Here is a 212,088-nt window from a genome sequence, read left to right on the forward strand (position 1 = left end):
GAATCAGACCAAAAGCCCATCTGCACAACCCCCCTGTTCTCATAGTGGCCAACAGATATCTCTGGGTAGCCTGCAAAAAAGGATATGGGGACTTCCGGGTTGGCGCCATCACCGAATGGCGGACTCCCTCCGAGCTCCGGAGGGAGTCTGCTCGGCAGGGGCTGGGTCCTACCGCACCGGCGATGCGGGGACCCTTAAAAACCACGGCCACGAGGGTCGTGGACATGGAGACTCGGCTGGCACCGCTAGCGCCCTCCCGACTCGTGAAGGAGCCTTTTTAAAGGCTAAGGATCGGGTGCCGGGGAGAAGCGTGGTGCTTTGAGTCCTCTGCTATCCCTGCCGAGCGCAGCCGCATGCCATCCGGCGGAGAGCGCTGACTTCTTCTATTGAAAATTCGGACTTTTAGACAACAACCCGTGAGTAATTTGGAAACTGGGTTTAAAAGGAGGAAAAAAAGAATTTCTTTTTGAATTGGATACGAGCGGGGGGGGATCCAAAAAGGAAGTCAGTCCCCCCCCCTATTGTAAACCTTTCAAGACAAGGACGGGGCAACCAAGGTCCAAAAAGATTTGTATTGCTGATAAAAACTAAGAATTTCACGATGGGGAATTATAAGAACTGTGCTGGAGGATGAACTGAGGGAGAAGAAACGTAACCCCCCCCCCCTGGGAACCGGGGTGATTGAAGAGAGAGCCTGGTGAAAAGAGTCGGAGATTTTGACAGCTGTCAAAGTAGCTGTCAAAGTCGGAAAGCAGAGAGGATTTTATTATGAGAACTTTGCTGGCTAAACTTGTTACAATTTGCTACAATTTGTTAAAACTTGGATACAAAATGGCGAAAATATGGATAACAATCGGACTTTTGGACTAGAGAAGACAAAGTTATAACAATCCCCCTAGAGGAGTTTCGGGACATTACAAAGATGGTCGTAAGTGAAAAAAACACCATTGGAATTTTACAGGACTGGTTATCTTCTGGGAAAGCTGCGAAACGGAAACAATATTTTGTCTACAGGGTGTTCAGCTAAAGGAGACAATAGAATTTTCTATTGAAGAAAGGAAGGGACTGAACGCAAGTTTTTGTTCCTGAATAATAATAATCCCTGCAGACTTACTAAGCTTCTGAATTAGAACGTTTCAGCAGCGGAACAAGAGGAAATTGGACTACAATTTGGAAAGAACAATGGGGGGAGTTTTATTACAGATCTGAAGTTAAGTGTTCTAAAAATGTTTATGAAAGGGAAAAAAAAAAAAAAAAAAGAAAAGAAAAAACCAGCAAGGAGTTGGGGGAAATAGGTGATTTATGGATTGTAAGAATCCCAGGCGGATAACATGGTTTGGTGGTCAGGGGGAAATTAAACCGGGGACAGGGGGGGAGAACCATAATCCAAAGGCTTGTTAACTTCTTTTTTTGAACTAGCTTTGTCTTATCTATTATACTCTTTATTTCTTATTTCTGATACTTTTATTATGTGGGGAGTTTTTATTATTAAAAAAAGGGAAATTGTGGAATGAAAATGGGGTGGGCCTTGGGAAAGAAATTTTTTGTGTTTTATTAAGGGTATTGATGTGGAGTGCAGAAATTTTAAATTCGAATAACGGTTTAACAAATTAAGTTTTTAATTAGAACTGAGAGCTTGTGGAGCCAACAATATGAAAAAGGAATATGGTAGGGGTGGGGGAAGGGGGGAGTCCCAGAAAGCGGATATATGAAAATAAGGATATATGAAAATATGTAAATTCTTGCTTTCTGTATTTTCTTTTTTTTTTTTGAAAATTTTAATAAATATTATTTAAAAAAAAAAACAAAAAAGGATATGAAAACAACAGCACAAATACTAGCAAGGCATTCCTGTACCTAGTTGTTATTTTAAAGTTTACTTTATGATTTGCCTATTATGCCCAAACTGGAACCTGGCAAACAAACAAAATTGCCTCTTTCAGCAAGCATTTGGAGGAGAAGAGACCTAATCAGACAAACTGATTGATTGCTGAAACTGCTGTTGCTACTAGTAATGGACATTTGGTGGTTTATTTTTATTTTGTGGGTTTTTATGGATTTTATGCATTCTTTTAATGTTATTTCATTTTGTTGTAAACCACCTGTGTCATGTATAAAAGGCAGTGTATTTAATTCATTCATAACAATATTTGTATACGGCAATTCTGTTAAAAACATCAAAACAGTTATACACAATAAACAATTATACATAGGGACACATGGAGGGTCTGTCATAAATACATTTTAAGCATGCTTACATTGTTTTGAGATTTGAATTGCTCCTAAATTTTTCTTAAAATATGGACTAATTAGTATTAAGGTTTGAATGTGGAATTTGCATTGCAATTTTTTGTCTTTTTGTTGGGATATGTACACCACTTAGACATTCTAGCTTATAGAATGTGTGGAGAGTGAAGTGTATCTCCCACTTTTATTCAGAAAGAAAAGTCTTTGGGAAACCTTTGCAACAGACACTGAGGGTACAGGAGCAGTGAGCTGCCTAGAGATGTATATACTCCTGAAGAAAATACAGAGGGGTGCAGTAGTGAGGTACTTCCATCTCCATCTTGAGGAAAAGGTAATCACAGTCCATCGTAATCACTGCATTCTTTCATTAGTAACCTTCTGAAAGAGCTGCTTGTCTGTTGTTGGTGCAACTAGAGCTAAACCTGTGTGGAGGTATGGACATGACTTTTTGTACATTCTAGCCATGCAAAAGTCATAGGTCACTGCACACGTCCATCTGTTTGGTCAAGAGGCATGGGACGTTGGTGGTGCTGTGGTCTAAACCACTGAGCCTCTTGAGCTTGCCGATCAGAAGGTCGGCAGTTTGAATGCCCACAACGGGGTGAGCTCCTGTTGCTCTGTCCCAGCTCCTGCCAACCTAGCAGTTCGAAAGCACGCCAGTGCAAGTAGATAAATAGGTACTGCTGCGGCAGGAAGGTAAACGGCATTTCTGTGTGCTCTGGTTTCCGTCACGGTGTTCCATTGCACCAGAAGCGGTTTAGTCATGCTGGCCACATGACCTGGAAAGCTGTATGCAGACAAACACCGGCTCCCTTGCCCTGAAAGGAAGATGCGCACCACAACCCCTAGTTGCCTTTGACTGGACTTAACCTTCCAGGGGTCTTTACCTCTTTACCTTACCTAACCTTACACAGGTCTAGCTATACAAAAGTGCTTAACAACAGCACAGCACAGAGGAAGAATGGTGAGAAGACTGGGAGGTGGGGAGCAGAAAGTGCAGGAAATACTGAGAGCTGGAGGACCACACTTGGCCCAGGACCTGAAGTCTCTCTCTCCCCACATCCATTTCCCAGGAAAGGAAAGCTGATAAATGTTACTTCAGCAATGACATAGCTCAGTAAAAAGGACCCCTGACCATTAGGTCCAGTCATGGCCGACTCTGGGGTTGAGGTGCTCATCTCACTTTATTGGCCAAAGGAGCCGGCGTACAGCTTCCGGGTCATGTGGCCAGCATGACTAAGCCGCTTCTGGCGAACCAGAGCAGCGCATGGAAACACCGTTTACCTTCCCGACGGAGCGGTACCTATTTATCTACTTGCACTTCGTGCTTTCGAACTGCTAGGTGGGCAGGAGCAGGGACTGAGCAACGGGCAGGAGCTGGGACCGAGCTCACCCTGTCGCGGGGATTCGAACCGCCGACCTTCTGATCGGCAAGTCCTAGGCTCTGCAGTTTAACCCAAAGAGCCACCCGTGTCCCGACACAGCTCAGACTAGTGGTCTATATAGGACCCAGAGGCCCCACCCATTCTTTGCTTTTTACCTGAGCTGAGCAGGTGTTTCTGTGTGCTTCCTTTTCCTGAGTAACCACACATACAGGCTGCAGCTAGCCAAGTACTTCTGAAAACCAAACTTCAGTGTGTCTGGGAAAGTGTCTGCGTCTGCAGGTGGTTCTCCCTGTTGCACCCACTCCCTTCTCCAAAGCTTGCTTGTACTTCTGTGAATTCCGTCCTCCGTTATTGATCTTCTCATTAAAGAAATTCTGAAATGCTTCCAGAGCCATTGTTCTGCCTTCCTTTCCCCTCCAATTATCACGGAGAGGCAGCAAGGCCGAGGTTGTAACATCTATCATGCCCAGCTGTGAGCAGCCTGGTGAAAATCTATGCAATAATAACTAGTCATTTGTATGCCCCAGGGCAGATAATTCAATGCAAGCTGAATAAAAGTCTGCCAGCCATGGATGGAAAAAAAAAAATCAGCCCCACAATTGATCGTGTGGATCCAATTGGTTAAATGAGTTTCTGTGAAGCTAATCTAATTAGTCCCGCTGCCTTGAATGTCAACAGCCACTTGATCATGGGGTCAACCTGGAAATCTGCTATCTACATCTCCTTTGTATTAGGAAGCAAGAACAGAGATGGCTTCTACCAACCACCACTTAGTCATCCTCTGGTCATGTCTCCCTCCCTGTCATAGTGCATTGGAAGCCAGGTATTTAGATCTTGGAAGATGAAATGAGAGTGAAAGAATGAGGGACAAAATAGAATGGGATGAGAGAAGCAATGGCTGAGTCTCTCCCAGCGCACTGGGAAACTTTGAAGGAAAAGGGTGACTCTTTTGTGTTGTAACGTGGCAATCTTAGTTAAGATGGGAAAGTGATGCTGTGTAGTAGCTAAGGGACAGGGCTATGAACCAGAAAGCCCATAGTTCTGGGTAGTCTTATGCAAGTCATGTTCTCCTAGTTTTGGATGATAACACTGCAACAAAAGAATTGCTGTAAGGCAGAGCTGGAGAACCTTTCCTTCTGTTATGGACAGCACTACCCCAGTGGTAATATGCATGGGATTAGATACCTGAGCCAGAGCAGGGGGCGGGGGCTAGTCAATTTTTTTGCCCCAGGTGACCCCTCCAGAGGGGTGCCATTGAGGCTTCCAGCCTGTGTGTATGTCTACACAAAGGCACATGGTTGGTGCCGAAAAGGGTCTGTGAAATAAAGCCTAGTTTCACCCCTACCTGAGCAGGTGGTGGGTGGCACCACAGTCAAAAGTGCACAGGGAATCCCTTTTCTCTCTCTTTCTGTCACCTCTTTTCTTTCTGTAACTTTCCCTAATCCTTTCCCGCTGCCTCCCCACTACCTGCACGAAATTATTTATTTCATAAAATTTATATACCCCTTAATTGCAAAAAATGCCTCCAAGCAGTTTACAAAAAGAAATTAAACCAAGGTTTTTTCATACCTGCTATAATAAGGTTACAAGTAGATTATGCCCATGAAGCACTGTGAGCACTTGAAAAAAGCATACTATTTCTACTAATAATAATATTAACCCCCCCCTGCGAATAAGGGCCCTTTCATACGTTACAGTATTGCTGCACAAAAAATTATCCCCCTGTAGGTAAACTGTAAGTGTAAACTGACCCTAAGTCCCACCAGACACAAACAAGACAAACTTCTAACAAAATGCGATAAATATCAGGAAGTATATTCGCTTTAAATCTAAGTACACCAGTGCTGATGGGCTAAGGCTTTTGATACCATCGACCATAACATCCTTCTGGACCGTCTAGAGGAGCTGGGAGCTGGGGACACTGTTATACAGTGGTTCCGCTCCTTCCTCCTGGACCGTGTCCAGAAAGTGGGGGGGGGGGATGAGTCTTCAGACCCCTGGGCTCTCAATTGTGGGGTGCCTCAGGGTCCCGTCCTCTCCCCCATGCTTTTTAACATCTACATGAAGCCAATGGGAGAGATCATCAGGGGGTTTGAGCTGGGTGTTCATCAGTATGCAGACGATACCCAGCTCTACCTTTCTTTCAAATCAGAAACAGTGAAGGCACTGAAGGTCCTGTGTGAGTGTCTGGAGGGCAGTTGGAGGTTAGATGGCGGCTAACGGGTTGAGGTTGAATCCTGACAACACAGAAGTACTGTCCGTATATATGTGTGTGTTGTGTAGTGTACAAACAATGGCATTTATATAGCAGCTGGTGTCATTTAAATATGTTTTTATGAGCTGATTGAAGCACTTGCATTTCCCACTCTGGTTTTATGTTTCTTCAGAGCTCAAGTGATTCACATAAGGCCTCTGAGTCTTTAGCCGTTTAAGAGGCAGGTACAGATGGCTTAGGAAACAATACCAAGTGTAGATTAAGGCTGGGCTGGCAGTGCACTCTGCTGTCTTCAGGTACTTGGCACCGTGTCAGCATTTGTCTCCTACTATTTAATAATGCCCATAAAACCTGAAAGCTACAACAAACATAATAAAGTCATATTCAAGGCCACATGACATTAGACGCCATTTGTAATTGTTTCCATTACAGTCAGGGCTTAAGGCATAAAATTTGTGTCTTGATTCTAGCCAAAGAACCTTAATGCTAATGAAGACCTGGACATTTGGGATTGTGTTTCAGAAAGCCTGATGTTAGGAAAATAATGTCCATGGAGAACATTGTGGTAAGGAGGAGACCAATCTGGCTAATGAAGGAGCAGTTTCTCCAATGCTTGCTTTCTTCTTCCCTCCTCAATCCCTTTTTCTTTTGTATCATGTTTATTAGGTCCTACCTGCAGGCTCACAATTTATATTCTCTTTTAACTTCTGTACAAGGTTTAGTAAAATTTTGGGTGGTTTGTACATGTTGAATAACAAAAGCAGTGCAAGCTCAGCCTATAAAGAAGAGAGGAATTAGCTCACATGAAATACAATTCTTTCTGTTAATGTTGAAATTCACCTGCAAGCTACAGCTTTGAGGCTGCAAAGTGAGTCTGCCTCCAGAGAGCCACTCACACGCACACACCCCTTTGGGTACATTTAAGACTGTATTTCTTATAATTAATTTCTGTACTGAAATACAGGTTGAGCAGACATTAGGTACAAGAGTGTTATAGCGAGCACAAGGCAGGGCTGGCCTCATTGCAACAGCAGCTCAGCTCCCCTAAAGCAGGTGTGAGGAATCTATGCCCTTCCAGATGTTGCTTTATTTACTTCTAATTCTCATCAGCTCCAGCCAGTGTGGGAGAAAGACGATATGAGCTGAAGTACAACAACATCTAGAGGGCCACAGGTTCCCCATACCCAGCCTGAACGTTCCAGTTTGCAGTTTGTGAATGCTCCTAGAGCCCTTAGGCTAGAAGTGCCTTTCATCAAGTTAGACCAGGGGTTGGCAACCTAAGGCCCATAGACCACAAGCGTCCCATGGGGTTGTTTAACCGGCCCCTGAGCTGCCTCCGAACCGAGCTGCCCACTTAGCACTGCGCTAAACTGGCACAGCACGGCGCGGAGACTAGCTTCCACGGCACTTGAAATTGTGTCTGCGCATGTGCAGACGCCGAAAATCGCCTCTGCGCAGACGCCGGAAATCACAGGCGTGTGCGCGATCTGACCCACGGAGGGATCTCTGCTGGAGTGAACTGGCTCAGGCGAGGTAAACCTTGCTGACCCCTTGGTTAGACTGATGTACCAACCACAGACCTATCCAGACCGAGATACAGTAGCTCTGCAACAGTTACTCATACTCTGATAATGTCCCATAATGTCCCTGTTGGATTGCTGCAATGTGTTGCATGTTTGGAAATAGTCTGGAAATTTCACCTGGTGGTCCAAGCAGGGCAGCAAGACTGCTATCAGGGACTGGACGGTGTGATCATAGGACACTAGTGCTTTGTCACCTGCACTGTCTCCCAGTCCATATTTGGGGCCAATTCAAAGGGCAGGCTTTGCTTTTTAAACTCTAAGCAGCTCAGATTGCCTAAACAGGGTTTCCCAAACTTGGGTCTCCAGCTGTTGTTGGACTACAACTCAGATCACCCCTAGGACCAGTGGTCAGGGATGATAGGAACTGTAGTCCAAAAACAGCTGAGTTTGGGAAACCTTGACTTAAAGGTTGCCTCCTCCTGCATGTACAGTACTTACCTAGGTCTTAATATATATTTTTGGAGCTCCTCCTCTGAGTACCCCCACCAAATGGAGTACAGTAGGTGGCTAGTAGAGGGCCTTCTCAGTGGTGGCACCCTAGTTATGAAATATTCCTCACAGAGTGGCTTGCCTGACACCTATTATTTGGCCTTTCAGGTGCCTGATGAGCAGGGCCCGATTTAGGTTTGATGAGGCCCTAAGCTACTGTAGGTAATGGGGCCCTTTTTATGTCCAGCTGTCCTTTGTCAACAACAAATTGTCGCTGTTTTTTATGTTGAATATATATATTGAATATATGCTATATGGTAGTTTATGGACCTAATAGGTATCTACTGTAAAGCCATTTGCACATAACAAAATATGTATTTTCTCAAAGTAATTGTTGAACTGAAATACAATTAAGAAGAAGTACAGTCATACCTCGGGTTGAATGTGCTTCAGGTTGAGCGCTTCCGGGTTGTGCTCCGTGGCCACCCGGAAGTAACGGAGCGCGTTACTTCTGGGTTTCGTTGCTCATGCATGCGCAGACGCTCAAAATGACGTCACGCGCATGCACAGAAGCAGCAAAACGTGACCCGCGGACGTGCCGTCGCGTCTTACATTCTATTCAGGATGTGAACGGGGCTCCAGAACGGATCCCGTTTGCATCCCGAGGTACCACTGTATATTAATAGTGAAATACAATATATAGAAATGAGCAAACCAGTGATATTTTAGGGAGCAGGCTAGCAGGTGAGGCCCACTACTTACATTGTAGGAGCCTACACAACACGAAACACTCTTGCTGTATGTAGGTTTTATTTTATTTGTTTTTTATCTTATATTTTGGAAATGTACATCCAGGTGTTTTTCCCTTTAATTTTTTGGGGGCCCCCCAAGAGAGTGGGTCCCTAAGCTATAGCTTGTTCAGCTTATACGTAAATCCGGCACTGCTGATGATGATCCCTAATTTCCAAGTCTTCTACTGGTCTATATTTATGGATTTTTAACACCTGTCGGGAGGAATGCTGCTATTAGATTCCTTATGTTTTTGTTTCATCTCCTGCTGCTGTTTTAAGCTTATTTAAATGTTATCATTTCCCTTTTTTATGTAACTGTGTTACTTTTGTTATTGGGTGGTATATAGTAAGTAAATGAATCCATGGCTAAATCCCAACTGTTTCTAAAAGCTCTCCTAGCAACTTCCATTAGGCTCAACAAATTGGTTCCATGATCCCCTGCCCTGGAATGACTTCCAGCTATATTCTAGATGGGTTGGACGAAAGGTCTTCTTTTTGCAGTCAATAATCTTATTAATTGATGCCCACAGTCCTCACTGAATAGCAGACTCCATTGCGCCAAAGAACAAATGTGATTACTGTCACATTCTGCATAACAGAACAGCATGGTTTGCAACATCCAGCCCCCACAAGAACAAACTCACTTGATATCTCCATCTGTTTCCATTAATCTGCCTTGACACCAGCCTGAAATTAAAATAATAATGCTAAAAATTTTATTGTACATACACACCCATATTTGTCGAAGAAGATAGATATGTAAACAAAGAAGAAAACAACAACTGTGGATTAACACTTGAATGCAATTATTTTTAATGTATTTTAAAAATGTATTTTAACATATTTTTAATCTCCTGTTGGAAGCCACCCAGAGTGGCTGGGGAAACCCAGCCAGATGGGCGGGGTATAAGTAATAAAATTTATTTATTTATTTATTTATTTATTTATTTATTTATTTCCAACTGTAAATAATGGATTCTGCTATATCAGTACAATTAATTTTGTTTATTAGTTGTTATTTTCAGTTATGCTCAAGATTTCCCTCTTCTCTTACTTTATAAAACTGTTTAAGCACTATTGTTATGATTCCACATTACGAACCTTCGGATTTGTTGCAGAAATAATGCGGTCTGGTGGCACCACAAAGACTAACATGTTTATTGTAACATAAGCTTTTATGGACACTAGAATAACCTTTCTTGAACAGTGGAGACCAAACCAGCTGCATCTTAATTAATATCAGCTTTTCATTTACGCCTTGCTTTGCTCCTGAATCTACTTCTGTAATAACTTCAGATTTGACTAAACAATGTAGGCTTTTCACACAGTCAGTTGTTCCCAGTGTTAGACTCGTAGGGGTAGCAGCTGACAAATACCTCGTAGATAGATGTCTGTAGGTGGAGCACCCTTTTTCCTGCTCTGTTTTTCTGATCCATTTCTGACCCATTTCTGATTGGGTCATGGGATGTGTTTGCTGTTTGGGGTTGAGACCCTGGCCCACAGTTGGAGACAGTTATGCTTCTGACTGCCAGTTGTTGCAAACCAAAGGAGAGGGGAATTCTATTGTGCTTGGGTTTTGTTTGTGGGCTTCCCACAGGCATCTTGTTGGTCACTGTAAGAACAGGATGCTGGACTAGATGGACCAAAGGCCTGATCCAGCAGGGCTCTTCTTTTGTTCCTAAGTCTGTACTCATGGATGCTCTTTACTGATGGTTGCAATCTGACTACATGTTTTAGTTGTTGCTGTTTTAGTTAATGTATTCGTGTTGGCCATTGTAAATACCCTTCTCTACAGATGCATTGTATAGTAGGGTAGGCCTTTTAAAAAAAAGACTAAGTACAGTGGTACCTCGGGTTAAAGGCACTTCAGGTTACAGACTCCGCTAACCCAGAAATACAGTCATACCTTGGGTTAAATATGCTTCAGATAGAGCGTTTTCAGGTTATGCTCCGCAGCAACCCAGAAGTAACGAAACACGTTACTTCCAGGTTTCGCCGCATGCGCAGGCGCTCAAAATGATGTCACGCGCATGCGCACAAGTGGCGAAACGCGACCCCTGCACGCACGTGTTACATTCTACTAAGGATACGAACGGGGCTCCGGAACGTATCCCGTTCGCATCCAGAGGTACAACTGTAGTACCTCGGGTTACATACTCCGCTAACCGAGAAATATTACCTCGGGTTAAGAACTTTGCTTCAGCATGAGGACTGAAATCGTACTCTGGCGGCGAGGCGGCAGCAGGAGGCCCCATTAGCTAAAGTGGTACCTCGGGTTAAGAACGGACCTCCAGAACGAATTAAGTTCTTAACCCGAGGTACCACTGTATTTCATTCAGTCAAGATTGCCACTTGCTAGTAAAGTTTACTGTGCAGCTACAGGAGCTGTTGCATTGTGCCTTTCAGGAAGCCAGCCAGAGATTCCAGTTTCTAATAAAAAGGGCACCAATGAGAGAGGCAATATGCAGACAGAGATATACTGGTATGTATCTCAATATAATTTTAAGACTCCAAAACTGATCTTTATTGCAACTAACCATCCTCCAAAGCTTAATGGTGCCAGGAAAAACATTGTAAATATCATCAACAGATGCCTGGTTTTGATGAGAAGGCTTATAGGCTAAAAAACAGATTTGTCCCATACACACCAGTGAACTACAAATTCAACAAGTTTGATGCAAGCAACAAACTAGCTTAAAATTGAACTCTTTGCTCTTTAGAATGTGTTCTAAACCAATAAGGGACATGCTTCCATCAGTCCATTCCTCCCTTCTCTCATACTTGTTTTCCAGAAGCTGTTTCATACATCATTTTCTGACTGGCTTCTGTCTCAGAGTAGGAAAGAAGCATAAGACAGAAAGCAGTCCCAGCACAAGTTGTGGAAAGACCAGGGTTACTTAGCTGAGGACCAAACTGCACGTTACACCTCAGCAAAGCATTTCCAGCAGAGAAGAGGAAACGAAATGCTTAACTCTTTCCTTGCAAACATACCGCAGTGCTGTCATATAGATTCCTTCCTCATGATGTGTGTTGCCTCTGAAAAACTAGACTGAAGTGCACTCAGTCTTTTAAAGCTGTTTTTTTAATAAAATAAAATAAAATAATAAAAATAAAATGTGAAACTAGTATTTCAGGCTTCTCTGTTTAGCTTTCATAATGTCTTTGTGGGCTGGTGTTTTTAATAACTGGAGTGATACTTCAAATACTTTATGCTTAGTAATTGATGTTACTAAGTTTATAGATTCAAAAGGTCTACTCTGAATACAGCTTAGGTTGGCTATAACTCTTGGGATCAATAATTTATTTATTCATTCATACATACATACATACATACCCTGCCTATCTGGCTGGGCTTCCCCAGCCACTCTGGGCGGCTCCCAACAGAACATTAAAAACACGATAAAAGATCAAACATTGAAAACTTCCCTAAACAGGGCTGTTTTCACATGTCTTCTAAAAGTCAGATAGTTGTTTAATGGACTATATGGAACTGGCAGAAATGACTGGCAGAATCCGAGACCAGGGAGAAGAGTCGGTGGAAGAAGATTGGAAGAAGTTCAAAGATTATCTACAGAAATATTGTAAAATTAATGAATGTTAGAACGATGTTGGATAGAAATTAAGTGGTTTCTAGCTGTAATGCTTTAAGGGAATATGAAAAAGGGGTTGTTAAGAGGTAAAAATCTAATGTTACTATTTTAAGACCAAAGATTAGGATAAACAAAGAGGGTAAGGATTTGCTGAACCAACAAACTGAACTGGAATACAAAAAAGGGAGGTATGAGGAGGTCCGGGAAACAAGCTAAAGAAAAATAAGCAATGGAAAATCTGAGTGTTTTTAATCATTTTTATTTTGTTTTTTTTCCCTTCTCATTTTTTATTGTAATATCTTTTAAAAAATCCTAATAAATATCTTATAAAAAAAAAAGTCAGATAGTTGTTTATTTCCTTGACATCTGATGGGAGGGCGTTCCACAGGGTGGGTACCACCACCGAGAAGGCCCTTGGAGCTAGACACTATGACAGGTGTGGGGAAGCTCCAGCTCACGAATCAAGTGTAACCCACCAAAGTCACACTGGCTGCTCCCTTGCCCTCTGCCTCTACCCTCCACCCACCACTAATATGCATCCCATGATGGAGGGTGGGCATTCCCTGCAGGGGAATGCAGTCCTTGTGCAGAAAAGGTCCCCTTGCAACAGGTTTATGGTGTGCTCTTCCCTGGTATCAGTACAGGTGTAGGTTGGTTTATAAATACTTTAAATAATATACAAGCACACAAATAAATCACTGCTGAGGTGCACCCATAGTTTTGATGCCTGAGAGTATGATGGTGCATCCTTAGCTGTTGCTGTTGGTTATAGATTACCTCTGATGTAGCAAAAGTAGATGGCATCTGAGTGGCTATAGTGGTCCTTTTCCCCTACAGAACACAGTGGCCAATAGCTGGGACAGTCAGCATTGGCCAGTCTTCTACTTGGAGGAGGCAAAATGGCAGGTGGACAGAGATCATCTGGCTGTGGGATAATAAGGCAGATTCATTTGCTGAGCAGGATCATGGCTTGAAGGTGGCTGATCTCCACGGTCTAGTCTAGTGAATGTTGGTGGGTAGAAGCTGGTGGTTCACATTTGCAAGTTAGAAGATGCCTCAAGACTGAAGCAAGCTGGTGTTTGTGGATGCAAGCTGGTTGAAATTCCCCTCCTGAAGCCAGTGGACAGAAACCAGTGGACATTTGTGGGTTGACGCCAAGGCACAAAAGTGAACGAATGCAGAGTAATTTGTAATCTGAAAACAAATCCCTGACAGCATATCCAACACATTCTCAGGAATAAAGACTCGCAGATTGTTTGCAAGCAGGAAAGTAGGCCAGGTTAATTATGTATGAGGAATGCTCCAACCTATTTTACTGTGCAGTAAATTTGCCTGTATCTGTGGTGGAGGGCTAAGTTCCCTGGTCCTTCTACCAGGCTTCTTAGCACAAAGTCCCCCCTGAACTCATTGTCAAAGATGGTGAGATTTGCTTTCCTGACATCCAGCTTTTCGCTCATTAAAGGCCACAAGCTCTGTAGGTGTCGTCTCCCCCACCCACCCTGTTTTCCACCCCCTGATCACATCTCTGCTGTTTCTTTCAGATCTGGGACATCAAAGTCTTACTCTAATGAATACAGGCACTGAAAAGCTGCACTTCAAATACAGCAAATGAATATTTTTGTTTGGGTGACAGTTTCTTAACAAGGTAGTAACAGTACAGTTATACGGATATGTCAGCCTTGCTTTGAATGATGACATAAAAGCACAGAAGGCCGTAAACTTTTAAGCACTTCTCATCATGGGAATTCTGAGACGTGCATGCTGAAAGCCCATAGATGAGATAAATTTTTAATCCCTGGAGGGAGATTGTTTCCCGTACCTCTCAAAATAATACCCACCAGAATTGCAGTGACTGACTATCTCTAGTGGGGCAGTCCTACCACTAGGCAGAGTGTGGAATAATTCTGTTAATTCTCACCAGAATTGTATTAACGGTCTGTCTCTAGAGGGACAAACCTACCACTAGGCACAGGGCAAGGAATAATTCTTTGTAATGAAGAACTTATTATGATAGATCTTTGTCGCAAAGATCTTTCAACAACTAGCTGGAGCGGAAACAGTACAAGAAGAGGAGGAGGCAAAAGTGGTTGCTCTCTCAGCAGAGCTGATGGAGCCATCCTGCTTCCATTCTCATTCTCTCTCTCTGCTACATCCTGATGGAATGATTGAGTTTATTTTATTTATTTATTTAAAAAAACCCCTTATATACCCCTATTTCATAGAAAAATATCAAAGCAGTGTACAATACTACATAAGACCATACAGAAAAAAACCATTAAAAATTAAAACTAGACACTAATTATTATAATTATTATATATTTATTTATACCATGCCTTTTCCCCTGATGGGACATCAGTTAGCTATTGCGGAAAGATGTATTTTTAATGACCTGCATTGGCATGTCAGCATATCTTTCAGTAGGCATTTAAAAGGATACCCTCCAACATCTCAGGAGGGCAAATTGGGACACCCCCCCAAAAAAGTACTCGCTCCGACAGCACACATACTAAAATTGGAACGATACAGAGAAGATTACCCCTCACCGTGTTGCCATCATTGTCCCCTCCCTGCTGCCTTACCTTTGTTGGCTTGTGCCATGGCAACCTGAGGCCACCTTAGAGCGGACAGCTAGGCAAAGACATCCTGGTCGGGTATGCAAGCCCAGCAGTGGGCCTCTCTCAATCTCTCTCTCCTCCAGGGGCTGATGGGAGTTGTAGTAGAGAAAGACACCATGCTGGTGGGGAAGGAAAGAAGTGGGCATCAATTGGACTGTCTGATTCAGGCACCCAAAGGTCATAGGACCATTTCTGGTCCCAACTACACATGACACTAAATGACCCATTAGAAACTACACCAGTGTTTTGAAAGAGTGTGTGTGTGTGTGTTTTCACAGGGACTGCTGTACATTGGGAAAAGGAGGTTTTATACTTCCCTACTCAGCTGTGATCCCAACTAAAATCGCTCCTACTACTATTAGCTGCTATTAGCTTTGGTGGTATGGGGGGGGGAGTAGGTCACCCTGATGCCATTGGAAGCCCTTGTCCCACCGCAAACAGAAGCAAAGGGCATTATTCTGATTTGGAGTGTTGTGGGGCACACATTGCCAATCTGCACCCCCTTCAAGGTTTTGGTTAAAGAAAAAAAACTGCAAACAAGGTAGGAAGTGGTTTGGGTAGTTGCTAGGGAAATGGGCAAAAGTCCCCTCCCCCCTCTCATTTATTAATGGATGCATCCACTGGATCAAAAGCCTGTTGAGGCACCAACTGGATTATACACGTAACCACAATAAAACCAGCCATTTATTAAAAAATTACAGGAAATTAATTTTTCAGCCACGTTGGCCATCTCCCCACGCCACCCCACTGAGAGTTTTGTTCCAAGAACTTAGTTAGGATGCAAAGCTTATAATTTTTTGGGAGGGGACCATTTAAAATTAATTGCACTTGACGGTTGATCTGTTCCATTCAACCCTAACTTTAAATGAATAGGAATCCTCTAGGTTTTCCCATAAATTCTGATGCTTGTCGTATCTCCTAGAAAGGGAAAGAGTGATAGCCCTAACAGCTGCTGATGTAAATTACTTCGTGTTCCTAAAATGAAACATTTATCTTCCAAAAATGTTGCATTTTACTTTACTTTTTTTTAAGGTGAAGTTTTCAGAGCACTTTAAAAACTGGCTAAATTTCAATTAGCTTTAGTGAATTTCCCATTTTAGAAATGTTGGGCTCTTGGTTGCTTAGCAACAGCAGGTCTCTGTACAGCCAGGCAAGCATGTAAATCTGGCCTTGAAAGGTGAGGTGGGGGGGAAAGATGGATCAACTCCCTTTAGGCCTTAAAATTGCATAAGCCCCTTGTGAAAGTCATGAATGTTTTAAAAAGACAGGGCAGCCTTTCTGAAACACATCTTGGACCATTTTATTGTTTATCACATTATCGTTCAGTTAAAAAAATAAAGCTTTGAACAAGTAATCCTGGCGTTTGCCTCAGTTTTGGATAAAACTAACACACATTGATAACACACATTTGAGTCAAATGTAAATGCAAAACTTAGCCTGGCATTATGGGCACAAACCTCTGGCTATGCACTCCTTTCTCCCCCCTCCAACAGGGTCGTGAGGAAGAGATTGGAAGCTTTTGCCTCTATTTTAAATTAACCATGCTTTATTGTTACACCCAAACACCACATCATGGTTAGTCTTAACTATGGTTGGGAACTTTCTTTCTAAGTGCTTAGTTAAATTTGCATTTTGTACACACCAGGTCCATCATGCCTGCCCAAAGTCATTCATACTTGCTCATCTGGTAGACCTAAGATGTTTTTTCTAGATTGGTTCTCTGGAGTATATCTTAAAACAGATATCAAGACCTGTTGGAAATGTCAATTATCAGGATGTTAGGTAACGTGCTGAAGTTCAGCTCTGCAGAGAAAGAGTAATTCATTTACTGAATTATTTATTTCCTTGTTTAATGCATTACTTAATATCTCAGTGCTTTGGTAAGTTCTGCATGCATAACAGAATCCAAATGGGACATTACAGAATTTAACAGTGCTCATTACAATCTTTTCTCTATGAGATGAAGGCACAGACAAGTGTCACTAAAAAGGGCAGCTATTGGCAGCCCTCCAGAGCCCTGTTGCATATGCATAAATCTTAGATAAGTGAAACAGACCAAGATAATGGAACAAAGGAAATTGAATGATGCTCCATTGATTTGTATGGCATGAGGGGAAAGGAGATGCAATCAGGAAAACGGAAGGGGCTTCTGTTGACAGTCTGAAGTTGAAGTTCAATACCCACTTATCTAGGAGAAAGCCACACTCAACTCTATGAATCTTACATTTGAATGGCTATTATAGCACTGCACTCACTGTCAGAGTGCAATCCTTTGAACACTTTATTGGGTATGAGCCAGCTGAACACAATGGGACTTACCTCCTACTAATATTATTTATTTTATTTATTACATAAAATTTATAGAGCGCTTAAGTGTAAAAAACCTTGAAGTGGTTTAGAAAAAAACATTTGAACAATAAAATCAAGAAAAATCCACATTAAAACATATACAAGTTAAAATACTAAATCAGATTAAAATTACCTCAACTTACTATGCATCTGGGCTTGTTTCAACAATGATGTTTTCAGCAAGGGCTGAAATATGCATAGGAATGTGCAGATTGTGCGGGGGGGGGGGTTTCCCTTTTACTGCAGCCTTGCTGAAGATCTTCTTCAGCAAGGCTTGTTCTTCTATATGTTTAATCATTTGAGGTTGATGCTTTCCACAAACATGCCCAAAGCAGATTTTAAGTTCACTGATCTGTATTTTTCTGGTTTTGTCTTTATAAGCTGATGTTACATTGGCTACTTTCAAACGCTCTGGCAAAGAAGCAAATTTTAGTGAAAAATTGCATATTTGTGTTAGAAAACAAAACAATTCAGGACGTGTTTTTATTTTTTAAAAAACTATTTTAGGTGTACCAGCTAGACCTGGGGAGCTGTTGCATTTTTAATTTGTCAATCTTACTGCACACAAGCCCACCCCAAACCAGGTACAGTAGTGGTGCTGATCCTTTACAGAGAATTCCCATATGAACAGTGTTGAGTCGTGGGTTGACATAGCAGCCGGCACAGCGATTTCTTCAAGTAGCTCTTTATTATGGTAAGCTGGAATAGAACTGACTGCGAACAGCTCAGCCGGCCTGTATTTATAGGCAGCCGGCTGTCAACATTGTAACCACAACAGCCCAGAGTTCCCGCCTAAAATAACTGGCGCGGACCTGAGTGAAAACTATCTACAGACCTGAGTGAAAACTATATACAGTATCCCCCTGTTGGCCCAGGGTGAAACTACACTACATAACACCCCTCCCCACCGAGATAAGGCGTTAGTTACAATCGTAATGGTTTCCTTATATACAGCACTACGCGTAATGGTTCAATTAGGCACAAAAGCATATCGGTTACATTTCCCATACTTAGACCAACAGTGATACCTGTCCAACAACATAGTCCTTTAAATGAGTTGGGCGCTTGGAAACTCTGCCAGACCGCCGGGGGCTGGTAGCCAAGTCCGGAGGGCCACACAGTTCTCGCTGAGGCTGTGGTGCGACCCTAGGTGGCGTTGAAACCAACTCCCCTGGATCCGCTGCTGTGAGTGGAGCCTCCGCAAGTGGAGTGGTCTGAGTCTGTTCTGAAACGGCTTGGTTCGGCTCCACGCTGGCAGTTTGCGAGGGAGGTGTAGGTGGGGCCTCGCCATCTGTACGTGTCTCTTCTGGAGCCGCCAGCGCAGTTGGGGGCACCTCGGTAGTGTCCAAGTCCCCAACCCTGCGCCTAAGCTGGTCTATGTGCCGTCGCCACAAGCGTCCGTCTTCGAGTGCCACCTGGTACGAGCGAGGTCCAGTGACTCCCACTACTGTGGCTGGCACCCAAGGGATGTCCCCCACATAGTTCCGGGCAAAGACCTGGTTTCCTGGGACAAATGACCGTGGTGCGTTGGCACAGCCTGGGGGTTCAGCCACGGCAAAGTCTGGGTGTAGCCGGTCGAGCGGTGACCTGAGGCGGCGGCCCATAAGCAGTTCAGCAGGACTCCTCCCTGTGGCCGCGTGAGGGGTGATGTGTTGCACGAACAAGTATTCGGCGACCCGCTCATGCCAGTCTCCCCGGTCCAGGCGCGCCAGTGCCTCTTTTGTCGAGCGCACCATTCTTTCCGCTTGCCCGTTGCTGGATGGATGAAAGGGTGCCGTTAGGGCATGGCGGATGCCCAGTCCCAAAAGATATCGCTCAAACGTGCCTGACGTGAACTGCGGTCCGTTGTCAGAGACAAGGACATCAGGACACCCATGCGTTGCAAACAGGCCTCGCAGCACCCGGATGACAGCTTCGGTAGTGGTGGAGGGCATCAGGGCGACCTCCAGCCATTTGGAATAGGCGTCCACCACTACCATAAAGGTCCGGCCGTGAAAGGGGCCAGCCAGATCGATGTGCACCCTCGACCAGGGTGTCTTTGGCGTCTCCCAGGTGTGTCCCTTAGCTGCCGGTGGTGCAGGCCTCGACTCCTGGCACGCTTGACAGGCGGACACCCAGGCAGTGATGGCATCGTCCATATTAGGCCACCAGACGTAACACCGAGCCAACGCCTTCATTTTGACAATTCCCGGGTGGCCAACGTGCAGAGCCTCCAGGACGCGCTGACGGAGTCCCTGGGGAATCACGACGCGGTCTCCCCACAGCAGACAGCCGCGATGAGCTGAGAGTTCATGTTGTCTGGTTGCGAAGGGCTGGAACTCCGATGCAAAGGGCCCTTGTGGCCACCCCCTCCACACCCAGTTGAGCACCCGGCTGACGGTGCGATCCTGGGCAGATGCGGAGGCCACAGTGGCAGCCGATACAGGCGCTGCCGGAAGATCCTCAATCAGAAGGAGCGATGAAGCTGGAGCCGGGTCTTCCACAAATGCTGGAAGAGGGCAACGGCTGAGGGCGTCGGCATGGCCCATCGATTTCCCCGGGCGATGGATGAGCCGGTAGTGGTAGGCAGCCAGGAAAACAGTCCATCGCAGCATGCGTGGTGAGAGGACCGGTGGAGTTGGACGATCACCGGCGAGGAGGCCCAGGAGTGGCTTGTGGTCAGTGATGAGGTCAAAAGTCCTGCCATAGAGGTATTCATGGAACCTCTTCACTCCAGCCACAAGTGCCAATGCCTCCTTGTCGAGCTGGCTGTAATTCCGTTCCGTCGGAGATAGTGTCCTGGAAAAGTAGGCGAGCGGTGCTTCTCTTCCATCTGGAAAACGGTGACTAAGGACAGCCCCGATGCCAAAAGGTGAGGCGTCGCAGGCAAGGACCAGCGGCCTGGATTCACTGTACTGTACCAGCACACTGTCTGAAGAAAGGAGAGCCTTGACCGCGTTGAAGGCCGCCGTCTCCCGATGACCCCAGGCCCAAGGCGTCTTAGTGCTAAGGAGTCGGTGAAGAGGCTCAGCCACTGTGGCTTTGTGGGGCAGGAACATGTTATAAAAGTTCAGCAGCCCCAGGAATGCCTGCAACTCCGTTTTGTTCTTTGGAGTGGGGGCCTGCTGGATAGCGTGGATCTTGGATGTGGTTGGATGAAGACCGGAGGCATTGATAAGATAGCCCAGGAACTCCACCTGTGGAACGGCGATCTGGCACTTCTCCCTCTTTACCTTGAGCCCGGCCTCCTGGAACCTGGTCAGCACGGCACGGAGGCGCTCGAACAGCTGCTGGTGTGAGTCTGCAGACACCAAGACGTCATCAAAATATGGTACCACGCCTGGAAGCCCTTGCAGGAGACGCTCCATAAGGCTTTGGAAGATGCCAGGAGCCACACTCACCCCGAACTGCAACCGGCGGCAATGGAATGCCCCCCGGTGGGTGACGATCGTCTGGGCTTCAGCAGTGGCATCATCGACTGGCAGTTGTTGATAGGCTTGGGCAAGGTCCAGCTTAGCGAAGACCTTACCCTCACCCAGGGAATGCAGCAGGTGTTGGACAACAGGAACCGGATAAGCGTGCTGCTGAAGTGCCTTGTTGATCGTGCACTTGTAGTCAGCGCAGATTCTCACCGACCCATCTGGCTTGACAGGCGTGACGATGGGGGTTTCCCACTTTGCGTGGTCAACCGGCTCCAAAACTCCTTGGGCGATCAGTTTGTCCAGTTGTTCGTCCACCTTAGCCTTGAGAGCAAAGGGAACCCGGCGTGGCTTTAGCTTGATGGGGGCGACTTGTGGATCAAGGCTAAAGGAGATGGGCGTACCTGTATATTGGCCCAAGGTGCCGTCAAAAACCTCGGCAAAGTCTTTGACCAGACCCTCAGTCTCTGCATTAGAGATGCAGTTGATGCCGGTGACTTCCAGGCCGAGGGCATCAAACCAGTCTAGCCCTAGGAGGCTTGGCCGCTGACCTTCGACCACCACCAACCGGAGCAGGCCCGAAAAATCCTTGAAGGCGATCCGGAACCGGCCAACGCCTACCACGGGAATGTCGTTTCCCTGGTAGTCTCTCAGGTGTACGCGGTGAGAGTCGAGTTGCCTTTTGGACACTCTGGGTACCAGTCTTTTGATGGTGCTCCATGACACGATGGACAGGGCAGACCCGGTGTCGATCTCCATGTCACATGGAGCTCCTTCAATGAGCACCGTGACGTTCAGCTTGCGTCGCGTAGGCGAGTCGGTTTGGCCAATCGTGGTTCCAGACGGGCAGCGGCAGTTGGTGAGAGCGAAACAACTTTCCTTGGCAGACTGGAGTGAAGACTTGGACTTGCGAGTCGATGAAGGGGGGGTGTCAGACGGAGCCGATCGGCAGACCTTAGCGATGTGGCCCCTTCTGGAACACTTCCTACAGATGGCGTCTCTGAATCGACACTTGGCACGGGAATGGTTGCCTCCGCAGCCAGCACATTCCGGTTGGCCCTTGGACTTCTGTTGGAACTTCCTGCGCTCCCGCTTTGTCTGGTGCACGTCATCGTCTTCACTGGAGGATGCCTCCTCACTGCTGGCCTCTTCATGATGCACCGGAACTGGTTCCCTAGCAAGACGCGGGCTGCTGGACTTGCGGATCTCCTGGGCGGAGCGTTCAGCAGCTTCTGAGGCCACAGCCTCCTCAATGGCTTTCTGTAGCGTGAGGTCTGGCTTGGCTAGGAGGCGCCGTTGCAGATGGATGTCCCGGACCCTGCAGACGATTTGATCCATCAGGGCATCGTCTAAGTCTCGGAACTCACAGTGCATTGCAGCCTGTCGCAGGGCGGTGGTGTAGTTGTTGATTGACTCCCCCTCTGCCTGGTTCCGGTGGTAGAACGCATGGCGGGCAGCAATCTTGGACGGCTTTGGTGCGTAGTGGTTGCGGAGCTTCTCTTGGATCGTGTCCCATGGTGTTGCCTGGACTGCTTCAGGCGCAACCAACGCTCGGGCCGTCTCAAACACCTCAGGCCCACAGAGGCTGAGGAATAGGCCCCGCTTCCGATCCTTTGATACTGCTGTCAGCTCGTTGGCTTGGAGGTAGCAGTCGAACCGAGCGAGGTAGGAGTCCCATGATTCAGAGGCTGGCGCAAACGGCAGTAGAGGCACAAGTGAAGCCATGATTCCGATGCCGGCGTGAAGGGCGATGGATGGAACACAGTGCTCTAGCCAGAACAGTCAGCTCTGAATTGGTTCTGCCCAGTGATTTCGCTCAGTGATTTCGCTCAGTGATTTCGCTCAGTGATTCAGCTCAGTGATTCAGCTCAGTTCAGAGGCTGGCCGCATCTGGCTGTGCTCTGATGTCCATCCATCCCACCTTCGTCGCCAGTGTTGAGTCGTGGGTTGACATAGCAGCCGGCACAGCGATTTCTTCAAGTAGCTCTTTATTATGGTAAGCTGGAATAGAACTGACTGCGAACAGCTCAGCCGGCCTGTATTTATAGGCAGCCGGCTGTCAACATTGTAACCACAACAGCCCAGAGTTCCCGCCTAAAATAACTGGCGCGGACCTGAGTGAAAACTATCTACAGACCTGAGTGAAAACTATATACAGTATCCCCCTGTTGGCCCAGGGTGAAACTACACTACATAACAAACAGTATAACCAAGGGCAGTGCTGTGGAACAGGAGGGTGGGGTGGGGCTGCTGGGACAATCGCTACCAGCGCTTTTTCTGGGGGGCTACGAGGCTCCTGACGCCCTCCCCTAGCCAGCCCTGCACCGCTTTGCAAGGCCGCTTGGGGAGGGTGGCACGGTGGTCATGCGCCCTTCAACCCCAGCCTCACCAGCAAATGGGAGGCTGGGATCCAGGGGTGCATAACTGATGTGTGCTTGTGCCAGCCTCCCCAGGTCCCAGCTTTGTGAGGCAGCAACAATGTTTGGGTCACCACCGTTATCTTCAATGGGGTTGTTCTGCCACATTGATCACCATATTTTTTTTTTTTAAATAAAGGTCCGTATAGTTAAAGCTATGGTTTTCCCAGTAGTGATGTATGGAAGTGAGAGCTGGCTGATCGCCAAAGAATTGATGCTTTTGAATTATGGTGCTGGAGGAGACTTTTGAGAGTCCCATGGACTGCAAGAAGATCAAACCTCTCCATTGTTAAGGAAATCAGCCCTGAGTGCTCACTGGAAGGACAGATCCTGAAGCTGAGGCTCCAATACTTTGGCCACCTTATGAGAAGAGAAGACTCCCTGGAAAAGACCCTGATGCTGGGAAAGATGGAGGGCACAAGGAGAAGGGGACGACAGAGGACGAGATGGTTGGACAGTGTTCTCGAAGCTATCAACATGAGTTTGACCAAACTGTGGGAGGCAGTGGAAGACAGGAGTGCCTGGCGTGCTCTGGTCCAGGGAGTCACGAAGAGTCGGACACGACTAAACGACTAAACAACAACAAACCATCACATCTCAGGTTTTGCTGTACTGGATTATCTCCCATGTCAAAGCGGGATACAAAAATTCACCACGTGTAAATACAAATTTCCTATGCCTTCTAGTTTTTAAACTGTAAGCCTCATTAGTTCCATAGTAAATCCGCGCCTGGTCTCACTAAATCTTTTTTTGAGGCTGAGTGGTCCTGAGTTCCAGAGCCTCTCTCCCGCCTAACCCGCTCTATTAAAGTACTCCGCCTGCCCTCCACCGGCTTCTTTCTCCCACGTGACTAGCGAAATGTCGCCTGACGTGAGGCCGGGATTCTCCGCCCCGTCGCCGCCGCCGCCTCCTCTGAGAGCCACGTGACCCCAGAGCCGTCATTCAAGGTTCAGCTCTCCTCCCTTTCCTTGCCTTCCCTCGTGCGCGTGCGCGGAACTGCAGGCTGAGGCGCCCGACGGCTTCCGGGTTGTGTTGGCTGCCGAGCTCGCGAGCCAGCTCAGGCCGGGCGCAGGGGGGCGGGGGCGGCTGTCGCTTTTAGAGAAAAGGGTGGTCGCGGGCCGAGGGGAGAGAGCCCGCTCGGCGCCAACATGGCCTGCGCGCTCGTGCCTTTCTGCAGCTTCCAGGACCTGGAGTCGGCGCGGGATTTCCTGTGTTCGCACCTTCGCCAGGGGGGCGTCGGCGGTGGCGGTGGTGTAGCGGGGGGCGCCAAGGAAAGCGGCGGAGGTGAGTGAGGGGACCGAGAGGGTGCTGGAAAGAATGCACTTCAGCAGCTCTACCGGTGCTGCAGCTGCCTGTTGTCCTCCTGTCAGTCATCGCTCAACTTTTCCATTATTGGACGATGGGACACCAAAAGGCAGAGGATGGCGGGGCGAGGGGTCGTCGCCCCATGCCCAAGGCACCTTTCACCACTCTGGTTTTTTGGTTTTTTTTTCTTCCCGTGGGCAAGGCCCAGGGACCCAGATCCTTCTGTGACGTTTACTTAGAAGTAGATCCCTTTAAGTAGAGCTCCTTCCGATGCTAATTGAAAGCCTTCTGCTTGCAGATCCTGGCACAGCTTCATGTTTCTCTGCTCTGTGTGTGTCCGTGAGAAGGGAATGACAGATGGGCTGTTTATGGCAGCCTTGCCTTTACACACTAGCCTAGGCGAGTGGAGGAGTTCAGGGAAGGAGTGATGGCATGCTCTTGTCTCTCCACTGTTCCTAGCATAGAAATACAGCAGGCTGCTGTAGGAGAGGAGTTATTTCTCTTCTTGTGCCAGCCGCTGGTACACAAGTAATATTACTTTGCAGGCAAGTAACTTTTTTTAAAAACCAACTTATTTACAAGGCTGACTTGTGGCACCTGTGAGCGCTGTAAGTAACGTGTGTGTGTTACCTGTACTCTATTTCTACAGAGGGGACTAGGTGGGATCCTTTGCTCTGTGGTCTTACTGACTTGAAGTCCATGGGCTGTGGACTGACGATTCACTAGTTGGATTGACTTTTTGGGTGTGGTGGTGGTGGGTCATCACTCTGAACCAAAGTAAAAGTTATGGCAGAGTGGTTTCTCCATGTAACTTCTGGATGATTTGGGGATTCCTGCTGGATTCTGCTAACAATGTCATAAGTCAAGTTTTGTGAATAAACTAGCCCAGGAGTAACTTGCCTTCATTTGTGATTGTCAAAGATGATGATGTCTGCTTATCCTGTGAAGGCCAAATGCTAAACGGATATGTTATGTGTTCTTGCATTATATTCCACATACCTAACTTGGACCTTATGTTTTAATATCCCTTTCATGAGGTTTTTTTTGTTTTTGTTTTTTTTAAAGTGCAGAATATTAGTGCAGCAAAGCAGTTATATTGGTACAAACAGCAGAAGATCTAGCAAAATGTGTCCGTTTCCGATTCAGAGGGCTCACAAGACACAATCTTACTTTTGCAATAACAAAACAAAATGGTACAATCCATGCACGCTTACTTGGAGGAAAGTTCTGCTGAATTCAGTGAGGCTGTTTCTTGCATATGTGTGTTTTAGGATTGTAGCTTTACTGTACATAGAAAACTAGATGTTGGGGGAAGGGTGCTCCTCCTAGCTTCTTTTTGACATACCAGTATTATTTCTCTGAATGCTGGGGATTTTTGTGGGATGAGCATTTAATCATGTGCACCCATTTACAATCTGAAGTTAACTGTAAATGTCTGTTGCCTTTATAAAAACATACCATAATAAGGTAATTGTTCTTTTCTTAAAAGGAGGGGTGAAGTTTTAGCAAAGATCTGATGTAATTCTGTTTGTTTAACAAAATTAATACATTGTACTGCTTGTTTGTAAATAGAACCTTTAAGTGATTTACTAAGCATTTTGTTAACTCTTGTTGTGGCAATTGACTTTTCTTGAAAGACACTTTGCCTTTCATCATGGCTTGTAAAAAAGATAAATTGTTTTACAACAAAAACTCAAAATTACTGAGTCTGTCACTGAAGTTTGGGCTCAGTGGCGTTTACTATTCAAAATAGTCCCTTTCTCCTCTTGTCACTTGTATGCGCTATCAGTGTAATAGCCTTCTGATTGAATTGATTCAGCTATGTACTTTATGGAATAAAAATATCTGTCCTATAGGCATGAGGATTTTCATGGACGTACAGAGTAGGCAAAATATATTCTCATTGCTGCTGTCCACCCCCACCCCCCCGATACTGAGAACTCAGCAGACCCACTCTGTCCTTATTTCTTGTGGCTTTCAGAGGAGACCTGGAAGTGCCATTCTTTAAGGTAGCTCCTGAGCAAAAATGACCTTACATAGCATCTCCTGAGTCTACACAGCATGGAAAAGTTTTCACTAAACAGTATGCCATCTGTGTTAGAAATGTAGCCAGAAAATTATATTCTCACCTGTCACACCTTTTTGGAATAAGACAACAGGCGTCACAGTATTTTCTTGTGTTCCATTAACTGCGTTGCATAAACTATTTGTCTTATTAAAGTGAGCCATAGATGTAATTTACAGGGTATGTTTTGAATTTGGTACCTTGTGCAATAGAAATACAGTAATGCTTCTCTATAATGAGGAACAGCTTTGGCCCAGAGAAATGATTGTGAACAACAGAACCACAATTAATTTTTCATATTATTTGTATGTCACAGAATCATAGAACCATTGAATTGTAGAGTTGGAAGGGAGCACGAGGGTCATCTAGTCCAACCCCCTGCTATGCAGGAAATCAAAGCCCCGGAAGAGTTTTCATTAGCTTTTTAAGTGTGGCTTCCTTGTGCCAGAAGAGTTCTGCAAGAATGTCCCTAAATTTTGGGGTGTTGGCAAGACAGGATAATTAAGATTTCCTGACAATGTTGTGCTTAATCTACATTATCCTTCATAATTCGTTAACTTTGTACATTTAAAAAATATGATGCCTGTGAAATGTTATAAAGAGCTTATAAATAAGAAGAGCTTTGGAACCTGATCTGTGGTTACTTCAGATTATTAACTCTGCATTTATCTTGTGAACCTCCCTGAGATCTTTTGATGAAGGGTAGTGTTTAAATCTAATCAATAATAATAATTTTAAAAAATATTATTTAGGGTTATTACTGATCTTTTGTGGGCTTTGACAGAGGGAAGCGTATACATGCCCTTTAAAAATGTGTTGTGGGGGTTATTGGGTTGGTTTTGTTTCTATTTTGATTATGTATTTAGTGTTTTTATATTGTGATTTTATCCTGTGAACTGCCGTGAAACCTGTGGGTTTAGGGCGGTATATAAATTGAATAACTACCCTGCCCCCACCGATGCATTCTGAACTATTAAAAATGAAATTTATGTACCTTGAGCTGTAGATAATTGCTAATATGACTGCCAATGCAATCCCAAACAAATCTCACCTGGGAGTGTGACTTTCATGCTTAGGATAGCACAGATAATCTTCAATGCTAAACACAACCATAGTTCCATGCATAGGATTCTCCTGCTTTTTGATGTGACTATGCTGTCTGAGTAGTGTCTTGTACCCAGGGATTAATTTTTTGCATTTTCTTGCATTTGCAACAAGCATGAGCCTTGATTTGAAAAGCTCCAATAAACCTGCATATTTGTGTAAATCACCTATAGCCTAGAAGGAAAATAGAACAAGAAGTGTTTTGAAGACTTTCTTGCCTGGTCAAGTAAAGGTAATTGTTTCTTGCCATGGACAAGTAGGTAACTATTTCCAAGTGAGGAGTTATGGTGGACTTAACTGGCAGAGGAAGTTCAGATGTGCAGAGATTGGAATGGTTTGGGGAAGGTTTTTACTGGGGAAGAGAGTTGTCAGGAATAGCTTACGATGTCAGCATGTGCTTAAAATTTTCAGTTTGACCTGTCATAAGATTTAGAGCTGTAATAAAGAGACACCAACATAATAAAAGCAACCAAGCTATTAAATTAACTGTTTAATATTTCTCATTGTGCAGCAGACTCCATGCTAATTTTAATAAAAACTTGGCTGTATCGCTAAGAGGCTATTAGTGTCATGATGCCACAGAAAATCACCCCAGTTAAGATTATACCCGGGATAATTTGTGTAATTGGATTTTTCCAAATACGTACTGCATTTTTAAAAAGCAGTGCTTAAGAATAAGGGCTTGTTTAAATTTAACTTCCGTTGTTATTCTCATCGTTTTGGTGGAGTTTAGGTGACCCAATTGGCTACCACAATGAGTTAATTAATGGTGGATTTATTGAATGTGTATTGATTTAAAATAAAATCATAGGGTGGAATCCAGTTGGTGCCTTGCATTTATGGAAAGTATTTCTGATTCTGAAGACACTTCTGTTAAGAAGACACTTCTCCCAGTACGTTTCCGAGCACAATTCAAAGTATTGGTGTTGACCTTTAAAGCCCTAAACGGCCTCGGTCCTGTATACCTGAAGGAGCGTTTCCACCCTCATCGTTCAGGCCGGACACTGAGATCCAGCGCCGAGGGCCTTCTGGCGGTTCCCTCATTGTGAGAAGTGAGGTTACAGTGAACCAGACAGAGGGCCTTCTCGGTAGTGGTGCCCGCATCCTTCAGATGTGAAGGAAATAAGCAGCTAACCTATCTTTAAAAGACATCTGAAGACATCCCTGTTTAGGGAAGTTTTTAATATTTAATGCTGTATTGTTTTTAACACTTGATTGGGAGCTGCCCAGAGTGGCTGGGGAGACTCAGCCAGATGGGCGGGGTATAAATAATAAATTATTATTATTATTATTATTATTATTAAGATAAGAGGAGGAAAGAGTTTGTTCTTGTTCATCCTTCTCCCGGCGGCCCTGGCCCCTTGACATCTGCTCTGTTTCAGAGGGTTCCTCAACTCTCTGGAGCCACTCTTTGGTGCTGGAGCAGGAAGGAAAGGGGAATTGGCAGACATGTCCTCCCCTCTTCCATCTGTGGAAGCATCCACTGGATTAAAAGACCTTCCCTGAGCTGAGCACAAGGGCACCAAAGGGATTTACCCATAAAGATCATCTCGTACATTGGTCTTGAACTGGTAGGTTGTTACCCTCTACTGCAGGGGTCAGTAAACTTTTCTGCCGGCTGCGTCCCGGAAGTTAGTCTCTGCGTGGAGCTTAACCAGCGCGGGAATTGACCGTGTGGGCGGCAAGGGCCGGGGGCCAGTTTAATGACCCCCTCGAGCCGTATCTGGCCCGCGGGCTATAGTTTGCTGACCCCTGCTCTACTGGGTTATACCGCAATGACAGAACTTCCACTATACAGATATAGGGTCAAAACTAAGAAAGGAGTTCCCAAGTGCATGTTTGGGTTAAATGTGGGTTTGGCAGGCTTGAACACTGATCTATTTTATTTATTCATCTGAAGGTCTCTGGGCGGTTCACAGCATAAAAATGTAAGTTAAAAACACACAATTCATAATAAAAACAAGAACAAAACAAACTAATACCCCCCCCCCCCGGATCACTTGTGGCTTTTTGGCAATTGTTTCTTTTTAATAGCAATACTATGATTATTTATTTATTACTTCATTCAAGTATTTATGTACTTCCCTCTCGCAAAACATTAGGGCAGGGTGCAGCAATATATAAAACCCTTTAGGAACATTACAAAATTAACAGCATTTTCATTTTCCAGATGTAATGGTGAACATGCCTGAGAAAGCTTCAGAATGTATAGAACAGAGTATTTCACAGTTGCTTTCTAACAGTTACTGGCTTAACTTTGCATAGGATGAGCTCCTTATGATGCCCTTCTGTGCTTTTCATTCAGTTTCTCCCTATGACAAAGTGAAATATGTCTGCCATAGGGATTTCTAGCTTTGCTTTATTAACTGCACGAACTCGAATATTTCTAAATTTGAGTCGGAGGTGGAAATGATTTATTCTGGTTGTTATGCACAAAGGTCGAGTGACTCACTTCTTCAGACTATGTGGAGACCTTTTCAGTTCAATAAATTGCTTTTCCGTGGGAGTTTTTATAAATAGCTATGTGTGGGTAATGGCTTTAGCAGCAGTGGTTACTTCCAAAATGGTGTACATCAGTGCTGGCAGTAATAAACTTCTAATTAAAAGCAGTCCTGCTTAGACATTTTGGCTTGGGTATTCTAATGCCATCTTTCCCTGAGTGGAATCTATGTACCTGATCATAATACTTGGAAATGGGGCAGAGTAGTTTTGCTGTAGTCTAGCTGGCTTGATTTTGATGCTCTTTGTAGCCCTAGCAGCTATCCTGAACAAAATTGGCAGAAAGAAAAATATGCAATGAACTCGGCAAATATTGAAAACTGAGTGTTTTGTTCTAGTATTTCCTAGTCAATTGGTGGCCAAAAGCAGTAGATTCTATGGCTTTATAGTCCCTTTTGGCATACTGTGTTAATTGCCTAAAGAGGAGAAAAGGGAAACTGAGAAAGCCAGTTGCTTTTCAGTTTAAGTTGTGAAACACCCAGCTTCTTCAGTATGTGACAGAAACTACAAAGGAACGTCTATTTTGTCTGTGTCGTTTCATTTTCATGGTGATGTCAGGGACCACAGCAAAGTGCTCCTGTTCCTAGACAGGTGTATCAAAATACAGGACCTGTTTTAGTGAGCTATGCTAGACCAAAGATCTTACACTGCTTCTGTAAGATGATCATGCTTATAGAAAGAGGAAATAGGTTGTGACATATAGTGCTTATAGCAGAGCTTATATGGAAGGCAGCATGGATTCTGGAGCGGACTTGCCAAACCTGGGAACGAGCAAGTTGAAGGCATCTCACCAGACATGTTCGATATAGAAGTGGTTTGATTGATATCCTGTTTTTGTTGCCTGCCTGTTTCTACAAAACAGTTGATTGACAAATACTAGTCAAGCTACATTTGATTTGATGTGAGGCAAGTTGTGCAGGTCTGTGTGCCCAGTGATTGCTGGCTCAGACTTCTCTCCCTGGTCAGGTATTTAGACTCTGCACCTTCTGCCTCTGAGTTGTCTGCAGAGGTGGCTTTGCATGCAGTCTTTTTCCTTCAAAGGCTGTTATGGGTATTGCTTTATAAACCCCCTTATGATTATTTCTATATTTAAAATTAATAGTTAATCAAATGCTTTTCTAGGCATCTAAAAGCGATATATGGACCATGGTTATGATTTTGAAACTAAGCTAGAATTTTTCAATATTAGGTAAACCAGCAAACTGGGAAGAAGATGGTTGGGGAGCATGGGATGAACAAGAAACACAAGGACCTGTAAGCCTCTCTGTTTGATTTCATTACTAATTATGCCTTCTGTAGCTGTGTACTCTTTGTTTCTTGGAATAATATGAATAATCCATTGAGTAATTCTGTTAACTGTTTTCAGTAATTAAACTTTTAAGGTTCAGTTCACCCATCCACCTTACAGGTTGATGATCATACAGTGTTTCTTCCTGTTATGAGTACATCCTACCTTATTTTATTCAAATATTTGTAACATGTCTTTGCACAAACGACACCTTAAAGTTGCTAAGAAATTTAACTACAATCATCAAAATGAAAATAGCTTTTGCTTTGAGAGCCATTGCACAGCAGAAAAATCAAGTTCTCTCGCCGTCCTACGAAATTTGCAATTACATGGAAATAGGCTTATTTACATTTTCCCTAAATGCTGCTCTCTTTTGTGTGAGTGTGGACATATATGTTTCTTTAAAACAGTATATATGTTGCCCAGAAAATTAATAGCTTTAAAAATCACTGTACACAGGAGGAGGAGGAAGAATCAACTTCTAAGACTCAGGCAAATTCCTGGCTTCAGGACTGTGTCTTATCCTTGTCGCCAACAAATGATCTCATGGCAATAGCTCGTGAGCAGAAAGCTGTGTTTTTTGTGCGTAAGTATATCACAGACTTTTAATTTGTTCCCATTTCCGCTGGAGTTCTGTTTGTTTATTTAAAGTGTATTTACCCCACTCTTCAGCTAAAAAAGGCTCCTGCAGCAGCTTGCAAAGATCAGTAATATGGCAACCCCTGTCCCCAGGCTTCCAATCTAAAAGACATGGCACTAAAGGAAAATGGGTTTGGGAGGGAGGAGGTAGAAAGGAAACTTGTTTTTCATTACAAAGTGCAGCAGATAATAAAGCAGAACCATGGGCTTGACTAAGCACAATGGATGGTAGTCACCAGATTTTCCTTATTCAACAAGAAAGCTATAGGAGCAAGATACTGTTCTACAATTGCTGTGGTCCTGTCACTAAGGGGGTGGCTACAGGACAATTGCAGCAAATAACATTGCTTCTGCAAAAGCACATATTAGGAATACTTATTCTTCACATTCTTCCCCACCTTTTATTGATACAGTTTGATAAACCTGAATTTTAAGTGGAACTTCACTCAAGGGATACTTTGATTGCATGAAGGAGAAGAGGCAATTTTATCTTATTCTTGCGTCTCCTTGTAGGTTCCTGTGCCACCAAAAAAGGAGGATTGAGGGAACTATCTGGATTGGTGGGGGAGGTGGCATGTAGGGCACAGGGAGAATTAGCCTCCCACCCCTTCTTCCAATGAAAGTCACCCCTGGTTTTGAGTTCCTTGTATGAATGGAACAACCTCTTTCGTTTGCTATACAGTGGTACCTTGGTTTATGAACTTAATCTGTTCCGGAAGTCCGTTCTTAAGCTGAAACCATTCTTAAACCAAAACGTGCTTTCCCTAATGAGGCCTCCTGCTGCTGGTGCCCTTCCACCGTTCGGATTCCGTTCTTAGACCAAGGTAAAGTTCACAAACCGAGACACTACTTCCGGTTTTGTGGAGTTCGTAAACCGAATAGTTCATAAACAGGGCTGTTCTTAAACCGAGGTACCAGTGTAGTTTCCAACAAAGCTATGATCTGACTTTAGATGCAATAAGAATCAGGTGGTTGCTAAAGAATGTATCTTCCCATTTTGGCTTATGTATTAAAATAAGTATTAGAGTGTTATTGCTGTTCCCAAGTAAGTGCATATAGAATTATTATGGAAGGAAGTCCAGGGAAATAGATTTTACAAGGCAAAATCTTTGTAGTGCAGAATAAAAGAAAAATAGTTAAATGCCTGGAAGCTGAAAACTTTATTTTTATGGGTGATACACAAGAAAAACATCACCTTTTAATTTAACTGTGTTACCTTAAAGTATAACACTTTATCCACTTTTCTCTCCTCTGCTTCCCAGCAAAATGGAAGCACAGTGAAAAAGGGAAAGAAGAAATGCAGTTTGCTGTTGGCTGGAGTGGCTCTTTGAATGTTGAAGAAGGGTAGGCATGGGATCTAGACTATGTTGTGAATGAGAACGCCACTGATTATTTTTTTTACTGCTCTGTCAAAACTTATATGTAAGACGTGATCCAAAGGAATGCACATACAAGTCTCCCTTGTGTTGAGTCAGATCATTGGTCCATGTAGTTCATTATGTCTAAGCCAGTCCCCCCAGCCTGGTGCCCTTCAGGTGATTTGAACTAGAACTCTCATCATGCCTGCTCATTGCTGAAGCTGGCCAGTTGGGAGTTACTCAAAACACCTGGAGGGCACCAGGTTGGGGAAGGCTGGCCTGCGCTACCTGGCAGCAACTCTCCAGGGTTTCAGACAGGATTCTTCCCCAGCCCTACCCAGGGTTGAACCCAGGACTGTGCATGCAAGGCAGGAAGGGGACTCTACCACTGAGATCCAGCCCTCTCCAAGAAGCATCCACACACGTCTTGTTCTCATTCTCTCCAGTGGAGAAAATTCCTTCTATTCATGTATGAGAATGGGAAAGTATGTGGAGGAAGAGAGCTACTGGTTGAGCACAATGATTCCGTATAGCAAATAAGATACCTAGAAGAAGAAAACGGCTATTAAAATTGCTATGCATCATAAACTGCCAAAAGCTTTAAAGGGCAGCACCTTTGTTTTTTAGACAGGCACAAGGATGCTATTAAATTACCATTAATTAGAACAGCAGACCTTAATCAGTTAATTGATAAGTGATTAAAACATTCTTTTGAATTTAAAATTTTCCTGTTTGATTTAATTGCTTGCAATATTTTGGGGGGTTCTTAGACTGTAGGCTTCGTCTCCTCTTCACGGTTTTAGGTGTAGCTTCTCTAGATGAATCTGTGAAGCTCTCTATTCCAGTTAGACACTGAGTGGTGTTGTGAAGTAGAGGTAGGAAAAGGAGGGGGGTAGTGGTGGTGCTACAGAGATGCTGGATTTAGACATGTGGCATTCCCGTGATGATGTGCAGTGGTTCACGTTCTCTTATTCTGGGCTAATTAACATGAAATGTCCATGGCCTTGTTAGGCACGGGCAGGAAAAAGCCTAAACGAATCTAGACTGCATAGCTGGAGGAAAACATGAGCACAGAATATGCAAACAAATGGCTTGTGTCATAAATCCATCTTTCCTAGGTGTGCAGTTATGTGGTGTATACTGGTTTGTGTGGAAGAGGGCCTGTATTGAACATTCCCTCTGCTCTGTTGACCAACTGCAGCGGACGTATGGGGAGGAAGCTCTGTTGCTCAGGGCTTCTGTTGACAGGGTTTGTTAGATGAATCCCACTCTGTTTTGTAATGTTATTAATGCTGACAGTTCTCTTCGTGGCAGAGTGCTTAATACTGCTGTGTTTTTCCTCTAGTGAATGTGTGAGCAGTGTATTGTGCATCCCACTGGCAAGTCAAAAGAGGTAAGAAAATGCCTTTAAAAACACACACAGAGCTAGACCTCCTTTACAAAGCCTGGTGCTGCCTTTAGAGACACCCATGGTCATTTCATCAATTCAGAGTAAGACTTGACAGAATGCCTTTCATTTTCTTTGAGACAGGAGCTCAACAGGACGACCTGACTGGACCTGTATTGTTGTGGGCTTCACCTCTGGCTACGTTCGCTTCTACACAGAGGTTTGTCACTTGTCACCATGATTTGCCTGCCTGCTGAGGGCTGTTTCATGTACCATGGTTTTCTTGTGTAGAATTAACGATGCTGAAGTACGGCGCGTATGATATTTTTTATATGAATGCCCCAAGAAGACAGCCGTTACTTAGCCGCTTGCTTATTCAAGTGTATTTATGACAAACCTCCAACATAACTGGCACCATGCTTCAAAACTAGATTAAAATTCCTATACAGTGGTACCTCCGGTTGTGGACGGGATCTGTTCTGGAGCTCTGGTCAGATCCTGAGGTTTCTGCAACCAGAGGGACTGCTTCTGCGCATGCGCGCGTGGCAAAAACCTGGAAATATGTTTCTGGGTTTGCCGCTTACGTATCCCGAAGTTTACACAAGTGGAGGGATACGTAAACAGAGGTACGACTGTAGTGCTGGAAAAACATGTAATGTGTGATGTGACCTTTGAGGTTTTGTGACTTGTAGCCCCATCTCACCAGTAATAGAGTGAATACTCTTTCAGCTTCGTTGTTCTCACTTTTTAGAATGGAGTACTTCTGCTGGCACAGCTTTTGAACGAAGATCCTGTCATGCAGCTTAAATGCCGAACTTACGAGATTCCACGACACCCTGGAGTTACAGAGCAGGTATGATGGCAGATATATAAGAAAGTGAAATCATTACAGAGCATGATACGGTTTTCAACTCTTAATCTTTCAGAGCTGAAGCTTTTTTTTTTAATGAGTTGCGGGAATTAAATTTATTGGGGCTATGTAGGTAACAATCCCTAACCGGTTAAAGGATTTGAATTGGGCTTGCTGGCTTGAGTGGGTCCTTGCTGCTGCCCCTTTCTTATTGTGTAGATTTGCCCTCCCTACTTTGCCTCGTCATGGCTCATCACTGCATTTTGCACTATTAATCATAGTTTAGGACAGGGTTGACGAAACTGCAGCCCTTGAACCACGTATGTCCTCAAAAATTTATCATTATAAACAAAAACTGTTCCTTTGGTTTTCCGTAACACCAGGATGTCAAAAGGATCTTGTGCCCACCACATGCCATTTTTTAAAAATAAAACATTTACACCCACTTTTTTGTGCAGCCACTGGAGCTCTCAAAAAAGTTAACCACCCCTAGTTTAGGCTAACCATGATGTGCTTTCAACCCAGGGTTTGAGATCATGTTTTGAATCTAGTTACAAATGCTAGGTTATTAGTTTTTCCTGCAGATGTTGATCTTACACTGTTACACTTGTTGTAGAGGTTTCAAGGCTGGTGACGTGGAGCTGTGCCAAACTGCACTAAGTGACAACCTAGGTAAAGGTAAAGGGACCCCTGACCATTAGGTCCAGTCATGGCCGACTCTGGGGTTGCGGCACTCATCTCACTTTATTGGCTGAAGGAGCCGGCGTACAGCTTCCGAGTCATGTGGCCAGCATGACTAAACCGCTTCTGGCAAACCAGAGCAGCACACGGAAACGCCGTTTACCTTCCCGCCGGAGCGATACCTATTTATCTACTTGCACGTTGACGTGCTTTCAAACTGCTAGGTTGGCAGGAGCTGGGACCGAACAACGGGAGCTCACCCCATCGCGGGGATTCGAACCGCCAACCTTCTGATCGGCAAGTCCTAGGCTCTGTTGTTTAACCCACAGCGCCACCCGCATCCCTAAGTGACAACCTAGACTTCCCCATTTGTCTTTATAAAGTGCTGAGCAATGAGCCTGCAGCAGTTAAGTCTTCTTTTCCGCACTTCTTTTCTGCTCCACCGCTGGGTTCAGATCCTGGTGCTGTAGTTTGAATGAACACTGGTGCTTGTTTAAAAGTGAAATAAGCCAAACAGGATAGCACACTAATTCATTTTGCTACAACAAGGCAATGATCTTCTTTTTCTTCAGAACGAGGAACTGAGCATCCTGTATCCTGCAGCAGTTGTGACAATTGATGGTTTCAGCCTATTTCAGTCCCTCCGTGCTTGTCGAAACCAAGTAGCAAGAGGTAGGTCCAGGCATGTGGGAGAATTTGACCCATTCTGGCGTGCCTTCCAGTGGCAAAAGTGTATTAAACTTTTTATTATTTGGCAATACATACAGGGATGTTACAAAGCATTGGGCGATATCCAGCATTAGCCATCCTCAGAGTAGACAACTGAAATCAATGAACTCAATTTATTTCCGTGGCTCTGTTCTGCATATGACTAATACTGGATATCACCCATTGCATTTTGGAAATATATTTATTTCCAAAATAATTTGGAAAGTTTTCCTTTCTGGAAATCTGACAGCACCCAGGCTCCAGAGGAGTCCCACTTTAGTAAAAGGTTAGATACCTTCATAATTTTATTGTCCTGCTGGCTACTTGTAACTTTGAGTACTCTCTGAATTTTGGATCTGTAATGACTGGTATAGTTTGTATCAGATGGGAGCCTGTTATTGCTGGCAACACATATTCTTGTTTCATTGAGAACTTGGTATAGGTTTGGTACATTTACTTTTACCTCATGTGCCAAAGTGAACTGCTTGCCTTTTGAATGTTGTATTGTGTAAAAAGGAAGAAGCTTTAATCACTCTAATTTTATTTAGCCCCCTTCCCCCAATCCAAGGACTTGGTATATGTTCTTGCAAAAAAACTGTGGCTAAATGCTACCTAGTTTACTGGTTGATTAGCGAATTGAATATAGATCCCTAACTTCCAAATGTCCTGTACTGTACTGGCTGTAAGTAATAACTTATGACACAATCCCATGCATATCTAACCTGAAATAAGCATGACTTACACTCATGTAAGTGCATATAAAATTGCAGTTTTGATATCAGTCTTTCAATTAAACCTAGACTTGGCAATATGATGCACAATACAATTTCTACATTAAGTTTTGCTTTACATTAAATAAAGGAATAATTAAATGTGACTGAGCCTTTTAAACTGTCAGTTCAGTTCAGCAGCGCATACATTTATCATTACTTTGTGCTGGTCAATGTACCATAACTTTATTCTAGCCAATAGTTTTCTGCTCTCTCTCTCTTTCTCTCTGTCTGATAAAAAATGGACAGCTGCAGCGTCAGGCAATGAGAACGTTCAGCCACCACCTTTGGCCTATAAGAAATGGGGTCTGCAGGATGTGGATACTATAGTTGATCATGTTAGTGTTGGTAAGTATTACATTGGCTCACTCTATTAAATGAATAGACCTGTCACTGAATGGATGCTGCAGCTTATACAATTAATAATAAAAAGCATGTATATAGGAACACTGTAGAGGATTTAAAAACACCTCATGTAAGCTGCTTTGGTAACCCTTACCATTTTTTCTAGTTCTCTTTGGTTTCATAGTTAATATACTACATGAAAACCAGTGCCACGTAATACACAGTCTGCATTTGTAAGAACTTAAATCTTCTGGTGTGGCAGCAACTACACTGTGGAACTCCCTGCCTATTGACGCCAGGCAGCTGCCTTCACTGTACCCTTTTCCATCACCTACTGAAAAAATTCTTGTTCAGACAAGCCTACCTGGATGCTTAGAAAACTGAGTTTGAATTTATTTATTTTTTGGTAAACTGCTTAGAGGGTCCTTTTTTTACACTATCAAGCAGTGCATAAATTATGTGAAATAAATGGGTCTATATTATTTGCGCTTCTCTTTGGTTTCTTAGTTCATACATTACACAAATAGGACAGTATCATTTCTGGTTGTCTTCAGTTTTTTAGTTTAGTTAACTATATCAGTAGCTCAAGTTTTTGGATCTCAGCGTCAGCAGAAGGACGCAGCTGCTACTTTCTTCCTGGCCCCAACCCCATCTCGGGAGGCAGCCACTGTCATTGTATTCTCCCTGTCTACACTTGGGTATTAAAGGGTAAGGTAACTGACAAGTCTTCACACTCAACCATGAAGGGTTATTCCTGCAGTCCCAGAGCTCATGAAATATTCATGAATAATGAAAATATTCAAGATCGTTAGATTTCTTTTTGTGCGCCGTATTAAGTTTATTGCCAATAAAACCTTTGCCTCAGTATGGAGCACTCAAAATGCCTCAGGCCCGCATATTTTTAATAGAGCGTCTGTTGTTAAATCTTCTTGGAGCTTTCAGGAAACGACAGACTTGTTTTTCTAAACGTATGATAATATTTGGGCCCAAGTTCATGTAGGGCTTTTAGAAATTTGGAGACATGTATTTCTAAAATTGGTTTTCTTTTTTAAAAAAAAAAACACAACAAAATAGGTATCATGACTCTTTCGCCTTTTGACCAAATGAAGACTGCCTCCAATATTGGTGGATTTAATGCAGCCATAAAGAATAACCCTCCTGCTATGTCTCAGTACATCACTGTAGGGTCAAATCCTTTCACGGGTTTCTTTTATGCGCTTGAGGTAAGTGTATTATGAATCAGTCATTGTGAAGTGCAGTGTGCTGCCTGGGAGATGGGACATTCCTGTTCCCTGCTGTGCATATTTTCATTGTCTGCCTTTGCTGATATTCTTGGGGGGGGGGGTCGGTTGGGGGGAAAGACGCATGTGGGGAGCAAAACTGGAAATCAGAATGCTTTAAAACTTGAGCTGAAATGCCTTGTCTCTGCACCTGATGAGAGGTTGAAGGGGAAGAGCCCTGAAATCCCTACCAGAACCTTCTCAGTCTTCAGCCTGTGTGCTTCAAATGGAGATAGGGCCACCATCTGCGTGAGGGAGATGTTGTGACCAGCCGGACCAGTGCTCCAGTTGCATTCCTTGCTTCCTCCAACCACCAAACTGTGGTTTATAACAAACAATGGTCAATTTCGAAGCAAGCCAACTTCAAGCCATACTGGCTTGTTAATAAGCAGAGCTGGATGCTGCAAAGATCCTGCCAGCTATGGGGGAGCAAAAATGGGAAGGGTATGAGCCAGATGTTCCTTCCTCACTGTGTGTATAATCAAACCATGGTTTAGTGTTACAGTTTGTAGCTACCAACTGCAGTGATGCTCTGAGTGAGTGGTTCTGCTTTCCAAGAAAATGGCCAGAAAATGGCCTCAGTGCCTAGAAGCACCTTTTGCCAGCTGTGACAGGTACAACTACTTTTGGCTGTTCTGAACTGGGAGAGCTTGGTCACAATAAACACAGGTCCCACTTTCTGAAGATCCAAGGAAATAATTCATTAGGCGAGCATTTTCATAGCGAGCCTGTGATTTCCATTATTTTCTATGGGAGCACTTCTAATGCCTGCTCTCTTTCCTGCATCTCTCTATATTTTTCCTCCCTGAAATGGCTGCAGCCAATCAGCAAAAGAGAGACAAAGTAAAAAACTGATTTGTTCAACCTCTCCTTCTCCCTGATTTGTCTGTTCTGGCTCCCCTGTTCCCCTCTCCATGAGCTCTGCCTGGAAATTGTTGCCACTGACCAGCACAAAAAAAATCCCACGAGGAAGTAAGGAAGCCAGATGCTTGGATAAGTGACTTTGCGGAGTATAGTGAGGTTGGGCATAATTCTTTGAGTGCGGATAAGTGAATTTTTGGATAGTGAGCGTGCAGATACAGGGACCTGTATGTAGTTCAGACATTGGGGACGTCAAGGTTTGATTCCTGCAGTGCACTCTTATATGGAGATTCCCTTCTATTTTATCTGGAAGCTGCAGTTAGTGCAGAATGCTGCAGCATGGCTGCTGGCAAGGAGTGACACAACTCTGTCAGCATACTGCACCTCTGCTCAGAGATGTGCAATGGTTCCTAATTTCCTGCAGGGCCAAGTTCAAGGTGCTGCTGTTGGCATACTGTATGCTAATGTACTTAACAGCTTGGGACCAGTTTACTTGCAGGATCACCGTGCCCCATGTATGTCCACTTGACTGCTTTGATCTGTGCAACCGGCACTGTTAACAGGTGCCACTAAATACTTGATCCGCAGTTGTAAGAAATCAGTCTTTTCATCTGGCAGCTCTTTCACTTTGGAACTCCCTGCCTGTTGACACCATGCAGGCGCCTTTGCTAGGCTGCTTAAAACGTTTTTTTTAGACAGGCCCATGGAGAAGTTACATCTGTTTTGGGTGCATTTTTCATATTTAATCCCCCTCCCACCAATAATAACTTATAGTAGACATTTCAAGGTGATATGTCTTCATTAAGATCAGTTTTCTGTCTGTAAATATGATGTCCTGAAAAGGAAAGTTTCTAAGGAGTAATGGACTCTTATATAAAATATGTCTTACCTTTCCTCTAGGGTAGTTCACAGCCGCTGTTGTCTCATGTTGCTTTAGCAGTTGCGAGTAAGCTGACATCTGCATTATTTAATGCTGCCAGGTAATGAAAGTCAAAACAACACTACAGTGAACAATAGATTGAAAATTGTGTCTTTGGCATGTGTTTTCTCTAAATTGAGATAATTTTTATATTTATTTTCCCCCTGATTTCAAGTGGTTGGCTTGGGTGGAAACATAAGCAGGAAGAAGAGCCTGCGCAGAAGCAGAAACCCAAGGTTGAGCCTGCAACTCCTTTAGCTGTAAGGCAAGTGTTTATAGAACTGAGGTTTTTTTTAAAAAAAAGAGAAAATGCATAACTGTTGTCCATGTATGTGCAAAATTCATGCAAGGCCCAAACTTCCAATCCCAGTACACTTTAATGCACTCTTCTCCAAACTAGGGCTTTCCAGGTGCTTTGAAATTCAATTCCTATCAGCCGCAGCTGGCATGGCCAATTTCCAGGGTTGCAGTTCAAAACGTCTTGAGTGTACCAGGTTGGGAAGGCTGCCTCTCCTTTTCTCCTGCCACAACTGCCTAACATGTCCATCCCTCCCACCTTGCCATAGGCTGACTGTTGCCTAGTTCATACTTGGTACTGGCCTCTATGAGAGTGTGCAGGACTTCTGGCAGGCTCGTGCCCTGGTTGAAGTCACACAAGCATGCAGGGGTGGTTCAGAAATCATGCCAAAGCATAGTGGAGCATTATGTGCATGAGTGGGGAGGACTTCCTCACTCTGCTCCTTTCAGGTGGTTCACTTCCCTCATTGTGATTCTGGTAAGAGCAAACATTTTGTCTGAACCTGCAAACTTGGTGCTTGCCGCTCAGTTTTGATCCTGGTTTGCCCAGCAAGTGTTCACTGCAGTTTGCTGGACTGGGCAATCCTATACTTAAACAAATTTTAAAATAAGCTATTAAGACTGTGACAATTTTGCTACAATAAGCTAACATGGCTTGCCCCTCTGGATGCCTGTAAGACTGTATTCCTGAAGTTGCTGTACCTTGAGAGGATCTTCCAAAAATCAAAGTATTCATTGTATTTTGTTGAATTGATTTGGTTTACTGTTATCTAATATTAAGAAATTAAGGCAAGGCATGGGGATAACTGCATTCACATGTCATGATAAGCCATAAACCATGGCTTTCTCTGAATGAGCAGTGTAATAGTACAACGCTGCTGAATCACTCCTGTTTGCTCCACCCTTTCTTGAGCTGGGAGCAGCAAACAATGACTTAATCTAACCATGGCATACACTATTAGTTTGTTTCTCTTCCTGGCTTACTAGTGATTTGTTTGGGAGAAACGGACCACAAGTTCTAATTTTCTTGTCACAGTAAACCAAGGTTTGTTCTCAACTCAGGGAAAGTGGTGTGAAATGGGAGCGATTCAGCGCGTTCATCAGCATACCACGACGTGTCACCTGGACCATTATTTACTGGCTTTGAATATGCTGTTGTATCAAGGGTGCCATATTTTGTGATTGTTTTACATGCTTTGTTTTATTTGGTTTTAGGTTTGGAATTCCAGATTCTCGTCGCCATGGAGAAAGGATATGTCTGTCTCCTTGTAACTCTTTGGCAGCTGTAACTGATGATTTTGGAAGGGTTCTTCTTTTGGATGTTGCAAGAGGGCTTGCTGTTCGTATGTGGAAAGGTACAACATACTGACATATCTTTTGGGACGATAAAGTAGCTTTTGCATTGCTTCTCTGTGTACCTCTTAAAAGTCTCGAGTGTGAACTCCTTGACATACATCTTCCAATCAGAGCTTCCCTGAAGATACTCACATGCATTATTACATAGATGTGTGAATGCCTGTCTTAACATGCATGCACAATAGCAACTACTATTGGCTGGAAATAGGGAAAGCAGCAGCACTAGGGATAGGAGCAGAAAGAGGGACAGGTGGCAGCTGTCATAAAAGGGTGCCAATGAGATAGGGATAACAGGAGGAAGAATTTTTAGAGTGAATCAAGCATCACATGCACCAAAGTTGTTGGCAAGGCTGGTGTTTTATCATACGAAGTTTAGCTTAGCAGATCCAACTGAGTGCAGTGTTGCAGTTTCAAGTGTCAACAGGGAGAAACTGTGTGTGCAACCTATTTAATAATGACTTCCTTCACTTTTGCTTGCAGGCTACCGTGATGCACAGATTGGATGGATTCAGATTGTGGAAGACCTACACGAAAGAGAAGCTGAAAAGATGGATTTTTCTCCTTTTGGCACGCCTCAGGGGCCAAGCAGAGTTGCTCAGTTCCTTGTGATTTATGCTCCCAGGAGAGGCATTTTGGAAGTGTGGAGCACACAACAAGGTCCACGGGTTGGAGCCTTCAATGTAGGAAAACACTGCAGGTAAGAAATGAAAGCACTTATGATAATGGGTGTCATTCAATTGTGTCTGTCATGAAATGAAATTTACTTCTGTTCATGCAACAGGACTTCCCCTCTCCCCCACCCCAAGCCCTTCCAAAACTGTTCCAAAGGATTGAGAAACTTCCCAGAGCAGATTTGAGGAGGGGGGACACTGCTGGGGAGGGAAGAGGAAGGAGAAGTCCCATTGTACAAGTGGAAGTCTACACACCTGTAACCCATATCCCAAATGTTTTTCATCACCAGCTTTTTCCCAAAGCCTTCCACAAGCAGGAAGCAGGATTGAGCATGCTCAGATGGCTCAAGAAAGTGCCTTAGTTCTTTCTCTTAATTGATTTGTATTTGCCTTGAATACATGTGTGTGAATGCTGCTGAAGAATGATCATTATGTTGTTTTCTTGAACTCCATAGAAATTGCTGTTAATAGGAAGCAGAATATTGGTATATCCACCTCTATCTGCCACAAAATTTGAGTGTTCACAATGTGGTGTGTGCTTGTGTACGTGTGTGTTTTCCAACTTATTGTACTTAAACCTTCCAGATATTACTTCTCCCCTATGCAAAAAGTGTATGTTGATGGTTCTGCTTTTTTCTGTATTTGTCAAACGCCTGTTTAGGTTGCTGTATCCTGGTTATAAAATAATGGGCCTGAACAATGTAACAAGTCAGGGTTGGCAGCCTCAGACTTACCAGATCTGTCTTGTTGATCCAATGTCAGGAACAGTAAAAACTGTTCATGTCCCTTTTCATTTAGCTCTGAGGTAAGTCTTGATGAGCTTCACGCTGATTGTGTTCACATGTTGCAGCAAGCCATAGTCCACGGCTTACCATGAATGCACAGATTGTTCCTACTTTTCTCCTTCCTTCTAGCAAGTGGGAGCAGTAAAGCATGTTCCTAGGTGTAGTGCTATGAATGAACCAGGGATTATGGTTTGCTTTGCTCAAGCAAACCATAATTAGTCAGCCAAAAACAAACCTTGGCTTGCTTGGGGCGGGGGGAATGATCCCCAGTTCAGATGCAACCCTCAGCAAAAGAATTGTGGTTTGTTGCTCCCACTTGTGTGAGATGTGAAATAGGAGTGAACTGTGCATTCATGGTAAATCACTAACACTGTTGTGCTATTGGATAACCCAGCATGCTCTGCTTCTGTTTCAGAGAAATAGTAGGCATCTTTCTAGGCGACTGTGGCTCAGTTTGCATGTCACCTTGGCTTAGCATGAATGCAAAAAGTGTGCAGGCTCCTGAAGAGGAGAATGCAGCCACTTTGCTCCTTCTCTGGTCCTGCTGCTGCACTGCCATGAGCTAGGCTATGCTATGCTTTAGCTAAGCATATTGTCCAAACTCAAGGGTTGTCTCCTTCAGACAAATGGTAAGCTTTGAACCCAGAACCCATGGGTCTGCACTAAACTAATATTTGGCTTAGCCTTGTGTATGAACCAGACCTCTGTGTTTGTGTATGCTACCAACACACAGTTATTTTTCACTTGTTTTGGGGAACCCAGACAACTTTTCTTGAAACAGTGCTGCTCTTGCAGAGATATTGCATTTTTGCATTGCTCTAACGGTGATAGTTCATTGTGGAAAAATTCAGTTCTACCACCCCCAGCTAGTGCAGCCACTGCTGCTCTCAATAGTTTTTGGAATGCAGCTGTCAGTTAGTGTATTTGACATCACCTGTGGAAAGCGACACAATTTCCGCCCCCGGTGGTGGTGTGTGTGCTTGGTAAATATTTAATACATGACTTTGTAACGATGGAGGCTGAACACTCCCCTGTTGGAAGTGTTCACGTAGTTCTTTGAATGTTTACCATCAGTGACCAGTGTGTTGATCCTGAGAGGCGTCAGACCTCCAAGTCATGCTGAGGACAGACATGAGAGGAAACTGTACGACTTCCACCCCTTGTGAACTCGCAGAGGCGTCTGCCTTGCTACGGTTGAAAAACAGAACCTTTTATCCCCTCCCGTCCCAATTGCTTTAATATTATGGACCTTTACTTCTTCATTAGTTGTTTGGAGGCTGTGTGCTACCATCTCTTACATTAATTGGTATGTACTGTTGATATTCAAACAAGTTCATGTGTTTACCCTTACAAATACCTTCTAGCGATAAGAAGAGTGAGCGAGCAAAGGATATGCATCTAGTGAAGAAGTTGACTGCCTTGCTGAAAGCTAAAACATTAAATCTGGGTAGGTTCTTTTTTTATGGGGTCATAGTATGATGTAACATGATAAGAGGCAGTACTGTATGCTTCTGAATACCAGTCGCCAGAAGCTGCAGGAGGGGAGAAGGTTGTTTTGCTTGGGTCGTGCATGAGGGTTTCACAAGGTATCTAGTTGGCCACTGTGAGAACAGGATTCTGGGCTAGATGGGCCACTGGCCTGATCCAGCAGGCTCTCCTTAACTTACTTAGGTACCTTTTGAGGTTCACCTACATCACAGAGGGATAGGCTTTCTGTTACATTTAAGCAATTAGTTGTTGTGTACAAAATTCGTTAGTATCACTAATATTCTGCACTACAACACCTGTATAATATCTGATTGAAATATTGTGCCACCCGTGTAGAAGCTGCCAAAGTGCAAACTCTCCATGCAGTTGGTCCAAACAAGATGAAATTCAAACATTTTTTAGTAGTCTCCCAATCCCTTTGGATTTCCCCCCTCCCATGAACAGTGTTTTGAAATTGATGGGAATTGGCAATATTGCATAACTGCTGTTGAGTTCATAAACGTGGTTTATGAAGATGTAGTTTGGAAAGGTGTGACACCCATTCTTAATTTGATTCTGACTTATTGCTACTTCTGATCATCTAACCTCTGTGCAGAGCTTCCATGGTCTAAGGAAATGAGCACTTAAATTGTCATGGAGAAATACTTGGCTAATTTGCTTGGATAATAAATTTGGGAAGCCTATGATCACTTGTAGAATAGTTGAATTGTCTTAAGAGATGCCTCTCTCTTCTCTCACGATTTGGGGGCAGTTCATAAAGAACTCTAATTTAGTTGTTAAATTACCTTCCCTAAAAATGTATACAGTGAATTTAGATTCCTAAAGAGAGACCATGAATTATGTAAGAAAAAAGAGTATCAACTCTTCATGCTGCCAGTAGCCAGTAGCCATGCATTTTTTGTACTCATGGGGGTAATATTACGTTAAACTACACTTAGTTTAATGTCGTGTTACATTAAATATATAATGATTAAATGTGATTCAGTCATGGGGCAGATTAAAATATATTATAACTTCCTAGCACAACAGCATTGCACTTCACATTCTGCGGAAGTCGCTTAACTTAAGCTGCATCTTGCGTAAAGCAATGCATTATTTTGGAGTGGGACTATGTTGTATTTAATTTACCCCTTGCATATATGGTCTTTCCACATATAAAGCGGCATAAAGGCTTAACTAGAGACTTGGCATTTCTAGTGGAAGTGCCTTTCACCTTGTACACTATCAACTTTGTTTCAGTGCTTTTCCATGTTATTTTTAACCAAGTGAATTTGAGCTGTCAGGTTAAACCCCAAGTAGAGGTCGCACCATGAGCATAATACACGCTGACATCCCCTAAAAAACAAAACAAAACAGAGCAAATAGTTCAGGCTGCCAGCCTGTGCAGAATGTATAGATCTGGCAAGGAGCAGAGAGAGATACATCTCTTCCACTCCACCCTTGAAAGCCCCAGGGACTGTTCACATCCCAGGATGCAGGCTTGACACCCATTTCCTTTGCTTCACATCTCTAGCTTTCCTTTCAACTTAGTCCTCTCTGCTATTCATTTATGACCTGAGAGATGCTGCTTTTTGTTGTAAGTAAACAAGTTGTGCAACAGCAGAGACAAATTGAATTCCCAGTGACAGGTTTAAAAATCTAGGGCCTAGCTGCTTGATGCCTGGTGCAAATGATGCCACAGTTGGCTCTGCAGATGCACTGCTGCTGGAAAAGTGAACAGTCTGTTGACTTAATTTTGCCATTAGCTTCAGCAGTTGAAAAATGGTGGGGGTTTGTTGTGCGTGTGTGTTTTTAAAAGCCATATGATTCTCCTTAACTTGCAAATCTTAGTACAGACCGCCACTGTAGTGGGGCAGAAAGGGGTCAAGGGATGTGTTTGGGGGAGGATGTAACAGAGATAAGCAGGAAGGGTGGAAAACATGTCATAAGTTTAATTAGAATTTTTTTTGGGGGGGTAAGGAATTTGGGTTGGATTGCATGGAGGCAAATGCATTTCCCACATGTCTCAGCATTCTGCTAAAGGCACTATTGCATAGCTGTGATTTGTGTAGTTCCTTCTGCTGTTTGAAACATCCTAGTATCATACCCAGCAGCTATTAATGAAGCTCTGCCTAAAGAGTCTCCCATTTGCTCCACTTTGCAGTGCTAGACTTTGAGGTACTTGTGACAATAGTTGAGAAGCCCCCAGGGCTGCAAGGCAGGAAAACAAACATCCCACAACTGAAACAAGAGGGTGACATGATAGGCAGTTTTACTTTTAGACTGTACTCTACTTTTAGGCTTTAATTTGATAATTAGAGTGAAGTTTGTCTTGCATTGGCTCCTGTCCAAAGATGCTGAATTCTCCCTGATGTGCTGTGTCACTGCAACAGAGCCAGATCATTCTGGTTGGAAATGGCTGGCTGTAGTGCACTGCCCCTAAGTGGTATGATGCAGGCATTCTGCGCCTTCTCACTTGTTGCTCTCTTGACTGCAGGAGCCCCCAATAGCTAAAGTGGGCACCCTTTAGTTTTCTTAAACCTCTTTTGTAATGTGCATTTATTTTTTATTCTTTTTATTTTCTTTCTTTCCAGACGTGGTTGAGGCTGAAGTGAAGGGATTAATTCTTGATATTAAATATCCCGCTACTAAAAAACAGGTAATGAGCTAGGAAGGGCTTCATTTTGCATTCATTATTGCCTTTTGATCCAAATTAGGCAAGCGGTTTGTTATTGTTTTATGCATGCCTAACAACTCTTGTTTCTATGTGCAGACATTTTAGTTCTTTAAATGGGGAGGCGAACTGTAAGAGTGAAGGGTTGCTGCATTTTCCACCAACATGCAGAGATTATAGCCCCCTGCTTGGTGGTGGCTGCCTCCCTCTCTCTCTTTCCTGGGCCAATCAGTGCATTCATATTGTGGGGTAGTGTTGGTTGTGCTTGCTGGTTTCTGGCAACTGCCTTTGTTTCTCTAAGTAGTCCACCCTGACACTTTGAACAATGTTGCTTTAGGTAACTTACAAATTAGATTTACAGAACTGGTTTGGGAGATCAGACTATAAATGCAGGATTAATTTCGTAGGCATTTCCACCCCACCTTGACAGCCCTTGTCCCTCAGCACATGCACCATAGGCCCAGCAAAGCATTCCAGCCCAAGAGAGATTATTTGGAATTGTGCTGATGGCTGCTTATAGGAAGCACCTGCATGGCTTTTGTTTTAACAGCATGAAATGATGGAGCAAATTTGACTCGTGTGTGGTTTATTTTACTGACAGGCACTGGAAAGCATTCTTGCAAACGAGCGATTGCCACTGTCTTCTTTGACAAGCATAGCGCAAACGTTAATGGATACCTTAAAAAGTCAGGGTGAGTGAAAATGTCTTCTGTAACCATGTAAAAACATAAGTAGAGTCCTACTGGATCGAACCAAATGCCCATAGAGACAGTAAAAATGGAGACAGAATACTTCGACTCTTGAAACTTTCACAGTCATCATTTGTTCTATTTATATATTTCATGAAATTTATATACTGCTGGACTGTAAGAAAAAAACCTCAAAGCAGTTTGGCGAAATATCTTTTTGGCTGTGATCAAAATGGTGACTGAATTTCATGTGAAAGAAGCAAGTGGGACCCTGAGGGAGGTCTGATTTTTAGATTTTGTCTTCTCCCCACGGCTGATCAGTTACAGGGAGAATTGCATGCTTGGAGAGAACTCGCCCCTAATTTGCAGAATCTAACCCCTGCCATTCCTACAGTCACTTTTGGTTGAACTTCATTCCTGATGCAGTTGTTGGAGAAAGAGAATTGGGCTGTTCCCTGAGCTCAGTTCCCCCGCTACTGCTTTGGTGACGAAGGGATCCTGTCCCTTTTTTGGTCCCCCTAAGTTGAACCCTGTGATCGCTTTCTTTCCCAAAGGGGTGAGGGCGCATGCTTCTGCTTTAAGAGATTCCAGGAAGTTTAAGGGAAGCACACATGTACACCCCTTGTCTACAGTGCTGTGGGGTAGGGTTTGTCTCACCCCCCTGCTCTCTTTCTGCAAGGATAGGGAATCTCAACCTCAACAGAGATCCTTCCTTACATTTGGCATTCTCAGAGCCTGCATGCGGACAGTTAACTTATAAACTGATTATTTGGTGGGTGATCCCTTAGTTGCAAGGTGAGTCTCTGAACAGGGAAATCTTTAGGGTAGCTTTTTAATATGAGGCCAATTAATTATTACACAGTGTAACTCTGAACTTACGAGAAGCAGATTTGCTATTGCAGCATTTTTCTGATCCTTTGTATGTGACATAAGCATATTTTCCCCCACACCCCAACTACCTGCACTCTGATCAGTGTAAAATCAAATGTTATGGCCCGTCTCGTTTGCTTCAGTTGCATATTGAGACAACCCCATTCTTCTTGTTAATGAAGTCTTGAGCTGCTTCAGTAAGCAGAGGTCACAGTGTAGATATTGAAACCTTCCAGAAGTAAAAAAAACCAACCTGGGTGACTTCAAAACTAAATTGTTTGCGCCCTATATGTAAGCGACGTGTGACAAATGTCAAAATGTGTGTGATGAACTGTTAGCCAGTGTAGGGAATTCATTTTCTGCCTGCCTGCTGTGAAGAGACGTTCTTTGTGTGTTGAGACTTTTGATTTTCATGTTGTTGATAAGCGTCCTGCTCAAGATTCTGCTTTCAAAGAGAAGCTGACACTTCCTTTGCCTGTAGGCAAAACTCACCCAGACTTTAACCTGATAAAACAGAATTCTCATGCAAGCAGCTGCGCTCTGGAAATATTGCTTAACGGGGAGTTTAATGAAGCTGCAGAGCGATCTTACAGCTCCATTGCACATTCATTAAGACTAATACGTGTGTGTGTTCCCCCCCCCCCGGCAGAGATGGAGTGTATCGATGAAGGGCTGTTACAGTTCTGTGCAAACAAACTGAAACTAATGCACCTTCATGAGTCAGTCAGCAAGCTAAATTCTCTGACTGTGCCGTGTGAGATTGTGCCGTCTAATAACGTGAGTAGTGTGAACATTTTCTTTTGCTGGGGCGTTGGTTTTGAGAAAGACAGAAATTTAAGAATCCTTGGAGTGCGTTATGATCGAAAGAAAAATATACGGACGAAAACATTGCTTTCTAATAAAGTACTAATCCTTCTTAAAATAAAATGTTTTAAAGGCCGTTGCTCTCAGCAGCTCACCATAACTTTGTAGGCAGGCTGAGCCCCTGGTATCTCCTTTTAGGGCTTGGAAGGACCTCCTTCCTGAAACCCTGGAATGCTGCTGCCAGTCAGTGTAGGGGATACTGAGTTAGATGGACCCAGTGATCTGACTTGGTACACAGAGATTAAAATGGTGCGTGAAGGATTTTTTTTTTTTTTTTTTTTACCATCCTATAAGATCCTGTAACTTAAACACAGTTTAATTAGTGCCTTTCTTGGTACTTAGCTGTTTGATCAAGGTACTTGTGCCTAGACCTTTAAAAGAGCTTGCTTCGTGCAGTATATGCAGGAAATGAGCATTACAAGAGAGAGAAAATGTATTTTAAAGGTGGCTTCTCAATAATCTTTACTTTTTAAGTAATTGTCACTTGCATGTTAAAAATCAGGGCTACTCCCAACTGCTTGTGCAATATAGGTCATCATTTTTTAGAAGCATTAATAAAACAGTATCTGCTCTGAGAGAATGGCAATGTGAGAGCTGTTCCTACAACTGCTATTAATATTTCCAGAATGGATGTCATCTTCACGGTTGCATTTTTTGGGGTAAATTTATTATTGTTATTTCATTTTATACTGTATATAACATAGACAGAAGTTGTAACAACAGACAAAAATTCAAAGTGCTGGTTTTGACCTATAAAGCCTTAAATGGCACAGGACTGCAATACCTCAAGGACTGCCTCTTTGCATATGAACCTACCTGGACCCTGAGATCATCTTCTGAGGCCCTCCTTCATGTGCCTCCTCCTTGAGAGGTCCAGAGGGTGCCAACACAAGAACAGGCCTTCTCTGCAGTGGCTCCCCATCTGCGGAATGCTCTCCCCAGGGAAATTCGCCTGGCCCCTTCATTATACATCTTTAGGCGCCAGGCAAAAACATTCCTTTTTAACCAGGCCTTTGGTTGATCTGATTTACATCCTATGCCCTTTTAAAATGTGGGGGTGTTTTTTTTTGGGGGGGGGACTATTGGATTGTTGTTTTTATTTTTATTATGTATTTTGTGGTTTTATCTCTTGATTTTATTCTATAAACTGTCCTGAGACCCCCAGCTATAGGGTGATATATAAATTCAATAAATAATAATAATAGAATTAAAATACGAAAATTAAAACCATAAAATAGGCATGAAGGATGTGTAGTTGCACATGAGTTAAAATAACAAAGTCTAAGTCAAGACTATCATCTTTATCTGATCATCAACTATAGTTCTAAATTTGCCAGACATGGATATGATGGTTCTGCTGTATATGTCATAAAAGAATGCCAAATCATATAAAATGTGTCTGGCAGTTCTAGTCCTTGTCAAAATATCCAATTTTGTGGGTTTCTCTCCATTATAGCTATATTCCAGTGATTGATACTAAGCATCCAGTGTAAGATTTTGGGCTGTTTTCCATTGAGTTGCAATCGTTAGTCATGCTGCCAAGATTACATATAAAACTCACTGTTGCATATTTGACTTACTGTTTTTAAGGACTTGGCTAAATTACTCCGATTAGATGAACAGGAGTTTACTAGGCTGCAGATGTTACTGGAGAACTACAAGGAGCAGAACACTCAACCTTCGGTTCATTTTGCGGACGACAAAGATGGCGTGTTGCCCGTGAAAACCTTCTTGGAGTATATGGATTATGAAAAGGATGTGATTAATGTGAAGAAGCTGGACGAGAGAGAATATGTGGCTTTAGGTATGAACATTTTGCAGTAAACGCCCCCTGTGGTGTTTCCAATATACACGTTAAGCTCCTCTGTTTCTGAGTGTTTCCCCCATTTGTGTCTGGCTAGAGCTGTCTCTTACGGGACGCGGGTGGTGCTGTGGGTTAAACCACAGAGCCTAGGACTTGCCGATCAGAAGGTCGGCAGTTCGATTCCCCATGACGGGGTGAGCTCCTGTTGCTCGGTCCCTGCTCCTGCCAACCTAGCAGTTTGAAAGCACAAAGTACAAGTAGATAAATAGGTACCGCTCCGGTGGGAAGGTAAACGGCGTTTCCGTATGCTGCTCTGGTTTGCCAGAAGTGGCTTAGTCATGCTGGCCACATGACTCGGAAGCTGTACACCGGCTCCCTCGGCCAATAAAGCGAGATGAGTGCCGCAACCCCAGAGTCAGCCAAGACTGGACCTAATGGTCAGGGGTCCCTTTACCTTTAGAGCTGTCTCATCTACTGAAGTAATGAATTGGGGAAAGAGCTCCAGGGATTGACATTGGGATTGAATGGAGGGCTCTGGGTCAAGGTAGCCCTGCGATAGCAGGCTGAAAGACCTGCAGTAGTACCTAGTGGGCCTCATGCAGAAAGGAGAAGAGGAAAGCTGTGTGCAAGTTCCCACTAGTCTTTACTGCTGATGTGAATTGGCCAAATCTGCATGCATTACTGTCTGAAAGGTTGCTTTGTTCGCAAGCAGAAAGTATCCATTCAGTGGGCGAAGCTTTCATTTTTAATTGATTGGGGAAACCATGTGTGGTGTGTTTTGTGTGTGTGTGCAGGAAGCTTTTTTTTCTGGAAGTGTTTACATGGAGAAAGTTCCACAGAAGAAATGTGCCAGACACTAGAGACTGCAGGATTTAGCCCCCAACTATTATTGGTGAGTCCTATTATTAGCTTTCCCGTTTTGTTCTTTATAGTCAAAAAGTTGGTTATGATATCTGAAGAAGTCTCCGGATGCATAGCGTAGAAACAACTTTCCAAACCGCCTACTGCAATCTCAAGGCAGCATGCAGATTAAAACAATAAACAGTAAAATAGTGAAATCACAATGCAGTAAATAAACTGCGGCCGATTAACCCAATAAACACCAATAATTAAGTCTGAAATGCCTTAATGGTAATTTTAAATCTTCTTTAGAACTAAGAGTTTTAGCCCATCAGTGGCTTTTGTAATCACCTGACTCTATTCTTATTTAAGAGAAATATCCTAAATCTCTTTCTCCTCTCTCACCTTCCCCAGTCCCTGCTTCTCAGTGTGTGGCTTTCTAAGGAAAAGGATATTCTTCATAGAACGCAATCAATTTGCTGCCTTCATGCTGCACTCTCCCTCCTGAGCAAAATGACAGGTGAGATGAGTTCGCAGAATGGAAATGGGCAAATGCTTACTTCTTGAAAAACGGGCCCTTTACCTGACTCTGCAAGCAATAAGTAGAACCGTGAATAAAGCCAAACCTAATGTTGCATGTGAATGTATTTCAGAATAAATGAACCGATGAATAATTGAGAAGTTTGTTTAAGGGCCATCTGTGGCTGCACCAATGTTCTCATTATGGTGCCTAGGAGACCTGAACTTTTGCACGCTCAGGTGCAACAGACCTTTCAAAATATCTCCTCGTCCGGTTGCGCTGGCTGGAAATTTCCTGTTCTCAGCCTGGTGTTTGTACTCAAATGTGGGCACAGAAATCTGAGGTTCTATCTCTCTTGCACATTAAGGGTCACTTCTATATTGTCAACACTTTATGTACTTCACATAGTGTTTTTGGTTTGCTCAGGGTCTTCCCAGCTTCTTTGCTTTGCTTTTCATCCCAGTGAAGCAGAGCCCCATTTTACAGAAAACTGACGGTCTTACAAGCCCAGAGCTGGACAATTGAATCATTAGATGAGATGTGACTTGGTCCCACCCCCAGGCCTAACCTTGTTTCACTGGACCACAGTGAGGGCTTTTGTTGACTTCCTTGCTGGCTTTTTCTGGGGTCTTCTTGGGCAGATAACCCCTCTGGAAATATTTTCTGCTCCCTTGTTAAGAAACAGGGACATAGCGAGGACTCCTGCAGTACAGTAGGCCTGAAATGTATGTGTGGGTTATGTTCCGGAAGTCTGCGCGCAAATGTAAAATCACATAAAGTCAGGAAGACCTTCAATCACTGCCACCCTGAGTGGCCATCCCTTCCTATCCAAAGTCTGTGGGCTGACTTTCTCAGGAGCCTTGCAGGGCCTTCCAGAGCCCTTGTTCAACTTTTCTAATGGTCAGGTTTAAACTTGCATGTGCCAAATGGAGCAGAGTTTATGGTAGAAGTCTCCTTTGCATGGGACCCGTGAAACCCTTGTGACAGCACCAGTGCCAGACTCTGCATCATCAGCAAATGACAGGTGCTTTATAAAAAGACACAGCCCTCCTTTCCCTTTCTAAAAAATGGCTCCAGCAGGTGTTGGATATGACCGATAGTGTGTGCATATCTTGTAGCACGCGCCGTTTTTGAAAAGCTTCCCACCGGCAGGAGCCGCTACTGGATTGGGATCTCTTCCACGAACAGAAGTACAGTAGCTGTTGCATTCATGGGAGAAGGTGTCTGGATCCGACCCTTACAGATCAATGCTGTATTTATAGAGCTGACTTTGTTAAAAGTGTGGTTTCCTCTCCTTCTGCTTTATTTCTTGTTCTGCTGATTTTAGCTGACCTAATTGCACACCGGAGTTTCCCATTTTCTGTTTCAGTCGCTATAGATGAGACTTGGGATTCCCAGTCCGTTTCCCCCTGGTGGCAGCAGATGCGCACGGCGTGTATTCAATCTGAGAACAACGGAGCCGCTTTGCTATCTGCTCATGTCGGGCATTGTGTAACAGCACAGATAACAGATAGCATAGCGGAGAAAAAAGTAAGTAACTTAGCTGTATTCCTCTCCACCAAATAGCAGCTGCTGCTTTCCCGAAAGAAAGCTATAAAGCCCCTCTGTGATCTGCTGATTTTAATCTTGCCACCATTTGGAAAAGGTATGGTCAAAGTTGTTGTTCTAGGCACATGAGATATCCAGGCGTCAGGACCGTGGTTTGTCAAGATGGATCATGCTAACAGCTTAGTAAACTTAGCAGGATAAATTGGAGTGCCATCTTTTACTTAATGCATTATGTGCTTCCTGGGCTGTTTGTAGTTGTGTTCCTTCTCACCAGCTGAGCGTTAACAGTTCAATGTGCTTTGTTTTTGCTCTTGCTGAGCTCTTACAGTCCTAGGAAGATCAGCTTTGGTACAACAAATTTCCAACTTTTAGTGTGCAGATGATGGCTATGTATTCATTCACATTTTTTATTGTGCCCTTCCGTCAATGGTTGGAGAGTTGCCTGCATGAAGTGTGTTTTATCTTCATAACCCTATGAAATAGGTCAGTAGAAGTAGTGATGGTTACATCTTTTGTTTTCCACTGTGTTTACTGAGATTTGCTTTCTCTCTTCCTATTTTTTCTTCTCCAAGGGCTACATTTCACATGCACACTTTCATCACATAGTTACACTCATCAGGCAGCTGTGGTTTTGCTATAGCTTTCCTAGCTGGGTTTTGCATTGTGTAAGGTGCAAAATATTGCTAACTTCACTCTTACTTTGCCTTCTTGGACAAAACCATCTTTTCTGTTAGTTTTCCCATATCACAGTAGGTGCCGATACGGACCCTTGGGAAGCGCTCTCCCTCGATACCGAATACTGGAAACTTCTGCTAAAGCAGTTAGAGGATTGCCTGATTCTCCAGACACTCCTTCACAGTAAAGTGAACAAGAAGACAAGCCAAGTCTCAGCTCTGCAGACCGAGCCTCTTGGCAGACTCTCCGTGAAGAAGCTGCTGGAAGGAGGAAAAGGTGAATGTGCTGAAAAACATTGGCTTAGATCCAAAGACCCATGAGTGGGGGGGGGGTTTCATTTGCAGAAGTGGGGAGGTGGGCAGTTTCTGCCCATTCCCCTGCAGCCCCCATGCCCCTTGAAAATCTGTTCCAGAGAGTTTACGATCCCTGGCAGGTGACACAGGAGGTTGCAGGGGAAATCAAAGGTCTTCCCCATCTTCTGTGAGCAAGTGCCTCTGCTGGATTTCTGCCTCTGCCTCGTATTCGCCTCCCTGCCTCGTGTCCTAGCAGTCACCATGGCTATCAGAAGCCTCTAGCTTGCTGTCCCTTTCTTGCTTTCTAAGGAACAATGGGGAGTGCACTTCAAGACTCCCAGTGGTTTCTTGGGAGCCATGTACCTCTTTCTCTGCCCCACACCTGATATCACGTATGGCATCAGGTGTGGGGCAGGTGGCTCCTTACCAGGCCTAATTGGGCCTGTGGTCCAGAATTCCCCCACTGCTGATCTGTGGTTTCATGCTGAAGAACTTGCCCCAGCAGGGTTGGGTTAGAGTCAGTAAGGAGCCGCAGTTGTTGTACTATCTGAACTGTGTGTGTGTGTGTGTAAGAGAGAGATAAAACAAATCCCAGAGGTGTGGAAGAAGCCTGAAGGAAGATGTGCAGTTATGAATGTAAGAAACAGCGTTTTCGAGCAAAGGATCAGGCATTCTGTTAGTCTTTACAGGACAATTTCAGGTTCAGTGTGGTAGAATCTGATAATGGGATTAGTGTCAGTAGTAGTTTATGTGGCCTGCACCAGTGCTCATGTCCCAGCAGAGAAAAGGGCTGGTGAAACAAAGGATTGACTGGGTGCATGTTGACATTGACCTCAAGCGAGACATTAAGATGGTAAGCTATCTTAATAAAAAATGGTTTTTAAAACCGCATGGAGGAAGCTTAAGCAATTGCTTTGATTTAAGCAATGATAGTGCCATCTGAATTTATAGCTTTGAATGTTGTCTTCTCCCATGACAAAGGTTCTTCTGTGGGTTTGGTTCCCCCTAGTGATTGAAGGCAGAAAAAGCTAAACTTAAGAGGAAGTATCAGGATATGTCTCTTATAGGGGCTTCAGTTTGTTTCCTGCCTTTGCTCAGATCAGCCCTTTTTTTTTTTTTAAGCTCTCCACAATTATCTTTTTCTCGATGCTTAGACTAATTTAGATCATAGGCCAGGATTGCATATAGACGACATATGCGCCCAATATGGTAAAGTTCGCCTTCCTCTTTGCATTATGACAACTGCAAGCAAAGTTACCCCTGGGTGAGAGAGCTCAGCCTGAAGTAGGAAGATTATATGTTATATATTAAGAGTGTGTGTGTGTGTGTAAACATTTCTATCATGCTCCTCTACTGCCCATTACCACTTGGGGCATCTTAAAACAGTTTAAAATCTCAATCCAATAAAATACCTTAAAATGCAACATACAGCAGTAAAAATACATAAGATACACAGCATTAAATAATCGGTATAAAGGTTCCAGCAGGTTTGAGTTTTCTGAGCATTCTGGAGAATCCAATAGAAAAAAATTAGGAGCAATTACAGGGTTGCAATGCATGGGAGCCATGCGGTCTCTCTCTCTCTAGATACTTGATGAATTTGGCCCTTCTAAATTTATTGAAGAAATTTCATATTGGATATGAAACATTGGGCCTGCCCATACATTCAACAGAATCAACCTTTATCTTGTGGGTGGGGAACTGCCTGTTTGCTTTTCCTTTCTCCCTATCCCCCAACACCTGTTTCTGCAAAAGCATAAAATGCAGTGGGGGAGGGGGGAGCAAACCTGGAAGTTTCTTAGAAAGGCAATGCTGGTGCAATCTGGGATGGTTGTTAATTTTGGTGGGATGTGTAAGAGAGAGACTAGATGGTGTGTGAGCGAGAGAGGAGGGGAGGGAGGGAGGATGGGTGAAAATGGCAGGGTGGGGTGGCTTTGTGCTGGTGTACAGTCCCCAAAAGAAGACCCCCAAGGGAATGTGGCCTTCCAAGCCATTCATTACACAGATGCTGCTTGCTTTGCTAGGTTGCACATGCATTGTTTCACATTTGAATGTTGAAAACCAGCATTCTGAGGTAAAAGGCTCTGTCTAACCCAGGCATGGCCAAACTTGGCCCTCCAGATGTTTTGGGACTACAATTCCCATCATCCCTGACCACTGGTCTTGTTAGCTAGGGATGATGGGAGTTGTAGTCCGAAAACATCTGGAGGGCCAAGTTTGGCCATGCCTGGTCTAACGTTTTTCACTGATATGCTCTTTTTCTATATATGGGGAAGAGTTTTTCCATGTAAGAGCATCCCAGCATGATTTTGTATTATTGTACTCATGTCCTGCTTGTGGACATTTCCACAGACATTTTTGTTAGTCACTGTGAGAACATGATGCTACAATAGATGGGCCTTTGGACGGACCCAGCAGGACTCTTGCATTCTAAGCTATCTGCAACCTGAAACGTTATCATCCAGGAAGGGGATGGACCTCCAAACTCCCATCAGCCCCAGCCAGCATGCGCAATGGTTAGGGGTGATAGGAATTGAAATCCAACTATCTGGAAGGTACCACATTGGTTTCCCCTGAGGAAGATGGTACTATTTGATAGGGGACGGGGTGTTATGTGTGAACTGGGCCTAGGCTTGTTTTCAAAGCGAAACAAAAAACTGAGTCTTTTACTTTGTCTTAGGAGGCATTGCTGACAGCGTAGCAAAATGGGTTTTCAAGCAGGACCTCAGTCTGCCATTACTTAGGCTGGGGAGGCAGAGAGAAGAATCAGAAAGCAAAGAGGAAATGCCACACGCAGACAGCAGTTTTCTAGAGGAGGCCGCAGAAGACCAGAAAGGCTTGGAAACCATATTAGGTAAAAATGCAAAGCAAATCTTTGAATGAAAAGTTACTTCAGGAGCAAACAGAAATGACTGGATTGTTTCTAACTGGCAAACAGCAAATTACTTAAGAACAATTTCCTGTAACTTTTATTTCTAGAATTACTGCATCTCGCATATCAGGAGTTTCCTTGTAGCCTGGAGGCGGATGTGCTGCATGCACATTGCTGTTGGGAGTATGTTGTGCAGTGGAACAAGGACCCAGAGGTAATGGGGCATTTCACTGCCTCTTTCCTACCTTACAGGTGCTGTTGCTGTGTGATGTAAATAACGTAAACTAGCATATATATATATATATATATATATATATATATATATATATATATATGTGTGTGTGTGTGTGTGTGTGTGTGTGTGTGTAAGACTGACTCATTGAAGAAAGAAAAAGCTGCTTGGGCCAGTTTCAAGTTAGAAAGCGACTTTACCACTTATTTTGCAAGGAGGACAAAATTTGCACTGTGTTTGTAATGCTCAGCTCAGCTGTCATAATTTGTTAGCTGTTTTCACATTATCAGCTTCTACAATGCTAGACTGAACTATTTGTCTGTGTGTTTTGCAGACTAAAGCAAATTAGGGCACATAGCAATACAGAGTATAAAGCTGGCTTCTTGGAAGATAAGGCTGTTGCATTAAGATCAGGGGCTGGTAAACTTCAGACTTTTTTCATCTGTTTTGGTAGATCTTGGGAGTGCTAGTAAAAGAAACAATCAGAGCCAGATGCAGAATGAAAGAACAGGGTGTCTCTCAACACATCCTGAGTTTAGGATTTGTTTTGAGTACCAGAACTGAAATGAGCGCTCTGCCCTTTCAGACAAAACTCCTCTCCTTAACTTCACCAGCCTAATGTAGCTGCCTGCTATTGTTACTATTGTTAAATGATTGGGAATCAAAGTTTTGCCTTGTCTACTGTAAATCACTCAGAGATCATCTGGTGGATCCTTATTGACCCTCTCTCCCACGCTAGACTGAATTCAGCCAGTCAGAGGAGTTTTCCCAGTGTAGGATGATTGAAAAAAGAAGCAGCACCCCAGATACTCTTGTGCATCAGGGCAGACTGAGACTTCCTTTTGCGCCATGTTTCTGGGCACAGGTTTGGGCTTTAATGCTGTGTGTTAGAGTGTTGTTGTTTCCCTGGGAAAACCCACATTTTATCGCTGAATTGGAGCAAACAGCAATCAAGTTTTCCGCAGACTGCTGTTTGCTCTGATTCAGGAGTAAAATGTTGATTTTCCCAGGGAAAGCACCAGGAAAACACACATGCGTGCACACACACACACACACACACACACACACACAAATACAAACACCCAGACCTTGGCCTAGAAAGCACAGTGCAAAAGGAAGTCTGAATGAGCCTGAAGAGACAAGTTCACTGTTACTGTGGTTCACAATATTTTTTAAAAAGTTATTTTCAGTCTTCTTATCTCTCTCCCACATTCTTATGCACAGCATCAGCTGCTTTAAAGTTGTTATAACTGCTCTCTTAAACCCTGCAGTGACTGCCAGTTAGCTATTATTATTTCTATCTGAATAATCTTTCCAGAACAAAGCTTTTTTGGGGGGGAAACCTACTCTCAGCTTTCTTGTTTGAAAGAAAAAGTGAAATGCTCCTCTGTGTGTGTACTTGAGTTTCAGCCTGCAAAGCTAATGTCATTGAAAAAACAAGTTTGAAATGTTAGGTCAAGGCTACAAATTTTGCAACAATACTGTATTGTTTAATTAGTGTTTTTATGGAGCAGTCAAGTAATTTCGTTGTCCCCGAAGGGGGCAATGACAATAAAGATATTATTATTATTATTATTATTATTATTATTATTATTATTATTTATATTATTATTATTATTATGTAGCTTAAGAGGCACCAACTTTCAGCTTATTTACTTTATTGCATTGACCAATTTTAACGCTCTGTTTCTCTCTCTTTAATACAAGGAAGCACGTTTTCTGATCAGGTCTATAGAACATCTCAGATGCATCAATAATGCTCATGTTCAGTATGGTAAGCATGAAAGAACTATTTAATACTTGAATAGCACAAGATTCTGCATGCTGTCAATCTGTGGAGGTGGTAGAGATGATGGATTCAAAATTGTATGCGTGGAATGTGTGGTTAGGATTTCACAGCTATAATGTTCTTTGTGGCAGCTACTATGGAAGGATCAGCTTATGTAATTCTCGGGAGACATTGGCGGAAGTGGTACTTACTGTTCAATCAAACTGATCTATGGAGGTTTCTCCCTGCAAACTTTGACTGAGAGAAGCTGTTGTTAAAAACTAGTATATTCTATCTAGACCAACAAATCTTGAGAGAAGTGTGTTGGTCTGGTTTAAGAGGTCAGAACTTCGGCAAAAGAAAGAAAACGTTCAGGCAGTGTCACAGTCCCCCCAAATCCTTCTTAGAGTTTGCTTACTGAATCAGTACAGCATTTAATGACTTTCCCACTTAAACACCACTGGAAAAATCTTTCCACCTTCAAAGCAGTATAAATAGAGGAAGCTCTTTTCCACCAAAGCAATCTTCTTTATTTCACTGAAGCATTCACATCAACACTTTTCAAAGACGTTGCATCCTGTGCAATGATATCCAGTTGTGGCGATCTGTGATTAGAACGGACTTTGCTTGTACAACAGGACTTTCTCGTCCTCTCCTCCTTTTAGCTTAGTGCTTCGTGAGAACCCCTCAAATCTGTTTCAGAGGATTGGGGGCATGGGTGTGTTTGTGTGGGGCACTAGGGAACAACAGCAAGAAGTCGTCTGCTCATGCAATGTTGGATTTCACCCTATGAATCTTGCCTGACAAAAAATATTTTTGACATAGCCTTCTACTGTAACTGTTTTAGGAATTGCTCTGATGATGTGGAACACATTCATCGTGAAAAGACTTTCTGCTGCTACCTATTTAATGGACAAGGTAAATACTGAATTATACTTTCCCCTTTTCTTTTTCTATGAAGTGGGGGCAACATTACGGAAATCAGTTTTAAACTAGGGCACTCAGTTAAATACATCATAGTCCGCTAATGATATGGGTTTGGTGGGCTAATTTAATGATCACATAAAAACATATGTAGATTTAAACAGTTCTGAAGAACGTCCCCCCTTCTGAGTAGTGCTTGTTGTTGTCTTAGAAGGGACGTTCTCACTTTTCACTCTCCCATAAGCTGAGAGAAGATTACTTTTTCAGAAGGCGTATGCTATCTGTAATTTTGCAAGTACTTACCTTAAAACCCCCCTGTTTTTCCAATAAGTAGGTGCACCTTTTAAATCAAAAAGTTTTATGAGACTAACTGGATAAATGTTGCAGCTGCATTTTAAATACATTTCTTGCTTAAAAAAAAAAGTTAACCAATTTTGTTTTGCTTGGTTTTATGATAAAATTTGCCAGGGATTTAGTATTTCAGGTGTCAGTTGCTTTTGTTGTGTACCGACTGATTTTCCTGCTGGCCCAACTCTGGGATTTTGGGTGAGGCCAGGTGCCTTGTGATTGCACAGCAGTTCACAAAACAGAATTTGTCCCAGAAGGAAGGGAACCATTTTTGTGTGTGTGTTGATCAGACAGAAAGGAAGCTTACTTTTTTAAAACTCCTGGGCTACCTCCTCTCCTTTGCCTGCAGGGAATAATGAGAGGGAGAGGATCTCTACATTGACTGATGGGAGCAAACCCAATGTATTGAGTTCTTTGCTTTTACTAAATGGATTCTGACACTTAACAAGAAACCATTTCTTTAATAGGTTGGAAAAGCACCAAAAGACAGATTATGCAGACGGGCAAGTAATTTTGTTGTTGTTGTTACCATTTCTGATTGAAGGCATGTGTAAAAATGGCATATCTGACAGCACTTGTGTTAACCTGAATGTGGGTTTCCTGCTGGTTCAGACTTTTAGTTGTGGCCTCCATCAGGTGATCTTAGTGGTTTTACCTTGCCTAAGCATGTGGTTTAATCCTAACCACATGCTTGGGAAAAGCTTGTAAAATGTGGACTGGACAAGGTGGATTTGTAGTTGGTTGACACAAAGAGTACTCACTAATGGTTCCTCATCATCCTGGAAAAAGTGGGGAGCTGTAGGGTTCTGTCCTGGGCCCGTTGTTGCTCCTGAGGCTGGGACCCAAACCAATAAGATTCAAGTTACAAGAAAGGAGCTTCTGACTAAACATCAGAAAGTACTGTAAGAGCTGTTTGGCAGTGGGAGGGTCTCCCTTTGGAGGTTGTAGACTCTCCTTCTGTGGAGGCTTTTAAGCAGAGGTTGGGTGACCATCTTTCATGTATTATCTAGTTGAGAATTCTGGATTGCAGGAGGTTGAACTAGATGACCCTCAGGGTCTCTTCCAACTCTGATTCCATGAAATGTAAGGTTTTTTTGAAACCGAGGTAACTTTGAACAGTTTTGCACTTCCATATTCATGATGTTTCTGCAGAATAAGGGCTCTGCTTTTACCAGCGTTAGGCAAGAGTGATACTATGTTCTGAATATTTTTCTCCATAACAATGTCTTTATCTCCTTATAATTTTAGTGCAGTCTGCTTTCAACATAGTCAGTATCTATTTGAGCGGTCTTTTAATTAAAATTTTAGCCTAGCCAGGGACAAATCCACTGAAAGTGATTGGGATCAGATTAATATTGAGTACTTTTATTTGAATTTAACCTTGATTTAAGCAGCAATGTAAACAAAAGTATTGATGAAAAATAAGGGGAATTATATTCTAAGGCACTTGTTGGTCTTTATCATTGTTTTACATAAAAATCTTCAATGGGAAGAGCTCTTTTAAATATTAGTTATTACTTGAGTGGGAAATGTCATGAACATTTTGAATTTTTTTTTAAAGTGTTTTATTATTGCTGGTTTCTCTTTTCCTTCAGCGTCTTGTTTAGCACAAGAGTTAAGATTTTATTTTTGCTATAACAGTCTCCTCTGTTCCAGAAAACCAGAACTGTTTTTAAATGTGTGCAGGAAAGAGCACATTGCACAGGCTAATGTTGTTTTCTCAAATAGGATGTGGGGATGAGTGACATGGCAATGACATCTTTTCTTGGGTCTTGCTCAGATCTTCTGCAGACACTAATGGAGGTAACACCCACCCCCAAACCTTGTTTGTAATAGATTAATAAAGTGGCATGTTGCAACTCTGTTTCTGTGCAGTAGAGAGGAATGAAAGCTTCTCTACAACAAAGAGTCCTTGGGTGGGATTCACCTAGTCCTTTAGGAGAACGTGACCCCATCCAGGTCAGGCAACCTGTTCCCAAACCTGGGAACCATTCACCCACAAACCCTCTGGGTAGGACTGAACTAATGAGTCTCGTCAGCGGAAGCTCTGTGCAAGGGCTCCCCACCCCCTGAAATTGGCTTGGGAAAGTTGAGAGAACCCCTCTGGTTTTACTGGTTTTATATTTTTATATCTATCTATCATCTATCTATCTATCTAGGGATGCGGGTGGCGCTGTGGGTTAAACCACAGAGCCTAGGACTTGCCGATCAGAAGGTCGGCGGTTTGAATCCCTGCGACGGGGTGAGCTCCCATTGCTTGGTCCCTGCTCCTGCAAACCTAGCAGTTCAAAAGCACGTCAAAGTGCAAGTAGATAAATAGGTACCGCTCCGGTGGGAAAGTAAACGGCATTTCCGTGTGCTGCTCTGGTTTGCCAGAAGCGGCTTAGTCATGCTGGCCACATGACCCAGAAGCTGTACGCCGGCTCTCTCGGCCAATAAAGCGAGATGAGCGCCGCAACCCCAGAGTCGGCTGCGACTGGACCTAATGGTCAGGGGTCCCTTTACCTTTATCTATCAAACATCTGTCTGTCTGTCTATCTATCTATCTATTGGTGTGTGTGTGTTTAGTTTTAACTCTATCAATGTTTCTTCTTCATCATCATCATCATCATAGCAGCCCAGGGAGGGAGGAGAGGTGGGGGGGGGGTCATTCCATCCAGGAAGCTGCAATGCTTGTGCAGATGGAATGACCAGATGACCGAGATGTTGAATTCCACCCCATGTTATCTTTTTGTAGGAAATGTTAATGAGCAAGTCCTTAAAGACTTTGGTGTCCATGTAACACAACAGATTTCAAGCCAGAAAGTACAGTAGCTTTGAGTGAATGTGTACTCATTTTGATATTATCCCTTTGCAACAGTGGTTTTGCTGCGCAGATTTCTTCTTTTTGCACCTTCAGTCGCGACCCCCTCCCCACCTACTAGTGTTGAAAACATCTCATTGAGGATGAAATTACAGTGACATTTCAGGTGCCAATGCTTTCCCCTGCTTTTCTGCAGGCTGATATAGGGAGTGATGAAATGCAGCTTCCTGTGCTGGACACAGAAGACGCCTGGGTGTCAGTGGAAGGGCAGACCTCCCTTGTGGAACTAGCCCTTGAGCAGAAGCACATCCATTACCCCCTCGTGGAGCACCAGTCTGTGCTCTGTAGTATCTTGTATGCAATCATGAAGTTTTCGCTGAAGAGTGTGAAGCCTCTCTCGCTGTTTGACAGCAAGGTATGTACATTACAAAAGAGTTGCTGATGAGTCGAAATCAGACAAGTTGCTGAAAAAATGTATATTTTACATACTTAGGGCAGGAGTGAGCAGTTTGGAAGACTAGAGTTCAAATCCAGACGGCAGCCGCTCATTCCCCCCTGAAAAGTTGCTCCAGATCCAGTATCTCCAGTGGCATTTAATTTGGCTCAAATTTGGATTTTTGGAACCACATGGGGTTGTATCCAGTGAAGTCATTGAGCTCATGCAAGGATGTCTGCTTTCACAATGGAACTTCTTCTCCCTCCCCCCCCCGAACATATTTTTTTTTGTGGGGGGGAGTCTGTTCCACAAGTGGAAGTGCTTGCGCAAATGGGATGATTTCGTTTTATGCAACCCATTGGCTTCTTTCAGTCCTGTCTCCTGTATTTTGTACCATCAGCCAACACTGCATTCAGGGCCACATCACATTGGAAAATTCCAAATAGCAATTACTGCATTTTTCGCTCTGTAAGACGCACCTTTCCCCTCCTAAAAAGTAAGGATCGCTGCGCTGCGATCCCGCTGGCTGTCCTGGCTTCTGGCTTTGCCGTGGGCGGCCTCTCCCAGTCAGGGGATGAAGGCTCCCCTTGCTCGGGAGAGGCTGCGTGTGGCTATCCCATAAGTCAGGACAGCCAACGGGATCACTGTGCAACGATCCTGCTGGCTGTCCTGGCTTCTGGGATTCAGAATATTTTTTTTCTTGTTTTCCTCTTCCAAAAACTAGGTGCGTCTTATGGTCTGGTGCGTCTTATAGAGCAAAAATACGGTAATACTCAACCTGTCTGTGAATTATGTATGTGAACTGGCCAAATGAGTGCCCCCCCTTAACGTACATGTGTTAGGAAGCTGCAGATGGCTATATCATTGTGCAACTTTACTATAACTCACAAATGTTTTCCCTCTTGATGTCAGTTCCTTGGACTTTGAATACCATCTTTCTCTGAGAAAATAACTATAATTTGTTATTAACTGATGCTTTTCTTTCCAAATTCCTCCATGATTTTAAAAGAATATTGTTTTTTTCCTCTGTGCAGGGTAAAAATGCCTTTTTCAAAGACCTTACTTCAATCCAGTTGTTGCCCAGCGGTGATGTGGATCCAGCTCTGCTGTCTATACGTCATCAAGTTAGTTAAAACCTTGGGGGAAATGAGTGACAGTTGTATGTTTTGTCAAACTGAACTGCTACTGATGTGGCCGTCTTGTTTCCTTTGCAGTTCTTAACCAAACTGGTGAGTGCCGTGGCACAAGCCCAGTCTTCATCTCAGAAAACAAAAGACAGCCCCGAAGAGTTAGTCGCCGTGTCTGTGAAAGACAGAGATTGGCCAGCCTTGGCTTTGGATTTGGCTCAGCACCTTCAGGTCGCGGAGGATATAATTAGGCGGCACTATGTGTGTGAGCTGTACAACTATGGCCTTGATCACCTGGGAGAAGAGGTAAAAAAGGAAGTTAATGTGTAGCCTGTGTCAGAGGGCAACCATTCCTCACAAGTACCGTATTTTTCCGTGTATAAGACTCTGTTTCCCCCCCGAAAAAAATAATGTCCAAAATTTGGGGGCGTCATACACAGATAGATCTTTCCTCATTTTCTTAAATCGGAGTCCCCCAAAATAGGGGGCATCTTATACATGGGGGACTATTATAGACGGAAAAATACGATACTTAGCTAGGTCTCCTGACTGATCCTCATGCTGTGGCTATGGGTTAAGCTTGTGACATAATGTTATTTCCTTCTGTTGAATTGGGATTTGGGAAGCGAGTCTTAAAAAGTGTTCTTCCTCCCTCTTAGGCAGCCTTTATCCACCCTACATCCCACCTTGGTCAAATATGCCATCAGGGGAGAAGGGTCCTTTGGACTTACCTGAAGGGTGTTTCTACACGATGACAGACTGGGCCAGGACCACATCCTATGTGGATGCTTTTGGCTGTCCGTCTTAAGATCTCAAATTTAATGGGTAGTCTGTTTTTGAAATTCCTAGGATCTGTTGTTGTCTGCATTGCAGGTGTGTTTCATTTTTTGTTTGTGCATCCTGCATTTGCTTACACCTCAGCTTGGCAAAACTTGGCTGGTTGAAAGTTTCCTGAAAGGCAACTAGGTTACTGCTCAAAAGCAATAGGTGGAGCTAAACCCACCTGGGCCCAGTATGGCATCACACAGAAACACACTTCAGGCAAGTCCAACAGAGGCTGGATAGCATGAGACTCTTAATTCCAGGGTTGTGGGTTCAAGCCCCATGTTGGGTGAAAGATTCCTGCACTGCTTTGTTCAAATGACTAGATACTTGTGGCCTCTTCCAACTCTACAATTCTGTGATCAGACCCTTCTAAATTGGTTTAATCCAGTGGTGTCCAAACTTTTTTCAAAGAGGGCCAGATTTGATGAAGTGAAGGGCCGTGAGGGCCGAGCAAAGTTGTTAACTTTTTTTTAAGGTTGAAGTTGTTGAGGGTTTTTTTAGGATTTCACCCCAGGACCAGGAAACAAACTGCCACAGGGGCCAGTTTATACTGACCAGCGGCCAGATTAGGCCCCAAAATGAACTTTGGACATGCCTGGACTTTAATCATTGCCAATCTTGTTTTGAGGACAGTCATTTCCTGAAGTTCCTGAACACTGAAGTTCTGCTCTTAATATATCAGTGCTGCTCTTCTTTTTATATGATTGTGTTAACATGTCCTGTAATATTCAGGCTATTCTTCAAGTACACGACAAAGAAGTCCTTGCATCTCAGCTGTTGGTGCTGACCGGACAGAGGCTTGCCTACGCCTTACTGCATACCCAGACCAAGGAAGGCATGGAGCTTCTGGCCAGGCTGCCTCCAACACTCTGCACATGGCTTAAAGCTATGGTAATGTCCTTGGACTAAAAGCATATTTTTACCTCAAATAGCACAAGAAGGAAGAGTGTTTAAGATTTGACCAAGCCCATAAGTTTATTAAGTGCTTCATACTATGTTGTTGGCATCTGTCTGTCTCGAGGGACAATGAGTGCACCTAAGGGGGTGAAGTCAAACCGTGTTAGCAGCACTGAAGTGATCTGTCTGGAGCACAAGCCTGGGCAGTGTGTATGGAGGTCTTTGGCTGCTCAGATGACAAGATGCCCCTTGGCCTCATTGATGTGGTCCAAAGGAAAGCAGAGCAATACATTTTCCACCAGCCTGGCAGCAAGAGTTGCTGGAAGGAGGCGTACAAGGCACCATCCAACTACCTTGGGGACTCCATTCTGGATTTGTGTAGGGTTTACTCCTTAGCCTTTTCTTCTCTTGAAGATACCCTGCAAGGCAGTGGTTTACGATCAGAGTTTTCCTTCTTTTAGGGCTACCTTCCCAGGTTGACAAGCCTCATTTGCCCCTTAGTGCTTCATACACTTGGTATAAAAAAATATAAATGTCTAGAGAAGCATTTCACATCTGAAAGTTTCCAAAGTGAGGCAGTCTCTGCTCTAAGCAGTGGGTTAATATGCATGAATAATTTCTGACTAAGATTCGTACTTGAGGTGACTCCTGTGTCTTATATGACTGTTAATCTTTAGCCAGAGTGTGCCATGTGGCATGGAATCTGGACTCTACTGCAGATCTGGCTACAAAGACATGCCTGGCATTGTACCTCATGTAGTGGGGATCAGATGACTCCAGGAAGCTTTGCTGTTACTGCCCTCCTCCCCTTCTTAAAAACAAAACACAGTAAATTTTAACTTGGAAGTTAATGCCTGCCTGGTTCAGCAGGGCTCCTTATAATTGCAGTCTAAATAACGGAATTTTCTCACAAAGCATAGTAAGTAGGACCAAGCCTGGGCATAAGGTGGTTGTATCTCTCTAGGATTAGCAGCCATTTGAACAAACAAGAATGGCCTTAGAGCAGGAGCACACTACCTTATTTGATGTTAGTATTTCAGTATACAGATGTACTACAACAGGGCTTTTGTATGCCACTCTCCTGACTCAGCTGTGCAGGTAGGAACGAAACCACTGTAATACAGTGCCTCTGCTGCTCAGCCAGAGCAGTCAGGCCAGGTATCAAAAGCTGTTGAAAGATCAAGGAAGAATAACAGGGCTGCACTCCCTCTGTCCCTTCTTGGATATCGGTGGACCTAACTTACTTGTGTTCATTAATTTCTATGGATCTACTCCAAGTACCTCTTACTTGAACGCTACCCAATAACCACCACTTGCCTTGGGTATGCAAAGAGTGCACTTAATCCTATTTGTGACTAAACCAAGTACATACATTATTATTACTTTCATTAATTATAAAATTTATATAGAGTCCTTCATCCGAGGATCACAATATAAAAACACAAAAATGCATGCCATAATAACAAAAGAAAACAATCCTGCCCCCTGGTCAAAATCTCAGAAAGAAGGGGGAAAGGGGGTGCCCTTGTCCAGCTTCTAAGTGATGACCTCTTTGTGGCCCACCAGAACAACCAGGCAGCTCTGCTCTTCTGGTTGTAGCGGTTGAAGATCAGCCAGCTGGTTGTGCAATGCCAGATGTAACAAATCAGCCATGAATCAAAGTTGCTGCTGAAGCCATGGCCTCCAGTAGTCTCATTGATGTTCTTAGTTAATGGTGGATTAAAGCAACAGGTTTGCCAGTGGGTAAGAGGGGCACTGGAGGCAGAGGTTCAGAGCTCTGTTCCCTATATGTATTCTCTTTCTCACTGGCAGCCACAGACATCATCAGCACTGTCCACCACCTGACCACAAGAGGGTCATGGTTTCCCTTCTGCCACGGAGTAGTCTGTGTTACAGTGATCTTCACAAACACTGAGGTTTCCTTACGGCAGCTAAGTAGGGACTTGTAGCTGCACCCCTTGCATCCAGACACCAGTGTTGCTTTTGTGGAGTATGCAAATAGGCAAGGACCAGGCTCATTGCTTTAGAATACAATTATGTGTTTCTGGAGAAAATAACCCACAAAATTGGAAGGTGCCTAATAAGCATTTAAGTGAAAATCCTGCATTTCCGTTGCCTGGTGCTGTAGCTTGAAAATTGCTTTTATAGGCGAATGCCTGACGACTTGTGTTTCCCCTCCCCTTTCTCTACAGGACCCACAGGATCTTCAAAATGTAGATGTGCCAATCACCACAACCGCAAAGCTAGTAGACAAAGTGATAGAACACTTACCGGAAAACCACGGGCAGTATAGTGTTGCCTTGAATCTAATTGAGGCAGTGGAAGCAATGTCATGATGGCAAGGTCACAATTTCTGCTGCTAGTTTTGAACCGTTCTTATGTACAAGTCCAGTGCATGGCTCTTGTACGTAGAGATGAAGAACCACCTAGTGGGAAATGGTTTCAAGTGACTTTTGTAAACTAACCCTTTTAAGGCTTTTAGGAGATGCTACCCATGTGAAGTTCTACCTTACTGTGGTGGGTAACACCAGTAACCTATCATCTTTGTATATTTGTCTATATAACCTTAAATATTTATTTCTAACTTGAAGCACTTGCGTAGTAGTTCAGGTTTAAGAACAGCTTTGTCGTCCAGATTAACATATTAGTTTTTCATGTGCTAGAAAATCAACTGCTGCATTTTAAATGTTAAATTGAGAGGAATTTAATTAGAAGCTGAGAAAGCAGGAGCTCCTACGTGTATGTTGCTTCTGGTTTTCAGAGTAGTCTCTTGGCTGCTTTTAGCAAGGAGCTAGCTGGGTGGAGGCTTACAGCATTAAATAATTACTTCATACAATCATCATGCTTGGACAACTGGGCAAGGGGCAGCTCATTCTTAAAAAGATTGTTCCATTGGGAGGGCAGAGTGCACAAGTTAATTTCAAAATCTTGAAACAGAAGCTGCCTCTTGGATGTTCTGATAAAGTCTCAGAAATAAAATTAGGAATCTAATTTAAGCCAATCAGGTTCTGTAGAAGCATTAGTCTTTTTGTAACATTGATTGTTGTACAGTTTATTGTAAAAATATTGTAAATTGTCTAGCCCCTAGGTTCCCTGTGTTGAAATTTCAGCTTTCTGTACACAGCTGTCCAATATATGAAGTATTAAAAATAAACTAGTCATTCTTCTCTGGTGTGCATTGGTCTTATGAGGTACGAACACATATCTGGGTCTTTGAATCACAGATTTCCAGTGGATGCAATAGGAATAGTTTGGATCTCGTAGGGCAGAAGGCAGAAATCAACCTGTAAAGGAGGGAATGTAGTTGCTGTTCAATTTGCAGCAGGGTTTGTGGGCAGCAGTCTATAGATCTAAGGATATAACATGATCACTTCTTAACTATAATTGAAAAATGAGTGCAGGTTGAGATTACCCAGTTATCTTGTTGGCATGTATGTTTGTCTGCTGTTAATGGTGGGTTGTGCCAAAGAATTGATGCTTTTGAGTTATGGTGCTGGAGGAGACTCTTGAGAGTCCCATGGACTGCAAGAAGATCAAACCTATCCATTCTTAAGGAAATCAGCCCTGAGTGCTCACTGGAAGGACAGATCCTGAAGCTGAGGCTCCAATACTTTGGCCACCTCATGAGAAGAGAAGACTCCCTGGAAACGACCCTGATGTTGGGAAAGATGGAGGGCACAAGGAGAAGGGGACGACAGAGGACGAGATGGTTGGACAGTGTTCTCAAAGCTACCAGCATGAGCTTGACCAAACTGCGGGAGGCAGTGGAAGACAGTAGTGCCTGGCGTGCTCTGGTCCATGGGGTCACGAAGAGTCGGACACGACTAAACGACTAAATAACAACAACAATGGTGGATTGACACCAGGTTAGCATGAAATCCTTGACCAGCAAGAAAGGGGGACCCACTTGTTACTAAGAAATCTTATACCCTTAAGAACACCAAAGACCATCTGGCATCTCTCACAAGCAGTTTATTAATGTACAAGCTTACGTATATACACCAAACCAGTTTTCAAATAAACATTCCAACATCTCTCCCCTCAGTAGAAGTGTGTGTTTTCTCATTACACACATTTCTTAGAAATAAGTCAGCAAAATATCAGGTTGCTTTTGAGAGAACATGGAGACGTGGTTGCTATTTCCCACCAAGTGTTTCCCTGCATCGTGCGCAGAGCGTGTCTGCTGAATCCGCAGTGTATTTTCGACAGCGCAGGCATTTTGATTTGGCAGCCGGTAGAACTATGACTTTATAGGCAGATTCTTCCCGGATATCACCACCTATTGAAAGAAACAGACTCAACGTTTAGGTAGACCTCTCTGTCTCTTGCTCACCCACCCCAAGAAAAAAGGGAAGGTACAACTAGTCCAAACAGATGCCAAGCTGGAAGTTATTTCCTTCTGCACTTACCTTCTAAGTTGATCAGAAATGTCCCTTTAATCATATCATCTGTGCTTATGTCTCTCGGGACTTCACTAAGCAGCGTCGTTTGTGATGCCATCATTATTTCGTTTAGCTGGGATGTACTGGAACACTCCTCATGTTGCAGCACCTGGATGTGAATGATTGCATTTAGAGAAGGCTGCGGCTGAAGTTAAGCAGGTCCAGCCATAAAGCCTACCAGCCCTACTGATCCCTTTGCAACAGTGGTTCTCAAAAGTGTGGCAGGAGAGGATGTCAAGTGTGGCAAAAAGATTCAAGGATAATCAAAGAAACATCTAAATATTTCAGTGCAGTACAGTATCAAAATATCTTTTTTAATTTGCAGAATATGGATAGATATCTTTACAAAAAGACAGCAAAAGTATCAAGCAATACGGTGGACAATCCTAGTTGTGATCCAGAATCGAACAGAGTGCTGGAGAATAGCACTATTTTCCCCTGCCCCAGCTGTTTATTTTAATCTTTTTACATACCAACTTCAGCTACTCTGAATTTCAGAAGTGTGTACAAATTTATATAATGAGTATATTAGAACCATTATTCAGAGTAAAGCTAATTTAAGATGCCTGGGTAAAAAAAACAAAAATGGATGTTTCAGCCAGGAGTGGAAAAGACTGCAACAGGCAAGCCTCTTTAGGAAAATCATTCAAAAGGCTTCTTCCTTTGTGGCTGAAGGATTTATGTCTGATAGACAAGGCCACAAGAGAACAGTTAGCAGAAAAGCTTCAAGACATGGTTAGGCTGGCATAGGAAGAAGTGCTCCTCTGGTATTTTGGTCCCAAGTTGCATAGGGCTTTAAAGGTATACACTAGGGCTGTGTGATATATCATCCAAAACCAGTTTGAAGTCCATATCATGATACCGGTTTCATAATTTTTGACCTAGCAATATATTGTGTGCGCTATGCAAAAATCACAATGTGGGGAAAACCATGAAGCCAGCCAATGCCTCTACACGGCTCCTTCTTTATTTCAGACATTGCGATATATCTGTATATTGGGATGATTAGCTGGTGATATATCACAAAGTTGAAAACACAGTGCTAGTAAACACCAGCACCTTGCTTAAGGCCCTGAAGTCAATGAAATTCTTTTAAAACTGCTGCAAAAATGAGTGAACTTTGTTGCACTTGTCAGAACTCTGGAAGCCAAGCTCTGTACTAATTGAAGTTTGAACAAATGGTATTGATTTTCCTGCTTACCTCCATTAATTCAAAGAGCAGTCCAGGCTCAATCACAAGTACCACCTGATATTCCAAAGCATTTTTGCCAGGGATCGAACCCAGGAAAGCATCTCTCATTGCACATGCTCCCTCCACTGCTTCTTCAAGGCCGGGTTTCTTCCATACGGGACTTGTGTTCATCCAGCCAGAACGAAACACGCTATCTGACTCTTTGAAAGAAAGAAAAAGGTTAACACCCAAAGCAGCTGTTCATACAGTCAACCCTGGAACACCCCTGCGAAGCTAAGGCTGTCAGTTAAAATTTCACCTATTGGTGCACTCTTAATATTTTAGCTCCAGGTCATCAATATTACAAGATTTTAAAGACTCCCATCTTTTTCTAAAATGATTAGTTTAACACTCTTGGGGGCCCTGCAGGCCGCTCCACCGTGCCAGCCAATGCACAGACAGTTCTTCAAATGTTTAGATAAAGGAATTCCCAGGGATTCTCAAACACACTGCTAAGGCTGTAACATACAAGAGCCCTGTGTGAAGAAGCGCCTGATAGCTCCAGCTGCCTTACCTTTCTGATACGGAAGGTACTGGAATACCTCTTCAGCCAAATGAGGAAGGATTGGTGCAAAAGAACGAACCACCGTGTCGAAAATTGCAGCTAAGGCTGTTTGGCATGAGCGGCGCTTGGGATCTTTTTCTTCTTCACAATAAAGTCTGAAATGGGGGGGGGGGGTTTGAACTTTTAGATATTGGTAGAAATTAAAAGCCGGAATGATGCCATTTTAAACTGGGAATGTGCCCTTCTATATGTCAAACAACTAATATACTTTCGCATTTGGCAAATTAATACGTGTGTGTGTGTGTGTATCAACACACAAATAGCACTGAACCCAGTGGTTTTGGTACTGATGGCTAGAATTTTTTCACACTGTTTTATTTAGGTGTGTGGGGGGGTGAAGCACACACAAAATCAAAAATTAAATAAATTTCAGGTTTAAGATTCTACTCGCACATAGGATGGAAACTTTTGCAAGCTAGTAACAACAAATTCATGTATTGCTTGTGCATCTCTGCGTGTGCATTGAGGTTTCCTAAAAACAAGCTTTCTTAAGCGGGAACCAAGGTGTAGTGAAAAGGGAGACTCGCATTAGTAAGGGTACACTGTTATACATACCTGTCCTTGATTATGCTAAAGTAAAAACTAGACAGCTCTCTAGTATGGAAGGCTTGCAGTAATCGTATGACTTTGCCATAGTCATATTCCTTATATGCTGTTGTAACCTGAAAAAATTAAATACAAAAACAGACAGCTAAATTAAGAAGCAAGTACTGAAGATTCAGAAAGCACAGTAAGACAAAGAGCCTTTCTCCATTCACACCTCCATGCTCAGTATTTATATAAGAGAGCCTGTTGGATCAGGCCAATAGCCCATCTGCTCCAGCATTTTGTTCTCAAAGTGGCCAATCAGATGCCTCCAGGATTTAAAGACAGGAGTACTACTGGAGGGGGGGAAATGCCCAAAAAGTCCTGATTTGCTTATATGTACATAGGTTTTTAGCACTGCAGCTCCAGCCCTCTGGTATCAGTTACCTGCTGAAATTAGGCAGGCACTTAGAATCATGACGTGTAGGTGCCCACTGAATAGGTTTTTGTTAAAGGTTTTCTGGGAGTCATTTATGAAAGGTAGAGGTAGCTTTATTGTTTAATCAGAGTTTGTAGGAATGGTTTTAATGGTTTTTCGAATTTGCATTTTGAATTTGCATTTTATCTTAAATTTGTCCCATTGTACACAACATGGGACGCGGGTGGTGCTGTGGGTTAAACCACAGAGCCTAGGACTTGTCGATCAGAAGGTCGGCGGTTCGAATCCCCGCGACAGGGTGAGCTCCCGTTGCTCGGTCCCTGCTCCTGCCAACCTAGCAGTTCGAAAGCATGTCAAAGTGCAAGTAGATAAATAGGTACTGCTCCGGTGGGAAAGTAAATGGCGTTTCCGTGCACTGCTCTGGTTCGCCAGAAGCGGCTTAGTCATGCTGACCACATGACCTGGAAGCTGTACGCCGGCTCTCTCGGCCAATAAAGCGAGATGAGCGCCGCAACCCCAGAGTCGGCCACAACTGGACCTAATGGTCAGGGGTCCCTTTACCTTTACACTGCTTGGATTTGTGAAGCGGTTAACAAATGTGCTAAATAAAAAATAAATAATGCCTTGGCTGAATTATGACCACTAGGGGTCCCCCCAGTTCATATTTAAAATTCTCTATGCTTTGAGTATAAAATGCTATTTAATAATAATAATAATAATAATAATAATAATAATTTTATTATTTACATTCCGCCCATCTGGCTAGGTTTCCCCAGCCACTCTGGGCGAATTCCAGCAAAATATAAAAACATAATAAAATGTCAATCATTAAAAACATCTGCAAGCCTGTTGTAATCATAAGAAGGGTCTCTCTTATGCTCCAGATTGGCATTCATGACAAAACACTGTCTAACTACTAGGACCTTAGCTTAAATATGATTCAATCCAACCTCTCTTCTAAGTAATTCACACAGCTGACTGCTCAAAGGCTCACATCCTTCTGCTGTAAGCACTTATAACTCCTAGTCCCCCTCCTTCCCTGCTTACCTTGTTTGCATAGCCCTGCAGCAGGTGGAGCATATACTGGTCTATTACATACATCTCTGATGTGGGGACTGTGTCCGTCTCCGGGTTGAAGCCGGCCAGGTTGCCGAGCAAGAAACGGAGCGTGTTCCGAAGCTATCAACAAACCAGTCAGCAACATGCATTAATCAGGATAACTCCACAAAATCCAGAATGATACAGCAGTAATAATTTAAAACAGTTTTTGCTACCAATAGTGCCATTAACATTTCAGAGGCTTTTCTAATTCCTTGAGAATGCTGGAGACTCCTATCTGGTCACTTTTCCAATACAAGCTTTGTTTCACAATTTGGGGTGGAAAGAAAGGAGACTGTTTATAGTTGCCTGGAAATCACCTCAAGGTGATCCTCCCTGATCCTAAAGGAGTTTGAAATCATGTCAGGAAGTCACATGATCTCCAAATGCTTCCAGCTCTTCCCTTCCTCTCCTTTCCAAAGCTCTATGTGGCTTGCAATATACAATGGAGGAATACCAGATCAGAGGACTGCCCAATTGTTATCAGTGCCAAGGCCCTAGGGCTGGAAAGGAAAGTTATGGCAAACACAAGGTAGCTGGACTTTACTGCCTAGGCACACGCGTCACATGATGCAACATCAGTTTTCCAAAATTCCAGCTGAATGGCCTGTCAAGTGGGAAGAGTAGGAGACACTGGGCTTTGACAACAGCCTTGAGTTGGCTGCAACACTGTCAGTTTGCATCCCTTAGTGCAGAAAGTATTGATCTGATGTGTAGAGATCCTTCATATTCTAATTAATTCAAGAGGAAGCTTCTCTGTGTGAAAGAAACAAGCAGAAGGTTCATGATGTTTGGGTTATTGCTTCAGAGAAGCTGAGTGCAGCTGGCTTAAACTGGTTCTGTTATCTCTTCAGTCAAGGTCATGCTGACTAAAATAAGGCCAGAAGGAGTCTGGGTTTCACTTTCTCTTTCTTTCTCTCTTCCTTCTGGTGTGGTGTTCTGCACATAGTATACTTAGCACTAAAGTTTAGTCTTATTGTAAGTTATTGTAAGTTTGTCTGCTGCAACTGGATTTCTTATGGACAGTGCCAATCCTGAATGTATTAGATTTGTGACCATTATGCTCATTTGTCTTCAGTAGCTCTGCTGGATGAAATACAATTGCCTCTGGTCTATTTTTTGGGAATCCTGCAATGTGTTTTAAGTTTTTACTCTGCTAACTATACATTGGAGTTCTGCTCTGGATCAGTATTGAGGAGAATTCCATGACAAACACATCTAGTTCTACCATAAGAATAGGAAGCAAACAAACAGCTGAATGCAATCACACTGCAAGTGATTTTGTTGCCCTTTCCTGTCAAGTTATCTGAGGCTGGGCTGCAGCAAGTGGTAGCTGAAACAGAAACTAAAGAGAAGATCTCAAACATTATTTCCTGGTTACAGATGGGTAGCCGTGTTGGTCTGCCATAGTCGAAATAAAAAAATTCCTTCCTGTAGCACCTTAAAGACCAACTAAGTTAGTTCTTGGTATAAGCTTTCGTGTGCATGCACACTTCTTCAGATACACCCGTGTATCTGAAGAAGTGTGCATGCACACGAAAGCTTATACAAGAACTAACTTAGTTGGTCTTTAAGGTGCTACAGGAAGGAATTTTTTTATTTCGATTATTTCCTGGTTATGCATTCTACAAAACAAACTGACAGTTTTAAATCTGAAATGGCTCCTACTGAAGAGGAGACACTCTGTTTTTCTTCTTACTGTTGTTATTATTCTCTTGGCTTCCTACCTTGTTGATGTCATCTCGTGCAGAGTTAAGCACAGCTGGCCCAATAAGAACTTCCGCAAAGACATTCGACTCTGCCACCCACCAGCGTAGAATATCGGCGCCATATGGAGGGTCTGTACTGTGGTCCTGTGAGTGTAAAGATTGGGCGGGTAGGGGGAGAGATTAAAAGAGAGAGACTAGCTCTGCAAACCTGCTGAATTTACACAGTGGGTCAGAGCCAACAGCTCCATTCTGCTACTGGAAGCCAGCACAACAACTCCTGCTAGTGCAACAGATCCGCTCAGGTCAGGTGAACCCCCAGAACCGGGGTGGGGTGGGGAGGAGGACTGTTCTATCAGGCAAGCAGAAATGGAACAAACTCTTTAGCGTTACGCTGGAAGTCTACCTAGCATGTTTCGTTGACAACACACATTTTCCTGGAGAACATAAAGCACCAACTGCTTACAGATTTCTGGCAACACAGCAATGAAATCTTGACATGCAGCCACCCCACAATTCAACTGGACCAGAGATTCTCAAATGAGAATTAGCAGCATAGCTGCTGTTCCTTATCGCTCTGCAGAGCACAACACACACACACACACACACACACACACACACACACACCCCTGTGTCATGCTACCTAGTGCAAAGCTTTGGGCGGGGGAGGGAAGGGAGAGAAAAGTCAAACTACACTTGCTGTCAACTTGGAGCCATCAAGGAGAGTGGCAGGACAAGCTACATCAAAGGATCAGCATTACTTTTTACTTGAAAATCTTTCAAGTCACAGACATGGGGCAGGGAGTGCAGGGAAGTTCCTTGCTGCTGTAAAAACTACTACACAGCAACTACTGCTGATGTTCTTGCCTAGAGAGAAAGGGGAAGTACCATAGGTTAGGGGCAGTAGGCTCCAGGTTCAATCATTGAGAAGGACTCCTGGTCTGAAAACCTGGAGAGTTGCCATTGAGCTGGGTGGACCACTGGTCTGACTCAGTGTAAGGCAGGAGATGGTCTGTTCCCCATTTCTTCCCCTGGCACAGAAATGCAGTAGAATGCTGTGGACGGATATGCCCCTCCTCTGCCAGCCTCAAGCATGCTAACAATTCCCCTCGCCCCAGCCATTAAATTTTTTAAGCCTGGTTTAGCAAAAGCTGCAGCCAATTTCTCTCCTCCTGTTTAGAATTGTGCTTGTTTACTTTGGGAGGTCTGCTCCAAAAGATGAATCCCCCTTACTGAACAAGGAATGGGGCAGCCCTAGCAGAATAAGCAACTCAGTTACAAGTATGTAGTGAAACAATTTATACAACTCTCGTCTCTCTTTCTCTCTCTCCCCTCCCCAACTGCTCACCTCCCCTCCTTTTTCTATTTTCCTCTAACTCATTACTGTCATCTGCCATCTGAACTGCACTATAATAAGTAGCAAAAAAGAAAAACTAAGCATGGTCAAGAGGAAGAGTATTGGAGTAACAACTGTAGCATGCACTGAACTTCAGGAAAATACATCCACAAACCAACCTGCACGCTAAATATTTCCTTCATACACATTAAAATCAGAACAAATATCAGGATTATCTTCAAATCCTGATATCAGAACTTCTAAATTTCAAATGATATGGTGGCACAGAACAACTCAGCCAACATGTGAAGCATACATTAGAACAGACCTGTTTGATAAAGGTCAAAGAACCAGACCCAAAATGTTCCCATATAAGACAAGAGGGTTGCTTGGGTAGAGGGTCTAGCGACTGATTCCCATTTAAAGATGTTTATGTCCTGGTCTCCATTGACACATGGTATGGCATCAAGTAGCTGAACCCTTATTAATTCACTGGGGATTGCTCCACATTCCCAGATCCAAGAGCTCTGGCAAAGTAGAAATTCGGGGTCTATCAAATCTAGCCAGAGCAGCCAAAGGACCAGCTAGGAGCTGGGCAGTGAACATCAATACACAAGCTAAACAGTTGATCAAAATGTTAATAAGTCAAGCACAAGTTGAGCCTCAAGCCACCAGGCATGAAAACCATTCCCACCCCCGCAGAACAGGCACTGATAAGCAAGGTAAAGCAGCAATAAAACTGGTCTGTTTTTATGATGATTGATATATGCAAGCGAGGCTGCCAAGGGCTGTATTTCAACGACTGTTTAAGGATACACAAGGAAGCTCAGCTTCAGAAAGACACTTTAGGAAGTTTTTCCATCAGCAGCAATAAAAATCTGCTCTTTTCAACAACTGGAGCGAAGTGTTACCTTCGTGCCATATTTCCCCTTCCCTCTAAAGCCATCAGAAGCAGACTGAGGTTTTAATGGAGTTTCAGTATAACCGGACTAGGCACAGAACAACTTCCGAGTACTCTTCTACAGAACCTGCTGAACAGGAAATTCTAGAATAAAAGCAACATGCATGATCTTGAAAATACCTAAGCCGAAGAGACTGCTGGATGCACCCAGTGAACCAAATTTCTATACAAAAGACAAGAGCGTTGCTTGGGTACTCAAAAGTATCTTGCTGACACAGTTGAAACGTAACAAAACCATGTCCTTGAGACCGATTTACGTTAATGTGGCACAAGTAATTCACATGGAAGGTGAGCTTAGAATACAACATTTGAGGGACATATAGACCTGGTGTGAATATGGCAATTGAACCATGGTTTATTGTGACATGAGCAAACCTAGGACTCGTGCTCCTCCACACCTCCCCTCCTCTAGTGAAATATGAGGTTGGAGGCTTTCGCTTCAGATTTCAATTAAATCAGTTTAATGCTGCATCTAAATCCTATACTAGTTCATTCTAACTATAGTTAGTTGGGGGAGAAAACCAGCTTTGTAATTCACGTTTCAAGCAACCACAGTTAACCTAAGTGCAATTTTATCACTTTGAACATAACTCTTAAACTGTGGTTAATCTGAAGTGGAAGTGACAGCTTCCAACTTCCTCTTCGCAGTCACAAGAGAGGAGGGGAGGTGGGAGCACCTAAGACTTGTTCTCATAATGATAAGTCAGTGTTTATTATGCCTATGAGCTCTTTCACCAATGCATCTGCCTTTACCTCCCTTCCAGCCTGATCTTGGTTAACCTACCCACTCAGCCTGCATGCTATGTTCTCAGCTAAACCTTTCAACTCCAGAACATAGAAAGCTGCCTATTGATTCCTGTAGCCCAGTGGCCCTCCAAAGTCTCAAGCAGTGGACTTGCCCATCATTTGCTACTTTATCCTTCCGCACAATGGGTACTCTGCTGCTGTGATACCCTAAGAACATGTCTTACTCGCCACCCTCTTAGTAATTCTTCTCTCACTGCTGAGCTGGGGATGGATTTAATGCAAAGCAAATTATTTCAGGCAGTAAATAATTGGACCTAGCTGAACTATTGGGTGCTTACCATTGCTTCTCTGAGAAACTAATAGACTGATTTTTGTGATTTGGGAACGTAACGATGCAATTACTCACGTTGCCGCCATTGATGACTACATCTGGATCGACAACGTTGCCAATCGATTTAGACATCTTTTCTCCTTTTTCACCAAGAGTGAATCCATGAACCATAACCGCCCTAGAAGAAAGACCCTGATGCTGTCATTTCCATCCAGAGGTTCAACAGATAGTTACGATGTACTACTTTCCAAGCATCAACTTACTTAAACGGTGCCTTTTTTCGTGTTGCCACGCTGGTCAAGAGAGAAGACTGAAACCAGCCTCCCAGCTGGTCTTTCCCTTCCAAGTATAGATCAGCCCTTTCACCTGCATCTGAATAAAGTCAAGAAAAAAGTGGCATTTTAAAGCAGGAATTTAGCTGCTGTGGAGCTTTTGCTTTAATACCGCGTTATACTAATGTAACCCGTAAGACAGCTTTACAGCAAAGTTTACACAAAGCCCTTTAAAAACACACACACAACACCATCACACAATCTGAACATGCCTCATAAATAAAATACTAAATCTAACCATTTTTAAAGACACTTAAAAGACTTCAGAGTGCAGGTACTGTTAAGCTTCTTACTCCCAAATAAAAGGGTGAATCCAGTTGTTTGATTCAATAAAAGACACACCTCCTGTGACCTGAATAGGAGTGGGAAAGGTAGAATTTTGGCCAGTGCATCTTTCCACATCCCTGAAGTCTTATGCAAGAAGACACCTCATTCACTTGCATTTCCTCCCCTAGAATAAGGCCTCTGTCCCATATTAAACCTATGAAAATGAGGGAGCAGATTTTTGAAAAAAAATCTAATTTGCCTTGCAATGGGAACTTTGAACATTTCATTTTTTCCCTCCACAGCAGTATTCAGTTACTCCTTTCAGAGATTCCTTTGTCACACCATTTTTACAGCCTTCTGCTGTTTGTTTAAGGAATTTTGATATTTAAATTCTGCTGTAACAAGCACAACGTGACAAAGGTCACAGAAAAGTGATTTACTATGTAACACACCTATACACTAAAGTCATGCCTTAAGTGTGGCAGCAACTGTACTTTGGAACTCCCTGCCTATTGACATTAGGTAGGCACCTGCCAAAAGCTTTTCTTCTTTCAGCGGGCCTTGTGACACACTCCTTCAGTGAAGATGGGAGCAAAGTCTGGAGTGATTTGACCTTGGTCACTCCCCTCCTCAAACAACAAAGAATTCAATACATCATATAAACCTAAAACAGGAACTCTTGATATCAGGGGTTCCTGTGACAACTCATTCCCTGAAGTAGGTATCAATTAAAGCTGAGGCATGATGGAAACGAAAACTGTATTTTTCTTGACTAAACCTGAAAGGAGGATAAAGCTTGGCAGTTCACTATTAAAAACACAATACAGTGGTACCTCGGGTTAAGAACTTAATTTGTTCTGGAGGTCTGTTCTTAACCTGAAACTGTTCTTAACCTGAAGCACCACTTTAGCTCATGGGCCTCCTGCTACTGCCGCGCTGCCGGAGCACGATTTCTGTTCTCATCCTGAAGCAAAGTTCTTAACCCAAGGTACTATTTCTGGGTTAGCAGAGTCTGTAACCTGAAGCATATGTAACCTCAAGCGTATGTAACCCGAGGTACCACTGTACTTATTTTCTGTCAGAAACACTGTTTCACATTTGAACAAGAACTTTACTTATAATTCTCCGCAACAGAAGAGTTTCTATTAAAACTATCTCCTTCTAGAATGGCTATCCACTTTTCCTTTTCACATAAAAGCACCTCTAGCCCCTTCCTAAATCCTTTTCAGCCACCTAAGGAAATTAAACAGGTTTATCCTGCCTAACTAGCTGTTTCTTTAACATCCTCACTCTCTCCTAATTGGCCAGTTCTCCTCCCTGGTATGATTGGCTAAGGGTCCCCAAGATGATGACCCAATGGTCTGTCTGGGGCCCATCCAGAGACATGATTTGGTTACATATGTTCTTATATTTGTTTTAGACGTTTTATTGTTTTTAGATGCTATGTTTTGATTTTATTTTTTATTTCATTTTTTAAAGTCAAAATAGGGTAAGCTGCCCTGGGCTCCTTTGGGAGGAAGGGAAGGATACAAATTTAATAAACACACACACACACGCACACATACATACATACATACATACACACACAAAGGCACACACACTATAATCCAGTGAAATGCAATGCACACAAGGCTCCCAACATGCGTAAGGTTTAATGGCAGGATGTTGTTGCTCTGATTACACACCCACTGCAAACATGGCACTACTCTGGCAGTCCAGAGGGCACAGGAAACGTCCTGCAGAGATTTTATTTGGAGATGGTTAAGATGAAAACCTCAAGCTTTCAATTTAAAAAATGGAGGGGAAAGACTTCAGCTCGACAAAGCTGCATTCCTGTAAAAAGTCACTTGGATTAATCCCCCATTGAAAGAAGTGGGATGCCCGCAAAACAAATGCCAGTGTGGTGTGGTGGTTAAGAGCGGTGGACTCGTAATCTGGGGAACCAGGTTCGCTTCCCCGCTCCTCCACATGCAGCTGCTGGGTGACCTTGGGCCAGTCACACTTCTCTGAAGTCTCTCAGTCTCACTCACCTTGTTGTTGGGGAGGAAGGGAAAGGAGATTGTTAGCGGCTTTGAGACTCCTTAAGGGGAGTGAAAGGCGGGAAATCAAGTCCAAATGCATAGCACTGCACTGTAAAAGTGTATCATGCAAGTATGTGCATTATGGGGGAATTTTTGTTGCCAAAGAACTATATTCCGTGGGCCTCTACAAAGCACTGTAAAGTCCCTTACAGGGAAAAACGGGAAAGTAAAGAAAGGGGAAAACATATTCACAAAATGTGAAAAGCAGACAACACCTTGGGGTGGGGGCAAATGTAATCTTGATAGGTGTGCTCCTAAGAGAAACCTTCCATTCAAACAGATTCAGCGTCAACTGTCTATCAATATGTGTGTGTTCTTGTTATTAATACATGCACTGACATACTGTTTTATAACTGCTCTGCCCAAAATTAAACCGTGTTTTGTATTATGGATTTTATGTTGGACTTTTTAAATGTGAGCTGCCTTGAATGAGTTGTATTCAGAAAAAGTGGCCTGTAAATAGTTCAAAGAAAAATAAAGAAGAAAAATATATGTTTTCAAACACACTTCTGACTTGAGACTGAAATTGGCCCAAGTTTGTGCAAACAAAAAATAATTCATTCTTAACTGCTCACATATCTCTATGTAGATATCTGCCTTCCCCCCCCTTACAGTTTACAACATGAAAAAAATGGGATAGAAGGCTTTTAATTAGGGTTATTCTTTACAGTTAGGGAACATAGGTTCTTAATAATCCTTTTTTTGCTGGAATATAGTATTCTGTATCTTTGATTATAGGAGACTTTAACCCATAGATTAAGTACAATTACCCAGACCTTTCCCTTAAACTACCACTGTCAGCACAAAAGCTCTAACCAGATAGTCTTGTTATAAAACAATCCCATTCATTTAGTTAAACATTAGTGTGGTGAGAGCTAGCACAAAGACGACAGACGGATTTCAGTGCTGTTTTTATCTGATGCTCCATTTCTCTGGCATCTTTAAACTTGGCTTAAGCAAGCAGATCCTTCTGCACGAGGAACACAACCTAATTCAGTGTTTCTAGATACAGAATACTCAAACCAGAACTAAAAGGCAGTATTGCATGTGTGTGTTTCGATGAATGATGGCTCTGCAAGTAGTTAAGAGTTGTGCTGCAGGGTTCTCCCAAATACTAGAGTACATTTCAACCATGACATTAGAATCATAGAATCATAGAATCATAGAGTTGGAAGAGACCACAAGGGCCATCGAGTCCAACCCCCTGCCAAGCAGGGTGTGTCCACGACTAAACAATGTATTGCAGTGAGAGGAATACAGCAAGATTCTCCTCTCCAGTTCCTGATATGTCCATTTTTAGTTGAACCAGGACAACTTCCTCCTTGCAGTTTTGTAGGCATGCACTGGGTGAAAAGGAATGGTTTTAACTCAAGGTGTTGTATTGTTTGTTATGGCTTTCTCTGCAGCTTTTGAAAAGGTACAAGTAGTTTAGTTCCAAAGATTCCTTATTTTAAGAATAGATAAACTGCTTGACGTAAAATACTAGTATTTTACAGATTTATAAACTGTTTCAGAACCAGAAGCTACTGGGGCAGTGTACAGTAAGATAAAATATAAAAGATACCGACTATAAAAACAATAAAACTGTGTCTTAAATTTGTACAATTAATACAGTATTCCATAAGTGTCTGGTCATACTTCAGGGAAAGCCTTCTTAAATAAAAATGTATTCAGTAGCTGTAATTATATTAAGTCGTCAAGCCATAAACAAGATCCTGAATGCTTAATGACAATTTGAGCTGCTGTCCCAGTCAGCTGGTTCATTGTCTTCAATTCCAACACAGCCCAGCAGACCACTGCACAGTTGACATTGAATGTTGGAGATAGACACCTTATCTCAAGAGTTTGTAGGTATCATTGGGCAGAGCTTCCAAGCAGCTATAAACTTGGCTTCTGGCCATCAGAATTCACCTGACCAAAATATGCACAAGAAAGGAAGAATGCACTGCTAATGCACAATGTAATGTGTTGATCCTGGTTATAAAACCATCTTTGTCCATCTCTTTCAGTTTCTTGAAGAATACTGTCAGGATTTTGCAACTGTAAGGGAGCTGTACAAAATTCACTATTATCTAACTGAATGGTTTCAAGACAAGGGGCAAAGAGCCCTTCAATAAACGCACTGTTTGCTGATGGTTCTATTGCTTCCCTGGGTTGCTGGGAAATTAAAAACACCACCACCACAACCCTGGGCCAACATGTTTTACAGTTCAACAAGATAGTTATCAGACATTTGTGTACTCCGGGTGTAAAGTTCAAAAGCATTGATGCCCTGTACCAGATTCCGACTCAAAGCAGCATCCCATGCTGCACCTTTCTGCCATTATACTGGGGAGCATATAAAGGTGAAGACATAGGTCTTCCCTGCCCCCCCCCCCGTTGTATATATGTCACCTCTGCAAATATTCAGAGGACTGGCTACTGACACATCCACAAGCACCCTGAAAAGCCACTATTTGCCTGAAGCAAGATTAACATACCGCAGCGCACAAAACCTAGCTCTTACACTTAGGAAATGAAATGCAATGACATCCATACACACTTAAACCTTCAACAGGTTTTCAACATTGTGTTACATAGGGGGAAAAAGCAGACTTACACTTTGCAACTGCTTAAACTAGGGTTGGGGAACCTGAAGACTTTCAGACATTGTCCTCCAAGTTCATCATAATCAACACCGTCATTTATTACCTGCCCCTCACCCTAAGCTCCCAGGGCAGGTTACAACAATGAAACCACATCATTGAAAACAGTTTAAAACAACAATTTACAACCACAAAAATAAGGCAAGTCCTAAAAATTTGCATCTCAGGTGTCAAAAGCCAGCGAAAACGTGTGTGTATTTTGGTAAATTGTCAGAGATGGTGGGAGCTATCACCCAACAATATCTGGGGGGGGGGGCACAGTTTCCCATCTCCCTGTGGACATTAAGGGTGAATGTCTATTGCCCAACTGCACAATTCTTGATAGTAACCGAATTTAAAACCACCCCTTACCTTCCAAAACATGAGCCCAAGATGTTCCACTATCAAACCAGATGTCTAGGACATCCTGACCTTGTACGTAATCCTGGACATCGCCAGCCTGTTCCAGAAATAAAGAAATAAAGAAATTAAGGATTCCACAACTCTCAGACAGATCAGTTTTTCTTCCATTTCTACACCCTTGAATTCTATATTGCAAAAATTCACAAAGGACCAGCCACAGTATAACCTTTTATTATATCCTCATTGAAAGAGGCGACACATGTCAGTGTCAACTGAAGAGAAAACTCTTCATGCATGTGGGGCAGCAGAAGCAAGTGGGGCAGCAAGTCCAATAAAACATTATGCTATAATAATTTTTTTTGGCATTTTAAGGTTTAAGCTATAGTTTTCTTTTTGAGTATATATATTGTGGGCATATTCATACAACCTATTAACAGTTCTAGTTACTGTCTTGACCCAGCTCCAGGATATTCTTTGGAACATGGGACATTACTGGGAAGTGCTTGGCCTTTGCTGCTTGCTCCCTTTATCCCAGTCTACCACGGTATATGGGATCAGAATTAACCCCTGGCCTGCCAGACCACCAGCCTCCTGGTTCCTGCTCCTTGGCAGGAGTAGCCATTACCTACACGGACCAGACCTTCAGAGAGAACTTCCACTGACAATGACTTACCTGTGCCAAAGCTTCACTGGGAAGAAGCTGCTCAATAGGAAGGGTCCACCAGGCATCACTGCCATGCTGCTCCACTATCTTAATAACATTCTCAATGCTTTTTCTGTACGGGGGGGGGGGGAGCAAAGCAGAGACAATGGATCAGGAGACTACTGCTAATATATTCTTCAAAATAGCACAAGACATTGAAGCAAACTGAGAACCAGCAGAACAGAGGTTGCTAATCTGGCGCCTGTGAAGGCCTTCGTTAGCACCCCCAGGAAGGAGCTCCCAACTCTGAGCATTCCCTTAAAAAAAAGAGTAAGTCTCCAGCCTTCCTAGACAAAAAGTTATGTAGCAAACTGTGCAGGTACTTCATATTGCTTTATCCTGCAGAGCAGCTCTCAAAGCTGGAAGTTCCCAGCTGCTTTCACTCAAACTGGTTGGGCAGCCATTTCCTCCCTCCTCTACCTTCCTGCTCACCTCATGGTTTGCATTCCCACTTTTTCTAGTATCATAAAGCATTTTTATTTTGGAAAGGGAGAGGTGATAAGAAGGTCTCTCCCCTGTTTTCTTGTTCCAGAGGGCATTTCACCCCAGAGGGGAGGGGTTAAGAGATGATGAGCAGCCCTTCTTGTTGTTTCTTGCATTTTAATTCTGAGTGGCGGACAGAGTGAAAAGGGGGTTTCTTCCCCACTTGCCTTGAAGCTTGTCTCATTACTTTTTTCTTGCCCTGAAGGATGAGGTTTTTAAATTTTTATTACAATAATATCCTCTAGGCAACTCAAGCTGGCAAGCATAGTTTTCCCCCTTACCATTATATCCTCGCAACCATAGTGTGAGGTACCTTAGGCTGAGAGACAGTGACTGGCCCAAAATCGCCCAGTGAACTTCATGACCAAGTAGGGAATTTGAAACCTGGTTTCCCAGGTCAACCAATCAGTTGCTGCTTTATTGTTATGTAGAAATACCAGTAGTCCCAATTTTGTGTCGAGCCATACCCACTTGACAGCCATTTTGTGTCAAGCAATGCCCCCTTGTGACGGCCATTTTGTGACTGGTGCCTACAACATTCCCTCAGAATTCCAAATCTGTCCCTGGGCCCCAAAAGGTTGGTGACCATTGCACTGGAACTTCCAGTTCTGAGACATGAGCTGTATAAAAAAGTAAAACTTTTAAAGAGGCAAGCTTTATTTCAGAACACTGTGACATAAGAGTCTGCCGGATCAGGCCAGTGGTTCATCTAGCCCATCATCCTGTTCTCACAGTAGCCTGAGGGAAGCACAAGAGCACTCTGCCCACCTGTAACATGGACATTATGGCACGTGGCTAGCAGCTGTGAATGGCCTTTTCCTCTCAATGAATCTGTCTAATCCTCTTTTAAAGCCATCCAAGTTGGCGGCTATGACTGCCTCCAGTGGGAGAGAGTTCCATAATTTAACTACAATGAATTTAAAATGATCCATCTGTTTGAAGCCTCAGGCTTCTTACCATGGAGAGTAGCCACTTCTGTTGTCATATTTTGCCTTCAATGATCGTGAACCTATCTAACTTTTTATAAGATAATATCTTGATTGAACACATACTGGACTTTAGCAAAGCATATAAAAGGTGATAACAAGCCATGTTACATTCCCTGAGAAAACAAAAGGGCAATAGCAATTGAACATACTTTGATGAGATTAGATTACTGCAAGTGAGACCTACAACAAAATGGTGCAGTGTGCAGCATTTCTATCAGGGTTCCAGCCATACCTACTTTCAAGATAGTCCACTGCATTCCCCTAAGCTTGCAGACTGACCACCCTCTTAACTGTGGCTGGTGCCATTTTGGCTACAAAACGACAGGCACTCACAAAATTAGGTGGCTATAGGATGTACTTCACTCTGCAACCTGACAAGCAGTTGATAGTGAAGATGGTTAGATATAATTAATAATCTGAATGTAACAGGCTTGAAAACAGCCACGTGTCTGGGGAAAATAAGAATTGCCTCCAGGCAACAAGGCACGAAACCTTCACAAGGGATAAATGAATGATATCAATGATATAAACATGACAAATGATAAACATGTGTAGGTGGGCAGGTGTCATTTGTGAAAATAGAACCATTCTTCAGAATCTCAGGCTCTCTCTCTATTTCCTTCAAGCCCTTAAGCAGTTTTGCAAACAAATTTTCAGAGTTTGCTGTTGTACAGACTAGAACCTAGCTTTAAAAGCAGTAACATTCCTGGAAGAATTTATACTCTATATATTCAATGAGTGTTACCTGCTAATCTAAAACAGAACGTAAAATTACGCACAAAAACATCAGGAAACTCCTTTTCTTAAGAAGGTAAAAACAAAATATGATCCTACAGATTTCTAATTAACCAGAATGATCAGCAACTTACTGTTCTCACATATTTTTTTTTAAAAAAGAACTACTAGCTATAGTTTTTCACAATCTCATTGGCCTCCAAAAACACTGTACAGTGGTACTTCAGGTTACATACGCTTCAGCTTACATACGCTTCAGGTTACAGACTCCGCTAACCCAGAGATAGTACCTTGGGTTAAGAACTTTGCTTCAGGATGAGAACAGAAATCGTGCTCCGGCGGCGTGGCAGCAGTGGGAGGCCCCATTAGCTAAAGTGGTGCTTCAGGTTAAGAACAGTTTCAGGTTAAGAACAGACCTCCGGAACGAATTAAGTACTTAACCCGAGGTACCACTGTATTTGATAGCCATAAAACCTTTCCAAATCCTGGAATACATCTCCACTCTCGTGGGTTGTTCCCCCCCCCCCCCAAAACAAGCGTATGTTTCCTGTTCTCATCTGTACAGTACATACCTTGGAAAAAAACTCAAGGCAAAAGTTCTCTCTGCAGTGTACATTAAACACCTTCCTCAAATATCTACTTATCACTCTACGAAGGGCAAGTTTCAGTTTGAGAACCATAATTCACAATGTAAGCAAAAGAAGCTTGGCTGTAAAACTTTGCCCTGGATTTATACGCCGTATTGGGCAGAAGTTGCATTACGTGTCACTCTCTAGGTTTCTAGCATGAAAATCCACAGGGCAATTCACGCTACCATGACGCCAACCAATCATTTTGAAGTCTGATATTGATTACACCAAATGCTTATTTAGTGGGAAATTAAGCAGCACTGAGACGTTTTTGGGGCGAGGAAAGAAACAGGCGCTGGTGGTTGCTGCTCCAACCTTTTTGTACAACAGCGAGGAGTGCCAGGTAAGCTCTCTTGCACTTACCTTTTAAGCTACTTAGGTAGGACCTTATAAATTTACAGAAATTAATGCAGATTTTGGATCAGAAATTAAGATTTAAGAGCTACGATGTGGAAGGATTAGCTCAACCAGGTGATTTAGTAATTTTCTTAATTAAATGAGGATAACCACATCCAGCTACTAGTGAAATCTAGGTGATGGGACATTTAGCTCTCACATGGACAGATATTCAAGTAGTTAAACTTGAGTACTTGGAAAGCAGCTGATTTAGATTTATTTTAAATCTAAGTCATTCCAACTAATCTGGATTGTCAATGAGGAAGCTTTCCCCTTATTTGAATAAAGTATCTAGTGTACAACAAGCTGCAAATGCTTTCACAAATTTGTAATTAACTCTTTCCATTTCTGCTCAGTGTTCTCACACTGCATAGTTCAGGATTTTGTAAGTTTTAAATTAAATTAAGTTCCAGAGGCCACTGTTTCTTCTGTAAGTGGGAAAACGTTTAGGTTCAGTCCTTCCACTTCATAGAGAGAAGACTGTTAATCTGCTTCATAGTTTAAGAAACAGTTTTCTTAAGGACACACAAGTCCTTACCTAGTAATTCAATTTCAAAGCTATATTGATGAATAATTTTCATTTATCTGTTGTGGGAAATTGAAAGCTGGTTGTATTTCTTTTAACATAAATTCATGTGCCTCTAATCTCAACATTTCTCAAAGCAGAGAAATGCTTCTCCAGAAAGGATTTTATCTGCATTCAAATACCATTTTTAAACATTTCTTCTTCTTCTTCTTTAAAGATTCTTTGATGGATCGTGGTACCTGCTGCAGCATAATCCAGTTCTGTACTATACTTGTGGGGCACCAGGGATGTACCAGATTCCCCACATGGCATTGGATATAAATGGGGGACTGGGTGGGGCAAGAGACAGCAAACTCTTGATTTTTCACATGTAACAGGTATGTCAGAAATGGACATTTAAAAAAAATCACTCTAGTAAATGTTCTATGGGCTACGCAAAACATTTGTTCTGCTTATCTTGAGGTTCAGGGGAACATTTCCCAGACACCTATTTTAGACGAGATGCAATAAGAACATTTACAGACCCAACGATGGACAGAAAAGAAATGCTCCAAGCAGGGCTGTCAAGTGTAACAGCAACTCCATGTGGACTAGCCATATTTCCAGTGGAGGTGCTGTTACTTTTGAAGGCCACTGACCTTCACTGGATATTGCCTGAAGAACAACTGCACAACAGAACAACTAGCTACCTGTTATTTACAGTGCATCAGCTCTACTGAAAACACCGTGTTCCCAAATTTTATTTCTGTATGATAATGTTGGCATGATGTCTAGCTACACACGTAAAAGTACCGTGTGTTCAGCAGAAAATGTTCTGACAAAGTTTCTGTTCAAAATTGAGGTTCAGGGTAATGACCTATGATTTGACAGACAGTGCTTTCTAAATCTGCCTGTCATTTCTGTAGGCCAATATTCTGAATACTTTCACTACTCCGCAAGGAATGCACAAGATCTGTATGTCAAGTAAACAAACACATAAAAGTATAAAATAAACATACTTTTATCTAACTATGCAGTCCTCATCTGCACAGAAGCTTAGTTTGCAGTCATGTATTACTAACTACTGTATTTAACCAAAGAGAAGATTTGCTTCACATGATTGCTCCGTAAACTGCCCTTAGTTTACACCTGCAAGTGATAATGTACAATCTGAGCTTTAAAAAAAACTGTTGGAGTTGACCAATTTGTCCCAATTGTTCAGTATAACTAGTCAGCAATATTAGTGGCATATATATCAATTGCATGTTTCAAAAGAGTACGCTTTTGCTGCTGCTTGTTAGATAACTGCCTAGATGTTCACTTCAAAACTACAGTAAGGAGTATCTTTGCTTCCAATAAAATGCTTTATTCAGCTATTTTCAAAATGTCATCCCATGTATGGCCAAGAGAGCTAAGAGTGTTTAATTTATTTTCATCCCTGATCATACAAAAGAAGAGATTTTATGATCAAGGGTGTTTTTTTATTAAATGAACCGAATTCATAAACAGTAACTTCCTGCAGTACAGGAGGGCAAAGTACATGATTGCAAGTAGTGTGCCATAAAGAGGAAGCAAATAATGTGTAGGATTATTTAGAACATGCGGTTTTCTGCGTTCATGTCTAGAGCTTGGAGCATGTTCTCTCGTACTTATCCGTGCTACTGCCATTTATTAACCAAAGATGTTACCTATTGAAATCTGAAATGTTGTACATATGAAGGGTATGTAGTTGGGCACCGACCTCTCATCTCCCTCTATCTGGCGCTACAAGTGAACAGTGCTAAGTTAGCAGGTTCAGTCGCTTCAGGAACACTGCTGGATTCGCCTTAACCAGAGTAAACACACACAGTGTCAAATCCAAGTAGACGCAGCACACGAGTATACGCAATCCCATAGCCCACTCCAGAAATCCTATTCCTAGTTCCAGAGTTGAAGCCAAACATGGCCCATCCACAAATCCTTTGTGACAAGAGACTATCAGGATCTCATGAACATCAATTTCAGAACTTCTAAAGCAGAGACTTCAGTCTTGCATGGTCAATTTCTTGTTTTGTTACTAGAATCACCAATGTGCTTTAAAAGCTTACAGAGTAAGAGAGCATGCACATCATTTTGATTTACATGATCACAAGCACAAACTCTTGCGTAAGAATGAAGGCACCTTGTTGCTTAGGCCAAGGTCTGCATAATCCAGCATTCTTGGCAAGAACCCCAGCAACCAGCAGATACTAAGCCGTTCACCGGAAATTAGCCTACCAGAATACTTTGGTCAACCTTCTTACCGACCCCTGCTCTGAGAAACACACTTATCCATCTCTATCTGCTGCAGAATGTTTGCAGAGGGAGTAGCGCAGAGGACAAAGAGTAAGGTGTGGTTAAAACAGGAACACAGACAGTTTACAACAGCAAATTGGCAAGACATTTCAAGAATGAGCAATGCCTTGACCTGCTTTGATACCTAAGCACCAAAGAGCAGGGGTACTAGTTCTGTAGTTGAGCCACAATATTTTGCAAACACTGTGAAATCTGAGGTCAGGCAGATTTAGGCCCAGCATTATTACTTCCAGGAATTAACCATTAGTTGTGTCCTTTTTCCTTTCCACCCAATCAGTTCTCTTAATCATGACGAGGTGGGAAAAACCTCTTCCCCCTGGTGCAAACTAGCCTCCCTGCCCAGCTTGCTTCTGGGGAAACTAAGCAGGACAGGACAGGATTGGGTTGCACAAGAAGAGTTCTCCTTTATTAATGAAAAATAGCAACCAGGCCTTGCAAATCAGGAATCAGAGAGGAGAAATAATAAAGGCAGACATATAGGACAAGAGGGTGACATGGTACTTCACCTGGCCACAAACAAACATCTAGGGGAAAGAAGATGGGCTTTTGCAAATCACAACTGACATAAAAGACAGTTTCTCTGTGACACAGAGGGATTATTGTTTGATGATGCAGTCTTTTCTCCTGTGAAAGCCAGAATGGAGTGCAGTACGGCAGATAGGCAACAATACCTGTGCTCAGTGATGTATTTCCTCTAGCTCCTGAGAGGTCTCCTGATACCCAAGATACTGGGATATTGGGACAGACTTTACTCTTTAGCCACTGCAACCCCAGGCTGCATCTGCCCCCGCTGTAAGAACTACAGCTGGGCGGCCTCACCAGGCCTCTGCACGGGGCAAGCGCTGCCATGAACATGTCTGTTTTTCTGCAGACAGACTCAACACTGTTTTACTCTCACCCGACAGCAGCAGTCTGGTGAACTTATGGACCTCATGCCTTTTCCTCACCTTCAGCAACCACAAAGAAACACCAGCTGCTGCTGCTGCATGGCCAGCCAAAGCAAACCACAACGACAGGGACTAGTTCACAGATAGATGCCGCTTCCCAAGGGCCAGCACAAATGCAAAAATAACCACCAAATGGAGTGATTCAAGACTCAGGCAGCGAGCTTGTTTCTTAGGGTCTGGGGCTGCCAGGTTGAGACCCATCCAGAGGCACACCCTCTTACTGTTTCCCAAATAAGTGAATGCAGGCTCATTCGTCATTCATGGAGGGGGAAACCCAGGGCTGCACTTGGCTCTCAGATGAGCAGGGTTCCCAGCACCACCCCTTCATTCCTTGACGCTAGACAGCAGAGCCTATGCTCCTTGATCTTGCAGTGCAATGTGCACTGCAAATAAGACAGGCTTCATCCTCTGTACAAGCGTTTTGCTCCCAGCAGGTAAATGCCTGTGGTCTGCCTATTTAGCACACTGTGATGGTTTGACTTAGAATCATAGAATTGTAGGTTTGGAAGGGACACCAAGGGTCATCTAGTCCAACCCTGAAATGCTGGAATCTCAGCTTGCATAGATGCGTCCCATTCTGTGGCCGCTTTCATAGGGATGTGCTGCAATCTGCATGCAAACCCTTGCGGAAGACATTGCCCCATTTAGTCTAGAGGGCTGCTCTGTACTCTTATCCCATCCCATGCAGATCCCGACATCAAAGCCAATAGCTGCACTGCTTGTTTACGCCCAGCATCCATCAAACTTCCTGAGAGATTTTAATTTGGGAACAAACATGCTAATATATCGCAGGACTGGATTTCCATGCAAAATGCCCTGTTTCGACAAATCATCCGCCACAGGAACCGAAACAGCAAACGCCAGAATACGGCATGTATTGTAACGCCAATGACTGTTCTACGCAAAAAAGATTGTATTTCTGACAGCAAACCGAATTCCTTTTTGAAATAAAACAGAAGACTGTAAAGTACTCACCTGTTTATTAATGATTCTCCCGTTTCCTTATGGTAAAAAACTGGAATGGGAACACCCCAACGCCGCTGCCTCGATATACACCAGTATGTTCTTTTGTCCAGCATCTCTAGCATTCTGTTCACCCCTGAGGCTGGGACAAATTTTACTTTCTTTAGTGCGTCCTGTAAAATAGCCAGAAAGCATTTGGCAAAGTTGAGACTTAAAGGAAGACAGAGGCACTATTTAGACCATGGATGGTGAGACTGGGGTGCCCAACTCCCATCAGCCCCAGCTAGCAAACCAATGGTCTTTCTTGCTACACATCACTCATCAGAAAGCCGCCTAGAGGCATGCAGTAAGACTGATACTTTTGGTAATTAAAATACAGTGGTACCTCTGGATGCGAATGGGATCCATTCTGGAGCCCCGTTCGCATCCTAAAGTGAACGCAACCAGCGTCTGCACGTTGCAATTCGCAGTTTCCGCGCATGACGTCATTTTGAGCTTCTGTGCATGCGGCAAACCTGGAAGTAATGCGTTCCGTTACTTCTGGGTCGCTACAGAGCGAAACCTGAAAACCTGAAGCTACTTCAACCCGAGGTATGACTGTATCAGCTATGCAAAGTATGCCCCCCTCCCACATACAAGTGAGTATCCATACACCTTAGAAGTCTGCCTTGTACCTGGGCAGCAGCCTTGAGATTTGCCGTATTAATGAACCACTGCTTGCTGGCACGAATGATCACTGGTTTCTTAGTCCTCCAGTCATAGGGGTAGCTGTGTATGCATTTCTCTTCTTTTAATAAGCTCTTTGTTCCTTGAAGCATCCGAATGACTGAGGAAAGTGAACAAAATTATCACTCGGCTGAAATTCCAAATGCTAATGCACTTCTCTTGGCACAACAGGGCATTCATTATATCTGATAAACTCCACTTTATTTCTGAATACAATACAAAATATACATACCAGCTTCATTTCCTTCTTCGAGGACAGCTTTCTTTTGAAGCTCAGACCCTGCAGCCTCTGTGAAACGTCCATCTTCACCCACCAGGCAGTCCTAAGGGGGAGGTGGGAACTTTTGAGGTTATGTCAAAAAAGTTGAGAAAGTTTTGTCTGATTACAGGAGTGTGAGCTCACTACTAGAAGGAGGAAGGTGATATCATTCTTATCCAGAGTGAGGTATAAGATGCTAAACTTTCCCACCAGAAGCAAATACATTTAGCCATGAGAGAAAAGCAGACTTCCAAGATTTTAGTGAGGAGCATTAACTCTTTTTGCTCAAAATGGCAACTACCTGTCCATTCTAAAAGGAATAAAATCTCTTACTGCTCATACATAAAACATTTTAAAAACTAAGATTAATATTTCAAATGCAAGCTTATGCCCCCCATCTCTCATGTAATTTATATTTTATACACATACAATTATATATGTTAGAGTATTACATAACTTCACGAATTCTAAGGGGATGGGATCTATCTGGAAGATACTGTACTCTCAGTTCTGGATTTTGCAGAATAACCAAAGTGAAGGAACTATAGAGCTGGAAAGAGCTGTGGAGAATAGCAAGGGCAGCTAAAGGATTGTTTTTAAACATGAAGAGGGTGTTATCAAAGCAGCTGCCTACAGTCAACTTGAGATGGCAAAAGGAGACTTACATGAGGTACTCTCTAAGGAACACAGGCACTTGGAACACCCTACCCAGTATGTGCCTACTCAGGCTCTGAGATGGGCAGGGGAGGACTTCCTAGTGGTATCACCAACAGGGACTTCTCTGCAGTGGCACCACAACAATGCAACTCTCCCCCTGTTGGAAATATGGCTGGCTCCTTCAGTCCTTCTAGCACCTTTAGAGGATGCATTTAGTCATTCAGGTATTTTGGAAGAACTGAGACAGTAAGGCTGTATATGATACTTTTAGTATCCAATTGTTTGTCCCCAATGTTTAAAATGTTTTCTGTTCTAGGGTATGGTTTTTTTTAATGCTTTTATTTGCACACTCTGGATGCTAGGCAATCTAAATGATATAAAAAGGAATATTAATAAAATAGAGGATTTATATACATCTTGTAAATCTATCACTATGTTTATTGCAACTGGATGATTTTCAGGACAGAATCAACAGCATTCTGCTCCTTTATTGCACAACTACATGCGCCCCATACCTGGATGAATACAACTATTGCCCTAATCCAATGCACAAACACATTCTGTTCCACCTCCAACAGTATACTTAAACAGATAAACTTTCTTGCATACAGTGGCTCTTCCCTTCCCTCTGTTCACCCCAGCAGCTTCCCCCACCCAATTTATTTTGGTGGGCTCCCCAATTCTCTGGAACAGATTTGGGCAGGTGGGGGGGGGGAAGGCAGAGGGGAGGAGAGGATGGGAAACCCTGTTGCACCAGCAAAGTATCACCTAAGTCAGCCTTCCAAACGCAGGGGCCCTCTCCACAATGTTTTAGACTACAAGTCCCCGTCCCTGCCCCCCCAGTGTGATCGTTGGTAGTCTTGTGTACCTTGATGGCACCAGAGTGGCTACTGAGTGCTATCAAGTGATTTTATAACACTTATTATGTTTGATAAATAATATTTTTGGTGCAAGAAGGGGGGAAAAACCCACATGTTAAAGACAAAGCAAGCAAAACCACAGTACCATGGGTAGCTGGTGATGAGAAGCTACACTGTAATCTTCCATACCATGAGCTGGGGCTGTATGAACTAATCCTGTTCCTTTTGACATGGTCACATGGTTTGCAGGCAAAAGGGGAGACTGCTTTTCAGGAATGGTGGGGTGTGAGCACACACCACTTTCCAAATCTGTACCTGAAGGAGAACACAGCAGAAGGAAATACAACAACTGACCAGTAGAAAAACTGCACACATGTATATATCTGGAGGGGGTTGGGGGATGGAGAGAGAGAAGAGGTTTGCAGTGTTTCGTTGAGGAAAAAGGTGGCCAAAGAAATCAGGCAGCACCTTTTCCAAAGAAATATGTACTGATAATTCAGGTACTTAAAGAAACTGCCAATAACAAGCACCATCTTAAAAAGAAGCATTACCCTCTTCTCTCATGTAGGAGAGTGTGCTACCTCCACTCCCTGCCCCACCCACTCCAGTCATTCCCATTGTTCTCAACTCATGAGCCACTTCCTGAAACTTCCTGCATTTGTGAAAGCTCTCCAAACATCTTAGAACCCTGGAGCGAAGGGAACATACAGTATTGTTTCACGATGAGGCAGTGCTATTGAGTGCCCTTGTGTTTTTTGTTACCCTGTACTCAGGGTTAATGAGGGGTCTGCATACAGATGAAGGTGATGGATGGTTGCGTGAGAGGCAGGGAAGGGGAGATCTCCCAGGGCAGGAGGCTAAACAAGTTAGTCAACTTGTAGAGTGTTTAACACCCCATCTCCCTGACCACTCAATTTAAAGTTTCCCCCTTCTTTCTATGGGGAGCTGTTGAATTACATAGCCTAGTTCAGTCAATCCTTTTGCCTGCCAGTGAGCAACTGGATTACCAGAGATTCACCTCCTAAAAAGCAACATGTGAACAGCCTGTTGAAGGAGGCGCCAAGGGCTACCTCAAGAGCAGCTACAATAATTTAATAAATAGGTTTATTGTTTCAGATTAGCTACCATTCTACAAATTATTCTAACTCAACTACAGGTAAGCTACAGGTAAATTATTCTAATTTACAGGAAAGTAAGTCAACAACCGATCCTCTACTATTCAGTATTAGAAATATACCCATTTCTTTTTTCAAATATTAAAAAGGAGGTTACCTTTACATGTTGAAATCACGTCAAACTGCATATCCAAAGCAGCAGCTATAGATTGTACTCTTTCTGCCGCTACAATGAAATGTTCCTCAGTGTCTGCACACTTCACAATGGAATACCTACAATTTTATGACATCTTTTAATTTAGCACCATTCAAATCGTAAAAAATACATGCAAGTATCACAGAGCTCTCCCCAAAATTAGCAGAGCAGATCCTCCCCATTTTGTGACAATCTGTATTTCCCAACGGTGCCACTAAAACAATTTCTATCATGGAAATGTTAATGCCATAACAAGGCATTTTTGTAGGACTCATTGTGATCAGGAACAGAAAAATCCACTTCAATGTTTCTAGAAGTCTGCACTGAAATAAATTACATTAGTTTCCTCATAAAGGTCGCCTGTCTTTGAATCAGAAAACAATTGGATACAATAACACAAGGCATCCTCCAATTTTATCTCTTTTTGATTTATGCTACATCCTTCCGTGACTACACAACTCATAGTCTCTAATAGTTTTAGCTAGGATTTTCCAAATATTTTTATTTAAATCCTCCTACAGGCTGTTTTTGCTTTGTTGTGGCCATTAGACATAGCTAATACAACATGCAAGAACACAAATTTAAGGCTTTTCCTCTTTAGCAGCTCTTTGTGCAAAACTACAGACTGCTTTTAGACTCAAAATGCTTGTTTTGTGAATGGAGTGGTGGAAGAGACTACTGGAAACCATGAACCCATGTCACATCTGATGCATTCACAACTATGATAACCTCCAAGGTGGCCCTTTGTTCATAGAAGAGATTTGATGTAGCTAAAGCTTAAGCGAATGGAAAACAGGAATACAGTGTTTTGCCATTTCCCTTCTCTTCTGTGTTCGCTGAAAATCTGCTCCCGGAGGATTTGGAGACTGACTCTTCAGAACATTGTGGGATGTGGTTCAGGGGGCACCAGACAGGAGGGGACATCAAAATAATCCCTGCTAGACCAAAAGCCCTACAGCAAGCTGCAACGCAGTATGTTTCTAAGCTTTACAACATGCACCTCTTTTTTAAAAAATTGTAAAGCAGTGAGCAAAAATGTTCAACAGAATAAAGGTAGACAATAAGTGGTCTTACTGCATCACTACATTAAATGCTAGAATACAAAGAGACATACAAATTGGCAATAAAATGCATGCAAAACACCTTTTTTTAAATCCAGAGGAGCCAGTACTGTTACCAGTCAAAATTAATGCTGCAAAATTACTCCTATTAAAGTAGAAAATCATACATATGTACCTGAAATAAGCTGTATTGAACTAACTTCTGAGTACATGTGCATATGATCATCCTACTTCTGTGATAAGAACAAAAACAACCCTAATCCCTACTGTTAGCAACAACAGATTTTAAGCATGTCCCAGAGAAATAAAAAGCAAATGAGTACATACTCTGAATTTGGCATATAACAGACAGCTTCATTCGATGGAATAGTCCAAGGTTGTGTGGTCCAGATTATCAAATTCACAGCAGGTAATCCGTCTACAAGGGAAAGTATATTTAATAAGCATTATTTCAAGTACATTAAAAGAACATTAACAAAAATTGTATTAAGAGTATACATAAAATACAACATACACAACATACCTATCACAGAAGCTAGCTTGGGTGGTGGTTTCAATAAGGGAAATCTGACATAAACAGAACGACTAACATGCTGCTGGTTGTATTCAAGTTCAGCTTCAGCCAAGGCTGTACTGCATGAAAAGAAAGTGTGAATTAAATAAGGAAAAAGGCCTTCCACTCTCTCACCGACTATATTCCAAGAATGAGTACGGTTACCACTTACTTTGTTGAAGGAGACCAAAACACCGGCTTATAGTCCTGATAAATATAACCCTAGGAGGAAAATAATACGGTTTAAGTAATCAAAACTGAATGGCAATCTTGACAGCGTAATTCTTACTTACCAAATAAATGTTAACTCACCTTATCAAACATTTGGTGAAAAATGCCCAGTTGTTTTGCTTCGTACTTTCTATCAAACGTATGGTAGCAGTTCTCCCAATCTGCCATTATGCCCCAGCGGATAAAGGCCTCTTTCTGTTTTTCAATTACCTTTTCTGCAAATTCTTTAGCTGAAATGTGGAGAAAAAAAGCCCATTGTGAATTTGAATCTCACAGACTACCTTTTCAGCTCTCAAAATTCCTCTACAAAGGCCTAGAACCAGAAAGCAGTTCTTGCAATTCTATCTAGTGAACAACTTGCCTTCAAACAACTCCCATCATCCCTGACAACTGGCCATGCTTGCTGGGGCTAAAGGAGAGTTGGAGACCGAAAGCATCAACAGGGCTACAGGTTCCCCAATCCTGCTTTAAATCATGCACCTATAATCTAAGAAGGTATCTCTCAAACACATGAGATCACACCGATTCTGCAATCCTCACAAACAAGACTTTCTATCAGACCAACAATGACAGAAATTGCACACCCACATCACAAACCTCTCTCAGAAAGCTTGCAAGAGGAAATATACCTTTCTGTCTGATTTCCATTGGAGAAAGATGTTCAGTTTCCTCAAGTTCTGACAGTGCTCTCAACTCTATAGGTAATCCATGGCAATCCCATCCAGGCACATAGTGTACCTTATAGCCTCTCATCACGTGAAACCGATTTGTGATGTCTTTCAAAATCTAAAGGGAAACCAAAGAAAAAGAAAAGCACACATATTTCTATCTCACTCTACAAATTCTCAGGGTTCCATCAGCATGTATTTAGATTCCACCTGCTCCAATGTTTAACAAACCTATGAACTCAGAGACTAGATACACTGGCAAACATTGACTGACTTCAAATTGCATTTCAATAAGGACACAATTCAACATTAATATGCCATGGAAGATCAACCATTCATTTCCATTTAATATCACACTCATTCTAGGATCCTCAATGTTAAGTTATTTTCTATTATTGTTCCATACATTTAAGTACACATAAGATCAATACTGAAAGATACAAAACTTTTATTGACTTGCTGGTGAACTGAATGTTAAGTATTTACAGAGGCAAAGCAGATTTATTTAGGAAGATAGCACTCACTTTATTCAATGCATGACCAACATGGGGATCTCCATTGGCATACGGTGGTCCATCATGAAGACAAAATTCTTGCTTTGTTTTCCTTTGTCTTTGCCATGAATACAGTTCTGAGAAGCCACATTTCTATAGAAACACATAATTAGAAATAATATTACATACCATATTCTAAACACAAAATGAGTGTTATTTTACAGCAGGGTCTGCAAACTTCCTTCCAATGGTCTATAAAAGGCATGGCCAAACTTGGCCCTCCAGCTGTTTTGGGACTACAACTCCCATCATCTCTAACTAACAGGACCAGTGGTCAGGGATGATGGGAACTGTACTCCCAAAACAGCTGGAGGGCTAAGTTTGGCCATGCCTGGTCTATGGTGTATCTGTGGATTTATGGTTGATTTTCAATTGTGATTAATTGCTTTTGCTTCTTATACTGTATTTTACTGCATTACAATTCAAATTCTGTGGAGCTTAACAATCACAACTTCCCCAAGGAACGGTAATTTGGTAAGGGTGTTCTGAATTGAGATCCCCAACCACTTTTGGCAATCTTAGCTTTCTTTACAGGTTTCCCTGGAACGAGGGGATTGCAATTAAACTAGTTTAATCTGTCAACTACATATGAAGTTAGCATATTGGGATAAGTCCCAATAAGCATATTGGGATATATGTAATGCAGTGCAATCATTTGCATTATGCGTATAAATTTCTGGGATGCCGATTGGAAAAGCTGGTGGGTTGGCACCCATCTTTCTTGGGAGACAACAGAGTGCCCCTTAGGGGGTGAAGTCTAATAGTTTGACTTACAGCGCCTGTTGTGGCTATAGAGGATTGCAAAAGCAGATTCTTGATATTAGTTGGACCTGACCTTCTGGTACGTCCCAATAAAATCAAACTAGCAGAGAAATCATTTGAAAACAATTAACACGCACATTTCTGTTATATGAATAACAGCAGCATCTCAGCACTTTGGTGCATGGGTAGGAAACGTTTCTCTCTCTCCCTGAACAAATCGCCTTCCTGAAGCTACTTTTTTTTTTAACCTCAAGTTACTTCTTGCTAAGAAAACTTCATTGGCAGCTTCAAAGTGGGGGGAAAGCAGGGCTGGATTTAGGTTTGATGAGGCCCTAAGCTACTTGAAGGTAATGAGGCCCTTTATATGTCCAGCTGTCCTTTGTCAACAACAAAATGTCACTGTTTTTTGTGTTGAATATATGCTATATTTTTGTGTTGAATATATGCCCATTACTTACATCATAGGAGCCCACACAACACACTGTTGCTGTATTAGGTTTTTATTTTACTTGTTTTTTATCTTATATTTTGGAAATGTACGTCCAGTTTTTTCCCCTTTACTTTTTTTGGGAGCCCCCAAGAGAGTGGAGCCCTAAACTATACCATGCTTAACTTATACGTAAATCCGGCATTGAAGGAAAGTGTCAGATTTCCCCTTCACCAGGACCCCGAGGATGCTCAGGTTTCCCTAGCGCCCGTGGTGGCATGACATGTCCCAACAAAAACGTGCGCGTCGATTGCACTACTACGCAATTTGGTTTGCAACTAGGGGGCGGGAGGGCATAATTTTTCAAAAAAGCGCTCCTCTCTCTCAGCCCAGCCTCCCCCGTTTCCTTCTTCTACCTGCTGAATCTCCAACTCCGTTTCGGGCTGCAGCCGGCCGGGCAAGTGGACGGGGAAATCGCTTCGGGGCAGCAAGACCGTCTCGCGGTATTTCGAGTTCGGGCTCGCTTTCTGGGCCCTCCCGGGCCCCGCAGACACCGCCCTGCATGCCCAGCCCCAGGCACGCTGAGAGGACTGGAGCAGCGGCGGCGCCCGCAGTGCCCACATCTTCCTAACTTTGCCCTATGGGCACTTCCGGGCCTGCTACGGCGAGCAGCGAGGGTTGAACGGGGCCCCGAAAGGGACATTTCAAACGGGTTCTTCTTTCTTTTTCGCGTGCTGCAAGGGGCGGGCGGGGTTTGAATTGCCCAGCGCCCTCTAGAGGTCGGTCCTCCCGCTTGCTGCTTGCGGGTGTGTAATAACAGCTGAAAAGGGCAAATGAAGCCCGACTTTCGGAGCTTTAATGAGCCACGCAGAAAGTTCTTGACTGGAAAACGCACAGACCGGCTCGTGGCACGTTTCAGATGCTGGAAGGGGAGAGAGGGTGCTGAAGTTTCAAAGACACCCTGGGAAGGCCGTAAGCAAAAAAGGCTTCACACAATGCTGCCTTACAGTTTGAGAAGCCGCCTCCCAACCCACAGAAAAGGGATGCATGTACACACGCACAAAAAAAACCTATTGCACTTCAAGGCAGCGGCGTAGCGTGGGTTATCAGCACCCGGGGCAAGGCAAGTAATTTGCGCCCCCTAACCCGGGGCAAGGCAAATAATTTGCGCCCCCTAACCCGGGGCAAGGCAAATAATTTGCGCCCCCTAACCCGGGGCAAGGCAAGTACAGTAATTTACTCTCCCAAGCAGCAGCAGCGAGGCTTCTCTTTCCCCCGCGCTCTCCTGGAGCTGCCTCTTTTCTTTCCTTTTTTCCCTTTCTCCAAGGCTTTTGGCTTTCTCTCCTTAATTGATTCCTCCTCCACACCGCAGCGTTTCCTAGCTGCTTCCCCTCTCTCTCCTCCTCGCTCTGCTTGCCTTGCCCTGCACCGGCAGCAGCAGGCGCAGCCAGACCCCCGCCAGCCAGCCCGCCCGCCCGCCCACCCGGCTTCCTCTCCTTTTTTTGCCCGCGGCAGAAGGCTTCGCTCTCCCCCTTCCGCGACCTCCTCGCCAAGCCGAGCGAGCGCGGGCTCCCTAACCCGTGGATTTTAGTAGGGGCAGAGAGCTGCTAGTGCGAGCGCGCCCCCCGCCCATGTTGCGCCCGGTGCGGCCGGCCCCCCTGGCACCCCCCACGCTACGCCACTGCTTCAAGGACTGATATATTGCCGTTTATTTTTGCATTTAGGAGTGGGAAAACAAACCTTATATCAAGGCTATTTGTCATAAGAAATTCAAAGGGGCTACCCATTTAACGGAAAAGTTATAAAATAAAAAACAATCCACAATTAAAAGGAATCGCACATGCTTTTCAACGTAAAACCCCGATCCTATGCACATGTATTTGCAAGCATCAGTGGAATTCTCTAAGTCTGCCACCCACCACCCACGACTCACTTATTACTTGTACTGAACTCAGTGAGGCGTCGTTTTGATGAGTAAAACATCCATAGATCTTTAAGTCTGGACGCTCCGCATTGACTTTAAGAAAGCTGCTTTTTACTAAAGCGTTATTATGCAGAAGCAATATAATATACTCTCTAAAATGTCGAACAGTTCAGAGATTTGCCTTTAAATAGAAACCACATACATAGTCGACGCTGCCCGTTTAAGGAGTTTCTGCAATCTGACCTCAATTTGCTACGGTGAGTAAATAGATAATCCAGAAGCTTCATTTCACACACCTCAGATTACAGTACAATCCTATTCTTATTTATTTGAGAGTAAGCCCCATTGAACTCAATGGAATGTACACCAGTGTATAGGATTGGGTTATAAACTAGCTAAGTAAGTTTGATTATTTATCTACGCACTACTATTCTGTATGCACAGTTTGGATGGTAAGTTTATTTAATATTATTTATGTGTTTTTCTTCCTCCTTAAGGACATGGTAGCAATCTACCATTAGGTAGATTGAGACAGTTGCCTAGGCTGGCCAGAAATGGCATGTCTTAAAAACAGTATTATTTGTTCATCAGAAACCACAGAAATCGCCGTGAAATTTCTACTATTTCAATGCCTGTTTTTCACCGTCATGCGAATCCTACGTGAATTCTAGGGTATTTTCCTATCCGCCCCGCAAAGAAACGTGTACGGGAAATTGATAGAATGGGCTTTAGGACCCAGCCGATGCTGGTAGGCGAGGCGGAGAGAGAACGGGCGGCTTAGAGGGAGGAAGTCGCGGGAGGGTTTAGCATTCGGGCTGGGAGGTTGTGTTGCAGGTGTGCTTGGAGAGCTGCTGTTGCAAAGGCAGGTAGGCATGCACTTTTCATATTTCCCTCACCTTCTTTAGTGAGTATCACAGATAGTCATGTTTGTGCCAGTATTTATTTAGCAGCTGGAGGGATCGTATGGGGCGGCGGAGAACCAACGGGAGGGATATTTGCACCCGCTAGGCATTTGCACGATTGCGAAAGAGAGAGAAGCACATTGAACTTCCAGGGAAAAACGAGGCGTAATTCGCTGGGCTATTAGAATGGGGAGGGCTTTCCGAGTCGTATGCTCAAGATCACATTAAATTAATGTAAATGAGCTGACGTGGAATTGCTTTTGATCTTTGCCGCTCTCTTATAATAATAATAATAATAATAATAAGAAGAAGAAGAAGAAGAAGAAGAAGAAGAAGAAGAAGTAATAAAAAACTTATATTTGTATTGCGCCCTTCCCGGCTGAAACCGGGCTCAGGGCGGCTAACATCAAAAGTATAGCGTTAGTATATGTTGCCTAGGCTGGCCCGGAATGGCACGTCTTACAAACATTATTATTTGTTCATAAGAAACCACAGAAATCAGTGTGAAATTTCTACTATTTTCACTGTCAAGCGAATCCTACATGTGTATTCTAGATCAATTAATGTAGGATAAAAGTGTAGCTTTGTGTAGTGCTCAGAATAGTACTATCAGTCACATAAGCTATATATCTGCCAAGCACTTTGTGATATATCCACAATAGGGCTTTTGTCATGTTCAATATCATTTCAGGTTTGCCTCTCACCGCCCCAGCAGAAGATTGCAGCCCTGTGCACCCTTATCTGGGCGTAAACCTCATTGAACATAATAGGACTGCATTTAAAGTAAACAGGTAGAGTTTCAGACTTTGTGTTTTGCACTTGCAGTGGGTGAAAGATCTGTTGGGTATGCACAAGCACTTCTAACTTCAGGCCCAGGCAGGTGGGGTTAGGATTATGTGGGGATGTGACCCTCCTGTACCTTTCTGTCTGGCCCTTAAGCCTCTACCCAGCCACACTTTATTTTTTCAAGTCACACCTCTCACCAGCCCTGCTCCTCCACCCTCCTTGAATGCTTGTCTTGGCTGGAGTATGTCATTGAATAATCCATCTTGATTTCCTGCATGGAGGACAAAGGTGTGCATGTGTAAACTACAAAGGTAAAATTTACAGGTGTTGTTCCACTCAAGTTTTGCCCCTGGCCCTGCCCGCTACTGGCATGTGGCCATTGGAAGGTTGTCCAGAAGGATTTGTGGCTCACAGTCTAAAAAAGTTTCCTCACCTCTGTCCTGAAGGATCATGAGATTGTAACATGAGTTGGGTAAGGAATTTCCTATGGTAGGAAAGCAGTTAGTTGCATAACTGGATCAAAGGTAATGAATACCTCTGAGAATAAGCGAGGAAAGCAAACAAAGGGAGTCCGTGGAGACGTATCTTTATGTAATAATAAAACTAGTTTAAAGCTTGCACATTCTTGCCTTTTCTAATCGCAATAAAATGTTCTGTGGAGTTTACATTTAGCCTTTCCTTTTCACAGCCATGACACTACTTCACAGTGCTATGAAGGCATTACTAAATCATTTATTTAAAGGTAAAGGTACCCCTGCCCGTATGGGCCAGTCGTGTCCGACTCTGGGGTTGCGTGGGGTTGTGTGCTCATCTCGCTCTATAGGCCGTGAGCCGGCGCCGTCCGAAGACACTTCCGGGTTACATGGCCAGTGTGACGAAGCTGCAGCTGGCGAGCCAGCACCAGCGCAGCACACGGAAACGCCATTTACCTTCCTGCTATAAAGCGGCACCTATTTATCTACTTGCACTTAAGAGTGCTTTCGAACTGCTAGGTGGGCAGGAGCTGGGACCGAACGACGGGAGCTCACCCCGCTGTGGGGATTCATACCGCCGACCATGCAATCGGCAAGTCCTAGGCACTGAGGTTTTACCCACAGCACCACCCGCGTCCCCATTTATTTACTTGATTATTTATTTCAGGGATGGTGAAACTTTCAGCTTCAGTGCTGCATTTGCTTCTCAGCAAGCTTTCAGGAGCCACATGGTAGTGGTGGGCAAGGCCGGAGGCAAAAGTGGGCAGAACAATAAATGTGAATTTCATCTCACCCATTCATTCTTCTTTAGCCAACATCAAGGCAACAGTGGCAGAAACAGAAAAGAATTCTGAGGGGGCACAGAAGGAGCAAAGAACATTTCTAGGTGGGCGAGTCGTGCCTCACAATATCTCTGAAAGAAAAATACAGCATATGTTGCCCACTGCTAATGCAATATTCATTTTCCCCACTGAATATTTTTGTGCTAAGCTTGTAACGTGTTTGTTTGGGGAGATGACGGTGGCACTCACAAGATTTTTATCCCTTCTTCCGTGCAGTAAGCATGTCTTCCAGTCCAACTGTATTGATGCGTCTTGTGGCCTCAGCATATTCTGTCGCTAATAAAGCAGGAACAATTGTGAGGAAAGTCATGGCCGGAGGAGATCTAGGTGTAGTTGAGAAGGTAACTGTCAGCACAATCCTATGCATGCCTCCTCAGAAATAAGTTCCAATTTAGTCCAGTGGGACTAGTCCAGTGGGTTTTATTTATCATCATGTATATCCTGTCTTTCCTTCAAGGAGCTCAAGGTGGCATAACTAGTTCTTTCCCCACTTTATCTTCGCAACAACTCTGTGAGGTCAGTTAAGTAGAAAGAGGGTTACTATCTCACAGAGTGATCTTAATGGCTGAGTGGGGATTTGAATGTGGTTCTTCCCAGCCTAGTCCAACACTCCAACCACCGCACCATGATGGTGCTTATGAATGTCTTAAGTTTCTGCATCTTGTTTCAAGGCCTGGAGTCTAACTCTGATCTACCTTTTATTGCACCTTAACAGAAACATCTTTACATAAAATCCAATTACATTTTAAAAATAAAAGTAGAGAACCAGAAAACATGTTGGGTATGAGTTGGTGGTTAAAGGGAACATCTGTTTCAGGAATATAAAAATGAGTACCTTATTTGGAAATATATTTATAAATATATGTTATAGTGCTTTGAAATATTCACTAGATGACTGCTAGTTAGATATGCAAACATGCAAACTTATCTAAGTCTAAAGCATTCCACAAAAAAGGCACCGTCCCTCTGTTGGAACATGGAAATATTTGCTGGGCCATAAAACCCCCAGGTTCACAAGATTACCATGGCCTCTTGTCATAGTTTACAAGCTGAGAAATGTATTTGCATGGCTGTTAGTATATCTTCACTGGGGAAAGGAAGGAAGTTAGTATTCTGTTTGGGCCACATCATAGCTTTGACTGTCAACCTCTTGGTTTTCTATCTGAACAGTCAGGAGCTAATGACCTGCAGACCAAGGCTGACCGGCTGGTGCAGATGAGCATTTGTTCCTCTTTGGCACGGAAGTTTCCTAAGCTCACGATCATCGGTGAAGAGGTGAGGACACTAAAATCCAGCATGTGCTGTTCAGGCTTACCTAATTTGATACTTTGTAGGGCACAATTGTGGTGTACAAAAATGTATAAAAATGCAATAGAACAGCAATAAAACCACAATCCACTCAAAAACGAGCAGCAGCAGCAGCAATACATCAACAGCAATTGATAAAAGCAGCAATTGATTAATTGAGACAATTGGTAAAAAGCAAATAAAATGTCCTCAGTTTTTTTTCTTATTGCTGCCTCTTCATAGCTTATAATTTTTTTAAGCCCCAAAGAGAGAGATTTGTCAATCCACACACACACCACCACTGTTTCTTTCTCATGTTACCCAATATTACGTAGGTTTATGCATGGTGAACCGGCAAATACTTATGTACCCGTCTCAGTATTATTAACCTTAACTGTGCATCTCTCTCTTCTTTTTACATCAGGATCTTCCCTCTGAAGATGTAGATGAAGAGTTACTTGAGAATGGCCAATGTGAGGAGATATTGAAGAAAGCCTGTCCACAGCAGTATACTAACATTAAAGAAGAAGAGGTACTAATAACTAAAGGTTCATCTAATTATTGAATTAGATGTCACCCCAGTTATGGAACACTCTTCCCAAGGGAAGTTTGTCTGGTGTCAATTTTGTTTTCCTTCCTGAGCCAGGTGATTGCATTTTTATTCTTACAGGCATTTGGATAGCACCAGGAGTTTGGCTTTTGGTGGCTGTTTTTTGGTGTGTGCTCTTACACAGGTGGGATGGTTTGTTTTATATTGTTAGATGACTTTTCTGGGTGAGCTGTTCTAGTGTATTTGTACTGTTGTAAAATATCTTTTATTGTACAATATATTTAATATGTCATTGGTTTTGTAAATTGGTTTGGGATTTCTGACTGTGTGAAGAAAGACATACATTTGGATAAACTAAAACTAACATTAATCCTTAACCATAAAAAGATTTCTTATTCAGCAGTGATGCAGTTGCTCCAAGTGAAGATGCACTTCACAATTTCTTTTCTTCTTTCTTGCTAGCTATGCTTTTGATATCAAGTCTGTATCTCTGCTTGAAACTCTCCTTTGTTTTGTTTCCTTTCAAAGCTTGTTGTATGGGTCGACCCTCTGGATGGAACCAAAGAATACACAGAAGGTTTGCTTTTCCTTTCAGTGCATTCACATTGAGTATGCACTTTTGTTTTATTAAGCACAATGCCAAAGTCATATTGAGTTAATGTGTGACATTTACCAGTGATAACTGGACAGGTAGAGGTCACCATTACCTGAAAAAGCTGTAGGAGATTGGGTTTGATAATAGAAATTGGACTGTGAAACCAAATCAGCTGGGTGATTTATTCATTCTTTGTTAATTGACTAAGTCAACAATCCTATCTCCCCTTCATCTGGAAGTTAGTCCCACTGAACTCAGTGTGACTTACTTCTGAGTAGACATTTATAGGATTGTACTGTCAATTGCTAGCCACATTCAGGGAAGCCCTATTTCTGCCAAGCTATGTTGTGAGAATTCGAGCCTGTCTTAGCTCTTCCTTTTTAAAATGAATCTTGATTTTAGTGAATCATTATTTTAATGAGTGATAGCCAACACCTCTTGCTTGTCTAGAGTTGGCAGCCTTTGAGTGTAATACAATAAAATCCAGTACAGCGGGTTACATACACTTTAAGTTACATACGCTTCAGGTTACAGACTCCACTAACCCAGAAATAGTGCTTCAGGTTAAGAACTTTGCTTCAGGATGAGAACAGAAATTGTGCTCCAGCAGCATGGCAGCAGCAGGAGGCCCCTTAGGTGAAGTGGTGCTTCAGGTTAAGAACAGTTTCAGGTTAAGTACGGACCTCCGGAACGAATTAAGCACTTAACCCGAGGTGCCACTGTATATAAGAAATAAAGAGACAAGGTGCAGGAAACTTGCTCAAGATAAGCAGGTGCAGCAGTGTCTGGATAGGAGAGAGAGTGCCTGAGAACAATACATTCACCATCTTGAATTTCATCATGGGTGAAAGGTGGGATATAAATGTAATATAATAAATATACCTGCAGCAAGTTTCTATTATATTATCATGTTCTAAATATTCTGAAACTGTAAATCTAACTAGGGGGTTAGCCCAGATTGTGCCCTCGGGGTGTTGCTTGACTCCCGCTCCCAATGGCCTCCCATAACTTGGGTGATGGACATGGGTGATGGGAGTTTTTCCCCTCAACACCTGGGGACCACCACCCTGGTTATGCCTGGTCTAACCCTATGCTGAGAAAAACGCTTGATATGGCCTGAGATGGCACAGATGACAAAAGTTAGAAGACGTTTCAAGCTACAACTCTTTATTCCCTCTTTCAGGACTTCTTGATCATGTGACAGTTCTTATCGGAATTGCTTATGGAGGAAAAGCAATAGCAGGAGTCATTAACCAACCCTATTATAACTACGAGGTAGGAGATGCCTTGATTTGCTGAAAAGTATCAAACAAATTGCCTGATTCCCCTAGCTGCTGCTGGATAATGCTGTGCATATAGCAGTGGTGTATGTCTAGATAAAAGGAAGTGCACAAAACCAGGCAAAGAATGATTTCTAAGGGGAGGATCAACTCTTTCTTACTAAATCCCACTAGGCAAATGCTATGCCCACAATCAGGGCTTATCTGCAATCTTGTTGTAGAGTCAGGGAAAACTTTTTATATATAACATCAGGAATTCTTGAGTTGTTTTGTTATAAAGTAACGCACCGTATGCTGTGGTCTGCTGCGATTAGGCTTAAAGGCTGGAAATATTTCTGGATGCTGTGCAGAGATTATCTCCTATGGATGATGGGGATAGAGCTGCTGTACTTAATAGTCTGGGTAAAACCTGGAGCTTTGTCTTATTTACATGGTGGAAAAAGCACTAAATTATAAAGGTAATTGAGTAAGTGAGCTTGACGGTACAATGATTGGAGTCAAAGATAAAATGTTTGGGAAAGCAAATAAAGATTGTATATCAGAAAGCGAAACAGTTGACTTAGTACCATTAGTGGGATTCTATTTCCCCTTTAGGGAGTTTTGGAGGAAGTAATATTATCTTACGAAGTGTTCTGAGACGTTGTATGTTATTATAGGGCAAAAGTAGACCTCATACTGCTGTAACTCGGGAAAAGAATCACAGAGTCCTGACTCTATTTCTTCACTAATCATAAAAATACAATCCCTACCAGGGATGGAACTTGCATGTTAATGCAAAAAAGCGGCAAAATAAGAGAAATGCTATTAAATAAGTTTTGTTTTCTTTCCACAGCATAAGTGCAGTACTTCCAGCGATCATCTGCGTTACTTTCTTTTTAAAACTGTAGTTTACGACAAAAGGCATCATTGCAGTGTCTGAACTTTTTGTACCTTTTTTGCAGGCAGGTGCAGATGCAGTCCTGGGCAGGACAATATGGGGAGTCCTAGGTTTGGGTGCCTTTGGATTTCAGCTGAAGGAGGCTCCAGCTGGGAAACATATTATCACCACCACACGGTCACACAGCAGCAAGCTGGTCAATGATTGTATTAGTGCCATGAACCCTGATCATGTGGTGAGAGTTGGCGGTGCAGGAAATAAGGTGTGGAGATAATTTTGTTTCAGTTTTTAGAAAGATAATGTTTTTTTTAAAAAAAGATTAGGACCAAAAATACGATTGCTCTTCATGAGCTGTACTGCAGAACATCTTTTCCATGAGAATGAGTACAGGGATTAAGCCATCAGCTGTAGTGGTAGTAATTTCTTCATGCTGCTGGCAGTGCTGCTGCTTCCTTCGACAGGGATGGGCAAGGTGAGGTTGAGGGATCTCCAGTTGCCACTGGCAGGCTTGCAGGTGTGTATACACCTGCAGGTCTGCCACCAACCTAGAGCTCACCTGACTTTGTTGCCACTTGACTTCATCTCCCTCCTGGCAAGCGCAGTACCACCACTGTCAGTAGGGTGCTACTGTTGCTTCCCTTTCACTGCTAAACTGAACCTCTTTTCGCATTATAGGGTGGGATATGCAAGTGTTAGGAAGAAATGTGAATTGTTTTGGCTTCTGATGGGACTTTGAGACGTACTAATCCTTGATAGGACGGAGATAATTTAGAAAGCGGCCTTCAAAATTATCTGCCTCCTTCTAGTGCTTTTAGGGGGTTTGCACATTTAAAAAATGAAAACACCTTATGACCAAGTCATAGGTTTGTTGTTGTTTGGGTCTTCTTGGGCAAATGAAGCAACTTCAACTGACCTGTCAACAATTCCCTGTGGAGGAGGGTCATTTCTCCTGAATTTCAGATAAATTGTTCGCTATGTAAAAATGACCATTGAAATATTGGGATAGCTTCACTGAATCAAAAATGTATAGAACTCTGCCTCCACAGAAGCTGGTTGCTACAGATGCACAGTGTACACCACCAACCGAAAACTGTGCTGCCCTACTCACTGTAAAGATGTTCAGGGTGTTGTGAGGAAGCATTTTTCCACATGCAGAACGTCTTCCCTTAACTGTTCTATGATAACCAGGAATGATGTTTAACAGCTTTGGAAGAAGTCATGGTTTTGAAATGATTTCAAACTTTGGTTTAACGTGTTGCCTTATTTCAAAAGTGTTAGTAGTAACTATAATAGATACTCACTTTGTATGAAATAAGAAGCTACATTTAATGGAAGACGACTTGGTTGGTTCATACCAAGGGAGGAGTGAAGGGACTGTGTTAATGGGCCAAAGCCTTGGTCTTTCTTGCCTTATTAAGTTGAAATTTGATCATCCAAACTCATACAGGGAGAGTTTGTCTGTAAATGCAATTGCCTACATGGTGACTGTAACTTTGTTCATGACAGATTATTCAGCTTGTGGAAGGCAAGGCATCTGCTTATGTATTTGCCAGCCCTGGTTGCAAGAAGTGGGACACATGTGCACCAGAAGCTATTTTGCATGCAGTAGGAGGTGAGTCAATAGATAGGTAAAGGGACCCCTGACCATTAGGTCCAGTAGTGGCCGACTCTAGGGTTGCAGCACTCATCTCACTTTATTGGCCGAGGTAGCCGGCGTACAGCTTCTGGGTCATGTGGCCAGCATGACTAAGCCGCTTCTGGCGAACCAGATCAGCGCATGGAAATGCCGTTTACCTTCCCACCGGAGTGGTACCTATTTATCTACTTGCATTTTGACATGCTTTCTAACTGCTAGGTTGGCAGGAGCAGGGACCGAGCAATGGGAGCTCACCCCACTACGGGGATTCGAACTGCTGACCTTCTGATCGGCAAGTCCTAGGATCTGTGGTTTAACCCACAGCGCCACCTGCATCCAGTCAATAGATAACACTGGAATAAATGAAACAAAAAGGTTTTCAGATGCTGCTCTACATTTTGTAATATTGTCTATGTATGATAGCACAGTATGTGTGTCTGTGTACACATATTAGATAATAACCTAAAACTGCCTTTCTATTTTGGGTTGTTTTACCATGCAATTTTTATATGAGGTAGTATTGAAGTTATGATTTAATTTACACTCACATTTGTTGGCATATCTTCTCATGTGCAAGTAAATAAGCAAGCAAGCAAGGATACAAAACCACTTGAACTCACTATTGCAGTCATTCCAATTCTTTCAATGGTTAGTTGAAACATTTGATGAAACCAGTTCACATACAGGAAGACCTATGTGATAAATTCTTTTCTGTGGCTACTGAGTTTCCTTGACATAGCAACTACCGTATTTTTTGCCCTATAGGACGCACTTTTTCCCCTCCAAAAATAAAGGGGAAATGTGTGTGCTTCCTATGGGGCGAATGCAGGCTTTCGCTGAAGCCTGGAGAGCGAGAGGCGTCGGTGCGCACCGACCCCTCTTGCTCTCCAGGCTTCAGGAAGCTATCCGCAAGCCTCACACGCCTGGCGGGAGGTTCTGCCGGGCTCGCAAGGCTTGCGGGCAGCAGCCCGAAGCACGGGGCGCGCTGTGGAGCACACCCCGTGCTTCGGGCAGATGTCCGCATAGGATAGGCCGCCGGGCTCGCAAGGCTTGCAGGCAGCAGCCTGTTCTGGGGGCTGGGGTCGGGGGAAGCCTGGGGGGGGGATATTTTTTTTTCTTTATTCCCCCCCCCCAAAAAAAACTAGGTGCGTCCTATGGGGCGGTGTGTCCTATGGGGCGAAAAATACGGTATATTGCTGAGTTATAGGCCAGTTATATTTTGTTGTTAGGCTTTTTTCTGGTTTTTGTTACTGGCATAATCATGCATATGAATATTTCAATGTTTTTCAGTATCTATAATATTTGGAGTGTATGCTTGTGAGCTACTTTGTCGAGATTTCTCTTAAAGAGTTGATTATAAATCAATTAAATAAATGAATTATCCATTATGCTAAAATGGGATTATGTAATGGAGGGAAATAAATTTAGATAACCAAGGTATGGAAAAGGAGAGTTCAGTTCCTTTACCAAATAACCTTGGAAGAGCCATACCTCAGTGGTAGAAGATCTGCTTTGTATGCAGAACATCCAAAGTTAAATCCCTGGCACTTCCAGGTATGGCTGGGAGAGACTTCTGTCTAAAACCATGGAGAGCTGCTTCCAGTCAAGTAGACAATACTGAGTTAGATTGACTAATGATCTGAACTGGTATAAGGCAACTTACTATGTTTCTACAATCCCCTTCCTTTGTAGAAATAGAGCTGCTGTGTTTAAAGGCTAACCTCTTCTTTTTCTTTCAGGCAAGCTCACTGATATTCATGGCAATTTCTTTTGTTATAACAAAGACGTCAAGCATATGAATTCAGGAGGTGTCCTTGCTGCTTTGAGAAACCATGACTATTATGCCAGTCGAGTTCCTGAGACGGTTAAACAAGCTCTTGTGCCTTAAAATACAAAGCATGGTGCATTCCACTTGATTGGGAAGGAGCTTCTTATTATTCTTAGCTGGAATTGGTAATGGCTTATGGAATTGGATCAAAGTTTCATTCTGCCACAGTGTTTAGTAATTTCCTCTCCCTGTCACCCACCGGTTACAACAGGCATTAAATTTGGTTTTCATTTGGAACAGTAGGTTACTTCAGTTAGCATAGTTCTAAAATGTTATATTGCCCCATTACTGTGTTTATTGTTATTGATCTATACACATTCCTGTTGAATAATCAAATCTTTACACAATCACATTTCCTTGATAACTTGAGAGTAAAAACTGTAAGTACCATTATATTTAATGGTGCAAAATAAATCACCTCTGTTTATAAACCCTGTTCACATGTGAATCACTCAAGGAGGGGGTGTCTCGTGATGACTGGGGAGCAGGGCTACACTGCTTGCCTACTGTTTATGCTAGGCTTCTTGAGTTCAAACATCCATACAATGCTTGACCAGCAGTATGATGCCCCCTTTGTGCAATTCACGTATGAAGAGGCTATAGACAAATGTATTTCAGCTTTTATACACTGAAAGCACAATGTGTCTTGAGTGGATTAAAATGACTGTGAAAATTAAATATTTACCATTTCTTAAATGTGTCTTATGGTCTGTTTGGGATTAAAACTGGACTCAGAAATGGGATATGATGCCCCTTTGATGCTCCCTCTTCTTCTCTCCCCATTCCTCATTGTACACACAGCTTGACTGATTTGGAAAATCAGTTTTTCATTATGTCTGAATCTGGAAACTGGTTTGTCTTCTTATTTTGTAGGAAGCCCTTACTCATCATTTTCTGGTTTGCATATGGAATATAGGTTTAACAAACCAGGAAGCATTTTTATTTCATTAGAAGCAGCCTAGGGGAGATTGGGAAACAATTTGGATCAAGACTGCAGCACAGGAAGAGGGGGAGTTTAATCCACCAAAATTTCCCTTCTCATGTAAAATAATTATCCCCTCTGTACAAAGGAGTCTGGATCACAACTGATGTGTTTAGCTTGTGTTACAGCTCCAGTCAGAATTCTCACTGCAACACCTCAAAAGTTAGAAATCACACCTTTTGTACAAATTACCCCAGATTTCCCACTTTCTAGTTTCAGTGTCATTGCTTACATCATATGGAAGGTTCATAAGCAAGGTAAGCCCCAGTTAAGTAGGCATAGAGGAAGAAGCCACTTAAATCCTAGTATTTTTAGTTTTCTAATTGTATTTTATTTAGCAGTATTATGACAGGTTCTTGTTCATTAGGGAAACGTTCAATAATCTCAAGAGTGATGATGAGGAATGTCCACCTAGGCCTAGCCTAGGAGGATAATGGGAAAGTGAGGAATATCTGCTGTGAACACTTACTATTGGTTAGAATTGCAACCTAAAATAAAATAACAATAGCCATAGCCCATCAGTGACAATGACGCAGCATTGCCCATGACTCATCTTCTTTACAGAAGACCAAGGTTTGAAATGAAGGTCGCAGATTTTGCCCTTTCAGGCACCAGCTTCTGAAGAGGCTGCCAATGTCCCAGCTGCCTCGGGGCTCCTTGACAGCCCCCAAACCCGCCACGTGTGCCTTCGACAAGGATACTGTACACGGCTGCGTGACGAGCAGCCACACGCGCTTCCAAACCCGCGCCTGCCACATAACGTATAAAGAGCAATCGCGTGAAGCGCCTGCGGCCGCCCTTCGTTCTTTTCTGAGGGGAGGAGCCGCGGCTGACAAGGCGAGAAGGGCTTTACGGTTTAGGAGAAACGCGCTTCGAGACTTACGGGCTTGTGGGCGGGGAAGAGCCTCTCGGCCTCCTCCGGGGAGGAAGACGCGCAGGCGTCAGGCCTTGTGACCAGCCGGGAGCCGAAGCAGGAGGCGGCGCTGCTGCCTCTACTCGAGAGGCGGGAGCAGAGCCGGGAAAGGGGAGGGCCGCGTCTTCAGCCTCGCTGCCAGTCGCCGCGCTCCTGCCCGGTCCTTTCTGCCTGCTGCCGCCGCCGCCGCCGGAATGGCGCTGAGCTTGACGGTGAACCCCTCGGACGTCCCTCTCGGTAAGGGCTGCCCCTCTTTTCCTACACGGGATTTGGACGCCGGAGGAGGCCAGCGGGCAGCCCCTCCGGTGGGGCTGGTGGAGCGGGGCGTGTGGCTGCCATGTTGCGTCAGGCGTCGGCGGCGTCGGCGTCTCGCCCGTCCATTCATCCTCCCGCTCGCCCGCCTGGCAGCGGGGACGTTTCCAAAGCCAAGGGCAGAGCGAGACGCGCCTCGCCGCATCCCCCCTGGGCCGAGGGAGAGAGGGTCGAGGCGGGCGAAAGGGGACGGAGGGCAGAGGGGGTGGGCGAGAAAGGGCTTGAGATGGTGGGAAGAGGCCGGCAAGGGCAGGCAGATGTGAAACTGGGAGCTCGAGAACCAAATACCCAATCTGGAGTAACAACCATGCATATGGAGACAGAACATACCCATAATCCACCTGCCAAAAGTGAATTTGTAGTTGTCAGCTGCATTATTTTAAATGGGAGTCTCCCTTCCCTTCAACCACACATAAGCAGGGAAAGGGAGAAAGGGGGTGGGCTGGTGGGTGGGCCGAGCTCGACTGAAAGGGGCTGACACGTGGCGCCGAGCTGGATAGCTGGAGGATCTTCTAATCTGGAGTGTATATATAGGCCACAAGCATCGGAACCTGGCGTGCCTGGGACTCCGGATTAGTGATTCCTTCACCCTTCACAGCCACCCTGTTCAATAACAATCGGGGTCATCGAAAATAATGCATGGCCACTTTGAGTGGCACCGGACTTAATGATCAGAAAAGGCACCTCACTCCTTCACTGTAGATCCTTACAGTCTATACGATGTGTAGATGCCATCAAGCAGAACCAAACCCAGGGAGTCTCTCTCTATATATATGAAATTCTATAAATGCCATTTCGTTTGTGAATTGGCACTGCTTTTAGACATAGTGAGGCGTAGCTCAGAAGGATTTTATGCTCAGTCATGGGATTTCTGTATTGTAATTATAGCTTCTCATCCTGCCTCCTGAAATAACTCCAGTGTAGTCTTGAATAATGTGCACTTGCCTGCAATAACACTCCTTAATAATACTGCAAGTTCAACATATTAAATATTGTTCTACTTAATATAAGTAAAGTTAAAACATTCATATTTTGTTGTGCAACTTGATCCTAAGAATGCTTACTGAGAAGTAAGCCCCACTGAAATAAATAGGCTTACTTGCAAGCAAGTGTGCCTATGCTATGGACACAATGCAGGAAGGTGCTCACCCAGAAAGAATGCTTGTGTGTTCCTCTCTTTGTCCCTCTTTTTAAAAAAACCAAAACCAAAACCTTGACCTGAAATAATATGGATGGATGAATGCTGAGTTAGGCTGCAAGTCTTTGTAGAAAAACACTGAGTATTTTAACAGTGTGGTCCTATGCAAGTTTGTTCAGACATTCCTCTTAATTTTACAGGACTTACACCAAATAATTTTGAACTTTAATCTAATGCACACTTACTTGGTATATTGAAGCTAGTGGTACTTATAGAAGTGTCAAAGCTGCACAGTAACAAAATGATAAACGTAACTTAAGTGAAATTGAGGATCTTTTGTTTAGATTCACTAAAACTGTAACCAGGACTTACTGCCAAATAGACATGCATTGGAATTTTATGTTTTTTAAAATTAAGATAAATCTTGTAAATAAGCCACAAACAGTTACTAGCCTGAAATGCTTGTTTTACTACCTTGCTTTGGGCTAGTAGAGGAGTGACAGAGTTCATTGCCTCCTGCAGCAACCCTCTGCATTTCTAGCTGATTGTGAAGGAGGGTCTTCCCTCTGCCTGCTTGGTTGGGAGGAGCAATAGGAAACTTCATCCCTCTTGCACCAGCCTACTCACCTGCAAGCAGTTCTTGTCACCTATAGCTACCAGGGGAGTGCTTAAAATCCAAGTATCCAAAATTTTTAGACAGATGTGACCTTAACAGCAGTCCTTGGAAGTTTAGAACTGTTAGTGTGTATTCCAGACAAACAGAATAACTGCTTTAGGTTTAGGTTTAACCTGCTCCCATTGAAATCTGCAGGGCTTAAAGATAAAGATTTCTTTGGATCATGCATTTAGTATAGTGTTGTGGTGCAGCACTTTGAATTTTGAGATAGTGCTGGTAAGTGAATTTACAGCCATTCCCTACTGAGGTCATTACTGTAAACTAGTCAAGGCTTTCCCCTTCTATTCAACCCTAATTGCTGCCAGGAAAAATAGCCAACAGGAATAAACCGATTTCTTTCCTGAGAGTATCGGTCTTCAAGTGATGAGGGAAGTGTTGAGTTTAATCTCAATCCCTTCAAAAAATATGATTATGAAATATTTCCTCTTTTAATCAACAAATACTGTATTTTAGGAGCCTTGCTTACTGCAGAACATGTGAAGGATCATGTTAAAATTTCAGTTGAAGAAGGCCAAGAGAACATTCTACGGGTATCTGAGTAAGTGCCTTGTATCTTTGCCATTAGTGCTTTTAAAAGTCAATTTATATATTTATGCTGTTAAGTGGAAGGCAGAAGAAAGGGTAATATGATTTAATGGTTGCTTGTGGGATCAATATTTAGCCATCTCACTTCTTTGCTCCTGTTTAACCTCTATCTTCTGTATTATAAAGCTATTATATGTGTTTGTATATATTCACATACTGCTCTTTTTTATTGCTACTTTTTATGTAAAAAACCCTTTCTTACACTTTTGGCGAGCTTCTTCAGTTCTTCGTTAAACTGAGTTTGGAGTGGTATTCTTAATAAAATTAATTTAGGAATTCTCCTGTTTGTCATTATTTTGTTTTTGCTATCTTTATTAGGCTTAGAATCCATTTTTATCTGTTTTAGCACCCGACAACTAAAATAGTAGTATTCTTACTGTAAACTAATTGATTTAAATCAGTTGTGCAATTTGTATTTCACTTCCCGTCTTCTCCCCTCCTCCCCCAAACAATATTTCATTATAAATGGTTACCGCAATTTAGTTTGGTAAACATACTGGCTGTTTCACCACTCTTTGTCCCTTCTTCATATTCAAAGTAAAGGGGCAGACACTGGTTCACTCATTTCTATGAGCTAGTTGTGAATAAGGTAGATACAGGGGCACCTTCCCCATCAAGAAGCACAGACCAGAGATGAGCAGCATCTGCCTCTCTTCATTCCAAGTAGAAAAATGCTAGTTTTTAAGTTCAGAATAGTAAAAAGGAAGATTGCCCTGAGCATATCTATCTATCTATCTATCTATCTCCTGATTATTATTATTATTATTAAAAAAAAACATTTTCATGTTGCCACCTTTCTTGCTTGTTAGTTAATTGAACATCATCAAACTTCCTATGGTTTTTCTTCTCAAGTAACAAGAATTAGAGTAGCGCAGCAAATTATAAAGCTCTAAAAAGGGACAGACACTTAATTGATCTTTTTATTATTTGGTAGAAAGCCCATTAGTTCATTTAAAAATAACTTACTATGCTGCTTTTATGATCCATCCTAATGCAATTGTATTTCAGTCTGGAGAAGCTCATGTATTTTTCTTTCTCTCCCCCCCACCCCTTAAATAGTCAAGTTACATTTACAGATGTGAATTCCATAGCTCGCTATCTGGCTAGAATTGCCACATCTGCTGGATTATATGGATCTAATTTGCTGGAACACACTGAGGTATGAATCAATTGTTTATATTTGAGATTGCCTGTTCGATTATTCCCCCTGCTATTTGATTAATACCTTAAATGTTGCAGAGTGTTATAAATTGAATTATGTGTAGGCTGTGTATTTCTTTTAATATTTTCCTAATGGCAATGGGTGGTAATCAACTAAGTTTTAGTTCAAAGTAGTCCCACTTAAATTAGTGAACTGCATTTCACGCTGTGTGTGCGGCTGCCCTTGAAAATGGTGCAAAATGTGGTGTCTTGACTCCTCCCTGGAACAGGATATCGCCAACATGTTACTCCACTGTTGAAAGAATTTCACTGGCTGTTAATTAAGATAAAGGACCTCTGACAGTTAAGTCCCGTTGCGAATGACTCTGGGGTTGCGGCGCTAATTTCGCTTTACTGGCCGAGGGAGCCGACGTTTGTCCGCAGACAGTTTTTCCGGGTCATGTGGCTAGCATGACTAAGCCGCTTCTGGCGAAACCAGAGCAGCCCACGGAAATGCTGTTTACCTTCCCGCCGGAGCGGTTCCTATTTATCTACTTGCACTTTGACGTGCTTTCAAACTGCTAGGTGGGCAGGAGCAGGGACTGAGCAACGGGAGCTCATCCCTTCGTGGGGATTCGAACCGCCGACCTTCTGATCGGCAAGCCCTAGGCTCTGTGGTTTAGACCACAGCGCCACCCACGTTAATTACCTACTAAGAAAAGCTCTTTGTTCTGGTTTTAGTGTGGGAGGCATAGTACCTCTGGCAGGGGACTCGTCATGCTTCTTCTGGGGTAGTTTCTTCACCCTTGGTCCCTACCCTGCACTCAGTTCTCCTCTGTGGCTCCTAGAAGCTGTCAGGATGTGACAGCAGCTACACCCCAGGAGTGGCTTCAACTGGCTGGCTAAACCAGATGAGAGTAGCTAATGGGTCTCAAACCCTCAGTGCGTTAGGGACCTCCCGTGCATGCGAAGATAGGCTCCAGCAGACTGAGTGGCTGAGACCAATAGTTGGTTTTCAGTAGATCTATACTGAGTAAAACTTAGGTTAATAGCACCCAGTGTATGATTTTTGTGTTGGCTATAAACAACACTTTTATATAACTTGTTACAAAATATTTAAGCAAAAACAACTCCCTTCTTTTACAAAGGTTGACCATTGGATGGAGTTCAGCACCACAAAGTTGTCTTCTTCCACCAGTTTTGCTTCAGCAGTTCAAGAGCTCAATAACTGCCTTTCTCTGAGAACTTATTTGGTTGGGAACTCTTTGAGTCTTGCAGATTTCAGTGTCTGGGCAACACTAAAAGGTAAATAATATAGAAAATGTGCTAAAATTGCAGGACCTTGATAACTACTCATTTATGTATTACATTCACCAAAGTGTTAATATCTATTGAAATTTAAATCCAAAGAATTCTCTTCCTATTTTTACATACTAGTAAATTTAGTGAGACCAGCTGTTTTTCTTCTTTTTGCTGTGGAAGATGTTCTGTAATTTTATTGTTTTAATGTAATAGCTGTTTTAAATAGATTGTTTTAATTAATAGTTGCTCTGGAAGCACTTTTAGGATTGAAGAGTTAGATATAAATGTCAGATTAAATAACATATAATGTTTTTGCATGAATTAAATTCTGCAGCATAATAGGTGGCATACCTCATTTTTGTTATATGAATGAAAGTAACTCTATTCATGGAAGGCTACAACCCATGAAATCTACAGATCTGTTACATTATTGTTTAAACAGCTTTTCCAACTGTGTTTTTACCATTTTTGCCAGTGAATTATTTTGTAATGTGATACGACTTTCCCCCCAAAATTGCATATGTTTGAGGAGACCTGTACACCTGAACAGCTCAGTGAATGCATCTATTCTGTGCCCTCCCTAAAATTAAAGCGTAGAATTTGATTTTTTTCTAGAGGTGTGTTCTCATAGCTGAGCTTCTAATATTGATCTGTGCTGATGTTTGGTGTGAATCATGTCAGTAAGAAATCCTGCCAAACTGTCTGCTTCCTAATGTTTAATAAAACATAGCTTTTCCCCCAATAGGCAACAGTGCAGGGCAAGAGCTGTTACTTCATGGTAAAGCTCCAGTTCATGTAAAACGCTGGTACAACTTTCTTGAAACACAGCATGTTTTCCAGTCAGTAGGTTCCAGGTGGACTGTGGGAGCTGCTATTCCAAAGACTAAAATGGTAAGCTTTTTGCTGATTAGGCATTTCTGGCTCATATTCTACCAGAGTTCTGTCATCTAAGGGTGGATGTAAATGATTTTATCTGCAAAGTGCTGAGCAGAAAAGGTCACAATGGGCTGCTGCACATCTGAGACGCAAAAGATCTGAATCAGCAGTGTTGTTAGCACAGTTTTCAAAAGAAGAATGGGAAGAAATTAAAAGCTTGCTCATTACTTTGTGACTTTTTGGTTGGTCCTTATAAAAGGTATCGCACCATTGTTGCTTTTAGATTTTTTTTCTAGTAGACCAGCACAGCTAACAGCAGTTTTTGTCTTTCTGTGCAATGTAGTCTATACAGTGGTACCTTGAGTTACAGAAGCTTCAGGTTACAGACGCTTCAGGTTACAAACTCCGCTAACCCAGAAATAGTACCTAGGGTTAAGAACTTTGCTTCAGGATGAGAACAGAAATCGTGTTCCGGAGGCATGGCGGCAGCGGGAGGCCCCATTAGCTAAAGTGGTACCTCAGATTAAGAACAGTTTCAGGTTAAGAACGGACCTCAAGAACGAATTAAGTTCTTAACCTGAGGTACCACTGTGTTTGATGTAGTGCTCAAAGTACGATAAAAAGCAAGTTAAAGAAACAAACATATTCAGTTTGGAATTGAACTGTTAAGATGCAAGCTTTAACTAATATAGTTGTGCCACTCTAACAGCCTTGTCATGTTTCGGCTTAGGGATTTGCTCACAGTAGCAATCAGTGGGAAAGGACAGGGACACTTATCTGACCTCCTGTCACTGACTTCACTGTGTTTTCTGGGATTGGTAGGGAGGTCAGCATGGTGCAAACTCACCAGCAGGAGCTCTGGATTGACTCCTTTGCTGCATTTGCACTGCGCCAACCTTTCTGCTGCCTCACTCCTCTCCCTCCTGGTAATCGCAGTCTTGTAACGGAAGGTCAGATAAGCACCACCACTTCTCCCTGCTGACCACTGCTGTCTGTTCAGTAACAGAAAGATAATACTGGAAGGTCCCCATTCTAAATGCTGGGGGCACAAGGGTGGGGGGGGGTAGAGCTGCCAGGGGAATGAGGTGGCAGAAAAATCCTCTTCTGCCAGCTGCCTTTTCTCTGGATCCAGCCCATTGAACTTGTGCTGCTGTTAATAGAGCCCATCTCAGATAATTATTTAGTCGCTCAGCTGTTACTGCTAACTTAGTTTTCATAATAAAAGTCTGTGTGTTTCTGTGCTCAGCTTGTGATTTAATAATTTCATTCATTGTTTTAATTTTAAGGCAGCAGAGAAGAAGCAAGATGTTGGGAAATTCGTTGAACTCCCTGGAGCAGAGATGGGAAAAGTCATTGTTAGATTTCCTCCTGAGGCAAGCGGGTAAGTTGACATTTGTAGGTTGGTGTGTGTAAGGACTTTTAAACCCACACTCTTTTCGCAGTGTGAAAGATAGAGAATGGATTTTCTCTTGTAATTTTCATAAGGAAAGGAGAATTTAAAAACTATGTTACTTTTAAATTACTTTCTAAAGTGTGTTCTTTTGTATGAAACTGCTTATCTTTAAATGCCCTTCTCATGTAGCTGAAAAACGTATGTGCCAAACATGAAGGAAAATAAAATATATTTTGAGAGTTTGATTTCCGTCTCATTCTGTCCTGGGAAACCTCAGTGTTCTGCAAGATTGCTGTTAGCTCACATTTCTTTTAATTGGAAAATGTAAAGATTCACAATATTTGTGTTTTATCAGTGAAATATTTTTTAGCTTACATAGGCCTGTATCCCAAGAACTGTGAGTGGAGCTTCACTTAAGGGATAGGGCTTTCCTTTCCCTGCTCCCTTCCTTCTGGAGCCTCTTGCACTTTTCTGAGCTTTTTTGATGATGATCAGGCTATAGAATGGTTTTTGCCATATCAATTATTGAGTATCGTGGTAGGCATTTGTCTTGAAAGTGATATAAAGTGTACCTTAAACAAACAAATGGTGATGTGTGCATGTGCAATTCCTAAGCCACTGACATCAAACATTAACTTGGACTGAGTCCAAAAAAATTGGATTCTGTTCTCAAGAGGCTATGAAGTTATGACTTGAAAGAAAAAGTTTTAAGGTTTTTTTTATGTTAAACAAAACATACTTTACAATTAAAGAAGGGAAATACTAATACTTTGCCTCTTCCTTTGGTGTGCTCTATGTTTTACTTTACTTTCCCCTTGTAGCCAACGTTCTTTTCTTCTTGACATTATTTTCTGCCTAGATACTTGCATATTGGACATGCAAAAGCTGCTCTGTTGAATCAGCACTACCAGGTCAACTTCAAGGGTAAACTGATCATGAGGTTTGATGATACAAATCCAGAAAAAGAAAAAGAAGATTTTGAAAAGGTATCTTTTCATATTATATCTCATTCTGGGTCTCCAATTGTTTTGATTTCTATACAGTTCTGTTTGTTAACTATGGAGTGGGTGGGGACACCTCACATAACACAAAGGATATCATTCACACAGGTGCTTTAGGAATAGCCTGGGACTGAGCCTAAGTCCTTTCCGCCCAAATGTTGTCCTTGCTTTTTTCAGCAGACAGTTGGCTGTTAGGCCTCACCCATGTGCTTCTAGGCTTTCAAAAGTTACCTTGGGTGATGTGGGATGAAACAACAGAAAAGAAAAGCTCATTGCACTGGAATAAAATATGAACAGAGCTAGAGAAGATCTCTCTTTTATGGATTTATTTGATTTACAATGCAAACTATGAAATAAACAGTACAGAGCCTGATTCATTGTGAAGCTGAGCTTCTAAAAAGTGTTTTTTAAAAGACCACATTGATAGCAAATGAACCTCTCATTGACTCTCTCACCCCAATGCATATGCATTAATAGTGCTAAGAAGCCAAGTGGGCTTGCTATAATTGCACTGAGGATCTTGCTCTTCACTTTGATGGCTCTGGTTCCCCCCTAAGATGACCTATTCAGAAGGAAACAGTGGCTAATGGTATCACAAGGTACTGAGAGGTTGAAATTGCCAGTGAGATCTAGGATATCCTCATGAACAATACAGAAATGCAAAAATTGTTTTCTCTGGATAAATTAAGGATTTAGAGATTTCAAAGTTCTTTTGTAGAGCTCTTTAAGCAACCGCAACCCCCAAAGACCTACTGGATCAGGTGAAAATACGGATCAGGTGAAAAAGGCAAGATCTGTCAGTGAGAGGACTTAATACTAGGATTTTTGTATATCAAGTTAATCCTTTCAACATTTATATCTTCAGGTTATCTTGGAAGATGTTGCAATGCTGCACATCAAACCAGACCAATTCACATACACTTCGGATCATTTTGAAACAATAATGAAATATGCTGAGAAGCTCATTCATGAAGGGAAGGCTTATGTAGATGATACGCCCGCAGAACAAATGAAAATGGAACGAGAGCAAAGAACAGAGTCCAAGCACAGAAATAACTGTAAGATGCTTTTCTGGCTTCCATCTCTATTTGCTTTGTTAATTAGTTGCTTAGTTGTTGTTACTATTGTTGTTGTTGTTATCATCATCATTTATTAAATTTGAATACCACATAAAAATACAAAATGAGAACCCAAAATACATAACAATAACAAAAACAAATCAATAACCCCCTTCCCACCAACACATTTAGAAGGACATAGAATGCTAATCAGCCCAAGGCCTGTTTGAAGAGGAATATTTTTGTCTGGTGCGTAAAGATATGTAATGAAGGCACCAGGTGAGTCTCCCTTGGGAGAGCATCCACAAATGGGGAGCCACTGCAGAAAAGGCCCATTATTGTATTGCCACCCTCTGGACCTCTCATGGAGGAGGCACACAAAAATGGGCCTCAAATGATGATCTCGTTAATTTTTTGCATATGTAGTTAAAAGATCATCATGTTGTAGATCTGGGAAAAACCTCTAAGATCCTGGAGAGATGCTGCCAGTCAGAAGAGACAATAGTAGCTAAATAAATCAATGGAATTTCAGATGAGAAAATGTTAAACTCTTTAGTTAAAGTCATTGCCAAAATACCTGCTAGGCTAGAGTTGCTGTCAGTTTTAGCTCCGTTCTTGTTGGAGGTGTCTCACTTTTGGTAAATAATATTTCATAGTACCAGAGCTGGGTTATTAAATCTAAACTAAATCTTTGCCGTTTTATAGCTGTTGAGAAGAACTTCAAAATGTGGGAGGAAATGAAAAAGGGAACGGAATATGGGCAGACCTGCTGTCTACGAGCAAAAATCGACATGAGTAGTAACAATGGATGCATGAGGGACCCAACTCTTTATCGCTGCAAAAACCAGCCACATCCACGAACAGGAAATAAGTACAAGTATGTGTTAGGAAATGGAAATTGCAGTTCACTTAAGTGATAGGGCCACTTACAGTGAGATTAGTAGTGGGCCTCAGGCTAATGTGCTCTCAGTTGCAGAATGAGAGACTCTCCCAGTCCTTCTTTCAGTGCACAGGGGGGGAAACAAACCAGATGTTGGTTTGTCATTACCTGCAAACTCATGGTTTGTTTCTCTATTAACAAACCACAAGAGCTGTTTCACATGTCATGCCAAGCCAACTTCTGGTTTGTTTCCTCCTCAGCATGCTGAAGGAAAGACCAGGGGAGGATTGACTCGTGAATTTTTGAAGTGTTGCCCAGCACATTCATATTCTTGCTAAACCATTCTTAAAATTTAGCGATGCTTTCTCATTAAGTGTGGATGGGGCCATTGAATTGGTGTCTTTATCTTTGGCCCTTTATCAAATTAAGTTGAGTTTTGCTTTGCCTCATGAAATCCCAATAGTGTTATAGAAAACCACCTCTTTTCACAGCAGTTTCTGGCCTTGCCAGCTTAGCTTTGTCTGATTAAAACCCTGGGCAGAGATAACATTTTGCGGGGATTCCATCCTAATACTGCTGTGGACTGGGGATGCACTTTCCAGGGAGAATTAGAGAGGGGTTTCTTAACCCTTCCTTCCTCCTTTTAATCTCTTTCTACTCCCTCCCAAATCTGAATGGGAAGTGAACTGGGGAAAAAGCACACTGTGTGTGTGTGTGTGTGTGTGTGTGTGTGGTTTGCCGGGATTGGAAGCCATGGAAGATGTTAAGTATTCTTTCTTGCCGGTGGCCCCCTGCTCCCCCCACATTCTTACTATCTCAGTAAAAAGGGATTTGCTGATAATTACGGGGTTTCACCCTATTAATTTTTTGCTCCAAAGACGCTTGCTTTATGAACAGTTACAGCTGGGCTCAATCCTCTACTATCAGTGAGCTCAAAAGAAAAACCTTCCTATTTTCTCTTTCACTTTTTCATTCTGGAAAAGCAGTTCCTGGAACTAGCTCATTTCCTATAATTACTGTGGAACTAGCTCACTCACTATAACTACTGTGTTTGTGCTGTTATGTTAAAGTTTTGCTTCTGTTATATATTTAACAGAAGCAAAACCTGAACATTGCAGCACAAGCACTTTGAGAACAAAGGTACAACTGTACAGTATAGTGTTTGAACTTTGTTTTAAAAATAGTGGAAAGTTCTTTTTTCCTCTTTCATTAACAGTAGTCATCACAACAGGCTAAATCCTTCCGTTGCTTTAGAGATTGTTTATTAAATTTATTAATAGTGTGTGCAGTGCTCAACACTTTCAATGTGTACATGAAGCTTATTTGCATTTTTTCTTACATTTCAGCATTTATCCCACGTATGATTTTGCCTGTCCCATAGTTGACAGTATTGAAGGTGTCACTCATGCATTAAGAACAACAGAATATCATGACAGAGATGAGCAGTTCTACTGGATTATTGAAGCCTTGGAAATAAGAAAACCATATATCTGGGAGTACAGCCGCTTAAACCTCAACAACACTGTATTGTCTAAAAGGAAGCTCACTTGGTTTGTCAACGAAGGGCTAGTGGATGGCTGGTATGTTAAAGGAGTTAAACTTGGTAGGAATTATGCAGGGTTTATACATGTGCACATTTGTTTTGCAATCTAATCAGTGTATAGATAATTTTTCATAAGCAGTATCTTACACTAAAAATAAGTTGGTGTGGCTTAATTTTTTTAATTTACAAAAATTACTCCAAAGAATGAAGAAATTAACAGGTTTACAACTCGCTAGATATTGTGTTAGTCAATATATTTTAAATACCCTTGCTCAGTCTTTTTATCCAACAACTTTTCTTAACTGTCGGTGTTAGACTTTCAAACTCAGATCAATTTTCAGAATTATTGGCTTAATAATAATAATAATAATAATAATAATAATAATAAATTTATACCGCGCCCATCTGGCTGGGTTTTCCCAGCCACTCTGGGCGGCTTCCAACAAAATATTAAAATACAATAGTCTGTCAAACATTAAAAGCTTCCCTAAACAGGGCTGCCTTCAGATGTCTTCTAAAAGTCTGGTAGTTGTTTTTCTCTTTGACATCTGGTGGGAGGGCGTTCCACAGGGTGGGTGTCACTACCGAGAAGGCCCTCTGCCTGGTTCCCTGTAACTTGGCTTCTCGCAGTGAGGGAACCTCCAGAAGGTGGAGTTTTGTGCTCAGTTTTGTGATGAACAATGTTTGAATATGTAGGTTCAAAGTAGGGAAAGTGTATGGGTATCCCCACACTCTTCTTTTAATGTAAGCTTTCCTTTCAACTGAGGTTTCAAACTTGGGGAACAGAATGTGGCAGAAATCTACCTAATAGTAACAAAAACCATGCAAAAGGAATGGTGGATTAATTTACTTTTCCATGGCCACCTGCACAGTTATTAGTACTACATTAACCAGTTTAACCAGATTGAGTTTTTCTTCACGTCACTTGTATACCCCAAAAATATGATTGGAAGGATGCTGGTTCCTCTCAGGTGTCATTGTTGACAACTTTTTGCTACATATAAATTAAGCAAAATGAGTAGAAATCTCCAAAAAGAAGAGAGTTAAAGTCTCAGAAAGTTCGGTATGAATGTTAATAACATCCCTTGGGTAACTATGTAATTATTTAAGAAATCAATGGCACAATGCATGCATTGCTTATGTTTGTTGAAAAATTACTGTTACTTTCTGATATAGTGTTTTAGATATACATTGTATCATTTTCAGCAAACACCATTTCCAGCAAATACTCTTTCGGTCTTTAGATTGATCTGTGCTTATGTGATGCCTTCTGTTCTTGGGAAAAAGACCCAAGAATTAAGCAGGTTGCTGTGAATTCATCAAAGTTGATACCACAGCTTTTGCAGGATAAAAGAAAGATGTGCAGGCTGTTGGAAAGCCAAAATAAAAAGAGAATTTTAAGAATCCTCTCTTCCAAGTTTATTCAACATAGGCTTCTTGATATTGTCACAGTTTTGCATTGTTAAATTAAGCAGAAACTCATTTCTATTAGGGATGACCCAAGATTCCCAACTGTGCGTGGTGTCCTAAGAAGAGGCATGACAGTTGAAGGACTGAAACAGTTTATTGCTGCACAGGTAGGTGGTTGCATGTCCACTCTCCCTTCAGCTGGAGTGTCTTTGTAGATCTAGTTACAGGTAGGTATCCGTGTTGGTCTGCCGTAGTCGAAACAAAATTTTAAAAATTCCTTCCAGTAGCACCTTAGAGACCAACTAAGTTTGTTATTAGTATGAGCTTTCGTGTGCATGCACACTTCATCAGATGCACACAAAAGCTCATACCAATAACAAACTTAGTTGGTCTCTAAGGTGCTACTGGAAGGAATTTTTTTATTTTGTAGATCTAATCGTTTTATAGACGATTCCTTCTTTCAAGAACATCAGGAAAATCTTCCTCTTGTGACTTTGATTGTTCATTTGTCCTATCCATGGGTAGCCTTTTACATGTTTTTGGGCTATATATCCCATAGTACTACCAACCTTACTGTGAAACATGGACCACTCATTCTCTGAGATACTCTACCAGGGACCATAGGATTATGATTTAAAGAAGTTGATACATCATATTAACATTTGGAAAATAACAATACATCAAACAACTATAGCATGTTCAATATCTAACTGGACAATTGATCCATCTTTAATTTACCCTCAGACTTATACCTGAAACTTTTAAGAAAGCATAGTGTGTTAAAGAAGATCGTCTCTATTTTGCAACAAAGAATGATTACTTATTGATGGATTCCTCCCACCCTCACCCCCAGCAAGATACTAATTTCTAGTCCTGAGGGAGGATGTTTATTTTTGTAAAGAAGTAATGTTGTGGAAAAGAATGGTTAAAGTAAATAAGATGTAATTCAAAATGCAACAACAAATACACCATCAAGATTTATGGCCTTTCTTTCTCTTATCCCCCTCTTCCCATTATATTTTACAGGGCTCCTCTCGATCAGTTGTAAACATGGAGTGGGATAAAATTTGGTCATTTAACAAAAAGGTACATGCTCCTCCATTTTGATCTGATGACATTTCTGATTGACACCTGCTCTCTTGTTGCTGGTTGTGAACCCAGCGTTCTTTGGAATGCTCTTCAAAGACTAGCTAATGCAGTATGTTGCACCACCTTGCTCCTCATCTTCAGGAAAATGGAATGTCCCCTCTTGCTAACCAGGGCTAACACTAATCTTGCTGACTTCTGCCAGTCTGATACTGAATTGTTGTTCTTGAATTGTGTGGGAGATAATGATATTTTGCTAATGTAAACTCTGATGAAAATTCTGCATTTCATTTTTCTGCTTTCAAGCTGCGAGCTATCTGTAAGAAGGTATTACTTAACGCTTTTTCTGCCTTAGCATATAGCTTACAGTATTGTAAGCATACATAGCATAAGCCATCACTGTGCAACTTCTCATAGCACAACCACGTTTGCTTACATAACAAGAGCTGTGTATTTCCATCTTAAAATGCATTATTCCTGTTCTAAAGGGGAAATAATGATCTGAGTCTGAATTTCTCAACGGAGAAGAAAGTGTCACTTTTAATTTACAATGCTGGACATACTGCCTTTCTGCAGTGTACTGAAGGCGTTAACATTTTCTCTCTCAGACAGCAAGTAAAGCTCTTCTGATGTGTCTTAATTTAGCATCAAATAAGGAATACTGCATCTTGACATGGTTAGTTGCTTCTTTGGCAGCAGATGCTTGGACACTATAATAAGGCGAACTGTTTGTGTCTGTCTGCACAACTCTGTGGCTGTTCTTATTCTTTTAACTTGAGTCTGGATTTTTGCTTGTTTTCAAGGAGGCTTGCCCCAGAACTAAGTATTTGCTTGCCTGGCATGTGTCTTGTATTCTCCTAAAGCCCTTGTCATTTGTCCTCTTTATTTTATATGAGGGATTATCAATTGGTTCTTTTTGTTGCTGCATAGATGGACACTAGTGCGTCAAACAAATTTATAAACACCATTGGCCTTAAATTTATGTTGTTGTTCACTTCTTGGCACTGTATTCTGCCTTATGCATTCACTCTGGGGCAAGAGTGAAAGCGAAGGCATTGAATTGGTTTGTAGGACCAAGTATTGAGCTACTGAGAAAGCAAAAATAATGAGTCAGTAGCAAATGAGTCGGAAAAGCAAACTCTTAACAGTTAGATTAATTCAAGAATACCCAAATAACCTCTGTTTGTTAGTGCAGTCAACAAACTGCGCTGGTTAGCTGTGGGGCAGTTAAAGTTTTGCTTTTTTGTGATACTGATAAGAAAATAATTTATACCTCTGCACACCTACTAAAAAGTAACACAAGTGTTGCTGATACCTGGATCTAATCCAAAGTCAGATTATTGAATTTAGACTCCTGGGGTGCCCAGATCCAGGGTGTCAACAATTTCCTTGTGTTTCTTATTGATAGGTGGAATTATGAGTAATGTGTGTTTCAAGTACTTCAACTAGTTAGCATCCATATCAGTAGTAATGTGTACGTTGTTTCACTTCTGGTACGAAACCTGTTTTAGTTAATTTTCTTCTGCAACACTGTTGTACTCATGGCCCTAGCATTTGGGAAAGCAGAATATGGGATATTTCCTTAGAAGCCGCTGTTTTCACATGTAACCTAAAAATAAACAAATAAATACTCCCCTCAGATTTCTCTCCCAGATAAGCTAGTTTTGTATGTGTGTACATCGTTTCTCCATTCCTTTACTAGCCTTAATACCTCCAGCTAGTACAAAGTAGCAAGGCCTTGTAAGAGACACTGAAAAGCCTAAACCGATAAAGAAGCGAGTGCAGTAAAAGCGGAAGCAAAAATACCTGGAAGCTGTTCTGTTTGAGTTGTGAATAGAGTAGAAGACTATTTTGTCAGTAATGCAAGAGAGGAGAAGCTATTCTTGAGTTCATTGCTGTGATGTTGCCTTATTATAGTGATCTAACGCTGTTGTTAGGGGCAGTCGGTGGGGTGTGGGAGCATGGAGCCACCTTCCCAACAGGTGTTGATGCGGAAGTGTGACAATGAGGCCAGGGTTGCTCCGGAGCACCGGTGGGAGTATCAGATTGACTCTGTCGGCACACCCACACTGTCCCTACCTTACCACAGTCATGCCACCCACTGTCTCCCGCACCATCCTAGTAAGTAGTAGTGATACTGCTCTTGGGAGAGTGACTCCATGCCGCCTGCCCTGCCATGTGGCTGCTCCTGGCTTTTGTTGAATAATGGTGATGCCGGAAAACATACTTCACGGAAGAAATTCACAGGAAAAAAAGTGAAATTATGGAATTGTGTCCTGTGTTGATAATAACTAAGGGTGAAATCTATTCTTTTAAAAACTGATCCCGTGAGTTCAGCATAATTGCACACTAAGGCTTCACTCTTACACTCGTTTACTTTGAAATAAGCTGCATTGAAACTCAAGTAGGGTTTGCTTTCTAGCATGCATACATTGGCTTATCCTGTAAGACTTAAGCCAACATTCAGAGTTACCTGTAATCTACAAAGGTATGAGATTACTAGGATTTTTACTTGTTTTATGGCCAGAACTATAACATTTATTGCCCTCTACTATATATGTAAAGTTTTAGATGAGTTCTAAACCAGAGGTATCCGTTTTTTGTGTGGAAGGCCAGGAGAGTGTATAACTCTTGTGGATTTTGAGTTACTCTTTTCTTATTGACCAAAGATGCAGTAACACAAAGAATACCAGTTAATATTCCTAAATGATGCATACACTTTTTAGTTCACATAATTCTGATTTTTAAAAAAAAAAAATCTGTTCTGGGCGTACTGAATAGATGTGATTATTTTTTGTTATTCTTGGTATGTAGGTTATAGATCCTGTGGCACCTCGCTACACCGCTTTGCTGAAGAATGAAGTAGTCACAGTAAACGTTCCTGAAGCTCAAGAAGAGATGAAAGAAGTCGCCAAGCATCCAAAGGTTTGCTAGTTAGTTGTTTTGTTTTAAGAGACACTGTAATGCAGATAGTTAAAGCAGAGAACTTGTGTAGTATTCCCAAGTTTGCCTGAAACCATTCTTCCACACTCCCAAAATGTAACAAAGGAAAAGTAAGATTAGTTAGCTCATGGATGGCAGAGCTAATGAAAGAGTAAAATGGGGGTGCAAGGTGACATAATATGCTCTTTAGCACTCTGGGAAAGATGTTGAGAGTTTTTATTTTAGAGTTGGGATGTATGTGCTAAGGAGGGTTGAGGGAGCCCCTGGACTTTAACTATCTAATATACCCTGGCACATCCCACAAACCAGGGAGAACACTATGCCAGCCCTGAAGCTGGGAGTCCTATCAGCAGAGGCGGGAAATAGGAAGGGGCACCCCCTTCACATATCCGTGTGCTGCTCTGGTTCGCCAGAAGCAGCTTAGTCATTCTGGCCACATGACCCAGAAGTTGTATACCGGCTCCCTCGGCCAGTAAAGCGAGATGAGCGCCACAACCCCAGAGTCGTCCGCGACTGGACCTAATGGTCAGGGGTCCCTTTATCTTTATCCCCTTCACATCTTTTGCCTTTCTGGCTTGAGCGTAGCAGTTCTCCCTCCCCAGGCAAGTAGGATGGACCAGCTCATAGTTTAAACCATCTCATTGCAATCCAAAGAAGAATTCACATTAATGGCAAACTCTCCTGCAAAGCTCAGCATTTGTGTATTCTAGGATGGATTGGTGTGTTATAATCTAAAGCAAAAACCTGCAGTGCAACCCTAACCATGTCTACTCAGAAGTAAGTTCTATGAGTAAGTGGGGCTTATTGTCAGGCACGTATTAGGATTGCAGCCTTAACCAAGCATCGGGGTAAGTTCTTTTCTTTCTCGTTAACATGCAGAATGCTGAGGTTGGCTTGAAGCCTGTATGGTACAGTCCCAAAGTGCTGATTGAAGGCGCAGATGCAGAGACGTTGACAGAAGGAGAGATGGTTACATTTATTAACTGGGGCAACATAATCATCACCAAAATATACAAGTAAGTTTCTGGATCTTGGAACAAGCTGGGATGTTGAATTTTATTGGGAACAAGAGGTCTGGCTTTTTAAACATTGAAGAAAAGTATGTAATGGATGGGACTGTTAACACTGCAAGCACAGTTCCGTTATCTGTCTCCCCCCCCCGATTGCAACCTTCTGCACCTCCAGAAGCTGTTCTTGGGGGTTCAAGGGATTGTTAGGACATGTTGCAAGGGAGCTGCAACTGCGGGGCAGCAAGCAGAAATTGCATAAGTTGAAGTGACATCTCACAATAGATCCAGCCGAGTGTAGCTTGACTGTTGAATATGATGGTAGAGGTCCAGCGCTGAGGGCTTCTGGCGGTTCCCTCACTGCGAGAAGCAAAGCTACAGGGAAGCAGGCAGAGGGCCTTTTCGGTAGTGGCGCCTGCCCTGTGGAACGCCCTCCCATCAGATGTCAAAGAGATAAACAACTGCCTGACATCTGAAGGCAGCCCTGTTCAGGGAAGTTTTTAATGTGTGACATTTTAATGTATTTTTAATCTTTGTTGGAAGCCACCCAGAGTGGCTGGGGAAACCCAGCCAGATGGGCGGGGTACAAATAATAAATTATTTATTTATTTATTTATTTAAACTTCTCTATGCAAAACAAGTTAACTGCATGCCACTGATATAACCTAGATACTATACTAGTCATTTATTTGCACTATTTAATCACAGTGTGTTCTGCTTTGTGTAGGAACTCCGCTGGGAAAATCACATCCATTGATGCTAAACTAAATTTGGAGAATAAGGACTACAAAAAAACTGCTAAGATCACCTGGTTGGCAGAAACTCCTTGTGCTCCTCCCATCCCCACTGTCTGTGTCAACTATGAACACTTGATCACCAAACCTGTCCTGGGCAAAGAGGAAGATTTCAAGCAGTATGTCAACAGAAATAGCAAGGTAGCTTGCAACATCACCTATTTATATTATTATTACATTTTTAAAATTTCTCTCATACTTCAAGGAGCTCAAATATGGTCTCCCCACTCCACCCCCCTGGAGTTTTTTCTACCACAGTAAACCTGCAATTTAGCTTAGGTTGGGTGATTGTGACTAGCCCTCAAAATCACACAGTAAGCTTTGTGGTAGGGACAATATTTGAGCTGAAGTCTTCCTAATCAAAATCCGACACTCTAGCCACTATACCATGTTGGTTGTACGCCTGCTTCTCTTCCTTTTAGATATTGGCTCTCCAAATGAGTTGTCATATTGTAAATTGGGGGCTTTCAGTATTCGGCAAGATGTGTCTTTCCTCCTGGGCTGGCCTCACCCTTGCAATGCCACTACACTAATTCTTAGCACGTATACTGTGTTGTTCATGGGACGTAATGCTGACTTGATTTTTAACCTGTTTACAGCAAGAAGAATTGATGTTAGGTGATCCTTGCCTTAAAGATCTGAAAAAAGGAGATATAATACAGATTCAGAGAAGAGGCTTTTATATTTGTGATCAGCCATATGAGCCTATTAGGTGAGCAACTGGAAACTCATTCCTTTTGTTTATCCATTTGGTATGCTCTGCCATAGAATTAGGTAAGTGTGTTATGGCCATTGCAGAGTTTCACAGCCCAAATTCCCATATTTATACTCATATTCCAAATGTTCCTGTTTTGCCAGGAGTCCCATGTAGATACAAAATTAGAGGCTTGTGGAATGCATTTTGCAGAAAGTAAATAGAGGAGTGCCTTTGGAGCAGAATGATTAGAAAAGTGTGTGTGTGTGTAGCTCTTGTGTGTCCTCTTGAACAAACTGAACAGCAGGCAGCCTATTCTCTGTAATATCAGGCTGTATATTTCCCTGTCTCATTTGTTGAACCATGCAGATAACAAAATGTAAAGGTTTTATCTAGCCATTATTATTATTATACTCCTAACTCCATTTTAGCATACTACTATTGCTGCACTGAATTTTCATGAGGCCTGACATTTCATCACAATAGTTGGACTTTTTTGGTGTTTGCCTTCTATTCTTCTGCACATTTCACCAACATGCATACCAGTTGACAGCCATCGAACCCCTGATAGGTTGGCAATTCATGGGGAAAAATGAGGAACTGCATCCTGCTATCCTCAGGCAACTAAGCCATTACTCTCTGGCATATCGTATTGCACTGAAAATCACCACTCTTCAGCCTAATCCAGCGCTTGGCCCTCATTGCTATGCCTGACTGGATGGAGATGCATGTTTTGGATATGCATCTGGGGGTGCATCCTACTGAAAATAGGGCAGTGTGGAGCGACAGCTGTGCATCGGAATGCAGAAGTTGGCCATCTGCACTGCATTAGTTTCAATAGGATACACATCTCATTCACATTGTGCCCAAGCTGCTCAACTAAGCATAATTGGGTTGGGGCACAGGAGCATCGTTCTGGTTTCCTTAGCAATGTACACATATTTTCTCTTCTTATACTGGCTTCCCATGGCACTTGGCCCTTTGTGAAATGGCAGATAACTGAAAAAATGCTGTAAATAAGAAACCTGTTTTACCAGAGGTTCAAAAGCTTTGGGAACACCTCAGATTAGTTACTGTTTTGCTAGACAGATACCATTAGGAGAGCAGCAAGACTACAAACAGTAAGCAGAGATTGATGCTGAAATAAATTACGAGTTTGTCCAGCTGGGGGTATTATTATTTTTACAATTTTCATATGTGCATTTATTTTTATACAAATGCATGTTCTTTTGATATGTATAAAATTACAGCCAGTGTGAAAAGAACTACATAGATCTAAGCAATGCACTGTAGCACACCTTTGCCTGGGAGTAAGTCCCACTGAATCATGGGAGATTTGCCTGGTAAGTATGAATAGGACTAGGTTACATATCCCATTAATGTAGCAGGGAAATTGAGTTCACGCTTAACCCTTTCTCACATTGGAATTTAGATGCTTGTATTTTAGAAGTGTCGTATTCACATTGTCTATATTATGCCAATCAATGGGAGATAATCATGAAAAAACCAATTGATGTAATCTTTGTAGCCCATACAGCTGTAAAGAAGCCCCATGCATTTTGATTTATATCCCTGATGGGCATACAAAAGAAATGCCAACATCTGGATCTAAGGAGAAAACCAAGGCAGAAACAGCAAAGAAAGAGGTAAGGAAACCTAGTGTATTTTGATTGTTAGTCAGAAGGATGTTTGGGATGCCTGGCATAACTGTAGAACAGGTGTAGAATGGAGAAAACCTGGCTTGACAGCAGCACATATAAAAAGGAATCCAGGATTATAGTCTTGTCATATAAGTCATCATCATCAGAAACTGAACATGAGTCAGCAATCTTACCTGACTGCAAAAAGACTGATTCAGTTTTATGCTGCTTTAATAGAACCATGGTTTCCAAGTCATAAGAAGTAACACTTCCACTTTATTCTGTACTGGTCTCACCTCATCTGGAGTACTGTGTCCAGTGCTGACCCCTGCCTTTGAAGAAGGAGATAGACAAATTGGGATGGGTTCAGATGAGGGCAGTGAAGATGGTCAGGTGTTTGGCAAACTACACTGCTATAAAAGTGTTCCAGGTTTTAAACAGCACAGAACTAGTAATCAGACTTGGGAAACACCTGTGCTAACCAAAGTTGATTTATTTTAGTTTATTTTCAGTTCTTCTCCTCCTTTGCAAACATTGGATGCTATCCTGTTCTGGGTGGGTGGAGGATAAAAGAGACATTTGTAGTAGCCCTTTGCATATTGAAGTGCCCTGACCGGCTTTGCTGAGGTTCTACTTGAAACGGCAAGTTTTTCACCAGTACTGTTTTAATTCTCTTTCATCCAGTTTGATTCATTGTAAAAACATGCATTGGTTCTTCTTTTCCAAGGCTAGTACTGCTCCGAAAGGACGATCTGCTCCACTTGCGGCTGACGCTTCTCGTGCTGCAGCCCTTGCTTCAGTCGAAGACCACTTGGCTCTTTACAGCAAGGTGTCTGCCCAAGGAGATGCAGTTCGTGAATTGAAATCAAGGAAAGCAGCAAAGGAAGAAGTTGATGCTGCCGTGAAACAGCTGCTAGCCTTGAAAGCAGAATACAAGGAGAAGACGGGTCAAGACTACAAGCCTGGGAATCCTCCGGTCGCTGCAGTTCAGGCCCAGCCTTCCAAGTGTGAGGCTGCCAGTGCCACCCATCTGGACAGCAAGTCTCTTTATGATAAAGTCGCTGAGCAAGGGGAAGTGGTTCGAAAGCTGAAAGCAGAAAAAGTGCCCAAGGTTAGTGTTTGAAGAATAAGCCTGGATAAGAAGGAATTGAGAAGTGATTGTTGCAACCTTTTATCAGGTGGATGATAGATCTGGCTTTTCTGTTATTTATAAAAGTAGATGGACAAAGAAGAACTCATTGGGCAGGACTACCACTAACCTTAAGAGAGCAGGAGAAGTTGGGGATGATAAACATAGGTCTGGCAGGAGAGAAAGGGGATTTTTTTAAAACCATCTATGGTAGAAGTGTCAAAAGATAAAATATTAATTAAAAGTGGTGGTGATTAATTCTGCCCCCCCCCCATTAATGCCCCCAAAATAATGGCCCTCTGGTATCTTTGCTGAACTATGTGAAAGTGGATATTGCACCAATTTTCTGGACTGGGTGGAGATCAGTGTTGCATTATGACAAACATTCCGTCTGCACAAGCATTGCAGCTTGCCAGACAAGAACGATCCCCACCTCTCCTGCTCTGGTGTGTTGCACCTTGCACTTCTTTGGAGATCCTGGGCTACCCAAACAAGACTTCCCTCTCTGCCGCACTGATGTGATCCAAAGGAAAGCAGAGCAATACATTTGGCACCAGACTGGCTGCAGGAGTTGCTGAAAGGAGGCATACAAGGCACCATCCAACTATCTTGGGGACTCCATTCTGGATTTGTGTAGGGTTTTCTCCTTGGCCTTTTCTTCTCCCAGAGATATCCTGCAAGGCAGCAGAGGTTTAGGATCAGAGTTTCCCTTCTCCTAGCTGGGCTGCCTTCCCAGGTTGACGAACCCCATCTTATTACATGCCTGAATCCATCCCATAGAATACAAATAAAACTTCAGTTAAGGAGCACTCTATGCAAAACAAAACCTTGGTTGTTGGTTACATTCAAATAGCTTCATTAAGTGAAGAGCATCTGATGATTTATAGGTTTTAATAAGCCCCTTACTGATTTTTTTCTTTTTGTCAACTTGATCTTGTGCATCCTAACTATTGCATCTACTTTGCTACATGCTTTTCTGTCTTTTACTCTCTTTTTAACTGTTCTTTCGCTTCCTGTTGTAGGATCAGATAGATGCTGCTGTGAAAGTGCTTTTAGCTCTGAAAGCGGAATATAAGCAAAAGACAGGCCAGGAATACAAACCTGGAAACCCAGCAAAGAGTTTGCTTCCTAGTTCAGCTCCTTCTGCTCTTCCTTCTTCCATTCCCCTCTGTCCAGTAGTCTGCAAAGCTCTTTACAGCAAAGTGGCAGAACAAGGCGAAGTGGTTCGTAGACTTAAGTCAGAGAAAGCAGCAAAGGTATAATGGCCATGAAGGCAGAAAGAGTGCTGAACATTATGTTTTTAAGATGCGCTATTAAGTCTTTGAGTAATTCACAAAATTAAAAAAATTGTATTCTATTTTTCAGTATTTTTATTTTTACTTTTGCAAAGTATTAAGCAATATTTGGTTTCTCTCCATTTTCTCTTCTTGCATGCAAGACATATGATTCTTTTGTCCAAGCAGAACAAAACTTTGATATCAATGCTAACAGTTAAATTTATTTGTAGATTGATCATTTTATCATTTGCACATGCCCACTTAATCTTCAGTTTCATATTGGAAAATTTTGCATTAAACTTTTCCATTCTTACTGATATATTTCTTGTATTATCTCTCTGCTTCAGGATCAGATAGATGCTGCTGTGAAAGTGCTGCTTGCTCTAAAAGCAGAATATAAGCAAAAGACAGGCCAAGATTATAAACCTGGACATCCACCTGCAGTTCCTCTTTCCTCTTCCTGCTCCTCCTCTTCTTCCTCCTCCCTGTCCTCTTGTGCTTCTGATCCTGCTCCTCTGTCCTGCAATGGTTTGACATCTTCTAGCCCAGTAGACAGAAACGTTCTGTACAATAAAGTAGTTGAACAAGGCGAGTTGGTACGGAGACTCAAAGCCGAAAAGGTGTCCAAGGTAGAATAGTGGTTTTATTATGCATGTGGTTTCAAATCTGTGTTTTTTCTCTGTTCATCAGCTGTGCATAATACTGATTTTAGCAGACGTTTTTTCAAGGGACTTCATTTGGGACCAGGAAGTCAAGGTTGTATATTGTGCTGTTGTTCCACTCATGCAACACACTCCTGCTTGTGCAACAGTGCAGCCCCTGCACACCCTCAAAATCAGTTCCAGAGGGTTGGAAGATCATCTGCAGCAGATTTTTGGGGCAAATGGGAGTGGGAGAGGAAGGTGAAAATTTTGTTTCCCAGCATTGCATGCAACCCTCAGTAACTGCTAATACTTTTCCTCCATATATACTTTTCCTCCATATATCTGGAAACCATTGTGGGGGAAACAAGGCCATCTTGAGGGAGCAAAGGAGCAGAAAGGAATCTGCCAATATAAAATCTATTGCAAATGTATGTAGCGTTGTTAACATACCCTTGGATATGCAGGCAGGAAACTAGAGGTATATACATACATAACTCTTGGAATTGTGACATGAATGCTCTCCCAATAATACTTCCCATAGGATAAAGTGGACGAAGCTGTAAAACTCCTCCTTTCCCTAAAAGCGGAATATAAAGAAAAGACTGGTCAGGATTATAAGCCAGGACAGTTACCAGCACCTCAGGCACATGCCTTAAACCAGCCGGCAAGCCCAGAAACCAGTGGCCCTGACTCTGCAGAAGCAAAAGCTCTCTTTAACAAGGTTGCTCTCCAAGGAGAAGAGGTCCGGAAATTGAAAGCGGAGAAGGCAGAAAAGGTAATACTGTTTATTAACAGTTTAACGTGTTTGAGTGGATCCTGGTATGTTCATCACATTTCCTTTAAGTTAAAATTTATGCTAATATCCTGACCTGCAGTTGCAAGATGGTCTCTTTTCAGTGTCAAGTATTCTGCAGGTATGCATCTGGAGAAATTGCTGGAATTTCACAGCATTTGTAAAAACTAAAAGCATCTTTCCTCTTTTAATTCAGCCTATTCTCCTTTCACTCTGAAGGGTATCATGTGGCCAAAGGCAGAAAAAGGAGTTTGAGGGAAGTAGCCACTCCAGTTTTCTTTTCCTGCCTTTCATTGAAGTGCTCATCTTTACTTCTGAAGTGCTCCTGATTCAACATTTGTCCTCTATTTTTCTATTTTCAGCCCCCTGGTGATCTTTCGATGCAATCCACAAATATCCTAGACACACACACACACACACACACACACACATATGAATGAGATTGTTGCAAGATGAGGCTAACTGTATATTGATGTGATTGTTCTGTTTTGCACAGTGCTGGAGACCTTATGCCTCTTAATATCAGTTGCTGGATTCCTAATTGAGGAAGGAGCCTGCTTGTGGGCTTCTCAGGCCTGTCTGATTGGCCACTGTGAGAACAGAATGCTAGACTACATAGGCCTTTCTTAGGTTTTAGTTTCAGTCTTACTTCATCATTATATTACTGTTTGCACAATAAATGTCCACAGCATAGGCCCAGGTTCACTCAGAGAGCTTCATGGCTAAGCAGGGATTTGGACCCTGGTCTCCCAGAGTTCAGCACTAACCATTATGCCTGGCTGTCTGGCTGCCCCCTCCCTCTCTGGTTGCCTAATATGAAATCAGACCAGTGGTCCATTAGACTGGTATTGTCTACTCAAGCTGTCAGCAGCTCTCCAAAATGCTGGGCAAACCTCTACCAGTGATCCTGTTTCCTGATGATGTTGTGCACGAGTGTGAAACTTTCTGTAAATTATATTCCATACTACCGAGTTACATGTCTTAACAAGGAATAGTACATATATTTTGGCCACAGAATGTGAGGATTCCACTTGGAGAACTCTTCAGGGGTTGCTTTTATGTTGATTATAGCCTCTTGCCAGATGTCTCAAAGTATTTGGGTAGTTTTAGTTCTAACACCAACCAATGGTGCTTCTGCCTCTCTCGTGAAATCTTCTTGATTAGTAATTGACTGTGGTTTCCCCCCAAACTGCACTTTGCTGTGATGCCGAAAGAAGAAAAGCATAGTTGGTTCAAGCTTTGCAAACCAGGATTGAAAACTTGCTTTCCAATCTTACATTGCTGGCTTGGATATGACAGCTAATCAAGGCTTGCAGAAGTTTCACTGAATTTCTCCCTTTCAGTGTGCATTCTGTGGTTTCCCCAGTACATATAATTAATGTACCTTGCCTATTCTATGCAGCTAACTATTATTTCATTTCTTTTTGGTTACCTGTGTTTTCATGGGAATGGTGACCTCCCGAAGGATAAGATTGATGCTGCAGTGCAAGAGCTGCTTCAGTTGAAGGCGCAGTACAAGATACTGGCGGGAATAGACTATAAACCAGTCTCTGCAACCGGAGCAGAAGACAAAGACAAGAAAAAGAAAGAGAAAGAGAACAAATCCGAGAAGCAAAATAAGCAACAGAAGCAGAATGAGGGCCAAAAGAAAGAATCACAGAAAGACCAAAGTGGTGGCAGCAACTTATCCTCAAATGGACCAGGAGATGGTCAGGGACCTAAGAAACAAACCAGGTGAAATTTCTACTTAAAATATAGTCTGGGCAGCAGGATAAAGGAAAGAATGTAGTGTTAAAATTGGTATTGTGCTATAAGGGAGATAAAATTGGTATTGTGCTATAAGGGAGATAATGAAGGCAAAAACAACAACACCCCAACCCTTTATAGTACTGCTGGGTTGTTTTTATGTTAAAACGTTATAAATCGTTTCCTGTTCTTTTGTTGGGCTAGGATCCCTTCTAACTATTGCAACATCACTACCGACTTGTTTGCTAGGTTTTGGGTAGAATACACAAAATACACAGTTCTTGTCCAGACCGCCTACAACAAAAGCCAAGGAAGAGGAGCTAATATGGACATAATAAAATTTGTAGCAGAAGTATCTTTGGGGTTGTGGTAGTCCATGGGAGAAAGTCTTTGAGTAAAATTGTGGCTTATAGGAATCATATATAGGAAGCTTTCCTGGCAAAAGCATGGAGATGTTTCAGGTGAAAGAAACAGCAAATGTGAAAGGGGAAAGGGATTTTTCTTTTCATAAGTATGTATTTTTCCTGACACCATGAGAGCACAAAGAGAACTACCCAGTTGCGGAGCATGTGATAGGGCACCACTCCTGCCCTGTCCTCCTGGCTGCTTGCTGGGATCAAGTGAGGGCAGCGTAGCACTAGACTGGCACCATCAGCTCAGTACTCCTGTGCCCCATCCGGGTCCCACTGAGCAGCAGCGTCACAACTCAGAGGGTGGCACAGTGGTGCTCCAGTCCTCCTCACCATGACTGGAGCTACCAGAACACTCGCTGGGGTTTTCCCCCTTCGCATTTAATATGCTCTTTTCCCACTAATTGTATTGTTATTTGAGGGAGCATGTCAGCTTGAAGACTCTTGCCGTTATATAATAAATTTGCCTGTTTAAATTCATTGAAATGTTTAAACATTTAAATTCATGTCTGGATAGTTTTAACAGTTTTTTGAAATAAAGCAAAATATTTAAAGTGGGCTGTTGCTTTATTAATTATGGTAGTTGTTTTTGAGGCTTAGGTTATGCTTCTATCTTTCTAATATACTACAGGTTGGGGCTAGAGGCTAAGAAGGAAGAGAATCTATCAGACTGGTATTCTCAGGCAAGTATATCTCAAGTTTTACCTGGGAGTCCTCTTTCACAGTCTTCAAAATAATGTATGCTTAAGAACAGTTTTTGGAGCTAAACCGCAATCATGAACAAACCTTGGTTGCAGCTCCTGGTTTGTCTAAAGCGGTTGCTTGGCATCAGATTTAATGCTAAACCAAACCATGGCTCAGCCCCAGCCTGTGCAACAGCCACAGGAAAAGGGTAGCAATGCCATGGCTGAGATCCATATGTTTGCTTACTTGCTCTAAGCAATGTCTTGCCTTAGTGTTACATGCAAACCGGTCTCTACATAGGTGCAGTTGGATATTTATGGTTCTAATAAAGGATAAACACCTTTCGTACATGAATGTTCCGTGCTCATTTCCACTGAATGTCATGTGTTCGATTTTATTTCTGTTTGATACTTTTTAAACTTGCTGCCCACAATGCAATTTTCGTGACACTGAAACATTGCTATTTCCTTTAAAAGGTGATCACAAAATCAGAGATGATTGAATACTACGATGTGAGTGGCTGTTACATTCTCCGTCCCTGGGCTTTTTCCATCTGGGAAAGCATCAAAGAGTTTTTTGATGGTGAAATCAAGAAACTTGGTGTGGAAAACTGCTACTTTCCAATGTTCGTATCCCAGGCTGCGTTGGAAAAGGAGAAGACACACATTGCTGATTTTGCCCCGGAGGTAATCTTACATCACATTATTCATAATAATGTGTGGAATTACAGTTTACAATTATGAGCTTCAATTGATAAACAGAATTCACATGTGTCACAATAATTTTTTTAAAACAAAATTGTACCCACTGTATTATTAAGAATGACATGAAATATATATATAAAAAGTAGTATTTTCTAAACTTTTACATTCATTGATTTCAGGTTGCCTGGGTTACAAGATCTGGCAAAACAGAGCTGGCTGAACCAATAGCTGTACGTCCTACTAGTGAAACAGGTACAGTTTTAAGATTTAAAATACAGTGGTGCCTCGCAAGACAAAATTAATTCGTTCTGCGAGTTTTTTCGCCTTGCAAATTTTTCGTCTTGCGAAGCACGGTTTTAACGGTATTAATGGTTTTAAGAAAAAGGAAACAGACTTGCAAGATGTTTTCGTCTTGCGAAGCAAGCCCATAGGGAAATTCGTCTTGCGAAGCAACTCAAAAAACGAAAAACTCTTTCGTCCTGCGAGTTTTTCGTCTTGCGAGGCACCACTGTAACAGGGTTGTAGTGAGGATTTCTGTTCACGTTACCTTGAGCTCCTTCAAGGAAACTTGGGATATAAATGCAATGAATAAAATACAATAAATAAAATAAGGAAGAAACAAGATGAACAACATGTTCTCCTGTATTTAAATTTTAAATATAAAGGATTAGCCTAACATGTAGGGTAATATCCAGCAACATGCCAGCAGATAGGATGGGATTTCCCTTTCCTCACTTTTCTCCCCAATCTGCAAACTGTGGGGCTCTAGGGGGAGGGTAGGAAGGACAAGTCACATTGCAGCAGTGGAAGTACAAATAGGCTGACATCACTGGATGTCACCCTTAGTCCACACAGGTATTATTATGCAAGGGAATAAAAACTCTTACAAATCAGGTTTCCAAAACCAATAGTTAACATAATAGCTACTTGCTTTCTGAAAATATTCTCCTTTCTTTGCAGTAATGTATCCTGCCTATGCAAAGTGGGTTCAATCACACAGGGATCTCCCCATCAAACTTAATCAGTGGTGCAATGTTGTGGTAAGTGCAGGGTATACCGGATATTTGCTGTGCTTTACCCAATATGCTCATTCTTAATCAATAAATCAGCAATCTCCACTACCCGCTTTTTAAATTAAGTTGTGGGTTGTTAGAATGTATAGTGTTTCTCCCCACAAAGACTATACATTCTAACAACCCACAACTTAATTTTAAAAGCGGGTATTTGCCATATTTTTTTACCTGGCACTTCTTGTGTTGAGGGATTTGATTCATATCATATGCTCTGAATATTTCTTCATTGCTGCTTTCCACATCCTAACAAACACCATGTTGAATGAAAAAAATGTGGTATGTAGTGCACACATTTGGAGAATCTCTACAGGCCTGATCTGAGACAGCTGTTGCGATATACAGTGGTACCTTGGGTTACAGATGCTTCAGGTTACAGACTCAGCTAACCCAGAAATAGTACCTCGGGTTAAGAATTTGCTTCAGGATGAGAACAGAAATTGTGCTCTGGCGGCGTAGCGGCAGCGGGAGGCCCCATTAGCTAAAGTGGTACCTCAGGTTAAGAACAGTTTCAGGTTAATAATGGATCTCCGGAACGAATTAAGTTCTTAACCTGAGGTACCACTGTATCTGGATTTGTTATCATGCAAATTATCCTTGTCTACTGGTATTTACAATCTTCATAGAAATAATAGAAATCTGCATATGAGAATATTGCATTTTTATATTGAAAACAAATGGCAGTTAAAATAATCTCTGGTTCCTTTTGTGTGAATAGTGGGTTTCTTAACAATATGTAAAATCTAGGTAGCACTAGCAGAAGCCAACACAAGAATTCTCTCTAGGTTCATTGGGACCCCACACTGGCACAAACTCCATGTCGTCCCCAAATCTAATCTTGAGGGTTTGGGAAACCACAGAACAAATTTAGGGGGAGCAGAGGGGTTGAAAGTTTCTTGTACTGATGGAGCCTTAGGCTTTGTGTTTCGTTAATTGCAACCCATTATGCCTTTGAATTCATATAGTATAATGCATCATTGAAAAATAGAACTTTGAGCAATGCTAAATAATACATTAAAAACAAGCTCATTAATGAAGATAACAACTTTAACTTTTCATGACACTCTGTTTTTTTGCTTGTTTGTTTGTTTTGTATTGCAGCGCTGGGAGTTCAAACATCCACAGCCCTTCTTGCGTACTCGTGAATTCCTGTGGCAGGAGGGACACACAGCATTTGCAACTTACGAAGAGGCAGCAGAAGAGGTACAGTGCACAGATTAAGTTAAACGAACTTCATTCAAGGAAAATTTGGAAATGGTTGCATAAGTGGGGGGAGGAAGTCCACTTCATATTTCAGCATAATTGAGGTAAAACAGTGAAACTTCTTTTCTTCAGTATGTTCAAAAAGGCTAATAACACAGAGAGATTATATGAAAAGTAGATGCAGTCTTAAATCGTGTTGGACATTGTTTTTTCATGGTGTGATATACAAGAATTAATTTGAATCTCATTGGCTTGTTGTCACTCAAACAATCTACATGTTTCAAAATTGGGTGTCATTAACTATGTGAACCCCCAGACAAGAAATGAAATAACACAATTAGTGAACCACCATAGTTACAAATGACAGATAATTTCATGTCTGAGAATCACTCTCTGTTGTCGGATAGGATTCAGTGGTTATTGCTAGAGCTTTAAACTGTAAACGCTAAATTTTTATTTGATAGCCGCCATAAATTATTAGGATTTGAGAAGGCCATTGATATTTATCCTTGGCTTTCCTAGGATTCTACCAAATGGTTAAGTAATACTTTTGGCATATAGCTTAGTCTAAACTTTTACAAACTGTTTTTTATTACTTGTCTCAGGTATTACAGATCCTTGATCTGTATGCTTGTGTGTATGAAGAACTTCTGGCAATTCCTGTTGTGAAAGGAAGAAAGACAGAAAAGGAGAAGTTTGCAGGCGGAGATTATACAACTACCATTGAGGCATTTATATCCGCCAGTGGGCGAGGCATCCAGGTATGTTCTGATAAAAACATTTTATATACTTCATTAATACGTAGGAAGATGTTACCTGAATTTTGTTTATTGTTGCCTTTTTTTAGGGAGCAACCTCTCATCACTTGGGACAGAATTTTTCAAAGATGTTTGAGATTGTCTTCGAAGATCCCAGGATACCAGGAGAGAAGCAATTTGCTTATCAGAACTCTTGGGGTCTCACAACGCGGACCATTGGCGTAATGACCATGATTCATGGAGATAACATGGGTCTAGTACTACCTCCCAGGGTCGCTTCTGTTCAGGTGAGCAAAATCACATTGATACAAACCTTTTGCTAGTGCCAATTCACCTCTCTTTTCCCTCCTATTTTCTAGAATGGTGGTGGTGGTGGGGTTTTGAATCCAAACTAAGATAGTTACACTTAGATTCCATTAAATTGGTTTAATGGAAACTTAACTGTAAGTCATGACTAACTTGCCCCATAGATTTCCGTAAGACCTAAGCACAACTAACTTAGTCTGGCTCCAAGTCACTGAGTTGACTGGCAAATAATCTTAATGCTTGTGCAGCTGCTGATGTCCTCTGGCTGTATCTTTAAGATGTGGAAGGAAATAGAGAGAGGATGGGGAAATGTTGCGACAGCCTGCTTCTGTCCACTGGGTGGCAACCAGAAAGAGGGCATTCTTACTGCATTATGAAACAGCCTCCCGAGAGATCTCGCAGACACCTTCACTTAGGTGTTTTCACTCTCAATCAACACTTTTTTGCTCCAACACACATTTACTGGTCCTTAATTCTGAAGGACTGAGCCATATGAAGCTGCCTGGATTCTGAAATTTTCAGGGGAGGAACTTCTCTGAGTCCAGCTTCCCTTACAGGGACATTTAGTGGGCATTTTGGAGAGGACCTTCTCAGTGGCTGCTCCCAGGCTTTGGAACTCTCTTTCTGGAGGCTGTGTTTGCTCTCTCCTTGTCCTTCCAGCAGCACCTGAAAACTTTCTTTGGGAACTAACTGCTTTTAAGGAAAGGTATCCTAATGGTATTCTGTACTGTTTTCCCCATTTACATTTTAATAGATGTGTTTTAATTCTATAGGTAGTTTAATTACTTTTTATTTATTTTTTTAATTTTAAATTTTTATTGGAATTTTATTTACAACACAACCCTCCCACCCCCCAATACACATTAAACGCGAACATAACATACAGTGAACATAACATACAACAATACAAACAACCAAATAAAAGACTTCCTTTATCCTGTATCTGGCCTCCTTATAAACTGTGTCCTTTATGAATAATTATTAAGATTTTTCTAATTATAACTTAAATATCCACAAAGTCTCCTGCAGACATTAATCAAAACAAGTCCAGGTATGTATTTTAGGGCACTGTTTTGTGAAGTATTCTCTGCATTTTTCCCCACGCTTTTTGAAACTCTTGTCTAGTGTGATCTCTAACTGCCTCTGTTAATCTAGCCAGTTCAATATACTCTAACAGTTTATCTTGCTATTCCTTTTTTGTTGGCACAGTTTCTTTTTTCCAGTTTAATTACTTTTTAAACAGCAACCTTTTATATGTTTTAAGCTGTGTGTGTTTTATCTGTGTTTATTTTAATTTTTGTGAGCTGCCTTGAGTCCTAGTTCTGGGAAACAATCAAATCAATCAATACATAAATAAATACATGCATGAATAATTCTGCTCAGTGACTGCTTGGTCACCGTTTTAGTGTATATTTATAAAATTTTAATGCAGTTGATTTTATTGCGGCACTGCTTCAATAGTCCTTTTGCTTCAAAACTCATGGTTTTAAGAGCAATCTACAAGTTTAGGGCCTATATATTGTAATTCTTGCAAACAGCATTTTTGTTAATGCTCCTAACTCAATAATCATTGCATCACCACTCAGGTTGTGATTATTCCCTGTGGAATCACCAATTCGCTTTCGGAAGAAGACAAGGAGGCCCTGATGGCAAAGTGTGCTGAATACCGTAAGCAGCTATTCAGTGCCAATATCCGTGCGCGTGTTGACTTGAGAGAGAACTATTCACCTGGATGGAAATTCAATCACTGGGAGCTTAAGGTAAATGTTGTTCAGTTCTGTTCTCCTTTTATGAATTTCTCATTGTCAGCCTTTCCTTGGATGCATCATTCAGTAGTATATGCAGAAGGAAAATGGGAGTTATCAATATATTAGCGACAGTAGACCCTCCTTAGGAACTTTCCCCATAGTACATGTCATCTGTTCTTTAGTTTCCAATTCTGATGAGCTCATCTACTTCAAGAGTGTCTGTGTAATAAATTATCCAACCTCTTAGTATTGACTTGCTCACATTGTCTTCTAGGCTGGGAAAGAGTAATAGCTTGAGTTTTTGCAGTGTAAACTAAACTTTCAGGATGTCGTCTTATTGGAGACATGCTATTAATACTGGTCTGGTTTGCATGTCACTTTAAACCATACTTGCACTAAACTGTGCTGCTAGGATCTGAAACTTGGTTTGGCTTAGCTTTGCATCCAGAGTCAGAGCTTTGTTCTCCAAAGCATGAGCTGTCTGGAAGGTTTGTTCTTGGCTTTCTACTTGTAGTTTGGGGAAAACAAACAACACGAACCTGGATGTAAAGCTAAGCTGCAATGTGGCTTGGCTGTTAGCAGTGCAACAGGAGCAGAAGAGGAATAAAGCACCTGTGATAGCTTCAGTGGGTGCCTTCACCTTTAAACCATAGTTTAAAGATTTGGTTTAAAGCTCCTTCCCTGAAATATTTTTGTGTTCCACTTAAGCAAGGTAGACAGATGTAAAGAAGTGTATAAAATGCTCTGTTCATGGCCTCCACTTTTTTTTTCTTTTTAGGGTGTTCCAATCAGGCTTGAAGTGGGTCCACGAGATATGAAAAATCATCAGTTTGTAGCTGTTAGACGAGACACAGGAGAGAAGCTGACTTTTGCTGAAAATGAAGCAGTGGACCAGCTGAGACGTGTTCTGGACAAAATCCAGACGAACCTTTTTGACAGGTTAAGTTTGGGGGAGGCTGTTTTCAAACTGACACATTTGCTTCTTATGCTATGTGTTTCATTCATCTGCCTGTCGTTTCATGGGTTTCCAAAGGAATGAGGAAATGAACTGAGGATCAGGGCACAACTAGAATTAACATTAACTTATCCACCCAGCCTGTATTGCAATGGATGCATGGCAAACTGAGCTGTCTGAATCACCCTCCCCAATGATCTCAAAGTTTCCCAATAGGTTGAGCTAGTGGGGTGGGGAATGGTCGAGTGAATCCCCCAAATGGGAACAATGAAGAGAATAATAATAATAAAAACAGAGTAGAAAGCAGGAGGGGGTAAAATGCAGCTCCTCCCTTCTGTGACTCTAGAACTGATTATTTGTCCCATCTTCAATTCACCCCCCCCCAAAAAAAAACCTTTCGGATTGCTTTGCCTGACCAAAAAAGGTCATCAGTATAGAAGTTACAGTCCTTTCTATTGGCAAATGCTGACTTTTCTCACAAAAAAACTCAAGCCATCTAAACTGAATACTAGCCCTTGTACTTTCAGTTTGCTCTTCCACCATTTTTCATGGCCTGACACCCAGAGAAGGCATACTCTATATTAATGGAATCAAGCTTCTCTTGGAAGTGGATTCTAGTCCCAAATTCAAAGGACTTAAATTTGTATCCCAAGAGCTACTTTAGGTCTGCATAAGGACTTCAGTGTGCCTTGTGAATATCACATAGTCACAAATTCCCCTCATTTTCAAAAGAGGTGTGGTGTGCATTGAAGGTTTGATGCACAGAACCCAAAGTCACCTTGGGCACACAGAATGAGTTGCACTGTACTTTGGCCTATTGCACTTTTATATCCCACCTTTGACTGCAGCTAAGCATGTTCCTAACCATCATTTGGACTGCTGTGTGGACAAAAACTGGAATGTAATTAGTGGGATGTAATTCAGATGCATTCTCAAGATCTGGCTCTGTGGTTAAAGAGTTTCTTTTTACAATAAGTAAAAGCTTATGTTGACTGAATTTCTACTGTTTCTCAGAGCTTCTAAAGACCTAAAGAATCATATGGTGGTGGCCAATACAATGGAAGAGTTTCAGACTGCACTTGATTCGGGAAAGGTAAGAAATCTACAGCATGATCAAGACTGGAATCCAGTGTATATTTACAGCCTTAATGAACCCAGTGTGGCTGTCTTTCAAGGAAGCATTCGTAAGAATAGGCTGCAAGTTTTGTTTTTGCAAGTGAAGGCACAATTGAGCAACACAAATTTATTCAGATTGCAGAATTAGCAGTTTGTACTGGCCTAAAACATGAGAGTTTCTTAGGAGTCTCAGAATAATTGCAACCTCAAAAAATGCCAAATGTTAAATCGATATCACATTCCTTTGGAATAATGCTTGCAATTTTAATACATGTAATGGAGCCTATAGTTCATTAAAAGCTTTAACCTCTTGGCTCATTTAATTGCAGCTGCCACTGCAGAAACTTTTCCTTTGTGGTCAGCTCATTCATCCTCCATCAAGGCTATGGGACATCTCTATATGTTCATGGCAGTATGTGAAAAGGATGCCTCTCCACGTCTTTAAAAACATTAGTAAAGGTGGAAGGCTGCCTTCCCTGTGACACTTATTCAGCTGTGCTGTTTTTTCAGTAGAAAATAGCCATGCCATCTCTAAGAAATAGTATCAAGTTGAATTCTAGATCAGATACTGTAATCAATTCATTACAAGTAACCATAAAATAATTAGCAGACAATATAACTAGTCTTGTCAGTTCAAAGAACGCATTGCTTGCGTCAAAGAACTCTTTCTATCTGATTTAAATAGAGGTCAACAAGTACATGCAGAAAAGCTGGATGACAAGAGGTTATTGGAATTGATATGAAGGTGCAATGAAGCACCTTTAATTGCAGCAAAGTATTTTAGATTGCCACAGGAGTGTTTTGTGCTCTGGCTACTGGTTTTATGTTAGAGTTTGATTTGTGTGAATTGTTCTCAAATAGCTTTGACCTATTTTTAATAACATTTATTAAAGATAAGTCATTTTCCAACACGCCTCCTTCGAAACAAGCAGCTGGCTTACGTTGTGGAATTTATTTAAACAGATACAACTTATGCATCCTGCTGCTGTTTGTCATAAACTAAATTAGGTTTTAGGACCTAGCATTTTCCATCCTGTTTTTTCTTCTTCCATGGGTCAGGAGTGTCATTGTGTCCAGTGCCATTGAGTCCAAGTTGAAGGCCTTTATGTGATCTGGTGCTGCTGCTGTTCGTATTGTAGCACTCTTGAGAGGAACAAAATCCTGCAAACTATACACATTTCATATTCATGTTTCCTAGAAGCATAGCAGGCTCCCTTAATGTGTGCTTCAAGTTTGAATCAATTTCTTTCTTTTCTAAAAGTTGGAGTCAGAATGAAGTTTAATCACTCAAACAATGCTGAATTATGAGAAATTATTAACTTTCCTACATGCTGTATGTGCTATCTCTTGAAGATGGGCTTAGTTTATGTTAAATTTCAAATGTAGCAAATGCCTGTAAAGCCTTTATGGCTTGGAAAACAAACAATTCTTTATTGAAAAGCGAACACGTCACTTGAAGTTCAAGAACTCATAATGGTTATTCCTTTGGTTCTGCAGACCAGGGCGTGTCATTCAGTTTAACATGCCAGTCCAGTAATCTCTTGGGGGTGTGAGTTCCCTACACATGCACCTCTCTCCCTTTGAGATGAGCACTTCTGTGTGCATTATTGCAAAATACATTTGCTTCTGGATCCAGGAGTGTTTCTGAAATTCTGGCAAAATACATGAAAACTAAAATATTCAATTAATCAATGACTTTTGGAGAGAAAGCATGGCATTCAAATTTTCACTTCAAGCAAATATGTTAGGGGCTGGTTTTTCTATGAATTGTTTGCAGAATAAGTTCTTATGACATTGTCCTTCTTTACACCATCTGCCTTTAAGTGGTGTTTTACTCAGTTGCACCACTAAGGGGCGACTTTCTATCTTAATTTGAAGATGTTTTTAAAAGTCCATTCAGATTCTGCTAACATTCACCTTCAAGAAGCTCTCTACTGGGGCCAGTTTGTTGAATGTACACACAAATATTAGGCCAGAGCGGCAGGGGAGTGAAATTTTATTTGCAGTGAAATATAAAGATCATAAGGCTTTTGAATCCTATCATCAGACTGACTTCTCTCAAGGCAGCTAAAACAGATAAACATTACACTACTTTCTGTTAGACTCATTTCAGCTATTTTCCCTTGCAAATTGGAACAGACAAGTTTTATTCAATATATAAGACATTAATTAAGATTAATTATATAACCTCAACAATGTTGATTTTCCTTTCTGACTTCAGATAGTGCAGATTCCTTTCTGTGGCGAAATAGATTGTGAGGACTGGGTCAAAAAAACAACTGCCAGGTAAATAAATGTTTGTGTATAGACATAACTATACAAATACATAAGTACCAATTGAAATGCACACTTGCTCTGACAAAAATAGGAATTGGTCCTTGTAGTAGATGTTACGGGGCCCATGCTAAAGAATCAGCTAACCAAGAAGTGTAATTTTTCTAAAAGGGAAAGCACTCTTATTGTAGACCTGTTGGAGGAACAGTTTACAGTGGAACACCATTACCTGTATTAAGGTGCCAAGACACCCTTTGGTTCACGGTTCACCGGAAGCCCTGCAACATCCCTACTAATTATGGGACAATAGACTGTCCCTCATTTTTGTCAGACGCGGGTGGCGCTGTGGGTAAAACCTCAGTGCCTAGGACTTGCCGATCGCATGGTCGGTGGTTTGAATCCCCGTGGCGGGGTGAGCTCCCGTCGTTTGGTCCCAGCTCCTGCCCACCTAGCAGTTCGAAAGCACTCTTAAGTGCAAATAGATAAATAGGTACCGCTTTATAGCGGGAAGGTAAACGGTGTTTCCGTGTGCTGTGCTGGTGCTGGCTCACCAGAGCAGCTTCGTCACGCTGGACACGTGACCCGGAAGTGGCCTCTTAATTGAGATGGGCGCACAACCCTGGAGTCGGACACGACTGGCCCATACGGGCAGGGGTACCCATTTTTGTCAACGCTCAACCTTTTGTCTTTGTAAAGCTCTCTTGCAAATCTATATCACTACCTTAACTTTACTCTTTGCGCAGCATTAATTCCTTTGGTTCAAAAGTGTTTTGATTTCTGCAAATCAGGCTCACATTAGGTCACATGTGATACCTTTGGTTAGTGCACAATTGTGGAGCGTTGCCATTTAGCTCAGTTTTGGGCATTAAAGGAAATCTGCTTTCCATTTCAGAGATCAAGACCTTGAGCCTGGCGCTCCGTCCATGGGAGCAAAAAGTCTCTGCATCCCCTTCAAGCCGCTGTGTAAGCTGGAGAATGGAGCAAAATGTGTCTGTGGCAAGAACCTTGCCAAGTTCTACACCCTCTTTGGCCGTAGTTACTAAACTGCTAGTTTGAAACACCATTTTCTTTATCTTTCAAGCCCTCAACTTTTTGAAATAAAGACTGAAATCTTCCCAGATCCTATCACGTTTTTGTTACTTTTTAAAACAGCTGCAAATAAAGCCATACAGAGTCAAAGAGTCCCTTCAGTCAGACTAGCAGTGATGCACAGACTTTTCTGTATACAACATCTCTAATAATAAATACATATTGTCAGCTACCACTTGGCTTCTTTTTTGGCTTATGGGATAAAATGTGTTTGTGTGGTAGGCAATGCCATATGCAAAGGTTGGATGAATTCACATTAATACTGTAGTGTTCAACATTCTTGAATGAGCTGCAACACTTCATTACATGAGTGGAAGATCCTGTTTGCCTACAGAGTGCTAAGTTTAAAGTTTTAAAATTGTGTATTAGAAGATTAGAAAACCAGTTGTTAGAAAAACTTAAACGTTTACAGCATAGTGCCCTCCAGACTACAACTCCCTTGAGCTCCTGCCTATATGACCAGTGGTCAGGGATGATGGGATTTGTAATCCAGCATCTGGAGAGCACCACATTAGTGTACATAATCTTCACTGGAAGCAACTTCAATGGATGCCACCTTGTTTAGTTTAAATATCTACGTCACAATGACCATTGAAACCAGTTATATTTCCAGCACTTGCAGATAGGACAGTTCCCTATCTTGTGCCTTTACCAAGTCATTTTTCACAAGATTTACAAGAATGCTACCTATACTGTGATAATTGCTGATCATTCCTATGATTGGCAGGAATAGGGGAATCAACCCCCTTTAATCAATGGCCCGACAGCATGACAACATTGGCAACATATGAACCGATAGCTTATAGCCGCATACTTTCTTTGGGTAAGTACAGTGATATTTGGAACTAGTTTACACAGAATATATTAGATTACGGACAATTATGTGTACATTAGGATAATAAGAATAAGCAGCTGTATATTAATATATGGTAATATAACAGTTTTTTTCAATTCTTTTCAATCTTTTCAATTTTTTCTTTTCCCCCTCATTACCTTTTTATAAATGAAATTCTCTTAATAAAATATCAATTTGAAAAATGATTGGCATGAACAGATGTAGTAGGGGAAACATTGAACAAGGCTGGCTTGGCTTCTGAGTCACTGCAGCTTCAAAGAAACGGAGGGCAGATTCAGAACAACTCGATTTAAATAATGCCCACACTATGCTTGAGTTTCTGTCTCTTGATCACAATTACTTTGATTTCTTTTTTTTAAAGTTTCAGTAGGAACATTAATTCAATGAGCTGGTGCTAGTGTTTAAAGCCCTAAATGATTCCAAATATTTGAAAGACCTACAGACCCTCTCAGGAGACGGGCCCTCTCTGTAGTTTGCACTCTCAGAAGTTCCTTTGCCCTGGCCTTGAAACCAAAACACAATTGGAAAAAGCACTGGATGACCCAGCCAAAGCTAAGCACCATGAGGCTCCTGTAATTTATATACAAGTGACACTATGAGACTTTGCAATACGTAACTTTGGGTTGGATCGTGGATACCACGGGAGATATTCCATGTTGCACAAGTGGACTTCTGTTCATGGGATGGGACTACTTCTTACAGCCCCCTGTGCATGCCTTAAATCAGCTCTGGAGGGTAAGGGAGAAAATAATAAACTCATTGCCACCTGACTGCCTCATGGGTGGTTGTTGTTCGCATCCATCTATCTTGGGAGACAATGGAGTACGCCTTCAAGAGTCTGTGTGCCCCAGTCTGTCTTGGGAGGCAATGGAGTGCGTCTCCAGGGGTGAAGTCAAACTGCTGCGTTAGCACCAATATGACCTTGCAGGGGCGCAAACCTGGGCAGTGTGTATGGAGGTCCTGGGCTGCCCATACAACAAGATCAGCCTCTCAGCCTTGATGAGGTGGTCCAAAGGAAAGCAGAGCAATACATTTGGGACCAGCTTGGCTACAGGAGTTGCTGGAAGGAGGTGTGCTCCTTAGGGACTCCCCTCCAGATGTGTATAGGGTTCAATCCTTAGCCTTTTCTTCTCCCAAAGATAACCCACAAGGCAGCCGAGGTTTAGGATCAGAGCTTTCCTTCTCCGAGGGTTTGAGATCTATTGGCTACCCATGGTTTAGCTGGCCAGTTGAGAAAGCAAGCTTTATTTAGTAACGTGTATTATATATAGCTAGTATTGATAACAACTTTCTTTCCCTGCTGTCCTTGCCTGGAAATTAATTGTGAAAGAAATGCTGTTCATCCAACATAGTTAAAGTCTGCTCAAAGTACAGACATACCTCAGAGAAGTTGTTGGTTTGGTTCCAGATCACCACAATAAAGTGAATATGGCAATTAAGTGAGTCATACAATTTTTGTTTTGTTTCCCAATACATATAAAAGTTATGTTTACACTATACTAGCCTATTAAGCCACACATGCCCCAGCTGCAGGGGTAGGAGGGGAAAAACCCATGGCCAGAAAAGGGGTGGTGGGGTAGGATGGGGACTGGTCTGCCTACAGCTGCACCTGTGAACTCAGGAGCAATATCTGCGAAGCGCAATAAAACATGTGTTGCACATAGAAGTGTGAGCCATTAAAATGTGTGTGCATGAAAAAATGGGCTAACTTGCACTGAAAGGTACATACTCCCAAACTGATAACCAGGATGGAGGATGGTGAACATCTGTTTGAAGAGGAGATGGGCTATCATGATGAAATTGAAAATGAACAAGCTAGACCTTCTATTTAACATGCAAAACTGCGACGCTACTGTAGTTGCAACAGGAAAGTAACAGGCTGGACTCAACTCTAGGGCACGTCGTAGGGGATGTGCACCTGGTGGTGTCATTTGGGATGGCCCAGTGCTTTATTTTGGAGTGCACAGCTCCCATTCCCTTATTCATTACTGTACATTAATGCATTTTTGCCCCAGAGAATGATGTTGCCTCTTGAGGGGAGAGTCTTCCAGTGATAGAGATGTATGCTATGGGGTATCATCATTCTTATTTTGTGGTGTAGCATCAAATAAAGTCTTATTCACATGACTCTTGGTTGAATAAGGATCTGGGAAACAATTTCAGCATCATAAAGAAACGTGTAAGGCAGTGATAACTGCAAGGTCACCACCTATTTTAACACTGGAAATGAATACAATTATGAAAGTGGGCAGGGGACATTCATTGCAAATCCCAATTAGCTCTGCAAATCCCAATTAGCTCTGAATTTTTGGGATCTATTGTCATTTCCTAGGTGATTAGTTCCATAAGAAGCTACCGACTTCCACTACAATTAGCAACTATACCAGGAATCAGCAGTTCCTTGGGGTTTTATATTGTTCCAATAGGAAGCTGATTGTGCGAATAGCTGTCACCCATGATCTGATCATGCAGATCACCAAGTTCTTCTGTCAACTGGGCCAAGAAACATACTTCTGGGAATGAAGGGGCATGCAGTTTAAGATATACAGATTGGTATTACATAGTAAAAAGGTAATGGTTTCAACTTAATGATTACCGTAAATTACCAGAAGGCTTAGCGAAATTATTGTGTTTCTAACTTTGGACCCATTTAGGCAGTCACTTGGTTTTAAAAAAAGCATCAGGAATATGGAATTCCGGGCAGTCAATGAAAAGACTGTCTGGTTTTTACAACTTTAGGCTTGTTTGCAGGAGAGTTTGCAGAATGACAGGCTGCGTCCGTGACAGTGCCCTTAAATGACCAATTGGTCTTAAGCAAATTTGAATGTGGACTTGCAAAGAAGAAAGCCCTGTCAAACAACACACACACACACACACACACACACACACACACACAGCAACTGGTTGCATGGCCAAGGACTCTAATTCAGAAAACCATTCCTCCATTCTCTGCTCAGGCTTCTTTTTCTATTTCCACTAATACTTGCATTCTGTCCACACGTCTGTGGTGTCCACTGTCCTTTAAAGAACGTGAGGAGAACCTGCTGGATCCAGACAGTGGCCCATCTAGTTCAACATCCTGTTCCCACAGGGGCCAACCAGTTGCCTGTGGGTAACCCACAAGCAGGATTTGAGCACGAGAGCCCTCTCCCCTCCGATGGTTTCCAGCAGCTGGTATTCAGAAACATTGCTGCCTCCAACTGTGGAGGCAGAGCACAACCACCACGGCCAGTAGCCACCAATAGACCTCTCCTCCATGAATCTGTCCAATCCTCTTTTAAAGCCATCTGGGTAGGTCCTGTGGGAGAGAGCTCCATAGTTTAACTACGCAGTGTGTGAAGAGGTACTTTCTTTATCCTGAATCTTCCAATGGGGGGGAGATGCATGGCTTTGCCTCATTTTATCCCACAACAACCCCGTGGTGTTGATTAGGCAGAGAGAGAGAGAAAGAGAAAGAGAGAAAGTAACTGGCCCATAACTGAGTGGGAATTTGAACTTGCGTCTCCTCATCCTAATCCAATGCTGGCTCTTACTTATGTATGACCAATTCCTCCCAATATAAAGGGTGTATAAAAATTAAATCAGGGGTCAACAAACTTTTTCAGGAGGGGGCCGGTCCACTGTCCCTCAGACCTTGTGGGGGGGGGGTGGACTGTATTTTGAAAAAAATAAAGAACGAATTCCTATGCCCCACAAATAACCCAGAGATGCATTTTAAATAAAAGGACACATTCTACTCATGTAAAAACACGCTGATTCCTGGACTGTCTGCAGGCCGGATTTAGAAGGTGATTGGGCCGGATCTGGCCCCCGGGCCTTAGTTTGCCTACCCATGAATTAAATTGCACTTGTAATTTTGATTCAGAAAAAGGGTGTTGCAGCTCCCAGAAGTTTGGGAAACGCTGACCTAGGCCAGGGGAGGTGCCTTCAAGATATTGCTGAACTACATCTCCCATCATGTTGCCTGGGGCAGATGGGAGTTTGAACCCATCAATACCTGGCATCATGTTTTCTACCTCTGGCCAAGGTCCTGCTCAAGGCCTCACTCCTCCCCTCCAGCACCCAATGAACCTCTGTGAACAATAAGGCGGGCGCCCCAGCTGTGAAGAATTGTTGCTGCAGCCTCAAACGTTAGCACCCCGGGCAATGAGACAAACAAACAGCTTGTTTCATTTGATATCTTAGTTTCCTTTACGCACTTATTGAGTGGCGGCCTCCACGCGATAACCCCCTGGCTTAATTGCCCTTTAAACTGGTTTTATTGCTTTAGTGCATCTTATAAAAAATAGCTTCTAAACACAAGCAGCAGCAGACAATAAAAAGGGGAGACCTGCCAATCGTTGTTTGCTAATCCTGCCAAGACCCTTCTCGCAAGCACAGAGAACGCTTCTCCGCCATGGGTCGCTACACAGGACGGAGCAGCCGGCTTTTCTTCATGTGCATTGTGACGTTTATGCTTTTTGTGGGCGAAATGGTGGTGGGCTACATAGGTAACTCCCTCTCTCTCACGTCGGACGCTTTTGCTGTCCTGTCTCACCTGATCTCTATGATCGTCGGCTTGCTGGGCGTAAGAGTCAGCCGCATTCGGTGGCACAAGAACGGCACCTTTGGCTTCCCCCGGGCCGATGTGGTGGGTGCATTTGGCAACTCTGTCTTTGCCACGGCCCTCATGTTCAGCATCCTGATCGAAGCCCTGAAGAGGTTCCTCAATCCACAGAAGACTGAAAATGCGCTGTTTGTCCTAATCGCTGGACTTGTGGGGCTGTTCTTCAACGCAGTCAATTATGTCGTCTTTCTGGACTGTTGTTACTGCCGTGACTCTTTTGACCAAGACATGGAAACGGGTAAGGAATTTTTAAAAATCACTACCTTGTCCATAACTAATACTTCTAGACATAGGTTGACACTTTATTAAAGGGTGGTTTTTTTGGGGGGGGTTGCTCCTTGGTGCAGACCCTAAACTTTTAAATAGTTCGATATGTGGCATGATCAAAAGCAGTCATGTGTTGGCCTTTTTTTAAGTAACAAAAAATTATTACAATGCATCACAAGCCACAAGCTTTTTGCAAGTTACCGAGAACCACCAGTCCTTACCAGTGTGGCATTTCCTCTTATCAAAACACAACTCAGTTACATTTGGAAGCAACCCTAACTACTTCTATTGGAAATATAACTTTGAGGCTATGGATATTTTCCATTAGCTTTGATGAAATCATGGCTATTCAGCTGAGTCTATACTCTTCAGAGGTGGAATGACTGGTAATTTAAAACTAAACGAATTCTATCGCTGTTTGGTTAGTCTGAGCCTTTCCCAGAATATTTAATCAGTATGCTTTCCATTAATATTTTTCTTAGGCTACTCAATTAGAGAAGGCCCAGTGATAACACCCTTTCCTGATTTAGGTGAGTCTTGAAAATGCCTTATTCCATACGTACAGAAGTAGGTACAACATATACTATTCTATACGTATCCATTGGCACTAAGAATGTGTGTGAGAGTGACTGTGCGATCAGGGCTACATTGCTGATTTGTTGCTGCTGCTACTGCCTATTTGCATTATGAGAAAGAGAAGCGTCATCTCACTGTTCCTTGAAATTAAGTAATCTACACTGCTGGCTGAATTCTGTCAAGAGAATAGTAGAAGTCTGGGAAAAGGCCAAACAGTAGAAATGAAAATCTGAATCCCCTAAGCGACTTTAAAAATAAATAAATAAGCATCTGCTTAAATCATCAGGAGCTTTATGGCACATTACGTAAGTTCTGGGTCCAGAATTAAGAAGCTGCACTATAATAGGCAATATCTCTCCACTGCACTGCCAATGGGGGTCACATTTGTTCTTGCTTGAAAAAAGCTACACACATTTCTTTGGATATAACTAGTTTGTACCAATATATTATGTCAAAGGTATATGATTTCTGATTTTAATTATTGTTATGAGCCACCTCTATTGATGGCTGGGCAAGTTGCAAATGTGTTACACAATTAAAATAAAGTAAAAGGTTGAAAGTTGTGTGTCGACTCTTTTTTCTCATTAGGATCTTGGGGAGAACACATAATCACTCCACTGTTATTTTCTTGGTCAACCAAGTTTGATATTATTTCAGTATTAAATGTATGCCCCACCCTTCCTCCCAAAGGAGCTCAGTGTGGCAAACATTTTGGTAATATCAAATACAATTAAAAATGAGATGCAGCTGATGGGAGTTGGAGACCAACAACACCTGGGATGGCTATCCCTGGACTATGCTAACATTTAGGTGTCAGAGATAATTGTTTGTCTAAACATGAACAGCTGTAGTCACTATTCTGGCCAAATAAACTTGTAGAATTGGGAGGTGTGGGAAGCAGTGGTGGCAGGTCCAGTAAATTCCCTGCCCTTTCAGCTTGAGTGGTTTCTGGAGCGTATTCATGGACCTATAGTACCTCCCCACAGTGCAGGAGCAATGGAAACCAAATGTAGAGGACATATTCCAAGCTATGCAATCCACATCTCATCACACTCTGCACTTAGTGATAACTGAGCAACCCGTTGACGTCAATGGACAAGCCAATTATCGCTTTCTAGCAATTAATAATCTGGTTGTTGTCTAAATGGCTATTAGCCAGCTTTGTACTTTGGCCACAATTATTAAGAATCCTCTGGAGGCTAACCTAGAAATAACATGCCATCTTACAGAGTCACCCCTTTTGAATAGACTTAGAGCCAAATCACACATTCTTTTAGGTGTCTTTTTTAAAAAAAATGTGCCCCTCAAATTGCCAAGTGGGAATTTGGCAAACAGGTTTTCAAATGCATATCTCATACAGCTGTGCTTCGCAGGATTGGCTATAACTCCTTCTTGAATATGCAAAGTTATTGTTCCCCGAAATCCTATAGGGAGCACAATGAAAAGTGCTGGTGCTTACCTTCAAAGTCCTTCAGGGATGGAATCCAGATACCTGCAGGAACACCTACTCTCATATCAACCTGCTTATAAAGTGAGCCAGTCTTTAGAGGATATCATCCAGATGCCCTACCTGGGGTAAGGCAGGTGGGACCAGAAAGGAGATCTCCTTAGTATAGTAGTGGCACCGCTTGTTGTCAAATTCCGTCAACAAGGAAGTTTGCCTGGTGTTCACAGTATTATCCTTTCAGTGTTGAGTGAAGATGCTTCCTCTCCCTGCACTATTATAGCTTTTATTATTATTACTTTGGATTTGGATCCCATCCACACCCTGTATTTAAAACTCTCATTCCACCATGGCTCCTTCCAAATATGTGCTGACCTCAAAGACCTACAATTTTCAGCACCCCAAACAAACTATAGTTCCCAGGATTCTCAATGACTGTTAACGTGCTGTAGGAGTGCCTTAAATGTAGGGTGTGCATGTGACCTCTCCATTCTTATTCTACCTAATTTTGCAGTTATCTTTTGAAATTCGCACTTCTCTGAATTTTGCAATGCAATTCTCCGACCGAGAATATGCCCACCAAAAAGTGTGCATAAGGTAGAACTGCTCACAAAAATGTGTGTGTAAGAAAATAAAGTAAAAAGGGCATTCTGTGAGGAGAAACCGCTGGGGAAAAAAATGTACGTTAGGCAAAACTGCATGCAAAAATGTCTATACAGTGGTACCTCGGGTTAGGTACTTAATTCATTCCGGAGGTCTGTTCTTATTCTGAAACTGTTCTTAACCTGAAGCACCACTTTAGCTAATGGGGCCTCCCACTGCTGCCGCGCCATCGGAGCACGATTTCTGTTCTCATCCTGAAGCAAAGTTCTTAACCCGAGGTACTATTTCTGGGTTAGCGGAGTCTGTAACCTGAAGTGTATGTAACCTGAAGCGTATGTAACCTGAGGTACCACTGTATTAGGAGAAGCATACATGAAAGGCTATAGCTCAGTGATGAAGTATCTGCTTTGGATGTAGAAGTTTCCCTGGTCCAATTCCCAGGGTCTCCATGTAGGACTGAAATCTGTCTGAAATCCTTGTGAGTCAGCGCTATTCAGTGTAGATTATGCTGATCTAGATGGACCAGTGGTCTGGATTCATAATATAGCAGCTTCTTAAGTTTCTATGAAAATGTATATGAATTTTTGTCAGGACCTTTACAAACTTCACAAACTGATGTGGATATGGTCAATCAAGACAGGAAAAACACGGAGAAACCAAAATAGACTGATATGTCCATAAATCCTAAATACAATTCCGGGAAGCAGTATATTTATATTTGACAGAGATTCGTCCAAGGCGACACAATCTTTATGTCACAACCAAATTCCAGCCACTGTCTCGTGCTACCTTTATTTTCGCCAGTGGCTTTCTCCACAAGGATTCTGAAACTCAACTGGTTCACTGAGGATGGAGAAGTCCCTGTGCTGGGTTTGTAATTCTTGACACTGGCTTCCCCATAAGCAATCAGGTGCAGGCAGTTATGGCCTGACATCATTAAGAGGGTTGAGATGTAGAAAATTCAGTAGTTACGAACCCACTGAATGGGTAAGCATGAGAACAAAAAGACAGCTATGGTCTGCCACAAACTGGTCTTCAGAACATAAGAAAACTGGAAGAGTCCTGTTGGATCAAACCAAAGGACTATTTAGTCTAGCAGTCTGTTCTCACAGCAGCCCACAAGCAGGACCTGAGTGCAATATGATCCTAAGCAACTGGGATGCACAGAGGTAAGATATAGCCATAATGGCTAGTAGTCGTGTTGCCCCAGTTTAATCCTTGCACACATAATTAATAGTGTGACTGGAGCTTTAAGCAACAGTAAAGAGGGTAAATGATGCTAAAACTATGCTACTCACAGAATGAGTCTTTTTTCTTTTTTTTTTTGCCTTAATGTTAGTCTCTCAATTTCAGTTCGATCTGCTTGATATTTCAACTGTTATTTGAATAAATGGGAACTACAAATGCTATTCAGATAAAATATTATTCTTTCCTCGACAGAACTTGGCATGCCAATTTGGGATATTAAACATAACCGCAATCATATTCTTGTCTGCCGCAATTTGATAAGGCAGTGTCACTTACAGCATCCACTTACAACTTGGCAGTAAAACACTATTGCCACTATCCAATCCGGCAGCATTGGCGTCCATCAATTCATTTGGGGAACAGAAAAGAAAGAATCCCACTTCTGACCGTAAGAGCTGTTCCACAGTGGAACAGACTCTCTCAGAACATGGTGGTCTCTTCTTCAATGGAGGGTTTTAGGCAGAGGTGGTCACCGGCCATGGATGCTTTGGTTGAGATTCCTGCATTGCAGGGGGTTGGACTAGATGACCCTCAGGGTCCTTTCCAATTCTATGACACATGCAGGATATAGTGAAGATATATCATATCTTCTTCACCAACAAGCAGCAGAGCCATTTTTCTTCTCTCAGGAGAAAATGATACTTCTTTTGTGCATGGTGGTGGGGAACAGATGCTGTTTCATTGGTTATTGAGGATGAGAATATCATATAATGGATGAATTTTGTAACAGGCAAATAAGCGCCTAAGGTGTATGACTTGGACAATACAGAAAATGATGCCTCTTTTTGTTGTTGTTGATTTGTAAGCTTTTAGTGAAAAGAGCTATACCGTTGCTTGTGATTTCAATTAGTTCCAGAATTTTTTCATGTTGTCTAATCTATGCCCATTGGACCATAATATTCCTTGACGCTGGGTAACTTTCCCTCCCATCCTGCAATGTTTAATATTGGTGTTTCACTGAATTTCAAAAGAGGTTATTCAATGGCAACATTAATTCCAATAATTCCAAATTAATTTAAGCTGATAACATTTCAAAACACGTCATCCACTTAAATTAATTTGGAATTATTGATGAAGATCCATTTGCAGATTTGCACCATGCATTTAAAGTATATTAGTTTCTCCCAAAGAATCTTGAAAACAGTAGCTTCTCTTTCACAGAGCTACAATTCCCAGTGCTCTTAACAAACTACAGTTCCCAGGATCCGATGGGGGAAGTCAGGTATTTAAATGTGCATTGATTGTAGTAGCATTGGATTCATGTAATAATTATAATAATAATTTTTTATTATTATTTATACCCCACCCTCCCCCGCCAGGACCCAGCTCAGGGCAGCTAATACCAAATATATGATAAATTAAAAACACAATCAAACAATGAATTAAAATACAGCTTAAAATTAAAATCAGGATGAAATTAAATGGCAGCCCACGAATGGCAAGATAATCTTATCTAAAATACGGACTAGTCTTCAGATTTGATTCCAGCTTGTATAAGAGACAGTGAAACTGAAAAGGGCATAATTGGTAATATTGTAAGTACCGTATTTTTTGCTCTATAAGACTCACTTTTTCCCTCCTAAAAAGTAAGGGGAAATGTGTGTGCGTCTTATGGAGCGAATGCAGGCTGTGCAGCTATCCCAGAAGCCAGAACAGAAAGAGGGATTGCTGCTTTCACTGCGCAGCGATCCCTCTTGCTGTTCTGGCTTCTGAGATTCAGAATATTTTTTATCTTGTTTTCCTCCTCCAAAAACTAGGTGCGTCTTGTGGTCTGGTGCGTCTTATAGAGCAAAAAATACGGTATCTGCTTTTTAAAAGAATCCTTGAGCTGGAAGGAAGCAGAACATAAAGAATCCTGGGGCTTAAATGTTTTCTGGAGATCCTTATATGGGTTTGAATGAGAATATACATATTCAAAACAAGCTTTTGTGCTGGGCGAACCTGCGCTTAAACTTCTTATCCTCGATTGCTCTTTCCAAGATTATTTTATGGCCATTTTAGCTCTGGGCTCAAACGGGGCAGGGGAATTCATAAATATTGGTCAATAATTTAAGCTATGACGAGCATTTGCAAATAACAGGCAGATTATAGGATCGCCAACTCTTTATGTTAAAGGCGAGTTCACACCCATAGCTGCAAAACATGGTCGTGAGAGCATGTGTCCGGCAACTGGGGAAAACGATACACCCTAATGTGTGTGTGGCAGCGCCCCAAATGATCCCCAGGAGGGGCAGGTGAAACCTTCACCTGTCCAACATCTTCCCTGTTTAAAGGTAAAGGAGGCAGAGATGCTGAGACGGCTCTTGTACCTTGACTGGGTGCACGGCAAGCGCGTGGGCGGGGTGGCGAGTTGGCAAGCGGCGCTTTTTCCTCTTTATCCTTTAGCGCTGATGGTTAAGAAATTGCGGACGGCGGCAAATCTCGCCGGGCGTTGTCGGTGCAGAAGGGCGTCGGTGCCGCCCCTGCCGCGCCTCTATAAAAGCAAAGTGCAGAGTCACCAGCAGCGGCAGGGCGCGCAAAGCACTTGTTGCCAGGCGGCGGAGAGGGCGATTAGCGCCGCGCCTTCGCCTCTCTGCCCGCCGGTCCAAAGGCGCAGCCAGCCCGACGGAGGGAGCGACGGCGAAGCAGCAAGCCAGCCCGGAGGCTCGCTCGGGGGCTGGAGCCCAGGAAGCCCCTGGAGGGCTTCAAGAGTAGGGGCGCCCACCCGGCAGCGCCCTCCTCTCCAAGCGCGCGCCCCTCTCCAAGCGCGCCGCCTCCCGCTTCGCCATGGGGCGCTACACGGGCCAGACGTGCCGCCTGATCTTCATGCTGGTGCTGACGGCGGGCTTCTTCGTGGCCGAGATGGTGTCGGGCTACGTGGGCAACTCCATCGCGCTGGTGTCCGACTCCTTCAACATGCTCTCCGACCTGATCGCGCTCTGCGTGGGCCTCTCCACCGGGCGCATCTCCCGCCGGCGCCGGCGCCGCAGCCCCGACGCCTCCTTCGGCTACGGCCGCGCCGAGGTGGTGGGCGCCCTCTGCAACGCCGTCTTCCTGGCCGCGCTCTCCTTCACCATCCTCGTGGAGGCCTTGCAGCGCCTGGCCAGCCCCCAGGCCATCCGCGACGCCGAGCTCATCCTCATCGTGGGCGCGCTCGGCCTCGCCGTCAACCTCGTGGGGCTCCTCGTCTTCCAGGACTGGGCCTCCTGCTGGCCCGCCTGCCTGCGACGGGGCCCGCCGGCTAAGGTCACGCCGGAGCCCAGTCTCGACGGAGATCCCGAGCCCGGCTCTGCCGCCCCCGAGGGCGCCCTGCCAGCGGCCCTCGACCTCGACCTGGAGACTTGCAGCGTGGACGGAGCAGGTGCCTCTCGGTTTCCTCCATTGATCCCTCGCCTCCTTTCCTCTCTTCACCATTTTCTTTCTCCTCCTTTGCCCATTTCTGATGTTTTCTCTCTTTCTCGCTTTGTTCTTATTTCCCCCATATGATCTTCTTTGGGGGCAGATTTTTTGCATCAGTTTTCTTTGCATCAGCATAATTCGTTTCCCACCCACCTCCTTTCCTTAACTTGTACATTTCCCCACACTTCTTATAATTCTATATAAATAGAATTCTTCTATTTATATTATGAAGAAAAAATATATTTATCCAGCCCTATATGCTTTCTTCTCTCTTGTATTTCACTGCCACCCCATCACATCCCCCATTCTTATACAGTGGTACCTCAGGTTACATAAGCTTCAGGTTACAGACGCTTCAGGTTACAGACTCCCCTAACCCAGAAATAGTGCTTCAGGTTAAGAACATTGCTTCAGGATGAGAACAGATATCGTGCTCTGGCGGCGTGGCAGCAGCAGGAGGCCCCATTAGCTAAAGTGGTGCTTCAGGTTAAGAACAGTTTCAGGTTAAGACCGGACCTCCGGAACGAATTAAATACTTAACCCAAGGTATCACTATATTAGTACTTTTTGCTTTATTTATAATATTACATTTATACCTCACCTTTTCTCTGGGGAGCGGTACGCACTTCTCCTCGTCTCCATTTTGTCCTCACAGCAACCCTGTGGGGTAGGTTAGGCTAAGAGATAGGGAACCAAGATCCTCCAGTGAGCTTTTTGGCCGAGTGGGCATTTCAAAGCCCATAATGCCAACCACCACACTGGCTCTCTTTTGTTTTAAATCCTCCCTAAAGTTCTCCAATCCTCAGCTTTCTCTATTCTTACTTTTCTCTTTCCAACCTCTCTTTCCTCCACCTCCATCTAGTCTCCATCTAGTCTCTAGGTGATGTGAACACAGGCCAAGTACAAAAAAATATGTGCAGATTTTACTGTAGAATGCCAGTTAAAAGTGGGTATAGTTAAATCACTTCTAATGTTATACTGACTTTTAGGTAGATTAGATGAAGCAGATTTTCCATGCCATCATCAGCTTTCTCGTTTGTTATTTTTCTCTGCACACTTTTCTCTCTCCTTTTTTTTTTTAACACCTTCCCCCCTTCTTTTCTATTCCTTCCTGTTCCCTTCTCTCATATTTATTTGCCCTCCTTTCATTTTTGATGTCCTTCCCTGGCAATATTTTCTCTCTGTGTTAGTTTCTTTTTCTTCAAATAAATTGTTTTTTGGGGGTGGGTTTTTTTGTTTTTGCACTTTGTCCTTTGGCTCATGAAATAAATATTTGTTTTTCTTTTACCGACAAAAAAAAAATTGTGTGGGAGTTTGCAGAGCTTTTAAGCACAAATAAATAACCGCAATTTATATGTATTGGAGTTTGTTTACTTTCCGCGTTTCCATGAAATTATGCATCAGCTTCCAGTTATGATTGCACGTGTGTTGTCTGCATGCAGGGTTGGGAGGGTCATTGCTAAAACGTTTAAGATTTAAGTTGGTTTTGAAAAGATTGGTGTTTTTTCTGTTTGTAGAACTTATACACAACACAGCGTTTCTTCTTTGAATGTAGGTGACAGCATAAATGCCCAGAATAAGCCCGAAGACGAGGTGATACAGAAAAAAGAGAAAAAATCCGAAGCTTTGAATATCAGAGGTAATACAGGATAGACGACATCCAATTTTGGGGGACCCTCTTTATTGGTGACCTGTTTCGGTTTATTCCCACCGTTTCTAAATACATTTATAGTACAAGATCAGTGGCGTAGGAAGGGGCGGCAGAGGTGCCACTCTGGGAGGGGTTGACAAGATGGCCCCTGCCTCCCCCCAGCTGTAGAGTGGCCGAGGGTGCCTGCAGTCCGCATGGGTGCCGCCGCTCTTGTGTGCCATCTGTACGGGCATCCGAATGGGCTGCCTCTCTCGCGTGCGGCGGCCATACAGGCTGCCTCTCGCACGGCGACCATATGGGCTGCCACGCATGCGCAGTCCGTACTGGCTGTGCCACCCCGTGTGCCAGACAGGATTCCTCCGCCATTGTACAAGATATCAATAAATCATATTTAACCCAACAAGTTATTAAATTACTGACCAAATAAAAAGAATACAGATAGACTATAGCTGCTCAGATGCAGCCAAGTTGACTCCTGGAAGGCCAAGTTTAGAATGCTTTACACATGATGATGTCCATGTATGTGACGCATTAACAATATCAAATGATCCAGCCTTCGGCTTGTGGTCGAAGAGCTTAGGGACGCTCCGCATTTTATTTTTTACTTACACGGGCATAGGAGAACGTAAGTGTGTGAAGATGATGTGCCCATGTGCTTTACTGCATGTCTTCTTTGGCGATCACCCATAGCCAAGTAAAATTGTCTTTGCCATGAATATGGTCTTAACGGTGTGTCCATAAGTGTCTGTGGATGCCAGTTCTGGGTCAATGGGAAGCCACAATAGATGGTGGTTTCTCACTATGTGTACATGTGGCAAAATGGACCCATTGCAGTCTTCACTTGCATTGCTGAGCACCCATCTAAGTAAAATTTCACTTATAATGTCCTCTTCCATTCTTAAAGTTAATGCTTTGAATCTAATACCAGTGCTCACGTGAATGTAGTCATTCTGTGACGGCATTAGGAATTATGGGTCTAGGTCACATGTGAAAGCGGAACCTTGATTTTAATATTGTCCTATTTATAAAAAGTTAGGTTCAAAAGCAAGTTTTGATCGAGCTCTGGCTGACATCTACTGCCTTTGAACCACCCAAAATCTGATCATCAAAGGAAATGTTTCTCCTGTCCTTTATTTCAGGTGTTCTTTTGCATGTGATGGGGGATGCTCTTGGCTCAGTTATCGTTGTAGTGGCTGCTTCCATCTTCTATGCACTTCCTCTGGACGAGAACACCCCATGCAACTGGGAGTGCTACATTGATCCAAGCCTGACCATAATTATGGTGATCATCATACTCTCGTCAGCCTTCCCACTTATCAAGGAGACGGCAACAATCTTACTGCAGATGGTTCCCAAGAGTGTTAATATGCAGTTGCTGAGTAAGTTGCACTTTACTGCCGAAGCACTTAAAAAGCCAGTGTTATTCCTGGAATTACATTTCTGGATTATGCGCCCCACCACCAGCTCTGCATTCTCGGGAGCTTTGAGAAACTGACTCACGTGGTGGTGTCTTAGCAACATGACTCAAATCTTGGTGGATTAGGGAAAGCATGCATTTTGAGAACACAGTACTCATGCAAAACAGCAGGCGTTGAGCTGCTGTTCCCTGAAATCACTGCATACATCTATAGATGTAAGAAGGTAGAAGGATAACGGTTAAGTGCCCAGAGGGCATTGTTAGTTGGGCAGTATAAAAATAAATCTTTTGCCTTATGCACACACTCAGACCATGTGAAGGTTTGGGGGCTTTTTTTGCTTTTGAATTTAAACTTGTGCGGAAACTTTCCAAGACATATCCCCCCCCCCCGAGTTATGCCGTCCCATGGGGATAGCTTTCCAGCCTGGGGGGTGGGGGTGGGAACCTGATGTTGCCATTTGTATGTTTTAAACCTCATGCAAGGCATAAATACCCAGTGCTGGGTTTCCTAAAATTACGCTGGTACCTAATCCATACAGATACTTGCCATTTAGCGGGGTCTGCTTTTAGTATCTACATTTGATTCAATCAGCTAATGTTTCCAGAACTTGTGCTCTTTTCCTGTCGTGTGTGGTGCTGTGCTGATGCCCCTGCAGCCCAGGAAAACTCTAGGCATAGTTTGGCATGGCCCAGTTGTTCTGCTTCTTCCAGGAATGTTTTGGATCTGGTCATGACCCTCCCGTAAAATGTATTTGTCCTGGAAGGTTCTCTCTGCTTTTGCTGAACAGTGTTTCTGATCAAATCACTGCTGCCAGTAGACCCTTCATGAAATCTCATTGAGTTTATTTTCTGCTTGTTTTTATTGTCTCTCCCCCCCCAAACAGCAAACAAGCTGCTCGAAGTGCCAGGCATTACAAGCATTCACGAGGTGCACGTCTGGGAGATGGTCAGTGGGAAGAACATTGCCACCCTCCACGTCAAATGCCACACCAGTTCCGATTACCAAGACGCTTCGCAGAAGATGAGGGAGTTGTTCCACGAAGCAGGGGTCCACTCAGTCACCATCCAGCCAGAGTACACCGACCAGAAGAACCCCGAAGTCCTATGCAGCACTCCGTGCATCTCCAGAGCTTGCGACCCACAGCTGTGCTGCAGCCAGCAGGAAGCGGCCCTGGCTGAGGTCAACGGCTACAACGAGAAGAAGAGCAGCCTGTCTCCCTCGCTGCACAAAGTCTTCCACAGGAAAGACGTGGTGGAGATTCCCAATGAACCCACGTGGGCCGAGGAGCCCGTCAAAAAGCACAGCTGCTCAAAGGACAGTTACAAAGAAGCAGGCGATGACAAGCCCTATATAAATAGCACACAATTCTAGGCAGCTTGGGCTTGCGCTTGGCGACTGCTGTTCATCTAGGGCAAAGTTATCCGTGGCAATGCCCCCTTGGCTAAACAGCTGCTGGCAAGCACTTGCCACAGGCCTGGGGAGTGGCGTTTGACAGCTGGGTGTCCAATGCATAGCATAAGAGGGCATCTAGAGCAGGTGTTCTTGGCTTGTATCTAAAGGTCTAGCTGTGCAGGTAGAAGGCCCTTCTATCCATGCAGCCACTGGTACCTTCAGCCCTGCAATGCTGAAATGAGGGACATCCCAGGAAACAGAAGTGCCTTTTAGCCATCCCTTGTCTTCAAGGAGTGTTTCTGGCATTTGCCAAATATGCCCAGTGCCATTTTGACACTTAATTCCTTTTCCTCCAGGGGTAAATACCTTACGGCTGAGCACACTGGTTTTTTAACTCTGCCTTTACCGAAATGTGGTGCTCGTTGCAGGTCTCTTAGTTCCCTTTGATTGGGCTGCCCCAGAGCACCATTATGAAGGAATGAGAGTAGGTGGTAGTTTCATTAGTCTTGTTTTCAAATGCCTCTTGTTTACTTGAAATTAGAAGTGGGATTTCTGGAAAAGTGGGGTGGAGGGCACCAAGTGGGGGAAAGGCTGGTCTAAGGGATTGTTAGGCAGGTTTACCTGAACGCTGGCAATGAACTATGGTTATAATTCACCAAAGTATTGCTGCTCTGTATTATCAGTTGAAAGCACCGTTGAAACAAATGATTCTCTCTCCTGCCTGTGTATTTTCCTGCCATTTCAGTGAATGAATGTATGGATTTTTGTAGCATGAGTTGAGACTGTTGTGTTTCAGTATGTGTCCATCTGTAATATTGATTTGATTTTTTTGTATACAGGTTATATATTTATATCCCCCCCAATCATATCTTAAATAGCATAACTTCTTAACTGTACTCTGCATATTTCCAAAATAACAAACATATTTTGTTTGAGGGGTGATGGTCAGTGTCGTTCCTATTTCCAAAATGTCCGCCGCAAATAAACATGTAATATATCTTACTTGGAAATATAGATCATGTTCCTACTCATTTTTTCCCCTTTAAGAAATGGGCACCTCTTGCAAATGTGTCTGTGTGCAAGTGAGAGGTTTCACCAGCTTCAAATATCCATGTCAGTGAGTTAACACCAGGGAATATAGAAATCGTCAGGATACATGTTTGCCAAAGAATGTCTGTAGCAGCTGGATACAATCCATCCAAGACAACTCTCAGGAGAAGCAAGGGTTTTGACTATTATACTGCTCTAACTTTTGCAGATCAGGAAGAGTCGTCAAGATTCCCCCCTTGCCAAAAAAAATCAAATTTGTTGTACCTTCCTATAGTTTCTATAAACATGCAATTGCATGTGCTGCTTTGCTCCCAGAGCGGCTCCTAGCACTTGACCTGTTGTTGTTTTCACCCATGGGTTTTTGTTCTGCAAAACCATTGTCCAAGTCTTATTTTTCAAAACACGATATACTGGTCAGCCCTGGGCCTGTCCTCAGGTTCAGTTCCTGGCATCTCCAAGTAGGACTTGGGAAAGGTTCTTGTCTCTAACCTTAGAGAGCCTTACCAGTCAATACTGAGGTGGATAGACCAATGGTCTGTTTGGAATAAGGCAGCTTCCTGTGTTCCACTTCCTACTCATCGTCTCAAAATTTTCTTCAGCTTTGAAAGAAGTGGGTGGATTGTCCATCCTCATTTATAGATTGTTTTGATCCACGACCTCTTATTTTTTGCTTTAAGCACATTCCTGCCTATGTAAGGATTTCATTCTGACGTGATGGAAGCCATCCCGCAATGAAGAAAGCCACAGGGTCATTGCTATACACTTACAAATGTGTACTATAAGTTATAATAGAACATTGTCCCCCCCCAGGGGGGATTCTAAGTGAACTGGCCAGCTTCCTGGTATGATAAAAATTCACAATAAAGCCCTCTAAACTCTAAATTTTGCCACATCCTGAAATTTTCACACAAATATTGGGTAGCACATTCCAGTAAGATTTAGTTCTCTTTGCGGGCTTTGGTATGGCCATGATACCTTATGATTATGATGAGGTGACTGAGTCCTTGATTCTTAATGTTGAGATGCATGGATTGAAAGCTGCATGAATCTTAACCAAAGTATTCTAAAGATTTCTATAGTTTGTGCCAAATATGGCCTCACTCCAAGCACTTCATTTGGGGACGGTTGCTGACATTTAAAAAATCATATTCACAGGTAATGAACTGCCAAAAAAAGTGGTTGTGTATCATCTTTTGAATGTGCTCTCTTCACTGTATGAAGGTTTATGTTATAACTTCTTGTGAAGTTACCTCCTGCCTGTATAATAAGTGGACTCTCTGGAATATAATTCTGTTTGGAATAATAATGTTTTACCTGACACATCTAATTCTGCATCTAATTAAAAACCTTGGCTTGTATATATGCTTTTGTGAACAAAACACTGGTGCAAACTTTCTCCACATGCCTTGTGAATTTTATATGTTGAAGAAGAAAAAGTTGGATGCTGTAAATAAAGTGGTTTTTTTAAGTAAACACCTTGTGTCTACGAAAAATAAAACCTTTCAAGGCCTTATTCTCGCTAGATATTTTGTGCTTGGGTACGTATAGGGAAGTACAAATACAATGTCAGGTAAAATTTAGTGTCTGTGCCAAAGGGATTCTGCCCTTACCTAGTATTTTAAGGGAGTATGCCCCAATTTTCACATGTATCAACATTATAAGAGGCATGCATATTTTGGACTATTTGGCAAATGGTGTCTCAGTGCTGTCGTAAGTTTGGAAGGGTGAGATAACAATTGCCTGGTGTTTGAAGCTGAGTACAGCCACAGTTCATGCACACCCTGTGATCTCCTGAGAAATGCTGCTGTTTGATGCATTCCCCCTCAAACATGTTTTTAACCAATTTGAAAATTTAAGCAAAAACCGCTTGCCATGGCATTGGGAATGTGGTGTGTGGAGGATATGGGGAGGGGGCTTAGCTGGGTGGGAATGGGCTTGGAGCATTACTAGTTCTAATTGGTTTTATAGAATCACAGAACCACAAAGTTCAAATTGACTTTGGGAGATAACATATGCAACAGACAGCTGTTTCTTTTACAAAGGACCTCCCTACTCCCAAACCACAAGCCTTGTGCTCTTCAAAAATTGTATACCAGATTCTTGTTTTCAATGTTTCTTACTCTTCCAGATGGAGGGTGTAACACTGCTAGTTCCTGCTCTCATCTCATAGCCCAATGCCTCATCCGTTATCTTGCATTTCCAGTCTGCACTGTGCAGGCTTGTCCAAACCCTTTTTTATTTTCCTACTTGGGCCCAGTCTCGTTATCATCCAGCTAAGACTGAAGCTTTAGTGTGGGCTCTTCCTTGTGCAAATACCACAAAAGCACAATAGTCAGAATCAGGTGGAATGCACACCAGTCAACCCCAGTTTTGAGTGAGAAGATATGAAGAAGGCTTCATAGGTGCCTTCAGCTGATAAGGCCCTGGGAGGACCAGGAACTCTTGTGTTATTGTCAGGGACTGGGCAGAGGAGGAATGGTGGAGACCGCCTCCCCATCCTGACCCTTCCAGGGAGAAGGAAGAGGAAGACAGTACAGTGGTACCTCTGGATGCGAACGGGATCTGTTCCAGAGCCCCGTTTGCATCCTGAAGCGAATGTAAGATGCGACTGCGAGTACGCGGGTCGCGTTTCGCCGCTTCCGCGCATGTGCGTGATGTCATTTTGAGTGTCTGTGCATGCGCGAGTGGCGAAACCCGGAAATAAGCTGAAATAAACCCAGAGCGCAACCCGAAAATAAGCTGAAGCGTATTCATCCTGAGGTATGACTGTATAGATTTACAACAGGGGGTTGAGGAAGGTAGCAGCTCAGAAGCAGATGAGGGGAAAAGTTGGGAAATCATGGGAGAGCCAAAGCATGACACATTGTTATTAGAAAGCATTCCAGACCCTCCATCTCCCAGAACCCGGTGGGTCTTAAAAGTAGGAGAGCAAAGAGCTCAAAGACAGAGGGCACTTAGCACTTGTAGAAGAGGTGCTAATGATGATGATAAATGAGGAAGTGGGAGAGACGGGGGGTGGGGTGGAGATTCACTTGGGACAACGCCATTATCCAAGAGGCTGGGTTCTATAGCCTCTTTCTGTAAGGTTTGAAATAAAAAAGGACTGTAAGAAACTTTTCCTTGTCTTTATACTTGTTGGGAATCTGAATACGTGCAGCTGCTCACACAAAGTCAATTAGGGTTTGGCAGACAGCCAAGGCAATATGAAGGAGTAATCTGAATGGTGATACAGAGGCATGGAGAAGCTCCATGATTGGTCAAGCTCTCTCACGGGAATAATAATTAATGGCCTACTAACTGGAATGTGTGTTAGTATGAGTGTAGGAGTTGAGAGTTGTAAGTCGTGTATGAGAGAGCTAGCTAAAGATCCGTGTTCTGTTCTGTTCCTGTAAATAGTCCACTGTATATAATAAACACCTAACTACAAGTTCCTGGTTTCTGCTTCGTCCATCCTGTCTGCAGCCAAGTTGCCAATTGTTTTCGTGAATTCTGCGTTTACTCTGCTAGGTCTGGCTAAGGTCCTGCAACTAGTCAGAAAGTTGCGAAACGCCCACAGGTTATGCCAATAATACTTTCCTGGGCAACCAGCCGGGAGCTGTTGACAGCATCCTGACAGTTATCAGGATTCTGATTGTGATGAACTTTCTATGCATGGCCTGGTTGGGGCAGGAGCAGGTGGGTCCAGCAGGCTCATGGGGTGGGGCAGAGCTAGCGTGCAGGGCCCCACAATCTCTACTTGCATTACTGTAACCTGTTCAAGTATAACGCCTAAACAGGGCTTCTTGGGCATTGAATTGCACACGGAACCACCATTCTTGGACCCCTTTCTTCCAGTTATTGTGGCAAGCAGTTTCCTGCAGTTCTTTAACAAGTTTTGCAACTCATTTGCACACAATGCAACTGTCATCATCTTTGCCAGGGCCGACTGAAGACTTTTTGTGGCCTGAGGCAAAGAACCAGATTGCACTCCCTCAGTCTACATACAGTTGGGACTCCTATCTCAAACATGGCAAGGGGACAACATCCTTCACCACACCATTAGGCAACAGGTAGTTGACTCAGGAGGTGAAGAATAGGCTAGCTTAGGGAGGACAGGAGGGCAGTTGTGAGACTGGTGTTGCCCACCAGCATCTGCCACCAGAGGCAGATACATCACTCTGCCTAATGGTAGGGCCAGTCCTGCTCTTTTCCTCAAGTTATGCAAACTTTCCTGACCTCTCCTTTCCCCCACTCACCTTTCAGGTGGACCTGCTTTGCATCTGTTATATAATCATAATCTATCTCTTCCCACACCCTCTCCTCTCTTTCCTTCTCCTCCCCCTTCCTCTCACACACATGATGGACAAATCAGTCAATTTCATTTTCTCTCAGTTTCTAATTTTCCAATCTTTTTTCAGCTCACATTTTCACACATTTGCATTTTTAAAAAATCCTTGTGAAAATTCATTTTAGTGTGAATGTATTCTTATGCCCATTTGTATGCAATTCTTCCCCCTTTCGCAAAACCATTTCCTTAATATCATGCACCCCCCCCAATATGTGCATTTTAACACATACTTTACCCAAGTATATAAATTTTTGGGCACATTAATTGGCTAAAGAACTGCACTGCCACTGCAAAATTCAGAGAAATGCAAATTATGAAGAATGGCTGTGTGTTGCTTCATGTATTCTTTCAGAAAATGTGAATTAGTTATTTAAATGAGCTCTGAATCAAATCCACCCCCCCAATTCCTCTCACCGCTTTATCCCATTCTTTTTGTTTTTATTACAGAGTCATATAGCAGCACCACTTTCTATAGGACGCACTTTTCCCCCTCCAAAAATGAAGGGGAAATGTGTGTGCATCCTATGGGGCGAATGCAGGCTTTCGGTGAAGCCTGGAGAGCGAGAGGGGTCGGTGCACACCGACCCCTCTCGCTCTCCAGGCTTCAGGAAGCTCTCCGCAAGCCTTGGGAGCCCGCGGGAGTTCCCGGTGGGCTCCCTAGGCTTGCGGATAGCAGCCTGCATCTCGAAGCCTGGGGCGCACTGCACAGCACGCCCCGGGCTTCGGTTCCCCGACCTGGTTTGGAGGCTGGCGGTGGGGAGAAGCGCGCTTCTCCCTGCCGCCAGCCCCACAAGCTCGGGGGACAGCGGGGAGGCGCAGCGCCGCCATCCTGCTGTTCCCCAACCTGGTTTGGGCTTCAGGCAGATATCCGCAAGGCGTGGGAGCCCGGCGGCAAGTCGTGCCGGTCTCCCAAGGCTTGCAGAGAGCTGCCTGTTCTGGGGGCTGGGGTCGGGGGAAGCTTGGGCTTCCCCTGCCCCAGCCCCGTGCCTGGGGGGGAATAATTTTTTTTCTTTCTCCCCCCCCCAAAAAAAACTAGGTGCGTTCTATGGGCCGGTGCGCCCTATGGGGCGAAAAATACGGTATATAAAATCATGCATGGTGTAGAGAAAGTGGATAGGGAAGATTCTCTGCCCCTTCTTTCATAATTCTAGAACTTGGGGGACATGCAAGGAAGCTGAATGTGGGAAGATTCAGGGCAGACTAAATAAAGTGCTTCATCCCACAATTAAACTATGAAATATGGTCCTACATGATGCAGTGATGGCCACCAGCTTGGATGGCTTTGAAAGAGGATTGGAGGAGAAGGCAATCAACGTCTACTAGCAGTTGTCAGAGTCAGTAAGCCTCTTGACACTTTTGCTGGAAGCTGCAGGAGGTGATCAGTTCCTGTATGCAGGCATCCCATAGGCATCTGGCTGGCCTGTGAGAACAGGATGCTGGACTAGATGGACCACTGGCCTGAAGCAACTGGATTTTTCTTATGCTCTTAGATCTAAAGATCTAAAGACCTACGGGACCGCCTCTCCCGGTATGCCCCACGGAGAGCCTCAAGGTCCATAAATAGCAACACCCTAGATGTCCCGGGCTCTAAGGAAGTTAGATTAGCCTCAACCAGAGCCAGGGCCTTCTCAACACTGGCTCTGGGCCTGGTGGAATGCTCTGTCTCAGGAGACCAGGGCCCTGCAGGATCTGATTTCTTTCCGCAGGGCCTGTAAGACAGAGTTGTTCCACCTGGCCTTTGGCTTGGAGCCAATTTGATTCCCTCCCCCTCTTTCTTTTTTCTTTTTCCTTTCTCCTCCTGTGATGAGGCTGCATTTAATCTTTTAATGTTTCAATATTTTAATGTTGTATTTTAATCTTGTTTTTAAGTTGTATTCATTCAACTTGTTTTTATTATTGCTTGTTAGCCGCCCTGAGCCTGGCCTTGGCTGGGGAGGGCGGGGTATAAATAAAAATTATTATTATTATTATTATTATTATAGCATTACTCTTCCATTTGGATTAGTGTGCATGAGGAATTGGGCAGGGGCTGAGCCTGTGACAAATGTCAAATTAATACACAGCCAACTATGCTTCTTCTGTTGCCCTGGCCAAGAGAGCCAGAGGTTTTTGAGTTCCAGTACAGTAGTTCTTGGACAGAAAGTCTTAGCCAGTCAATTCACCTCTCCTGATCGCTTTGAAATCACGGCAGCAGTGATAACAACCGACGTTATGCCCGTAATACCGCTTCACGTAGTAAAAGATTTCTAGGTTATACAGCTTTGAACTCATTATCCCACAATATATAATATCACTGTCGCATGTTTGTTTGCCAAAGTGATTATGAGGGCATGTGTCAAGTTAGGCTCCCCCCCCCCTTATGGACGGTTACAAAACATTGACTAATTCCAATCACTACTGCATTGCTGAAGAAAAATGATTTTAATATCCCGGTTACTCTGTTTACCAGCCTGTCAAATGGAAAAAAAAGGGTGGTGTTAGTTGGTTTTTCCATGGTGAGGCGACAAGGTTTGCATTACTTAAGGAGTTGGCTTTTATCCTACTCACCTTGCCAGGGGAACCCCAAGGCATGCTGGTGCAGGTGGGCGAAGGGTTTCACACTTCAGGCCCAGAATTTTTTTGGGGGGGGCGGTCGGTCCTAGTCAAGCTGCACTTGGTTCCTCCCCATCACCACCTGCTTCCCAGCTGGCAGGCAGGCAGGCTGCAGTGTCAAACAGAGCACCCAGCAGCCACCACCATTTTAACAAAACTGGCTCCAACATGCAGAGGCAAGACCAGGGGTGGACTTTAGCCTATCAAATGTAAGTGGTGCCTTGTGTGAGGCCAAAATTCAGCACCCCCCTCCACCTCTCATCTTCTGTTCTGCTCATGTACTACATCATAGTTGCAACACCCTGTGGCGCTCTCCTCAGCTCAGTGCCCAGTGTGGGGAAACAAATCATGCTGCCCTAAATCCATCTCTGCTGTGCTGGTCTCCAGACTCAGTAGAAGACAGTTTCCTATGTTACTGTGCTACTTGTTCAGCCAGAAAACATCCCCTCCTCCAGCATTTCCCCACTCAAAGAATTAAAAAATGAACCTGAGACACATTTGCAGCAGGTTGAAGAGCGAGACCCATGTCGTGCCTTTCTCTGTTTGCTCCTCTTGTTTCCTAGTAGTGTGTAAACTCACCCCAAATGCCTAAGCTCAAAGTATGCATGATGAGCAGTTGTGTGATTCCTTTTCATGCTTTTTAAACATCAAAAGTCTTGCAGACACTGTATTTTTTTAAAAAAACTGAAAAATAAAGAAGTTAAAGAAAGAATGGGAAGAGAGGCAAGGAAACTGTTTAATCCTGTCTTCTCTGTGTGTGTGTAAAAATCCCTCCCTCCACACATATGGAAAAGCAGTTGAAGGGTATTTTGATTGAAAAAATAACATAGGAACAAAATAAGCTGTCTTCTACTGAGTCAGGCCACTGGTCCATCTAGCAGAGTATTGTTGTCTACACTGACTGGTGGCAGATTTCCAGGTTTTTAGAAAGGGAATATCCCACACTTCACCTGGAGATGCTGGGACCTTGTGCATGTGCTCTCCCACTGAATCATGGTCCTTCTCCTAACAGAAAGGTTTAATAATTCGATCTGTCTGACTCACACACAGAGAGTTCATCCTGCCCTTGAATGAAGCCCTTGACATTGCTTAGCATCAAAAAACAGCATGCACAGGGAGTGTTAAGGAGATTGTCATACAACTGATCGTCATGTGGAATTTGTGTCTCAGATAGATGGTGGAAATGGTATTTTCTTTGCATCTGGCCACCCTAAATGGAACCAATTTTTAATTGTTGCACCATCTGACTCACTGCCCATCTTTGAATTGCTGCACAGTTTGAACTGCACTGCAAAGGTGGCGTATTATTATTATTTTGTCCTATTCTCCTGAATTTAGCAAATCACCAGGTTATTCCTCTTCCGTTCTTAAAAATAAATAAATCAGGTTAATATGCAATTTGCACATTCTTCCTTTAATTTTTGGGAGGGAGGTGGAGGGAAGCTGAGATGATGACTCAGTGAAATTGATTATCGACACTGTTAACTGCAGGGCTGACTCCAAAAAGCCTGATTCCACTAAGATAGGACAGTGAGGCAACAGCTGCCAGAGTTTGACTGCTTCTAAGTGACTTATTTTTGTGACAGATAAGGGACAGAGGTTCCCTCTGGAGTGAATTTGCATGGAGAACTGCATGGAGATCCCTCACCGCATGGAAAAACAAATTCCCATTCACATAGTCACAACTTTGTGACAATGCATTAATCTTAACACTAACATTTTTTGATATTTAGAATATAGGCATTAAAGTGCAGTATTTGAAAAATTGGAGTCTATGTTAATGTCTGAATTATGGCTTGTTTGCTATTAAGCACCTCCTGCTTATCAGGAAGCATCTGAAGCTAAACAACAAACAGAAACACATTCCTGAGTCCACGGCTAACATGTGGAGCAAGAGCATTTCAGTATCTTGAAAACGTACTAGGAATGATGAAGGAATTCCATTCAACACTCATTTAAAGGTGAACCTACCCAATTCACACTTTCTGAAACAACAGGCAAACTGAAATATAAGTATCCTCTGAAATTTGCACCTCTCCAAATTTTGCAATGCAGTTCTCTAGTCAAAAGCAATGTGTAAAATAAAATGGATATGCGAGGGCAAAGTGCAAATAAAAATACACATATTAGTAAAAAATAACATTCAAAAATGCATTGTGTTAGGGGAGAGGGCTATACTCGGATAAATCTGTAGAAAAAAATGATGAATTTTTATGAGAATATTGTAAACTGATGTGGAAATTCAGAGAACCAAAGAACTGAAATTGACAGATCCACCCATTCTTACTTCCTAGTGTTCCATGTCCAATTCCTAACAAAAAAGCTGTAGTTTCCTCCTCACAGAGCTACAATTCCCTTCACCCTTAATAAACTATGGTTGCCAGAATTCTTCAGGGGAAGTCATGCTCTTTAAATGCGTGTTAGCTATGCTTTAAATGCATGATGTTGACCTGTCCTTGATCTGTCTAGGTAGAAGACACATAGATAAAAGGGAAGAGCAGCGTGCAGTGAGATGAGAGAGAGAGAGAGAGAGAGAGAGAGAGAGAGAGAGAGAGAGAGGTGCTTCTCAACTAGCAACTTTAAAGGTTTAAAGGTTGTGAGAAAGGGGACATAAGAGGGAGGTTTTCCCCACCCTCCCACTTTATTATAGTCACCAGGCCAGTCACCAGATGCATTTGAAAAAAAACAAAAACCTTTGCAGCACAAAACTCAGTAATTGCAGGGTGGTATGTGACTGCAGAGCAAGCAAAGAAACGATCAACAAACCTCATGACCCTGAGGCAGGATGAAAGATGTCACCGGGAAAAGCAGGGAGGAACACACCTAGCAGGAAAATGGAACGTCCAATGCACATAATAGAACACACGACTTACCGCCCCAAAGCATCCTGGGAGCTGTAGTTCCACCCTCACAGAGCTACAGCACCCTTAACAAACTGCAGTCCCCAAGATTCTTTGTGGGAAGTTATACGCTTCAAACATTTGGCCTAGATCTGCCCTAACTGGCACTTTGGGAAGGTTAAATAGTAGACAAAGTGTTAAAAATGATCCAAGAGTGCCCAGGGCACAACCCACCCTCTGGTAAAGGTTAAAGGTAAAAGACCCCTGGACGATTAAGTCCAGTGACAGGTGACTATGGGGCTATGGCGCTCATCTCGCTTTCAGGCCGAGGGAGCCAGTGTTCGTCCACAGACGGCTTTCTGGGTCATGTGGCCAGCATGACTAAACCGCTTCTGGTGCAACAGGACACCAGAGCACATGGAAATGCTGTTTACCTTCCCGTCGCAGCGGTACCTATTTATCTACTTGCACTGATATGCTTTCACACTGCTAGGTTGGCAGGAGCTGGGACAGAGCAACGGGAGCTCACCCCGTTGTGGGGATTCAAACTGCTAACCTTCTGATCGGCAAGCCCAAGAGGCTCAGTGGTTTAGACCACAGCGCTGATGGATCCTGTTGAATTGAGCCTCTTTTGCTTCCCTACTTTTTCCTCAGCTTTGGCTGAGCACACACACGTAGCAAGGCAATGATCCACAACCCGTTGACAGCTATACATTTCTACAGTATGAATTACCATAATATGGAAGGGGATGGTCCTTTAAGTAGACAGTATTCAAGAAGGCCTAACAGAAAACTCTGGCCACAGTTAATAAATCCTTCACTTTGCGGAATTAATAGCACTGAGCGTTATGAGAGAAAAAATGTTTTTTAAATTCCTTTTAGTTTATCTCACAGTCCTATACATTCTAAAGCAAATTCTGTTCTGTCTGCTGAATAAACTAGATCAGTGGTAGCGTCCTTGATTCCATGTTTTGGAAAAAAAGTTCTTAGTCTGTCACAGCTTTAATGATTATTACCTATTAATTAGGATAAGCTCAAAGGTAGCAGAGTTTGCTGTGACAGAAGCATTTACATACATTTTGACATCAGAAATGCGTCAGAGCTGAGATACGGAAAAAAAATCAAAGACCAAGTAATTAGAGGTGATACTTGATAAACTCTCAACCCAAAGTTAGGTAAGATGTTTTTCTATCATCGGCTGGCCATGGAATAAGCACCCTGGATTCTTCAGAACTTACGGAGGAATAGTTGAGGTCTTGCCTGCCCTTTGGACAGACTAATGAGAATATTTGCATGGAATGCCAGTATGGAAGAGATTGCTGAGATTGTAGATCCAGGTATCCTCACCACTATCCATATCTGGCCAATAATTGTTTTCAGGCCATAATCACAGGGCCTTTTATTTCATTTCCCTTGTGTTTTCCTAATTGTTAATTTCTGCGTTATTTTTTTAGCTTTCACAAGATGTAATATAGCACATGTTTTGCACTTATTTGATTCCATAAAAGAATGCATTTGCAGCCCCCTTCATGTGGGTGGGATACTAACATACAGTTGTCTCCTGCTGTTTTCTCAGGGGAAGCATGTGAAGAATTTTGCCCAATGATGTTTGTTCCTGTGTCATACCACAGCTACCGGCCTGAATGAAATTAGCCATGGCATGCAGTTAATTTGGTGTAGTGGTCAGAGTATTGGACTGAAACCCAGGATGCCAGGGTTCAGCTCTCCACTCGTCCACAAAGCACGTGGCTCAGTCTAGCCAACCTTGCAGCCTTGTTGAAAGGCCAAGATGTGAAATGGGAGAACCATGCATGTGTCCTGGCAGGCGTTCCATGCTGAGGTCTGTGGGCCCCAGAGATGTTCTCAGCCTCAATACCAGGGCCAGTGGCTCTTGTGCACTGGCTACCTATGATGTAGTTTCCTGCCCTGATGGTTCCTAGGTGTCAGCAACAATGGTTCTTCTGAAGTGCTTTTTGCCTTTGCCATCCTTCACCATTTGCTGACACAGCAGCTCCTTGGTCCTCCACTGTCCAGGCGATGCTCTCCTTGCTTCCCTCCACTGTCATTGCCTCTCTTGGTCTCGGATGTCCCCTTCCTGTGCGTCTCTCGCGTTGAGCATATATGCACCCTAGAATGTTGTGGTGACCCCAAGTGCTTGCTATCTCTCTACTTCTGCTCTTAGTTGCTGGACTGAGACTCACCACCTTCATTAGTTCCAACTGCTGGCTTGACTCTTAACTGTCTTCAGGTGGTGGCGAGTCATGTACTTTCCATCTGGTGCTCCTTCCTACCAGCCATCCCAGCTGTTCTGCCCTCCTAATCCCCCGCCTGGCTCTTGGAGACAGCAGGGACGGGAAATTGGTTTCCTCCAGGCTCTGAACCCCCTCTGTGCTAGAGGGCTGATCTCTTCTTCCCCGTGTTCTAGGCAGGCAACACAGGGACCTCTAGAAAAAGAGGTCCCATGAACATCTCCCTTGTTCTCTTATAACTGGCTCCCAGTACGTTTCTGAGCACAATTCAAAGTGTTGGTGCTGTCCTTTAAAGCCCTAAACTGCCTCGGTCCTGTATACCTGAAGGAGTGTCTCCACCCCCATCATTCTGCCCGGACGCTGAGGTCCAGCGCTGAGGGCCTTCTGGCGGTTCCCTCATTGCGAGAAGTGAGGTTACAGGTAACCAGACAAAGGGCCTTCTCGGTAGTAGCGCCCGCCCTGTGGAATGCCCTCCCACCAGATGTCAAAGAGATTAACAACTACCTGACATTCAGAAAACATCTGAAGGCAGCCCTGTTCAGGGAAGTTTTTAATGTGTGACATTTTAGTGTATTTTTTGTCTTTGTCAGAAGCCGCCCAGAGTGGCTGGGGAAACCCAGCCAGATGGGCGGGGTATAAATAATAAATAAATCATCATCATCATCATCATCATCATCATCACCATCATGGCAATGGCGCCAACCTGAGGGCTGCTGGAACTGAGTTGCAGCTGGGAAAAAAGCCCTGGTTTCAGGTATTCCATGCTGTCTTCTTGCTCTCCCACTGGCCCCTCTTCCCTCAGCCCTTCTGACGGCTCTTCATTTTCCACAGGGTGCTGCAGTCTCCTGACCCAAGTCCTGAAGACCCCCAGTAGCTGCAGGTTCCCTCCTCCAGGTCGTCTTTGTCCTGTCAGCCCTGCCGCCCTGTTGCACCACAACAGTGTGCTGCCTTGAGCTCCTTGGAGTAAAGCTGAATATAAATGGAGCAAGCAAGGAAACAGACTGGCCTGTGACAACTCTGTATCAAGGTGGCATACCTGTTCCCCGACACACATGCAAACAAAGAATCCCTCAGGACCTGCTAACATCTGAAACAGAATTGGCCAAACAATAAGATGTAAAAAGGAAGGAATGCCAGCACCATTTGCACCAAATCCGATTAGCTGGAGCAGGGTCATGTGACTGCAACCTAGCCAGAGGGACAACTCACATGACATCAGTCAGGTGCAGGTGTGGAAAATTTGTGGTAGAGCAAGCAGAGCTGGGACCAGATGCCCCTACTGGAGTCACCTTTGGGTCTTGCTGATAGTCATGTGCAGACTTGCCAAAGAGGGCATGATTCTGAAAGCACTCGGAAATAGAATGGAAGCACCATGGACACTGCGGCTTGTCATGATTGCATTCACCGTACTTTCACTCGCGTACATTCAGGAAAGCTTCGGTTTGCTAGTAACAGGGGAAAAGCAATAATAACAAGCAAGCATCAGCTGGAACACACAAGGAGGGAAGAGGTATGCAAAGATCTGATAGATCCCATTTGCAGAACATAAGGAATTGAATTACGAGAGCCTCAAAACAACACAAACAAATCCTTTTGCTGTGGAAGGCTTCAAATGCAGTGAAACAGATCCCTCTAGAGGGGAAAAGCTGCAATTTGAAAGCAATTGCAACATGCATGGCATTTAATTCTTCCCTAGGTGGAGCTGCTCCATTTCCAGGTTTTCCTTATAGTCGCCTTCTTGCCAACTATCACAGTCTCTCTCTCTCTCTCTCTCTCTCTCTCTCTCTCTCTCTCTCTCTGAATTTTAGGGTGATTCCAGATGGTTGCTATTCTTTTTCTGGGGTGGGGAAAGCAGATTCATTCACAGATCTGTCTCCCTCCAATTTCCCTGGAATTTTTGTGATAAAGTGGTGTGGGAGAAGGCCCTAGATGTGTTGGTGGAAATGTCCACATGTTTCTCTATTCTGGAATGAAAGTTATCAGGAGATATCAGAGATTATTAAAACACATTCTCACCCCCCCGGTTATCCTTACTAATACAGATATTATGAAGATATTTCACCAAAAGGAGATTCTGGCATGCATGCTGGTAGCTGCCAGCACAGGAGTGGAAATGGTGAAAAAAATCCGCCTTTATCCTTACGGTATAAATATTTTTGGAATTTAGTTATTTTTAGTTATTACAAAAAATATCACATAAGTTACAGGTCCCAAAGCAACAGGAAGGCTCTGGTCATTTCTACTCAGTATGGTAGGATTTTATTTCATAGAGTTTAGTTTCAGATTTAAAGGCATCTCACTCCATGAGGTCTAGTGAAACGTATCATGAATCACATATCATGTGATTATTTAATATGTTTAGGTTTCGTATGCCTTGCACTTAATATTATGGATTTTTAATTTGTTTGTCTTTGTGGTTCTATAATAATTTGAAAATTAATAAAAAATCAAAAAATAAAAATTTGTAAAAGTGTGGGATAGCAATAATTGCCTCATGTGGAATCAAGTTCCAAAGTTTCACTATGTGCTATATGAAGAAATCCTTTCTTTTATCTGTACTGATGCATTGTTCTAACTGAATTTTGTATGTAAGCTTTCTTGGAGACCATTGATGGAAAACCGAAGTTTAATTCTTTTAAATTAATCATAACTAATCTTCTTTTTATTTATTTGGATTTATTTTATTCAAACTATATTTAGATGGCATGACCTATTCTGTCAAGTAGTGCCCTGGGTACTTTGAGGAAAGGTGGTCAGCAACTGCGGTAGACAAACAAAAAAAAAGCCTCACCATCTTTTATAGTTTTAAATTGTAACATATATTGTTAGGTTTTCTCTGTGGAGTGAGAAGTTCTAAGGGTGCAACACTTACCTGGGCTTAGTTTTACTTGGAAGGAGGTCACTGAAGACTTATGGCGTGTCTTCCATATTTGAGCTTAATTACAAACATAAAGGGTAAAGGTAAAGGGACCCCTGACCATTAGGTCCAGTCATGACCAACTCTGGGGTTGCAGTGCTTATCTCGCTTTATTGGCCGAGGGAGCCGGCGTGCAGCTTCCGGGTCATGTGGCCAGCATGACTAAGCCGCTTCTGGCGAACCAGAGCAGCGCAGGAAACGCTGTTTAGCTTCCCGCCGGAGCGGTACCTATTTATCTACTTGTACTTTGATGTGCTTTTGAACTGCTAGGTTGGCAGGAGCAGGGACCAAGCAATGGGAGCTCACCCTGTCACTGGGATTGGAACCGCCAACCTTCTGATTGGCAAGTCCTAGGCTCTGTGGTTTAACCCACAGCGCCACCCTTGTCCCAATTACAATCATAGGGGGAGGCAAACAGCTTAAATGCTGCAGCAGCAAATTCCACTGCCCCACATACAATCTCAGAGAGGCAGCCCAGTACCTCCAAAATGCTCCTATGCCTCAAAGAGCCCAAAAATATGTGAAGCTCTCTCTCTGTGTCTCCTTAACTAGCTCAGAAACTATAGCCTGTCACCTTTCACAAAGACACAGACGTATATAATCATTAGATGATGGGCTCTTGGGATGAAAATATTTCTCCTTTCAGTAGAGCTGTGTCTGAAAAGCTTCTCAAAAGCCTTCACCATATGGGCAGAGAAAGGGACCAGATTCACCAGATTTCTCCAGGGGTGGAGAGAAGTTCCAGAACAGTTTTTTGTGTATGTGTGTGTGGCGGGGTCTGCACTAGGAACAAATGTGTTCCCTCCTCCTCAGGTTTCGTTTTGTGGGTACTGTGAGTGGTAGCAGCAGCAACTGTGTTGGCAGCCTAGCCACCATTTTGCATTTTCCGCAGTGCCTCAGAAGTGGCATCCTTCCACAGCAGTTGGAGAATATTTGGAGAAAATTATGCAAAGTGGCTTTCTTTTTCTAAGGGGGTGAGAAAAAGAAATACCTCAGAGATTTTCCTCAGGAAAAAATGTTTTCTGTGAAATGTCAGTTCAGCTCTATCTACCAGGTAATTTCTCTTGCAAAGGAAAGTATAGACAGACCTGGCCTTCAAGTCTGACCAACTTTAAGACATATTTCTGGACCCACCAAGCCTCTTTTATCCACGACCCCACCTCATAACAATATTACTGAACACAAGGGCATTTTACAGCCACCACAGGACTCAACAGCAAACCTAGTTTTGATTTTAGTGAGTGTGGTGCACCTTACGATAATTTTCTGTTTGCCTAGAAAAAATCACTATTTTTTAATCACATACTGTACTGGGTTCGGCATAAACTGAACCAATGCAGTATAATAGCAGCAATCGCCCAAATGAGGCCCACATCAACTGGTATAAAAGAAAGAAAATAAAATAGAAGTTGATTTCAACTTCCTGTGAAAAGGTGTGTTCTGTTTTTGTGAGGCTCTCACCATCCATCTCCAAAGTAAGACAAAGAAGCCCCTTCCTTACCTACATAAATGTCAGAACGTAGCACAAAACAGTCAGCTTGCGCCAAAGTGCAGGGAGAGTTGGTTTGCTAAAATATATATATATTAAAATGTTTGCCCTGGGTATCACTTCCCCATGAAGCACACCTTACAGCCATATGTTCTCACATCTGCATTCCATTCCACACAGTTGCCAGTCGTTAAAACATCTTCTTTGTATTTCTGTGAGGAAGCTTCAAAGGCACGTGCATCTATATGTAACTATCTAAAAAAGCACTACCACAAATGCGAGTTTGTTGAAACTGCCACATTCCCTGGCTGAGCAGTGCTGCAAAAATGCATGACGGTCATTTTATAACATGGAACAGAATACGTTTAGTTTCACAAAGCAGCAGTCTTCTTCAGTCACTTTGTGCATTTAGAGCCTTTTCCATGAAATGAGTAAAACCTGGGGCATTCCAAAATTTGACACAGGGGTCAGTTTACGCCTATGCTTTTAATAGGGGAAATATTGCCTGGAGGTGAAAAATGCCTGCAGCCCTACCATGGTTACTGGTTCTTATAAACATGCCCCACAGGAAGAAATAATAGATATACGGCTGCACAAAATTCAAAGGAAAAAATTGGCACTATGGTTGTCTCTCGTTCGCCCTTGAATGGCTGATGCTATAGGAATGTAAAATACAGAAGAATGGATTGACTTATTTTAGGTTAAAAGATTTAAAGGCCTGCAATTTGGAACGCGTGACACTTTTTGAATGATATTGATGTTTGAAGATGGAGTTTTGGGCCTCTTGGAAGAACCTGCATCAGGGCAGAAATAAATAAACTGATCGATCTATAGTAGCATTACATCGCTCATCCTCTAGTATACTAATTGCAGACAACTGACAATCATATCTTCCCCTCCTCTCTCTTTTCCCAGTTTGACCCTGGACTACAACTACCATTATCCTTGACCATTGGCGATGCTGGCTACTGTTACTGGGAACACACACCCTGTCAGGAACGTGCCCCCCCCCCGAGCACACCGGGAGAGTCAGCCTCAGAAATAATGGGAGCTGGGTGAGGAAGCTGGGTGAGGAAGAGGCTGACTGTAGATGAGAGCTATCTGTCTGATTTTAGATGAACAGCCCACGGCCCCTTCTTTCCAAAGAAGAAGCGGTTAGTTCCCAAAGGAAGGAAGAGTTGGATGTTGGCCAAGGCATTGCCAGGCAACCAGCAGATAAGACACTGTTGGAGGCTATTCTGAGGAAGAGGTAGCTCAGCCCTGCAGTCTTAAATGAGGTGATTAGAGAGATTCCAAGAGCAATGGAAGGAAAAGAGACGAAAGGCGGGATTTGGGCGTTCTTCCTGTTGGGGGAGGAACGATGAGTCAGACTGAGTAGCTAGATTAATGGGAGCAGGCAGATTGCCATGCTCTGAAGGTGCTTTTCTTTTAAATAAACTTGTATAAAACTGACGTAGAGTCTTTGCTGATTTAGCAGGCTGCTCGCCTGCCAGAAATCATTATACACCCCAACAAAGGGCTTCATCCTAGCCTGGGAAAAACCTGACCCATCCCCAAATCAATTTTTGTGTGTGCGCATGTGCACGAATGTTTAATTGTGGTTTATTTGGTCCTTCATCTTGATTCAGCATGGCATCTGGTGCCCAAATGTTGACAAGGACTGCCTCCTCCATCTTCATTCAAAATGGTGGATGGCATACCAACACTGACAAAAACCATCCCCCCTCCCACCTTGGGAATGCTGACTTTGGCAATGATCTCTTGAGAGGTGTCTGAATGCATAGAGAACAAACCGACAAACCATTTCCCAGACAATGAATGTCACCAAACTAGTCCACACAAAGTCAACAAACACAAACGTGTGCTACTTTAATTGCACGACTCAATCCTTGAATAAATCCACTGACAATGCCCTGCCACCGCATCCCTTCAACATTTCTCTTACGTATCCTGAATGGGAGCTGAAAGCAATTTAGGCAATCATGTAAATGGTTTGCACAATTGGTCCTGACAGGCAGGAGTAGCTTTGGTGTGAACTCTCTGAAATACCTCTAGCATGTTGTGAAGGAGGGGCTTGACCTTACCAGCCTGGGGACCTCAATAACCTCCTGGAAATGTTTTACCCAGAAGGGCTCTACGCTGCTGTGAAATATGTAACCAACAACAAAAAAGTTATAGCTTAGATAGCTTAACATAAGCAGCTCATTCAGGACGGGTCTGACATCACTGGCAGCCAATTGGAAGGTTGCATCGCTGTTCACTATTCCAAAAGCTGGGTCATAACTCTTCACTTTGCTTCTGAATTTATAATAAATAATACATATGCTGCTCTCATTTTATTTTTGAAACCTTCTCTTTTCTTCTTAAAGTCCCCTCTGGATAACCCATTTTCTCTCTCAGTTCTCTCAACAGACGTTCTGGTGATGATCCAACATGGCTCTCCTTATCTGTGACACACATTTTGATGCAAGGTCATTGATGTTCTAAAAGATCAGGAACATTGGGAGCTGCCTCAGATTAAGTCTGGCCAGTGGTCCACCTAGGTCAGTATTGTCCACACAGACTGACAGCAGCTCTGCAAGGTTCCAGACAGGGAGTTGCTTCCAGCCCTTCCTGGAGGTTCCAGGAATCGAACCTGGGAACTTCTGAATGCAAGGCAGATGCTCTGCTGCTGAGCTTTAGCTGTAGGTATGCAGTTTAACCAAAAATAAAATAAAATAGACCTAGAAAGCATCTTAAAAACCTAGAAAGCATCTTAAAAACCTAGACAGCATCATAAAAAGCAGAGACATCACCTTGCCAACAAAGGTCCGTATAGTAAAAGCTATGGTTTTCCCAGTAGTGATGTATGGAAGTGAGAGCTGGACCATAAAGAAGGCTGATCGCCAAAGAATTGATGCTTTTGAATTACGGTGCTGGAGGAGACTCTTGAGAGTCCCATGGACTGCAAGAAGATCGAACCTATCCATTCTGAAGGAAATCAGCCCTGAGTGCTCACTGGAAGGACAGATCCTGAAGCTGAGACTCCAATACTTTGGCCACCTCATGAGAAGAGAAGACTCCCTGGAAAAGACCCTGATGTTGGGAAAGATGGAGGGCACAAGGAGAAGGGGACGACAGAGGACGAGATGGTTGGACAGTGTTCTCAAAGCTACCAGCATGAGCTTGACCAAACTGCGGGAGGCAGTGGAAGACAGGAGTGCCTGGCATGCTCTGGTCCATGGGGTCACGAAGAGTCGGACACGACTAAACGACTAAACAACAACAACAATGGTGGATTGACAGCAGGTTAGCATGAAATCCTTGACCAGCAAGAAAGGGGGACCCACTTGTTACTAAGAAATCTTATACCCTTAAGAACACCAAAGACCATCTGGCATCTCTCACAAGCAGTTTATTAATGTACAAGCTTACGTATATACACCAAACTGCAAGGAAATCAGCCCTGAGTGCTCACTGGAAGGACAGATCGTGAATTTGAGGCTCCAATACTTTGGCCACCTCATGAGAAGAGAAGACTCCTGGAAAAGAACCTGATGTTGGGAAAGATGGAGGGCACAAGGAGAAGGGGACGACAGAGGACGAGATGGTTGGACAGTGTTCTCGAAGCTACCAGCATGAGTTTGACCAAACTGCGGGAGGCAGTGGAAGACAGGAGGGCCTGGCATGCTCGGGTCCATGGGGTCACGAAGAGTCGGACACAACTAAACGACTAAACAACAACAACAAAATAAAATAATAATAACGGACAGCTAGTCCTTCCTCTCCACCTCCAGGGCCAGCCCTGCCATACAGCTGAGTGAAGCAGCCTGCTTTACGCAGAACCATTGGCAGGTTGAATACACATGCCTGAATGGTTCAGCAAGTCTTCTTAACGTATTGTCCATAGCTGGTGGGGAGGGACATGCACATGGTGTCAGCTTCAGGCAACAAAATGCCTTGGACTGGCCCCGCTCCCTTGACTTGGAGAAGCTTTTTTCAGACACTCATAAAACAGGAAGGTGGACCTGGACTGGGAAAGGTTGAGACGACCACATACTTGATCTGGGATCAGCCCTGTCTCTCCTGGAGAACATATTTGCTCTGGTCAAACCACCAGTTCCCATAGATACTGCATGTGTAAGCAAAGCAGACTTACCAGCTCTTTTATATTAGCCTGCTTCCGTAAATCCTGTCCCAGAACAAATTTTTCAAACTTTCTTTCTTTCTTTTTCTTTTTTGGCAGGAAATGTCAGCCAAATAGCTAGACTTAAAAAATAAAATCAAGAGCTGTGCCTATTTTCTAGGAATGCTTATGAAGGGCCTGATCCAAAACCACACTAGAATCAGTACAGAGAGCTACTAATAACAACTTGAACAGGACCACAGATGCAGATGAAACTTCACAAGATTAAATGAAGCAGCCTCCTGGTTCAAACTTTCAATTTAAAGGGACAGGAAGGAAGGAAGGAAGGACTGAGAAAGAAAGGAAGATAAACTTCAGGTGGGATACAATCCTATACTGGCAAATTCAGTTTGTACAATTAAGGTTGATTTGGTGGTGTTGTTCAGCAATCCTGCCCAAAAACAGACTTTTTGCAAAAAGGAAAGTTATGGGGCAATGCCCTGGAAAGTGTGAGATAATATTTGCTTGATGCAACACCATATAACAAACCAGGAGGGATGCTAAATAAACAGCTGATGCTGCCCAACCTCCCCACAGACAGCTTTTGTGCAAACAAATCAGAATGAATGCTCAAGAAACAGGTCATCTGGAAGTGACCCAGGAGTCAAAACTCTTCCAATGTGTGATTCCACCTGGAGGAATCTACCCTATAGGTTTACACACTTGCCTAGGGAAGAGTCCAACATGGGACTTTATGTGGATCTTTCCAAGGAAAAGGACAGGTATGATTTGCCAGCGAGTTCACAGCGAGGAGTCTGAACTCCCTCTTGCACAGATCCATTGACTGTGTGAAGCTGATGCACATATTTGAGATCATTCATTTGCACCACAAAACACATGGCTCCAAGTCAGCCCTTCACCCATTCAAATCACTTAAACCAGCTGTTTGCCAACATGATGCCCTCCAGGTGTTTAGCCGCCCAGAGTGGCTGGGGCAACCCAGCCAGATAGGCAGGGTATAAATAATAAGATGATTATTATTAGGACTACAACTCCCATCAGCTCCAGGTGGTGCACCATGCTGGCAGGGGCTGATGGGGGTTGTAGTCCAAGATGTCTGGAGGGCACCAGTGGCAGGACTCCTTTGAAATCTGCTCTCCCTCAAAGCCATTACCCATGGAGCTCTCCCAGGTGCTGCAGATCATGCTGCTGGCCATGGTACCCAGGACCCTGACATGCTGTTTCCTGTCAGCTGCTACCTCCATTTGCTTCTAATTGGCGGAACTGCTTTGGACCTATATAAAACTTTGCCTTTCCTTAATCTGGGCCAAAAAAACATCCCAGGCTGGTATCTAGAGTACAGTTAACTTGTACCAATTTATGCAGATGCAGTGCTTGGCAGACTGGTGTTTTTATGTACTGGCTAATTTTAACATTTTTTGGGGGGAAGCTTAAAGACATTGTATCATTGTTTCTAATGTCCTTAAAAAGACATTGTATCATTGTTTCTAATAAAATAGAAACTCAAAATCTTTGACATCTTTACATCCTGAATTTTCACAAAGAAACCCATAGATTCAAGAAATGCACACAGAGGCCATTAGCATAGCTGTCAACTGTTCCCTTTTTTAAAGGGAAATTCCCTTATTCCGAATAGGATTCCTCACAAGAAAAGGGAAAAGTTGACAGCTATGGCCATTAGAGAAGTCTACTAAAAGAGGGTCAGGCATTAACATTGGGTGTCCAAAGGAACAAACATATCCCACGGTCACAGTGACCGCATGGAGTCGACCAAGTGCTCTCCACTCCTGCCCCCATCCCATAATTGCTTGTAGTGTGTCCATCCAGATTAGAATGTAAAATCCTTGGGGTAGGAGCCTGTCGAAATGATGTATTGCCATGCACACCTATGACATTGGGTAAATAATTAACAACAGCAACAGTAATTAATGCGCCTGGGCAGCCTCATCGCTTGACATTGCTGCTAGCTAAGCGGCTGCCATTCAGCGTTGTGGTCGAACGGGATCTCATCAGCTCTGTAGAAAACCAAACTGTAAGGATGAATATGTATATGAAGGGATGGTTCTGACTTTAAAAAATGGGCGCTGATTAAAATGGAAATGCTGTTGTGGATTGACATATTCATTTTTAGCTTTATCGGAGTAGGGTGGAAAACCAGACCTAACCCTAACCTCAAATCTAGAAAAGACAACTACATTCATGCTGAATCATAATGGAGCTCAAAATGGATGCTTATTAATAGTAAGGGTGCTTGGCTTTCCCCCACAAGTGTGGAGTCTCCCTTTCTCAGTATGAGCTTAGGGAATCAGGGCGTTGGAAACGACACCCAAACCTTCCATTACACGATGCTTGTGGGTGTCCAGCCCAGGGCAGCCCAACTCCCCCCCCCCATCTTTATTTGTCTCTTTTGACAAATATTCATGAAATCACATTGTAACTTCTCAATTCTCCTGTAACTAGACATGTGATTCTAAGACATAATAAAGAAAACAAAATATTTACTTATTTGTTTGATCCATTTGTACTCCATTTACACTTGGCTTCCCTTCCCTTCTTACTTGGGTCCTCTATTTTACTTAGTTGAATGCCCCTCATAACATATCTATATTTTTGGTAACTTATTTTTGCACTATATTTTAATATTTCCTTACAAGAGTTATTCTAAACCAGTCAAAATTTTTAATTCTCCATAATGGTCTTTTATTTATTGTTTAAATATATTCCAATCATTTTTGAATTTTTGTTTTGTTTGATCTCTTATCTGCCCTGTCAGCTTATCAGTCTCAGCATACTCCATCAATTTAGTCAGCCAATCTTTCTTCGTTGGTAAGATCTCATTTTTTCCAATTCTGAGCCAAGTGGGCCACAAGAGTACTTTGGCACGGAACCCAAGGGCCACATACTGCTGTGTTGCATGCACAGGGTGGTGGGAGTGAGGCCAAAATATGGCACCCCCTTCAGGCCTTGCACTGCCTTTCCAAAGCCAGCTAAGTGAGGTGTTGGGCTTTGGGAAGGAGGCACAAGGCCTCTGGCAGGGTCCTAGAGCTCTCTCACCTCCTTCCCAAAGCTGGGGAAGTGTTTGGGAAGGAGGAAGGAGTACTCTAGTACCTTATCAGAGACTTCATGCCTTCTTCACAAAGCCAAGCACCTCACTTACTTGGCTTTGGGAAGGCAGTGAAAGGGCTACGGCTGGGCATCAAATGTTCTTAGGGCTTCCAAAAAAGGCCTTGAGTCTTCGGTCCATATGTTGGACCATCCTGGTTTAGCTCTTTCTGAGGGAAAGAATCAAACCCTAAGTCTAGTCATCTCTATCTGGCCCTTAGAATTCTCCTCAGGCCATACACCCATCTGGACCTATGTCATCCCCCAAGCATTTCTGCCAGGCTGGAACATGTCCTTGAACACTGATCATGACTCTTGCTTGCCTGGATGGAGGACAGAAGTGAAGGTAAAATTTACATTTGTTGTTCCACCCACTTTTGGCCCTGGACCTGCTCGCCAATAGTATGTGGCCCCTGGAAGGAAATGTGGTCCTCAGGCCAAAAAAAGGTTTCCCGCCCCTAGCCCAAAGCTAGATTGAAATGCGTCAATATAATCAGGTGATATTTTATGTCCACAAACTTCTCAAGGCCTTGCCAAAGAAGGGAATGTTGGCATTAAAAACCTCATGGTCCAGGATGGGCCTCTGAAGGATGGAAGCACCTCTTTCAAGGCAGCTGTATTGCAGATATTAATATTGTGCAGTTTGAAGTGATTGGATGCAAAAGAATGGACTCTTTTTGTCAGAAACCATTGTCCAGACCTATAAAAATATTATTCAAACTTTTACTTGCAGAACTCTTTAAAAAGCAGACTATAAGACATCAAATATACATCCAAAACTTCCAAAAAATCAAGACGGTGTCTCTCTCCCACATTCCAGCCTGCCTTAGCCTTCTTAAGGCTATGCAGCTTGGGGAGCCATTATCACATGCTTTTGTAATAAGACTAACAGCTGCCACCCTTTCAAGATGGTGAATTTGCAACCCTATACCTTTGTCACCTGATCTAAGGTTACAACACTCACATGTTAACTAGCAGAAAACAACAATTACTTAATCATCAACTCAGCAAGTGCTTCGAGCCCACTTAGAAATCTACTACGAAAACCCCCCACATTTAGTCATTTGCCATTTTAAACCTTCATTAATACACATGGGCTTTCCATTTCTGTGTCAATTAAACCAGTTATATTTAACAAGCCAGAAGTATTATCTCCTGCAACAAGGCATGATAAAGGCATAAGTCTGGCACCCTGACTCATGGAACAAAACCCAGCCTGCTGCAATGCAAAAATGAGATTGAGGGTGTCAGGCTGAGACAGTCCCATGATTGTCATGGAGAACATCAGCTCCGGAGGCTTGGCGTGAATGTTGGAGTCACTCCTAAAATTTGTGAGTGCTGTTTCAGCTCCTTTCATTCCTGCAATCCAAATACAAAAAGGATTTAGGCCTATACTATGCAGCTCCTTTCTATTTTTAAGAATTCCTTCTCTTCCCAATAGCACACTCAGGAGGGTGAGTGCTGACAGATAGTCAAGCAAGGAAGCGGTGTGCAATGGTTTCAGTTGCATGTGTTTTGGCTAAGTTATAGAGTGAGTTACAGTCGGGCAAGAGAACTAGGGGTTCACTTTGCAGATAAGTCTGGTTTAGGCAGTCACCACAAGCTGTCTTTCCATATAATTCTGGAATATTCATTATCCACAAGATGGCAGCATTTCATAGCAATTTGTAATTGATTATACCTCACAGGACAAAATGTGGTTTGTGAATAGGTGTCAAGAAGGAAATCAGCTCAGTGGCAACTCCTAGTCTGTTATGGTGCTGTTAGTGTTTTTTAGCAGCAATCTGTATCAGTGATAAAAGACCGTTACCTCCAAAACCTCATGTGCAATAAACCTGTTACTCTAGTTGTTTAGCAGAGCTTCTGTGAAACCACGATTGAGCATATATTTTTTATCTTACAGGATGCTACGAAGCTCATGGATAATTCCTGACATATTATATATGCCACTGAAATCCAAAAGGCAAGTGTATATATATATAATTCGTTGCATAGCTAAAATAATATTCAATGCAAATCAGCATAAAGCCACTTACGATGCTGCAGTCTGAATGCTAGAACAGTAGTTGCAACTCTAGCTGTAATTACAAGGGGCTGGATTCAAGCTAAGATAGTTGGACTTAATTCCCCCTGCAATCAATGGCTTAATGAAGTCCCATTGTTTTCAGTTTAAGCTTACCCTTGATTCAACCCAATGTCTAAAGGGATAGCTGTGCCAAGTTTATAGCAGCAAAGGCAACACATATTGTGGCATCTGAATAAGTTAAAAATTAACTTATTTATTGTGGTAAAATCTCCTATAGGCTTCATCAAATGGGGGCAGGGTGCTACCCAGGGCTCCTTTGGAAGGGAGGGAGGGATATAAATTCTATCTATCTCTTCTATCTATCTATCTATCTATCTATCTATCTATCTGTCTAATCTCTATCTATCTATCTATCTATCTATCTATCTATCGATCTATCTAGAGCCAGTGTGGTATAGTGGTTAAGAGCGGTAGTCTCGTAATCTGGGGAACCGGGTTCGCGTCTCCGCTCCTCCACATGCAGCTGCTGGGTGACCTTGGGCTACTCACACTTCTTTGAAGTCTCTCAGCCTCACTCACCTCACAGAGTGTTTGTTGTGGGGGAGGAAGGGAAAGGAGAATGTTAGCCGCTTTGAGACTCCTGAAGGGGAGTGAAAGGCGGGATATCAAATTCAAACTCTTCTTCATCTATCTATCTATCTATCTATCTATCTATCATCTATCTATCTATCTATCTATCTATCTATCTATCTATCATCTATCTATCTATCTATCATCTATCTATCTATCTATCTATCTATCTATCATCTATCTATCTATCTATCTATCTATCTATCTATCTATCATCTATCTATCATCTATCTAATCTCTATCTATCTATCATCTATCTATCTATCTATCTATCTAATCTATCTATCATCTATCATTATCTATCTATCTATCTATCTATCATCTATCTAATCTCTATCTCTATCATCTGTCTATCTATCTATCTGTCTATCTATCTATCATCTATCTATCTATCTATCTATCTATCTATCTATCTATCTATCATCTATCTATCTATCTATCTATCTATCTATCTATCTATCTATCACAAATGGCATTTCAAATGTTGGGAGCCAGAGTGAATGCTCACGGAAGAATAATTATAATGAGTGGAGGCATAGGTGGGAAAAGGCATGTGTGTTTTTATTTTAAAATGGGAAATAAAATCAGTGTGAGATATCTGGAAAGGAATTGTGTTATATTCAAGATTTGCTTTATGGGATGTTAGGGGGTTAAGAAGTTCTTCCTCTCTTCTAATCTCATATCCTTAATCAAGAAGATATCATTTCAGATTAATTCTAGCCTTTTGATTTTTCTTCATAGCCCTTCTATCCTAAAATAAAAACACGGCAGTGCATATATATTCCTAGAAATGTGACACCCCCTGCCCAAGGTCTTAAATGCAGGGGGTAAAATGGTATGTGTTCCAAGCAGGACTCTGTTCTGTTTCCATGCACTAGGTGGCACAAATGCCTCAGAAAGACCCCTGCCTAGATGTATTTTGCTCCGGCCTCTTTCGGCTATTGTTGTAAGTGTGCCAAAGGTTAACTTCTAATGCATTTCAGTTATGTTCAAGGCTCTATTTCCAGGGAGGAAAAGCCCAACCTGCCTGTGATATACATATTCATTTGAAGACAAACCACTGCCCTAAGGTTCCCTTGCTCATATTTTATAAACTGTATGTGATTTGTAGATGACAGGGAAATTTATTTGCAATGCATGAGAAAGTATCTGCAGCTGATCTCACCGCATGATGCTGGCTCAGCTACTGAACTGATGGATATTTGTCCCAGGAGGCATTTGGCAGCCAGCTGCGGGGCGTCCTTTGCTGCTAATACCTCTGTAGCCCTGAGGACCCAATTGGGCTCCATGCTAAACACATCGTTTAAAGTGCCACGTTTGTTGTTGTTTATTTATTTATTTAAAAACATGTTAATACCTGCCACGGGGAGGCACCCAGTTTTCTGGGCAGTCAGCACAGTACGTGGGAAAGGAGAGTTAACTCACAGGAGCTCATTGTCCAGAGCAAACAGCTGTTGTTATCTGCTCACCATCCTCTCTCCAACACCACCATATGCTGCATCGCTGTGAGTATCGCACCCAGCAACCAATGGGAGACAAATTCTCCTCTCCTGCTGGTCACTGGTATTCAAAATTCCCACCCACGATTTGATCCAGTGCATGTCTTTGGGGGCCTCACTCCCCCGGGAGCCGAAATGGAACATCCTGGGGCACAATCATAAGTTGGGTTCTGTAATTCCAGGACGTTGTGCTCAAAGTGTGAGTGTTGACTGGTGTGCATTCTTAGTCTAGGGATTACAGAAGTACAGAATCTGGATAGAGTATTCAAAGTCAGGTCCAGTGCTAAATGAAGTGGAATGAAGCTCCTGCCTTAGGTGGCAATGCCGGAGAGCAGCATGGGTAGCCCCTTGGCTGTTCCTTCATATATATTTTTATTTCATTTACTGTTTTACAATTTAAAATACTCATTTAAACATCCATAAAATATCAGTGACTTCCAATCTTCTCTTTCCATGGTTCATTTTGCATAGAATGAATCCCTGCATATTTTTACAAAACCTAAACCACTCAGTATTCCATTATTAGATCCATCAAAACTTATTTACACTGTTGAATTTATCTTAATCCTCCCAACGTTTTCAAGTGTACACAACCCCCCCATGTATTCAATAAACATTTTCCAATCTTCTCTAAACATATGTTCTTCTTGTTCTCTTATTCTATATGTTAAGTTGCAGATAGGTAGCCGTGTTGGTCTGCAATAATCAAAATAAAAAAATCCTTCCAGTAGCACCTTTAAGACCAACTAAGTTAGTTCTTGGTATGAGCTTTCGTGTGCAAGCACACTTCTTCAGGTATCTGAAGAAGTGTGCTTGCACACGAAAGCTCATACCAAGAACTAACTTAGTTGGTCTTAAAGGTGCTACTGGAAGGATTTTTTTATTTCTATATGTTAAGTCAGCAAGCTGCGCATATTCTGTCAGCTTAAGTTGCCATTCTTCTTTAGTTGGGACCTCGCTCATTTTCCATTTTTTGGGCTAACAAAACACAGGTCACAGTAGTGGCATACATAAATAACCTTTTTTTGACACCTGGGAATTTACGTCTGAATTATCCCCAACGAAAAGGACTTTTGAACATTTTTTTCAATTCATTATGGATTATTTCCCAATACTCTTTTACCCTTTTACAGCTCCATCACATGTGAAAGAACATTCCCTCAACCTCATTGCATCTCCAGCACTTATGTGATTTAGCCTTATACATCTTAGCAAGCCCTTGACTATTCCTTCTGATTCCTCTGCTTTGCCCTTGGAGGACAGAGCAATGGAGGGCAAAGCACTGCCTGCCATGTGGCCTGTCTTGTGCTCCCAATTATTAACCTGCGGCTTTCAAGTGAATTGGAAGACCCTGTTTTGTCGCTAAGTACTGAAGTAACACTCAGCTGCCAATCCAGTCAGCTTCTGTAAGTCAAAAGTGGGTTGTCCTTTGCCTCAAACAGTAAAACGTCTTGGACAAACTCTGTTCAAATTGATGACTATGTTGCCCCTCAGGTTTTGTATCTCAAACTTCCGGAATATTCTTTCATCTTGTATGCGTCATTATTCTCCACTATCCTCAAGGTTCAGAAGGTGGAGCCAATACAAAAAACCAAAAGACAACTGCGAACAGAAAACCAGTTCAAAATAAATGTGTTAATCTAAACAAATTTACTATATAACCTATAGAATTCTCGTCTGAGGTAAATTCCACCCCCCACTGGCGCCGTATCAACTCAAGGTTTACAACAGTGCTTTGTAATAGTGCTCTATAAAAGACAGATTATTTATTTTCTTTTTTTACAGGCTGCAAAAGGTGGCATGGCAGACACATTGCCTATCCAGGACTACAATATGCTCAGCAGCAAAAGTAACTGTTTATTGTCTTCCACTTGACCTTTTCTATGCAGATAGGGTGGGAGCCTCAGTGTGGCAGTGTGAGAGGAAACTCTTCCATATGGCAAGTGACACCATCTAGTGAAAAGATACTAACACATACTAACACACACACTTGGGACGCTCCCTCCCAGAAATATCCCTCGATTTATATGGCAAGAGCAGCCAAGTGGAGTCATGTCATTCATATTGTATTTCTGAATGTGTCAACTAGCACTGTGCAAGCACACACATGCACATGCACCAGGGACAGATGAATCTGTCCATTTTTATGTATCTCAGTTGTCATTTTTCCAATCTTAAATTTAGTTCTTCACGGCAATTTGTGATTTTTTTAAGGGAAAAAAATCCTTATGGAAATTAACCAGCATTTTAGTGCAAATTTCCCTGAATATACACATTTCTGCAAGCAGCTTCCTCCAATATATTGCATTCTGTGGATTATTTTCACCAATGTGTGCCATTTTTTAAAAATACAAAACACTTTCCCTAAAATATGCATTTTGATACACATTGGTTGGAGAATTGTGTCACAAAGTTTGGAAAAGTGCAAACTGGAAGGAATAATTGTGTTTCGTTCTTTATTGGTTCAAAAAGTGCAATATTAGATAGTTTCTCGTTAGAATGCAATTATATCCATTCCCACCCCCTATTCCCTAGTGTGCATGTGTGTGCTCATGGAGATAAAGACCAGGCAGGAATCACAGTGGAAGCATTTTGGTCTGTGATACATTTATCATTAGCTGGCATATTTTTTTTACCTCTTTTCCTTCCCACTGGACATATATGCTTTGTGTGTATGTGTGTGTGTATCCCCCTGCGCTGTATTTTTAAAAAAGAAACAGAACTGGTTTTATGGCTTGTACAGTGGTACCTCGGGTTACATACGCTTCAGGTTACATACGCTTCAGGTTACAGTCTCTGCTAGCCCAGAAATAGTACCCCGGGTTAAGAACTTTGCTTCAGGATGAAAACAGAAATTGTGCTCTGGTGGTGCGGCGGCAGCAGGAGGCCCCATCAGCTAAAGTGGTGCTTCAGGTTAAGAACAGTTTCAGGTTAAGAACGGACCTCCAGAACGAATTAAGTACTTAACCTGAGGTACCACTGTATTCAGTCACAGTGGATGGCAGTCTTCTGCCTCCTTAAGTACAGCCCTCCTTCTCTTCTCTAGGAGGAAGCCTACTGTAGGCCTGTCTTAAAGACAGGAACCTGCCCCCAACCCTATTTCAGTAGCTTGTTTAGTCGCCAACACTTGTGTTGAGTACCAAGCAATGCCCAGCAGAGAGCCCATTTGTTTTTTTCTGAACTTTGTACAACACCATCCAAAGTTTTGGATAAGAAATGTGCACAATGGTTACTGAAAGTTGAATACAAAATGTGTGTTTCATAGAACAGCTACATTAAAAAAGCATACCAATAAACTTATTATTATTATTATTATTATTATTATTATTATTATAGGTAAAGGTAAAGGACCCCTGACAGTTAAGTCCAGTCACGAACGACTCTGGGGTTGTGGCGCTCATCTCGCTTTACTGGCCGAGGGAGCCAGCGTTTGTCCGCAGACGTTTTTTCTGGGTCATATGGCCAGCATGACTCAGCTGCTTCTAGCGAAACCAGAGCAGAGCACGGAAATGCCATTTACCTTCTCACTGGAGCGGTACCTATTTATCTACTTGCACTTTGAAGTGCTTTTGAACTGCAAGGTTGGCAGGAGTTGGGACCGAGCAACAGAAGCTCACCCCGTCGCGGGGATTCAAACCGCCAACCTTCCGATCGGCAAGCCCTAGGCTCAGTGGTTTAGACCACAGCGCCACCCATGTCCCTATTATTATTATATTATTATTATCACCTGCCCTTCACCCTAAGGTCCCAGTTTAGCAGAAGGAGTGCAAACGCATACTTTAGGGGAAAGTGTGCACAGTTTAAATGGAACATGTATACCCTCCAACTGCCTATGTTTTAGTTTGATATTTAATTTATATTTGTTGGAAGCTGCCCAGAGTGGCTGGGGCAACCCAATCAGATGGGCCGGGTACAAACAATAAAAATATTGTTATTATTAACAGGACATTCCCAGAATTACAGAAACAATCCCAGAATGTCCTAGGGCTGAGCCAGCGCTTGCAGTGGTTCTGTGCTCTTGAACTTGTCAACTGACTCGGGTGAGGGTGAGGCACCAAAATATGTGTGTCTTTTGGTGCTGTGCTCTTGTGTTCCAATTTTCATCAGGAGAATGTTGGAGGGTATGAATATGTCATCATTATTATTTTTAATCCATGAAAACCAGATATGGACCTATGATTGAGCACATGCAAAATTGACACGGAATGGAAATGGACTGTTCCTTTCACTCTTCTGAAGAAGAGCTACTCTCAATTCGAGGCTTAGTGCTTATTTAGAAGTAGTCCCAGTTAATGCAATGAGGTCTACTTCTGAGTAGGTATGCATTGACTTGAGCTTGAGCATTGCTTCTGCACAATTCCAATGTCTCCAGCTAGGATAATGCGGCAACAGTACTTGGAAGAAAACCACACCATTGTTATTCCAGTTCTAGCTGTTTCCCCAATCTGATTCACAGTAGCAATTGGCATTTGCTTCTCTCTGACAAGATAGTGCATTCTAAGGAGTCAGGGAGACCCACAATAGGAGCTGTAATTTATCCTTTAACTTAACTAATGACTTGTGCGAAGGAGTATCTATGCCACAAGTGTGATGGATTTCCCTTGGAAATTGACCCCAGTGACTAAGGCTTTTGAAAGAGATCCTAGCGACCAGACGTGCTTGGAGCAGTCTAAAGCAGGGCTCATCATTATGTAAAAAAACAACAACAGGGCAGAGATAGAGGAGAATTTGCCTCTGAGATAAAAATGCCTCTCCTAGACTGAAGCGCACAGAACAATACGAAATGATTTGCAAAGCCCTCCCCGGCCTCCCACCCGTTCCTCCCTCTCTGCCATCCTGCAAATGCATGCATCAGGTTTCGAACTGTCTCTGCATCCCCTCTTTCCCATGGCATGGAGCCAAGAAATAGGATACTGGACTTAGCCTATGATGGGAATCTGGGAGGGAAAAGGTCAGTCATTCTTATTCCACAAAGGCGAGCGAATCAATCAGTTGTCAAGCCGTGAACCTAAGGTGTCAGCAGCTAAAGAATGTCTGAAATAGATCATCATAAACACTACCCAGCTCTTCTCAAAAAATATGTGGGGGTGAGGGTATGTGGAAGAGAAACCTCTCTGACTCTTCCTTCAGGTCTGAATGAAAGTTCAACCTCCCCTTTTGATAAAGAGCCTTCTGGTTCCAGCAAAAACAGCGCACAATGGAGCAATCTCCTGTGCACAACCATCCTAATGTTTGCTTCCCACAAGGAATTCCAGGGAGGGAAATAGTGTCCTATTGGGAAGGAAGGAAGGAAGGAAGGAAGGAAGGAGAGTGGCAGAAAAGGAATGCCCCACCCTCTTTTGTCTGTGGTCCTGCCCAACACTGACCTCAAAGTCACAGTCTTCTCTCAGATACATTCATGCGCAAAGAGAAACTAAATAGTAGCAAAACCAACTACTGTATCACTAAACTTTGAGACAAAGCCATTCAGTTTCAAACAGAGGCCATATTCACACCATACATTTAAAGCAGTATGATACCACTCTAAACAGGCATGGCTGCCCCCCAAAGAATTCTGGGAGCTGTAAACCACCCGGTAATCCTTGGATGAAGGGCAGTATATTTATTTAATCATTCATAATAATGAATAATTAACAACCACAATAATTTGTCAAAGGTGCAGAGAGTTGTTAAGAGACCCCTATTCCCCACCCAGAGCTACAGTTCCCAGAGTTCCCTGGGAAGAGGGATTGACTGTTATACCACTCTGATAATTGTAGCACTGTTACAGTATCATCAAGGCCATTTTTAATAAATAGGAGAGGAGGACATTGTTTGACGCCATGGGAATTGTCCTGTGGTGCTCCATCTTGTTCCCCAACTAACTGAGACTGTTGGGAGAGATAATCAGGAGATTTGGAATGAGGTGTAAGAAATCTAATTAATGATAAGCGCCATGACTTGAGGTACAATGCTGATGTCTTTCTTATATGCAGTCATTTCCTTTTCAAAATGGCCCTGTGCAGTAAACGTAAGTCTTGTTTCCCTGGAAAAGTTCTTAAATATGGAAGGGGAAGAGAGGCACTGTGCAGAGCATAATAGAAATATGTCATTCTAAGGACTTGTTTTTATAGCCACTTTCTTTCATATTGGTTGTTGGTGAGAAGGCATTTTATCCAATAACTATACTGTTAAGAGCATTTGTTTCCCATTGTTGCTAAAGAGACAATGTGGTTTTCATTTCCTCCAAAGATGAGCGTGATACGTTAAGTGAAACATCAGCTGCTTTTAGATGTTCTGAGGGTAAGCTTAAAACAAGAAGGCAGCATTGCTGACCAGTATTATGGATTTTTCCCCAGATAGGAAGATAGCGAATCCTGAAAGATCAGAATTGGAACCTCTTAGGTAGAGATGGATGAATCTATCCATTTTGGTTTCTCATTTTTTCAGGCTTAAGTTTGGTTCACCTCTTTCTGCATCAGCTTGCATTTTTTTTATATTAAAAAAGCACCCTCTCACCAGCATTCTTGTAAGCTTTTATCTTACTACCTACATTGTTTTTGCATACAGTCTAATATGCACATTTTCACCAGCCACTTCCTTAATAGAAAGGATTTTTAAATATTCTTTTTGGTCAGATGCACATTTGTATCCACTCTTTCCTCTAAGCTGCAGGGGGTTTTTTTGCATGTGAAAGCCTCACTTCCCTCCAAACAGCAAAGGACCATGAGCTGCTCAAAGACCAGGCCTCAAAGACTGGGCCACACATCAAAGTCTACCTTTCTGACATGATTTTATGTCCATCATGCTTAGCCTCACACATATAACTCCACACCCCACCATTGGTGACGGCATGTGTGATGCTGTTGGCTGGAAGTTATTTTATTCTATAGCTTGCCTTTTGACTTACACAGATTACAATTTTGCAAAAGTAATGGTTTGAATCCAAAGGGGCCCTTCATGCTGAAGGGGTCCTTGCTTAAGGAAAGGGAGTTCTTACAACTTCGCAAAAGTGCTGCATGACGTAAGTGAAACTAAATACTAAAGCTCCCAACCCTGGCTCAGGAACCTGTGCAGGCATGAGAACTGCCATGGATAT

The 212,088-nt window shown here is 42.7% G+C and overlaps 5 protein-coding genes and 2 long non-coding RNA genes across 13 annotated transcripts; 5 read left to right on the forward strand and 2 right to left on the reverse strand.

Moving 5' to 3' along the window:
• Nucleotides 1–24,029: 24,029 nt before the first annotated feature.
• On the forward strand, nt 24,030–71,831 carry RAB3GAP2 (RAB3 GTPase activating non-catalytic protein subunit 2). The gene is made up of 35 exons (XM_081000098.1): nt 24,030–24,304; nt 31,183–31,247; nt 31,741–31,867; nt 33,183–33,264; nt 34,624–34,671; nt 34,810–34,885; nt 35,417–35,518; nt 36,769–36,868; nt 37,924–38,022; nt 39,094–39,242; nt 41,061–41,140; nt 41,255–41,344; nt 42,592–42,731; nt 43,213–43,429; nt 44,065–44,208; nt 45,553–45,635; nt 48,250–48,314; nt 48,931–49,021; nt 50,538–50,665; nt 52,343–52,556; nt 53,351–53,448; nt 53,811–53,916; nt 55,286–55,446; nt 56,199–56,415; nt 59,113–59,286; nt 59,412–59,518; nt 61,244–61,310; nt 62,152–62,222; nt 63,044–63,079; nt 64,305–64,379; nt 65,576–65,794; nt 66,850–66,939; nt 67,030–67,248; nt 68,500–68,658; nt 70,857–71,831. The coding sequence occupies exons 1-35, from the start codon at nt 24,169–24,171 to the stop codon at nt 70,998–71,000; spliced, it is 4,179 nt and encodes a 1,392-aa protein (XP_080856224.1). The 5' UTR covers nt 24,030–24,168; the 3' UTR covers nt 71,001–71,831.
• On the reverse strand, nt 44,434–45,546 carry LOC308474247. The gene is made up of 2 exons (XR_013984614.1): nt 45,392–45,546; nt 44,434–45,355 (listed from the first exon to the last, which is right to left on the reverse strand). It is a non-coding gene; the product is annotated as an uncharacterized lncRNA (long non-coding RNA).
• Nucleotides 71,832–72,621: 790 nt separating the features above from the next.
• Nucleotides 72,622–105,126, reverse strand: IARS2 (isoleucyl-tRNA synthetase 2, mitochondrial). The gene is made up of 23 exons (XM_081000121.1): nt 104,882–105,126; nt 103,247–103,369; nt 102,684–102,840; nt 102,136–102,284; nt 101,996–102,045; nt 101,794–101,903; nt 101,598–101,688; nt 100,171–100,286; nt 99,044–99,213; nt 97,355–97,445; nt 97,071–97,222; nt 96,409–96,569; nt 88,386–88,488; nt 87,722–87,809; nt 82,309–82,417; nt 82,121–82,223; nt 78,692–78,817; nt 76,914–77,045; nt 75,458–75,564; nt 74,852–74,997; nt 74,308–74,498; nt 73,074–73,215; nt 72,622–72,943 (listed from the first exon to the last, which is right to left on the reverse strand). Exons 1-23 carry the CDS (start codon nt 105,086–105,088, stop codon nt 72,801–72,803), a joined length of 2,967 nt encoding a protein of 988 aa, XP_080856247.1. The 5' UTR covers nt 105,089–105,126; the 3' UTR covers nt 72,622–72,800.
• Nucleotides 88,517–93,560, forward strand: LOC308474245. Of its 2 annotated transcripts, none has more exons than XR_013984611.1 (3): nt 88,517–88,685; nt 91,399–91,594; nt 92,391–93,560. It is a non-coding gene; the product is annotated as an uncharacterized lncRNA (long non-coding RNA). The 2 variants fall into 2 exon arrangements; XR_013984612.1 differs by lacking the exon at nt 88,517–88,685 and adding an exon at nt 88,876–89,475.
• A 2,013-nt stretch (nt 105,127–107,139) lies between the features above and the next one.
• BPNT1 (3'(2'), 5'-bisphosphate nucleotidase 1) lies at nt 107,140–118,141 on the forward strand. 2 transcript variants are annotated; one of them, XM_081000611.1, is made up of 10 exons: nt 107,140–107,255; nt 107,983–108,082; nt 109,609–109,733; nt 110,563–110,667; nt 111,104–111,211; nt 111,758–111,806; nt 113,008–113,099; nt 114,046–114,243; nt 115,488–115,593; nt 117,357–118,141. In XM_081000611.1, exons 3-10 carry the CDS (start codon nt 109,614–109,616, stop codon nt 117,503–117,505), a joined length of 927 nt encoding a protein of 308 aa, XP_080856737.1. In that variant the 5' UTR covers nt 107,140–107,255; nt 107,983–108,082; nt 109,609–109,613; the 3' UTR covers nt 117,506–118,141. The 2 variants fall into 2 exon arrangements, with proteins under 2 accessions (XP_080856737.1, XP_080856738.1); XM_081000612.1 differs by having other exon boundaries at nt 107,158–107,251.
• Nucleotides 118,142–118,976: 835 nt separating this feature from the next.
• On the forward strand, nt 118,977–158,896 carry EPRS1 (glutamyl-prolyl-tRNA synthetase 1). Of its 4 annotated transcripts, XM_081000483.1 has the most exons (35): nt 118,977–119,577; nt 121,920–122,004; nt 123,111–123,210; nt 124,340–124,496; nt 125,239–125,384; nt 126,656–126,750; nt 127,622–127,748; nt 128,629–128,821; nt 129,527–129,698; nt 131,048–131,281; nt 132,737–132,821; nt 133,681–133,740; nt 134,047–134,067; nt 136,555–136,665; nt 137,563–137,699; nt 138,418–138,625; nt 139,084–139,196; nt 140,707–140,824; nt 141,546–141,929; nt 142,970–143,203; nt 143,572–143,853; nt 144,410–144,643; nt 146,127–146,395; nt 147,449–147,500; nt 147,978–148,187; nt 148,385–148,457; nt 149,166–149,245; nt 150,377–150,478; nt 151,084–151,239; nt 151,326–151,523; nt 153,129–153,302; nt 154,069–154,229; nt 155,260–155,338; nt 157,583–157,647; nt 158,528–158,896. In XM_081000483.1, the coding sequence occupies exons 1-35, from the start codon at nt 119,535–119,537 to the stop codon at nt 158,676–158,678; spliced, it is 5,109 nt and encodes a 1,702-aa protein (XP_080856609.1). In that variant the 5' UTR covers nt 118,977–119,534; the 3' UTR covers nt 158,679–158,896. The 4 variants fall into 4 exon arrangements, with proteins under 4 accessions (XP_080856609.1, XP_080856610.1, XP_080856611.1 ...); XM_081000484.1 differs by lacking the exon at nt 134,047–134,067 and having other exon boundaries at nt 118,978–119,577; XM_081000485.1 differs by lacking the exons at nt 142,970–143,203; nt 143,572–143,853 and having other exon boundaries at nt 118,982–119,577.
• A 4,993-nt stretch (nt 158,897–163,889) lies between these two features.
• SLC30A10 (solute carrier family 30 member 10) lies at nt 163,890–177,165 on the forward strand. Of its 2 annotated transcripts, XM_080998309.1 has the most exons (5): nt 163,890–164,424; nt 164,936–164,983; nt 173,258–173,341; nt 174,493–174,732; nt 175,655–177,165. In XM_080998309.1, exons 1-5 carry the CDS (start codon nt 163,977–163,979, stop codon nt 176,140–176,142), a joined length of 1,308 nt encoding a protein of 435 aa, XP_080854435.1. In that variant the 5' UTR covers nt 163,890–163,976; the 3' UTR covers nt 176,143–177,165. The 2 variants fall into 2 exon arrangements, with proteins under 2 accessions (XP_080854435.1, XP_080854434.1); XM_080998308.1 differs by lacking the exons at nt 163,890–164,424; nt 164,936–164,983 and adding an exon at nt 170,580–171,664.
• Nucleotides 177,166–212,088: the final 34,923 nt, after the last annotated feature.

This window comes from Podarcis pityusensis, assembly GCF_964106645.2.
Source record: "Podarcis pityusensis genome assembly, chromosome: 3".
Classification (NCBI taxonomy): domain Eukaryota; kingdom Metazoa; phylum Chordata; class Lepidosauria; order Squamata; family Lacertidae; genus Podarcis; species Podarcis pityusensis.

What these genes read in the sequence shown, in the direction of transcription:
- IARS2 (XM_081000121.1), bottom strand. Translation starts at nt 105,088, where the DNA reads ATGTGGGCACTGCGGGCGCCGCCGCTGCTCCAGTCCTCTCAGCGTGCC. An exon ending in CGTGATTTCAACATGTAAAG is followed by an intron (nt 99,214 to 100,170) that starts GTAACCTCCTTT and finishes GTTCTCCTTCAG; the next exon opens with GTACAGATTTGGAAAGTGGT. An exon ending in CACGAGATGACATCAACAAG is followed by an intron (nt 77,046 to 78,691) that starts GTAGGAAGCCAA and finishes GTTTGTTGATAG; the next exon opens with CTTCGGAACACGCTCCGTTT.
- SLC30A10 (XM_080998308.1), top strand. Translation starts at nt 171,091, where the DNA reads ATGGGGCGCTACACGGGCCAGACGTGCCGCCTGATCTTCATGCTGGTG. An exon ending in CGAAGCTTTGAATATCAGAG is followed by an intron (nt 173,342 to 174,492) that starts GTAATACAGGAT and finishes CCTTTATTTCAG; the next exon opens with GTGTTCTTTTGCATGTGATG. An exon ending in TGTTAATATGCAGTTGCTGA is followed by an intron (nt 174,733 to 175,654) that starts GTAAGTTGCACT and finishes CCCCCCAAACAG; the next exon opens with CAAACAAGCTGCTCGAAGTG.
- RAB3GAP2 (XM_081000098.1), top strand. Translation starts at nt 24,169, where the DNA reads ATGGCCTGCGCGCTCGTGCCTTTCTGCAGCTTCCAGGACCTGGAGTCG. An exon ending in GCAACTCCTTTAGCTGTAAG is followed by an intron (nt 41,345 to 42,591) that starts GCAAGTGTTTAT and finishes ATTTGGTTTTAG; the next exon opens with GTTTGGAATTCCAGATTCTC. An exon ending in TTAGCCCCCAACTATTATTG is followed by an intron (nt 53,449 to 53,810) that starts GTGAGTCCTATT and finishes CACCTTCCCCAG; the next exon opens with TCCCTGCTTCTCAGTGTGTG.
- BPNT1 (XM_081000611.1), top strand. Translation starts at nt 109,614, where the DNA reads ATGTCTTCCAGTCCAACTGTATTGATGCGTCTTGTGGCCTCAGCATAT. An exon ending in ATCTAGGTGTAGTTGAGAAG is followed by an intron (nt 109,734 to 110,562) that starts GTAACTGTCAGC and finishes CTATCTGAACAG; the next exon opens with TCAGGAGCTAATGACCTGCA. An exon ending in CTAACATTAAAGAAGAAGAG is followed by an intron (nt 111,212 to 111,757) that starts GTACTAATAACT and finishes TTCCTTTCAAAG; the next exon opens with CTTGTTGTATGGGTCGACCC.
- EPRS1 (XM_081000483.1), top strand. Translation starts at nt 119,535, where the DNA reads ATGGCGCTGAGCTTGACGGTGAACCCCTCGGACGTCCCTCTCG. An exon ending in CAGAAACAGCAAAGAAAGAG is followed by an intron (nt 140,825 to 141,545) that starts GTAAGGAAACCT and finishes TTCTTTTCCAAG; the next exon opens with GCTAGTACTGCTCCGAAAGG. An exon ending in ACGAAGAGGCAGCAGAAGAG is followed by an intron (nt 150,479 to 151,083) that starts GTACAGTGCACA and finishes TACTTGTCTCAG; the next exon opens with GTATTACAGATCCTTGATCT.